The following is a 288,358-nucleotide window of genomic DNA, read 5'->3' on the forward strand; positions in this document are numbered from 1 at the left end:
TTCTCATGGTAGGGGGAGACTGCGAGAGTGGGAGGGAATTAATGGGAGGGGAAGGGGGGGCGAGTTGTTTTGTTCTGTACTGTATTGTTGTCAGGATTTGCAGCGGGGAGCGGTGTGGCCGCTACTCCCGTGTCTGACGTCACCGGGGATCTCGCCGCGTCATCTCAGGCATTCCCTTCCGGTAGAACTGGTCTCTCCAGAGTGCATCAAAGTAGGGCAGCGCAGGCGCGCACCAGGAGACAGGACCTTTATGCTTTGAGGAGGCGGGTCAGCTGACCTGCCGGTCAGCTGACAGCAATAAGCTGTCTCTCGCCGCCGATTGTCTGAAGTCCGCAGGGCGGAACTTTTGGAATGTGGAATTGAAGGCCTGAGCGATCAGTGCCTCATTGTCTGCTGTTGCTGAAACTTTGCGGTTAAGCTCTCAAACCTTAGTCAGTTCCCAGTGTGTTTGATCCGGCAGGACCCCGGGGATTCACACATAGCAAGGAATATTATTGATAGCTGTAAATGTAATATTCATTATTGTATTGATTATCTGTGTATGACTCTTCGTCTGAAACTCTTGACTCCGCCCTCTGCCTCTTGATTCTCTACTTTGCCTATCTGATTGTTGCCGACCTCGGCCTGAGCTCAACTCTGATATTGCCTCCTGATTTTGTACCTTCACTCATCTGACCTGTTACCGACCTTTTGCCTGCTTCTCACTACGCTTTTGCCTGACGACTCTGTACTGCCTCCTGACTGACCTGTTACCGAAATTGCCTGTACGACAACTCTACCTAGTGATAGTCCCTACAGCCAAGGGCTATCACATAGGAGTACTCCTGTGTTACTGTGTACTAAAAAACACGTGTGATCACACTCTGAATAAAGTACTGACTATCGTGCTGTTAAGAGCTGTTACAGATCATTACAATTGTATTGTCTGTTATGCAAAAACACAATAAAACTTATTTGAAAAAAAAAATCAAAACTCAGCAGTCAATGTATATACACCAGGGATAAGAATGGAAATACAGCAGCAAGTTCTGAGCCTTCACAGCTCATATAAACAATGGGGTTTTAGTGCAGAGCGATATGAACAGGCACAAGTGCTTTCTATGTATTATTTGTGAAAAACTTAACAAACAAGTTCAGCTTCAACAACAAAGCATGTTCCGCCCCAACAGCCATGGCATTTTATAACACCTGACAGTTGTTTCAGTGGCTTCATCAGAGTGTTGGCAGCAGAGCGCACACTCACCTGTCCACTGGTGCACTCCTCTTGTGTGCTCTCTCCATTCACACCAGGGTGTCTGTAGCCCATGACCCGTTGGCAGGTATGTTACGTGACTACATACAGGCCCAGGAATAACAGCAGTATAGGCCCAACAGCAGGGATGGAGAGATGGCACAGGAGGAGCGCACCAGTGTAAAGGTGAGTGTGCGCTCCACTGCCAACAATCAGATTTATATCAGAGAGGGATCCAGCTGATGGTCTAATCAGGTGGCCATCTGCAAGTGCATGGCCACCATCACACCTCTTATTTATAAGTTTATCACAGTTAATCTTTCAGTTAAAATGTGTATAGTTTGAGCTGTGCCATAGGAAAACATGGGCATTACTTTGAAAATCAGTTGTCCTTTCAGTTACCCTTAATGCACTACCTGCACGTGGCAACTTTACCAGAGTTTACTGAATATGAGAGATGTGGATGTACAGTAAGGTCCTTTTACACTTAATCCAGTTGCTCTCAGTTAAAACTAAAAAAAAAAATCAAAAAAAAAAAAATCAAAGTAATACCCATGTTTTCCTATGGCACAGTTCACACTTAACACATTTTAATGGAAATCTTCTTCCCAACGCACTGCTATGGAAATAACGCATACCAACGAGCAAACGAGCATTGACGCGCACTAATGCACGGAAACGCATACCAACTGATTAAGTGTAAACGAGGCCTAAATGCGTTTGTATGCATTAGTATGCGTTAGTACGCATTGGTATGAGTTTTTTCCATAGTAGTGTATTGTAAAAAAAGCTTTCAGGTAAAACCTGTAAAGTGGGAACTGTGCCATAGGAAAACATGGGAATTATTAATTTTATTTTTTTAAGCCTCAGTTGGTCATCATTTGTCTTGATAGGAGCTGAATGAAGATTTAAACAAATGTAGTCATGCACGTGAGACAGAAAAACATCAAACCTAGTTTTCAGCGCTTTAAAACTAAAATAAGAATAGGGGATTCCAGGAAAATCCTATTTAGGGTTAGTTCTATAGATGCAATTGTTTATCCCATCAGCTTATTTTCACTTCAGGCTCACTGTAACAATAAGCCTCACTGCCTGCAAATATTGGGGATTATTGTGGAAAGCACACTAGTAACAGGCATAAACATAAGATCACAGAAAAGATGTGTTTTTATTAGAAATGTTTACAGATGTGTTATACTAGTCATAACTGTCAGTTATACAACTGCAATATATTACATTCATTTTTAATGTAACTAAATGTATGTCATGAACTTGTAATTCCACCCTGTTGACTGCTGTTCATGTCCCGTGTCTACTCTTTTCTACAGATAGCGCTCCAAAGTAAATTCTGCTGACGTTGAAACATGTGAAAAAGATGCCCACTTAGACTAAAATCAAGTCTCACAAAAATATTGAAAAACATCTCCTTGGCAACAAAGGTGCACATATGTTTCAGATCTGCTTGGCTCCTAAGATCTCAAATTCTAGAATTAAATAATTACGCTAAGAAGAAATTTGTCATCATAAGTAAGATGTAAAAGTAATATAAAACTTGTGCAAAAACCCCATAACATGAAAGTTTCCCAGCCATCACTTAAAGAGGAACGCCGGTCAAGAAAAGAAAAGAAACGTCAGCAAGAAGTTGTTACCATTAATTCTCCATGAAATTGTTTCATCTGTGTGCAGCTATTTCTTTCTTCAATATTTAAAGACAATCTATAATAGTAGAACACATAAAAGATACAGAAACATTGCATCAAGTATCATAAGATGTTGTGGCATAACATTTATTATCTCTTTCTGTGTGAGAAATTAAACCCTGAAGTAATTTTAAGCAAACCTGTACAATGGCATGCCTAAATTTCATGGTGCCCCCCAGAAAACCTTTGATGGGTCCCCCAATTACAAGGGTCATAAAACAAGTGTGGTCACCTTGATCTTAACACCCATAACAAGTGGTGTAGCCACAAAAACACCTGATTTGAAGTATAGACCCCTGTATCAGAGGAAGGGAGGGTTAGTATCCCCCCCCAGCTATTGCAGGGGCTGCTCCCCAATAGTAACACCCCTGAACCTGTGTCAAATATTTTTAAAAGTTGATAAGTATTACAGGCAGATTAGAGAAGGGGGCAAGTAGTCTTTGCCCTCTGTGCTGCTCTGTCTGTTCTTAAATTGGCATAGTGCTGTAAACTTATATCGCAATAGGTGGCCACCATAACTGGGAAGTGTCTGCAGCTGAGACGGGGCTACTAAATCCACAGTTTTCTAGATAAGATCCATGGCCGAATTTACCGTAAGGCACTGTAGGCACATGCCTACATGCGCCTGATGATGGGGAGGCGGCTCAGTCCCCTCCCCAAGTACCTCCTTCCCTCCTTCCCTATGCAGAGTCCCGATGAAAGTGGAAATGAGAGGTTACTCACCCTGCTCTGGGCATTCCACTGACGAGATCTCCCTTCAGTTAGAAGCACCTCTAGCTACCTATTGCCAAGGACAGATCTAGATTCCTAATACTTGGAGCACCTCTAGCTACCTAATACTAAGGGGCACCTGCAGCTACCTATGACAGGCAAGGAAAGTAAAGTAAAGGAGAAGTGACAGCTGGGACAGCCAACACACTTGTGGTGCAGTTGGGTGGGGGCTTGTAGGTTCATTGAGGGCGAAGTCTAGGGTGTCAGGACATTTGTGCCGATAAGATTAAGTGGCCCCACTGCGCTACCACCCAGGCCCTGATTACACACATGCAGCTTAGGCAATCTGCTCCCTGAACTCCACTAACCCATAGTCCATTCATATGACACAAGCCCCAACCCAAACTGCACCACAAGTTTGGGTCCCTCTGTCAGTAGGTCCCTGGTGAGTCCACTCTCTGCCATTGTGGTCTCAAGTGGAAGTAGTCCCAGTCAGTTTAGTTCGAGTGTCTGAAGAATGTAGCTGGCATTCAAGGGCTCTGGCTATTTAATATGAAGGCTTGGTTCAGAGGGCGTAATAGGGCCTTTAAGTACCCCAGGATAATGCACATTTCTTCCCGGTAAGAAATGCATTTTTTAAACTGAGAGAATATCCAAAGGACCTCTTTACCAATTGAAACACAGTGAAATTTGGGATGAAGCTGGGTTTGCATGAGTCGAGTCACTTATTTCTGGTAATGAAATGGAAGGCATTAGACTACTGAGAAAGCACAGGATGTTACTGGCAGGACCATGAACTAGCGTCTTTGCATTGATTGTCTGCACTCCATAGCAACTTATTTAGCTTGCATGGTAACTTCAGCAAAGCTTTGGTAATGAAAGATGATAGTAATCTGGAAACTCTGCTTTGACTATATCCTGTGCAGCCAATGTTAATGCTTCATTTTAAGTGCTTCTGCAGAACACTGCCATTTTATTTTCATCTACATTTCATAATATCATGCTAGCAGCGGAAATAAAGTAAATCTAACAATATAAATCTATATGAAATGTGATTAGTTATGTTACTTATTTCCTTCTGTAAATGATTTTCAGCGAAACACCCGACCCAACTATTTCCCAAAATCTGTGTGCAGCAGCATACAATCTGATCACTGTTTAGACCACTAAAGCAGTCGTTTCTTGTAGTATGTTTGCCTGTTCGCTTGTGACAAAATGGTTTCACATTGTAATGATCAGACTGGTCAGCCATTGTGCAGCACAGTGGTTAACATTCTTACCTTACCAGAGTCCTTTGTTCCCGCCCTAGCTACAGTACTAAGTGCATGGAGTGTGTATGTTTTCTTCATCTGGTTAGTGTTGCTGTTCAAATTCTTTGCTGATATCAGCCACATAGTTTGGAAAAGTCAAAAACATATAATTTAAACATTTGGTGGGCTTGGCAAGCTGTTCCATAATACCCAGTCTGTGCCCAAGGATGAGCATGGGACTCTGGACATTATGACTGTGGGGCATACACCCTGGGTATAGCAGCACCCAATATGTGCCCAAGGATGAGCATGGGACTCTGGACACCAATACTGTAGGGGCATACACCCTGGACATAGCAGCACCCAATGTGTGCCCAAGGATGAGCATGGGACTCTGTACATCATGACTGTGGGGACACACACCCTGGACATAGCAGCACCCAGTCTGTGCCCAAGGATGAGCATGGGACTCTGTGCATCATGACTGTGGGGACACACACCCTGGGCATAGCAGCACCCAATATGTGCCCAAGGATGAGCATGGGACTCTGGACACCAATACTGTAGGGGCATACACCCTGGGCATAGCAGCACCCAAAGTGTGCCCAAGGATGAGCATGGGACTCTGAACTCCATGACTGTGGGGACACACACCCTGGACATAGCAACACCCAATGTGTCCCAAGGATGAGCATGGGACTCTGAACTCCATGACTGGGGGGGGGGGCACCCTGGGCATAGCAATACCCAATGTGTCCCAAGGATGAGCATGGGACTCTGAACTCCATGACTGTGGGGGGGGGGCCCTGGGCATAGCAACACCCAATGTGTCCCAAGGATTCGCATGGGTCTCTGAACTCCATGACTGTGGGGGGGGGGACCCTGGGCATAGCAACACCCAATGTGTGCCCAAGGATGAGCATGGGACTCTGTACATCATGACTGTGGGGACACACACCCTGGACATAGCAGCACCCAGTCTGTGCCCAAGGATGAGCATGGGACTCTGTGCATCATGACTGTGAGGACACACACCCTGGGCATAGCAGCACCCAATATGTGCCCAAGGATGAGCATGGGACTCTGGACACCAATACTGTAGGGGCATACACCCTGGGCATAGCAGCACCCAATGTGTGCCCAAGGATGAGCATGGGACTCTGAACTCCATGACTGTGGGGACACACACCCTGGACATAGCAACACCCAATGTGTCCCAAGGATGAGCATGGGACTCTGAACTCCATGACTGTGGGGACACACACCCTGGACGTAGCAACACCCAATGTGTCCCAAGGATGAGCATGGGACTCTGAACTCCATGACTGGGGGAGGGGGAGCACCCTGGGCATAGCAACACCCAATGTGTCCCAAGGATGAGCATGGGACTCTGAGCTCCATGACTGGGGGGGGGGCACCCTGGGCATAGCAACACCCAATGTGTCCCAAGGATGAGCATGGGACTCTGAACTCCATGACTGTTGGGGGCACACCCTGGATGTAGCAACACCCAATGTGTCCCAAGGATGAGCATGGGACTCTGAACTCCATGACTGTGGGGACACACACCCTGGACATAGCAACACCCAATGTGTCCCAAGGATGAGCATGGGACTCTGAACTCCATGACTGTGGGGACACACACCCTGGACGTAGCAACACCCAATGTGTCCCAAGGATGAGCATGGGACTCTGAGCTCCATGACTGGGGGGGGGGGACCCTGGGCATAGCAACACCCAATGTGTCCTAAGGATGAGCATGGGACTCTGAACTCCATGACTGTGGGGGGGGGGGACCCTGGGCATAGCAACACCCAATGTGTCCCAAGGATGAGCATAGGACTCTGAACTCCATGACTGGGGGGGGGGGGGGCACCCTGGGCATAGCAACACCCAATGTGTCCCAAGGATGAGCATGGGACTCTGAACTCCATGACTGTGGGGACACACACCCTGGACGTAGCAACACCCAATGTGTCCCAAGGATGTGCATGGGACTCTGAACTCCATGACTCGGGGAGGGGGAGCACCCTGGGCATAGCAACACCCAATGTGTCCCAAGGATGAGCATGGGACTCTGAACTCCATGACTGTGGGGACACACACTCTGGACGTAGCAACACCCAATGTGTCCCAAGGATGAGCATGGGACTCTGAGCTCCATGACTGGGGGGGGGGGCACCCTGGGCATAGCAACACCCAATGTGTCCCAAGGATGAGCATGGGACTCTGAACTCCATGACTGGGGGGGGGGCACCCTGGGCATAGCAACACCCAATGTGTCCCAAGGATGAGCATGGGACTCTGAACTCCATGACTGTGGGGACACACACCCTGGACATAGCAACACCCAATGTGTCCCAAGGATGAGCATAGGACTCTGAACTCCATGACTGGGGGGGGCACCCTGGGCATAGCAACACCCAATGTGTCCCAAGGATGAGCATGAGACTCTGAACTCCATGATTGTGGGACACACACCCTGGACATAGCAACACCCAATGTGTCCCAAGGATGAGCATGGGACTCTGAAATTATGACTGTGGTGGTATACATCTTGACATAAGCTCTATGTCAGCTTTTTAAAAAGAACAGTCAGGTGATCTAGAGCCGTACAGACTGTGGTGTTCTAGCTAATGAAATTACTGCTCAAGGAGGACGTGGGAATCCTCTGGAGGATCAAGAGGCTTCTCTCTTGGTAGGTAAGTATCTATTTTTTTTTATTTTAGCATCCACCTCTGGTTCTCTTTAACTACTTTGGCCCCCTGGACGTACTAGCTACGCCCAGGAGGTCATGTGCGCATCCACGCGCTCCCGCGGCCGATCGCGCGTGCTCCCGGCCGCGGATCGTTAGCCCACGAATCAGTGAATCGGGCTATGGTGCTCGATCACTGATTCCTCTCCCCCGCAGAAAAAGCGACAGCTTCTCTCAGAAGCTCCGCTTTTTCTGGCTGTTGCGTCCCCCATACGTCCCTCTAAGCGTATGTTACGCTAAGAGTGACGTCATGTAAACAAACTCATGGCCACCATCTTGTGGCCAAAAAGTAAAACTACAACTAAAAGTAAAAAAAAAAAACCTTAACACACATTTACATTATAAAAGTTCTGTTTACATCCCACCCTCCCAAAAAATACCCAAATAAAATGTTTAATATAAAAAAACAAAACATTACAATAATAAAAAAAAAAACATGTAAATATTTACCTAAGGGTCTAAACTTTTTAAATATCAATGTAAAGATGAAATATTTCTATACTTTTTTTATTTTAAACTTGTAAATAGTGATCGATGCAAAACGGAAAAAATGCACCTTTATTTCCAAATAAAATATTGTTGCCATACATTGTTATAGGGACATAATTTTAATGGTGTAATAACCGGGACATATGGGCAAATACAATACGTGAGTTTTAATTATGGAGGCATGTATTATTTTAAAACTATAATGGCTGAAAACTGAGAAATAATGAATTTTTCCCGTTTTTCTCTTATTCTTCCTGTTAAAATGCATTTACAGTAAAGTGGCTCTTAGCAAAATGTACCACCCAAAGAAAGCCTAATTGGTGGCGGAAAAAACAAGATATAGATCAGTTTATTCTGGTAAGTAGTGATAAAGTTATAGGCTAATGAATGGGAGGTGAACATTGCTCGGATGCATAAAGTGAAAACGACTGAAGGCTGAAGTGGTTAAGTACAAGTACATAAACACGTTAAAGGGATACTGTAGGGGGGTCGGGGGAAAATGAGTTGAAGTTACCCGGGGCTTCTAATGGTCCCCCACAGACATCTTGTGCCCACGCAGCCACTCCCCAATGCTCTGGCCCCGCCTCTGGTTCACTTCTGGAATTTCAGACTTTAAAGTCTGAAAACCACTGCGCCTGCATTGCCGTGTCCTCACTCCCGCTGATGGCACCAGGAGTGTACTGCACAGGCCCAGTATGGTCTGTGCCTGCGTCGTGCGCTCCTGGCGACATCAGGGGAAGCAAGGACACGGCAACGCAGGTGCAGTGGTTTTCAGACTTTAAAGTCTGAAATTCCAGAAGTGAACAGGAGGCGGGGCCTGAGCATCGGTGAGTGGCTGCGCAGGCACAGGATGTCTGTGGGGGACCATTAGAAGCCCTGGGTAAGTTCAACTCATTTTCCCCCGACCCTCTACAGTATCCCTTTAAACACTTACCTCTTCGACACACACACACCCCTGCGCACACACATGCACACACACACATGCACACACACACACACACACATGCGCACACACACACACACACACACACACACACACACACACACACACACACACACACACACACACACACACACACACACACACAGACCTTTAGACCATCAATGATATGAAAATGATGAAGAAAACATTTGAGGTTTACAGTGCTGGTCTACTTATACTTATACTTCAGTCTAAATAAAAATCTTAGGCTTCTTTTCCACGAGCAGCTGAAGGTGGTGAATTCAGAGATGGTGGACAGGCAGATCTCCACCTGGTGTTGCCTCTAAGCATGGCGAATGCCGTGCTCAGACACCGGGTAATGCCGCTGATAGTCAAAAGCTTCTAATTACATGCAGCCAAATGGCGCCTGTGGCCGGGAGGCTGAGATGCTTGGCAAACAAACAGTGCAGCCACCCATGGAAAAGAGGACTGAAATTAGACACTGTCTAATAATGCAATAAACATGCATTTTTTATTCTAGCTCTGTTGAAGGACAGTGATGTACATCAGCTGCCATGTTTCCCCCCTGAAGACCCTTTTACACTTACCGCATTGCATTGCGACGACCTCTCCTACAGCACCTCATCAGAATGGACATTAAAACCAATGGAACATGACACAAATCCTGCAATGCTATGCGGAAAGGCTCCAGTTGACAAAGAAGCTGCAGTACATTACCGTGCACCGCACACAGCACTGCCAAAAATTAAAGTTAATGGTAGCGCACGCATTTTTGGTGGGTTTGCAGTGCGCATATGCATATATTCAGATGACTTACTTCCTGTTCAGCATTATACACGTGACTAAAGGATGCGACTTTTTGAAGGCAAGTTGCCTCCAATTTTCCTATCAATGCAGTCTGCCACATATACTAAAGTGTGTGTAATGGTGTGGTACAATGTATTACTGAAGGTTTTTTTGCCGTGTGCAAATCACAACATAAGAATGTAAAAGGACACACTAACCTCTACTCCTGAACTCAGTGTTTGCAGAAGCACTGGTAAGTTCTGCATGGAGATACTGAACAGTGGAAGGCTATTTTTCAAACAAGAATCGGCACACACTGTGGCTAGTTTAATATCAGTACAGCATAGGCAAAAAGCTACACCTTTTGGTGTATAAAATGACAGTGTTATGCCAATATGATAAAATGGGATTAAGATCAGTAAAGCAAAATCTTACATCATTGATCAGGACCTCATGTTAAGAAATTTTATGTACAGTAAAATAAACATACACTAACACATTAAAGTAAAAAAAATGGAGAAAACTGCATGGCATGGCTAGTTAAATCGACTTTATTGTTTCTCTCATGTTACTTATTCTTTCCCATTTCTACTATGATGTGACTGTGAGTGTTATTTGTCAAGTTGTTAATGGATATGTGCTACATGTTCCGCACTGTCCACCCCGCCACTCCAATCATTCTTTGTCAGGTCATAAATTCATGGCAAGTTCAAAGTATATTCCTGTTTGTCTGACACGGAATATATGTGCAGGACATGTATAAGCTGGACTGGAGCAGCACTGGCACTGATGGCTGTCTGGCAGCCCTACAGACTTACGGGGGACTACTCTACTCACTTATGACATCATGTTTCTGACTTAAAGTTCATAGGGATTTATCATCTTGATAATTCCATACATGTGCCTTCCCAGGGCAAAAGCAGCTTTTAAGAAATAAACACATTCTATTTAAAGGACAAAATAACATCTGTAGAATATTGAACACAACCTTCATTGTTAGAAAAATAAATGAAGACCTTTGAGTAAGACTCTGAACACATCTAGTTCCTCTATGTTCAGCCTCTCTCTCGGGTGTGTAGGCTGCCTCTGGAGAGCAACTAAGATGAACTGAGAAGCAGAGTGGGAGACCATCTCACCTACGCTTTATGTGTAATAAGCCTTTCTGCTTAACATGCTCTTTCTTACCTCAGCAGCAGAAAACACTAGGTGTACTTTAGGAGTGTATGCTGAGTGCTTATTTTCCACATCTGTAGGCACAAGGTCAACGGCTCCTTATTATGTCCTATGCTTAAAGTTCCCCAAGCAAGCTCAGGTTATTGATTTGGATCCAAACTCAGAATGTGTATGGGAATAACAAAAGCTGCAAAGGTATTTGTAGTTAGTGTTGCTAGAGTTTGCATCAGTTAAGTTCAAGATCTGTCCAGCAGAACAGGCACAACATTTTGGAGTCTGGAAGATCACAAGTCTGAACACATTTGAAGTCAATGGTGGAAAAATGCTGGTGGTTTCTTCTGTTCTGTTCAAAAAGGAATGGATTCCTACCACAGATGGCAAATAGAAATTGCCTTCTGGAATCTATTGAAAATGAATTGAACTGCTCCTTGCACTGTTCGATGAATCAAAATTCAATCAGTTGGGGAAATGGATTCCCATCAGAGTGATTCAGTCTGCAGGGAATAGAATTGGAAAATTGATATGTGTATGGGCACGTTAAAGTGAATCTGTAGTGTAATTAAACATAAAAAAACAGATACTTACCTAAGGAGAGGAAAGCCTCTGAGTCCCTAATGAGCCTTCCCGCTCTCCTCCCGGTGTCCTTGTTCCCCTGCAGACTCCACGGTTTGAATCTCCCACCGCAGGAGAATTCGGCAGTCTTCGGAAGCGCTCGGGCTTCCGAAGACCAGCGGCTCTGTACTGTGCATGCGCGAGTGTGGCGGAGAGGGATCTCGCGCGTGTGCAGTATGGAGCGGCCCATCCTCGGAAGCCAGAGTGCTTTTGAAGGCTGCCGATGCTGAAGGCTTTGCTATTAAAAAATCGCTTGCGATTTTAAATCTCATTGCAACGCAGCCAGTGTGTACAGGCCCTTAGGGTTAGGAATAGGTAGCAGGGGGTGGGTTCTGTTTGAGAGTAGGGTTTCGTTAATTCATAGTAAAATATCAGTAAAGATTATGGATATTTTACTATAGGATTTAGTAGCATATCTGTAATTTTACCAATTTTCTACTAGCCACAGTCTCTGGTGCTAAACTTAGCAGGAGCAATTTTTAATGGGTTTTATCTTTAGAGGCGCTATTTTTATGATATGATTTAAGGTATGTGACCTGGGATGGGAAGGCTGGGGGAGGGGGGGGGGGCGAATGAGAGATTGTCCTCAGAGAAAAAAAATGGGTAGGTCTCAGGCAGAATGTCATTGGAGTCCTTGGAGTGGTCTTACTGAAAAGACAACCCATAACCAATGGGACATGATGTTTGTATAATTCAATGCCAGTAGGAAAAAAAAATGGTCAACCACAAGGCTATGGAAGGAGCGCGCTGCATACAGCCTACGGTGTGACATCACTGGGAGGGCAGGGCTACATACCAATGTGCAGAGATGCACAGAGAGCACTTATAACTAGATATAATTACCTTACTATTGCCTCCTGGTCCTCCCTTCTCAGTTAAGTGCCAAACATGTCTGCACTGCATCTGTCACTTGACCATTGGTAGGATGGACACTTGGCAGGCCAAAGCACGGGATTACATGACAGGTAATTATATTCAAATCCAAGCACTCCTTGCAACTTTTACACAGGTGGCAGAAGCATCAGGCTGCAAATAAAGGGCTGGAACAGCAAAATTAAACCACCTCTCAGCCAGCATCAGTCACAATAAGGCACATGCGTGCCATGCGTAGAGGGTAATCTGGCCCTCTGCCTAACAATAGAGGCCATTCCTACAAATGAAGTAAATATGAAATAATATTCATTTCAAATCTCTATGTGCACATAGGAGAGAAATAACAAATAAAAGACTTCCTTGTATATGATTAAGTGTTCGAAACAAAAGCAGCTTCATTGCACTGCACTTCACCTACAGTAAATCGCCTCTATTGTGTTAAAGTGTCCACATACCATATATTTTTTTTATTTCTTGTCAAATCAAGAATTGCAATCAATTTTTCAGACTGATTGTAACAGTACAAAAATCTGACCAATTTACCACATTTGTGTGTTCAAATTTTCCCCAGTTATGAAAACAAAAAGACTGAAAACTCTAAAATAAGATGCTTGGATCTATACATCAAAATAATCTATCTTTCAAAAACACCACTTTCGATCTTTTTTCATTGATAAGAAAGCTGGGAGAATCAATCAGATCAGGTTTCTCGAACAAATTAAAAAACAAGATTTCAATTTTTCTGTGGAACTGATTGTTTTTATCAAACTGCCGTAAAATTGGATCATTTTATTATATCATCTGTGGCCACCTTTAGATTAGCTTTAGCATAGTATTATCTGAGCTCTTTCTATGGCTGTATTCTCACCTACGCGAGTATGTCCAACATCAAGGTCAACCATATCCACCCTCTTGACAATACACATGTTTTTTTTTCTTATTTCCCACCTTCTGGCAAATGTAACAATTAAAATGGGTAATTTAAAGGTTTTGGTTTTTTTATTGGTATTTTAGGTAAGGAACTGGTGTAAATGCTCAACATTTTAAATGTGCATATGACACACATATCATGAAACAGTCCTATTCCTAAAGTTTTTTTGCACTTTGTCCTGAGTGGATCAATATAAAGTTTGTGTTTTTGCCCAGTATTGCATTAAATAAATGAGACAATGTATTTCACAAAATGTTCATGTTCTATATAAACAAATAATTGATGTCACTTAAACAAACAGTCAACTGATTAATTCCAAGCAAATTTTTGTCCTGGTTAAAATGTGTCCGACTGAATATTGCATAAGCCATGTGGGGGAAAAAAGCCACAGAACATTCTAGAATACAAGAAATCTAAATGAGAATGAAACATTTGGAAATTTGTAGTGATCAGGGATGCTATGACAAAGCAGTGAGGAAAGAAGACACATTTCCTGACCTCTTTTTGGTATAACAGCCTTGCAGCGCTGGGTCGCCGGTTAAAATCCCAGCCAGGTCAACATCTGCAAGGAGTTTGTGTGTTCTCCCCATGTCTACGTGGGTGTTTCCTCCGGGCACTCCGGTTTTGTCCCACATCCCAAAAACATACACATAAGTTTATTGGCTTCCCCCTAAATTGGCCCTAGACTATGATACATGCATTACACAATATAGACATATAACTATGGTAGGGACTAGATTGTGAGCCCCTCTGAGGGACAGTTAGTGACAAGCGCTGCGTAATATGTTGGCGCTATATAAATACTATAAATAAAAAATAACTCCAATCCTAAAATTACTTCCTGACTGTCACAGAAATAATGTGCAGACACATCTCATTTAAACCTTTGTCCACTGTTTGCACATTTCCCCTGGGTCCTGTAAAACATTGTAATATTACCTACATATATGCATTAGGGATCTTATCAAATTTTGCAGTGAGTCATTTGAACTGCATTACTTACATTTTTTTCAAGCCTAAATTGTTTTGAAATGACACAAATTGTTAGGAAAATACAAATATTCACAAAAATCTTAACTTCTGTTAAAGCTTGCCATGTTTCCCTAAGGCTCAAGTGGGCGATATTACAGTGTAACAGTGTGCTGCCCAGGAAGCTGTCATGGGGTAGAGGCTATTTTCAAAATGGAGTACGGAGAATTCCATTGATCACAGTGGACAAACAGGACACGGTGGAGGAGAAAGAGATTGATGAGTAGACTACACAGGAGGGAAGTATAGCGTGTGTATGTTTATTTTGACTTTTATTTTTCAGTTCAGGTTTGCTTTATCCACTTACTCCACAGCTCAGTATATCTACGTCAGCTGTGGCTTCCTCCAAGCCACCATGACGTAGATATACTGACTTGCTTGCAGCCAGTGCTGAGCCGAAATTACGCATTAGCGTAATTACGCATCGTAATTCACTACAAATGCACCGTAAGCGTTACGTGTAAGGTTACGGTATTACACGTAATTAATTACGCGTAAACCATAGGTTACGTTATTACGCGTAACAAATTACGCGTAAGACCGTAAACTCCTATTGAAATTACACAGTCTGCCGTAATCGCGATATATTACACTCCCCTATAATATAAAAAAGCCGCCGACTTTAAGGGTTAATAGCAAAGCCTCCTTAAGTGCTAAGAGCCTCAAATTTGGAGAATATATTAAGGAGATCAGAAGGAATAAGAGGGAAAAATTTTTTTTCAAAAAGACCTTATAGTTTTTGAGAAAATCGATTTTAAAGTTTCAAAGGAAAAATACATACATTTAAAAACCCGCCGACTTTAACGGTTAATAGCAAAGCCTGCTTAAAATTTAGGAACACTAAATTCCCAGGGTATATTAAGGGGATCAGTGGGAATAAGAGGAAATTTTTTTTTCAAAAAGACCTTATAGTTTTTGAGAAAATCGATTTTTAAGTTTCAAGGGCAAAAATGTCTTTTAAATGCGGAAAATGTCAGTTTTTTTTGCACAGGTGACAATAGTGTATTATTTTCATAGATTCCCCCAAGTGGGAAGAGTTTTACTTACTTCGTTCTGAGTGTGGGAAATATAAAAAAAAATGACGTGGGGTCCCCCCTCCCAGACCTCTTTAACCCCTTGTCCCCCATGCAGGCTGGGATAGCCAGAATGCGGAGCACCGGCCGCGTGGGGCTCCGCACCCTGACTATACCAGCCCGCATGGTCCATGGATTGGGGGGTCTCGGAAGTGGAGGGGCAGCTAAGCTTTCCCCTCCCCCTCCGAGCCCTTGTCCAATCCAAGGACAAGGGGCTCTTCTCCACCTCCGATGGGCGGTGGAGGTGGAGGACGCGATTTCCTGGGGGGGGGGGGGTTCATGGTGGCATCTGGGAGCCCCCTTTAAAAAGGGGTCCCCCAGATGCCCACCCCCCCCTCCCAGGAGAAATGAGTATAGGGGTACTTGTACCTCTTACCCATTTCCTTTGAGAGTTAAAAGTAAATAAACACACAAACACTTAGAAAAAGTATTTTAATTGAACAAAAAACATAACCATGAAAAAAGTCCTTTAATATTCTTAATTACCATTAATACTTACCTGTCCCTTTAAATAAATGATCCCTCGCAATAGCCTCGGAAATGTTCTATCAGTTACAATGTAACAATGTAACAAAAACGTTCCTCTTATTCCTTCTGATCTCCTTAATATATTCTCCAAATTTGTGGCTCTCAGCAATTAAGGGGGCTTTGCTATTAACCCTTAAAGTCGGCGGCTACCTAACATTGATCCATGCGTCAACTTTTCCGCTTGGGAGCATTGCCTTACGCATTAATTGCTAGTAGGAAACTACGCGTAAAGCAATAACGTAACAACCTGCATTACGGTATTCTTACGCGTAATTGCGTAAGGGCCATGCGTAATTACAGACATGAACTGTAGATAAATGTCTACGTCGTAAGCGTAATTCCATAATGCGTAATAGCGTAAAATTACGCGTAATGATCCGTAAGCGTAGTTTTTTCCATTACGCCCAGCACTGCTTGCAGCCCTGCTGTGCACGATCGGGTGCGCTTCACAATCGGGTCCCCCCCCCCTCCCCCCAGCACTGTCAGATGCATTACTAATTGGCAGAAGGGAAAATGTACCCTTATAGCCAATTAGCCCACCCCCCTCCCATAAACGATCGCTGCAGTAGTCAACTGCAGCGATCCTTCATCTGCCCCCTCTGTGCAGCAATCGTTAAAAAAATCCTCCAGCAAGCAGCCTCACTCACCTTACCTCGTTCCTGCGACTATCCTGAAGCCCGATCCACTGATCCCCGCTCTGCTGTCAGCCCGGTACGCCGAATATCCGGGTCCCGGCTTGATGATGTCATCAAGCCGGGACTGGATATTCGGCATAGCGGGGCTGACTGCAGAGCGGGGATCAGTGGATCGGGCTTCAGGATAGTCGCAGGGACGAGGTAAGGTGAGTGAGGCAGTTTCCTGTAGGATTTTTTTTACTGATTTGTGCACGGAGGGGGCTGCCTGATGGGGGGCATCTGGCTATCGATCCTGTGGGAGGAGGGGGTATTTAAAAGGGGGGGATGTTAAGATCACTGGGGGACATCTGGCTAACTGGGGGGTGTCTAATAGTAAGGCACATCTGGTTACCCTGGGGGGATAACCTAATACCGGGGGCACATTTGGCTATGATAGGGGGCTGGTGCTGATCCTGGGGGCATATCTGGATAAAATGGGGGATCCCAGGGGCACGTCTGGCTATAATTAGGGGCACTATTCTTAGGGGCGCATCTGACGATCTATGCTGGGGGTGGCAAATGCAGGGGACATATCTGACTATCCTGGGTGGGCTGATACTGGGGCTACATCTGGCTATCTATTCTGGGGGACATAATACTAGTGGCATGGTTTTTAAGACAGTAGCACTTTTTATTTTTAAGCTGGGACTGGTAAAAACTGAGAAATCATGCATTTTTAATTTTTTTCCTCTTTTTTCCCATTAAAATGAATAGAAAACAATTATTTTCTTAGTACAAAATACCTCCCAATGAACGCCTAGTTTGTCTTGAAAAAAAAACGGTATATAGATCATTTAAGTGTCATGAGTAGGGATAAAGTTATTGCTGATTAACTAGGGTCATGACTAAAACGTCAAAACGGCTCTGGTCCATAAGGGGGAAACAAGGTCTGGATGCAAAGTGGTTAAGCATGGCAGTGATCTGACACACCAGGCATATATATGCATGTTGACTATCCCTTTTATAATCCATATGTCCATTCTAAGGGATCTAAGGCTAGACATGCTTAGCATTTATAATGTAGTAGCAATACACATATAAAGTCAGAGAAATGGCTGTTTGTTGTTTTGTTATTGTGATTTATTAGTAAATTCATATTATTCCTTCTGTGTGCAATTAAATGGGAAGTTTGAATTGGAGCCCTGTTTTGTTTCTCCTGCAGTTTAGTATTACATCAGCAGGAAACAGGCACAGAAAACAAGCTATAATTAATCAAATTTATCCCATTTAGTGCTCAGATTTGCAATTAGCTTTGACCAAGGTCTACCCATGTGATTACACATTCCATTTCCAGAGTTCAAAGTTATGCTTTAGCCATTTGGAAAATAAATTTGAAATTAGTGATCCAAGCTGAATAATGCACTTCAGCTCCTCTGGGAGGCCAGACACATGAGTGTTTTGCCAGTGGCAATGCTAAAGCTGAACATGCCAGTAAGTGTTGTTGATTAAGAAATTGCTGCTTAGGTCCCTGAAGATTGTGATGTGAGAAACCTTTACAGTTAGTTTAGAAAGCAGCATATTTTAAGTCTGCCTGAGGTGTACAACAACTAAACAATCAGCAGGGGTACCAGACTATGGATACCGTCCAGCATTCTTGAAATAGATGTCCAGAGTCAGACTATGTTACTGTAGATTTTGTAGTAGATGATTGCATGGTCCAGAGCAGTAGAGCTCCAATAGCCAATCATTCCCCAAGCTACAAATCAATAAATCAAAAACGTGAAAAACGTTATTAATATTACACTGCAAATAAATGGCCCCATATAGAATAAATGGCCTTCATAGAAGATTTTTTTTTGTCACAAGCTAGCGGAAATTGATTTTAATTGTTTTTTTTCACAAAGTGTCATTTTCCGCTAACTTGTGACAAAAAATAAAATCTTCTATGAACTCACCATACTCCTAACTGAATACCTTTAGGTGTCTTCTTTCTAAAATGGGGTCATTTGTGGGGTTCCTATACTGCCCTGGCATTTTAGGGGCCCTAAACCGTGAGGAGTAGTCTTGAAACCAAATGTCACAAAATGACCTGTGAAATCCTAAAGGTATTCATTGGACTTTGGGCCCCTTAGCGCACTTAGGGTGCAAAAAAGTGCCACACATGTGGTACCGCCGTACTCAGGAGAAGTAGTATAATGTGTTTTGTGGTGTATTTTTACACATACCCATGCTGGGTGGGAGAAATATCTCTGTAAATGACAATTTTTTGATTTTATTTACACACAATTGTCCATTTACAGAGAGATTTCTCCCACCCAGCATGGGTATGTGTAAAAATATACCCCAAAACACATTATACTACTTCTCCTGAGTACAGCGATACTACATGTGTGACACTTTTTTGCAGCTTAGGTGCGCTAAGGGGCCCAAAGTCCTATTCACAGGTCATTTTGAGGCATTTGTTTTCTAGACTACTCCTCACGGTTTAGGGCCCCTAAAATGCCAGGGCAGTATAGGAACCCCACAAGTGACTCCATTTTAGAAAGAAGACACCCCAAGGTATTCCGTTAGGTGTATGGTGAGTTCATAGATGATTTTATTTTTTGTCACAAGTTAGTGAAAAATGACACTTTGTGAAAAAAACAATAAAAATCAATTTCCGCTAACTTTTGACAAGAAATAAAATCTTCTATGAACTCGTCATACACCTAACAGAATGCCTTGGGGTGTCTTTTTTTCTAAAATGGGGTCACTTGTAGGGTTCCTATACTGCCCTAGCATTTTTACAGGCCCAAAACCGTGAGTAGTCTGGAAACCAAATGTCTCAAAATGACTGTTCAGGGGTATAAGCATCTGCAAATTTTGATGACAGGTGGTCTATGAGGGGGCAAATTTTGTGGAACCGGTCATAACCAGGGTGGCCTCTTAGATGGCAGGTTGTATTGGGCCTGATCTGATGGATAGGAGTGCTAGGGGGGTGACTGGAGGTGATTGATGGGTGTCTCAGGGGGTGGTTAGAGGGGAAAATAGATGCAATCAATGCACTGGGGAAGTGATCGGAAGGGGGCCAGAGGGGGATCTGAGGGTTTGGCCGAGTAATCAGGAGCACACACGGGGCAAATTAGGGCTTGATCTGATGGGTAGGTGTGCTAGGGGGTGACAGGTGGTGACAGGAGATGATTGATGGGTGTCTCAAGAGTAATTAGAGGGGGGAAATAGATGCAAGCAATGCACTGGCGAGGTGATCAGGGCTGGGGTCTGAGGGCGTTCTGAGGGTGTGGGCGGGTGATTGGGTGCCCTAGGAGCAGATAGGGGTCTAATCTGATGGGTAGCAGTGACAGGGGCTGATTGATGGGTGATTGATGGGTGATTAGTGGGTGATTAGATGGCAGAACAGATGTAAACAATGCACTTTGGAGGTGATCTGAGGGTAGGTCTGGGGCAATCTGATGGTGTGGGAGGGTGATCAGATGCCCGTAAGAGGCAGGTTAGGGTCTGATCTGATAAGTGGCAGTGACAGGTGGTGATTGACTGGTGATTGACGGGTGAATGACGGGTGAATGACGGGTGAAAGACAGGTTAATGACAGGTGATTACAAGGGAGAATAGATGTATACAGTACACAGGGGGGGGAGGTCTGGGGGGGGGTCTGAGGTCGTTCTGAGAGTGTGGGTGGGTGATTGGGTGCCCTAGGGGCAGATAGGGGTCTAATCTGATGGGTAGCAGTGACAGGTGGTGACAGGGTGTGATTGATGGGTAATTGATGGATAATTAGTGGGTGTTTAGAGGAGAGAATAGATGTACTTGGGAGGTGATCTGACGTTGGATCTGCGGGCGATCTTATGGTGTGGGTGGGTGATCAGATTGCCCGCAAGGGGCAGGTTAGGGGCTGATTGATGGGTGGCAGTGACAGGGGGTGATTGATGGGTGATTAACGGGTGATTGACAGGTGATTGACAGGTGATCAATGGGTTATTGCAGGGGGGATAGAGGCATACAGTACACAGGGGGGGGGGGGGGGGGTCTGGGGAGAATCTGAGGGGTGTGGGGGTGATCAGGAGGGAGCAGGGGGCAGTTTAGGGTTAAAAAAAATAGCGTTGACAGATAGTGACAGGGAGTGATTGATGGGTGATTAGGGGGCTGATTGGGTGTAAACAGTGGTCTGGGGGGTGGGCAGGGGGGGGTCTGAGGGGTGCTGTGGGCGATCAGGGGGAAGAGGGGGGAGATCAGTGTGCTTGGGTGCAGACTAGGGTGGCTGCAGCCTGCCCTGGTGGTCCCTCGGACACTGGGACCACCAGGGCAGGAGGCAGCCTCTATAATAGGCTTTGTATACATTACAAAGCCTATTATACCTATTACATGCGGCGATCGGGGTGCTAGTAACCCGCCGGTGCTTCCGAACGGCCGGCGGGTTACAGCGCGAGGGGGGCGGAGCCTGTCGCCGGCGGCTGATCGCGTCACGAATGACGCGATCGCCGCATAACCACGCCCGCCGTCGCCACCGCCGATGGGCGTATTGCGGTCGTTTGGGCCTAGCCCTTGCCGCCGCCCATCGGCTTAAGGCGGTCGGCAAGTGGTTAAAATGTTAATGTTCCTATGCTGGAGGACTTATTCACAGTGGGACATTATGGAGTGATGTTAGGGAGGCATTGCAGCGCGGAACAACGCACTGCAATGATAAGTCTATCACAGTGCAATCTTAGCGTTGTGGTGTAACATGTTGCATTGTGGTAACGCACTGCTACAGTGAGTTAACAGGTACAGGGAAGCATACTTTTCATTGTCTGTATGCTTCAATGTACCTCTTTGTATGCGACGTAACACGTCCGTAACGCGTAGTAAGACTTTTTTTGTTCCCTTGCGTTGTGTTCCTGTTAAACAACGCAACATCCCACTGTGAATCGAGGAAAAGCTAAACTTTTGTTGAGAAATTAATATAACATATCGACGCTAAACATGCAATTTTATAAATGAACCTTCTTAAAAATGACCTCTACTTTTCAGTCTGTGACCAGCTATAATTTTTAAAACATGACAGATTATTCAAATCAAAACATGCTTAGTTGCAGTCTTCGTATTCTCCTTTCACGCTAACAGAATAACTTCTCCCCTGCAGCTAGCCCTCCGTAGCTCATCGCAGTGGCCATTACTGTCTATGAGACAGACCCCAGTACCCGCAGTGCAACGGGATGCGACAAAAGTGGTCCAACTGACGCATTGGCACTGCGAACACATGACGCACCTCCTGTCTGTGTGCACGTGACTGAGGGGTCAGATGTTTCTGATGTCTGACGTCACTAGCTTAGATGTTCAGGGTAGCCGCGCAGTCTGCCACAGGTAGCAAAACGTATGTAATGGTGCACTGTGATGTGCTGCAGTAGGCTCTTAAGCCACATGCAAAATGCACTGCACCAAGGGCTTGATTCACTAAACCGTGCTAACTTATAGCACGGCAGTGCTAGCGGTTTTGCGCATGTTTTCACGTTTTCGCGTGCAATTGCGAATTTTAGCATGCAATCACATGTGAAAATTCGAGATTGCGCGCTCAAATTTGCAATTGCGCGCAAAAACGCTAGCGCTTCCGTGCAATAAGTTAGCATGGTTTAGCAGGGCCGTGCAGAGGGTCCTTAAGTGGGGGGTGCTCAAATTTAAAAAAGGGGCCTGGCAATGCCTTCCCCGCATGCTCCCCCTCCTCATTTCTGGCTAGGGGGGTATTGATTGTCATGCTGCTGAATGCAGATGCTGGGTGCCGTGTGGGTTCTGGGTGTGAGTACTGAGTGTCATGTGGGTTCTGGCTATGGTTGGATATCGAGTGTCATGCGGGTGTTGATTGCAAGAACTTAGTGCCATGTAAGATCTGGGTTCATGTACTGGATGCCATGTGGGTGCTGGGTGCAGGTCCCGGGTGTGACATGGGTGCGAAAACTTGGCGCCATGCCTGTACTGGGTGCTGGCTATGGGTGGGCTTTGTGCATCACATGGGTTTTGAATGCAGGTACTTTGGGTGCGGTTACGGGTTAAGTGGATACTTGATGCAGATAGTGGGTGCGATGTGGAAGCTGCGTGCACGTGTGAGTACTGGGTGCAATTTTAGGCCTGGGTGCAGATACTTGGTGTCATGTGAGTGTGAGTACTGGGTGCCAGCTATGAGGGGAAGGGGTGGCTGATGGGAAAAGTAGAGGTCAGTGTGGGTGCTGCAGGAAGGGGCAGGGCCATGTAGAGGATCCTCAAGGGTGTGGTGCTCAAATTTGAAATCGGTAAACCGTGCTAAATTGTGTATGTAATTCCCCCTCTCCATAAAGCATAAGGCAGTCTTATCCCCCCCCCCCCCCCCCCCATCCACACACACACACCTTTATAGCAGCATCAGGCAGACTGTGTGTCTCCTTCCAACTCTTTTGGTGCTACCACCCTCAAATCAGCAGTGATAGGTGCTCACTGTGGGTTAGAGTGGGCACAGTGGAGCCCACTGTAGAGGCACAGACTCACCTTTCATTACTGGGACCCCTGTCCCTCTTGATCAGCACCCAAGCCTCTTTTCAGGCAAAGAAGCGGTTACCAATATGCAGTGGTTGCTAAGCATTAGTAGATGCAAAACTGCAGTAAGTGCCAAGGTGCAGTGGGTGCCCAGATACAGTGGATGGTAAGACGCAAAGGTTCACTTTGTGGTAAGTTGCAGTGGGTGCTGAGATGCCAACGTAAAGTCTGTGTCAAGCTGCTTTGGGTACCAAGGTCCAGTTTGTATTGGGTGTTTATTTGCAGTGGGTGCTATGCAGTATTGGGTGCTGAATGAATAGCAGATGGTGATAAACAATAGTGGGTGCCATGTGAGTGCTAATTGGTACAGGGAGCCATGTGAGTGTTGGACATGAGTGAGTGGGGAGTGCCATGCGTGGTCTGGATGTGTGCCATGGGAGAGTACTGTGTCTCATATGGGTTCGAACCAAGGATGGGTACTGGGTGCTATTTGGGTGCTGGCCATGGATGGGTACTAGGTGCATATAGTGGCTTTGGAACTTGGTGACGTTTGAGTACTGTGCCATGTGGGTGTTGATTATGGGGATATGTGGGTCTTAGGTGCAAATACTGAGTGCCAAGTGGGTACTGGGAGTGAGTACATGGTAACATATGGGTAATGGGTGCTGGCTAGTGGGATATTTGTTGTCATGTGGGTGCTAAAGGCATATGCTGGGTGCCATGTGGGTTCTGGGTGCTGGCACAGGGTGTCATGTGGATTCTGGCTGTATGGGTGTGTATCAACCATCATGTAGGTGTTGATTGCAGGTACTCAGTCCCTCTTGAGTTCTGGGTGCAAGTACTGGATGTAATATGTGAGTGCTTGGTGTGGGTGATGGGCACCAAGTGGAGGCTTAGTGTAAATGGAACTACTTCAGATGAAACATGTGCGTGTTGGGTGCAGGTACTGGGTATCACATAGATGCAAACACTTGGTGCCATGCCTGCACTGGGTGCTAGCTCTGGGTGGGTGTTGTGTGTCACATGGGTTCTGAGTGCAGGTACATCGGGTGCTAGTACTGGTTATGTGAGTGGGTGCCATGTGGAGGCTGTGTGCAGGTGTGAGTAGTGAGTGACATGTCAGAGCTGGGTGCAAGTACTGTGCCATATAGGTGTGAGTACTGGGTGCCAGCTATAGGGCTAAGGGGTGCAGGTATTGGGTGTCATGTGGCTGTTTGATGCAAGTACTAAGTGCCATATTGAAGCCAGATGTGAGTATTGGGTGCAGGGTGCTTGGTGCAAGTACTGGGTGCTTGCTATAGTGGGGGTTACTGGTTGAGTGTAATGTGGGTGCTGAATATTGGGGGGATTGCTGTGGGTGCAGGGGGTGGGAGGTCACTGTGGGTACTGCTATGAATGGCATAGTTGCTGCTCGGGGAGGTCAGTGTGGTTAATGGGGGAAGGGTAGGTCACTGTGGGTGCTGGGGGGAGAAGTAACTGTGGGTGCTGTGGAAAGTAGAGGTCAGTATGGGTGCTGGAGGAAAGGGAGGTCAGTGTGGGTCCTTTGGGGGAGATCACTGTGGGTTTCGGGAGGTAGAGGTCATTGTGGGTTCAGGGGGTGGGAGGTCACTATGGGTGCTGCTATGAATGGCATAGTTGCTGCTAAGGGAGGTAGAGGTCAGTGTAGGTGCTGGGGGAAGGGTAGGCCACTGTGGGTGCTGGGAGAAGTCAGTGTGGTTACTGGAGGAGGGAGTGGATGCTGGGTGTTGGGAGAAGCCACTGTGGGCGCTGGCAATAGGAGAGGTCACTGTAGGTGCTGCTTTTGGGATGGGAGGTCCCTGTGGGTGCTGCAGGGGACAGGAGGGTAGCCACTGGGGGAGGGAAAAATCACTGTGGGTGCTTGGGGAGGGATAGGTCAGTGTGGGTGCTGGGGTAGGCAGGATCACTGCTAGAGCTGGGGAGGGAGAGGTCACTGTGGGTGCTAGGTGGAGGGAGAGGTCACTGTAGGTGCTGGGGGAGGGAGAGGTCACTATGGGTCCTAGGTGGAGGGAGAGATCACTGTGGGTGCTAGGTGGAGGGAGAGGTCACTGTGGGTGCTGGGGAGGGAGAGGTCACTATGGGTCCCAGGTGAAGGGAGAGGTCACTGTGGGTGCTAGGTGGAGGGAGAGGTCACTGTGGGTGCTAGATGGAGGTAGAGGTCACTGTGGGTTCTGGGTAAGAGTGAGGTCACTGTGGGTGCTAGGTGGAGGGAGAGGTCTCTGTGGGTGCTAGGTGGAGGGAGAGGTCTCTGTGGGTGCTAGGTGGAGGGAGAGGTCACTGTGGGTGCTGGGGAAGGGAGAGGTCACTGTGGGTACTGGGTAGGGAGAGGTCAGTATGGGTCCTAGGTGGAGGGAGATGTCACTGTGAGTGCTAGAGGAGGGAGTGGTCACTGGGTCCTAGGTGGAGGGAGAGGTCAGTATGCCACACTAGGAATCCTGTCTGGGTCTCTTCACTTGAAAGTGTCCCAGACGGGGGCGGAGCTTCCCGTGGATGGGCAGGGCTTATCACGGTCGGGGCGGGGCTTATTTTGCGCAGCGAGAGGGGTCTTTTTTGAAGATTTTAAAAAGGGGGGTGCCTGGGCACCCACAGCACCCCCCTGTGCATGTGCCTGTGGTTTAGTGAATTAAGCCTCATGTCTGAAAGGACCCAAATTTGTACTTAAAGCTTGGACTGCATACAATGTTAGTGAGCATTACGTCCCTTTGTTAAGTCAGATTCTTTTCCGTTACCCGGGCGCATCCACTAGGTGGCGATAAAACTCCACCAGAGCTACATATCTCCCTACTATCCATGGCGGCCTGGAGGGGGAATAGTAATTAACGCCACCTGGTGGTTGCGCCCGGCTAACGGAATAGTACCTTAACCACTTGCCGACCAGGGGAATTTTCACTGATCGGTGCTGCGTGGGCTCTGCAGCCCGCAGCACCGATCAGCAGTGCAGCAGGGCGATCAGACTACCCCCCTTTTTTCCCCACTAGGGGGATGTCCTGCTGGGGGGGTCTGATCGCCGCCGGCCACCTAGTGGGTAGCGGGGGGGGGGGCTCCTCAAAGCCCCCCTCCGCAGCGTTTTGTGCGCTCCCTCCCTCCCCTTACCTCCCTCTCCCTTGCTGAGCTGCGCAGGACGGATAACCGTCCTGCGCATTGTGGGATAGGCTTCAGCCTATCATATGGCGGCGATCCCCGGCCAATCAGAGGCCGGGGATCGCCGATCTGACTTACGGCGCTGCTGCGCAGCAGCGCCGTATGATGTAAACAGCGGGGATTTCTTCCCCGCCTGTTTACATTTTGCCGGCGAGCCGCTATCGGCGGCTCTCCGGCTGTTCACGGAGACACCCTCCGTGAACTGACATGGAAAGGCCGCTCGATCGAGCGGCCGTTTCCATGGTAACCCGCAGACGACCAGTTTACGCCAATCGGCGTTAGCTGGTCGTCAAGAGGTTAAGTCACTTCATCACTTCATCTTGTCGACACATCCGATTAGCACTAGAAAGTTTACCTTATGCATCCATAACTTTACTCAGGAGAAATGTATTTTCATAAAAGTTCAGGTTTTCTTAAAAAGCCCTTAACATTTTACGATAATGCTAGCATGTTATTGTTATTTTTAATGTTAGCCTGTAGGGGACATCAGGGCTGGGTCCTAGATGGGAGATATGTTTCTCCTGTTATTTGGGCTGTGATTCCTTTTAAAGCTGCATGCGTACCTGGGAAGGAGTCCGGGTATTGTTTGACAGCAATCCAGTAGCTGTCTTTGTTAGTTTTTGTTTTTTTCAGGGCTGGACTGGAATGGGAGGGAAAGAAGAACTGGACTTCCTATTCCACCCAGGTACACACCTGGCTTTTTGATGGAGTAGAGAAAAGCTCTGCTAACTTACATATAGAGGAGGCACTAGCGCCGTGAAGTGGAAGATTTCGAGTATGGAGCACATGTGCTGCTGAGTGACCTCCTGTTAAAGGGTGTTTGGAAGCACTGTGAGAAGGCAAAACTATAAACTGCTGACTTGGACGGTAATTGGCATAAGAAATTGGACTAAATTGAATAAGCTGGACTTTGCATATACTAAGGTCTCCAAAGCTGGTGTAAGCTATTTGCTTGTCTTGCAACTAATGCTGAAACAAAGCTGTTTAAAGAGAAACCGTGACCAAGAATTTAACTTCATCCCAGTCAGTAGCTCACAGGCGTCCCAGCCACCAGGCAAGGACAGACGGTGGCTTGGAGCGCCGGGTGGGGGAGGGGCGCCACCGCGGGGGGGGGGAGGAAGTGCCAATCTTCCCCCACCAAATTGTGCGACCCCTGTGGTGAACTGGCAGCGGCATAGACGCCGCACCAGTTCATTCCTGCAGCCCGCAGCTCCGCCTGCATAATCTTCCGGCAGGCAGAGCAGGGCTACGGCAAGATGGCGTCCAAAGCCCTGTACTGGAGACTATTTGTGTCTTCAGTACAGGGCTTCGGGCGCCATCTTCCCGTAGCCCTTCTATCTGCCTGTCAGTGCGGGACTTTTGCAGCGGCTGGCTGCGCCGCTGCAGGAAGGTCGTCGGGGGAGCTGCGCCCAGGGAGAGGAGTCTTCTGCGGGTGAGTAAATACTTTTCTTTTTACAGGTAATTATACATTTAGTGAAACACTGCCCGCATTAGGATTATTTCCTGGGGAACGCTGCCTCATTACGATTATTTCCTGGGGAAAGGCTGGCCACATTACGATTATTTTCTGGTGAACGCTGCCACATTACGATTATTTTCTGGTGAAAGCTGCCACATTGCAATTATTTCCTGGGGAACGCTGCCACATTACGATTATTTCCTGGGGAACGCTGCCACATTACGATTATTTCCTGGGAAACGCTGCCACATTACGATTATTTCCTGGGGAATGCTGCCACATTGCAATTATTTCCTGGGGAATGCTGCCACATTACGATTATTTTCTGGTAAACCCTGCCACATTACGATTATTTTCTGGTGAATGCTGCCACATTGCGATTATTTCCTGGGGAACGCTGCCACATTACGATTATTTTCTGGTGAGCGCTGCCACATTACGATTATTTCCTGGGGAACGCTGGCCACTTTACGATTATTTCCTGGTGAACGCTGGCCACATTACGATTATTTTCTGGTGAACGCTGCCGCATTACGATTATTTTCTGGTGAACGCTGCCGCATTATGATTATTTTCTGGTGAATGCTGCCCACATTATGATTATTTTAGGTGAATCATTGCTGCGTTATAATTATTTTATGGTGAATCATTGCTGCGTTATGATTATTTTATGGTGAATCATTGCTGCGTTATGGTTATTTTCTGGTGAAAGATTGCCGCATTAGGATTATTTTAAGCGAATCATTGCTGCGTTATGATTATTTTCTGGTGAAAGATTGCTGCATTACTTTTATCTCATGGTGAAACATTGCTGCGTTACGATTATTTTCATCAGGGGGCACCACACGGGGGGAGGGGGGGCACGAGAGGTTTTCTCGTCTGGAGTGACAAAATGGCTAGAGATGCACCTGCAGTAGCTGATACTCCCTTTTACATGAGAAATCTATTCCTTTTCACAAACGGATCACCAGGGGGCTCTGTATGGCTGATATTGTGGTGAAACCCCTCCCACAAGAATCTCTGAGGACCATGGCCCTGGTAGTTTCCTGTCTGTGAACCTTGTTGCATTGTGGGAAATAGCTGTTTACAGCTGTTTCCAACTGCCAAAAAAGCAAGCAGCAGCTACATCACCAGCCAGCAGTAAAAATGTCACCATGTGATAAATGTCAGAATGTAAATCAGGGATTTAAAAGGATGTACAATGGGCAAACACTGACTAAATCATTTACACATATTATTGTAAAAATGAAGCACTTTTTTATTACATTATTTTCACTGAAGTTCCTCTTTAAGTTAACTATTTCAAATAAATGGACGTTTGGTTTATGAAGCTCTGTACTGCATGCTGGCTAAATGGAGAGTAAAAAAGTAACCTTTTTTTCTTAGTTAAGAAACCTTTTATCACATAAACCTTTCATGTTCTGCTTTTACATTGCAGGGACTGACCTGTTCTCTGATGAAAAACTGGCTAATCAAAAATCAATCATAAAAGAGTTTCCAATCATGCTGGCTGGATTCTGCAACACTAAAACATTATGTTGTGGCTGGATAATGTAATGATTAAGGGCTTTGCCTCAACCTGGGTTCGAATCTCAGCTCTTCCTATTCAGTAAGGCAGCACCTATTCTTTAAGGAGTTGTTGGGCAAGATTACCTAACGCTGCTTACCGAGTGTGCTCTAGTGGCAGCCTTGCAAGCGCTTTGAGTCCAATAGGAGAAAGTTGCTATACAAATATTGGAATTATTATTACATCATACTGCATGGTCAGCCAACATGTTGTGGTTCTTGGAGGAGCAGGATTAATTTTGTTGGCAACAACATTATTACTTTAAACTGCAGTATAGTAAAGCAACCACAAGACGTCCCTGTCTATAGAATGGTTTGAAGATCTCTATTGTATTGTGATTTCCTGTATTCACTCTGAGTTCCTCTCTGTTCTAAGTAAGCTGCATCACCTGATGGTGGTGTCTGATTTAATCTATGCATGTTTTCTAATGTACTGCTCAATAACCATAGGTAATTACTGCTGTTAACCAGGATCTCTTATGACGACATTAAAAAAGTCACATGACATGATAAAATTATATAACTAAAAGGCCAAACCTTAAAAAAGAACTGTGTGCTGTAGAGTGCATTCAGTAAAAAAACCAAAAAAAAAACAGCTGACTTGAGCTTTCATGCCACTAACTCAGTTAGGGGATTTGAATGACATCATAGGCTATGAGCGCATATTGCAGACCAGCTGCAATCATTTAAATTATGCTGTTATTGTTGTTTTATATACAATTTAGGTTTCAGTGTTTGTCAGACGTTTACTATTTCTTGGAAAATTCATACATTTCCCATGGCAAGTAATGTGAATTCACATGGCAACTTATTACAGCTCTGTTTACAAAAATAAGAGGGAGAAAAAAAAACATCTGTCATTTCTATAAAAGGGCTACCAGATCGTGTTGCAGATTGTAATAAAAATCCATTTTAAGTCATCATACTTTCCTCCTGAACTTTTATCACTGTATACGTCAAACAGATTGTATTGATTGCTTGCAGGATCCTACCTACATCATGCAAGCTTCATAAGAAAAAGATGTGAGGGAGCAGGCAGAAGGCAAACCAGCAGAGCTCCTATCCATGTGCTGTACTTTTTTTTTTCTTTTCTGCTATGTCACTAAAGTGCAAGTAAAAATAAATATGCTTTGTGATCCGGTCCTGAAATGCTAAGGTATGATAGAAAAAATCCTCACTCAAAAACTTGCTGCCAGAAGAGGGAGAGAGAAAACAAATGTTCTCCCAGCTGTTTCCTGTCTACAGTGTCTGTGTAAATGTAGATAAATGTGAGGATTTTCTGTAAATCCTTCTTCTGTTTGCTAAATCTGACTGTCACTGCTAAAATCAGAGCAGATCCTACGCAATGGAGTAAAGTCCTCAATTTCAAATGTGACATAGCTCTGAATATCTCTCTCTGGATTTCTTTTTTTTTCTTCTTATCACAGCTAACAATCTCATTTGCAGACCCTGTACTTAAAGAAGCCATGGGAAAAAACAACTGTCTTTCAACACAATTATTTAAGTGCTACTTTTGTGATATCTTAAAGGTAACTGAAATCTTTATTGCCTCTATTTTTTGTTTTATTTATTTTTTTGTATTTTTTAATGTGTTGACTGTGTCTTTTATTTCTATGAATGCAGTGAAGTGGACTCTTACCCAGCCAGCTGTCATTTGAAAAATGCTGAATATGCATTTTTTAATATACTCTCTGCAACTGTTCTTAAATACATAGGTTGTAGATCAATACTGAACTGCACTGAATAGAGGTTTCATGTGCTTTGCTGTTAAGTCTGCTTAGTAGATTCTCACTCCTGTGGGCAACCTGTGATCATTTGCATACTCAGGAATTTGCAAGATCTATTGTAACTTCTGTGCATGGCTATGTCAATGCAATGTGTTTTACCTGTCATCCTGGACAGAAGGCACTTAGAGTCTGAGATGTTTTTGTCATTGTTACTAATAATCAGTGATATTGGAGATGCCACCTTGTAGAAGCTAAAAATAGACATACACTGGATATTAATTAATTCCTAATCAATGTTTACATTTTCTGATTTTTTTTTCATTTATTTATTTTGCATAAGTTAGTTTCCACTGCATGCACATATCTAAGTGCAGACAGCAAGTCTGGGTGAGTGGAAGAGTTAATAGTATTAATTATTTATTTATTTTTACTCTTTGCAATCCTTGAAAATGCTTGCAGATGTGTGATTTTTACATCAGTTTCTCATTTTTCTCTGTCAGTTAAGTGAATTGTTCAGTTTATACTGTACAGCTCCCAGAGAAGGAAACCCTGCCTCCAGGACTTCAAGGGTTAACGCAATGTAGCCTGGTCTCCGGGAGATTTATTTTTGCAACTTTTTTAACTGTTGTATTGGAAAACATATTAAGCTTATTTGGTCAGACTGGTTTTAGTGACCTTTCTTGCAGTTGCTGGCCAAGCTTCAAGTTTCCTTTCTCAGCATAAAAAAAAAAAAGTTTCTGAAGGCTGAAGACTTGCATTTTTTTCTATAGTATGGAATGAGCTCATGCCATTGGATCAGCCACTACAAGTATTCACTGTAGGCCTTGTTCATAAAACATATGACTGCTGCCCATTTGTAATTTGCTTCGGGCAGGAAGAAAGTGACAAACACACTGTAATGTTCTTTAAGAAGTAATCTGTTTCCTGGCTGTTACATTTTATATTGTTTGTTTTATTCGTGGGAATAGGGTATGAACTTGGTTTTTGGTGAGCTCTGGTTCAGAATATATAGAAGCATGCCAAGCCTCTGCTTTCTTATTTATGCTCTGAGCAGCTGAGGAATACATGAGAATGGGTGATTTTACAAGGAATCTGTCCACTGGATGTGAAACTTTTCACAAACTGGATAAACTCATCTGTTTTCACAAAATGTGACTTTCCAGATTGAGTCTTCATTGTAAAGTACAATTCACACTGGAAGCAGCTATTCTGAATAATTATCTGCACAGTTCAGACACTGAGCACTTCTCTATAGTTTTCCACTATAGGGATATAAAGAGAAGGTGTCAGCCCTAATGATTTACTATTGCTGAATACTCTGTAATAATGATATTACCAACCATGACTTTCTTCTCCCTTACAATTTTGTTATATGTGTGAAAGGATAACTTTAAAAGGCTAACTTACGGTTTATGAATGAAGTCCATCAGGTATGGCTGCGTATAGAGTGCTAATCAAAATGTACCTTTTGAAAAATGATTAAAGTTATTTTACAATCATGCATAAATACTAAAGTTAGTACATACTAGTCAAATAGAAGGTAATCTACATGAGGGGTCTGAAAATCATTAAATGCATTGCACTATTTTATTATTATTGTGTTAGTTATGTTGTTACGTACAAAGGGTTGTATACTAGCATTTGCTTTTGTTATCTCAAAGCAATTCAACCCATGTATAATCATACATTCATCGGTATACAATATGTTATGCGTAAGTAAGCTATGAATTGCATCTACACTTTTCCTTAATTTCTCACTGGAGAACAATGGGGTAACAGCATAAAGTTTATGTGCAACATATTTTACCTGTGGCCTTTATTGGTTACTACTCTTTTTAGAGCCTTACAGCCAATGCAACAGGGTTCATGCATTTCAGCCACTCATAGTCTAGCAAGTACGTAAAAATTGTGAAAAGCAATGAAACCATTACCTTGAAGCTCTATGCTGATTTCATGAGTTACATTTAGGAACAGTAATATCAAAGCTAAATTCGTAAGGGGGAACTTGTTTGAGTATCTTTTTGCTTGCTAGGTGCTAAAAACTTATCTTACAGATAAGATAAGGAAAGTATGTGAGATAACCTAGAAGAGCGGCTGACTTTGTAGACTTCGGTGCCTAATGTTTGTCATTGTTTCTTAAACGGTGCAAAGCAAACCTATGCTTTTATACAATACAAAGCTAATTAGTATACACTCAGCATATAGATCCAATCTTATATTACTCAGATGAGAGATAGCCCAACATTTTCCTTACTCAATACCAGCCAGCAATGGAGAAACTGATCTACATACTGGCCCCGGAAGGTACTTCACATGTGTTCAGGAGGTACTTCATGTTGTTGTTACAGTGTATTCATTAATATGGTTTGCCCTCTTAAAACAGGTCTTTTAGACCCCTATACTTTCCTAGTAGGTTTGGGTCACCCCGAGCTGCTTAAATATTCTAGTGTATTCATTGCAACTGTTGAGTTGTTTTAACCAAGGGACACTTTAGAAAACATTAGTGATACCAGAGAGTACTTGGTAATCTTCTGATAAGGGGTATATACTTTAACAAATGTTGGGGGATGCTGGTGAATTGCAATTTAATTCTAATTAATGAATGGAGTTTTCATTCTATGTTCTAAAACTTTGGTTCCGAAATATTAAATGGTCTCTAAAATGCAATGGAAAGAGATTAAGTAAAGGCATGTGTTAATTATATCAATCAATGAAAATATGTGTTTTTTTCTAAGGCTCCTTTCACGTTGTGTCTGTTGCATCACATCGCAATGGACAATGTCATCACATCACAACACAATGCAATGATATTCCTACAGGGCTATCACATTGATTGCGGTGTAGTGCGCTCTGTCGGGATTAGTCAGAGCAAGCAGTGTGTGTGCACTGCAGGGCAACATGTGCACTTACAGTGGTGATGAGGCATACTGTCTTGTACCGTATATGTCACTGTATGGTTGCACTGCATTGGTATCACTCAATGCAACTTTTCTGTTACGTTGTATTGTGATCACAAAGCAATTTACATAGTGTGAATGGAGCCTACATTCAGGACACACATCTTTGGAGCTAAGTATGGTATATGGTGTAGTAGGCAGAACCATAAATGGCTCCCATGATTTGCCTAGAGTTATGCTTTTTCCTCGTTTTGTTTTGTAGACATTTAGGCACTCAGTAGATTGCCATTATATTTCATTAGCCTATGGAAGATGTTGGCGCTTTACAAATAAAAATATAATAATAATAGTAATTATTATCAAGTATTAGGCCAAAGAAATCCTGGCATTTGAGACCACACTTCACTACAAGAGCCTATGGAGGACAGGAGATAGTTGTTAGATGACCAGATATTAAAAGTCTTATGGTGGCCACTAATGATCCAATCTTTTTCATCCAATCTTACCAAATATATGTAGTATAAGGGTAAATTGAGTAAATACATTGAATGGATAGTTTAGGCAGTTCCCTTATATTACATAGAAATGGTAAGATTGGAAGAAAAAGGTTGGATCATTAGTGGCCACCTTGAGTCAAACATTAATAACATTAAGCAACACAATTTGTGCCAAGTTTTGTGCGCATGTCTTACCTGCTTATACATGATAGAAGATTAATATCAACTGTATGTGTTTCTTTTACAGGCTAAGGTGCACAAAATGACATCCACCCATCTGTTTTACTTGTGCTTATGTCTACTTACTCTAACCCACTCGGCGGCGGCTGGCCAAGAAACACTTTGTGGTGCTGAGCTAGTGGATGCGCTACAGTTTGTGTGTGGAGAGAGGGGCTTCTTCTTCAGTAAGTTTATTCAATTACTTTTCATTCTGTGACTTTATCTTGCATCAAGGAAATGAACAATAATGTATTCAGAAAGCCATTGGAGGGTCCTAGTAGCCTTCTCAGAGAGTACTATTCATAGAAAGATGTTAGAAGCAGCATTAGTAGTGTTTGTGGTGGTGCTAGTAGTACTATTTTCATTAGCATTGATTGAGGCAAGAGTAATGGTATGAGGAGTATATAAACAAATTAATGTTAATTTACAAATGGAAATGGTAAGGCTTATGAGTTATACTTGTACCTGAAGCTCACACGGCTCTTTCAGAGGATCAAGAGCTTAACAAGAATGTATAATTATTGTGTATTCTTTCAGCTATGTTTGCTCTTTTTACAGTTGACTGCACTTACTGTATATTTAGACTTTGGATACCATCTCAGATGGGAGTAGGGCTTCAACCAGACTTATTGTAGTTAAATAATTTATTTACTTTTTTATGTTTGTTCTCTTATATGTGTTTTGCTTTTGTCATTATATGCTTGCATTGTGTCTAAATTGTTGTGCCAACAAAGGGTGAAGTGTTAATGGTCTTACTGGGCCCACAACTGACCACTGCTTTTACAAGTTCATTTCGGGTAGTATTTTGTCCTTTGTAAATTAAAATCTCACATGTAATGTGGTACAACATCCTTTGCTGCACTCTTCTCCTTGGTTTCATTAGGAGCACTTAAGACTCTTGAAATGCACCTGACGCTAATTTCAATGTCTAAGCAAAACTCCTTTTTACTGTGTGCAATGCTTAAATTAACTTCTACAATTGTTTGCTATAATGTTCCTATATACACTATATAGAATTTTTGAGTGGTTTTCCACCATTCCACCTACAGCCATTTCCACATAAGCTTAAACGTACTGAAATGTGTGGCGTACCGATTTTTATTATTATTATTAGCCACCAAAACACTTACAGCTCTCACTGCTAAGTCATCAATTTTTTTAAGTGAATGGGCAAAAAAATGAAGCGATAGTGTTGTCAGATATTATCAGATGATGGGCAGATATTATCAGTGACTCTGCCTGTTCTTGAAAAAATGTTTCAGCACTATTATAGCACAGCCCTAACTAAGGCAGTACAAGTGTTCATTATGTGGCATTCCTGCAGTTAAACAACCTTACAGAAACTCTCTTATGATGTTCTGCATTGCTAAACATATATACATACAATATAAAAAGCAGATTCAATGGTGCACAACCCAATGGCCCTTATTCAACTCACTTTTTCTCCAAAGCTTTCTTCTTGGAGACAACTTTTCATGTACCGTTTAAAATAACTTTTCAGCACTGTGCAATTGAAAAAGTTCCAAAAAGTAGGTGAAACTGTTCTGTTAAAATTATTCTGAGTATCTTCATGTCTGCATAAAGATGCAGGCTTAAAGGCATTGGCCCATATGCAATTCATTTTTTCGCCTCAGTTTTCTCCTAGGTGATAATTTTTCATCTTCTCTTTAAAATAATTTTTCAGCACTTCACAATTGAAAAAGTACCAAAGGTAGTAGAATAAGTACTGTCAGAATTATTCTGAGTATTTTTTTTTTTGCTTGCTGGGGGTTTAAAAAGCATTTTATTGACAAGGGGCAATATGCAATTCACTTTTTCTCCTGAGTTTTATCCTAGATGATATTTTCACACAGAGCCATAAAATGCAGTTTAAACCACTAGCAAGCAAGAAAATACTCAAAATAATTTGGATAGTACTTTTTCACCAACTTTTGGGAACTTTTTTAATCTAAAAATGCTGAAAAGTTATTTTAAAGAGAACATGAAAATGATCTCCTAAGAGATAAATCAGGAGTAAACATTGATTACATATGGGCCAATGGCCCCTTTTCTCCCAAGTTCCTAGGACATCATTTTACACCTTCTGCATAAATGGCCCATATGCAATTAACTTTTTCTCCTTAGTTTTCTTCTAGGCGATATTTTCAGACTTGTCAATAAAATGCCATCTTAAACCACCATGCTAGAAAATGCATGCACAAAAATACTCAAAATAATTTTGATAGTACTTTTCTACCTAATTTTTGGCATTTTTACCATTGCAAGATGCTGAAAAGTCATTCTAAATTAAAGATTAAAAATGATCTTATAGGAGAAGACTCGGGAGAAAAAGTGGACCATATGCAATTCATTTATTCTCCTGAGTTTTCACCTAGGTGATATTTTTAAGCTTGTAAATAAAATGCCCTTTAAACCCCCAGCAAGCAAGGAAAAAACTCAAAATAGTTTTGAAAGTACTTTTTTTTACCTAATTTTTGGTACTTTTTCAGTTGCAGAGTGCTGAAAAGTTAATTTGATAGACAATGAAAAAGTATCTCCTAGCAGAAAACTGAGGTGAAAAAGTAAATTGCATATAGCCCCATGGAGTTTTCTCCTAAGAGATATTTTTTCATCTTCGATTTAAAATAACTTTCCAGCACTTTTCAACAAAAAAAGTACCAAAAAGTAGGTAAAAGTGTAAAGTCAAAATTATTTTGAGTATTTTCTTGCTTTCTGGTGGCTCAAAAAGGCATAGGGGTAAACTCAGGAGAAAAAGTTAATTGCATATGGACCCATGTCTTTTAAGCCACAAGCAAGAAATAAAATTAAGGCTATTTCTGTAAAAGATAAGCCTATTAAAACTAATGGATAGGTTTTTAAATATGTATTCTGTTCGCTCCTTTGTCTCCGTTGTCTCGTTTTCCATGCACTTTTAAAGAGGAACTCCAGTGAAAATAATTTAATATAAAAAGGTGCTTAATTTTTACAATAATTATGTATACATGATTTAGTCAGAGTTTGCTCATTGTAAAATCTTTCCTCTCCCAGATTCACATTCTGACATGTATTACATGGTGACATTGTTACTGTGGGCAGATTATGTAGCTGTTCTGGCTTTAACAGACAGCTATAAACAGCCATTTCCTGTGTGTGTCATTGTTACATTGTGGCAGTTTGCCCAGAGTACCGTACGGTACCAGAGCCTCTTGTGGGAGGGGTTTCAGCACAAATTCAGTCATACAGCGCCCCCTGATGGTCTGTTTGTGAAAATCATTATATTTTTCATGTAAAAGTGGGTATCAGCTACTGATTGGGATAAAGTTCAATTCTTGGTCGGAGTTTCTCTTTAAGGTGAAAAATCAGTTAGCTATAGGTATGTCATAATCTTGCCAGTAACTTAGAATTTATAGCTTGTGTGACGTATATAAACACCAGCGAGCAGGTTATAGTTCACTGAAATGAAAGAGCACAGGTGTAGTATAGTAGTAGGTGATCAGATACAAAAAATGATTTATTTTGTGTAATAGGTTGTTCTCCACTCTACCTTAAAATGTAAAATATGTTTTTATGTTTTTGGTGAGAAATTTTAGTTTTCTTTCATTACCTGCACCTTGTTTAACCACCTACAATCCTATTGCTTTCTGTAGGCCCTCATATAGTGGCTTAAGCACAGGGGTCACAGCAGTCACATTTGCAACCAAACATGTGGCTCAGGGAGAGACTGTGTGGGGCCCTTTTTAGCCACCAAATCATCCACTTAATTGGTGGTATAGGATTACTATATCGACTATGTGTGCTTCAGAAAGTGTAATAATAAAAATGGTTTCCTCAGTCTGCTGCTCAGACCTCTCTCAGACCAAAGTTATCCTTATGATGCAGGCTCTGATGCTCTACTATATGTGACTGTGTAAACAATGCACAGTGACAGGTGGGGAAAGGGTAATGGGGAAACGTACACTTGGTCCAATAAATCTATAACAATGCCTTTATTTGCCAACACTACCCCGATACCTCAATGCCAAATTACCTACAACCCATTGTATTATTGAGTAACCAATTAAGTATCCAAAAGACAGGCCATCAAAATCATTGGACAATACAATCAATGTAATATAAGGATTATTTTACCTCAATAGCTACCAAACACTCTCATAAATGTATTTCTCATATGGGGATTAGTTCATTAGAAAATTATACAATTTTGGCCATACATTAGGAATTCATTTTGCCTTTAAAGTTTCCTTGGCCCAGCAGTCCAAGCAACCAGAATAACTGGAAAACTGAATTGATATTATTAGTCCAGACAAAAGTTGAAAGGTAAGTATACGGTGGGCACTGGATGGTTCAGACATTTTCCACAGTATGGGGTCTTTACCACTGAGACATCCTTTCTTCTGCAGTCTTGATCAGCATTATAGTCAGCAGTTTGGTCCTGAAGGACACTCTATACAGTACACTGCTGATTGGAGAGGTGTTCCTTCTTCATTACTCGCCTGCAGCAAACATAAATGTGTTATGTCTTTCTAATTTGATTTAAAGGATGAAAGGATTGCAGCCTCATAGTTATCAATACAGCTAGGAATATAGCATTATATAGAAAATAAGCAAGATGGCAGATTCCATAGCTGCCATTCAGAATAATGGAGAAGCCATTAACCAATCCCCCACTTTCCGCTATGCTGCACCTACCAGTAGGCAAAGAGAGAAGCCTCGGTATCTATCAGCAAAGCTTCCTCCAGATGCTCCAATGCTGGGGGCCTTCCGTCTTTTAGCTACAAGCAGAACTCTGGCACTTCTGCATTAAGACTACAAGGGCTGGGAAGGATATTTTTAGGATAGGACATGTATGGATCCAATCTGGACATGGATAGTTGAAAAGATACATAAGCCCCAGCTCTCCATAAATACACAAAACTATGAGCTTATTCTTTATGAGATACTTTCATTCCTCAAGCAGAAATGCCGTTGTGAGAATGTTAATTTGATACATCACATTTGTTTGTTGAGCATGTCATTGAAATGCCTGATATTTGACCATGAATTTATTTTATCTGTGTTAGCACTACACAATATGACAGCTCACATGGGATATCTGACTTCTGAGTCATGCAAGATGAGTTCAGATGGAGGACTTTCTGTACAGTGTTTTCCAGTACACAGAAAAACATACTTATTATCTGCTGCAGATTGCACCTGGAATAAAGGTGCAATGAATTAACCCTGAGATAACGGTTTATTGCTAAAAGGGTATTGGCAGAAACCAAGGGATGTCTACTGCTCATGCTCTTCCTTCTTAGGTGTCCCCCTGCATAAACATAAATACTGAACTGAGCAGTCATTCATGTTTGTGTAGCAGCATCCAGTAAGACACGCCTAAACACAAAGCCAAGGATAGAGTGGAAATCTGTGCAATCTTGCATGTAATAGACATACAGGATGAAGAGAAACATATAATGCAGTTACTAAGTTGTCCCACTCTCTGTATCAATGCTGCTGCATTTATTGGTTCTAGAGTAGGCATCATGAAGACTTGGCATTAAAACTATGGCTTTCTAAATACCTGCAGATATTTCAAATGTATGTTTATATTTGTTATTATAATTAGATGCATCTACTCTAGTTAAATTAGTACAAGTGATTGGGGTAGCTGGATAGCAAACTGGTTAAGGTTGTTGTCTTTGAAGAAGGGAATCAAGCTACTACGTAAACAGCAAGGAATCTATAGACAAGGCTCCGTAATGCTCCTGGTCACTAGGGATGACCAATGAGATGCAAATATGTCTGAATGCATGGAGGATTATGTAAATTTTATGCAAATATATACAGCTTGAAAATGAACCAAACAAGTCCCACACAGGTTAAAATTGATTGGTCCATTTTCAAGCTGCATATATTTGAATACAAACTTACATAAATCTGCATGAACTCGGTAATATTTGCATCTTATTGATCATCCCTGCTGGTCACCCATGGAGAGTGCCCTAATTGGCTTCAGCTCTAAAGTGCTTTGAGTTTGTCAGGAGAAAAGTTTGATATAAATGTTATGAGTCTGGTCTTGGGAGATCTACTTTAGGTTGAACATGCTGAGAGGGTCAGATCTTGCCTGCATTTCTCACTGCTCTTATTATGACCGTGACTGCCTTAAAGTTTACATTAATTGAGATAAATACCTATAAACAGAGTATGACAGTTTGTACACTGGTGTGGTGTGTGTTGTCACTTACAGACTTGTCCTGTTTCGTAATCTTTACACTCAGAGTCTCTGCAAAACGGAATATGTTTGAAGTCACCTATAGCTCAACCCAGATTCAGATCATTACCTCTCCCTAAAACACCAAGTTCAAGACAAGATATAGAAGGAGCAGTGTGAACAGAAGGACTGGAGAGGGAGGGAAAACAAGAGAATTACATCACGGATGCTATGGGTGACGGCATTGCTAGTCATATTTGCATGGCCTTAGTTCATACAGTATGGGGCCTTTTTATTATTATTTATTTTGTAAAGGTTGTTTAAGTTCTGAAAGTGCCTGGAAAGTGGCCTACATTGTTACAAAAGTCTCTTAATAGTGTGATGGGCCTGATTTATGGCACAGAAGGCTATTATTGTGACACAAAGTGGTAAAATGTATCATCACAAAGGCATCACAAGGGGTTGCAGAAAAAGCATTAAATTACAGCAAACACTTTCCAGTAGCAATCAATGTCATTTGTGTGTCCTTACGTACAAAATACTAATTGGAATGAAAACTCAGCCCAAGCAGAGCCCCAAAAATACGGTCATTACAGGAATGACATGTTCCAGACAAAACATTAATTAAAAAAAAAGCAGTAATTCATGCCAGAACAGAAGTATTGGCCAGTCTGGTTGGGTAAGCCTGTTTGAGTTAAGCCTCCTACATGCTAGATTGAAATCAGTGTTCAGTCGAGATGGCCCGAACGGTTCGCCAGCGAACGGTTCCCGGCGAACTTCGGTGGTTCTCGCAAACTTTTCCGGAAGTTCGATTCGCCCCCATAGTGCATCATTAGGGTCAACTTTGACCCTCTACATCACAGTCAGCAGGCACATTGTAGCCAATCAGGCTACATTCCCTCCTGGAGCCCCACACCTCCCCCCCCCCTTATGAAAGGCAGGCAGCGTCAGGCTTTTCACTCACTCGTGTGCCTGCATTAATTAGAGAAGGGAGAGCTGCTGTGCAGAGACCTATAGGGAAAGCTTAGTTAGGCTCTTGTAGGCTTCTTAGCTTGCTCCTTGCTGGTTCTTATTTGCTAAAAAAGCACCCCTCAACAGCTCTTTTGAGAGCTAATCTTCTTCTTGTGATCTATTTTTTTTTTGTGTGTGTGTGGCCCACTTGCATTATATACAGGCCTGTCAGTCAGTCGAAGCTGGCCTTTGGCCCCTTGGTGGTATCATTACTACTGTGCCAGGTGCACATTGTAATACCCATCACTGCATATACCTACCTGTTGTTCACTTCAGTGCACTCACCTACCTACGTGAGCGCACGCAGTGTCACTGTGCCTGTCCGGTACCTGTCTGTGTGTGACAGGTGCACATTATAATACCCCTCACTGCATATACCTACCTGTTGTTCACAGTGCACCCACCTACCGTTGTGAGCGCACGCAGTGTCACTGTGCCTGTCCGGTACCTGTCTGTGTGTGACAGGTGCACATTGTAATACCCATCACTGCATATACCTACCTGTTGTGTTCAGTGCACCCACCTATCTACGTGAGTGCACGCAGTGTGATATACCACTCCGTGCATACCTGTTAACTGCACCTGTGTGACTGCACATTGTATTAGTCAAGTCAATGCATACCTTTCACTTCATCCCCCCCAATATGGACAAAACAAAAAGCAGAGGCAGGCCACCTGGCAGGTCTGTTCGAGGTCGCGCTGTCGTGATTTCGTGCGGCCCTTGAAGTACAGTGTTCAGAAGAAGGCACATGCCATCAACCCCCAATATTGTCAGGACGTAGTTGACTATTTAACACAGGACATCTCATCTTTTTTATCTTCCGCACGGAAGCATGACATATCTTCCTCCTCCTGCTCTGATTCTGGCACCCCACTTAACACTCAGTCGGCCGCCACCACCAAAGTGCCATCACCCCAGGGCTCAGTGGTGTGGACATTCTTTTGTGTGTCTGCCTCAGATGAGAGCAATGCCGTCTGTACTCTCTGCCACCGAAAATTGAGCCGTGGAAAGACCAAGACCCGCATAGGGACAACTACCTTACGAAGGCACATGATTACAAAGCACAAACTGCAATGGGATGACCACCTGAGGAAAAGCAGCACACAAAAGCAAAGCCACACACCGCAGTGGAAGATACCAGGTCGCAATTGTTTCTCAAAAAAGGCGATACCTAAACTGTACCGTGATGTTGAAAGTCAAGTGGTGACATCTCTGGCTCACAGTGTTGGGTCAAGGGTCCATCTAACCACGGATGCCTGGTCTGCAAAGCACGCTCAGGTCTGCCCGAAGACTAAGTCAGTCCCCACACACAGCATCTCTGCCTGCACGCCGTGTGACTGCCTGCCCCAAGACTAAGTTGCTCCCCACACAGCACCTCTGCCTGCAGGCCGCTTGACTACCTTCTCAGCCACCACCAACAGGGTCCAGCACTCCAGGCGGATTCCTGAATTTTTAAGCTATAATAATTTTTCTGGTGCGTGTACATGCATGCCTAATTTTTCTGGCTGCACTGCAGCTGCAACAACGAAACAAAAGGTATGTACATGTGCCAATTCCCCTTCATGATCATTACCTTGCCGTGGTGAAGGGGCTTGCGTATCACAATGAAGCAATGACCGATGGCTATATAAGTGTCTCGGGGGGGGACACACCCAAGATAATAATGTCGTTGCTTCATTGTGGACAGACCAAACTTGATCAGCTGGACAGTCACTTTTGTTCTATCATTGAGCTACCGCAGCCCGGCGACCATATGGGCTTGAAAACTGCCACGGCCTGCACTCTCGCCATGGTGCACACCAGTCGTGCACGGCCGTTACTACACAAACAGCTGTTAGCGCCGCGGTGTGTTACACAGTGAGTTTGGTGTGTCAGTGTGAAGCAGTACTCTAATTACAATACCTGATTGATGTATACACATGCAAGATGTTTTAAAGCACTTTAGGCCTGCAATTTAGCATTCAATGTGATTTCTGCCCTTAAAACGCTGCTTTGCGTCAAATACAGATTTTTTTCCCCGGGACTTTTGGCGTCTATCCCACTCATCCATGCAAAAACTCAGATGTTAGACCCCTTGGAACATCTTTTCCATCACTTTTGTGGCCAGCATAAGTGTTTGTAGTTCTCAAAGTTCGCCTCCGCATTGAAGTCTATTGCGGTTCGCGAAAGTTCGCGCGAACCGAACTTTTGCGGTAGTTCGCAAACTGAAATTCGGAGGTTCTAGCCATCTCTAGTGTTCAGGAAACCTCAATCTTCTGCAGGTGTCTCCAAGATTGCTTAAAAATCCAGCATGCTGGATCTTTAAATTACAGAAACAACTTAGCCTATAGTTCCCCTCTTTACCCTACCTACCAGAAGTCACTCCAACATGTGCCACACTGTGGTCTCTTCTCCCCTTTCCATAGAAGCAGTATAGGCTGCTTGGATATACCTGAGTAACACATCTGTACAACACTCGTTACCTGCAGAAACCACCAGCAAGAAACCCTGGACTGGTGTCTGTTGCATCTGAGGAATCTCTGGGGGAATTGAAAAGGGGCCATTGGCCCATATGCAATCAAGGTTTTCTCCTGATTTATCTCCTTTTCATGTTCTCTTTAAAATAAATAAAATAAAATAACTTCTAAGCATTTTACAATTGGAAAAGTACCCATAAGTTGGTGATAAAGTACTATCAAAATTATTTTTAGTATTTTCTTGCTTGCAGGTAGTTTAAAGGGCATTTTTAAAGGTGTGAAAATATCACCTAGGAGAAAACTCGGGAGAAAACGTGAATTGCATAAGGGCTTTTTACCATATGAATTAACTTTTTCTCCTGTCCTGAGTTTTCTCCTAGGAGATACATTTTCAACTTCTTTTTAAAATAACTTTCCAGTATTTTATAATTGAAAAATTACCAAAAAATTGGTGAAAGGTACTATCACAAGTATTTTGGATAATGGCCTCAATTCACTAAGATGATGCTGGAGATAATAAGCCAAGAGAAAACTTACCACCACACATCGATCTTGCCTTATTAAGGTGTAGAGATTCCTTAAAGAGGAACTCCAGTGAAAATAATGTAATAAAAAAGTGCTTAATTTTTACAATAATTATGTATAAATGATTTAGTCAGTGTTTGCCCATTGTAAAATCTTTTAAATCCCTGATTTACATTCGGACATTTATTACATGGTGACATTTTTAGTGCTGGCAGGTGATGTAGCTGCTGCATGCTTTTTGGCAGTTGGAAACAGCTGTAAACAGCTATTTCCCACAATGCAACAAGGTTCACAGACAGGAAACTGCCAGGAGTACCACGGTCCTCAGTTTCCTGTGGGAGGGGTTTCACCGCAATATCAGTCATACAGCGCCTCCTGATGGTCTGTTTGTAAAAAAGGAATCGATTTCTCATGTAAAAGGGGGTATCAGCTACTGATTGGGATAAAGTTCAATTCTTGGTCGGAGTTTCTCTTTAAGTTACCTCTTAGTAAGTTATATATTTCCACATGCAGTTAATTAACATCCTGTCTTTAACTTTATAATTCTGTAGTTATTGTAAGGATTGAAGAGTTAAGGCCCATACACACGTCTGATTTTTCGGAACGACGGGTCGTTTGAACATCCCGTCGTTCAGACGTCTGCCCACTAAATCGGGCGTGTTTACAGACTGTCGTTCGCGTGATAAGACTAAGTTTGAGCGATCCACCGGGCGGATCACTCTAACTCAGTCTTATCACGCGAACGACAGTCTGTACACACGCCCGATTTAGCGGGCGGACGTCTGAACGACGGGATGTTCAAACGACCCGTCGTTCCGAAAAATCAGACGTGTGTATGGGCCTTTAACTTTAGAGATCTCACCTTAACTTAAAGACAGAAGAGTTTGCCTGAGGTAAATTGTTTACATGCCTTGTCACCATGGTGATAACTCTAGAAACATTACTAAAGACAGGAGATAAGCTTAGTGAATTGAGGCCATTGTCTTATTGGCAAGGTGTGAAAACTCAGGAGTAAAAGTTAATTATGTTTGGGCCATTATCTTAAAAGACAGATCTAAAAATCTAACTGTAATGCTTGTGTGCATAAGCAATACTGTCTGTCTACAAATCACACGTGTAATGCTTGGGGGTTAACCTTTGACCACCCAGAGCAACATGACTGGTAGCTGATTAATGGAAGAGGCTACATAGGCTGCCCAGAGCAACTGCAGCTCTGGGATTCCAATATCGCTACAAATAAGACACAATGGCAGCGCAGTGCGATGTTGCACTGCCTTTGCGATAGCAAGCATTCAGACAGGCACAAGACAGAACTAGATTGGAGCGTAACTAGACAAGTAAGACACAATGGCAGCGCAGTGCGATGTTGCGCTGCCTTAGCGATAGCAAGCATTCAGACAGGCACCAGACAGGACTAGATTGGAGCATATCTAGTAGCAACCACAGCTCACAGTCACATCCACAGAAGCAGAGCAAGCAGGCTAGCAACAATCACCAGCAAGCAACCACACAGACAAAACTACAGGAAAGAACATAACTAATAGCAACACAACTATGCTAGCTAAGCACGGGTGGTCACGATAAGCGCAACCTACCGAAACGTGCTAAACAGACTAGCTAACACAGTAACTGAAAAATCTCCGTAGCTCTAATAAAGAAAATAACAAACGACTCAACTAATGGATAAATATATATTAGCTAGGCTGCATATATATTTATCAAGAACTAGCTAAAGCACAAGTAATAAGGTCACATTGAACTACAATAACAGAACTATACAGAGTAGCAAAGAGCCCAGCAGACCAGCATAGTGATCGCTATGATGGGCGAGGTCTAAAAGGGGAGACAGACTTTTATGCCGGCATCGACCAGTGGATGCAAGCATGCAAATCTCCACACAGCTGAATGGTAATCATTCAATCCTGAGCTGGCTTGATTACCATTTGCTAGCTGGTTGTGAATGCAAAGGACTCCCATAGGAAATACATGCAGTATTATGTAACAACATGCCTGCAGGAAATCCAGGGCTATCTGGCCGCAGCTCAGCTGTAGTAAGCCATTGGTGGAATGATGACAGCATCCTGAGCTGCCCACAACTGCAGAGCAATTGCAAATGACAATGTGACTCATTGCGAATGCACAAGCGAATGCAGGCAGACAAGCCAGAACTGTCCGTTTGCGTCTCCACCGCAACGGACAGAACACGCCACAGGAGGAATCCTTACACTAACATTGTAACCAGTGTGACATTGCTTTATGCTGCTCTGCTTTCTTTATTTGACTTTAGTGCTACTGTAATGAATCTGGCCCTGTGTTTTTTACACTTACAGTTTTGCCATGTAAACACAACAGATTAAAAATAAATTAAAGAAATTACAGTATACACGACATGGGTCATGCTGATGACATTTCCATTGCAGATGCTGGAATATCTGCCAACTAGGGTATTTTAGGAAGAGGGCCTTTATCATTTGCCAAGTAATATTTCTTCATAAACAAATTCCTTCTAGAGAGTTATGTAATCTAATGGAATACATTATCCAAGTGCTACTAAAACCGCAGTGCCAGGATTCAGGAGCAGATGTATGAAAAGGATTAAACAGAATATGAAAGTTTGTGTGGCTGACACTGGTACAATTACTTTATGGCCAGTGCCAGGTCATAAAGGATTATGGCCCATATGCAATTAACCTTTTCACCCGCATTTTCTCCTAGGTGATATTTTCACTCCTTGTCAGGATAATACATTTTAAACCACCAGCAAGCAAGAAAATACTCAAAATAATTTTGATAGTACTTTTCCGCCTACTTTTTGATACTTTGGCAGTTGAAAAATGCTGAAAGGCTATTTTAAAAAGAAAATGAAAAAAAAAAATAAAACCTCTTAGGTAAACTCTGGAGAAAAAAGTGAATTGCCAGAACCACTAGGGGTTTGTAAGGGACCAACTGGAACTAAAGGTCCGTACACACGCCGGACTTTAGGCAACGACGGGTCCGTCGTTGCCTCCCGCTGGGTGGGCGTGCCAGCGACAGTCCGGCGTGTGTACGCTCTGTCGTCAGACTGATACGGCTGTTTCTGAGAGATCCGCCCGGCGGATCGCTCAGAAACAGCCGTATCAGTCTGACGACAGAGCGTACACACGCCGGACTGTCGCTGGCACGCCCACCCAGCGGGAGGCAACGACGGACCCGTCGTTTCCTAAAGTCCGGCGTGTGTACGGACCTTTAGAAGCACTCTAAGTAAAAAAAATAAACAAATACATTTAAAAAACAAACAAACTACAAAATGTTGCCCTCTTAAAAGAGGAGGTATTTCCAATTATTCAGCTTTATGTGAACAAGAAAATTCTCATTTTTTTTAAAGCTGTAAAAGTTACTGTAATTTAATAACCAGTGCAATAAGATGTCGTGATAATGTTCTTTAAATACAACCTAAGTAAAGCATTAGAGATTCCCCAACGCCATTTGATAGCTTGGAGCGGTGCAATTTTTGGTAAAAACTATCATACCTCCTAGTAAGGACAATCCTCAAAGTTATTATCTTAATATTACCTTTATTTATAAAGTGCCAATTTATTACGTAGCACATTATAATAAATAGGGGAGACATTACAACATTAAATAATGGCGACATAATGCACGACAAGGGTCAGAATACAGTAAAGATCATTAATTCTATTCAGTGGGTAAGTGGTGACATGAGAGAAAAGCTCCACCCCCCTGCCAAATAAGCTTACATTCTAAGTTGGGTGGTAAGGACATGATGGGTGGATGGGTTGATATGTATATTAAGAGGTGGGGTCTAAGATGAAGAAGATGGGGGTAGGGGAGGGTGAATAGATGGATCTTAAGAGCTTTTCTAAACAAGTTAAAGGACAACTGTAGCAAGAGGCCTATGGAGGCTGTTGTATTTATTGCCTTTTAAACAATACCAGTTGCCTGGCACCCTACCTGATCTATTTGGCTGCAGTAGTATCTGAATAAAACCAGAAACAAGCCTGCAGCTAATCTTGTTAGATCTGACAATAATGTCAGAAACACCTGATCTAATGCATGCTTGTTCATGGTCTAGGGCTTAAAAGATTAGAAGCAGAGGATCGGCAGGATAACCAGGTAATTGGTATTGCTTAAAAGGAAAAAAACATGGCAGCCTCCATAGCCGTCTTGCTACAGTTGTCCTTTAAAGATGGAGGCAAGCTGGATGGGGGTTGAATGGGAGTTCCAGAGAGAAGGGGCTTTTCTGGAGACATGCTGGAGCCTCGTATGTGAGCAGATAATGTGTGGGATGAACATCTGTGACGTGTTGTAGGAGCTAAGTAGTCTATTTGGAGAACATTTCTGTATGAAATCTTTAAGATCTGTGAGATCCAAAATGCATGAGGAGGAAGTATGGCAGATGCTCCTGTTTGTCCGCTGGTCCTTCTAAACCCCGCAAACCCATAGGTCCCATTATGATTCTTTAATTGATCAACTTCTGTGAGTCTTGACAACTGAAACTTGCATTTTACCTCAGTTCTGTATTACTTTAGTTACCTTTTTGGATTTCAAGATCTGCAAGGATATGAATGTGGCAGTTTGTACCCCTCTAAATAGGTTATCCATCCTCATAAACCTACCCACTTGTCAGTACTTTTTCAGTGAAAGTGTACTGATGAAACAGACTTCAAAGAGGAGGCAGATATTTGTTCCAGAGATGGTACAGTAAAAAGTCCCCTAGAAAGTCAATGAGGTACTTTCTTCTTATATAGTACTAATAATGTTCCATACCTGTACCTCCTTTTGGAGGTAGTGACAAAATGTTAATATAAGACACCAAAAAAAAACTAGAGGGTGGTTTAGAATACTATAAAAGAATCTCTCAAAGCAGCCCAGACACAAATATACTGCACCTTGTATTGGCAGTGGCAACTTGGCTCTGGAAGATCACATAATATTACTATGAACAAAGGTGTTTGTAGGCATCCAAGTAATATGTAACCTTCTTGGGAGCCACTGGAGAGTATGGGTTTCCACCTTACCCAAAATCTGCACATGAAGAACAGAATCAAGACCATGGCTCAACATTCCAGGATTATCCAGCACCTTGGAAAGGGCCAGTAGCCCAAAACATTGTTTACCTGTATGTTATACTATTATTTTTAATCAATAAACAAAACGATCCTTGATGGTTGAGCCATAGCCTTGATTCTGTCCTTAAAATATCTCTATTTAGAAAAAGTTGTGAATATTATTTTAAGCTGATCATACTCTTTGGACTGGGCTGCATTTACCTGAGTTGTAATTGCTAACGGAATATGTGGTCTAATTTCTGTTGTTGGGGGTCCTCTCAACATAGAACCTTCCCGTAAAATAATCTCTGTGCCATGGTTTGGAACTTCCAAAACTCAAAAAACTGAAAGACATTTTCTCATTCTAAGAGGTCCACACTAGCTTGGAGGCATTATTTTCTTTCCATACTTCCCTGGAATGGCAACAGCTGATTAGCACAGGTGAGCTAAATCTGGTTTCATAAAATCTAGTTTATTTGGAAACCGACAGAGGACTAGGAATATTCTTTTTTATGACTCCAAATATTGTGAAAAATACTTATTTTTGATGTGTTCCTGCCCGGGTGATCAAACATCTTCCCAGCCTTCATGCGGTGTTAAACTATTAATTGTAAAGGCCACCAAATTTTGTGGCACTCATTATTGTATTATTTAGTTACAATTATCATCTGCAATTTGAAAGCAAGTTATGACACAGCAAGGTCTCATAACAGATTACATATGATTAGTGTTACAGCTGGCTTAAAATACTATAACGAAAGTCCACTGAACTTTTTTCGGTGTACATTTATCAGTTATGATTTTTTTAGTTAATGCAGGACATTTTTTCTTGAAAGTTTTTGCAAGGTGTTTTGGATTTGTAAAATACTTGATGCAGCAACTGAGTGGTTTTCATTTCCAGTTCTCTGCATTTGCATTTGTGCACCAAAGAGAAATGGTACGAAAGCAGGGAAGAGATAGTAATAGTAAGCATGCAGGGAAGAAATAGAAAGCATGCAGGGTAATAATAGTAAGCACACAGGGAAGAAATAGTAAGCACGCAGGGAAGAAATAGAAAGCATGCAGTGAAGAAATAGTAAGCACGCAGGGAAGAAATAGTAAGCATGCAAGGAAAAAATAGAAAGCACACAGGGAAGAAATAGTAAGCACGCAGGGAAGAAATAGAAAGCATGCAGTGAAGAAATAGTAAGCACGCAGGGAAGAAATAGAAAGCATGCAAGGAAGAAATAGTAAGCATGCAGTGAAGAAATAGTAAGCACGCAGGGAAGAAATAGAAAGCATGCAGTGAAGAAATAGTAAGCATGCAGGGAAGAAATAGAAAGCATGCAGTGAAGAAATAGTAAGCACGCAGGGAAGAAATAGTAAGCACGCAGGGAAGAAATAGAAAGCATGCAGTGAAGAAATAGTAAGCACACAGGGAAGAAATAGAAAGCATGCAGTGAAGAAATAGTAAGCATGCAGGGAAGAAATAGAAAGCACACAGGGAAGAAATAGTAAGCACACAAGGAAGAAATAGTAAGCACGCAGGGAAGAAATAGTAAGCACGCAAGGAAGAAATAGTAAGCACGCAAGGAAGAAATAGTAAGCACGCAGGGAAGAAATAGTAAGCATGCAGGGAAGAAATAATAAGCATGCAGGGAAAAATAGTAAGCACGCAGGGCAGAAATGGTATTAGTAAGAACACAGGAAGGAAATTGTAATAGTAAGCATGAAGGGAAGAAATAGCAAGCACACAGGGAAGAAATTATAATTTATATCTCCTCCAGGTAAAATCTTTATTTCCATATGCAGGCCCCCTTTCACCCCTTGCCCCTCCCTTCCATGTGAAACAAGCATCTCTTAGTTCCTGGGCAATCCCCTGTTCCATGTGCACCTTCCATGTTTCTATTCAGCAGCTACCCTCTGTTTTGTGCAGCTCCCCATTTGCAGCCTTGCAGCAGACTCCCTTTTTACCTCTTATTACGGGTGGGGAAGCTATTTGGTTACCCCCCTGATTAAGCTTTATCATGTAGTTCACAGCGTTCCTGCCTTGCTCTTGAAAGGGTTCAGTCCTGACACTTGGATGCTTTCACTGTGATTACTACTTTTATTCTTTGTTTAGCATAGCTCTGTATAGAATCAGCCCTCGCTACCTGCCCCGACCTTTGATTGTCTGACCTCTGTCTCAGATTGGGATTTGGATTCTTGCCTGCTTCAATGTTTCACCCTGGCTTTATTCTCAGCTTATGGTTTAACTTCTCTTTTGGAATGTGTTTTGAATTTGGCTTATCTTCATTGTCATTATCTTTACAGTGCAAATAAAATGCTGATTTCAGTTAGGGCAGCACTACAGTGGTTGTTTCATCTGAATTTGAAACCAAAACCAGTAAGATTGCACGTTTTCTGTATGTCTCAGGTGTTTCTAGTTATAAACCGATGTTATGATACATTAAATCTACTGCCACTCATTATACCATCCACTAAATGCAATGACAAAAATAACAATCCAACTTGTGTGTTTCTGTCAAAAATGATCAACATCAAGTGAATGCTTGCCTTCATTCACCACACAAGAGTAACTGTGACTGTGCTATGAGGTATGTGTGTGTTCTGTCTGGTTTTATATTGCTGTGCATTTATGAAAACCTTTTTACCTTCTATCCTAGTATTAGCAGGGCCAGTGATTACCAGTGCTTATACCCTGTTCCTATTCCCTAGTTATTGGTATTATGATCAGTGTTCTGGCAAGTGAAATCAACAGGCATAAAAACAAGCGGCAGTTGATACAAAAGGGTGTGAATACACCAAGATCAGTGACAGGGAAACAGGAAAGGAAAGAGGCGGGCTAGGAGATGACAGAGTGCAATAAGGCTCGAGGTAAAAGAAAAAAAGACCCTTAAAGTGCTTTCACACTGGGGAGGTGCAGTATTTTTACCACATTCCACCGCAGCCCAATGAAAGTCTATGGGGACATTCATACCGACACGGTGCAACGCAATACGACAGAAGTTACATTTTCGCCGCTCCCCAAAGCAATGACAGATCTACATTACCGTGCGGTTATGCAGCGGCATGTGGTGGACTGGAAGTCATGTAAGTCTATGGCAATGCAAGGATTAAAAAAAAAAAGATTCATGCAGTGGTGTTTCGGCACGCATGTGTAGAAGCATATTTTTACAATACGCTTCCATGCACTTTCGTATTTCAAAAACAGGAAGTGAGCGCTAGCGAGTGTCACTTCCTGTTTGGCTGTCAGCCAGATAGAGATGACCGCATATTAATGTGGTAATCCTCGAAAGCCTGGTTTTGGCGGTGCCACACCCCGGGCTGCACTGCTGCTTCCAATCAGCAGTCTGAAGCTGGCCTCAGAGATTGTCCTAGTTGAGACAAATAGGCCAAATGGAAGGACGTTGAAACTAACTAGTCATTCTTTGTAAACTCAAGACATTGAGTGCTGAGTTCTTTGTCCAAGGTATAGAGAAGAGCTTTGGGGGAGTCAGAGAGGCTTTGTCGCCACTCTCTTCCAGAACCCCCCCCCCCCCCTCCATATCAGGACCATGCAGAGCCCCACATTGTCCAGGCTCTGAATTCTGGATATACCAGCCTGCATGGGTAACAAGGGGTTAAAAAGGCTTGGGAGGGGGTACCCCCCACATAATAATAAATAATAATAATCCAAACATTTGTATAGCGCTTTTCTCCTGTTGGACTCAAAGCGCTCAAGAGCTGCAGCCACTGGGAAGCGCTCAAGAAGCCACCCTGCAGTGTTGGGGAGTCTTGCCTTGAACTCCTTACTGAATAGGTACTTGACCTAGCCAGGATTCGAACCCTGATCTCCCATGTCAAAGGCAGAGCCCTTAACCAGTACACTATCCAGCCACTACATCTATTTTTATTATAATCTATTTATTTTACTACACATGATCAATATATTTGCCTGGGATCCTTATGCAGCATTACTGCAGCTGTACAACAATCCCCGAAAAAGCATTGCAACTTGCTTGGTATGACCACCAGGTAACCCCTGGCAGGAAATAAACTGCTGTTTCTGTGGATATATCTCAATTTTCAATACCAATGGGTAGATACATTATCCGTCATTTTAAAATATTTTTCCTATTGTAACTTTAAAATTGATTTTCTCAAAAAATCTAAGATATTTTCCCTTGTACTAGCTCCTTAACATATCTAGCAAATTGTATGATTGTAGCATGTATGGGAGATTTGCTATTAACCACTAAAGTTGGCACCATTGATTTCAAAGCAATTTGCCCCCAAAATCTGCGGGAGAATTTGCAAAATGCACCGCAGTTCTGCAAAAGAGTTTGGTAAACAGAAATGGTACAATTTTCCACAATCTCTAACATTAAACATTTGCCTGCTCATCCCTAGAAGCAAGTAGAAACTTTCAAGAAGTTTTCAGCTGGATCCTGAATTATTTCTGCCTTATCAGATAGTGTATTAATGTAATCTTGTAATATAGGCCTTTGTTGTTAAAGTAGCTAGCAAAAGGTTTCTGAAAATGATCTTCAGAAAGAGTGTGAAGAAAGTTTCTGGAATGACCTAACATGATGAGATTGATAACCCACTGGTTTTTGATGGCATCTGCCCAAGTCTGGTGAAAGAGTTTTCTCTTGACTTCCATCACTTAGACTTGGAAAGGTTGACTTTTAAAGTGTCGTGGGAAACTTTTGTAGGTTTGTATTTTGATGTCTTCAAGATCAAGAACCAATGCAGTAACAGATTTTGGAAAGGCACACCTTACCGTGAGTAGTTGGGTGCACAACCTTGATGTAGAAGCAACATCAGTTCAATACGATCAATTCAAGGTCGGTCGGCACACCAGTTCAAATTCCCAAGCACATTTATTGAATGCACAGCATAACAATTGTTTCGGGGCCACGGAGGGTCCCCTTCATCAGATAAGTGCAGACATATACCTATATGTCTGCACTTATCTGATGAAGGGGACCCTCCGTGGCCCCGAAACAATTGTTATGCTGTGCATTCAATAAATGTGCTTGGGAATTTGAACTGGTGTGCCGACCGACCTTGAATTGTTCAAGATCAAGAAGGTTGCTTCCTAAAACTTGATTTGTATGAATTGGTCTTTTGAAATCTAGACCACGGTTATCTCTGTTTTTTCAGTCAGCCATTTTTGGTAATTAAACAAGACTCCCTCAGTTACTCTTTTTTGACTTTATCAAAATTATTTCTAAAAAAAGAATTTCTGTCAAGGAATGCCTTGCACCAGTTTTGACTGGAGACTGGAACGGTCACTGAGGGTTAAAGCCTAACAATCATCTTAGCAATTATTGAAAATAGCATAGCTCTAGATGAGCAGTGCACCAGATAATGTCATTATTTGCCTTCCTTAGGGAATCTGCAGTTAATTTGAATTCATCCAGGACTATTGCTTTTCCAGTGTATTGTGTGTTACTCTAACAACACACACATTACTTAGGTAGAGTGGGTTGTGCTAATTGTGCATGTTTTTACTTGGTACTTGCAGTTGTATTTTTACTTTTTCTTTTCACGGGCTCCTGTACTGCTGTCATAATTACGTCAACTACAATGAAGTCAAAGGTACCGGGGACACCAAGGCTTTTTCTGCGCTGCTGTTTGTCATGTCAGGGAGAGTTGACTAATCTGTTGTATCTTCAGTGGTTACAGGTGTCACATGCATGTTTTTGCCGGGTAGTGCTGGATTTGTACATGTGCAAAAGTAGATACGTCTTATACCTAATATGTTCTCAACCACAGAAGAGGACTGAGATTGATATCCTGTACATAAATGTGACTTCTTTTTTGGGATTTTACGCTATTCCATTTTGAATGTTCATGTCTTGGAAAAGGTGCCTCGTTATTGTCCCAGAATCATTAGCCTTCTATGCAGAGACAGTGCTTAGTCGCATTATTGTCTCAAAGTAATTTGCCTATTGAACATTAATTCAGCCTCAGTATTGCCTCAGAGTAATTTGCTTGCTATGCAGAGACAATGAGCCACAACTGTAACTGGAACAGCATCTCCTTCCAGAGGAAAGTGTGCCACGACCAAGGTCTCTGCACCTCGAGACCAATGAAAGCAATGTAGAAGAGTAGTTGGCATCACTTAAATAGTAAAAGCACAATTGTGCAGCAATAAAGTGGAGTGTTCTCTGAAACAATGGCCTGTGGCTGTTAATGGCTGAGCATACTTGCATGAAGCTTCAATAAAAGAGCAAATTTTAACTATTTAAATGGTGGCTATTGGCTACTCTTGTACAATAGAGAAACAGTGACTTATTGTTAAGGAATTAAACCCCCCAAGCACTTGGCAATACTATAGCTGTGCAACTAGCCGAACTGTTAAGGTGGCCACACACGATACAATAAAATTATCCAATTTTACAGCAATTCGATAAAAACGATCGGATCGCCCCAAAAAATCGAAAGCTTATTTTCCATTCGACTGAAAAATCCGATCGGATTTCCCGTTTTCTTCGATTTTCATAGATCCGGAATGCCAGATATTTTTCTTCAATCATTCTAAAGATTGTATGGTGTGTGTTAGATTGTCAAATTATTAATATACACACCCTAGCAATTTTCTCAGAGCTTCCAATCATTTTTATCATAATTGGGGAAAAATTTAACATACGTATGTGGTACATTGGTCATATTCTTGAAATGTTACAATCAGTCAGAAAAATGTATTGCAATTCTAAATTGAACAGATATTTAAAAAATTGTATGGTGTGTGGCCACCTTAACACGCATTTCCTAAATTCCCAGTACTGAAATGAGCCTCTCCCCCCCCCCCCCCCCCTGTGCTCAGCTATGCTCTGTCCGATTTTCCGTTGTCACTGACGAGCCATCAGAGCCTACAACACTCAGCTATTTGAGCGTCTATTACTGAACCACCACCACTAGACATTAGCCTGAGTTTGGCTATATGATAGCCAAACTCTGGCACCTCCATTCCCAAATTACACCCTTCGCACTGCCTTAACCCTAAATTGCACTGCAGCCAAAAGGAGCACCAAAATTACGAGGTGCATCTTGTACCCATTTTATAACGATTGTGGAATCCTCTCCGTGATCAGCGCCTGTGGAAATCCTCCACAAGTGTGTAATTTGTGGGAACCTAGCAAAAGGTGCAATGCACCTGTAGAGGGAAATTCCTGTTGACAGATGGAGCTGTGGAGTGCAGAGGAACAGCTCCTCTGCCCTGCCACACACTCCAGACAGGAATTGCACGAAGGGAAGAAACGCAGGGCAGGATAGCCCTAAAAGAGAGAGATCAAAGCGACAGAGGGTATGTGTGTCCACCAAACTAGTCGCCACCCTGCGACGATGAACACACAACCATGAAGACAAAGTGAGAAGGCAATCGCCAGAGATGGCAATTGCTAACAGCGACACAAGACCGAATAAGCACAGATGAGGAATGTATGTATGTCCACCAATCTCAAAAGACGCACCTGTTGTCTCCACTCCACCCTTTGGATTGTAAGCCTCCGGCAGGGCCCTCCTCCCTAACGTATCCAGCTTGATTATGTAATCTTACTCACAACCACCCCTCTTGTAGACTCGAACAGTCTCTATTTTGACCTATGACACTGTATTGTTATCAAATCATTTGCATGATCTTGTTTTGTTGTGAGTTTCCGTATGTTCTACCTGTATGTTAACCCATTTATCTATTGTGCAGCGCTGCGTAATATGTTGACGCTTTATAAATACAATAAATAATAATAATAATAATCTAGCCGCCAACCTGCAACGGTGGACACACAACAGAAGAAACCAAGTGAGAACGCAATCGCAAGAGAAGTGATTGCGGAAGAGAATGAGCACAGGGACAGATTGTATGTGTGTGCACCAAACTAGTTGCCAACCCGTGACGGTGCATACACAACAGCAGATATGAAGTAGGAACGCAATTGTGAGAGAGGCGATTGCCAGAGGTGACACAAGGCTACAGCAAGGCAAAGCACGAGAGTAGCAAAGGCACAGCAAATCATACAATAAGGAGATAAGGAAAATAACAAACGCTAGCTAAACGCGAACACCGCACTCATTCGCAACAGTGCACGCATTTATGCGCAGTCTCCGCGTGTTAAGCACAACAGAGACAAGCACGCCTAACTAACCACCGACAGACAAACATGAAACAGAGGACACGAGCGCTTGCTTAACGGTTACCTCACCGAGCCTCCAGCTAGCGTTCGTAGCAGACAAGACAGATACACGAAAACAGGAATAAACGAGAGATAGGATCCACAGCACTAGCGCAAGAGGCTAGTGCGATCCAGGAAGACAGAGCAGAAGGATCCACAGCACTAGCGCAAGAGGCTAGTGCGATCCAAGTACAGCAAGAGAGATGGAGATCAGACGGATCCACAGCACTAGCGCAAGGCGAGTGCGATCCTGGCAAGACAGAACAGATGAGATAGCTGGTAACAACCGCTGCTCCAGCTATACTCCAAGAAAAAAAGATCAGAACGACTTCCTGTCGGCCACCGCTGGGACAGGACAATCGCAACAGACAAACAAAACAGATATGCAATCCTAACTGCACTAGAGAAACTGCCTAGTGCAGTTCCAGGAATTACTCTAGGCTAATCTTCAAACAAAGAGCAAGGCTGACACTCCAGGCGAGTGTTACACAGGAACGAACTCTTATGACCAGCCAAGGACTCTGGGAAACATGGCTCTTTATACTGCCAGTCATCAAAGGAGGCAGGTAGGGGATTTGCATAACGAGTGTATGCAAATTCCTCAGCAGCAGAACAGACCAGAAACTTGTAATGGAAAAACAGGTCTCTCTTGCAGAGACCTGCAGCCCACAGACTAGAGGAATGGTCAAACAGCTGTCTGCCAGTGCATCCAGCTGAGCGGATCATTACACATTTGACCTGCTTCAAACTATGTCTCCTCTATTTTATAATAGCTTTGCTGCACATGGCAACCAACATGTCATAATGCCAGATAAGTTTGATATTTCTTTTCTTTTATTTATAGTGCTTTTTTTGCTTGATGGGTATTGAAGTAGTAATGAGCAATAACTTGGGATTAGAAAAGTTTTGTGTATTGGAGTCTTTGTGACTAAAATAACTATGCTTTTGAGTACTTTATTGGCTCATAATTCTAATACTGTGCTGCTCAACTTTTCTTATATTAATTATTAAGCTTGACCATTAAACTAGCAGGTGAAGCTGGGAACAAAAATTACATTTTCTGTTGTGATGTTCTTATTGTTTTAAATATTCCTAGTAATTAAAAAAAAAAAGTGCGTTTAAGAAAATCTCTTTTTATTTCCAATCCTATAAACCAATTAAAACAAAATGGAAAACAATACCTGCATTATCTTTAAAGAGTAACAGTAAACAAGGATTGAACTTCATCGCAATCAATAGCTGATACTCCCTTTCCACAAGAAATCTTTACCTTTTCTCAAACTGATCATCAGGGGGGTCTTTATGGTTGATATTGTGGTGAAACCCCTCACCCAGTGGGATGTCAGGACCTAGGTCATGACAGTTTCCTATCTATGGGCCTTGTTGCATTGTGGGAAATAATGGCTGTTTTCAACTGCCATGTAACCAGTATCTCCCTCTGTGCATATGTATATCTTTTTTTTTTAAAAAGCAACCTTTTAGCCCATAGCAATGTTAGTGGGTGCAGTTATAAATAATGGCAGTTGGTGCTGTCTGTTTTTTTCATGTCTGCCAGTAGTACAGACGATTATGTGCAGGCTGGGTTGTGGATCAAACAATATGAACAAATTACATAATGAATATTTATTATTTCTTGATCTCTCTTTTATTTTTTTAACTTCTCACTTTGCAATGTATTGATTTTTTTCCCACCCTTTTCACTTAAGCTAGTTACACACTAAGACGTTGCGTTAGGTGCTACGTTAAGGTCGCATAACGTGCACCTAACGCAAGGACTGGTGCACTTCGATGTGGACGTCAGAGTGAGCCGCGTTGTGCAGCTCACTCTGGCGTCCGTGATGCCGTGATGCGTACTCTTGGACGCATGCGGCATCACGTGGTCCCGCCGGCCAATCGCCGCACAGAGCGGCTGCACCAGGAAGTAAACACTGTACGTCACAACGTGCAGTGAATATTAATTAGCCATGTGCCTGGCCGCTCTCCGCTCCTCCCCAACCTGACTGAGCATGTGCAAACAGTCTAACGCGGCTTAAGCCGCTGTAACGCCGTAGCATGCTGCACTTTCGGGAGAACGTGCAGCGTTACATGTAACGCAACGTGGGCTGTGTGAACAGCCCACTTGTGTTACATTGCTGTGCGTTGGGGGAGCGTTACAGGCTGCACTAACGTGCTCCTGTAACGTCTTAGTGTGTAAGCAGCCTAAAGGTCCTCTTTAACTACCTAAAGACCGCCCCATGCCAATGGGCGTGGACGCAGCGGCAGCCCCAGAACCGCCTAACACCAATTGGCGTCAACTCCTGGTGCTCTAATTTGCATGAGATTGCGCGCACGCTGTGTGCGCATCTCCTGCTTGGGGGGCGGAGCTCTGCCCCCTCTTCAGTCTCCGAGCAGCAATCGCCGTTCGGGAGACTATTAGACGGCGTGATCGCCGTCTATTTACCCGTACAGCGCTGCGATCGGCTGCAGCGCTGTACTGGGGACAACCATGTGACACGGCTGTCCCCTCCTGAGGCTGCACAGTGATCGGCTGTCACAGGCTGAAGCCTATGACAACTGATCACCCTGATTGGCTGGCGGGGGGAGGGAGGGAGGGAGCAGGGGAAACAAAATAAAAAAAATGCTATTTTTATTAAAAAAAACAATTGAAATAAATATTTATATAAAAAAAAATAAACAACTTTGGAGCGATCAGACCCCACCGACAGAGAGCTCTGTTGGTGGGGGGGAAAGAGGGGGTCCCTGCTGTCACTCACTACCTAACGGGGGTCCCTGCTGTCACTCACTACCTAACGGGGGTCCCTGCTGTCACTCACTACCTAAGGGGGGTCCCTGCTGTCACTCACTATCTAACTGGGGGTCCCTGCTGTCACTCACTATCTAACTGGGGGTCCCTGCTGTCACTCACTATCTAACTGGGGGTCCCTGCTGTCACTCACTATCTAACTGGGGTCCCTGCTGTCACTACCCAACTGGGGGTCCCTGTCATTCACTACCTAACTGGGGGGTGCCTGTCACTACCTAACTTGGGGGTGCCTGTCACTACCTAACTGGGGGGTGCCTGTCACTACCTAAACTGGGGGCTCCTGTCACTGCCTACACTGGGGGGCTCCTGTCACTAACTAAACTGGGGGGCTCCTGTCACTACCTAAACTGGGGTACTCCTGGCGCTACCTTAACTAGGGGGCACCTGTCGCTACCTAAACTATCCAGGCCAGCCAGCCCAGCATCACCACCAGCCAACCAGCCCAGAATCACTATCAAAAAGGCCACAGCATCACCACCAGTCAGGCCAGCATTTACTTCAACCAGCCAAGCACAGCCCAGCATCACTGCCAGCCAACCCAGCCACAACATCGGCCACAGCATCACCGCCAGCCAGGCCACAGCATCACTGCCAGGCCTTTCAGCTCACACATCATCCTCAATCCAGCCAAAAACAGTATTGCCAGGTACAGCAGCCAGTAGAGGAGAATTCAGAAACCAGGTGAGAGGTGTCTACTCTATTAAGGGGGCATTCTGCCTATTTATGTGAAATGCTGTCTATTTATGTGCCTCATGACTGCTGAATTTGTCTTGTTGGGGGCCTCATGATTGCTGAATTTGTCTTGTTGAGGGCCTCAAGATTGCGGAATTTGTCTTGTTGGGTGCCTCATGATTTGTTGGGGGCCTCATGATTGCTAAATTTGTCTTGTTGGGGGCCTCACGCTTGCTGACTTTGTCTTGTTGGGGGCCTCATGATTGCTGAATTTGTCTTGTTGGGGGCCTCATGATTTCTGAATTTGTCTTGATAGGGGCCTCATGATTGCCGAATTTGTTTTGTTGAGGGTCACATGATTGCTAACTGCGAGACTATGGAAAAAAAATGAATCATCATCATATGAGACAATAGCATTAAACCTACTTTTTTAGCTTTTTAAAACAGAAAATAAAACTGGGAGGTTCTAAAAAAATAAATATATTTTTTCAGGAGTAGGATGGATTAAATTGTTTATCTTTTCAGTTTTTCAACTTGGATTTTCCATAATGTTCATGTATGTGTTAAAACGTTTGTATAGTATTTAGTTTAAATTGCTGTTGCCACTTTGCGATAGATAAGTGACTTGTGGGTTGCAGTTTGGGCCTCCAAAAAGTTCGCCACCACTGTCCTAATCTAATGTACGATTTGCCCCATCCATGGCCACGCCCACTCACTGCATGACCACGCCCATTTTGCCCCCACCTAGTGCCCCCAGGTGCCACTGATCTCCAAGGACCCTAGGAACGCCCCTGACTTAACCTAAGCCTAGTTTTTTACAAAGTAAGAAGCTTTATTTCTACAGTGTCAATAAATATGTCTGTACTCCACAAAACATGCATTTTAAAGGTAGGCAGCCAGTATATGGTCTCAGGTGGTTTATACACTGATTGCCAACAAACGTACCAGATGAAATCATTCCAATGTAAAAGTAAATTGAGTGGAAAATACTGCAATGAATGATTACTTGACATGATTATTTAAACTACTGTCAGTTTTATTCAGATTTAATGCATTGTTTAGTCTCTCGTTGGCAAAAATCATCTAAAGAAGCACTTGGCAAGCTGGGGAATAATTTTTGGCATCAGGTCTACCTTTAATTTTCCCTGGATGTAAAATACCAAGAAAAACCCTAGAATTACGGTACTTGACTTCTGGCAATGTTCTCCCAGCTGGATACAACTTTTTGCATATGCTCTTATACCCTTTCCTGACATATTTAATCGCTTTACAATTTTTGATTAGCCATTTTATTCCCTGAGCCAAATTATACAGTTGACAGAGACCACACAGTGTTTTAATTAAAATCATTTGCCGTTGTGGTGCTTCATATGCACAAGTGACCTGCATAGTGAGTGTTTGAGTGCAAAGGGCTCTATATTCCACATGTTGGAAAGCAAACACGAATCATTTGAACCCAGTGTTACAATTCCCTTCGTACATGCTGTAAATCATGACACACAGAAACATATATCAAATAGACTGCAGCAACAAGAATTAAGTTCCTTCTTAAGTACTTTCCAGGGAACATTTTAAATAATTTTTCATTCTGTCATCTTTTCCTGGAATGTAAGCACTGTAGTTTGTATTCGTTTGAAGGCATCAACGACACCATTAAAAGGCAACCAAACTTGAAATACAAGATGCCTTGCCTAATGAGATTATAGAGCCTGATTTATTAAGGATCTCCAGGGCTGCAGATCTTTGGAGAACATAAGTGGTGCGGAGCACTGAACCTGGAGACATCAAACATTTTATGCTTTTACTCTAGGTGGGAAAGCTTGGCAACTTTTGGGTGGTCACATTAGACCACTAGGATGGATGCTGAAAGCTTAATGAATAAGTGATTGTGAAATTGCAGTCACATGACACATGACCACATCAAGCTGCGGTCATTAGCAATGAAAATTCTGACTGCTTGCGCATGCAAACCACTGCAGTCATACTAGCAATAATTTATTAACTATTCATAGAACCTCACTATTATCTTATATCACCCTTATATGAAATGAACCTCCCAGGTTTGTAAATAGTGTGGGTCATGGAAACGGGGGGGGGGGGGGGGGGGAGGGGGATGATGACAGACACTACAGCAAAGTCCCCGTTATCTGGAACTCAGGCACCCAGGAGTCTCAACTAACCAGCATACCTGAGGGATAACGGGGACTTCACTTTCAGTGGGTTTTGGGGCTTTTAAAATACTTACCGAGCCTCCAGTACCATCTAGCAGCCTTCCTGCAACAACTAGCGGGTTCCTAGTGGCTTCTGGCATCCGTGCACCCAAGTCAGCATGTCACCTGACCCAAAGCGGAAAGCCACTAGGAGCCTGCTAGGTGCTGCAGGAAGGCTGCTGGCGTCGCTGAAGGCTCGGAAAGTGTTTTGGGGGGGATGGTTTGAGCTTTTTAGGACAGTTGTTCAAGCAACCAGCAAGCACATGTATCCAGCATCAGGTGATCTCCACCAGTGCCGGATACCAGGGACTCTGCTGTACTTACCTTTGGAGGGCTGCTCCCTAGCCCCCCACTAGAGATGTTGCGAACATCAAATTTTCCGTTTGCGAACAGCTAGCACAAACTTCCGCAAATGTTCGCGACTATGCGAACCGCCATAGACTTCAGTGGGCAGGTGAATTTTAAAACCTGCAAAGACTGTTTCTGGTCCAAAAAGTGATGGACAAGTTGTTTCAAGGGGTCTAACACCTGTACTGTGGCATGCCAGAGGGGGGTCCATGCCAAAAGTCAAACCAAAAATTACGGAGTTGATGCAAAGTCAGGTTTTAATCCCTAAATGGCAGAAATCACATTATTCACAGCTCTGGGTGTCAGTGGGCGTTGTTGTGTCACACACAGAGAAATGCAATAGTACTGTCACAATACAGTGAAATAATAATGCACTGGAGTGGTACTGTGAGTGAAACTTAATGTAGCAACAACAGTAAGTGTGCACACAGCTGTAGATGTCAGTGGGCTGTGGATGTCACACACACAAAAATACACATAAGACTGATGTGCTAGCCCTCAAAAAGGCTGTTTGGGGTGCTTCCACAGCAAGTGAGGAACAAGAACACAGGACCAGCTAATGCTTTCCCTACCTATCTGCAGCAAATCTGACCCTGCACTCACTAACAGTCAGGAGCCAGCAGAGAATGAATGCAATATGGCCACCGCTTTTTGATAGGGGGTGGGGGTCCAGGAGGGGGTGCTGGCTGATTGGTTGCCATGTGTCTGTTGACTCTGAGGTAAGGGGTAAAAGTTTAGCTCAATGATGATGTATAGAGGGCAGGTCGAACACGCCAAATGTTCGCTGTTTGCCGCAAATGCGAACAGCGGAAGTTCGCAGAATACTGCGATGAACAGTTTGGGTCATCTCTACCCCCCACCTGTGTGTCCTCCGACATATTTTTCATCCACACCTGCAGCAGTTTCAAGCTCCCTCTGTGGTGTTGCATGTTCCCAGCCACCGAAATGCATGCCGGAATAAGTAGTCCTTCAATGTGAGTACATCTCCCAGCCACAGTCACTTTAAACGGTGGCATCTGCCAGTCTGGCTGAAGAAGATGGTGGCGCTCATACAGATGGGGGCATCCCCTCAAAGGTAAATAATGCCTGTCACTTTTCCAATGGCCCACATTATTTACAAATCTCCCTTAGAGGGAGGTTCATTTTATATACCATTTTAATTAATGAATTGCTCAGATGCCTTTAAGTGAATAAAATGGTGTGCCCTCCACACAGCTTATACTGTATATCTGGACTAATAACAATGCTTCCTTGATATAGATTCTCACTTTTCCAGATGAAAGGACAAATGGTATGACCCAGCAGGAAATTCAAGAGACTGTAGCATGGTCGTTACAAAGCAAAGATCAATACAGGCAGCAAATTGCAGGGTCAAACAAGCCAAGTTCCGGGGGTTAGTATAAGGAGGGGGATTTAGGGTTATGCACCACTGGGGGGAGGGGTAGGTTTAGGCACCAGCAGGCCTCCCTGTATTAGATTTAGACACCACCAGGGGGGGGGGGGGGATTTATGGTTAGGCACCACCGGGTGGGGGTTCTAAGGGTTAGGCACCACCGGGGGAGGGGGGTCTTAGGTTTAAGCCCCACTAGGGAAGAGGGTTTTTGGGTTAGGCACCACCACGGAAGGGTTCTGTGTGATAGAAGGGTTAGGCTTGGCCATAGTAAAATATTGGTAAATATTACTGATATTTCACTGTCAAAATTCACTAGTACAATATTGCTAACCTTAGCGATATCTTACTATCGGCAATCCCGCACTCTTTTTTCCAGGCGCCTTTATTTCATGTATGCTGCTGCAATACCTAGAGCTGTCCCTGAATGACAGCAGCACTCCTGCTAGCACAATACAAGCCTGTGTCTGCTGAGTTCCAAATACTAACACAGACAATGCAGAACAAGTATAAACCAGAAGAGACATAACAACAACCTTGCATGTAGAACATTTTTGCTCTACTACTCTTAAAGGATACTGCAGCCGAAAGGCTGCAGAGAGATAAAACCTGCATTGTGTAGGTAAAGAAAAGTACATACTCACCGCTCCCCTCGCTCCCTGCCGTCTGGTCCCGCTCGTCAGCCACAGCTCCCGGTACTGGCCGACTCTCCTGACCCCTGACCCGGACATACTGCGCCGCACATGCGCAGTATGTCCTGTAATCTTCACTTCTGGCGTCGCATCATGACGCCAGAAGTACGGACACTCCCCCGCCTCCTGCGTGTGCGCTCCAGCGGCTTCACTATAAAGCTGCATGCTAGCTTTATAGTGGAGCCGCTGGAGCGCACACGCAGGAGGCGGGGGAGTGTCTGTACTTCTGGCGTCATGATGCGACGCCAGAAGCGAAGATTACAGGACATACTGCGCATGTGCGCCGCAGTATGTCCGGGTCAGGGGTCAGGAGAGTCGGCCAGTACCGGGAGCTGTGGCTGACGAGCGGGACCAGACGGCAGGGAGCGAGGGGAGCGGTGAGTATGTACTTTTCTTTACCTACACAATGCAGGTTTTATCTCTCTGCAGTCTTTCGGCTGCAGTATCCTTTAATAATAATCCAGTTGAAGCAACACTTATTGGAGCTGGACTGGGGTCAACTCCACTAAACACAATCAAACTGATATCTGCTCCACAACCAAGTCCTGTTAAAATCTACTCTATTGCAAATCCATAAAAGCACAGAGCTCACAGTTGTTAACATGTTTTGCAACTTCCCAGGTCCATAGTCATAGCTGACTATGGACTTAGCATTTAGTTGTGGAGTGGAGATTAGCTTGATTGTAGCTAGTGTTGTTGTTTGAATCTGGGTTTCATTATTTGCAAAGCCGGATAATGCAGTGCACAACAGTTTAGCAGATGGTTGCATTTCAAGTCGCATTTCATGTGACTGATGTTTCCTCTTTCTAATGGGGAAACACTGCCGTATTAAGTGCATTCTGTGGGAAAACGCTGCCCGCCCCATTATGTGTATTTTGTTGGGGAAATGCTACCATATTATGTGTATTCCAGTGCAGCGCTTTCTGTTCCCCTGGTAACAGGGCCCTCTGTGATGACATCAGGGCCAGGAAGGAGATGTGGTGTAGTGTCACATTTTGTTGCCCTGGATCCCGGCTAGGTGAGTCATCTTAAACACTTCCACTGTGCACTATCTGCATGCACCCCCTTGCGCTCCAGCTACCTTACAGTGGGGGCACTCTGGCTACCTTACGGGGGCACTCTGGCTTCCTTATTGGGGGGGCACTCTAGCTACCTTATAAGAGAGCACTTTGGCTACCTTATGGGGCAGTTAGGGTACATTACGGCAGTGCTCTAGCTACCTTACAGGGTGGGCGCTCTGGCTACCTTACTGGGGAGAAGTTAGATTTCAGAAACCAAACTGGTTCGTGGGACAAAGTCTGTTTTGTGTACAGGAAAATCATGAACTGATAAAGGATCCAGGGAACCCCATAGCAATTCCCTGAGTCAGTGACACTGTCATCACCACCTTCTTTTTAGATGTTTTGAGTGTTATGGCTGTCATACTCATCCTTTCACTTCACAGTTTAATAATTTAGTAAAGCACAAGGCTACGTTCATGCTGGGGTGTTGCAGTGCATTACGTCAGACATTGCATTCATATTTTAATGGTACATTCATATGGGTGCATTATAAGTGCAGTGTGAAGGAATTTGTTAGAATACCATGAGGCATGCTGTGCGATAACACATAATTTGCATGTTTACAGTTGCAGTAAAGCATTCTTTTCATGTACCGTAAGCTGCACTGTATGCTTCACAAAAGACGTGTATCTGTAATGGTATTGTGTAGCAACTCAAATGTCTGATTATTTGGTGATCTGCAGAATCACCAATAATGCAGACTCTATACCAGATTATGTAACCCAGAAATGTAATGTAACCCAGAAAAGGAACCTTAGTGACCTCGAAGAGGCATTTCTCAAGTTTCGCGTACAGCGAATTCTGTCTCAGCTTCCTTAACACGAATTTGACATGTTTACGATGCTCGGTAAGGTTTGGAGAAAAGATCAAAATGTCGTCAAGATAAACCAAGACGAATTTTCCCAATACCTCCCTAAAAACCTTGTTAATCCTGGAAGACAGCCGGGGCGTTACACAACCCGAAGGGCATAACCAAATATTCGTAATGCCCGTCGGGTGTGTTGAAGGCCGTCTTCCACTCATCACTGTCCCTGATGCGTACTAGGTTGTATGCCCCACGTAAATCTAACTTGGAAAAAATACTGGCGTTGGTTATTTGAGAGAACAGATCGTCTATCAGAGGCAAAGGATAGCGATTCTTGATTGTGATCTTGTTTAGACCTCGATAATCAATACAAGGCCTAAGACCACCGTCCTTTTTTTGCACAAAAAAGAACCCAGCCCCGGTGACCGGGAAGGATGGATGAAACCTTTGGCTAGGTTTTCCTTATGTACTCCTGCATGGCCAGCTTTTCAGGTCCTGATAAATTATAAATATGACCTCTGGGGGGCATACAACCAGATCTTAAATCTATGGGGCAATCAAAACTCCGATGAGGTGGAAGTTTATCCGCGGACTTGGGACAGAACACGTCAGCGAACTCTGCGTATTGCATAGGTACCCCTTTAACCTGTACCTGGGAGGCACGAATAGCAACCCTCTCTAAACAATAATGATGGCAGTGGGTTGACCAGCTCAGTAGCTGACCTGAGGCCCAGTCTATCTGAGGTGAGTGGAGTTGCAACCAGGGCATCCCGAGAATAATGGTAGAGGTTGCCTTTCGCAGTACGAGGAATTGTAATTTTTCCCTATGTAGAACCCCTATAGTACATAACAATACCGGGGTCTGTGAGAGGGGCTGTATGTATTGCAATGGAGAGTCATCAACTGCAGTGACTACTACTTGTCGGTCTAACGAATGTAATGGAATTCCCAATCTTTTTACGAACTCGTAGTCAATAAAATTGGCCGCCGAGCCAGAGTCCACGAAGGCCTCAGTACACGCGGCCCGGTCTTCCCAAGAAATAGAACAAGGTAGGAGTAAACGATTATTGTTTAGAGGTAAAGTCTGCTCGCCTAGGGTACTACCTCCAACTACTCCTAGGCGGCAGAGTTTCCCGACTTCTTGGGGCAACTTTGTACAATGTGACCCTCCTCTGCACAATACAGACAAAGCTTCTCAGACCTTCTGCGATCCTTCTCTGCTTGTGACAAGCGGGAATGTCCGATCTGCATCGGCTCATCTGTTGATGTGGAAGGGGAGTAGGAAGCGTAAGAAACAGACCTTACTGCATTCTTCCCACGGGTTTGTCGCTGATAGCGTAGCCGGCGGTCAACCTGCACAGCCAGCGAAATAGCATCATCGATTGATTTAGGTTCAGGGTGTCCCAACATTAGCTCAGAGACTGCATCTGATAGGCCGGAAAGGAAGCAATCTAATAAAGCATAAGACCCCCACCTAGCTGACACAGCCCACCTTCTAAATTCGGCTGCATAAACCTCTACAGAATTCCGTCCCTGCTTGAGAGCTTTGAGTTTCCTCTCAGCAGTGATCGAAACTTCCGGATCATCATATATGATGGCCATTGCTTTGAAGAATTCCTCAACTGAGGACAGAGCTACATCTCCAGGAGGAAGGGTATATGCCCACGTTTGCGAGTCTCCTGATAACAAAGTCTTTATAAAAGTCACCCTTTGTTGCTCTGAACCTGACAAATTAGGCCTTAACTCGAAATAAGACAGCACTCGATTTCTAAAGTTTTGAAAATCAGAGCTGTGCCCTGAAAATCTCTCAGGTACCGACATGTGAAGGTCTATGGCTGAGGGGGATCGCATTGTGTTGACGGCCGTTTGGAGGGCCTGTACTGACCCAGACAATTGAGTGATCTGGGTCTGTTGCGTATTAACCACCCCAATGAGGTTATTTACTGAAGTGGCTAAGGCCTCCACCTGGCTGCGTAGTGCGTCCATAATGTTGGTCTGCTGTTCTGTAATGGTATTGTGTAGCGACTCAAATGTCTGATTATTTGGTGATCTGCAGAATCACCAATAATGCAGACTCTATACCAGATTATGTGGTGACCTGCAGAATCACCAATAATACTAGTATAGCAGAGGAATACAATAATGTGGTGCTTGGTGCAACTGTAGTACTGATAGGCTTGGCTGTACCTCTCCAGAGGAGCTGGAGGGCCCTAACAGGACAGAGCCCCTCACCAGAGACAAAGGCCCTCTGGTGAGAGTAGAGGAGTCAGACTAATCGAGTTGACAACAGAGAGGTAAGTATCGGTACAAAATCGTAAGGCAAGAGAGTAGTGGGTAATCAGGCAAAAGATTCAGCAACAGGTAAGGCAGATAGGCAGAAGTACAGAGTCAGAAAGCAGGATCAGAGTCAGAGTTAGCCAAGAATCATACACAGGAAATCAAATACAATATCAGAAATGTCCTAATCTTGGTGTGAAATCCTTAGCATCAACACCAGGGATCTATTCTAAGGTCTGAGCGCTAGCACACGAGGTATTCACGACAGCAGACAAGGAGCAACTGATAACCAGCTCCTTTTATGCTGGAAGCGCTTCTGCAGCGTCACCCAGCCGCCCAGCCAATCCGGCAGCTAGCTGGAGTCAGCTGACCGACGAGTCAGCTGACTCTCCGTCTAGCTGCATAAAGGTCCTGCCGTCGGGCGCGGGCACGCGTAGTCCGTGTCCCCGCCGCATGTTACAGTACCACATGATGTAACTTTTCCTCTCCATTGCATTACAATCCTATTTTTATAGGGTATGCAACGAAATGCCACAGTGTGAAAGTAGCCTCTCAAGCATGCAGATAGTAAAAGCAAACAAGTGATAAGTGTTTATTCAATAAACAGCCAATAAAACAATGGCAATGGCACCTCTTATTGTGACAAATTATTTTAAGCCATGTGAGTTTTGAAGAATATGAAACGAAGTAAAGCAAACACGTGTTTCTTGTCATCCTCTGGATAAAAGTTATTTTTATATCTTCTTTTTTATTAAAAACAAAAAACGATTTTAAGGAATTGCTAGGAAACCCAATATAGTAATTATAAAACTCCTTGCAATAAGGCTGGAAAACCAGTTGGCAGGGAATAAATACTTCTTATATCCAATTTCTTTATTTAAAAAATTTGACGTAGTTTTGATATAAATTAATTTTTCTTGGCCGAGTATGTTGGTCTTATGCCCTATAAAAATATACTGTATACCGCTGCCAAGATAAAGCAGAAAAAATGATGGTTCCTTGTATGTGTAAGAAAATATTTCCTTCTCATGGTATTTTGAGATGCATTATTTGTGATCTATTTGTATCAATATACACTGTTAATATACACTTTAATACGTTTGTGCTACAGTAAATAATAAATATCCTTATATAGGAATGGTAAGATAAGGCTACAGTCACTCTATGCCTATCATAGTGCAATGTGACTCTGTGTGCCTTTGGTTTATCCATATCACATTCAGCAAGAGAGCATCATGTATCTGCAGACCTTGAACAGTGTGGGATTGTGGTGTAGAGTAATAGAGAATAACAGAATGGAAATTCTAGTGGCAAATATTTCATCAAAATACCAGCCAAGCTTGTAACTGCTATACATATAGCCCTCCAATAACAAAGTTGGTAATTGTAGATTATACAGAGTAGTTTAAAAATATGACAGTACTAGGGTTCAAAATTTAAAGTTGAGATTTAGAATTAAGAAGAGTGGGTATTTGATACCAAAAAACTACATTACTAATCCTGAAAATTAAAATACAGCGAGATGGTCATACATAGAATAGATTTCTTGGTGATCACTTTGAAAAAATCAGGAAGTAATTTAATTACTCCAACACAGTCAGCCAATGCATTTAAAAATAGTTTTGGACAGTTCCTCTGTCTAAAGAGCGATAAGGTTCAGCAGTAAATTTCTGTTGAGTGGGCTGGGGTAGTAGTGACAGAGAACCAGGAGCTACATAGCTTTGCATTCCATTGAGCAGTACATGGTTCCATCAATTTGTATTTTAAGATTTTGGCTGAAATCTGAGATTAATTGATGCAGTATGATACATTGATCATCACTTCCTAATCAAAGGCTTTCTTGACTGAGCCATAATGAACTAAAGTTTTGCACACAGAATAGATTATTCTTGGCCAAGAATTCAACAGTGGCCCCCAACCCTCTCGATGCATCAGTCAGAGTCAGAGATCATTAGAGCGCTGGTCTACATTATTGTCGTCTTTCCCTACTCTTCCTGCTCTGTCATGTGCCATGCATCTTTACTCCACCACCCTTCAATGCAACAGTACACATCGCTAGCCTACAGGCTAGAGACACATCTGTACAGCATCAGGACTGAATTATTGCCCGAAGGATTGCGTCCCAATACATGTGGGTGAAATAAAATGGAAGTGTGTACTTTTCAATAAGCTAAGTACATAGTTCAGATTACTGTCACCGGCAGGGATCAGGACTCAATCCCTTGGGCAAAGTTAAGGGCTCGTTGCTATACAGATGCGTTTCTAGCCTGGAGGTTAGCAACACATTCCGTTACTGTGGAGAGGGGAAGAGGACTACATGTGGAGCATGACGGAGTGGGAGGAATAAGGAAGGAGAACATTAGTATCAATCTGTGCTCAGCTAAGATGATCCATGAGGTTGGATTTCTTGCCGATGCATTGTGGTGGGTCAGCTATAAAAAAAAAAGTTAGAAACTCACCTATTAAGAGGGAAGGCCCTGGATTCCATACAGGGCCGGGCCGAGGCAGAGGCGAGAGAGGCTCCAGCCTCAGGGCGCAGTGTAGGAGGGGGCGCACAACTCACTCAGCTATCATTCCCCTATTGTGTCTGAAGCAGAGAGAAATAAGAAAAGGGGATACATTTCAGTGACTGCAAGCCAGATAACTAGAGATTAAGGTATTGGGGGCCCTGGGGCACCTCTTAGTAATAGCAATCAGTGTGTGACGGCTGGGCTGGGGGGGATGGAGGGGCGCACTTTGGGGTCTCAGCCTTGGGTGCTGGAGGACCTTGTCCCGGCTCTGATCCTATTGGGTACTCTTGCTGTGTCCTCACGCTACCACAGTAAGGAGCCGCTCATCTTCAGGAGCACTTGGGGACCCGAGTACTTCTGAAGCTTTCTTGAGGAGGGATGAAGACAAAGCCAGGCCTGAATTTCGAACAGGGTACAGCGGTGGGACGACAGGACTGGAAGACTGGAAAGGCTCTATGGGATAAAAGAGACCAAACAGCCTCCTAAGGAGACTTTGTGGTCTTTTTCAGCCCCTTGCACACTCCTGGCAGTTCTGGTTCACCTAAATTAAATCATGCATTTATCTGTTATAGTTTTCTTAAAGTATTACTTTGTAATGTATCTGTGTTCCTGCCTAGAAGTCTGGACTCTGGAAAATGTGATTCATTTAGAAGCCATTGAGTATTTGATGTGGAGAACATAAGAACAGTAGGCAAGTTATGAATCACATTCTAGTGCACATATTTTACAAACAACCTGCCTAAATGCATATAAAGTGGAGAATTTCAGTTCCAGGAGATTATATTGTGAGGAAAAGTACAGATGAAATGAAAACTCATCACTGCACCCTTAGATAATGATCTAACAAGCTTGTTGAAGACATTTATTGTCCAGAACTTCCTAACATATTGCTGCTGATTGAATATACAGACTCAAGTGTATTTATAGACAATCACCGATCCTTGACTGCTTGGAAAGCCTTATTTTTAGTAAATGTTTCTGACATCTGTCAGCAACCTCCTGGTTATACATTGTAAATTAATGGAAATGCCTTTATCTATTATGAACTGATCAGAAGGCCCGTAGCATTAAAGTGTACTAGGTTGTCACTTCATGTGTACGCCATACTGGGCATGTGCATGGCTGCAGCAGTGCAGTGGGGTTTTATTAGTATGGATTTTGAAGGAGGAAGGTTGAAGAGGGGACTACATCTAGGTAGATGCTGTCAGGTAAACAGAAGTCAGCTATCACTGAACTCAGACTAAATCTCAGTGGTATGGATTGAGGAATCTAAGGGCTTGTTTCCACTAGCTGCTGCAAATGGCTGTGAGACGTGCGGCGGCACTTCCTGGTCTGCGAGTACGCAGATGAATCCCAGAAGCCGTGCCATGCATGGCTATGGGATTCGCTGCCTCCTGCACAAAAAAATGCTACAATGTAGTCTGAATCACTAAGGCAAATTTTACAAAATGTAAATCTATAGGCATACACAAATTCCTGAGCGCAAAACCCAAGGTGGAATGCAATAAGAGAAACAGATACTTATCAAAGAAGAGGGAAGCCTCTGCATCCTCTAGAAATGTCTTGTGTCTTCCTGGAGACCATCACTGATGTCCAGGACCCTCTTTATGATCATGATCACACTTCTACTGTGCCTGCTCAAGTACGGCCATGCCTGCACAGTAGCACAGAGCCACTTGCGTACGAGCGGCTTACACTTACTATGCAGGCAGGGTCAGAATTGCACAGGTGCATGATAACATATACGCAGGCTCGGACAGAGCCGCCGAACCACCGACGATCCCATCGGTGGGCCCCGACTTCCCCTCCTCCTGGGGGCCCCTAGGGGTGCGCTGGAGGGGAGAGCCGCGGGGAGGGCAGCCCGACTGTTTTTTTTTTTTATGTCCCTTAAAAAAAACTATTTTTCCCGGGGGGGCCCCCTCCTATCCTCCCCCTCCCTCACTTCGGAGGGGCCCCCTCCTGTTACGAGCGGCGGGCACAGCAAAGTTCCGGCGAGGTATAGCAGAAGATAGAGGTCCAGCTACCTCCCGGACTACGCTGTCTCCTCTATGCCGCTCGCACTGCTTCCTGGTTTAGTGCGCGGCAATTACAAAGGAGACAGCGACTGGGAGGCAGCTGGACCTCTATCTTCTGCTTTACCTCGTCGCCGGAAGTTTGCTGTACCCGCCGCTCGTAACAGGAGGGGGGCCCTCCGAGGTGAGGGATTGGGAGGATAGGAGTGGGCCCCCCCGGGGAAAATAGTTTTTTTTAAGGGAAAAAAAAACAAACAAAAAAACAGTCGGGCTGCAATCCCCGCGGCTTGTAATTGGAGGGGGGACACCCAGGTGAGGGGGAGCATAGGAGTCGGGGCCCCCACTGGCTACCCACCCGGCTACCTAACTGCCCACCCGGCTATCTAACTGCCTACATTCCCACCCGGCTACCCTTCTGCCTACCCTCCCACCCGGCTACCTAACTGCCTACCCTCCCACCCGGCTACCTAACTGCCCACCCGGCTACCTAACTGCCTACCCTCCCACCCGGCTACCCTTCTGCCTACCCTCCCACCCGGCTACCTAACTGCCTACCCTCCCACCCGGCTACCTAACTGCCCACCCGGCTACCTAACTGCCTACCCTCCCACCCGGCTACCCTTCTGCCTACCCTCCCACCCGGCTACCTAACTGCCTACCCTCCCACCCGGCTACCTAACTGCCCACCCGGCTACCTAACTGCCTACCCTCCCACCCGGCTACCCTTCTGCCTACCCTCCCACCCGGCTACCTAACTGCCCACCCGGCTACCTAACTGCCTACCCTCCCACCCGGCTACCTATCTACCCACCCGGCTACCTAACTGGCTGCCCACCCGGCTACCTATCTACCCACCCAGCTACCTATCTGCCTACCCTCCCACCCGGCTACCTAACTGCCCACCCGGCTACCTAACTGCCTACCCTCCCACCCGGCTACCCTTCTGCCTACCCTCCCACCCGGCTACCTAACTGCCCACCCGGCTACCTAACTGCCCACCCGGCTACCTAACTGCCTACCCTCCCACCCGGCTACCTATCTACCCACCCAGCTACCTATCTGCCTACCCTCCCACCCGGCTACCTAATTGCCCACCCGGCTACCTAACTGCCTACCCTCCCACCCAGCTACCTATCTGCCCACCCGGCTACCTATCTGCCCACCTGGATACCTATCTACCCACCCAGCTACCTATCTGCCCACCCGGCTACCTAACTGCCTACCCTCCCACCCGGCTACCTATCTACCCACCCAGCTACCTTTCTGCCCACCCTCCCACCCGGCTACCTATCTGCCCACCCGGCTACCTATCTACCCACCCGGCTACCTATCTACCCACCCAGCTACCTATCTACCCACCCAGCTACCTATCTGCCTACCCTCCCACCTGGCTACCTAACTGCCCACCCGGCTACCTAACTGCCCACCCAGCTACCTATCTGCCCACCTGGCTACCTAACTGCCTACCCTCCCACCCGGCTACCTAACTGCCCACCCAGCTACCTATCTGCCTACCCTCCCACCCGGCTACATAACTGCCTACCCGGCTACCTATCTGCCTACCATGCCATGGGCGTCCCTACATAGGGCAAAATGGGGCATGCGCACTCCCCTGGCTAGCTGCTGCCCCCCCCCCCCCCCCTAGCTACCCGGACGTGGCTGGCCCGCCCGCTCTGGGGTGGCAGCGGAGAGAGAAAAGAAGTGGCAGGCACAGCGGCGCTGCCTGCCGCATCACTTCATTCTAAAGGGGGGAGCGAGAGAGGGGGAGCCCCAAGGTGAGGGAAGGGGGAGGGGGAAACGTCCTCCCTTCCCCACCGCTTCTCTTCTCTCTCCGCTGCCACTGAGGACACCTATAGATCTGGCTATTTAAACTGGGGACACCTATAGACCTGTCTATCTATACTGGGGGGCCCTGTCACTACCTAAACTAGGGGCTCCTGTCACTACATACACTGGGGGGGGGTCCCTGTCACTGCATACACTGGGGGGCTCCTGTCATACCTAAACTGGGGGTACCTGTCACTAACTGAACTGGGGGGGCGCCTGTCAATACCTGAACTGGGGGCACCTTTCACTTCCTGAACTGGGGGGCCCTGTCACTACCTAAACTGGGGGCTCCTGTCACTACATACCCTGGGGGGCACCTGTTACTACCTTAACTGGGGGGCACCTGTCACTACAAACACTAAGGGCTCCTGTCACTACCTAAACTGGGGGGTATCTGTCACTAACTAAACTGGGGGGCTCCTGTCGCTACCTAAACTTGGGGGTCCTGTCACTACCTAAGCTGGGAGGCTCCTGGTGCTACCTAAACTAGGGTGCACCTGTCACTACCTAAACTATCCAGGCCAGCCCAGCATCACCACCAGCCAACCAGCCCAGAATCACTGTCAAAAAGGCCATAGCATCACCACCAACAGTCAGGCCAACATTTACTTCAACCAGCCAAGTACAGCCCAGCATCACCGCCAGGCCGGCCACAGCATCACCGCCAGGCCTTTCAGCCCACACATCATCCCCAATCCAGCCAAAAACAGTATTGCCTGGCACAGCAGCCAGTAGAGGAGAATTCAGAAGCCAGGTGAGAGGTGTCTACCATATTAAGTGGGCATTCTGCCTATTTATGTGAAATGCTGTTGATTTATGTGCCTCATGACTGCTGAATTTGTCTTGTTGGGGGCCTCATGGTTACTGAATTTGTCTTGTTGGGGGCCTCATGATTGCTGAATTTGTCTTGTTGGGGGCCTCATGATTGCTGAATTTGTCTTGTTGGGGGCCTCATGATTGCTGAATTTGTCTTGTTAGGGGCCTCATGATTGCTGATTTTGTCTTGATGGGGGACCTCATGATTGCTGAATTTGTCTTGTTGAGGGTCACATGATTGCTAACTGCGAGACTATGGAAAAAGCTGAATCATCATCATATGAGACAATAGCTACTTTTTAAAACAGAAAATAAAACTGGGAGGTTCTAAAAAAAAAAAAATAAATAAATACATTTTTCAGGAGTTGGATGGATAAAATTGTTTATCTTCACAGTTTATTTTCAACTTGGATTTTCCATAATGTTCATGTATGAGTTAAAACGTTTTTATTTAGTTTAAATTGCTGTTGCCACTTTGTAATAGATAAGTGACTTTTGGGTTGCAGTTTGGGCACTCTGCCTTCAAAAGGTTCGCCACCACTGTCCTAATCTAATGTCCCACCATTCATGCAAATTTGTCTCCACCCATGACTACACCCACATTCTGGTCCATGACCACACCCAATTCTTCCATGACCGCACCACTTCTTCCCCCTCCCCCTTTTTTCTATCTGCCCACCCGGCTAGCTATCTGCCCGCCATCTCACCCTGCTAGCTATCTAACCTATACTGGGGGCAGCTACCTATCTAACCTATACTGGAGGCACCTACCAATGTAACCTATACTGGGGGCAGCTACCTATGTAACCTGTATTGGGGGCATCTACCTTGCTAGCCTTTACTGGTGGCAACTATACTGGCTACCTATATTGGAGGCACCTACCTAACTAACCTATAAAGGGGGCACCTACCTATCTAACCTATGCTGAGGGAAACTATTCTGGCTACCTATATTAGCCCACTGCCTTACTGTTCCAGTTACATTACAATTACCCCCCCACCCATGTGATGTCATGTCCACACCCATTTTTTTTGTCGCTGCACGCTTTGCTTTTTGGGGGGGGTGTTGGTAAATTATCCGCACCGGGTGTCAAACACCCTAGCTACGCCACTGGAGGGGGGCACAGCTTGGAAGGGGGGGAATTGGGCACAGAGCGGCGGGGAGGGGGGGAAGCGTCCCCCCCTCCCTCACCTAGGGCCCCCCCCTTCCGCGCACCCCCCTCCTCCAGAAGTGCAGCCAGCAGCGAGCGGAGAATAGCTACAGAGATGATGCTATCTCCGCTCCGAGTCCGCATGCCGCTGCCCTGCTGGTCTCTGACTGTAGTGTGTGACGCTGTCCAATCACGCTCTCGCAGTACTTCCTGCTAGAGCGTGATTGGACAGCGTCACTACAGGAGACAGAGACCAGCAGGGCAGCAGCGGCATGCGGAGTGGAGATAGCATCATCTGAAGCTGGTAAGCTATTCTCCGCTCGCTGCTGGCTGCACTTCTCGAGGAGGGGAGTGTGTGCGGAAGGGGGGGCCCTAGGTGAGGGAGGGGGGGAGGCTTACCCGCTGATCTGTGCCCTCTGCCCCCCCTTCCAAGCTGGGGGGGACTTGCATTGTGTGGGGGTATCTCTGCCACCAACCTGATTGCATTGTGTGGGGGTATCTTTGCCACCAACCTGATTGCGTTGTGTGGGGGTATCTGCAGCCAACCTGATTGCATTGTGTGGGGGTATCTGCAGCCAAACTGATTGCATTTTGTGGGGGTATCTGCAGCCAAACTGATTGCATTTTGTGGGGGTATCTGCCGTCAACCTGATTGCATTTTGTGGAGGTATCTGCCGTCAACCTGATTGCATTGTGTGGGGGGTATCTGCCACCAACCTGATTGCATTGTGTGGGGGTATCTGCCGTCAACCTGATTGCATTTTGTGGGGGTATCTGCTGCCATTTGACTACTTGATGAATTATCATGAGGCATGTAACTACTTGAATATTTTATCTACAATGTATCTGGTCGGACCTAATCTCTGAATAACGCCGCTACTTATTTTGTGTTTTGTATTTTTTTTTTTAAGTCTGCCCATGACTCATCATGACCACGCCGATGTTCCAGTGCGTGGTGACACCCATTTAGTTTCGCATTTAGACATATCCCTATTGGAGACTGTCCTCAGAATTGCTCACAATCTATTCCCTACCATAAAGTCATGCAACATTTCTAGAGTAAATGTGTATGTGAGCCCAAAATGGGGGGGGGGGGAGGGAGGAGGAGGAGAGGGGGGTGGGCCCCAGGCTGAAACTTCCTTGGTGGGCCCTTGGTGTCCCAGTCCGACCCTGCATATACGACAAGCTCTTGGGGGGTCCGTGCTTGGCAATGGGGGGGGGGGCAACGAGGACGTAGGAAGCCTCTGGAGGATCCTTACTTTACCTTATTATTAGGTAAGTATCTATTTTTTCTTTATTCTCATTTGCCTCTCTGGAACACTTTAGAGACCTTCATAGTTAGCCAGCAGATTCGCACAACAACTCAAAAATTAGATTGTTGGTTCTACATATCCAAATGCATGTGGGTAAGCGCCTCAGCCAGCAGTATGGCCAATCTCATGAAAGATCTCTATGCTAACAATGGATGCAATCGCATCCTAAACATACAATAAGTGCATCCACGATTGGTCAAATATCTGATAGAATAAAAAGCCTGAGGGCAGACTTATCTGAGGTTGTCTGCAGGGCCATGGGCCTTTAACATTGTAGGGTGCATTCAGACATCATAGGGGGACAGGCATCTGGGGACACAGAAATTCCTGATCAAGATTGGCATTTTTTAGTCTTTCAAATAAATATACAGCACAGTTCCTAGTATCCGGCACCAGTGGGAATGGCCTGATGCAGGATACATGTGCTTGCCAGTACCTTGAGCAAGCAGCCAAAATAGCACAACACATCCCCCACCCCCCTGAAATACTTACCGAGCCTCCAGGAGCCCGCGAGGAGGTGCATGAAGGCTGCTAGACATCGCTGGAGGCTCGGTAAGTATTTTACAGCCTGCCAGCACCCCCAAAAAAAGCCTCCACTAAAAGGCCCCAGTTATCCATCAGCAGAGGTGCCTTAACCCATAGACAGTCCAGGCATCCAGGCAGTGGCTTGGGGGGAAAAAATGCAGTAAATTACTGTCAGTCCAGGGAAAATAATTCCTGTCCTGCAAGACCGTTGTAAGGGTCTGGAGAGAAATAGCGTTCTGCTCTCTTCACAATTGTTCTAATGAATGCATCTGCTCAGCCACTGATAAATAATCATTCAGAGTTCAGATTTATAGACACTCCCTAAGCATAAGGTATGGTTTATAGCAGCATCTCTGCCCCCTCCAGAGGAAATTCAAAACACAGAGTTGATTAGAAAAAAAAGGTTTATTTTCCTGGTCCTGAGTGACTGACAACTAAGAGTACGTAGAGAAAAAGTTTTCTGCTCTCACAATTGTTCTAATGAATGCATCTGCTCAGCCACTGATAAGGATTCATACAAAATTTTGAGACAGTCCCTAGTCAGTGTACAGCGCCCTACCCTCAAATGCTGCATATTCTGCAGAGCGAGACAAACAAACAGTAAACTTTGCAGTCAGCCTTGTGCTCTGCTAGAATGCTCTGCTAGAATGTCAGACATGCTAGATGTCAGGTGATTGCCATGACAAGCTACCCAGCAGTATGATCCTCTGATCCTCTCCCCTCTCTCTCTGGGACACACAGGCTGCACTTCTACCTGAATTCACAAGGACAGTGTTTAAAATGCAAAATGGGCACAGTGAAGGATGCAGATTTTGTGTTTCATTGTAAGTGAGTGAATAGGAGGGCAAGCATCTAAAGCTCAAAGAATGCTAGTGGACATGTAAAGGCTAATATACATGTCAAACTTAATGCACAACCAACTGCACAACATGACCAACCACACAGCAAGCTGTTTACTTGACAAGTACGTACACACACGCCAACCAACTAAATAACCAACTTACTTAAATACTATGGGCTTGATTCACAAAGCAGTCACGACCGTGCTATGCATTTAGCACGCAATGTGATCCGTGCAAAGGTTTGCACACGTTACGGTTATGTGTGCGCGCTAACTCGGCAAAGTTACCGGGCGACAACCTTCAGCTGTGTGTGCACGTAATTCTTTACACGCGCAAACCTTTGCGTGCATAGCATTGCATGCTAGATGCATAGCACGGTCGTATGCGTGCAAGCTAAATGAAAAACTTCACAACATGTCAGCATTCAAAAATAACAAAGTTGTTAAAAAGACCTGTACACACATCCCAACCTGCATGATCGTTGGGCCGGTTGATCCACCAGTTGAATCTGGCAAACAACCAGTTATCCGTTGGTCATTTGGTTGTTTGTCAGTTGTACACACACCCAACTTATCTTCCAACAGACAAGTTTGGAAGATAGTTGGACAGATTGTTGGTAAATGTGTATGAGCCTTAAAGAGAAACCGTGACCAAGAATTGAACTCCATCCCAATCAGTAGCTGATACCTCCTTTCCCATGAGATTACCTTTTCCCAAACAGATCATCAGGGGGCTCTGTATGACTGATATTGTGGAGAAACCCCTACCACAGAAAACTGTGAGGACCATGGTCCTGGCAGTTTCCTGTCTGTGAACCTGTATTGTGGGAAATAGCTGTTTACAGCTGTTTCCAACTGCCAAAAAAGCAAGCAGCAGCTACTTCCACTGACATCACCTGCCAGCAGTAAAAAAGTCACAATGTGATAAATGTCAGAATGTAAATCGGGGAGAGGAAAGATTTTACAATGTGCAAACACTGACTAGATCATTTATACATAATTATTGTAGAAATGAAGCACTTTTTATTATTACTTTATTTGCACTTTAGTTCCTCTTTTAGTAATGTGTGCAATTACATCCATCACTACTTATAATTGAGGCTGGTATAATAATGTATTTGCATTAATGCTGTCTGTTTGCCCTCTCTCTGATGCTATGTACCCACCTCACGATTTTTCCAATGTCCAGCAATGTTTTTTGAGCGATGAGTAGTCGTTTACGCAATGTCGCGGCGTGGGTACAGGTGCACGATCATGTAAACATCACTTAGCATCGCGCGGCGATAAACGACCGTCACTGTTGATCAGATCTTTAAGATCCCTGACCACATCCCGCAAAGTACCGGGGTCACTTGACTTCTCGTTTGCGCCCGTTGTGTAATGTCATGTGACATCACACATACCTGCTGGCAGGAAGCTGAATCGCTGGTCGCTCGTCATGAGGGAGACATCGCTGGATCCATCTTCCTGGGTTTTTGCAGTCACTGCGGTGAGTATGTAGCTTATCTTTCTCTGCTCACCCTCACCCTCTGTTCATGCTCTCTCTGCTCATGCTCCCTTTCCCACTGTCTCTCTGACCAAACCTACTACTTGGAGAACAAATTGCACAACAATCACAACAATGTACATTACTCCCGGACCACACTCCAGGGGAACCAGTAGCATTTGGAACTATTAATTTTTTTATGTAGCACTGACATCAGCACTTTACAGAGTACATAGTCATGTCACTGACTGCCCTTAGTGGAGCTCTCAATCTAACCCTACCATAGTCATAGTGTAATGTCCCACAATATAATTATTACGTATTTATATAACACTGACATATTCAGAATCTGCAGCACCTTACAGAGTACATAGTCATCTCACTGTCTGTCCTCAGAGGAGCTCACAGTCTAATCCCTACCACAGTTATAGTCTAATATTTTCAATATAGGATTGTTTTGGGGTAAACCAGTTGACGTATTCGTATGTTTTTGGGATGTAGTAGATTATGAAGTGTCTGAAGACATAAAATCCATGCAGATTTTGCCCTGGCCAATTTTCAAACCTAGGACTCAGCACTATAATACAATAGTGCAATCCAGTATGTCTCTATTCCACTCATATCTATCTGCTCATCCACGTAATCAATTCTAAGGCCCCATTCCCACTGTACACATTGCCGTCCGGATTTCGGCAATGCTTCCATGAGGCAGACATGCACGGCATCAGAAAGTGCATAGACTGCACTGTCTGATGTTCACACTGCTTGTGTTCCGGACCAGTGCGGTCCGCGAACGCATGCTGCACACATTTTTGAACAAAACGTGCGGTTGGCTCCGCAACGCATACAAACGCAGATGGCATGCGTTCGTACACGTTGCGTTCCCGAATGCATGGCCATCCGCGTTTGATGATGTGAACGGGGCCTAACCCTCTACTATCCTTCCTCCCTCCATTTTGCTTCTCTTCTTTTGTCTCACTTACACCACAAACACACTGTGCTTATCTCCAGAATAGGTTATGAATCAAACTATTAAACCATCTCACTATGACAGCCCTTCAATGTCATGATCTACCCACTCCAATCCTATCCTAACAGGTGGTAACATATTTGCATATCTCATAATGTTTGTGAAAAATTATTCTGAAATGAGGAATGTCTTGCTTGATAATCCGATCTTGCAATGTGACTGACATTGGAACTTGTAGTGTGGGTGCTGTTTTTATTTGAGGTGCATAGTGGCAGCATGTGCTGTATGGCATACAATGCTGGATCATCCACAAGGCAAACCTAGGCAGCTGTCTAGGAGGTCCTAAAGAGAGTCTGGGGGCCTGGCGGATGCAAGCCCACCACCAAATCTAACTAAATAAGCCAGGTGACCATCAGTGGAGGGCAAAAAGTATTATCTTGCCTAGGGCTCCATTTCATAGTAATCCATTTCAGATGGCTCATGGCTTATATCATGCGCGAAGAGTTCTACAATGTATGTGATTTTTTTTTTGCGTGTATATGTGAGTGTGTGTGAGGAGGGGGGGGGGGGGTTACACATGAATTCTTGCCTTGTAGCGACAAAAAGGCTAAAGGCAGAACTGTCACACATGCCACTAAGTTGAGCCTTCTAGTTGCCTAAGTTCCAGTTAATGCGGACTCTGCTGTATATCCGGGGGGGGGGGGGGGGGGGGGTGTTCAGTGTATTTCAGACACTATCTAATTCAGTGATCTCTGCTATCACTTCAAAGCCTTAGTTGGTGCTCTCTCTCTCCCGAGTTTGACCTGGTAACTGGCACTGTGTGGGACAGTTTGCAGGTTCCTCAATCAGGGAATGCCCCTGGCCATAAGGATCTTGTCTGTTAATGCCTTTGCTTTTGTAGCACAGTGGGCCATAAGATGGATAGCTAGATAGATAGATAGATAGATAGATAGATAGATAGATAGATAGATAGATAGATAGATAGATAGATAGATAGATAGATAGATAGATAGATTCTGAAGACTCATCATTGGGTTGTAAGTAGCAGGTAAGGGTAACATTATCTACTTCTGAAGACTCATCATTTGGTTGTAACAGGTAAAATTAACAGGAGCTCGTGGAAATGAAATCCATTTAAATCTTATCTCTTTTTAGGCTGAAACAGGCTTGCAGCTGAAAATAGGGAAACGCAACCTGAAATGGTGAGTCTTCCAAGGCAGGTCTCAGTATCTGCTACTGACCACCCAGGAGCTGTTGATCATATAGTTGACACATTACATTACATTACAGCTACATTTAATTCCCTCCCATGGGTCAGTAGATTTTCACTTTAGAGAAACGTTAAGTTTGCGAATACTGATGAAATTATATTGTATGATATGTTAGTTGATATAGACCTCAAAACAACAGCATCACATCACAGACAGTCCTGATACGATAAGATCTGCATTCACCTAGTTATTGAGAAAACTGCATAGTTAGTGTGCTCTTTAAGCAGATACAGTACATGTCCAGTATATACCCTCTAATCTTTAGGGCTTTCGATGACTGGTGCTATTTTCCCCACAGCTGAAAGAACAGATCCAAGTGTGATTTATAACTCACATGGTTGGGAGTACGTGCGATATGTGATGCACCTTTCATTGATCAGTGTGCCTTTTGGAGCTCTGTTGTACTGCATAATTCAAGCTGTGAATCCAACACTTTGCTCACATTAGAGACGCACCATGGAATGTGAACATGTTCTGAGAAGTTACAGCTGTACATAACCCTTTATACTGCGTCAAAGAAAAACCACAAGGGATCCAGAGTGAAAAAGTGGTCATAATAGTGACAGCAGGATGTCAGATAAGTCACTGCTCTCACACATTATTTATCTACTCAATGTGGATAGGTTTTATTTTGGAGTTCAGTAGGAACGTAAAGTCCCAAGCAAAGCAAATCAGTTTTTAGATTTATGCGCCGAATTCTCAGTTGTGTCAGAAAGAACATTGCAAACCTGTTCTAAGGTGCTTGGCAAGAACACTGAGAATTTTACGAGTATATTTAAGCTGGAACTGATGAAACATCAGGGCCCGTGTTTTAAGAAAAGCATGAGAATGGACATTTGCTTGGCAAACCCTGACTGATTTCTCTAATCCTGCTGGAAATGATACAAAGATGAGTTTGATACATGGAAGTGGTTTGGAAACACAAAGGGATTTAGAATGTAGAGCTCTGAGCAAAATGCATCTGTCTATCGGGAGGCACTAGTGAGGTTTGTTGGGTATGTTCATTGCATGATGTTTTCAGATGTCCCACATTGTTGTCTTTGGAGAATCTCAATAGGAACATGAATACAACAGAGGATTCTCAGAGTCCATATATCTTCAAAGGTTTGCACTGCAATGGCTATTTTCCAGCACGTACTAGAACAACATTTTTTAAGGGGAAGGAAATTGTGTGTCTGTAAGTCTATTTTACTAATAAGAAGGTCTATCAAAATCCTAAAAAGGACAGCAGTCCAGTCCTCAGGTGTCTTCTGAATGGTGAACTACCAGAAAGATCATTCAGGAGGTACTGCTGGACAAAGAGGACATGACGTACCTAGGGGGCATTCTGCTATGCTACCAATACCAATATAATAGAATGGGTACACATAAAAGAAGGAAAGTCACATGAGGCGGCTGTATATGAGTGCTGCAAATGGAATAGAGGCTATTGTACATAGCAGAGAGGTCTGCTACACGTATAATGTAGGGGGCACTGCCTCCACATGAAAGAGTGGAATATGCTGTGCAAAACATAAACCCAGTCCTAACAGGTGGCTTAAAGGAAACTGAGAACTATTTAAAACTGTGTGGGCTTTGGGAAGCAGGCATTTACTTACATCCCCAGCATGCATCACGCTTCCCCAGCATGCATTGTGGTGGTCAGAGAGACAGGATATCATTATGCAATATTTTAAATTGCGGCACAGGAGATAGAAAATGGATGCACTAATATAGCATATAGGCAAGGTTAGTAAATTCCTGCTTCACCCTCTCTCTCCAAACCTCACACAATTTATGAACCTTCTTAAGGTTGGGGGGAGGGGCTTGTTTGACACATTTCTTGAGCTAGGAGGCCGCACAATATTCAGTTAGTAGTAGATAACATCTATATCACTCACATCTTTGACCTGGTCCACCAATCTGTATGATAAGTTATAGTAAAATATTCAGCAGAACTCTTGTCTAATATCTATCCCACTGCAGTATCTACAAGCTTTGTACTGACTAATGGAGTACACAGATATGGTAAATCTGAATCACATGCTGCTATTAACTGCTCCTCCCCCAGCACTCTTGGCAGTCCCTAGCGGAATTAATTTGGCAGAACTGGCACATATGATCTAATCTACAGTATATATGAGTGATTTTTCAAACATAATACTGATAAAAATGCAAGAGTTTCAATAGCCTATTTTCATTAGATTCAATGTTTATATGTAATGTTTACTCTATTAAAAATGAATTAGAGTATGACCACCTTTAAACTAAAGAAGGATTAGTCTGTGTCTCATCTCCCAGGTCATAGCTCTCAGGATTACCCCAATGGTCACAGGTGATGAGCAGATGAGAAATCACATGAAATAGCAAACGGTAGAGCACAGACATTGCTGGATTCAGGCCAGAGGTGAAGGCAAGTGACAGAGAGATAACCTGAACCAGAAGAAGAGACAAAGTCATAATCAGGGCAAAAGATAAACAATACATACAGGATTCCCAGAGCACAGATAAACACTTAGTTTTTGGACAAAAATGTATACGGTACCTAACCCTTTCAGGACTGGATGGCTCCAGCCGTCCAGACCAAAGCCATCGATTCCCTACTCTGCCTTATTATTACTGTGATTGGCTCAAAGTAATCACAGGGTCAGGATCGGAAAGCAGAAGCTCTGCTGTCACTGAGACAGCAGAGCAAGCGAGTGCAGTGACAGAACAGCGGCATGAACTGTGAGGATGGCGTGAGTGTGCGGCGGCGAATATTTATAATCTACATCCTGTCAGAGCCGCACAGCCATCGGCAGGGCATAGGTTCCAACTAAGCCTAAAGAGGTTAAGGTAACTGTACATACGTCAACAGGGCAGGATTTAGGCCAAGGCCTCCTGGGCCATGGCCTAGGACATCACAGGAGCAAGGGTGTAAAAGCAGCAGGCCAAATTGGTGCAGCATTTGCAAGCTTGCAAATGCTTCAATGCAGGGAGAGCAGGCTAGCGCCTGACTGGAGTACTCTGCTGCTAGCCGCCTGTACAGTACCTTGCTCTCTGTGCACATTTGCATTGTGGCTATGGACTATGGACTTGGGCAGCATTGGAGACAGAAAGGAAAAGGAAGATTCTGCACTGGAGACAAGCAGAGAAAGGAGTGTCACTGATGGCTGCTGCGGTGTAAATGTGAGCTGGCTACCTATACTGAAAGGGGGGGGTGAAAAAAGGAGGGATTAAGGGAGTCATCTGGCTACCTATACTGGAGGGAAATAGGGAGGGGTCATCTGGATATCTATACTGGGGAAGGGGGGCATCAGGCTACCTATACAAGAGGGAAGGCGGGAGGGGTCATCCCGCTACCTATACTGAAGGTAGCTGGAGACAGTGGCCTTGGGTGGAAAAGAGTACTAATCCGGGCCCTGCATGTCAATGATTTAACAATCGTTATTTGATTCAAAATGATTGCATCAATTCATATTTTGCAGTCAAGTTCTGCCACAAAGAGCAATACAATTCTGCTAAGATGTGTCTGCTAATTCAGTTGAGATAGATATGATTGCTTTCCTGCATCTTTTAAAGGCTGAGTGACATCAGACGCATGCGGTCCCTATCTTCTTGATCATCTGATAATCAATGCACATGCCTAAAAAGGGCATCAGAGAGAAACTCCTCTGTAGGATGAGTGAGCTAAGCTTATGAGTTTGATCTCATGGCGAATCGACACCATCTCGCCCTGTAAACTTTGCCACTCATGAAGAGTGAAAAAAATAAAAATGACAATTTTTACTCTGAAAGGTATGTTGTGATTATGCCACTTGATATGGTTTCTATTAGTCCCGACATTTTAATGACACATCCACACGTTCCTTTATTTCGGCCTATTTTTTCCGCTAGTTGGTGTCAGAATTATAATACCAGTGTTGCAAAATCATTTTGTGAGATTCTCTTGATCCAACCAAAAATTCAAGGAAAACCTCACAAAACTGCCAGTGCCTCACAAAACTGCCTTTTTTCAGCTGCATGATGACAAATATAAAATATTTTACATTTATTGGAGGAACCCCTCCCTTTCTTTCATATTGCCAGGACAGAATCCGGCAGACTGGTGGAGGAGATAAACAAAAACAAAACACAGGCTGCTACTGATGATGACACAGGGGAGGTGATCTCAGCTTGTGTGAGATTTTGCATAGAAAACGCCCCTGTGAGGGAGGGTAGCTGATGACAAACACACCCATGATCTAAAACCTCCTACTAAGCTCAGAAATAATGGCTGCCACCGGTATAACCCTAGTTATGAAAAGAGAAGGGTGAAAAGCATGCACTGAAATGCTCATAGGCTTGAAGGAGTGTTAATTTATGTTTTTAAGTGTCAGAGTGGTGCAACTAAACACTTTGAATGAAACATTCGGTTTGGGCCGCTTTAACAAAAATGTTTGGGTCCGCTTTAACAAAAATGTTACTAACTTGGTAATTGTGGTGGAAGTTGGAGCTAACAAACCTCTGAGCAGTTAACGCTATTGATTAAATGGATAAGCTGTTGGAGGTTTGATTTGCTAAGACTGCCCTCTGCCTCCTCATCAATATTTGCAATCTCTGTCTCTTTTTTAAAGCATATTTCAGGAAATATTTACTTTTGAATCTGTCTTCTTCTTCTTCTTTAAAGAAAACTGTTATTATTACAGAGGAACAGAGATCTTCAAAGTGGAAAAGTGTCTACTTAACCTAGGTTAGCGTCCTATTTTTTTTAGGTATAGGACAGTCATTTTGAATTCATTTGCTATTGTGCAAAAATTTAAATTTAAAAGGCAAACATATTAAATGTGCATGTTTTTCCAGGGTAAAATGCACTAAAAATTACTTTTTATTTCTATGCTGCTGTCACTTACAATAGATAGTAAAAATCTGACAGATCTGTCCGCTTTTGGACTAGTTCATCTCTTCATGGAGGATTCTCTGTTATATCTTTATTTACAAAAGCACTTACTGAGCAGCAGTGGCTCAGTTCAGCTGACATCTTTGTATTTTTTTTTTTCCCAGGGATTGATTTTGTACATATGCAGGACCTATTGCAATTTACCAACATAACAATAGATAAAAGAACAAGAAAAACAGTGTTTATTATTTGTTTCAGCAAAATTTTCTTTTTAATAATAGATATTTAAAACATTTTGATTTGCTTGTAGGTCAGGAGTTAGTGGGTTGTGTGAATCTGTCCCAGTGATGCATCTAAGCAGACCTGATCAAATTAAAGGGAAACTGAACAGAGAGGTATATGGAGGCTGCCATGTTTATTTCCTTTTAAGCAATACCAGTTGCCTGGAAGCCCTGCTGATCCTGCCTCTAATACTATTAGCCATAGCCTCTGAACAAGCATGCAGCAGATCAGGTGTTTCAGACTTTAAAGTCAGATCTGACAAGACTAGCTGCATGCTTGTTTCTGGTGTTATTCAGATACTACTGAAGAGAAATAGACCAGCAGGGCTGCCAAGCAACTGGTATTGATTAAAAGGAAATAAATATGACAGCCTCCGTATACCTCTTACTTCAGTTCCCCTTTAACGTTGATATTACCCTTCTCACCTTATTTTTCATATTTTCACTCTTTTTCTTGTTGAGTTCTTACATATATAAGGTGAAAAGCACATAAAAAGAGCTAATTCGTGAGAAAGGTTTTGTGAATCAACTATTTTATAACACAAACTTATTTTCTGCAGAAGCCATTACTGTTTCTATAGAAAAATTCGTAAGTTCAAGGAATCGTGCTCAGGTCTGGAAAGACTTTGCCCATTAGTATGCCTAGAGGGAGACTTTTCCAAAAATAGACCACTTATATAAACACACACTAAATTTGACCCAAATTCTTGTATAGGTTATACAGATGACAAGTTTTTTGTTTTGTAAAAGCTTGCGGTTTCTGTATGGGAAATTGAGTTCACCATTTTGTCTAAAGAAGTCTTGATAATTTTACTGCTCAAATTCCATATGTGATCTATAATAGATGATTAAAATGTCACACCAATGGGTGGACATTTTTGTCTGGTTTGCCAGTAGTTTTCCAGGTGCTGTTTCTTTTTATAACTGTCTTGCACAGCCGGTGTAATGCTTAGGAATGATGCTATGCTCCCGTCAGGCCCATTATAGTCTAGCTGAATGTTCAGGATTGTCTTTATCTACTGGGAAGAGCAGGTAGCATTCCTTGCTGTTAACTGTTCCCTTGTGATCACCGAATGAGAACATTTAAAATGCAAATGTTAAAGTTTGAATCAGTGATAGCCGACTCTATGCTTTCAAGCAATGCTATATTAGAAGTAGTCTTAAAAAAAATCATGTTGTTTGATTAGTGTGTGTATTGTAGTTTCCATTTACTGAAAATGAGACCATGTAGACTGTTTACCAAGGGTTGTCATAATTATAGTCTGTCATAACATTCACTAAAAGCTTCTTTTTTATTACGCTTTATAGCTCTAATTGTCTTTGTTCAAAGTAATGTCATCTAAGTAAAAATCACAAGTCTCCCTCCAGCATAGAATGCAGCAGGTCTGGTAAATGTCATTGTAATGAATTTGTCAATTTCATAAAAAAAACCTCTTACAGTGAGGAAAACATTCTCCACTGCTTTCTGTCACTCTGAATTGTCAAAAAAAACAATTAGGGAAACTGTGTGAAGTCTAAAAGCAGAAAAGGATTAAGATGAGGGTCCTAGGCAAGATTTTTTTGCCCACTGCTGATGGTCACCTTGCTTTTTTAGTTAGGTTTCGTGGGGGCTAGTATCCACCAGGCTCCTAGACTTTCTCAAGGCCCTGGGTAGATGCCTAGAATTGCCTTGTGGATTATCCGGCTCTGTTCAAAAGGCTACATTCACATCTGTCTTCAAATCTGACTGTTTTCTGCAATGGACTACAACAGACCATCAAAGATGTAGATGGATCCTATGTTAACTATAGGATCCGTTCATACACGTTTATTATATCTAGTAGTAGTAGTAAAAGGGCCCGTCCATTAAAAAATGGGCGCTAGGCCATGGCCACTACCACCCGCAGATGTGTTCCACTTGCTCATCCCCCACCGCTGTCTGAAGTATATGCACACAGGGAAACGTTGCTTGCTTGGCAGTTGAAAAAAGCTGTTATTTCCTACAATGCAATGAGGTTTACAGAAAGCAAACTATCAGGTCTGAAAGCACGGGACACACACACACATAGGGACAGGGCGCAGAGACACAGGGGTTTATTATATAGGATTGTGGTGATGGAACGCAGAGTCCTATCTATGACATGTCCGTTACAATGTACACCAGCGTATGTGGATGGACACAGGAGTTCTTACATTGGCTCCGGTGCGATTGTCAACGTCTATAACCCTGGCGAGTGTGAACTCAGCCTCATTGTTTTAACCTTTTTAGTAACCATCTAGCAGTTATTGTACATTTATAGATGTATTTATTGGATGGCTGACCTATTTCAGCACAGGGGATATTTTGACTATATTTCCACCTTAAATTTATGAATTCATCAAACAACTTCCCTTGGTTTACCATAATTTTACAGACTTCTTTCACATTATTATTTTATTATGATTTATTTAAAATGTGCTGACATGCTCTTTAGAACTTTGCAGACAACATAGTCATTTCATGAACTGCCCCTCAGAGTCCCTAACAGTCTCATGTTCCTATCACAGTATCACGCTGATACGTGATGAGGTAGCGTAACCAGTGCAATACACAGTAATAATGAGTAAAGCGTGGTCAGGTTCAGGCCGTAGTCGTACACAAAGTCAGAGGTATCGAGGTACAGAGTAGCTAGGAAAAATTGTAGTCAATAAACAGGCAGGGTCATACACGTAAGTCAGATGTCAGTCGTATTGGAAGGATAATCAGAAGAATAGTCAGGGACAGGCCGAGTCGAACACGAAAATCAGATGGCAGTGGTACAAAAGGACAAGACAAGAGCGAGGTCAAGAGGCAGGCAAAAGGTCGGTACACAGGATAATATACAATAAGATGTTCCTTTAATATGTTACGATATGAAAATTACAATACGATAATAATCAATATAACTACAAAATAACAAGGCTGACTAACTAGAGTACATATATATTGTGCTAGCTAGGCCAAGAACCAGTGAATTGATTAGTATCAAAGCCAGTGAGCAACTGTCTCACTTGGCCTAATATAAACAGTAGTCAGAACAAGATCCTCACCCGCAGGATGACAGTACCTCCGTCAGACACGCCTTCTCAGCCTATAAAGGCTTCTCTGCTGCACGCGCGTCTGACTGGAGGGTCTTCACACGCCTGTCACTGCTGAAGGGATGCCGGGGATGCCCTCAGAAGACGTTGAAGGGATGTCGGGGATGCCCTCAGAAGACGCCGAGGCAGAAGTCTCGCCGCCAAAGACGCCGCGGGACCTGCCCTGGGAAGGTAAGATCATTACACACAGTCTTTGACCAATTTGGGGGAACCAGTTAACCTATCAGTATGTTTTTGGGGGGATGTAAAAGGAAACTCCTTGCAGCTATTGACTTAGCTAAAATTCACGCATTGGACTCTAGGACTTCAAGGCAAGTGTCCTCACTGTCCTATCCATAACACCACTGTACCAAGTTGACAACCATAAAGTAGTTAATCCTTACAAAGTACATTCATCATTGAACTGCCCCTCAGAGTCCCTAACAGTCTAATGTCCCTATCATAGTCTTTGAACAATATGGGGGGAACCAGTTAACCTATCAGTATGTTTTTTGGAGGGATGTGAGAGGAAACTCCATGCAGCTATTGTCTTAAGGCAGAAATATACTGGTCGATTGCCACCAGATCGAACAACAGATAGATCCCTCTCTGATTGAATCTGATCAGAGAGGGATCTAATGGCTGCCCATACACTGAAAACAGATTTTGAATCGATTTCAGCATGAAATCGATTCACAAACAGTGGAAATGCCACTGCCGCCTGCTCACCATTCCTGCTCCCCTGGCCAGCCGCAATACATGACCTGTCCGTTGGTGCGATTCCCTGGGTCCCCACAGTCTCATTTCTTCCAGCGTACTCCATCTTCCCTTCACTTCCTTTCCAGTCCAGTCACAAGCAGAAAGTTCAAACAGTAGAGCGCCCTCTACTGTTTGAACTTTGCTTTCTCACAGGACAGGACAGGAAGTGAAGAGAAGATGCCGGAAGACGTAAGAGACAGCGGGGACTCGCGACGGCCAGACAGGTGATATAATGCTGCGTCGGTCGTCGCCGTATGGACCGCCGCTAACGACACGCTCCCGGCCCACCGGTGATCGAGCAAAATTTTCCACCTGGGCAGATCGACAGACTCAATTGGTTTCGGGTGAAAATTGGTCGATCGGTCTGTTTTTGCGTTATCGATTTCACAGCAAATTCGATCACAGTGATCGAATCTGCTGTCTATCGGTGGAAAATCACCTTAGTGTATGGCCACCTTTAGCTAAGGTTCAAGCATTAGACTCTAGGACTTCAAGGCAAGTGTCCTCACTGTCCTATCCATAACACCACTGTGCCAAGTTGACAACCATAAAGTAGTTAATCCTTATAAAGTACATTTACCATCATTCAACACATTTGTGGTGTTATCAGACAATGGCTCAGATGCTATTCACTCTTGCTTCTAAGTTTTTTTCTAGGTGACAATTTTTAATCTTCTCTTTAAAATAACATTTCAGCATTTCGCAATTAAAAAAAGTACCAAAAGTAATGGTAAAAAGTACTATCAAAAGGATTTTGTGTATTTTCTTGCATGCTGCAGTTTTACAAGACATTTTATTGACAAGGTGTGAAAATATCAACTTGAAGAAAACTAAGGAGAAAAAGTGAATTGCATATGGGCCATTGTCCAACATATAATTCATCCCTGTGTTCTTCAGACCCAGCAATAGGATGGATAACTCTCTGCTGGTCAGCGCTTAGAAGTCTTCATGTTCCTTAAAGAGGAGCGAAGCTCATATAAATCAAATACACATTTTGGACTGTGAACAGACCTGGTTTACACCTGACTGAGGTTACCTTTTTAAAAAGTGTTTTCACCAGAGTGTCCTCCTCCTTATTTTGAATAAATTTGGTTTTGTTTGTTTTATGACAGTCTAACTAATTCCAAAACCAAAGATTTTAAATTCTGAGAGTACACGTATTCCTAGTATAAATTATAAGTAATTATAAGTATTACGTAGTGGTTAGCGCTCTCGCCTTGCAGTGCTGGGTCCCCGGTTCGATTCCCAGCCAGGTCAACATCTGCAAGTAGTTTGTATGTTCTCCCTGTGCCTGTATGGGTTTCCTCCGGGCACCCCGGTTTCCTCCCACATCCCAAAAACATACAGATAAGTTAATTGGCTGACCCTAAAATTGTCCCTAGACTACGATATATGCATTACACAATACATACATAGACATATGACTATGGTAGGGATTAGATTGTGAGCTCCTCTGAGTGACGAGCCTATATATACTTTGTAAAGCGCTGCGGAAGATGTTGGTAGAGATGGGCAGAACCTCTGATTTTAGGTTTGCAAACTAGGTTCGCGAACTTCCGCAAAAGTTCGGTTCACGCAACTTGATAAACTTCAATGGGGAGGCGAACTTTGAAAACTAGAAACACTTATGCTGGCCAGAAAAGTGATGGAAAAGATGTTTCAAGGGGTCTAACAGCTGAATTTTTGCATGGATGAGTGGGATAGATCCCAAAAGTCCCCGGGAAAAATCTAGATTTGACGCAAAGCAGCGTTTTAAGGGCAGAAATCACATTGCATGCTAAATTGGAGGCCTAAAGTGCTTTAAAACATCTTGCATGTGTATACATCAATCAGGGAATGTAATTAGAGTACTGCTTCACACTGACACACCAAACTCACTGTGTAACGCACCGCAAACAGCTGTTTGTATTGTGACGGCCCTGCTGGACTAGTGCGCACCATGGCGAGAGTGCAGGCGATAGCGGTTTTCAAGCCCATATGGTCGCCAGGCTGAGGTAGCTCAATGACAGAACAACAAAATGTCCGGCTGATCAAATTTGGTCTGTCCACAATGAAGCAACAACCTTATTATCTTTGGTGTGCCACCCCCCGAGACACTGATATAGCCGGCGGTCATCGATTCATTGTGATATGCAAGCCCCTTCACCGCGGCAAGGTAGCGATCACGAAGGGGAATTGACACATGTACATGCCTTTTGTTTTGTTGTTGCAGCCGCAGTGCAGCCAGAAAAATTAGGCAGGCATGTACACGCACCAGAAAAATTATTATAGCTAGCAGCGGCCTTAAAAATACAGGAATCCGTCTGGAGTCCTGGTGGACCCTGTGGGTGGTGGCGGAGAAGGCAGTCAAGCGGCCTGCGGGCAGAGATGCTGTGTGGGGAGTGGCTTAGTCTTGGGGCAGGCAGTCACACGGCGTGCAGGCAGAGATGCTGTGTGTGGGGACTGACTTAGTCTTCGGGCAGGCCTGAGCGTGCTTTGCAGACCAGGCATCCGTGGTCAGATGGACCCTTGATCCAACGATGTGTGCCAGAGATGTCACAACTTGCCTTTCAACATCACGGTACAGTTTAGGTATCTCCTTTTTTGAGAAAAAATTGCAGCCTGGTATCTTCCACTGCGGTGTGTGGCTTTGCTTTTGTGTACTGCTTTTCCTCAGGTGGTCATCCTATTGCAGTTTGTGCTTTGTAATCATGTGCCTTTGTAAGGTAGTTGTCCCTACGTGGGTCTCGGTCTTTCCACGGCTCAATTTTCGGTGGCTGAGAGTACAGATGACATTGCTCTCATCTGAGGCAGACACACAAAAAATTTCCACACCGCTGAGCCCTGGAGTGATGGCACTTTGGTGGTGGCGGCCGACTGAGTGTTAAGTGGGGTGCCAGAATCAGAGCAGGAGGAGGAAGATATGTCACGCTTCCGTGCAGAAGCTGAGAAAGATGAGGTGTTCTGTGTTAAATAGTCAACTACGTCCTGACAATATTGGGGGTTGATGGCACGTGCCTTCTTCTGAACACTGTACTTTGGTTGAGGGCCACACAAAATCACAACAGCGCGACCTCGAACAGACCTGCCACGTGGCCTGCCTCTGGCTCTGCCTTTTGTTTTGTCCATATTGGGGGGATGAAGTGAAAGGTATGCACTGACTTGACTTATACAATGTACGGTTACACAGGTGCAGTGAACAGGTATGCACGGAGTGGTATGTTACACTACATGCGCTCACGTGGGTAGGTGGGTGCACTGATCAATAGGTAGGTAGGTATATGCAGTGCTGCTGGGTAGTACAAATGTGCACCTGTCACACACACGTACCGTGAACAGGTACAGTGACTGGTGGTATTAAATATCACACTGCGTGCGCTCACGTGGTTAGGTGGGTGCACTGAACAATAGGTAGGTACCTACCTACCTGTTGTTCAGTGCACCCACCTACCCGCGTGAGCGCAGTGCTGCTGGGTATTACAGATGTGCACCTGTCACACACACACACACACACATGTACCGTGAACAGGTGCAATGACCGGTGTTATTAACAATGCGTGAGCTCACGTAGGTAGGTAGGTGGACTAAACAGTGAACAGGTGCAGTAATTGGGATTACAAATTTGGAGCTGCCTGTCACACACACAGGTAGTCACTGAATGTGCTGGGCCTGGCAGTGGAATTAAGGGGCCAAAGGCCAGCTGCGACTGACTGACAGGGCTGTATATAAATATAATGCAAGTGGGCCACACAAAAAAAATAGATCACAAGAACAAGATTAGCTCTCAAAAGAGCTGTTGAGGGGTGCTTTTTTAGCAAGGAGCAAGCTAACAAGCCTACAAGAGCCTAACTAAGCTTTCCCTATGAGAGTCTGCAGCAGCTCTCCCTGCTCAAATTACTACAGGCACACGAGTGAGTCCAATGCCTGACGCTGCCTGCCTTTTATAAGGGGGGAGGGCCTCCAGGAGGGAGTGTAGCCTGATTGGCTACACTGTGCCTGCTGAGTGTGATGTAGACGGTCAAAGTTGACCCTAATGATGCACTATGAGGGCAAATTCTTGGCTGCTCCCAAGATCATCCCTAGTCAGGACACACTCCACTGCAGAGAGAGCCTGAAACTGCAGCACCTGCAAGCCTGCCTAGAAAAGCACATACAGAAAAGGAGGCTAGGGAGCAACTCCCCAGAGATTCCGACAACATGGGAGCAGCCAAGAATGCGTCCGATCTACGGAGGTTTTTAAAGGAACCTATATGCAGGCTGGACACCGGGATGTTTTTCTAACAAGTGCATATTGCTGGTCAAATTAAAGGGATCAGCGTCTCCATCTGGTGAGCGCTTATCAGTACTATTCTTACTGTCACGGTGGTGGGAACGGGTACATTTAATATAGCCGCAAGTTAAAATGGGCGCGGATATCGGTAAAACTTTAATTTCAACTATACAACACATACCCGCCCCGGTGTTTCTTTTTTATGTTGTTTAGTTGCACTTCTATCTGCTACAACGATTGTAGCTCACTTCATGTGTGACGGTTACTAGACTTTTTAGCGGTTTCTGCAGAAATCAATGATTGCAGCCATAAAATGCCCTAATAGATTTCCCTATATAGCAATGCCCGTATACAAATAGGTCATCCAGTAAGGCCATCTGAATCGGCTACTGTGAAACACTCACTAGGCAGATGCTAGGAAGTGCTGTGCAGGAGGTGATGCATGCAGAAGTGAAATGTTTGTACCTGAGAGCTCAATTACAGCTGAGGTGGTGTGCTGGAGCCGATGCCGGCAAAGGCAAGACTCGTGAATCTGAGAGTCCTTTTTGCAGCAGGAATCCTGTGCTAAAACCGCTCCCTTCAGATGTGAAATTCCTGACAGCGCAATTGCAGCCTAAAGTGCTGTGCAGGAGGAGCCGATGCCTGCAGCCATAAAATGCCCCTACCTGACAATCCAGCCACTGAATTACGCAGCGCTGGTCTCTATAGCTGAATTTTGTAGCCGATACAAGGATGATGATGATGAGCAGGTGAAGTTGCAAATGACAGCTGGTGCAGGAGCTGAAGGGTGAGGCCGAGCTGTTCAAATATTATAAAGTTGTGCCTGAAGTATACCCACTGAGAACATACCTATGCAGGCTGAAATAAAACAATAGAAAGAGGCTCAGAGGTTCTCTATAGACTGAGGTATAGTGTGCCCCCTGGACAGGTCTTGCTGGTGTTTTGAATGGCAGATTAGCTGCTCCAGCACTGGCATGAGGCTCTGGTGGTCGCACTGATATAACCAGCTGATGGAGGCTGGTGCACTGGATTGGTTTGCCAGACTTCTGTGGCTGTAGCAGCGCTACTACCAGTTAGTTGTCCCTGCGCTGAATCAGCATGTAGGAAAGACAACATCTCTGCAGCTACAGCTCCTGTGGAAAGCGTGAATGCTGTATGTATTTCTATGGACACATGGATCGGTACTAGTATTTGTAGCTGTGTCTAGCCAAAGTCAATTAATACTGTTCCGCAAATACATTTTCTGTAGCCAAAATGTAATTTCGGATCTAGGCATGATGCACTTCAGTCTTGCAGTTTGTGAATTTAACTAAGCTAATTACTACAGATAGTTAATTGATCACCCATTAAACGCAGGTGAATGTAACTAATGTGTTCCTCTGATATGCTCCTTTTATCTTCTGATACAAGTGTCAGCTGCTGCAAGCACACCACTGTTCACTGTGTGATTTGCAGATCTTTATCTATAACAAGTAAAAACAAACAACTTCAAAGTATCAGCTGATTGTGGGTGTCCGGTCTCTGAAGTGGGACAGCAGTAGGAAGACACTGCTAGTGTGGCTAGCATGTGACCGGACTGTCTGCATGCTGTGTAACTACTGCAAGTGACAGGGGCTGTCTGCTTACTGAGTGCAGGAGCTTCTCCAGTGTGATCCCTCCCTACAGAGACCTGCATCTGCGGGCTAATAATCACATTGTTACTGGAGACTAATGCATATACTGTACTTTTGTCATTAACCTCTAATGTGGGTTTATAAAGATGTTATATTGCATCATGAAGTTATGTAGGGCATAATGCTCCTCAGAAGATCTGTTGCTTTATTGCCGGGACACTTGTATTTTACAAATGCAGGAGCTGGCAGTGATCTTTTTGTTTTTATACAAATATTTATATTGGAGCTTTTTCTATGTATCAGATACACTACCAACCCTGTGGAGGATGTTTGTTAACATCTTGACAACATAGCTAGTCCATGGTTGTTACATATTGATGTAACTGCTACTTTTCATTACAGAAAAGCAGCGCAGGATCTACATTAATGTAGATGCTGCTGTGCAATGGACCTACAGTAACTCAATTTCCATAATTTGCAGCCGCTGCTAAAGGTGTAGTAAAATACAATGTAGGCAAATGTAAATGAGGAATGGAAACCTAGTGGATAAGTCTAGCATTTGGGTGCTAGGCACCTGATTTCAGCTACTTCCTGAGACACAGCCGCTGCTCCAATTTCTGCCCACACAACCGCTGCAGGTCTGCGGCTTTTCGCATCGGCTATTAGATTACCTCATAAGTCCCAGGCTCATAATTTGGGCACCAGATGTTTGCAGCCTCCTCTAGGTCCTAACCCTAGCCCATCTACACCTGATAGGAACCTCCCCTCTCCTGCTACTAACACTAACCCCCTTACCTACAATAAAGGTTAAAAACAGACCTGCTGCGGCTGTGTCTCAGGAAGAAGCTGAAATCGGGTGCCCAGTGCCCAAAATACTTTGACCAAATGTTGAGATACATATTTTTTTTTTTCACCACTTTCCCTCACTGTCACTGCCAGAGCAATTAATTGAAAGTAGCCGCTGCAGAGAGGTAGTTGCCGCAAAACTCTGCAAAGACTCCACCAGAGAGCTTTAGTAGTGGCCATCTGTGTCCTGCAGGAACCTGATGAAATCAGGTGCCCAAATCCCCTATGTGAGCCTCAACCAGTGCCCACAGCTGACAAGTGTTGAAGGTGTGTAAATTAGAGATATATGTAATACATATATACAAATGTATGAATAGACGTATAATAACGGCTATAGTGTATTTTTAAAAAGTTCTGTACTCTCTCACTTCCGGACAAACAGCAGATATTACTCTATAGCGCAGTGAATTGGCATTTTTTGGTGAAGGCATATTGTAATTGATCTATTCTTCACTGAAAAGAAATGGCCATAAATTTACAAATCTGATCAAGGTGCATTGTATAGCTGCTACTGAGTCCTATTTGCTAGTTATATTAATTGATAGTCTACATTGGGCGTGGGAGCAGTAATAAGATTGAATGTAGAACTTTGGTGAAGGTGCATTACCTAGTGGCTATTTAATAGTAGTATAAATAAACCTGTGATCCTCATATAAAGGTTAATAATTGTAAAATAGCGGGTATTGAGTAAGTTACCGACAGCAGTTGAGTAACAAACACGTATAATAGCTGTGATAATTAGACCCCACAGAATTGAAAGTTTAGGTAAAGGCTCTTTACCTAGTGACTATTAAGGAATACTAATTGTGATCATTGTAAAATAGTGGTTATGACATAAGTTTGAACGAGGGAGCAGTAAAATCACTGAATTGATAATCTGTGTGAATGCGCATTACCTAGCGGCTATTTATTAGTATTAAAAAATGCAAATTATAATAATTGTAAGATAGCGGTTTTAGAGTATGTTATGGACAGCAGTGGAGTAAAAGCAAGAGCCGTGCTAATTAGAGCTGTAGCTGCAGGTTCAACTAAGTAATAGACGTGTTAAGCAGTGAAGACTTTTAGCGGTGTTATGAATAGTCACGGAAGAGCCGTGGAATGCAGGCATAGCCGTAAGATGCGCCCATTTTTTACAGTCTGCGCCCAGAAGAGGTGATATAGCCGATAATTACATTGGTGGAATAGCCGCGCCCAAATTAAACTGCGCTGTTATTAGCGTGTTCGGGTGGGAACACTGAAACTGGTCTCCTGACAGATGGATGATGTTGAGCGCTGTTATGTTAAACTGGATTACACTATTGTCCGCATTCTTTGTTTGAGTCCTAGATAATATCACCTACGCAGGAAGATTGGATACTACTTATATGCTGCTTATGTTGATTTGTGATTCAATCAGCCATCAGATTTGGTGAGAGTACCTGTTGGGACTTTCTATGTGAACTTGAACTGTGGGACATTTTTATGTGAACCTGAACTGTTTTTCCTCTGATAATGCCAGAAAATTCTGACATACTTTGAACTGCCATTACATATGTTGAGCGCCTGCACACAACCTGTATTCTGGAAGAGCAAAATTCCTTCTCCAGCAAGATTCAGCAACACATAAAAAGTATTGTTTTACCTACTTTAAGTGTCACATGACCACTACTGATTTAACCACCCACCAACTGAATTACAGAAACAGCTGTATTCAACCTGTGCTTCAATTCCAAGATAAAGGCTAAAGGGGCCCCTAAAACCTAACGATTTTCCCGCCGAAATACGGCCGTTTCGATCACAGTGATCGAAACGGCCGTGAAATCGCCATGCATACCGCTGACAGAACGATGGATTTCCGGCCGAAATCCATCGTTCCAGTCGACTCCCGTCGATCCATCCTTGCGGAAGATTTTTCATGATCGCCGGCGGGTCAGGAGTGCGTCGATAGCGGCGTTCGAATGCCCGACGACCACGCAATACAGCCGAGATACATTACCTGCTCCGCCGACGCGAGTCCCCGCTGTCACCGCTAACACCTCCCGGCTGGCCTTTTTTCCGCATCACGGCATCCGGCATAACTTCCTGTGTCACTGCAGTGACAGCGGAAGTACAAATAGAGGGCGCTCTATTTGAACTTCTGCTGTCACTGGAGTGACAGAAAGTTACACGCGGATGCTGGATGTGTGATGCGGAAGGTGATGGGAGAAGATGCCAGCCGGGAGCCGATGCGGAGAAGATGCCGGGACCAGACGGAGAAGAAGACAGCATGGACCAGGGGTCTCGCGCCGACCGGAACAGGTAATGTATGCAGGGGGGGGGAGCGGCAGCAGCGGCAGCTCCACAGATTGTGATCGGTTTCAGGCTGAAATCGATTCACAATCTGTTTGCAGTAAGGTGGCCATACGATCCCTCTCTGATCAGATTCGATCAGAGAGGGATCTATCTTTTGGTCGAATCTGATGGCAAAACGACCAGTGTATGGCCACCACGTTAATAGACTGTGTTTCACCTTGCTCATAAGCTTATCAGTTACATGCTGCACAACTTTCCCAATTGTCTTTTGATCACAGCTGATAAGGGTGAACAAACATATCAGAAATGTTTTTTTGTTTTGTTTTGTTTAGCTCTTTTTGCAGAGCAGAGAACATTTTCCTCACTGTAAAGAGTTTTCTAAATGGATATGATATCGTCCATTGCAATTGCAGTTCCCTATATATTTTAGTTTCTGTAAGACGTTCTCCTTTAAAAGATCAGTTTAGGGACTGTTATGTTCCATTTGCTGAGGTTTTTTTATACCATCAGCTACTTCACAGGCATGTTACTGTATTTTGATCTGCATGTTTGCTGTTTATTTTTATACCCATTTTTATTTCCAAGAGATATATTTTCCTTGGCATGGAGAAACTTGTGATTCTCAGCATGTAGGTATTCTGAAGAAAGCTACTGAAAATGGATTTTGCTCCCTTGAGAGTGTACAGTGAAACATGATACTAACATTAAAACTGCAGCTCTTTTAGAATCAGGTGCTGCTCTCACCATGTAACTGTCCCTACTGATAAAATGGATAGTGGCCTCAATTCACTAAGCTCATCTCCTGTCTTTAATAACATTTCTAGAGTTATCACCATGGTGAAAAGGCATGTAGTATTCAGGAAACATTTTACCTCAGGCAATCCTAAAGTTAACTCTTCTGTCTTTAAGTTAACTCTTCAATCCTTAAAATAACTCCAGAATGCTGAAGTTAAAGACAGGCTGTTAATTAACTGCGTGTGAAAATAACTACAGAGAAGGTAACTTAACCACAGAGGAGGTAACTTAACTACAGAGGAGGTAACTTAAGGAATGAATGAGCTAAGATAACTCTCTCACTGTGTGGTGGCAAGTTTTCTCTTGCCTTATTATCTCCAGCATGATCTTAGTGGATGAAGCTTTAAGTCCTGGTTAACATTGCACAAAAATCGTAGCGTTAAGCGGAGCGTAGAAGCGTTTCTGTGGATGGATGCAATACATTTCAATAGGAAAGTTCACATTGGTATTCGCTTCCTACGTTCCACTAAACTGATCGGACGTTCCCGACCTGTACCATTTTCACGGAACTGACACGACCTGAACGCTGAAGGTATGCAATGTATCTCAATGGAAAACGGACAATACTTGGCTAGAAAACGTACCTGAATCGTACCAAAAGATCACTTCCTGGTTTGATTTTCTCTACTTCCGGGGCACAGATCGATGCACACCACGCCAGACACAGCAGGTTCCAGGCTGTCTGTCTGCTGCATAGGCACACTACATAGGTCCAGCAACATAGGCCTATTGCAAGCCACATCACCCATCCACTGCAGCATGGCTACTGAAGGCTACACCACTCGCTACTTCAGTGTGGAGGACGTGGTAGTGGTTGTCGAAGAACACCCTCAACTCTATGATAAGGGGCACCCAGACTATCTCAACCTCAACAAGGCCCCTGAGGTCATTGTCTCCAAAAGAACTACAACTCAATAGATAAAAACAACTACTGAAACCATCCCCCTCTCCAAACCCCACCCTGGCCAACCCCTTAGGCATTCCAGTCAGTGTTGCGTTTCCATTCTCATACTGAGACAGAAAATCCCTATTATATCATTCTCCATACTTTCCATCAGTAAAGCTGTAGGGGGGGACAGCAGAGGGAAGGGGCAACAGAGAGCAGTACAGAGAGGGCACAGGACATGTCACTGAGCAAGGAACATGCCTCTCTGTCCATTTGTTAAACAACATCCACCTCGGGTACACTTTATACTAGCAATGCATTGCATTGTATACATAATGCGAGTTTCACATGTGCTACATTACTTGTGTAAGTAAGTACCTGGGAAATTGCTGTGCTCTGTCTGCACATGGCAATTTTACTGGGGTTTAGATAGTCATTGCCCTTCTCTTCATCTCATGAATTATTTCCGGGTCACTAATGATTTAAATCAATAAAGAAAAAAGAAAAAAAAAAAAGCAGCATAGGTCTATAATCTTCTCTTTGAACTCTATGTTTGACACTTTTAAATGGGGTTTCTGAAAACAGGGTATAGAGTTGTCAGACAGAGAAAGAAGCTCTGCAAAGGACAACTGACAAACACTAAGGGGTCAAGTCATAAAACATTACTACATTGGGTAATGCAGAAAACAGCTGACTTTACCGAGCACTTAGGAAAATGTCAATTCAAAAGGCTGTTACCACATGAAAAGCTGAAATTACCGAGCAGTGAGGCAAATTACCAACTTGTGCGGTAAATACCTCAACACATTTCAGTAAATGTCAATTCATAAAGCCCACAACAAGCGGTAAAGGCACAAAATAATACCGTCTGCTTTGAAGTGGTGAAAAGAGAGCGGAGTCTGTGGAGGAGACTGTGCTGGGAGCCATGACTCACAAGCAGAAACAGAAGCAGTTGTGACTGACAGGAGCAGGGAGCCAAAAGAAACAGCCCCTCTTCTCCTGCAAGTCTGAATGATGGAATCTGATAGGACCAGCAGCCTTCAGTGGCAGGACAAGCTTCTAAACCCCCCAGGCAGCAGCAGAGCGAAACAGAACAAAACAGGCTTCCCCTGAATACCTTCGGTTGTGTGGCTGTTTAACCTCTTGGGTTCCTGTTTGAAGATGTGTAGGAACTAGTGGGGAAAATAACCTAAGCATGGCATGTGTAAAGTTTCTTGAAGTTCTTCTAAGCTGTAAATTAAATAGAATGTTAAGAAAGGCTAATTGTCACAGACCGCAAGGCTGGTCTGCGGGTGGGTCAGTCGATCAGTGTCAGAAATCCTCTCACACGGTCATTTGTTCATCACGAAGGGTAACCCGCGTTCGCAATTTGATGAACTGACTCGCGAAGGGAGCGTTCGGATACCAACCGATTCACCACACACATACAATTCAAAGATCTGCCACCAAGCGAGTTACACAGCCCGCTACTGTAATTTCACTAGGACTTCGAGAACGCTCTATTAACCCTTAGCAGTATGCAGGAATCTGGGTCAGATCGTTATATCTGGGCCGGGTTCTCGCATACGGGTTATAAATGTATACTTCTATTAAAGTTAGTTATACGCAGTGCAGATAAGGGAGGGGCTGTGGTGGTCCTGGATGCGGCTGCCTATAGAGAAGAGGCACTACGCCAACTAGAGGACACTACCACCTATGAGGCTCTGTCTAGTAATCCGACTGGTCGCTTTAAGACTGAGCTTCAACAGCTCCTTAATCTGGGGGTTTCATTGGGAATCTTCAGTGAGAAGGAAAGGGACTATCTTTTGGTGGAGGCGCCCATCACGCCCATTTTCCATCATCTACCTAAGGTCCATAAATCTGATGTACCCCCCAAGGGCCGTCCCATAGTGGCCGGCATTGGTTCCTTGGGGGAGCGTCTTGGACAGTGGGTGGACGGGTGCCTCCAACCTCTGGTGCATTGTCTACCGGGCTTCTTGCGGGATACGACGCACCTCTTATCAAGCTTGGAACCCTTGCAATGGGAGCCATCCTTTGTCTGGGTTACAATGGATGTGGCTTCCTTGTATTCTTCCATCCCCCATACGTTGGCTCTGAAAGCTCTAGATTTTCATATCAGAAAATATGGGTCATTTACATCCACCGTTTGTGACTTTCTCCTCCTAGCGGTAGATCATCTACTTAGTCGAAATTATTTTATGTTTGATGGGGTGTACTATCTCCAGAGATGCGCAGCTTCTATGGGAGCCAAATTCTCCCCATCCCTAGCCAATTTGTACATGGGATGGTGGGAGGAGCTCCGCATCTTTGGGGAGTGCAACCCCTTTTTCTGATTCTTTGTTTTGGTACGCTAGGTATATAGATGATCTACTGCTGGTGTGGAGGGGCCCTGAAAGTGATTTGCCCGGGTTCCTTACTTATTGTAATGACAATGATTTAAATCTGTCCTTCACGATGTCCCATAATGCCACACAGATTAACTATTTGGATCTCCATTTGAGTGGCTGTGCTACATCACGGAGGGTATTAACCAAAACATTTAGAAAAGAATGTGCTGGCAATTCGCTACTATTGGCGACTAGTTGTCATCCGAGACATACACTGCAATCAATTCCATATGGGGAAATGATCAGAGCGGCAAGAAACTGCTCTGATCCGGCTATGTTGCAGCAAGAGCTGGATTTGGTACAATCAAGACTTCGTGATCGCGGGTATCGTGAGGACAAAGTCTTGAGAGCAAGAGATCAGGTCTTACTTAAGACAAGATCAGATTTACTTACTCCCAGATCCAGTTGCAGGAACAGGCAACATAATAAAGGGGTTAGTTTTGTTACCTCGTATAGTCTGGAATACAACCAAATTGTCAATATTATTAAAAAATATTTGCCTGTTCTTCATTCGGATCCTAAACTTCATACTGTTTTGAAGGAGGGTTGTGGCTTTTCTTCAAGGCGTGCCCCTACTCTGGGAACTACCTTGTCTCCCAGTTTATTTCAGAGTACAAATAGGCCTAAACCTACATGGCTCACACATATAGGTTCGTATAAGTGTGGCTATAGTACCTGCAGATACTGTAGGGTTCATGACCAGACACGAGAAATTATCTCACTTTCCAGACACAACAATTATGATATGAGACAGTATATTAACTGTCAGACCTATAATGTTATATATTTAGTCACTTGCACGGAATGTGAGATACAATATGTAGGATGCACCACGCGTCCTCTTTGCCAAAGAATCTCAGAGCACTATAATGGTGCCGGGAGATGTCTCAAGAACAAAACTTTTATTACGCACGCATCTAGTGTATCCAAGCACTTTTTTTATGTCCATTTAGGCAATATGTCTGGGTTTAGGTTCCAAGGTATAGAAAGAGTAACACCCTCATTAAGGGGAGGAGACCTATATGGCAAGTTATTGAAGCGGGAGGCCTTTTGGATCTGGAAATTGGGGACACGCTCCCCCTTGGGATTAAATTCCCGATTAGACCTTCATACATTCTATGATAAATGAATACATTGATGTGTTGCATATATATGTGTATATAAACTGGGCCTGCTTTCTCTGCTTGCAACCCCCCCCCCTTTTTTTTTTTTTGCATCCCTTGCTTCCCCCCCCCCCCTTTTTTTTTTTTTTTTTTTTTTTTTTTGCATCCCTTGCTTCCCTTGCTCATCCTTGCCTCCCATCCCTGTTTAATAGTCATGCATTTTGTCCAGATACTATATGTTATTATTACATTTATGTATGACAGGTTGCTATAATCTGATGCAGTATATTGTGCTTTTATGCAGATTTTGTTTTATATTTATATATTATTGTGGTATACTCCCCTTTTAGCTTTTTGATGCTTGTACCTTTAAGGCTAAGACTCACACCTTTAAGGGTGTGGTCCTGTATCCTATATAATCTGTATGAACACCTGTCTTGGCAAGCTATGATTAAGGAGCCACACATTGCTCCGATACGCGTGAGCTTTTTACTTGTACACTGGTAATGGATTAAGATGGATTTACAATAAAGTATTTTTTCTACTTCACCCTACCTCTTGGTGTAGCGGGACTTCCTTGGATATTTGTATACTTCTATTAAACACAGGGTAGCGATTTCAGGAGAATAGGTACGATTGTGTATGTTCAGCAACAGGTCATAACCGCTAAACGATTTTTAAACGTTTAATAACAAAAATGCATTACATACAGTTATATAAACCTATTAACACATAAACACAGAGCTTAAAAATAAAAAGGAATAAACTCAGAAAGTTCTTACTTAGTTAGCTGAGCAGTCCATTTGAAGCATGAAGAAAATAGTCCAGTTTAAAAGTAGGCATTCAGGTTAAAAGTCTTTTGTACACAACATGCGCCCGGTTCTCCATGAGCACATGTCTGGACTTCCCTGGTAGATGGAAATTGAAGAACTGAGGAGGAGTTCCTCGCAAGTCGCAAACACTTTTTACTGACCTCAGTTTTGGGGCGGTCACTACCTGGAAAGTAGGTGTGTTTAAGGCAGGGTGACCTCCTGGCAGTCAGGTTGCCACCCACAGACTCAGAGCAAGGAATGTACCAATTATTAATAATTTGTGTGACTCGGCCCAAGATTGGTGCATCGCAAATCCGAGACCATATTCATAAGCAGCATGCGACTCTGTATTAAACAAGGCTATACATGCCTAGTCTAACGAATTCGCTCTACGCATGCCGGATAAAGTGGTTTCTCTCTGGATTCCTGATAGCTAGAAAATTATACTTCAGGTGAACGATAGAACTGATTTCCAGGTATCAGGAAATGTAAATTTTGTCTTGCTGTGCCAACCTCATTTTGAATTATTAATACATAAAGTTCTCTTTGTCTGAAGCTTATGAGTTTGGGAGGGAATTTTGAATTTCAACCAGTTTGAGCTGGCTTGGGGAACATGAGCTGGGTGACCAAATGGCTTCTCAGCAGGGGAGTTAGCCACTTGTGAATTCTTTCCTGACCTGAACAGGATGTGGGGGAAGGTTGCTGCTCTCAGAGGGGGAAAGAGAAAGGAAAGGCATTTTTTTTTGTACAGTTACACAGCACTGACAGTAGTGGCTGGACCATACGAAAATCGTTGCGATTACGCACACAACTTTCCGTAATGTTCGTCACACTAATAGACAGATTCAGAGCAGATTGAGAGCAAGCAGAGGCAGTATAACAAAACATGTACATCTAAAGGGATGTCTGGGATGCCTCTTCTATTGTAATGCCCTCACTGCAGGGAACAGCTTGTAACTCTCTCCTGCTGTAGCTAACAGGTTTTTGTCAATGGGCTTCGGTAATTCACCAAACTTTTACTGTACTTGTTTAAATTTTTATGAACTACCACACAAAAGTCCAAAATACAGAATGTGGTATTTTCCCGACCAAATTTTTTTTTCGCACAGCCTTTTATGAATCGACCCAAAAAAAGTGGGACGAGCATACAAAGAGAAATTGGTCCAAGAAAGGTCAAAAACAGACAGTTTGATGCTTACCTGAAGTGGTGGGAGAAAGTAAAGACTTCATCCTGGAAGATGGACTAGTCAAAATCCTGTCAGACTGTCATACTGTAAGTGACAGCGACATAGGAAAGAATTTATCTCTGAGGATGCACCGATCAGTGTGAAACATGTGAGGTCTGCGCGGTTATCAGCACACAGAGGTGATTCACTTAATCTCAACGATAAGCAGCATACCACTCTATTTGTTACTGTTTGCGCTCACAAGCATTGTGTATTTTGTATAGTCCAGCCGGGGAGGCTGGCTGTATTCATGTGGTGCATTGTAGTGGTATTTGAATTTAGTGGCTTACCCTTCCTACCTGATGTACACTCACCTAAAGGATTATTAGGAACACCATACTAATACGTGTTTGACCCCCTTTCGCCTTCAGAAATGCCTTAATTCTATGTGGAATTGATTCAACAAGGTGCTGAAAGCATTCTTTAGAAATGTTGGCCCATATTCATAGGATAGCATCTTGCAATTGATGGAGATTTGTGGGATGCACATCCTGGGCACAAAGCTCCCATTCCATCACATTCCAAAGATGCTCTATTGGGTTGAGATCTGGTGACTGTGGGGGCCATTTTAGTACAGTGAACTCATTGTCATGTTCAAGAAACCAATTTGAAATGATTCGAGCTTTGTGACATGGTGCATTATCCTGCTGGAAATAGCCATCAGAGGATGGGTACATACTGTATGTGGTGGTCAGGAAGGGATGGACATGGTCAGAAACAATGCTCAGGTAGCCCATGGAATTTAAACGATGCCCAGTTGGCACTAAGGGGCCTAAAGTTTGCCAAGAAAACATCCCCCACATCATTACACCACCACCACCAGCCTGCACAGTGGTAACAAGGCATGATGGATCCATGTTCTCATTCTGTTTACGCCAAATTCAGACTCTATCGAGACTCATCAGACCAGGCAACATTTTTCCAGTCTTCAACTGTCCAATTTTGGTGAGCTTGTGCAAATTGTAGCCTCCTTTTTCCTATTTGTAGTGGAGATGAGTGGTACCCGGTGGGGTCTTCTGCTGTTGTAGCCCATCCGCCTCAATGTTGTGCGTGTTGTGGTTTCACAAATGCTTTGCTGCATACCTCGGTTGTAACGAGTGGCTATTTCAGTCAACGTTGCTCTTCTATCAGCTTGTATCAGTCGGCCCATTTTCCTCTGACCTCTAGCATCAACAAGGCATTTTCGCCCACAGGACTGCCGCATACTGGATGTTTTTCCCTTTTCACACCATTCTTTGTAAACCCTAGAAATGATTGTGCGTGAAAATCCCAGTAACTGAGCAGATTATGAAATACTCAGACCGGCCCGTCTGGCACCAACAACCATGCCACGCTCAAAATTGCTTAAATCACCTTTCTATCCCATCCTGACATTCAGTTTGGAGTTCAGGAGGTTGTCTTGACCAGGACCACACCCCTGAATGCATTGAAGCAACTGCCATGTGATTGGTGGATTAGATAATTGCATTAATGAGAAATTTAACAGGCGTTCCTAATAATCCTTTAGGTGAGTGTAGATACTTCTATATTATCTGTCAATTATAACTCATTGGGTCACTGTAACGATTGGTGTCAGCACGCAGAGAGAATCTGATTATTGGTGGTCTGCAGTACCACCAAGAATGCAGATATACGCCTGATTATAGATGATCTGCAGAATCAGCGATAATACAGATGTATTACTAACCTCTGGACACCAGAATAGTGAGAGTGTTATGAGTGTTTGGTGCAACAGTAATACTTTGAGTGGAGACCACCAGAGGAGCTGGCGACCTAAGACTCCTGAGGAATTCACCCCTGACTGTGGGTGATATTCCTGCAGCCTGTGGATCCCTGAGCGAGGGACCAAGGCTGGGTTGCAGGAAGCCCTGCAGCTAATATGAAAGGTTTTGCCCTGAACTGGGCTAACGTAATACAGTAATAGCACAATCCTAGTCTGGGGTGTGAGGTCCGTAGTCACAACACCCTGGAACTAGTCTGGAGCATAACATAAATAATAATACAATTCCCTAGTCTTGGGTGTGAGGTCCGTGATCATCAACACCCTGGAACTAGTCTGGAATATAACACAAAGACAATGCAGTTCCCTAGTCTTGGGTGTGAGGGCCTTGATCTCAACACCCAGGAACTATGCTAGAGAATACACAGAAGATACACAGTATTCCTAGTCTGGGTGTGAGGGCCTTGATCTCAACACCCTGGAACTGGTCTAACAAAATAATAACAGTACAAGGTAATCTGGCTCAGTGTGACTTCCCAGGTCCACCTGGTTCAAACACACTGTAAGGATCTGACTATGGTCTGAATGCTTCCACAAAGTGTTTGCAATGGCAGACAACCAGCAACTGACAAGCAAGCAGAATATATAGTAGCTGAACTCTGCTGCCCCGCCCGAGCCACTCAGCCAATCATGAGTCCAGCAGGAATCAGCTGATCGTCCTGATCAGCTGACACTTCCCCTGCTGGTATAAAGGTCCTGACTTCTGGCCAGCGCGTGTGTAGCTCTTCATCCATCTATGTGGACTAACAGACCCAGCCACTCCAAAGGCACGCTGCTGCGTACAAACCGCCACTTTGGACGCGGAAACAGCCGCTTTGCTGTTAGAACATGCGGCGGCTTTTCCGCGTTCTGCCACACTACCAGACGCGTGCCTACGCGTGCAAACCGCCGCGTTGGACGCGGAATCAGCCGCCTTGCTTTCAGCACACGCGGCGGCTTTTCCGCGTTTTCTCACAGTCCCCTTTTGTGTGGTTGGTGACCGTTCTTGCTTTTATTTATTTTAATCTTGGGATATGTCCTTAAATAAAGATATTTGTTCACAGTTATGTGAGGTGGTTTAATTTTTTGAATATTATATGCCATCCATGGATGTCTGAATTTAATTTGAATATATGATTTACTTCTATCGTGATGGACTATGTTTGGTTGCTCTATTTTTTGGCTTTTCAAAGAAAAAAAGTAAATCATAGTGAATTTTACTCTGACCCAAATGCACATCTTGTGTGCATATCTTGAAGTTACATACTACATTATACCAGTCTTTTTCTGTTGGGTAGGCTCCTCTTCCCTAGATCTTTCAGTAGTGGCAGTTCAGACTTCTGTGAAGAAATACCGGCACCGTCTTGTTGCAATATTATGCTCTTTTATTTATGGTCACATGAAGCTTACAACAGCGTTTCACAGTATCAACCACTTTTTCAAGTTGCTTCTATCATGTACAAATGCTAACTGACATACACTGACTTATAACATGAAAGCAGTTACAACATGGAAACATCTGCGTGATGCCATCTCTTTTCAGGATAAGCATTTGCCGCTGCTCTGCCTCTGCTAGTGCTGCTCTTGTCTCTATTGGTGTTGTTGAAGGGAGGGCAGGGAGGTAGAGAACATCCCTCCTCATTTTTTAAGTCATTATGTTTTTATTTGCAAAAAAAAATGTAAAGACAGAACAGTTTGCGTGATAACATGTTAAAGCGGAATATAACCCTGCATTTCAACTTTGCTCTAAAACATTATTTACAGTATATTATATGCAACCAGCATTTTTTTTTTACTAGACCAGCATTGGAAGGGTTACACAGAGCTTTAAAGTTCCTGGACAGAACTGCAGACGCATCCGAAGCTGACATAGATACATTTTGTTTACATAAATGTATCTAAGTGTGGCATGTGACTCACTCTCTCTGACTGAGAAGGAGCTGGAGGACAGCCAAAGAGTGTGTAACATTTATCACTTGTTACATTCTATTTAGTTAAATGTATCTATCTGAACTTCTGCATGTCTCTCCACGGAACTTTAAACCTCTGTGTTTAACCCTTCCAATGCTGGTCTAGTAAAAAAAAATGCTGGTTGCATATAATATGCTGTAAATAATGTTTTAGAGCAAAGTTGAAATGCAGGGTTATATTCTGCTTTAAGAATGACGGCCCTTCTCATTTGGATAGTATGGAGCTAGTTCCCCATCAGGTCTGTGCATGCAGGGACTAATGGGGAAGTGGCAGCAGCCTTCTGCCATTCTGATTGGTTTAATTTTCAACTGCTTCCATGTTATAAACCTGTCTATATCAGTTACCATTTGTACATGTTAGAAGTAACTTGACAACTTGAAAAAGCAATTGATTCTGTGAAACACTGTTGTAAGCTTCATGTGACCATGAAAAAAAGAGCATAATATTGCAACAACACGGTGTCGGCCTTTCTTCACAGAAGTTTTAAATTATGTCCTGGTTGCTGCTGGATGGGGCCTGACATGTCAAAAAGCTATAGCAGTGGAGGGCATATTCCTCACTAGGGATGGCAAGGCTTAGGAGAACTCATGGAGAAGCATGTAATCAGTTTGATCAGCTGATAGATTTATAAGGTTTTGATTTGCTGGTCATGTGTTAGCAGGAAAGAATTGGCAGCGCATCCTAAAACCAGGCCACATCTGTAATGGCTACCAACAGAGGCGTGCAGAGCGCCCTAGAGACAAATACATACATTGTATTCAAAACAGATGCTAAACTATCCACTAGAGACCTAAACTCTGAATAAAAACAGAATGCAAACATGAAACAGCAATAGATGAACAGATTAATCGTGATGGAAAGGTCCAGTATGGAACACTCTTCATGCAAACTGTTTTTGGAAGCTAACATCCTCAATTAATGTTCATATGTGGCATCTGATCTGAATGCAAGTTGTGTATCCTGCATATACTGTAATTAGGCTCTGCACACCTATGCTGTGAGTCATTCAGATGACGCCTGTCTTGGGAAGCACTGCCACCTCTCCCTACTGTCTAAAAAATTATCATGGTTTAAACCAGGAAGTCATCACAGCAAATCAGAACCTTACAAATCTATCAGCTGATCAAACTAATCACATGCTTCTCCATGAGTTCTCCCAAGCATTGCATAGTCCTCACCTTCACAGTAGTTGCAGTTGATACAACGCTAACACAATACACACCTGACAAGCCCATACTAGTCACTATGAATTGTGCAGGCATAGTAGTAGTCAGCCCAAGACAGCTCTCTGCCTCCTAGAAGCCAATCATATTTCAGATGTTTATTTCTGTCTAGCACTAGATGAATGACATTTGTACTTACAATACGGTCTGTTTACTCCCATTTTATAATAGTAATCAAATGTGTTATCCTTCCAGACTTTACATGCAAAGTGATGTTCACAGTTGTTCTACAAACAATATCCTAGAAACGCAAAACAAATTTGGCATGATAGCCTTGTGTTTTATGCAAAATAACTATTCCATCTCCCAGGAATGTATAAAGCTGACTTTTTACAAATAAACTAAATTCAGTGATGAAGACATGGTTCCTTGCAAATAACACTGTGGACAATATGTTGAGATGAAGGAATTTTAACTGGAACATTTTTACAGAGCCCTCTGGCAGAAAAGGCATTCAAGTATGAAGTTTGATTTTTAGTATCAGATTTACAACATTTATAATTCATTGAAATCAAATTAGACCAGGCTATGGACAATTATAAGTTTAGCCAAACCACCGTTGACTTGAGATTGAATAAATATAACCGATCATAGGCAGCGCTTGGTTTCAAACACAAGACATTATTTATAAATCGCCTGGGTTGCCATGGAACAAGGCATTCAGGAGATATAAGCAGAAATCATTTCCAGTATCTGAAAATGACTTTTGTAATAGCTGGATTATGCTTAATATGTCTATATACTATGCATGTAACTATACATTAACTTTAGAAAAATAACATAAAATCGTGAGCAAGATGTTTATGTGAGTAGATATGTAGCCATGTTTTGCTTTAGTAGATTATGTGCACAACTTAATGGTGAGCTTTAAAGGACACTTAAAGTGAGTGGGATATGGAGGTTGTCATCCGTGTCATAAGTATAATTCATGGGGACCTCTCAATGTACACATCCCATCCCTTGTCTCCCCATGGTGCCGATCTCACAGCAATACAAGTATAGCCACAAAAACACTGATCTGAAGTATAGTCCTCTGTATCGGAAGAAGGGGAGGTTAGTAGTTGGGGCCCCCTACAGCTCTGGGCCCCCTGCAATCACAGGCTCTGCTCCCCTCTATTTACACCACTGGTTGTCATATTTCTTTCCTTGTAAACAATACCAGTTGCCTGACAGCCTGCTGATCTTTAAGCCTAGCAGTGTCTGAATCACGCACCTGAAATAACCATGTGGCTAATCCAGCCAGACGTCAGTGAGAAACATCTAAACAGTATACTTGTTACCAGGGCCGGCGCTACCATAGAGGCAAAGGGGGCAATTGCCCCAGGGCCCCAGAGTTTGTAGGGGCCCCTAGTGGCTACAAGAGGAAAAAAATGTCAAATCGACCTTATAGTTTTTGAGAAAATTGATTTTAAAGTTTCAAAGGAAAAAAGTATACTTTTAAATGCGGTAAATGTCACTTTTAGTAGCAAACCTAACGGTAGTGTAATTTTACATGCATCAAAAGAAAGAGCAATACATTTCCTGACGGGGTTTCCAGGGGGTCTATACGCAGCCGCAGTGCTTTGGCCAGGGATCGCTATACAGCCGCATAATGGCTGCATGAAGATCCCTGGCATTTTTTCCTATTTTCCCAATTTTTTTTTTATGTTTAGAGTGTGGGAATTTAAAAAAAAAAATTATGTGGGGTCCCCCCTCCTGAAGCTTTTTAACCCTGTGTCCCCCATGCAGGCTGGGATAGCCAGAATGTGGAGCTCCGACTGATTGGGACTTCACACCCTGACTATACCAGCTGCAAAAAAGGTCCCTTAATGCCGATTTTTGTTCTGGGGTATCTGTTGGGGGGGCCCCCCAGGTTTATTTTGCCCTGGGGCCCCATTGTTGCTTAAACCGGCCCTGCTTGTTACAGGTCTATGGCTAAAATAAGGCTTTGGAACACTGGCAGTTAATAAGGGCAAAAGGTTGGCATTTGTCTGGGTCATATCACATCATCATGGAGTTACTGAAAAGTTGGTAAATTAAACGTTTCATGCAGCTCCTGCACTAGGTGATCTTTCAATCCTTGGTTCAGGGCTGGTTCTAGGTACAATGGAGCCTCGGGGGAAAAGTAAAGTGGGGGCCCCCTCTAGCACACCCCCCCCCAGCAGCATATTCACCACCCTGGGCCCCCAAGCTGCATACCCATGAATGTGCTGCCGGAAGATTTGGGCGCAGGATAAAGCCAATACATGGTTCACCCTGCTCCTGCACAACTCCTGGCGGCGTTAATTACTATTCCCCTCCAGGTCACCATGGATAGTGGAGGAATTATGTAATTCGGCTTCCAGCTATTGCTGGCAGCCAAATTACAGTGTTTTAAAAGTAATTTTAGCTCCGTCTTCTGACGGCGCCCAAGTTCCTCAGTGAGCATGGCTATAGCTGTAATTCCTATTCTGGCCCATGGTGGTGCTGGCTGCGCTTAAATCTCCTGCGCTGTTTTAACAGCACCCACCCGAGCTGGCTGCCAGGCCCCAAACCACCTTCCCAGTCACAAAATATTATTAAAATATCATTAGGTGTCCATCATATGTTCCCAAAAGCATTGTTGAGGTCTCCATTATTCCCTTTCTCTTTTACCTTATAAATGCAGAATGTACACATAGCAGAGTCTAATCTAATCCAGGCAGGACACAGGAGGCAGCACCGTACTCTTTACTCTGGACTTTTTCTCTTCCTCATTCCCTGTAGGCATGAATAGGGCCACCACCATACCTGGAGAGGAGGGGGACACCTTGGGGGGCCCTACAGGCTCTGAGGGCCTGGGGCAGTGGTAGGAATCTGCGGCTCTCGAGCTGCATGTGGCTCTTTAGCCGCTTGAGTGCAGCTCTTTTGCTCACCCTGATCTCTTTTACCATCTGTGGTCGGCAACTTCCCCTGTGTGCTTTGATTTCCTGGGAACGCTGCACTGCGTCTCTATGACAACTCACGTCACATACCGGCAGAGAGGCGACTGCCAGACTGGGCACAATGCACGCCAGTAGGAGGAGGAGTGAGCGTGCGGCCATTGGGAGACAGCCCCGACTGAGCCTGTGACTGAGCATGCTCCTGAGTGAGCCTGAGTGAGTTGCCCGGTGGGGAAGCGGGCAAGTGGAGGGAAAGGGAACTGAGGTCAAGGAATCGAGGCCACATGCTGAGTGAGTAGAAGTGGAAGGGCGGGCAAGCGGGGGGGGGCAGGTGGAATCCAGGCCACATGCGACAATGTTTGTGTGTGTGTGTGTGTGGGGGGGGGGGGTAATCGAGGCCATGTCACATTGGGGGGAATAGAGCCCACATGTCACGTTGAAGAAGGTGAGAGCGCCCTCCCAAGTCACCCTCCTTGTACCTATTGCATATATGTGTGCTAATGCATGTGCATCTCACACATGTGCTGCATTTCATGTGTGTGTGTGTGTGGGGGGGGGGGGGTAACATTTACTGAATTGTAACATGTTTGGAAGGTAATGTTTCCTATTTGCTGCATTTCATGTGACAGAGTTTTTTGATGGTCATTGTTGGCTGCATTCTCTACTTTGAGGTTTCTGCAGATCTATCATCTGCACATCCATGATGCGAATCTTCCTTTTTACCGCATCATGGAGGAAACGCTGCTTTCCTATGTGTTCGGGGAAGATGATTTCATTACCCTCAGGGTAACTTTGTCTGTTTTGAGATGAAATGCTGGCCCACTGCGTCACTGTTACAGCTTTACATTACAGATAGCTCTGCTTATGTAATGATATGGCCACGGCCATTTTTCGCCGCGGCGCGCATCAACTCCCCCGTTCCCCATCCTAGGTTGTGAGTATTGCCTTTTTTATTTAAAAGTGAAATATTGTTTTTTTGGTCATGATGTAAGATTATTATTATTATTATGATATCTGGGGTTTATTTAATGTAAGTAGCTAGTTTAAACCGACTCCTGTAAACATCGGCCTTTGAATAAAATGTGGCACTCAAAAGAAATTGTAATCGTTGCAATGCTGATATTTGGCTCTTTTGACGAATAAGTTTGCAGTTGCAGACCCCTGGCTTGGGGCAATTGTCCTATTTGCCTCTATGGAAGCACCGGCCCTGCCTTGGTTTATGAATGATAAGTTCTTCCTCTGGGTGTGTGCATTTGACACGATGACGTGATATGTCCCAGGTGATATATTTAAAGGTAACCTTAAGTGTCCCAAAAAAATGACTTTTACTCACCTGGGGCTTCCCTCAGCCCCCTGCAGCCGATCGGTGCCTTCGCCGTGTCTCTGCGATGCTCCAGTCCCCGGCGGTGACCACTTCCGGTTTCGCCGTCAGCACCCGACAGGCATAGCAACGCGATTGATTCTTCGCGTTCCCAGCCAAAATATTGCCCCCTATGCTGCTATTGCGGCCAGGAGGCTGCAGGGGGCTGAGGGAAGCCCCAGGTGAGTAAAAGTCATTTTTTTGGGACACTTAAGGTTACCTTTAAAGCAAACATTTAAAATACAACGTAGTCCAGGTTTGCTACATTATTTATGTTTTCCAGCGGTCTCCAGCTTTAATAAACCAATTATGTCTGGCTGGAGGTTGATTTATTGTATATTTACAAAATCCGACATCACGGAGTCCGGTTTCAGTTTCGAAAACCCACTTGACGTAAAGAAAACGCTTGTTTTTCCTGTACTAGAGAGACCCAGGTTCTGTGGCATTCCAAATCCAAAATATAAATTTAAGATAGGTACACATTACAAAATGTATCTACCAGATATTGATTGTTTACCACACTGCACCACTCCGTATTAGATCAGATCTAATCATAGATCAACGCTCATACAGGTGTCCCATGACATCATTCAGCAATCCTGCATGCCAGATCTTCTCTACATGACACAGACAAGTGACAAACAAGTGCATTTTTGTCTCTTTTCCTGCCCAACAGAAGCCGTTCCCTAATGCACCATCCCTCAAATCATATCCTCCCCTTTCTCATCTCTGTCTACTACTTCTCCTTGCTGCTGGGGACATATTGCCCAATCTAGGGCCCTCCTCCAGACCTCATTGCACTCTGGTAGACACTATACCCTGCACTGACCATCTTCACTCTTCCAGGCACACTAACCTAAATAACCTGATCAACATTCTTCATCTTCCAAGCTCTCCCCCTACCAAAACTGGTGCCCTCTGGAATGAACGCTCTGTTGTTAACAAACTGGCCCACATCCCTGATCTGTTCCTCACTAACGTCTTCACCTTCTTGGGGCTCACTGAGACATGGCTAACTCCAAATTATAAGAGGTCTCTAGCTGCCCTCCCATACCGTCGATTTAAATTTATCCACATTGCTATATCTGGAGGCAAACATGGTTATTCTCCTTTCTGAACACTGCTTCTATACACCCCTTATACCTGCACCATCACTGAATTTTTGTTCTTTTGAGGTTCATGACACCTCCATATATTTCCTAATTAATCTTCAGACACCTCCCAGAATCTTCACTCCTCCCAGGAGTCTGTTTTGTCCTCTAGCCTGCTCACCTCCTCTCACTCCCACATCCATGATTTCCTACACGTATCGCCTCTCCTTTAGAACTCTCTTCCACAGCCTGTCTGTCATGCTCTGGGCCTGGAAACCTTCTAATGTACTCTCAAAACACACCTTTTCAGACAAGCATATAATCTGCTGTAGGTTGTAGTGGAGGATCATTGCTTATCTGCTAACTCCTGTGACCCTTTTCTTAGTGTCCCCACCCCACTACCCTTTTTCATTGTAAGCTTGCAAGGGCAGGGATTTCCCCCTATTGTTCCTTATTTTGCTAATAAAAATCCACTTACACTTCCTCCAGCCCCTGCCAGCTATCCTGTGCCCTCGCTGCAGCTCTGCTCCCCGCCGGTGGCGGTGCAAGATGCCAACTGCGCCTGCTCAAGCAACTCTCAGAGTTGCACTGACGTCATCCGGACTGTACTGTGCAGGCGCAGTAGTTCTACGTCTGCACAGTACAGTCCGGATGACATCAGTGCGACTTAGTGAGCCGCATGGTGAGCGCAAGCAGATGCTGACCTGGCGAGGTCTGCATCTGCACTGGAGGGGCCCTGGAGCCACCGGAGCTGCAGCGAAGGCACAAGACTGGCTGCCAGGGGCTGGAGGAAGCCCCAGGTAAGTGGGTTTTATATTTTTATTGTGCTTTGACCTTCCCTTTAAGGGTGACACATGTAGGCTTGTTTGAGCCTTTATAATATTCTCCTGTTGTATTGTTTACCAGGACACTATCTGTGTGGAGTCTGAGATCTAGGTCTCCTTTGGGCACTCGGGTTTGCAGCCAAGTCTCAAAAACATACTGATAAGTAAATTGGATGCTCCTAAGATTGTCCTTAGACTATGGTAGGGACATATAACTAGGTTAAGAATTAGATTGTGGGCTGCTGTGTGTAAAAACATTGCTTGGAAATTTTGGCTCACGGTAAAGCCAAAATTTTGTTTCGTGCCCTGGAAGTAGTATAATATCTGTAATTCCTTCCCCCACCCCACGTGCAACTAGTTGAAACTGTTAATTTGTTATGCCCATAAATCCTACCAGTACCGCCCTAACTACCCAGCTGGTGCCTCTATGCAGAGGATAGAGGATAACTCTGTGGGGCGCCAAAATTACCAGCTGCGAGTGTGCGCCGTAATTACCTGTCCCGTTTGTGAGTACAGTTTTTGACATGACTATGTGCTCTATATATAAAAGCACAAAGACAGATGTCAATGTTATATAAATGCATAATAATAATATACCCTAGCATGACATAGTATTATGCCATGCAAAACATGGGTAACTAGGCTGTGAAATGATAGCAATAAGCAGTATGATTATCTATTTGCCAATTACGATTGATTGGCGAGGTTATGTGCACTATTACACAAGAAATTATACATAGCTATTAATGTAGCTTACAGACTTACTGTATTTCCCCTGTATGTTTGATGCCTAATTAAAATCTTTCACTGGATAATTATAGTGTACTGCAGGCTTTATATGGTTACTGTTATGAGATATGCTTCTTGTTTGCTGTATGTTGAGAGTGATCTGCTAAGCCATAACTACACATAGGGGAATAATGCTGGCTTTATTCGTGTACTATCAGGAAAACAGCACAATGATATAAAGGCTAAGATAGTGCGTATGTATATGTATGCCACCGGTGAGCTGGGCACAGGGTGAGTCGAATGACGGCTCACCCTGCTGCCAATCAAATCCCCGGCAGCATCGTGTGGAGGGAGAAGTCATTTGGGGTCCAGGGTTTGCCGGAACCCCAAATTACCCTTCCGCCCCCCATGCACTACAGCATTACTGCTATTTTCGGTGCTTGGCCCTGAGCTCTGTGCTTCAAAACCACCTGCTTCAAAGACAGAAGCAACTGCATTGAAGAGTCAGCTATTTGCTCTATCCATCAGAACTGTGTGTTCTTGTATATATATTTTTGGGGGTGAAGGTGACAAAATATGGTCCCCCACTGGCTGCAGCCAGTTAATCTAAACAAAAACAAGTTCAAAGCATTTTTCTGTTAAAAATACTATATTTGCATAGTTCTGTACACCAATCCTGAATAAGTAACACATGAAGAAAAAAAGAGGGATAGAGGGATTTGGTTCCCAAAGAGGGACTGCTCCACTGTAAAAGGAGCAGTTGGGAGCTATGATTAAAGCAATAGAAGACCAATAAATAAACACATAAAACAGCAATCAATCACAGAACACCTTTTAGACTGAGAGCAATAGTTAAATATATTTGTACTAGCCAACCCGCGTCGTAGCATACGCCGCATCTATCTATCTAATAGAGTACGTGCCTCAACCTTGAAGCAAGAAGAAGTAGGCTTTCCATGAGAAAATGTATGCGTGCTCAAACACCAAGTTTAACCCTAGCAAGACTGGCTTTGCAAATCCGGCCTAATTGGCTATTCATGAGGCAATGCTCATGCAAATATGCATTTGCTTTTGCATGCCAAACTATGCAGGGTCAAAAAACCAATACTGCAAAGTGCTCTCTCGCTGCCTGGGAACCACAGCGGCACCCCGGAGTGGGAGGCTGGGTGGCGCAGCCGCCCCCCCCCCCCCCCCCAAGCGTGGCCAGCGCTGGGAAGAGCCGTCCGCACCCACCTCCTAATATTAAAAACAGCCACTTACCTTAACGTCCATTGGGTTCTGCTACATGCGCATTAATTTTCTCATGGAAAGCATTTTGTGCAGTTTGTATCCTTTGGAGGCAGTTGGTGGATGGCTTGCTCCGGTGGTGTGAACCCTGGAGTGAGTGCGCCTGTCCTCCCCCCCCCCCTCTGGAGTGCTGTATGTGAGCCAGCCCTGAGCTCTAAAGCTCGGGGTGACCCATGCTTCTCTCCTTTCTCATGTGGTGCCCCCAAATTAATGCGCATGTAGCAGAACGCAATGGACGTTAAGGTAAGTGCCTGTTTTTAATATTGGGAGGTGGGTGCAGACGGCTCTCCCCGGCGCTGGCCACACTTGGGGGGGGGGTCGTCCAGACGTCCACGCCACCCAGCCTCCCCCTCCGAGGTGCCGCTGTGGTTTCCAGGCAGTGAGAGAGCCTGGGACCCTGCGTTCCCCCCAGTTGTATAAAAAGGGGGCATTGGGAATTCTCCCCGTGGCGCTCCTGGAGGCCTGGACCACACCAAAAACTGCTAGCAGATCCGCAAAATGCTAGCAGATTTTGAAACGCTTTTTCTTATTTTTATGTAGCATTTCACCTAGCATTTTGCAGTTTTGTAAAGCGTTTTTGGTGTAGTAGATTTCATATATTGTTACAGTAAAGCTGTTACTGAACAGCTTCTGTAACAAAAACGCCTGCAAAACCGTTCTGAACTGCCGTTTTTCAGAGCGGTTTGCGTTTTTAATATACTTTACATTGGAGGCAGAAACGCCTCCGCAATCCAAAAAATGCCTCACCTCGGGAGTATGCGTTTCAGCAAAACGCCTCCCGTTCTGGTGTGCACCAGCCCATTGAAATACATTACCCAAGCGTATCCGCAGCCGCAAGTGGATCGCAAAACGCTGCCGAACCGCTCTGGTGTGCACTAAGCCGGATAGTGCTAATGTAGCATGTAGCAGGGTGACTGCTTTGTGGTATTGGTTTGTGCATGCATTTGCATGAGCATTGCCTCATGAATAGCCAATTAGGCCAGATTTGCAATGTCAGACTTGCTAGGGTAAGGCCTCTTTTCCATGGACTGTGAATAGGCAGTGAAATGGCTCTCAAACTCTCACAACTGCTCACTGCTGCCTGGTAACTGCTTGCTGCTGCCTGGTAACTGCTTGCTGCTGCCTGGTAACTGCTTGCTGCTGCCTGGTAACTGCTTGCTGCTGCCTGGTAACTGCTTGCTGCTGCCTGGTAACTGCTTGATGCTGCCTGGTATCTGCTCACTGCTGCCTGGTATCTGCTCACTGCTGCCTGGTAACTGCTCGTTGCTGCCTGGTAACTGCTTGTTGCTGCCTGGTAACTGCTCACTGCTGCCTGGTAACTGCTTGCTGAGCACACAGCTCAACAGTCCGTGGAAAAGAGGCCTTAAACTTGGTGTTTGATCACGCATAAATTTTCTCATGCAAAGTACTTCTTCTTCTTGTTTGAAGGTTGAGGCACTTAGTCTATTATATATATAGATTTGACTACAGTGCCCCTAGCCTGTCTTTCCAGTAAGCCTCTCAGCTTCACAGTAAATTGTCACAATCAATAGCAAAAGACATTTCACATTTGAGGAGATCATACACTGCCCCCTATGGCAGTGTTTCTCAACATTTTATTAGTATGTACCCCTTTTAAAACTCTGTACTCACCAAGTACCCCCTAGCATGGTAAACATTATCACACGTACCCTTTGACAAAGATATATTTAATCGTAGTACATTATAATTGGTTCTAAACCATTTCCAAGCATTTACTATTGCTTTTAATTAGCTAATATACTAATTTGGTGCTGTTTAAATAAGATTCATCATTTTCTAAAACTGTAAATGTATTAATTTTTGGTTAAGTATATCAAGCCAGAGTACCCCCTAGAACCCTCAGAAGTACCCCCTGGGGTACGCGTACCACACGTTGAGAACCTATGCCCTATGGCACACCCCATGCACAGCATGATTAACTATATATTACAAAAAGTTAGTCTGTCTAATAATAGATATTGTAATTTAAGTACCATTATCTACAAGCCTCGTCTGCTTGTGCTGCTGATTGTGTGTAAGCACCATGTATGGCACCTCTGGATAGCTGCATATTTATGTTTGTACCCAAACATGCAGATGGTTATGGCACCCAGTGCTGAAAATGGTTTCTGTGCTTTGGTGCTACATGTAACCTGATCTTCCCGAACGTTAAGCGTAACTTGAGAAAAAGAAAAAAACAGATTAAGGGGCGCTATATGTGAAAAAATACCCAAATAGCGGGATAGAGGGATGTAGAGTATTTCCTGCTGCTGCCTTATATTGTGGGGGTACCTCCTTCCCCCACTAAACAAATTGAATCAATCTAAAAACTAAATAAGGAGCGCAAGATATAAGTTAAAAGTTTCCTGTTTTATTATCAGTAAAAAAAGTATATATATATATATACCAGTATATTCGCTGTTACATATGCTCCCACAGGTCTGCAAGTAAATAAGCAGATGCGTTACACATATATATAACATTCCACCATGCACTTATTGGGATTCATACACATCTATTACACACCCTCTGGTGACCCTTTTAGGGGGAAAAAAAATTATATGCGTATAAAAATGTAAAAAATCTCCTTAAAAAACCTTAAAAAAAGGAAAAATGCATAAATTTGTAGTTGCACCTCCAAAACAAGAACCACAATGCAACCAATTCCTATGAGGGTCCTCAAAAGATCTCCCCGTGCACAGGGACTTATTAGCTGATGTGCCTCCCGTGGTGATCTCACACTGTATTGCAATAGAGTTCCTCCGTACAAGTCAATGGCCACAACAAACCTCTGAGGTCAAAGGATTTCCTGCAGTATAAACCTCAAAAGCGGTATGATCCACCCTACAGTTACTCACTTATCCCCCAGTGGTTTCTCTCCACAGGATCCAAAGGATGTCTGCACAGGGATCTGACGGAGTATCGTAGCGTCTCCTCGTTCGCGTATGCCGCCCGCAACACTTGCGGCTATGCCACGGACCTCCACGTGTCAGCTGATTCGGAGTCTGCCGTCACTTCCGTGCGCTCCGGCTCCTTCTACTTCCTGTGCTTCTGCGCTCCAGCTGGCTGCGTTCTTCTTAGTACAATGTTTTCTTCCGCACACCACACTAAGTCACAGATAGTTGTAAGTAGATTTCAAACAGCAAGATTCCAGTTGATTAAAGGGGCGCCCCACTCAATCAGTCATCGACATGTTTCGACATCTACGGATGTCTTTCTCAAGTTGTTTAATCAACTGGAATCTTGCTGTTTGAAATCTACTTACAACTATCTGTGACTTAGTGTGGTGTGCGGAAGAAAACATTGTACTAAGAAGAACGCAGCCAGCTGGAGCGCAGAAGCACAGGAAGTAGAAGGAGCCGGAGCGCACGGAAGTGACGTCAGACTCCGAATCAGCTGACACGTGGAGGTCCGTGGCATAGCCGCAAGTGTTGCGGGCGGCATACGCGAACGAGGAGACGCTACGATACTCCGTCAGATCCCTGTGCAGACATCCTTTGGATCCTGTGGAGAGAAACCACTGGGGGATAAGTGAGTAACTGTAGGGTGGATCATACCGCTTTTGAGGTTTATACTGCAGGAAATCCTTTGACCTCAGAGGTTTGTTGTGGCCATTGACTTGTACGGAGGAACTCTATTGCAATGCAGTGTGAGATCACAACGGGAGGCACATCAGCTAATAAGTCCCTGTGCACGGGGAGATCTTTTGAGGACCCTCATAGGAATTGGTTGCATTGTGGTTCTTGTTTTGGAGGTGCAACTACAAATGTATGCATTTTTCCTTTTTTTAAGGTTTTTTAAGGAGATTTTTTACATTTTTATACGCATATAATTTTTTTTCCCCCTAAAAGGGTCACCAGAGGGTGTGTAATAGATGTGTATGAATCCCAATGAGTGCATGGTGGAATGTTATATATATGTGTAACGCATCTGCTTATTTACTTGCAGACCTGTGGGAGCATATGTAACAGCGAATATACTGGTATATATATATATACTTTTTTTACTGATAATAAAACAGGAAACTTTTAACTTATATCTTGCGCTCCTTATTTAGTTTTTAGGTTAAGCGTAACTTGGTCCGATGTAACACCAGACGTTTCATCACTCTGTTTTTTATTGTTTGATTCCTCGATGCTCTGATAGGCTCTTGTTAAAAACTAAGCTTGGATATGACTTTGGCTCTTATCTCTCATAGGGTAGAACTGTTGTCGCTAATTACGAACCTTGGCCTGTAACTTGATCCAGCTCTTATCTCTCACCTGGCATTTTACTGTTTATTTGATACTAATCACAGCCTGAACCTGACCTCATCCCTGCCTTCCCTCTGATATTTCCTTCATGGGGTTTACATTTGTCTCAAGGGCTGTTACCAGCTGACCAAAGAGTACAATGTAGCAAAGTCAGAATCAGAGGAGATAAGCTTCCTCATTAGCTAGTTAAAATCCTGCCTCCTTTAGGTGATACTAGAACAAAGCTATGTATACTGTCACTAAAGCTCAACACACACCATACAATCTTGGTTGTACAGATTTACCAAATCTATGTAGTATAAGGGCCAACAGATTCAAAATACCTTGAATGATTGATTGGATAAGCTCTTATACTACATGAAAGTGGTAAGATTGTACAACCTAGATTGTATGGTGTGTGTTGAGCCTAAGCCTTGTCTCTCTCCTGCTTATACAACTTAAAAGGACAACTGAAGTGAGAAGAATATGGAGGCTGCCATAATTACTTCCTTTTAAACAATACCAGTTGTCTGGTAGCCCTGCTGATCTATTTGGCCGCAGTAATGTCTGAATAACACTAGAAACAAGCATGCAGCTAATCTGGTCACATCTAACGATAATATAAGGGACACCTGATCTGCATATGCTTATTCATGGTCTGTGGCTAAAAGTATTAGAGGCAGAAGATCAGCAGGATAGCCAGGCAACTAGCATTGCTTAAAAGAAAATAAATATGGCAGCCTCCATATCCCTCTCGCTTCAATTGTCCTTTATTTGTCCAGTACACTGGGGATATTGTGGATGTATTGGTCACAGCGGTCTCATAAAAGCCTATGTTTCCCATATATTCATAATATTTTAATGATGGATGACTTATTTTCCTATTAGAAAAATACAGTAGCATAGAATTTTCAATTATTTGCAGTGAAATAGAAGAAAAATCATTTTTGTCTATCGCAGCAGAAAAAAAGATGAGTCATCATTGCCAGGAATCTGAGTCTCGACCCTTAGATTTTCTGCAGATGTTATGGACGGATGCCAATGGACTATCTCTTGCGGAGAAGCTATACGATTTAATCATCAAGGATTATCTTAACAATTTATATTTCAATAGCAATATAAACTCAAAGGCCGAAGAAGAATTGCCCTTTTGGATGTCTGGCACCCGTGTACGTTCTCACTGTAAACACAAGGTCTTTTCTCCTGTGCTATCATCCTAATTTTACAGTCCGTCTGATGTACAAGTACATGTTGGGAAGCTTCCAAGGAATGCACACTTGTAGATTTGAGTCCAGGCCCGCAAAGCATGTGTGTTCCGCAAAGCCCTTTTTAAAGAGTGTTTCCTTGCAATTAAATAGTAAAGAACTTATCCCTGACTAAGACTGATCTGATTTTTTCCTTGTGCGGTTAAACTTTATTACGTGGATACGTCAAATACTTGGCTCTTCTCCCTTTTTTTTAAATCCCTTTGCTTTCTTATTATCCTCTGTTAGTTTTGAAAAGCACAAGCCTAAGCAGCCACTCCTAGGACTGCTAATACAACAGGGAATACAGGCTGAAGTCTCAGATCACTGATACACGATCCACCCAATCTGCTTTCCTACACACATGATGCCAGTGCCCAATATCCCTTGTTTATGTAGACATGCAGCTTATTATCAGTAGTATGCTGACAGCATGCAAATGTATTTGTTTTGTTATCATCTCCATGACAAACATTTTGGTACACTTTCCCTCTTGGCCAAAGCAATTCATACTAAACTATAATTTATACTGACGACTTATTATTGTTATGAAATAAGCTTCTTGTTTGACACATGTTGAAATGTGCATCGCTAAGCCATAACTAGACATAAGGGAGCAATGTTGGCTCACTCAGCATACCAGGAGGAAAATAGCATGATGGTATAAAGTCCAAGATGCCACATATGCTGGACCAAGAGTGATAGCAATAGAGGACAGCGAGTAGAGTTGAGCCCATAGATTCTTTCTATCTAAGATTAAAGTAGGCTTAAGCTGATTGAATTATTTGCACCACTGTTACCTATTTTTTATATATATAAATTGGACCCTTGGAAATCATGCAAGTTCCCTGGCTTCCATATCTTTTTTTTTATCACAGACTTCCAAGAATCATGCTGCCAGTGCAGCTAGATTCCAAGTAGACACTTAAACACACCATTAAAATTTCATTTGTGTTAGATATATTATTTGCCAAAATATTTGTAATGCTGTCCAGCCAATTCAGATAATCCTGTAGCACAGAAGAGCCAGCATAATCAGTTCTGCACCCCCACCTTCCACCCCTCTGCAATACAGGCTAATGCTATTCCATCAGCCTGCTGACTGGACATTATGGCAAATCAGCACAATGATGAGTCATCATTCAGCTCTGACCTTCTATAATTAAAGGACACCTGTAGTGAGAGGGGTATGGAGGCTGCCAGTTGCCACAATACCAGTTGCCTGGAATCCTGCAGATCTTTTATCCATCAGTAGTATCTGATGCATGGAAGATCTGGTCTTGGGCCCCGGTACAAGTTTCCATTATCCCCCCCAGCGGTCTATACATAAAAATTCATATGGCGAACCAAATCCTGCCAAGTACAACCAAAGTATTATAGGTGCAAGCAGAGGATGGAGAACAGTTTGTTAATGATTACCACTATTCAACGCATCTATAGAAGTGATCATTACCAGCACGGCACCAATAAAGAGCTAATACTGCCAAAAAAAAATCCTCCTTCTCAGTGTAAAGTCATTAGGGTGCCTGCACAGCACATCGTGGTGCCTGACTTGGGTGCCTCCATAGACCATAATGTTAATTACTACTATAGCGGGGTGCAAGGGAGATTCTTACGACAAATCACTGTAATTCAGGTGCTGGCAATAGCCGGACCCTAAATTACATCCACAGAGAGCAAATTAGGTTATCAGTAATGGAATATATTTGTTATATTCTCCTACATTGCCTAGCGTAGGGAGAACCTTCCTTTGGCTTCTCCCCATGCCCAGCTGACCATCGCCAGGAAGGAACATGCATACACCACCACCTGGACTACCACAAAAGCGATACTATAAGTCTCCACCACACCCTTTATAATGGACTCACTGGATGTAACAACCCCCATGCTACAGCAGGTCACAATGTGTCCCTGGGGATGGAAGGGAGTTACTTTAGGGATGTAAGTTAGGGTTTGGAATCAGGAAGGGCATTATATTATGCAAAGTGGCTAGGGTTAGGCATCAGGAATGGGAATTAAGGTGGAAAGCGCTAAATCATCCAACAAAAACAGTTCTGCAAAGCTTATACATTAGCACAATTGTAGGAGAATTTTTCTTTAAGCTGTTGCATTGTATTTATATAGCGCTGACATCTTCTGCAGTACTTTACATAGTGTATATAGTAATGTCACTAACTGTGCCTCAGAAGAGCTCACAATCTAATTGCCTACCATAGTCAGTTATTCCTGTTGTAGACTAAGGCCATTTTTAGGGAGGTGGGACATCAATTAACCAATCTGTGCATGTTTATGGTATGTGCGACTAGGAGGAAATTGGAATATCTGGAGAAAACCTATGCAGACCACAGGAGAACATACAACCTCCATGCAGATAGTGTCCATGAAGCAGGACTTTTTTCCCACTTATAGACACAGATTGGTACTGTGCTGGTAATAATATGATTCAGAATTTTTCTTGCCTAAGTCAGCCATAAGTCACACTTAAAGGGATACTTAAGTCAAACAAAAAAAATGAGTTTTACTCACCTGGGGCTTCCAATAGCCCCCTGCAGCTGTCCGGTGCCCTCGCTGTGTCCCTCCGATCCTCCTGGCCCCGCCGGCAGCCACTTCCTGTTTCGGTGACAGGAGCTGACAGGCTGGGGACGCGAGTGATTCTTCGTTTTCCTGGCCACAATAGTGCCATCTATGCTGCTATAGCATATATCATAAACCATATAGCAGCATAGAGGGTGCTAATGTGTCTGGGAACGCGAAGAATCACTCACGTCCCCAGCCTGTCAGCTCCTGTCACCGAAACAGGAAGTGGCTGCCGGCGGGGCCAGGAGGATCGGAGGGAGACGGTGAGGGTACCGGACAGCTGCAGGGGGCTATTGGAAGCCCTAGGTGAGTAAAACTCATTTTTTTTGTTTGACTTAAGTGTCCCCTTAACATGTCAAAGGCAGAGCCCTTAACCAGTACACTATCCAGCCACATGATCTTTTACGATATGGCTTGTTCCAAACTGCAAAGGTGCTCACATTGCCTGGCATCGTGGAAGTTAGAAAGAAAGTGAAAGAGCAGTCACAAAGATTACCTTAAAGTGCACCTCATAGGACATGTGACACGATGAGATAAATGTGTGTATGTACAGAGCCTAAAATAGTTCAACATTCAAGTCGCATTCACAGTGCCACGTTGCAGAGCTGCGTAATAAAGTCTTATAATGCAGCTTACCGCACTGCAATGATAATCCTATGGGACATTCACAGTGTGACATTAACATCACATTGAATAATGTTGCGTTATGGTAACTCACTGCTTGCAGTGCGTTACCTCTAAATGCAGACGTGTTGCAACTTTAACATTGCATTAAACCGCAACGTTCCACTGTGAATATGCCCTCAGGCATGCGAATGTCAGCTTCTCTCCAGTCAGGACCTAGTCAGACTATAGTGTAATCCTTACTGCTAAGTAATTACAGCCATAATACTTTTTTCTGCAGAGAGCAACTTCTGACTGCACGGGATAGATACAAAAAAGGTCAATAGTTCATTTTGGGGCATCTGATAGACTGCCAGTGAGCAGAGACAATAAAACAGTTAATCCATACTTCCCAACTTTTTGAGATGAGAAAAAGGGACACTTAAGCCATGCCCCTGCCACACCCCTGGTCACCCCCCCCCCAGCACGCCCCGAGTCACGCATACCATAAAGATTTCATAAGAAAAATATGTTGTTTTATAAGTCAAACCACACTGGTCCTTTCTATGCTGGTTAATTTTCCTTCATAGTAACATTTTAAAATTAGTATCATATCAATTTAAAGGATGGGAATAAAGTTTAGAGTCAATGAAACACATTTTTAGTAGAGAAATATATATATTTACATAGAAAGAGGGACAGAGTCCTGAAAGAGGGACAAATGAGGGGGAAAGAGGGACAGAGGGACAGGGCTCCCAAAAAGAGACTGTCCCTCCAAACGAGGGACATTCGGGAGCTATGGTTAATCTACTTTGTAAATGTTTAAACCTAAAAGAAAACCATGAGCTATCTTAAAAAAAAAAAAAAAAGTCATTTTCAGGAATAGGAGGATTGATATAATTGTCATTTTACTTTTTACTTGGGGTTTACTTTAAAAATACAACATTTTCTGGTTATATTATTACAAAAGACCACCAGTGACTTGTATGAAGAGCTGGGGCTAGGATAAGGAGTTTAGCTGAATCTCTTTAACTGTAAATATTTTCTTTTTTGTTGGGATTCTATATAATGTGATATATTTTCTTGGTTGTAATGTTTCATACTAACAAAATAGCAGGCCTTTTCAGTGAATTACAGATACTGTTTGAGTCTCTTTTTAGCAGAACAGATTTTCTCTGCCACAAGGAGGCAAACATGACTGAAGTTTCTAACTAAATAAGACATAACTTCTCCAAACACAGTGATCCCTCAAGCCTTGGGCAAGGAAATCGCATTTGGCAGTCAAATGCATAGATGGCTACAGGAACATTAAGTGGAATTTCATTAATCACCCTGTCTATGGGAAATAATACGCCAAGCAAGGCCATTATAAATCCCATTTTACAGTAGTCACAACTAAGTAATAGGCTCATGTGGTAAAAATGACATTATTAAAATTGCATTAGTATAAAAGAGCTGTCAAAAATCCACTATGAAAACAAACAGTTTCTCTGTGTTCTCCATTAACTTTCGTACGCCTTTACGTAATGCATGTAACAATTACAAGGTATCGAAATACCAGAAACAGTTAAAATTAAATTACTTTTACTTTCAGCTAAAGTCTCCTATTTGTGCAATAATAAGAATTAAAACTCATCTAAACCCTTCCTAGCACTAGTGTATGGCAACCAGCAGCACAGGAAAAGGCGCTAGCAAGAGAAGCGATGCCACAGCCTTGGTTGCAAGGTAGTCAGCTGACACTGTAAAAGTGTTGAACTAGTCAGCTCTAGCCCAGTGGCTCAATGTTTTTTTAATGTTAAGAAAGGCTATAAAACTAAGTGGCCTATTTTACTAAGTCATCTCCAAATTCTACACGGGGATTTCATGAGTGATCCAGAAAACCTGGACGGTAATTGTGTAGTAAAAACAATTGCAGCCCTCACCCGGGTCATATTGGACTATAGTGCAATAATAAGTAAGCAGCTGTGTGAGTTCAGACTCCTGCAGGTGTCCAGTGAAAATGCACGTTTTAATAAACCCAGACTAGCCGTATACCTGTCTAACAGCCATCAAGAGGAGACTAGTGATTGGACTGTCCCTCCTCCCTGCAATGAGGTGGATGGGAATTTTGCTTGAAAGTACATTTTTCATTATGCTCCACATCGGCTGTTATTGCTAGAGCCATATACAGTATACCAAGCAATCGGCAGCACTCACAGGTTGCAAGTGAAGTGATAACTCCAGAGATGTGCACAGCCCCTCTTAGGCTAAGTACACACCTTGAATACAAATCAAATGCAAATTATGTGCTACACACTAATCTAAATTCTAAAATGTTAATGCAAGCTGACGCCCATTATTGCTAGAGCCATACAGTATAAGAGTCACAGAAGAAAATAAGAAATCGGATCATTTAAAAAAAAAAATGAGTCTCTCCCTGACCGGTGTGATGTCTGGCAATGTGTTGGGAAACTTGCACATGCATGTTCGAAAACAGATATTTGCATTAGCGCCTATGTGGCGACCAAATCGTCCACTCGCCACGGGCGCCCAAATTTCATGCTCCAACATTTTCTGCGTGGGGTTGAAATTTGAATTTTCCAAATTCCTACTGACCCTCACTATAATAATAATAATAATTGCAGTATTTGTATAGCGCCTTTCTCCTGTCGGCGCTATGGACCCAGAAGAAGCACCTGGCGGGCAACTCAAATGCCTGCCGACACACCTCATTATCAGTATTGTGGTAAGTTGGGGTCGGGACAAACAGTGTGCATTGATCACCTATAACGCTGATAGAACAACAAAGGGATAGAAGAAAAGAGCAACTGAAGAATGCAAGAATAGAAGAACAAAGAACAATAGAATAGAAGAACACTGAAGAATGCAAGAATAGAAGAACAAAGAACAGTAGAATAGAAGAACACTGAAGAATTGTGATGAAACGCGGAAAAGCCGCTGTCTCTCAAGGCAAGGCGGCTGTTTCCGCGTCCAGCATGGCGTCACAACGCAGAAAAAACGCTGCATGCCGCTTAGGCAGAGCGGCGGAATCCGCATTGGGAACGGCGGAATCCGCATTGGAGGCGGCTCCCGCACTCAGTTCACTGGATACATTGCAAAACAGTACTGGTGTGGCTGGGACTGATAGTCCACCAAGATTCAGACTTACACGTGCGCGAGCACAGAGGCAGAGTTTAAATAGCAGTTAGAAGGGTGTCGGCTGACCAGCTGGGTCAGCTGACAAATTCCACTGCTCCCATTGGACCAGCAATTAGGGAGGTCCTGGAAAGGTCCTAGAGTATATATACTGCTGGTTGTTCACTTGCTCTTTGTCTGGCGTGCGATCACATATGTGGGAGCACCCAGATCCGTAGTCAGATCCGCAAGTGTGCCGGGACCAGCTGGAGCTGTAATCCTACACTTAGCTAGATTCTGTTGATAGCTAAAGTACTAGTTTGATTGTGATTATTTGTTATGACTTTTGCCTGCCTTGACTATCCTCCTGAACTCTGATCTTGCACCTCGATATTTCTGATACTCTGTTGCCGTACCCCGGCTCATTCCTTGACTCTGCTTCTGCCTCCTGATTTTGTACCCCGATATTTCTGATACCCCGTTGCCGAACCCTGCCTGTACTTTAACTCCGCCTTTGCCTTCTGATCTTGTACTTTATCTGTCCGTGTGTGTACGACCTGGCTTGTCTGACCTCGAGAACCGACCTTACTGTTAGAGGCGGTTCCTCGCTCTGTTAGTGATCCTTCCTCCTGAAGGTTACTTTCAGTCTGTCCTTCCTACTGTCAGTCTGACTCCTCCCGTCTTGGAGAGCTCAGGTCTGCGGAAGGAATCTGTGCAGTACTCCTTGCTGCACTGAGGCCTAGTCCTCAAAGTGTTACTGTTACACCAAACACTACACTCTACTCAGGTGAACAGAGGTTAGCTAGTATATCGGATTATCAGTGATACTGCAGATCACGTATAATCTGGTATACATCTGTATTTCCAGTGATTCTGCAGATCACTGGTAATCAGGTCCTCTCTGTGCTTCACTGATCGTTACAGAACGCCAGACCAAAAATACTGATGGACGCACGAGCTGACCCTCTGTCTGTGCTTGCCACTTCGGTGGATAACATCCATCAAGCACTGGGCCAGCACAAAGCCTTAATTGATGCTCTTAAAGGCTCTGTGCAAACCCTTCAGACGTCAGTTGATTCGGTGCGATCCCCTCCTAGTGATGACATACGTATGCCCGTACCTGATAAGTTTTCCGGCCACAAGTCTGACTTCCGGAATTTTAGGAGTAGAGTGTTTTCATATTTCGAATTGAGACCCCGATCATCGGGGACTGAGACCCAACGGGTCATTTTTATTAAAACATTGTTAACCGGTGACTCCCAGACCTGGGCATACAATCTGCCTCCCACAGATACAGCTCTGACCTCAGTTGAGGAATTTTTTAAGGCTATGGCCGTGATATACGACGACCCTGACCTTGCGGCAACCTCTGAGCGGAAGCTCAAACTTTTGCGCCAAGGCAGAGGGTCGGTCGAGGATTACGCGGCAGAATTCCGTAGGTGGTCCGTCACCGCTAGATTTGACAACTTTGCCCTGATAGATTACTTCCTGTCTGGGTTATCGGAGGAGGTCTCCGACCTAATGTTAACTGTACCTGAGCCCAAGACAGTTGATCAGGCCATATCATCGGCCATTCGAGTTGATCGCAGGCTACGTCATCAGAGGCAGGCTAGGGGCAGTCACCGTGTCAGGGTGACTTCGTACGCGGCACCATCCGCTACTCCCCTAGTAACACCTTATCCGCCTGTCTCAACCTCTCCGGCCTTGCCTCCGCCCGAACCAATGCAGATTGGTCGAGCGAAACTGCCCGAACAAGCTGGGAAACGAGTCTGCCTAGGAGTAGTGGGGGGTGACACCCTAGGCACGCCATTCTCAACCCAAAAAGAGAAAAGATTGCTTCTCCCCTGTACGATTACATAGGATAATAAGTCTGTAGCCACTGAGGCTTTTATTGATTCGGGCTCAGCGGCTAATTTTATGAACACTGAATTTGCTCAGGAGTTGGGTATTCCTCTCACTCCAGTGAGTCCCCCCATTCAGGTCACGGCAGTAGACGATTCCCCTCTGCAACGGAATCGTTCCCTGTCACAGACACTGCAGGTGAAGGTCACCTTAGGGGTACTGCATGGGGAACATCTACAGTTTTTTGTATTGCATATGTCAACCTCCACTATCATCCTAGGCATGCCGTGGTTACAAGTCCATTCTCCACAAATAGATTGGGCTACGGGTCAGATAACCAGATGGTCCGATCATTGTCACCAGCACTGTTTAGGGAGGGTGACTTTGGGCCAAACCAGGGTTCAGGTGGAGGGGGTTCCTGAACAGTACATGGAATATGCTGACGTATTTTGTCCCAAGGCAGCGGATAAGTTACCCCCACATCGCCCTTTCGACTGTCCCATTGATCTCCGTTCCGGTTGTGTACCTCCCCGGGGTCATTTGTACAATCTGTCAGGGCCCGAAAAATTGGCCATGCAGGAGTACATCCGTGAAAATTTGGCCAAGGGTTTCATTCGCCCGTCCCGGTCCCCTGCTGGAGCAGGGTTCTTTTTTGTCAAAAAGAAAGATGGAGGCCTGCGACCCTGCATCGATTATCGCGGTCTCAACAAGATTACTGTAAAAAATCGCTATCCGTTGCCACTGATAGATGATTTGTTCACTCAGATTACGGATGCTAAAATCTTTTCTAAGCTAGACTTGCGGGGCGCGTACAATCTGGTGCGCATAAGAAGGGGCGATGAGTGGAAAACGGCCTTTAATACACCAGACGGGCATTATGAGTACCTGGTGATGCCCTTCGGGCTATGTAATGCTCCGGCCGTTTTTCAGGAACTCATTAACGAGGTATTCCGGGAGGTGTTGGGGAAATTTGTTCTGGTTTATCTTGATGATATTCTTATCTTCTCCAACAACCTCACTGAACATAGAAACCATGTAAGGTTTGTGTTGAATCAGTTAAGGCAGAACTCGTTATACGCAAAACTTGAGAAGTGCATCTTTGAAGTAACATCTGTCGCTTTCTTGGGGTACATAATCTCCACCACGGGCCTATCTATGGATCCTGCCAAGGTCTCCGCTGTTCTGGAGTGGCCACAACCGGTTGGGTTGAAATCCCTTCAGCGCTTTCTTGGCTTCGCCAACTACTATAGACGGTTTATAAAGGGGTACTCCACGGTCATTGCTCCCCTTACCTGTCTCACTAAGAAGGGGGCAGATACCACCCACTGGTCTCCTGAGGCTTTACAGGCTTTTGCCACCCTGAAGGGCCTATTCTGTTCAGCACCCATCCTCAGACATGTGGATGCCTCTTTCCCATTCATTGTAGAGGTGGATGCCTCGGAGGTTGGGGTGGGGGCTGTGCTGTCTCAGCGGTCAGGCTTGCAGGGTAGATTGCACCCGTGTGCGTATTTCTCTCGCAGGTTCTCCCCTGCAGAGAGGAATTACGATATTGGCAACAGGGAGCTTTTGGCCATCAAGTTGGCTTTCGAGGAATGGCGACATTGGTTAGAAGGAGCTGAGCATACCATCACGGTTTACACCGATCACAAAAACCTAGAGTATATCGAGGGGGCTAAGAGGTTGAGCCCGCACCAGGCTCGGTGGTCGCTGTTCTTCTCCAGGTTTAGTTTCATTATTACGTACACTCCAGGTAGCAAAAATGTTAAGGCGGATGCGTTATCCAGGTGTTTCGAGTCAGAGACAGCACAGCCCTCCGTTCCAGAGACCATTGTTCCCCAGAGGTTGATACTGGCAGCAACTGGAACTTGGGAGGACTGGAAGGAGACTTTGACTCCCTTTCAGCAGGACATCCCGGAAGGGAAGCCCGCAGGGGTTTTGTTTATTCCTCTGCCATTTCGTCTCCAGGTACTGGAGATGTTCCATGCGCATAAGAATGCTGGCCATCCAGGGGCATCTAGAACACAGGATCTGGTGGCCAGATGCGCCTGGTGGCCGTCACTGGCAGCAGATTGCAAGGAATATGTGAAGGAGTGTACGATATGTGCCAGGAGCAAACCCTCCCGGCTGGCACCTGTCGGTACCTTACAGCCTTTGCCCACCCCGAGTGAGCCGTGGACCCACCTGTCCATGGATTTTGTGGGTGAGCTTCCCAGATCTGAAGGCATGACAGTCATTTGGGTCATAATTGACCGCTTTAGCAAGATGGCCCACTTTGTGCCATTGAAGGGACTCCCCTCGGCTCAGGAGTTGGCCGAGTTATTTATTACACATGTATTCCGATTGCACGGCATTCCTGAAGACATAGTTTCAGATAGGGGAGTGCAATTTGTTTCCCGATTTTGGAAGGCTTTTTGCCAACTCATGGGCATAAAGCTATCATTCTCGTCTGGTTATCATCCTCAGACAAATGGCCAGACTGAGAGGATAAACCAGTCATTAGAGCAGTTTTTGAGGTGTTATGTTGCAGAGGCGCAAGACGATTGGGTCAGATTCTTGCCCTTCGCGGAGTTTGCTCAGAATAATTTAAAAAATTCGTCCTCCGGATTTTCCCCCTTTCAGGTAGTGACAGGGAGATCACCCAAATTTTCCCCATTGCCTGTGGTCTCCACTCCGTTCCCAGCCCTGGAGCTCTGGCAAAGGTCATTTAGGAACCTTTGGGGGACGGTAAGAAGTAACCTGGAAAAAGCATTTCTGAGTCAGAAGGGTCAAGCTGATAAAAGACGCTCAGTGGAGTGGAGGTTCAGACCAGGAGACTGGGTCTGGGTATCCACACGTCACTTGACCCTGAGACAACCTTCTGATAAACTTGGTCCCAGGTTTGTGGGTCCATTCCCGGTTGTCAGGAAAATTAATGATGTTACATATACCGTTGACCTTCCCACCAGCATGCGGGGAGTAAGGTCTTTCCATGTATCCCTTCTTAAACCAGCAGTCCAGGTGGATCCCACTCCTCCTCCTCCTGTATTGGTAGATGCCCAACCCGAATATGAGGTGAAGAAGATTATTGATTCACGTACTGTACAAAACTCGGTACAGTATCTCGTTCATTGGAAAGGGTACGGCATTGAAGAGAGACAATGGGTACCAGGGAGGCGTATGCATGCGGATGAGTTAAGGAGGGAGTTTCATGCCTTACACCCCGAGAAGCCTGGTAGGAGTTGTCCGGAGTCCACTCCTCGGGGGGGGGGGAGTACTGTGATGAAACGCGGAAAAGCCGCTGTCTCTCAAGGCAAGGCGGCTGTTTCCGCGTCCAGCATGGCGTCACAACGCGGAAAAAACGCCGCATGCCGCTTAGGCAGAGCGGCGGAATCCGCATTGGGAACGGCGGAATCCGCATTGGAGGCGGCTCCCGCACTCAGTTCACTGGATACATTGCAAAACAGTACTGGTGTGGCTGGGACTGATAGTCCACCAAGATTCAGATTTACACGCGCGCGAGCACAGAGGCAGAGTTTAAATAGCAGTTAGAAGGGTGTCGGCTGACCAGCTGGGTCAGCTGACAAATTCCACTGCTCCCATTGGACCAGCAATTAGGGAGGTCCTGGAAAGGTCCTAGAGTATATATACTGCTGGTTGTTCACTTGCTCTTTGTCTGGCATGCGATCACATATGTGGGAGCACCCAGATCCGTAGTCAGATCCGCAAGTGTGCCGGGACCAGCTGGAGCTGTAATCCTACACTTAGCTAGATTCTGTTGATAGCTAAAGTACTAGTTTGATTGTGATTATTTGTTATGACTTTTGCCTGCCTTGACTATCCTCCTGAACTCTGATCTTGCACCTCGATATTTCTGATACTCTGTTGCCATACCCCGGCTCATTCCTTGACTCTGCTTCTGCCTCCTGATTTTGTACCCCGATATTTCTGATACCCCGTTGCCGAACCCTGCCTGTACTTTAACTCCGCCTTTGCCTTCTGATCTTGTACTTTATCTGTCCGTGTGTGTACGACCTGGCTTGTCTGACCTCGAGAACCGACCTTACTGTTAGAGGCGGTTCCTCGCTCTGTTAGTGATCCTTCCTCCTGAAGGTTACTTTCAGTCTGTCCTTCCTACTGTCAGTCTGACTCCTCCCGTCTTGGAGAGCTCAGGTCTGCGGAAGGAATCTGTGCAGTACTCCTTGCTGCACTGAGGCCTAGTCCTCAAAGTGTTACTGTTACACCAAACACTACACTCTACTCAGGTGAACAGAGGTTAGCTAGTATATCGGATTATCAGTGATACTGCAGATCACGTATAATCTGGTATACATCTGTATTTCCAGTGATTCTGCAGATCACTGGTAATCAGGTCCTCTCTGTGCTTCACTGATCGTTACAAGAATGCAAGAATAGAAGAACAAACAACAGTAGAATAGAAGAACACTGAAGAATGCAAGAATAGAAGAACAAAGAACAGTAGAATAGAAGAACACCGAAGAATGCAAGAATAGAAGAACAAAGAACAGTAGAATAGAAGAACACTGAAGAATGCAAGAATAGAAGAACACTGAAGAATGCAAGAATAGAAGAACAAAGAACAGTAGAATAGAAGAACACTGAAGAATGCAAGAATAGAAGAACAAAGAACAGTAGAATAGAAGAACACTGAAGAATGCAAGAATAGAAGAACACTGAAGAATGCAAGAATAGAAGAACAAAGAACAGTAGTATAGAAGAACACTGAAGAATGCAAGAATAGAAGAACAAAGAACAGTAGAATAGAAGAACACTGAAGTATGCAAGAATAGAAGAACAAAGAACAGTAGAATAATAGAACTCGAAGAATAGAAGAACAGAAGAGAGATGTATACAGATGAAAATGGCAGAATAAGAAAGAAGTACAGGTATACAGAAGAAGATGATGCCAGAGGATAGAAGGAAACAGAGGAAAAGGGAAGCCTACTCAACAGAAGAAAGTATATAGAAGAAAACGCTATCACAAGGGTACTTTGCAAGCTTGTGGGTTAAGCATTAACATCCCTCACAATGCTATGCTGTGTGGGTTGGTATTGATCGGAGGTGGAGCCTAATGCTTGGGGGTTCCTGCTTGCTGACTACCTAACCTGCATGGTTGATTAAGGGGTTAATGAAGTGGGGGGACACGGGACACATTTTAATAAAAATATGAAAATTGTGGTATAGCATTTATATTAGCTTGATGTTTGATAAACATTTTGTGTTGTAAAAACGTTATTTTAAAAGCAGCATAGCCAGCCAATTGCTGATGATTTCTGCAGCCATTGCCTTCAGCATAAATGTCCGTAGTGATTGCTGTGAATCACCTTGTGTATTTTGAAAGTGACATAGCAGGTAGAGAGCACATTCGTAGGCAATGCTCAATGACACTTTTACTGAGCAATTCTCCTACCACAGTTTTTGCCAATAGTGGGTTAATCAATGCTTGCAGCGCCCCGAGTAATAAAGATACACAATAAAGATAACATGACCTGCAAGGAACAAGCGGCTTCTATAAATAGGGGGACAAAGACAGAGCTCATATTTCTATCATGGAAAGTTTACTTTATCTATCTTTGGACGAGATCTATTTATAGAAAGTCATACTCTTTTACAGCCAAAGGGGACAACATTTTCCATTAAGCTGTTTTTAGGATATCAGCGACCTTGAATTATTCACAATCATGACAGTTGAGATTCATTATTATTATTATTATTATTATTATTATTATTATTAAATGGGTTTATATAGCGCCAAGACATAACACAGCGCTTTACATTAAACAAGGTTACATTGATAAAAGGGGTGACAGTCAACACACAACAGCAATAATGTACACAATAGCAGATCATACACTGGAGTAACAGTCTCAGTAATTCAGGTTCACTTTATTCTGTGAGCAGGATGCACAAATACAAGTGTACATATACAGCCAAAGCCTTACAATTAAGGGAGGGAGTGGTAACATGATGGCCGGGGGGGGGGGGGGGGGGGACTGAGTGGAGATTACCTTGGTATGTAGTTGAATTATGGAGAATTACTGGCGAGTTCTGGTACGGTAAATTCACCCTTATAACACTACCCTTTGAACCCAAACTGACATCAGCAGTGAACTGACTAGAGGCCTTGCTTATTTACATTATTTACACAGCCAATGCATATGTAATCAGGATGGCCTACTCAGCTGATTGAATTAGCATAACAGGCAGTGGGGGGTAGTCACAAGGCTCATGCATCTCAATCAGGGTGTAAAGGTGCGTACACACCTTTGACAGATGTCATCTGACGGGGATCGGGAACTGACAATGGTGTGCAACGTCACAGAGTGGGTGGGCGCCTTCAAAGTAGTTGGCCATCATCAGGTGATGAGTAGATCCACCTGGATTTGTTTTGCTCTTGCAAAAAAAAAAAAAGGGGGGGGGGGGGTTTGTTCATGGCTAGCGTACAACTCTAAATGGACCCAATAAGAAGAACTGCCATCTTTTGCCAGCTGAATATTAGGCCAGACATATTTAAAGAGGAACTGTAACCAAGGACTGAATGTCATCCCAATCAGTAGCTGATACACCATTTCCCATGAGAAATCTTTACCTTTTCTCAAATAGATCATCAGGGAGGCCATATGGCTGATATTGTGGTGAAACCTTTTACACAGTGTAATGTCAGGACCATGGTCAGCCTGACAGTTTCCTATCTGTGAGCCTTGTTGCATTGTGGGAAATAACTGCTGTTTCCAACTGCTAAGCAACCATTATCTCCCACTGTGTATACAATATGTATATCTATAAGGGCCTGAGCCCACTGACGCAGTTGTATCCGCTTCTGTCCGATTTTCAGCATCTCTAACATTGATGTGTAACTGAAAATATTGATGTGTAACTGAAAAGCGGACACAAATGCATCAGTGGGCTCAGGCCCTAAAAAAAACAACAACCTTTTACCCTATTGCTTTGTTAGTGGGTGTGATTATACATAACGGCAGTTGGTGCTGTTTCATGTCTGCCAGTAGTAAAAGTGATGACATGCAGGCTCAAACAATATGAACAAACTAGGCCTAAGGCCTGTTTAAAAACAGGTGCTAGGCTCTTGCCACATAAGCTACGCATGCTGCGCCGCGCACGCCGCCGTGTGCCACGCGCACACCACCACACCCCCCCCCATCCTCCTCCTGTCCCAACGGCTATACATGTGCAGTAGCCAAAACACACGGACACGGGGGATGACACAGGGACTCATGGGCAGTGGCGGCTCCAGCTTCAGATTTTTGGGGGGGCTCAAAGGGGGCACAAGGGCTGGCAGGCCGGGCTTGGCAGGGGGTGTCAACTTGTGCCGCGCGCAGCGCGGCGAAAAATTGGGCGTGGTCATGACATCATGTGGGCGGGGCTAACTGTAATGTAGTTGTACCAGCTAACGTAGTTACATTAAAAAAATGAAGTAAACGCACATAATGACAGATAGCCTTTCACCAGTAAATGCACATAAGAGTCAGCTTTTCACCAGTAAATGCACATAATGACAGACAGCGTTTCCCCAGTAAATGCACATAAGAGACAACTTTTCACCAGTAAATGCACGTAATGACAGACTGCATTTCCGCAGTAAATGCACATAAGAGACAACTTTTCACCAGTAAATGCACATAATGACAGACAGCATTTCCCCAGTAAATGCACATAAGAGACAGACAGCATTTCCCCAGTAAATGCACATAAGAGACAACTTTTCACCAGTTCATGCACGTAATGACAGACTGCATTTCCGCAGTAAATGCACATAAGAGACAGACAGCATTTCCCCAGTAAATGCACATAAGAGACAACTTTTCACCAGTAAATGCACATAATGACAGACAGCGTTTCCCCAGTAAATGCACATAAGAGACAACTTTTCACCAGTTAATGCATGTAATGACAGACAGCATTTCCCCAGTAAATGCACATAAGAGACAACTTTTCACCAGTAAATGCACATAATGACAGACAGACAGTGTCCCCAGCATAGGTAGCCAGGTGTATAGCTGTCCCCAGTATATGTAGCCAGGCTGGTGGTGGTGGGCTGGGGGCCCCAGGGCAGCTAAGGCCTGGCTGGTGGTGGTGGGATGGGGGGCCCCAGGGCAGCTCAGGCTTGACTGTTGGTGGGCTGAGCTGAAGGTCACAGGCCTGGATGGTGGTGGTGAGCTGGGGGCCCTAGGGCAGCTCAGGCCTGACTGGTGGTGGTGGTGGGCTGGGGGCCCCCCAGGGCAGCTCAGGCCTGGTTGGTGGTGGTGGGCTGGGGGCCCCAGGGCAGCTCAGGCCTGGATGGTGGTGGTGGCGGGCTGGGGGCCCCCAGGGCAGCTTAGGCCTGGTTGGTGGTGGTGGGCTGGGGGCCCCAGGGGAGCTCAGGCCTGGATGGTGGTGGGGTAGGGGCCCTAGGGAAGCTCAGGCCAGGCTGGTGGTGGTAGGCTGGGGGTCCCCCAGGGCAGCTCAGGCCTGGTTGGTGGTGGTGGGCTGGGGGCCCCAGGGCACCTCTGGCCTGGCTGGTGCGAAAAAAAATTGCCAGCTGTCCACCCACCTTCAGTCTCCAATCCTCCTGCTGCTGCTGCTGCTGCTGCTGCTGCTGAGCTGCCTCCAGTCCGACTATACCGAGTCCTTGGAGAGTTGGAGGCTCGGACTTTTATGCATGCTGCCTGTCTGCTGTGCTGTCCGTGGGGGGTGTGAGTGCTGGCTCTGGCTGGCAGCCAGTCACTCACAGTAACGCAGGCCTGCTCCCTATTCGGCCGTTGCCGGCAACTGAAGCTGCCTGGGCGGGCGAGGCGAGCGCGCTGCACGTGTCACGTGACGCCAGACGTCGTCACGTGACACAAATGTATACGCCAGCAGCCCACCATGAACGTACCCTTGCGGGCTGCTCTGCGTGTCTGCCAGCATCTATGACCCGGGCGGGCCGGAGTGGAGACTGATCACTGTCAGTCAGCCAGGCCCTCCTCTAGAGAGTCCTCCTCCTCCTTATTTTGCATGTCTGTGTGAACAGCAAAATAGGAACTTGCAGTGCCCGCTGGGGGGGGGCTTTAGGTGGGGCTGATAGGTCGCCAGCTGGGGCTGAAGCCTGGGTAAGCCCCAGTGTGGCGCCGCCACTGCTCATGGGGTTTTATTATATAGGATTACATGGCAAATATCAATCATTTCTTGATCTCTCTCCTATTTTTTAACCTCTCACTTTGCAATGTATTAATTTCCATTTTCTCCTTTTTCCCTAAAGTTCCTCTTTAATCAAATAAAAAATGAAGGTCTTTCACTGACCTTTCTATCAACTTTCACATTTGGGGGGGGGCAATAAATTAAGCTACAGAGCCTGCATAATAACATTTTGCTGCATCATCTCTTAATTTAAGCTGAAATATTTACTTTTCAACTGGAACAGTTCACAGTTTAAAGTGAAAACGTACAGTAAGCACAAAAAAGTGCTACGTAATAATTCTCTTATCACAGACCTTGAAAAATTCAGTAAACTTCCTAGAAAAGCATTTTTTGTCATGCAAAGCACTTCTGTTGCCAAAGAAAATTTCTTGGCTGTCGTTCTCATGTTTTACCCTGGAATCTGACCTGGTCCAGAGAACAGTGCTCTGCCTGCAAGGCTTTCACCCTCTAGAGAAATTCTTTTCTATGGATTCATGCACAGCACCTTTTCTATAGAAACCCATCCTGGGTCCTTGCCCAGTAAACTATTTAAATTAATCCAAACAAGTACTGCAACCCGGTTTTTTACACCTGCCAGTGAATATTATTAAAATCTATGGTTTGTTTGTTTTTTTGCAAAAAAAAAAAAGGCAGCAAAATAAAAACAGAGGGAAGACCTGAAAGATTAGGGGAAACTGTAATCTAAACACGGTGTGCTAAATCAGCACCAAATTGCTTTGTTGTAATTTATTGCTAATAATGACCAGCATCCCAGCTCCCTCTCCTGAAGAGATCTAAGTTTCCTTTTCCACTGAAAATCGCAATTGCAAACACATTGTAATGCAACCACAATTTTTCTATATCACACCAAGCACTTTTCTGGTGTGATTTTCTTACGATTACCCATGTTGCATTTTCCCGACACTTGGCAGGAAAGAGGCACCACATAATCAGTGCCTTTGAATATCATTCCCAAAGGAAAATCACATTTGAACATATGCAGTTGAAAAGGGTACTAAGACACTTCAGAATGCCCAAAATTAAATTAATTGAATAAGAAAAGAACAACGTGTCTGGTGTGTGTGTGTGTGTGTGTGTGTGTGTGTGTGTGTGTGTGTGTGTGTGTGTGTGTGTGTGTGTGTGTGTGTGTGTGTGTGTGTGTGTGTGTGTGTGTGTGGTCCACAATACGGGGCACAATGCTGTACAGACACATCCTGAGCCTTGAGGCTAGCAATGTGTTCCGTTGCTCTGGAGGGGGTGGGCGGACGATGACTGGCGGAGGACAGAGCAGTTTCAATCCATTGGCGGGAGATGGAATTAGCATTGTGTTTGGTAATGCTCGATCTTTAACACCTGAGCAATATCGATCAGCGGCCGCTGTACACACATAACAATCATCAGTTGAAACGGTCGTTATTGGCCATTTTAGATGACAGTTATTGCATGTGTGTATGTAGGTTTAATGTCCTTGCAATCTTCAATAGTTCTGCACTCCTATTCAATCTTGTATAGTGGGAACAATGCCTGAGGGCTTGTTTACACTAAGAGCACTTTTTTTAACCCCTTCGGGACCGGCTGCTTACCCCCCTTCATAGGCAAACACAGGGGGGGATTACAGCTACCCCGAATCCCCCATCAGACGTGGGTCGGTGCAGTGTCTGGGGAGAGGCACAAGTTGAGACACCAGAATATCTGCAGGCATCCTGCAGCTCAGCATGGAGCAGCTGTGAGTGTATAGAGCATGGAGCAGCAGCGTGTGTACAGAACATGGAGCAGCTCTGGGAGACTTAACAGAGTCAGGTATGAGCACAATCCTGTGCCCTGCTGTGTGAATGCTTCACTTTTCTCTTCATTACCAATGTCAGTTGTCCTCATTATTATCTGTATCCAAACTGCTCCTGATCTATCCCGTTGTCGATCGGGAGCAGATCGGACATTTAGGAAATAATTGTCAGATCCTGTCAGTCGGATGGGAAATTGCATTATGTGTACCCAGCATGATATCCTACCATATTATTATACTGTATTTTGCGAGGCTGAGGGAGACCTTTCAGGAATCCCCCCTAGAAAATCCTGTATTTTCCCCTGGCCTTAAGGACCAAGTATTTTACATGTGGGGGGGCGCATTTGGGGGATCAGGCACGCGGATCCCTACTGTGGGCACTTAGCTTTGGTCCCCCCTGGGTGGCCAGGTGTCCGCCGTATTGATGGCAGCCTTTACTCACCTCCGAGGCTCCAGCGATGAGCAGCTGTAGACACCTCCGCTCTCGCTGGCTTCCCGGCTCGTACTGACACTAAGTCCGGGGTCGCGGATTGATGACGTCATCAAGCCGGGACCCGGCACTTAGCGTCAATACAGCAGGGATGCCGGCCAGAGCGGAGGGGAGTGCCAATCGTCGGGGGAACGGCAGGAAGGTGAGTGGATCCTCTTCCTTCCCCCCCTACAGCCGCAGCTCTGTAAGTGATCACTATGATCCGCCGGCGATCATAGTGATCACGTGATCAGCAGCCATACGCGATGGCTGCTGATCACTGAGGGGAGATGTCATATGACAGCTTAATCTCCCCTCTTTGGTGCGCATGATCGCTTCGGGATGGTTCTTTAGCACGGACGTTGAATCAACCTCCAGTCAGGGTGGCAGCACCACCTGCTGGACATAGATTCAAACTACGTCAGTCCCCAAACGGTTAAGCACTGGCGATTTTTAAAAGCACTTCTGCAATGTTACTCTATGTGAGTGTTCTCACATGAGCGATGAGCTTTCTTTTCAACCATAAACGCGGCTCCTGCATCATTCCCTGCGATTCCTTGCGATAGCACTAACGATTTATAATGTGAACTAGGCCTGAGAGATATAAGTAGCTTTCTCTCAGGCCTTGTCCCCCACTGTAAAGCCCATACCCTTTTTTGACAGAGGAACTGCAAAAAATTCTCACATGTCCATGCATTGCTGTGAGTGGAGCTGCATTTGTTATTACTCAGGAGAAGTGGGCAAATAATAGCCTTACACCTCCATAGGAATCTAGCGATCTTGTCCCATAGAGAGCATTTTTCAAAGTGTCATGAATGGTTTACCAGAAGATTCTCATAACTGCAACCCCTGCTATACCTATTTTGCAATAATCTGCAAATGTGGGCATCCGCCTAGTAATTTGGGTGCTGCCATAGACCACAATGTTTATTAAGGCTATAGTGGCACCCAGTGTGTAATCTGGGGGCCGGACATAGCCGAACTAGTGGCGGTGGGTTAGCGTTAGTTGTACGTGGGGGTAGGGTTAGTGTGAGAGGTAGAATAATGTAAAGTGATAGTAGAATATAATATATAATATCCTTTACACCCTTTTTACGTGTATGCCTATTTTCGGCCATTAGTTACTTGGGTCATTAGCTATTTTTGTACACTTGAGTGATATTGAGTTTAAATATATATTACATCTTACAGCCTAGGAAATATCACCCAACAAATAGATCACATCTAAGCAAACACTAACATTTCAGCCATATTTTAGTACACCAGCGAGGTGACTATGAAGTTTTCTTATTTTAAATTAAGTGTCTCTTAGCAGAACATCTGTTCACTGAATCAAAAACTCAGCCAATGAGTGACTCATGTATTCTTAAAGCTTGGACATCCTTTAAACGTGACCTGTTACTGACCTGATGTAATAAACTTACTGTTTTGTCTGGGATTTTGATGAAATGTTGATTACAAATCTCTCTGGAACGTGCTTACCCTGGAAGAATCATTTTTGTTTATGAAAATTGTGTACATTTTTTAAACACTTTTGTGGTCAGAAGGCAGGCTTCGTCCAAAGTCATGTTGTGACCTTAAAAATATGTTCCATTTACAAATATGCTTTAAAAAAAGTAACATTTTAATACATATGTATACATACATACATTTGTCTCAGAGTAAATGCTTTGTATGCTGTTTACTTCCTATGTATCTGTCACTTATGTGATATGTTATAATTTGAGGGCTTTGAACCTCTTACCAACATATTTTGGGCTAGTCATTCTCCTTATGAGGTATTCTCAAGATTTCTTTTTTTTTTTTTCCAAAAGCTCTTACCTGAACAGTCATTGCACACTCCACCTGCCAGATTAGTGACAGATACATAGGCAAGTCAGCCAGTATCTTTATATAATTCCTTGCCCAGGGATTGCTGTTGAAAACCATAAAGTAACCCTTGAGGAGATAGACTAGTCCAAAGTATATCAGTTGTACACCTGTCAGATAAAAGCTGCCTACTGTCACTACTGGTTTTGAGATGGACAACAAAGATGAGCAAAGGGGTTGGACATAGTGAAATCATGAAATAGACGAGGGGTACACAGCCCATGGTTGGAGAGGGCATAGTGTGTTGGGGTGAGGAATGGGTAAGTTAGAGTAAGAAGAGGTGGTATGAGAGCTGAAAGAATAAATGAAGGATGGATGGTTGGGTGCGGGGTCAGAAGAGGTGACTTGATGGGATTATAGGATTGATGAGTGTTGTAGTGAAAGACAGCGAAAGTGAAGGTGGCATGGGGAGTGATAGGAGAAATTAAGCATTTGTAAACCATAAGAATAGAAGGGTGATCATGTTGTGTAATATAGTTGGTTTGTGCTTTCAGATAAGGTGTGTGTGGTTAAAGTGCATACAGTGTACGTGTTTACCACCTGTCTTCTGGTGGAGTTGCAAACAACAATGGGGACCACATTACATATTAGGCAGGGTTTCATTGTGTATATAGTGCTGGGTATGCCAAGGGCTGACCTCTTCTGACCTCATATTCAGTGGTCCTTCAGTATGCTAACTATATAACTGTAATGGTGCCCATACATGGTACAATTTTTTTTTCGAATAGATAATTTTGTTCGATTATTCTGTTAGATCGAATATAAAGATTTTTCCAACATGTTCGATCGGATTTTATATTGAATAAACGGGATAATCGTTCATTTTTCTTGATTGAAAAAAAATATTATTTTCCACTTTCTTTCGATTAGATTATTTTTTGAATAAACGGAAAAATCTAATGTTTACTTTCTACCGTTTATGGGCACCATTAGAATGAGCGTTAATAAATGAGTCTAATGGTGGCCACTAATGATGCAATGTTTTCCACCAAATCTTACCATTTCTATGTAGTGTAAGGGAACTGCCCAAATCATCCATTCAATATATTCACTCAATTTACCCTTGAGTATGAGTGGGGTATTGACAGCTGCAAAGAAATGTCTGCACTGTTATAAATAGGTTGAACACAACCATTCTTATAGAATGAATGTGGATGCTACTTTGCAAGTGATAAAGCATAATGGCATATTTAAAAAAAAAAAAAAAAAAGCTGTCAGCACTCTTTTATAAACCATTAGCAATGGGGAAAGTCCTCAGAAGAGGTGAACTAAGCAGGTCTTTCCACAGTTATAATTCAGCCTAAAAATATTTTAGACAGAAGAGTTGATACCCAAGATGTTTTGGACCAAACACATGAATAAATCGCAATTCAGCTAAAAGTATTATTTTAGCATTATGCAGAGCTGAAAAGTGTTTTGACCACTTTAGCTTTTAGGATGTAGCTCCTACATCCAAAAATGTGTTCTGGACGTAGTAGCTACGTCCATAGAAAAAAACACTGTCGCGGCCAATCGCACGCTCACCCGCAAGGGTACTCATCGCCATATTGGCACCATACATTGTGATGGGAACATAATTTAAATGGTGTAATAACCGGGACAAATGGACAAATTAAATACATGGGTTTTAATTATGGTAGCATGCATTATTTTAAAACTATAATGGCCCAAAACTGAGAAGTAATGATTTTTTTCAATTTTTTTCTTAATATTTCCATTAAAATGCATTTAGACAAAAAAATTCTTAGCAAAATGAAAAGTGCAAAGAAAGCCTTATTGGTGACGGAAAAACAACATATAGATGATTTAGTTGGGATAAGTAGTGATAAAGTTATTGGCGAATGAATGGGAGGAGCACTGAAATGATGCATAAGGTGAAAAAACACTGAAAGCTGAAGTGGTTAAGTTTTCAGAGACTGAATAGTTCTGGGAAAAAATTTTCCACACTTTGTCCTTGATGCATGAAACGTTTATAATCAATTTCACTTCTTAACATTTTCTCCTGTTGGCTCCCATTTAATTTACTTTTTCTCCTAAGCAGTGGTGTAGCTTAGGAGCTATGGGCCTCGCTGCAATTTTTACATTGGGCCCCAAAGCACTCTATACATAACAAATGATATAGAGCACCAAAACCTGCCAAGGAGAACCACAGTGTCAGAGGTGCAAGAAGGGGATGGGGAACAGTTATTGATAATTACTATTTGAAGCATCAATAGAAGTAATTATTACAAGCACAGGACCAACAGAGAGCTAATACTGTGGTTTAGGGAGGGCCCTATGGGGCCCCTCTGGCCCAAGGGCCCCCGTGCAGTTGCAACCTCTGCAACCCTCTTGTACACTGCTCCTAAGTTTTCTCCTAGGTGATATTTTCACTCCTTATCAATAAAATGCCTTTAAAGCCACTAACAAGCAAGAAAATACTCAGAATAATTTTGACAGTATTTTTTCATCTATTTTTTTAACTTTTTCGATTGCAGAGTGCTGAAAAGTTATTTTAAACAGAAGATGAAAAACTATCTAACAGGAAAAAAGTTAGGTAAAAAAGTGAAGTGAATCAAGGCCCGGGGCCCATATGAAATTTGCATTAGTGTTTGAGATAAGTGCTCTGATTTTGACCTCAGTCAGCAGAACTTAACCGCTTCACCACTGAGGGGTTTTACCCCCTGAGCACCAGAGCAATTTTCACCTTTCAGCGCTCCTTCCCTTCATTCGTCTATAACTTTATCATTACTTATCACAATGAAATGAACTATATCTTGTTTTTTCCACCACCAATTAGGCTTTCTTTAGGTGGGACATTATGCCAAGAATTATTTTATTCTAAATGTGTTTTAATGGGAAAATAGGAAAAATGTGGGGAAAAATTAATTATTTTTCAGTTTTCGGCCATTATAGTTTTTAAATAATGCATGGTACTGTAATTAAAACCCCATGAAATTTATTTGCCCTTTTGTCCTGGTTATTAAACCGTTTAAATTATGTCCCTATCACAATGTTTGGCGCCAATATTTTATTTGGAAATAAAGGTGCATTTTTTTCAGTTTTGCGTCCATCCCTAATTACAAGCCCATAGTTTATAAAGTAACAGTGTTGTACCCTCCTGACATAAATATTTAAAAAATTCAGTCCCTAAGGTAACTATTTATGTATTTTTTTAATTGTAAATTTTTTAATTTGTTTTTTATTACAAAAAAAAAAAAATGGGGAGTGTGGGAGGTTTAGGGTGTAGTTTTACTATTTGGCCACAAGATGGCAACAGTAACTTTTTATTTAATGCGACCTCCAAGCGTCCTTCCGGAGGCTTGGAGGAAGTACAAGGAGGCTGGTAACGTGGTTTTTTTTTCACAATGATCGCGCTGCTCATCGGAGAGCAGTGGATCATTGCGGGGCTTAGATCAACGAACGGGAATGGATTTTCCTGTTCATTGATCTCCAGGCGAGCGGGCGGCGGCGCGTTTAAGAGCGGCCGGCGGCGTGTTTACAAGCGGGAGCGCAGGCTGCGGCGGGAGCGCGCAAAGTACGGATTTCTCCGTCCCTGGGGGTTAAAGGATGGAAAAAGGGACGGAGAAATTCGTACGGGCGGGGGTAAAGTGGTTAAAGAGAATCTGTACTCTAAAAAAATTTTCAGCAAAAAGCATACCATTCTATTCATTATGTTTTCCTGGGCCCCTCTGTGCTGTTTCTGCCGCTCTCTGCTGCAATCCTGGCTTGTAATTAACAGTTTTAGGCAGTGTTTACAAACAAACTAACCAGCTTGTGATAGGCTCACATAAGCAGAGTGTGTGAGTCATACAGAGCCTGCAGGGGGCCTGCAGAGGGTGTGTATCACTTCTATCCAATCACAAGCAGCCCTGCACATTCCACACAGCCTTAACCCGACAGAGCCGACAGAAGAAAACAGATTAGATCATATAACAGAGATAACAAAGCCACTGTGCAATTAGGAAAGGCTGCAGTAAGCCAGAGCACATTAGAACAGGCAAAGGAACTTATAGGATAGAAGAACTAAGGCTGAAAATTTTGTTATAGAGTCTCTTTAATAGAAAAGTTGATTGCAAATGTACCAGTGTGGCTTTGTTTGTATTTCCATCTTAAAATGGTTGATGATAACCTTTTTAAAGAAGGATGAAATAAAATACTGCTTTTAATTGGAGGACAAGACCCTAGTTATCTGTAGACTGGGGAAATATTAGTTTCTTTTAAAGGGAATCAGAATTCAGAGAAATATGGTGGCTGCCATCTTCATCACCTTATAAACAATGATATTTGACTGGCTAGGTTGCCTGGATAGGTAACTTTGTTTCGGGTCAGTTGAGCTTTCAGAGTTTTTTCATGCCCCTTTAAAATAACTTTTTACACCCCAACTTCTTTCCCGTAGTGTAAAACCTAAAACAAAACAAAGCTGGGCAAATACACCACTAATCATAGCTTACGTCACATAAGATAAAGTTCAACATAGCATAAAGTAAAACTCTAAACATAGTTTAATGGACTGCCTTGACCAGAATACGAGGAAATATTGTAGGTTGATAAGTACTTGTAAGTGAATTGCTTCCTCATCATGTTTCTTTCCTTCCCCAGGCAAGCCTGTAGGGTATGGATACAACAGTCGACGATCGCATCATAGAGGAATAGTGGATGAATGTTGCTTCCAAAGCTGTGATCTGAGACGGCTAGAGATGTATTGTGCTCCTGCCAAGCCTGCAAAGTCAGCACGATCTGTGCGCGCCCAGCGTCACACCGACATGCCAAAAGCCCAGAAGGTAAGTCAATGTAAAATTAACCTCAGCCTCTTATTGAATTCTTGGGATTGAGTTGCAATACATTTTTTTTTTCGTGGCTGCAGTTCTATCAACAATTGCAGTTTTTCAATTTGCACCTGAGCTGATAATCGTTGCATGATAGAAAGTTCCACTCTCATTAGACTTGCAGTGTTTTTGTTTATTACAACTTCAGGTACAAGCATGAAAGCCTCTCAAGTAAACATGACATTACATTTACATTTCAGGAAACCAAAGTAAATGATCACTCTTTCATTTATAAAAAAGCAATTATAACCAGTAATTCTGCGGAGGTCAGGTCTGGCATTTTTTTAAATTTGTTTAGTTAGTTGAGTTTTTTGGAAATCTGCCTTAAAACAAACGTAACAGCAGGTAAACAATTATTCTGCAGCGTGTGTGCATTGTATAAGGGGTAGGGAAGGTGGTTGTGGCACTGGTAACTTCCAATCAGAGTTGGGGCTAATAGAAGTAAGAGTACGGTACTCGTTTCCTGCATGAGTTCCTTACCTTTGACTCAGCAATTCTATACATCCCAACTGCCTCTCATTTGAAGGGACAGTTCCATTCTTTGAGCAAAATCCCTGTGTGCCTCTTTGCTCACCTGTTGTCCCTCCCACTTTCTTATGTATAGCTCTGTGTAAACATTTTTCTAAATACTAGAAAGCTTTATAATGAATATATAATCTGAAAATTATTGCATTGTTTATTTTAAAGAGCAGCGTGTTTTTCTACTACAAATTTAACCTCCCTGGCATCTCTGGATTGTAAGCCTTTGGGCAGGGTCCTCCTCCTTACTGTGAAGTGTGAACCCATGCTATGCATCTGAGTCAACTTTACTTGCCTAATCTCCATGCTCCATCCAGTGACTAAGCATTACCTTGTACTCATACTGTGCTGCATGATCTGGTCTTTCTTGTATTCCTGTATTGTCATTTTGCTGTATGTCACTCCTAAATATTGTCTGTAACCTAAACTAATGTCCAGCGCTGCGTAATATGTTGGCGCTTTATAAGTACAATAAATTAATAAAATAAATAAATTATGATTATTTCCAGATTTAGGGTCTAAAAGCCGTGCAATTTTTTCACCAGCTTTTAGTCCCCAAAAAACAAGAAAAAAAAATAACACAGAGAGATCTGCAGCAGCTCCTGCATATAACTCACTCAGACATGGGATTACCACTCTGAGCTGCAGATTTCCGTCCCAAGCCTGACTCTGGATTACCGCTAAGGTGGTAATGACCATCGCAGCATTTGTAAAGAAATGAAAATTGACTGGTACTTATTAAATCTTCATAATTCCTTGCCGTACATGTGTGCTTGACACCACCCACTATTGAGCCATGCACTCTGCCCAAACATTAATCACTTGGCACAGGGGAGCTAATGAGAGCATTTGCAACGCTGCCCCCTGAAAGCCATGTTCCCGCTGACGTCACCAGTAGACCCACTGCCAACAAGACCAGCAGCCCAGGAGCCAGGTAGCACAGCACAGCCATAAGGCCAGCAGCCCAGGAGCCAGCCAGTACAACAGCCAGCAACCCAGGAGCAAGGACAGCAGCCTAGGAGCCAGGCCAGCACATAAGACAGGCCAGGTAGGCCATCCAGCAGCCTCAGAGTCTCAGAGGCGGGCAGTGGCGTAGCTAAGGAGTTGTGGGCCCCGATGCAAGTTTTACAATGGGGCCCCCCCAAGCACTCTATATATAGCAATTGATACAGCGCACCAAAACCTGCCAATGGCAACTACAGCGTCAGAGGTGCAAGAAGGGGATGGGGAACAGTTTGTTAATGATTACCACTATTCAAAGTATCTATAGAAGGGATTTTTACAAGCACAGGACCAATAGAGAGCTAGTTCTATAGTTGAGGGAGGGCCCTTCGGGGCCCCTCTGGCCCAAGGGCCCCGATGCGGTCGCTACCTCTGCAACCCCTATTGCTACGCCCCTGGAGGCGGGGCCTAACGCGGAAGAGACAGCACGATCACACACGCGGCTCGGCGGGGTCTCGCAGCTGGGAGGACGGAACTGACTGAGCGCGCGGCGGTCGGAAGTCCACCAGAGCAGGGGGATACCTGTGCCAGCCGGCCAACATAGCGGGGGAGAGCCCGCGTGAAAAAAACTCTACGCTGTTTTTACTTCATGGAAATTGTAAGTGCAACTGATTTTTAAAGGTTTTATTAAAGTAACAGTATTACGCTATGTGGAGTTTTTCTTATTGAGGTTTTAAGGCTGAGGAAGATTAAAGTATATTAAGGCCGTTTGGACTTGGACTAAGGTTTGCCGATGTGGTGAGGGACGACCCGGTGACTGTCCCAAGGCTTCCTATGACCTTTGAGTAGGTCCTAATATCTGGTGAGTGTATCTCACAGGGGTGTGGTGACGGCTTTTTATCTGTTCCTGAGAGGAGACTTATAGCCACCTAAAGGACTTGAACTCACTGTGCTGCTGATAGCATACATGCTGGAAAATATTGTGGAGCGAGTGATGCTATGTGTATAGATCCTTGACTCCTGGATTGGAACTGTGTGCAATTTGGGAGCATTGTCCCCGCAACCTGGAACATTTGTTTGTTTATTCATGCTGTTGATGACTATGCCTAGACATATAGATTAATTTCCATCCGCACCTTAGAATTGGGCAGGCGAAAGCCAGACACTTTGCTGGCACTGTGAGCGCCTACCTCTGGCATTGCTATAGTTTATCTTTGATCTCCAGAGGGGCGATCTAGTGCACAACATTTGTGGTCAGCACGAAGTGTGTTTTCTTTCTAGATATCAGAGAGGGACAAGGAGGACAGCAGGGAGAGGGAATGGTGAGGGAAACAGGCATGTGCAGAAGCGCATGACTGGCTGCGACTGGCTAGATTACCAGGAGGGGGTTGTGTAATATTACAAGACAACAAAGCGGCCAGCGAGGGAGCACCTCATGGGGCTGGAGGATGCCCCAGGTAAGTATAAATACACCAGTACACAACTCAGGTACACTTTAAGGTTTCCTTTAAAGGACTTCCAATGCAAAGTATAAAATTTATTTTTTAATCACCTAGGGCTTCTTTTGGCCCCGAGCAGCAGTCACACCTCCTTGCCGCAGCTCTGGTCCTCTTCAATGTCCCTGCTGGCCGTCCACAATGATGGCTACCTGCCAGGTGGTCGGGTCTTCTGTGCCTGCACGTCCAGATCTGGCGCATACTGGGCGTGTGCAAAACTAATGCTCAGGCGCAGTATGCGCCAGATGACGTGGACTCAGGCGCAGAAGAGCCGACCCTGCCAGCAGGTAGACATCATTGCGGACGGCCAGCAGGGACACTGAAGAGGACCAGGGCTGCGGCAAGGGACTGCGACTGCTGCTCGGGGCCGGGAGAAGCGTGATTAAAAAAGAGATTTTTTTTTATTGTGCATCGGAAGTCCTTTAAGTAAAGTAGTAAGTGTTGGTGATATAGTACAGTATATTAGTGTGCAGTCAAACTAGAAGAATATATAAATATGCATACAAAGAGCCAGTGCTGCAAAAAGCTAAAACTAGCAGGCAGCAGTGAAAGGGTTACCTGTACACAGAGCTGGCCAGTTCAAAACAGAGCAAACAAATGAGGAGAGGAGGTGTCGGCTTACAAAGAACATTGTCTGGTCACTGATGTTTGGCTGCAGTGATCTGTGTCCTGACCCTTCCAGCTTCAAGAGGCTGGGAATCTTGGATTGAGGGAGAAACTGCAGCGTTCATTTCACCAGACAGGCAGGACTGAAACCCTCCGGCAGCCTGGCCACTTCAAATGACGCGCTAGAGCCACCTCTGCTCTCTCTTCACTGGCTGGCTGCTACTGCAGGCAGGGGGCAGACCTCTGTTGCCTAGCAGCACCTCGACATTCACCAACACGCACTGCATTCGGGCCGGTAGAGGGAGCCGCTTATATAAGTAGGAAAAAAATCCTGGCGGCCCTGATGAAAGGTGCAGGAGGCGGCCCGGGGAGCAATTGCCCCCTGTCCCCCCAGGCCAGTCCGCCTATGCTCACGCCCCTCTTGCCATGGTGATGTGTATACAGTTCATTCGCTGGGCAGCGGAAGTGTCAGACACGTCTTTAGCTTCTCTTGGGTTTCAGGAACATCAGCAATTTTTTCTGAGAGCCAGACAGGCAGGGCCGGCCCTAGACTTTTTGCCGCCTGAAGCAAAATTTTTAAAAATCCCCACCGCTAGGCCCAATACCCCCTTTCTGCCCGCTACTCCTCCAGCTCGGCGGGCGGCCCCCCACCCACGAACAGGCGGGTGCCACCCCCCCCAGATGTGCCGCCTGAGGCAAATGTTTCACCCCGCCTCATGAGCGGGCTGGCCCTGCAGACAGGAGAAATACAGACTAACAGCTTGTACAATTAGCTAGCTGGCTTGGGGGTTGATTCACTTTGTAGGACGAGATCCCCGCACTTTGGCCCAATAGGCTGCCTGTCAGGTGACAGCCAGCCTTTTGGGCCAATGAAAATGCGGGGATCTCATTTTACAAAGTCACTGGACCTGACAGGTTTTGATGTAGCCATCAAAAGAGCCACATCTGGCTCCCGAGCCATAGGTTCCCTACCCCTGGCCTAGCAGGAGGGGCTGGAGTTCAGTGGTCAGACAAGCTGGGAGAAGATGGAGTTTTTGCACATGTTGGTCTTGGAGGGGGATGGCTCTAGGTTCCTTCTGGGTTTCTGTCCCAAGTTTGGGTGCAGTCAAAAAACGAAGCCCAAATTACTATTAAACAGTGTAATTCGGCCGCCAGCAATAGCTGGCAGCTGAATTACATCTTACGGAAAGGTGGGGGGGGGAAAGGCTGCGCATCCCTAAACACATGTTGCAATTGAATGGTTAATCGCACAGGCATACACCGCCTCTGCCAGACTGAAAAATGCATGCCCTGCATCCAAGACAAGTGCTAACATTTATTAAACTAGGAGGTACTTTAGCTTCCAATATGGTTTGCATGCAAAGTATATTATACTAGACACTTGTGCCATGGTGAGGCAGACCTCCGGGCAAGTGACCTAACCTAAATTTAAAACCTCGGGAGCAGCTAAGCAAGAAAAATGTGTAACTTACATTTGGTAGAACAGCGAGGAGAACGCCAGCGCATAGCACTAAGGCTGCATCTGAAATGACCACCAGCTCAGTGTGTAGCACCTATATAGACTTTCTGCACACTTCGCATTCAATTCAGATGCAAATCATATGCAAATCTGCTACTACTTATCATGCAAACAGGAAACTCAGGAGGAGGGGCTGGGAGCAGCTGGTTAGCTGGTTAGCTGCTCCCAGCCCCTCCTCCTGAGTTTCCTGTTTGCATGATAAGTAGTAGCAGATTTGCATATGATTTGCATCTGAATTGAATGCGAAGTGTGCAGAAAGTCTATATAGGTGCTACACACTGAGCTGGTGGTCATTACAGATGCAGCCTTAGTGGTATGCGCTGGCGTTCTCCTCGCTGTTCTACCAAATGTAAGTTACACATTTTTCTTGCTTAGCTGCTCCCAAGGTTTTAAATTTAGGTTAGGTCACTTGCCCGGAGGTCTGCCTCACCGTGGCGCAAGTGTCTAGTATAATATACTTTGCATGCAAACCATATTGGAAGCTAAAGTACCTCCTAGTTTAATAAATGTTAGCACTTGTCTTGGATGCAGGGCATGCATTTTTCAGTCTGGCAGAGGCGGTGTATGCCTGTGCGATTAACCATTCAATTGCAACATGTGTTTAGGGATGCACAGCCTTTCCCCCACTCACCCCCACCTTTCCTTAACTTTGTAACTATGTAACTGTCAGGTTAGCTGCTCCCAGCCCCTCCTCCTGAGTTTCCTGTTTGCATGATAAGTAGTAGCAGATTTGCATATGATTTGCATCTGAATTGAATGGGAAGTGTGCAGAAAGTCTATATAGGTGCTACACACTGAGCTGGTGGTCATTTCAGATGCAGCCTTAGTGGTATGCGCTGGCGTTCTCCTCGCTGTTCTACCAAATGTAAGTTACACATTTTTCTTGCTTAGCTGCTCCCGAGGTTTTAAATTTAGGTTAGGCCACTTGCCCGGAGGTCTGCGTCACCGTGGCGCAAGTGTCTAGTATAATATACTTTGCATGCAAATCATATTGGAAGCTAAAGTACCTCCTAGTTTAATAAATGTTAGCACTTGTCTTGGATGCAGGGCATGCATTTTTCAGTCTGGCAGAGGCAGTGTAGGCCTGTGCGATTAACCATTCAATTGCAACATGTGTTTAGGGATGCGCAGCCTTTCAACCCCCCCCCCCACCCCCACCTTTCCTTAACTTTGTAACTATGTAACTGTCAGGTTAGCTGCTCCCAGCCCCTCCTCCTGAGTTTCCTGTTTGCATGATAAGTAGTAGCAGATTTGCATATGATTTGCATCTGAATTGAATGCGAATTGTGCAGAAAGTCTATATAGGTACTACACACTGAGCTGGTGGTCATTTCAGATGCAGCCTTAGTGGTGTGCGCTGGCGTTCTCCTCGTTGAATTACATCTTACCCCTAAGTCCATGGCAACCTGGAGGGGGAATAGTAAGTAATGTCGCCAGGACTTTTGCAGGTGCAAGGTGAACCAATTTTTTTCAGCTTTGCCCTGCTCCGAAGTTTCCCGCCACCTTAATTACATGCATGAAAACAAGCTACTTTTCCTTGCCTGCTATGTAATACGACTAGCTGTGTGAGTGTTAAGCAGCTGTCAGATTCACATCAGAAATAAGATCACCTTTGTGATCAAAAGGATTATTATATTGCATTGCATTCCTGTTTGATCTACTTAAATGAATTTACAAGCCTAAAATAATAATTTATATAGCCCAGAAATTCCCTTAAAAGATTGTTTTTTCTGCTGATACGACTAGACCTGTCTTTGAAGCTATATGCAAGCAACATATCAACATTCAGGCAGAAAATGTAACTGACAGAGTTAATGAGGATCCCAACAATGCTCGGAGGCGAGAGATTAGAAGAGGTGAAAGGTCATCTCTACAAACTTGCTTCACTTGCCAAGATGTAGGTGTTTCAAAAAGTGCTCTTATTCTTTGACTGAATATCATGACCTGATTTCAACAAGCTGAGTTACGTCAGCACAGCTGGGAACTCTGTTTAACCTGACCCCAGCATCCTTTACAGTATGAAACCACCTTAAACTGGAACGCTAAACACAATATTTTGTTTTGAATGGAGTGTGAAGGCTTTGAGCCTCTAGTTGAATTGCTGTTTCATTGCAGTTTCTGCTACAGACAGTTGGTGAGATCGCTTCTGGGTTTCTGTCCCAACTATATGTATTACCAGGACAATTTGCCATTGCACACCAAAAATCGCTGGCGTAATCGCAAGCACTAAGCGCTTTTAGGAGTGATTTTTCTAAGCAATTCTAGGCATGTGCCTAGCGATTTTGCTAGTTATGCTTAGTGATTTTTGGAGCATTTTGGTGTAGAGATTTTTTAATTTTTGCCCACTTTGAGCTGGAAATGAACAGCTTTTGCAAAAAAAAGGGCTTGGAAAAACTTTTCATATACTGAACATTGAGAATTAATTGCCTCAGAAATGCTGCAGGACCCGCGTTCGCATTTGGGAAAAAATCACATCGCTCTGGTGTGATCCATCCCATACAAATACATTAGCCAATAGCACTTTTCAAAGCTCTAGTATTTTTAAAAAAGTGCTCACAAGCATTCTTGGTGTGCACCAGCCCAAAGAGTAAGGCTGATTATCCTGCAGCAGGAGAGCCCAGCTCAGGACGTTCACACTAGGTATGCTCGACGGATTCCGCGGAATGGAGATTTCCACGATTCCGGACAGAAATTGGCAATTAGCTATAGCTCTAATCGGAAATAGCGGAATTTCTAAGCGGAATTCCATCGGAATTTAAACAAAAGCGTGTAAAAGCTGCATTAGCCAATCAGAAGGATCAGAAGGGGATAGACCCATCACAGAAGCTTAAAACGTGATGATTTCTGCCTTAAAAACGGAATTTCTGCACCAATTAGAGTCTTAACAAAAAACAACCAACCCTACGTTAGCAACCAGCTCCTAGCTACCTATCATCAGCTATTACACCCATTTTGTATATAAGGGAGGTGTGACAGTCACGAAAGCTTGTGGGTATCAGTCTGGTGTTGGAGAGAGGAGAGACATATTAGTTGTTTCAACATAAAACAATAGTCTTTTTAACCACCCTGGCGTTCTGATTAAATCTCCAGGGTGGCTGCGGGAGGGTTTTTTTTAAATTAAAAAAAAACTATTTCATGCAGCCAACTGAAAGTTGGCTGCATGAAAGCCCACTAGAGGGCGCTCCGGAGGCGATCTTCCGATCGCCTCCGGCGCCCAGAATAAACAAGGAAGGCTGCAATGAGCGGCCTTCCTTGTTTTGCTTATATCGTCGCCATAGCGACGAGCGGAGTGACGTCATCGACGTCAGCCGACGTCCTGACGTCAGCCGCCTCCGATCCAGCCCTTAGCGCTGGCCGGAACTTTTTGTTCCGGCTACGCTGGGCTCAGGCGGCTGGGGGGACCCTCTTTCGCCGCTGCTCGCGGCGGATCGCTGGCAAAGTGCCGGCTGCGTGTGCTGCTTTTTATTTGACTAAAATCGGCCCAGCAGGGCCTGAGCGGCAGCCTCTGGCGGTGTTGGACGAGCTGAGCTCGTCCAGACCGCTCAGCAGGTTAAAGACTGTATATAAAACAAAAGTCGTTTTAAAGACTGTGAGAGAGAATTAGATTGAGTGTGAGCTGTAGTAGCTAGCTAGGTGTATTTGTGAGAGAGTGACAGTAGATTGTTAGTTTCAGTGATAGATTGTAGTGTAGTGTACTAGTAGTTGCTGTGTGGAGAGGGTTAGACAGATCCAGCCAGGCCGCAGGCTTAGTGTTTGACAGAGTGAGAGAGGTGATTGATTAGTTGAGTGTAGTGAAAGTTTTTTTTGTTTTCTAAGTTCATTTTTTTGTTTGTTTTCTTTATTTTGTTTTTGATTTATTTTCTTTATTTATTTTACTTTGTTGCTCATACTCCTTCCCCAATAAAGTTTTTGGCCCCAAAGCAATGGAGTGAGAGCAACAGCAATTTCCTGCCACTCCTAAAAGAGAATGGAGTGATGGTGGTGTTGGTGGATCACGTCAAGTACGTGATCAGGTTGAGGGTGGCAGCAGCAGCAGGAAGTGTTCCGCCCTGATCAGAGATGTCTTCCCTGTGTTCGCACGCTTCCCTGTGTTCTGTTTTGACAGAGCAGCAGGCGAACAGAGTTGTTGATTATTTAGATCAGGAACCCTCTACCCAGTCTGAGGAACTTGAAGCTAGTGGCAGCAGCACCAGTAGTGGCTAGGTTCCTCATGACCAGAACCCGACCGCAGCTGCTTCTCTTGACGAGGCTGATTCCTCCCAGTACTCTCCTCCACAATTAAAGCACACCTATGTCGATGAGAGAGATGTGCAGAAGGATTGGGAGGAGGCATTGGAGGAGACGATGGGACCAAGGTCCCAAGAAGTGGTGGGTTCTGTGGTGACAGAAATGGCCCCTGTGTTTTCTTCATCCAGTAGTAATCCATCACAACCGGGAGCTTGTGTCACCACCACCAATGTACATCACCACCAGTCAACTACAGAGGTGTTTCGTGGCCAGGTGGAGGGTCCAGAAGAGTCACTTATGTGTTCCAGTGATTTGGTTGAACTGGACGATGTTTTGGATGAGGCGGCTGATCCACCGTGGTTGCCATCTGGTGGGTTAGGCACTAGCAGACGTGAGCAGTATGGAGAAACAGAGCAGACTGCAAGTGCTTTCCTGTCTGTCAGTACCCACCAGTCCAATGCTCAGCATCGAGGTGCTAGAACCGGTCGCACCACTGCTCCACGTGCACGCACGTCCCCTGCATGGAATTATTTTACTGTTCTGGAAGAGGATGAAGAGGAGGCAGTCTGTTCTGTGTGCCGTAAATCAGTAAGCAAAGGCAAATCGGGCACTGGGTTCGGCACTGATAAGCCATCTGCGCAACCACCACAGACGGGAGTTCGAATATGTAAAGAATTACAATAAGATGGATGGAGGAAAAGAAGCAGTAACAGGCCCCTCCTTTTCTTTTTCTACTCGTCCTGTCGCTATCCAACCTGCTCAGTCCCATTCCAGTTCAAATCGCTCTGCATGCCAGGCTGGAAGAGGACTCCAGACCTCGGCAAGCACCTCATCATCACCCTTGTTGGTTTCCTCTGAGTCACCAGTGTTCCAGCATCAGGCCTCTGTGCCAGAAATGTTGCAGAGGAAGCGGATGCTCCCTGCAACTGATCTGTTTGTTGTGAAAAATAATACGCTCCTGGCAAGGCTTTTGGGCCAACAGCTGCTGCCCTACAAGTTTGTGGACTGTGCCCCCTTCCGCAGACTGATGAACAGTGTTGCTCCACAATGGCGGATCCCCAGCCGCCATTATTTTGCCAGGAATGCTATCCCTGCCCTTCACCAGCACATTGTGGAGTGTGTCGGCCGGTCTATGGATCATGCTGTCGGTGGCAAGGTGCACTTCACTATGGATGGCTGGAGCAGCAGGTATGGGCAGGGAAAGTATCTAACTTTTACCGCCTATTGGGTCACCCTCCATGGTGCTGCTGAGGAGGGTGCAAGATCTGGGGCATCTCAGCTGGTGGTGGCGCCATGTGGGTTGAAGGGGAGGCCGGTTCTACTTCCCTCTGCTACCTGTTCTGTCCAAGGCCAGTCCGCCGTTGCTGAGCCTCCCAGCCTCCTACACTGGTCTGCAGCACTATCGATGCCAAGCAGTGTTGAAACTCGAATCCATGGAAGAGAACAGGCAAACCGGATATGTAATCCTTGCAGCCTCACAGGATCAAATTCGGGCAGTGGCTTTTCCCCCAAAAACTGGACACAGGTGTAGTGGTGTCTGATAATGGTGCCAACATGCTGGCCGCCATTTCGGAAGGTGGCTACACTCACTTACCTTGCTTGGCCCACGTCTTCAACCTTGTAGTCCAGAAATTTCTAAGAACTTTTGATGGGTTGAAGGACGCTGTGGCCTCAGCACAAAAAGTGTCAGCCCACATCCGTCGCTCCGTAACCGACTTGACACTGCTGCAGCGCCGCCATAGCCTGCCGCAGCACAGGCTTATTTCTGATTGTCCGACGCAGTGGAACTCCACCTTCCACATGCTGGAGAGGTTGTGGGAGCAGCGAATGGCGGTCAGGCTATACCTGTCTCAGACATCTTCCTCCATAACAGGGCCACTGGATTACATTACTGGGGACCAGCGGCAGCTGATTGGACAGGTCTGTAAAGTCTTGGAGCCGTTTGAGCAGGCAACAAAATTGGTCAGTGAGGAGCACTGCAGCATATCAGAAGTGCTCCCTATTATCTTCAAGCTGGACAAGGCTCTTGACAATGTGCTCAGACAGGGGGAGGAAGCCCTACTGAACAGTGGTCAGTCAAGTGGGGGAGTGAGTGAGCATGCTCCAGTCCTGGATGAGGAGGCAGAGCTTGTGGAAGCAGAAGAGCCCATTGTCCGGGGGTGGGAAGAAGATTCTGATGATGTAGAGCTGGAGCATGACGACAGTTCAGACAGCCAGGAAGAGGTGATTAATGGCAGACATCTCTTCCCTATGGTTGTGCATGTGATCCAGTGCCTCCGTAAGGACCCCCGGATTAAAACTCTAAAATGAAGGCTCGACATGTGGGTGGCCCCCATCTTAGATTCCCCGGTGCTAGGGGAAAATGCGGCAGTTCATACCCCCCTCCCAAGCAGACGCTAGGATGATCCAAATCTGGGATGCCCTTTCTTCGTTGGGTAGAAGATGCGTTTCCTGCACCTGTATCCCGGGCCCAAGCTACCATGCCTCATCATACTCAGCAAAGGTCTAATGGTTCCACTCCCAGCAGCAGCATCAATAGCCAATCTGTGAACCTGTTGAGTATGTTGAATGAAGTTTATCAGCCAATGCCAGATACTCCTTCTAGCAGCAGTACCACCAGCGGGCAAAGTAGTCACCGCCAGCGGCTGGCCCGTATGGTGAATGATTACTTGGGGTCGGCCAGTGCTCCAGACAATATGGAGAGTAATGATGACCCCATGGAGTATTGGACAAAACAACTGGATACCTGGCCTGAACTCGCTCAGTATGCACTGGAGGTTCTTGCATGCCCCGCTGCCAGTGTTCTTTCTGAGCGAGTATTTAGTGCTGCAGGTGGGGTGGTCACCGACCAATGGACCCGTCTGTCCACAGACAATGTGGACATACTAACGTTCATAAAAATGAACGAGTCATGGATTAGTGATAATTACAAGGCCCCTCTCACTGATTCACTATGAAGATTGAACAGACTTAATTAAAATTTTGCTGTAATGACTGCTGTGAAACCACCTCTAGGTCCCATGGCCTACGACAACTCCTGCTGCTCCAAAACAAAATTGTGATGACGCCGTGAAACCACCTCTAGGTCCCATGGCCTACGACAACTCCTGCTGCTCCAAAAAAAATTGTGATGACCGACGTGAAACCACCTCGAGGTCCCATGGCCTACGACAACTCCTGCTGCTCCCCCCCAAAAAATTGTGATGACTGCCGTGGAACCACCTCTAGGTCCCATGGCCTACAACAACTCCTGCTGCTCCAAACAAAAATTGTGATGACTGCCGTGGAACCACCTCTAGGTCCCAAGACCTACGACAACTCCTGCTGCTCCCAAAAAAAAAAATTGTAATCAGGATTGTGATTCAGCCACCACTAAAGCCAAAGTTATCAGCAGGACTGCCAGGGAACTGGTATTTGTTTAAAAGGAAACATCCATTACGTTCCCTTTAACATTGTGGAAATAGTTCCGCCAGAATGCGGAATTCCGCGGAATACCGCGGGGATCCGCCGGAACGTAGCGGTTACAGAATTTCGTTACCGAGGAATCCGGAACTTCCACGATATCGGAAATCGCCTGTTACGATCATCCCTAGTTCACATCTCACCATTGCCCCATGCATATTAACCTGCGGCACAGTGTGCCGACCGGGTGATATGCAAAGTGACACCCCCCGCTCAGTGACGTACTCCCTGCTGGACATCACTGGATTACCATCACACACATGATTCCTGAAAAAGACTCCACTCTCATACATAGCTTATGAACTAAGACCTGCACACAGAAAATGGAGAGTGTTTCAGTTATGTAGAATAAAACTTGCTTTAGCTCAGTTTTAACTTTGTTTACTAATCAACAACAACAACAAATAAAAGAATGAAAGAGCAATGCAAGCCTTCTTTACCACATGTTTCCCACTGAACTCTTCAGGCTCTTCCAAAAATATAGCAGAAGGAAACTGTAACGATTGGTGTCAGCAACCAGAGAGAATCTGATTATTGGTGATCTGCAGTATCACCAACAATACAGATATATACCCGATTATTGATGATCTGCAGAATCACCAATAATGCAAGTATGACTAACCTCTGGACACCTGGTACTGTGTAAGTGTTTGGTGCAACAGTGAGCTGTCTCCCTGGGCCGGGAGATGATGATAACAAAAGAGCATGGACCACCTGAGGTGCAGGTGGCCCTTGGGAGAGCAGGGACTGTCTCCTGGGAAAGGGGATAGAGATAACTAGCTATCCAGTGATTACCTGTAATACTGGGAATCAGACTTTACTGCAGCCAAAGGACTCCAAAGGGATAGAGCCCCTGGCTGGACTGCAGAGAGGCCTCTCTGAGTAACAGGAAGTCTCTGCAGCTACCTGACACTTAGCAAGGTCGTGTCACAGGTAGTACAGACAGACTGACACTCAAGGGGAGAGTGACAGCCAGAAGGGTCATTCAGGCCGGGTCGGCAACACACGAGCAGATAAGGTACAAAGACAGAAGGCTGATTCGGTAACCAGGTACAGGCAGGGTTTGGCAGATATGCAAAGGTACCGAATCAGAAGACAAGAGAGAGGTCTAGAGAGCAAAGGGTCATAACATATAAGCAAAGGCCTAGACTAGAGTGTGAGGTCCGTGGTCTCAACACCCAGGAACTGGTCTAAAGTATAACATAGTAATGACACAGTATCCCTAAGCTTGGGTGTGAGGTCCTTTGTCACAACACCCTGGAACTGGTCTAAAGTATAACACATCAATGCCACAGTATCCCTAAGCTTGGGATTGTGGTCCTTGGTCACAGCACCCTGGAACTGGTCTAAAGTATAACACAGTAATAACACAAGAGTAATTTGGCTCAGTGTGAATTCCCAGGTCCACCCGGTTCTAACACACTGTGGGATCTGACTATGGTCTGAGTGCTAACACGCATGTATTCGCAACGGCAGACAACTTGAGACTGAGCGGCGAGATCTATATATATAGTGCAGCGCTCCTCAGCGCCACTCAGCCAATGACAGTCCGCTCTGGGATCAGCTGACCAACCTGATCAGCTGATCCCTCTCCTCCTGGCATAAAGGTCCTACCTCCCAGCGCGCGCGTAGCTCTCCATCTGTGTGCACTAGAAGGCTCAGACAAACCAGACACATGCTGCTGTGCAGAAACCGCCGGTCTGAACGCGGAGACAGCCGCCCCGCTGCCAGACCGCGCGGCGGCATCTCCACAATCCTTTACAGAATCCTTGCAAGTATGTGGGTCGTCTTCCCCAACATGCCCCCCCCCCTCCCCCGTTTAAATTCCAGTTCACTATAATTATCATTGAGAGGGTGCTTTGCCAAAATCAGCGATATAACCTCCCCTCCCCCAACTTGCACAGAACCACATGGGTTCTTCAAACACCCCCTGACCTGGTTGGATACTGATTAATAAGGCCTAAAGAATTATTGTATTAATCAGTCACCCCAAACCTTAGCAAATAGATGCCTAAATTGTATAGGGAGCCTCTTGTTTGTAAAAGTACAATCCGTTTAAAAAAAAACCTGTATTTTATGATCTGCAGCTTGATGGAAGTCTTCTACCTTCAGATTCTATGCACTTCCTGCATACAACAATCTTACCAAAGTTTAGTGACTCCCCATATTTTATATCTTCCACCCTAGGGCCCTAATTTAAACAACTCATTCACTATGAGAATGTTGCTGAATGAAAGAAAAAAAGCTGGACTCAGTATCTCATTCCCCAAACTACTCATCAACATGGATCTTTCCTTCCAAGAAGTTTCTAGAAAACAGTATTTAAAATGATCCAAGTAATCAGTGTTATTTTTGTGAGAGTTGCAAAAAACTGCCAACCGTTACATAAGAGCTATGAATATCAGCCTTTTTTCCTGTTAATATGCCTGCATGCAAGAAATTGAAATGACTTTGTATTGTGTTCATGGTTTTCCAATACCAACATTTCTGGCTCACTCTGTCCCTTGAGACGTCATTGCACGATTTCTATTTTATCAGACATCAGAGGAGCTGCTGTGTTAAAGAGAAGGGAGCACTTGCCCATCCTTTTCATCAGATCCAGCTTTATGCTGACTTCTCACAAGCGACACTGCAGCGTAGAAGAATTCTACTTCCCATTACACAGGCTTTAAGACAGCACCAAATTCCTTAGAAGAGTACAAGACTTTGATGTCCAAATTCATGGCAGAGCTGTACGAGTATAACTATGCTTTTTTGTTAAGATCAGTTAAAAGCAGAACTGGACAGTCTCCGTTAATTCAAAGTTTTATGGGCATGGAGGATCAATGTTTTTTTAAAATGGTGGTACTGCCGAAAATATAATATGTTTTTAGATCCATCCACATTGCCGTTAAAATATCCTTCTTTACTAATATTAACGGTATGGTTGCCAAGTTTATTTGGGCAAAGAAAAAGAGAGTTTAGAAGGAAGTCTTAATAATTTCTAAATATCGGGGGGAGGGGTCTACCCGATATGGGAAAGAAAAGGCCTATGTATTAAAGAGAACCAGAGACGAAGCACCCTCATGTATTTTATTACATTTATCAGTGGGAACATGACAGTAAACACCTTCCCTGCTTTTAGTTTTAGTCTTCTCAGTCTAATCTATCTGTTATCAACTGTGATAAGAATCCACCGACTATTCAGTCGAGGTTTGACCTGGAATCATTATAGCTGAGTCACTCTTCTGTGGAGTCTTTTCAAGCCCAAGCCTTCCCCCTCCTGGCTCAAATTTCATGCTTTACATACTGAGAGCTCTGATGACATGGGAGGGGCTGCTGCTGCAGGAAAAATCTCTGTCTAACAGACAAGTGTGGCTGTGTGATCTGTGTGTTCTGTCTGTGCAGCCAGTCATCATTATTATCTACTGTATGCAGTTTCATTACTATGAGAGACACTTCCTACAGGCAGCCACAAAGCATACCAGAATATGAAGTTGAAAGCACACAGATGAAAGCCTACAGCAGCCCTTATTGTCTATAGTCTCATATAGCCTAGACAGCACATCCAGAACACCTCATAACCTGGAAACAAAAGGAATATGAGCCGGTGGCCATATTGGATATTTCCTGGAGCAATAATGGATAAAAAGCACTCAAAAAGGCACACCAGAGTGGCGAAATTATCGGGTAGAGCATTTATTCTTTACAAGCTATCAACTGATATGTTTATTTTGTGGGAATCGTTCATCTCTGGTTCCCTTTAATATCTTTGGCACTGTACATACACATTTTTATCTCATCATGTCTCCTGTCACCTTAGGTATACTTTAAATGAGAGAGGAGACTACTTTAGTTTATTACACCCCAACTACTGACTATTTTCTACAAGAATGTAAATGTTGATCACCTTTTGCATGCAACAAGGGGTTTAATGAAACAGTGAAACAGATGTGATATGCAGTGAACTGCTTTGATGTCTAAAGTGAATATTGGTTTAATTCTCTGCACCGTACCTTAACTAATCCCCTCCCCTGCGTCTACTGACTTACTGAGATGTACTGGTGACAGCCTGTGTAATGGTTTCTTATGTCTGTGTCTTTCAGGAAGTACATCAGAAGAATGCAAGCAGAGGGAATACAGGGAACCGCAGCTTCAGGATGTAAACGCTGTTGCCACTCAGATTCTTGAAAAATGAATGTGCCATAGTGTGCAGGATGCATTACTGAAAAAGGAAAATCAGATAAAACAGGGACCAAAAAGCCTTCACTTATCTCAAACCATGGGCATTTATCCTCTGAACAATGCAAATCCACATTCCGCTGTTATACATTCCAGCCAGAATCATATCGACTTACTTATCTGATGTAGTGCTATATAATGTTTCACCTGTTTTATGTATCCTGCACAAACATTTGTTTAAATACCCTGTTTCCCTTAAAGGTCCATAAATAAATGGCCTTCTCGATTGCACTAAACTTTAACCGATGTTCTGTGGGTGCTGGAGGTATGACCCAGACTTATCTGAGAGTTCCTTATATTTGCACTTCTGTACATGGGCTGTTTATATTCCAGTGCCCTATAACATTGTTTGCCTGCCCTTCTGTATTTGCACAGTTTTGCTTTTCAGTAGCAGTAGTAGCAAGAAAAAAAAGAAAAATTGTTTTTACCTATCCTGATGTTCTTCCTATTAACCATGTCATGTTCATGGTTTGGGTTCATATATTTTACACAAAAAAGTCAGAATTCTTCCACCTGCCTCTGAATATGTTATAATGCAGCCGTTAACACTTGTCTAAGCTCAAAAAATTCACTGATCTGTCTAGGTAGCAAGCTAGTTATTTGTCCAATGGTAAACATTTGTGTTCATTCCAAACATTACCTGTATTATCATTATTGCACATATATAATTAGGTATGTAGAGCTGTAAAATAGTACAATGGTGCTACTATATGTTGCAATGAGTGTTGCGTGATGATCTGGTCATGAATGCTAACTGGTAAAAGCAAACACATCTTTTTGCACGTTAATCTTTTGGCTTTGGTGTATCTGAACAGATTAATTAGTAACTCTCACTTTTATTTGAATGTGGTCAAGCATGAGAGTAGGTGCTCTATCGTCTTTACCAAATAGTTCAGAACGTTTTTCCAAACATTCTCCCAAAAACAGTTTCAATCAATGGTGGTGCCCCTGGTTGAGAGCTGTGGTGCTGCATTCTGGTGCTTGTTGAGAATACTGTGAGGTTATCGTGGAACCAAAGCTTTCTTCTATGCTTTGAAGATTTTGGAGAAACTGAGAACACTGGATCATCTAAATCATTCATTTTCACCCCCAAAAATTGGACCCCATTGTGTTTTGCTGCATAGCATGAATTTTTGGTTGATTTTAGATACCAATATTAATCTAATGAAGAAGCAAGATTATTATGAGGGCACATTTAATGGAATAATGCTAGGTATAGTCAGTGTTAGGTAATGTATATTGTAAGGATTAGAATTAATGTTTGGCTTACTAATGGTGTAGAGATATGCAAAAACCTCTCCTAACTTACAAATTCCCAGTGTTCGAAGGAAAGAATATTAAAGTAGCCAATGAAAGGCTCTAGCTGCTTATTATTTCACCGCCTGTGAGATAACTGATCATCAGCATCAGTGTTCTACTGGCTCAACTTCATCTTCTCTTTTGGTTTCATGAAGATTGAATGATAATTTAATCACTCTTAAAAGGGTGAATATTAGGTATCTTTTGCAACTAACCAGTTGATTTTTATATGTTCCCAGCCCCATACTTTACACACACATACACCCACACTTATAAATAGGGATGCTCATTTGGATTCCGCCGAAATGCAATTTCCGAAATTCCGATCGGAAATTGCATTTCCGCATCGGAATGTGGAAATCGGTAATACAAGTGCGGTAGGCGGATTTCAGCCAGAAATCGCTGAAATTTCTGCCGAATTTAACATCGATTTTCTTAAAAACTATAAGGTCTTTTTGAAAACTTTTTTTGCATCTTGTTCACAAGATTCAGTTTAAAAAACCCTGCAAATTTGGTGTTTCTAGGACTTACGGGGGCTTTGCTATTAACCACTAAAGTCAGCGGATTTTTACTGTAAATCTGCATCTAATTTTCTGCATTTTACATTACAGTAAAAATCTGCCAACTTTAGCGGTTAATAGCAAAGCCCCCGTAAGTCCTAGAAACACCAAATTTTCTGGGTTTATTAAACAGAATCGTGTGAACAAGATGCAAAAAACAAGTTTCAAAAAGACCTTATAGTTTTTGAGAAAATCGATGTTAAAGTCAGGGGAAATTTTCGCGATTTCCAGCAGAAATTCCGCATCGGAATGTGGAAATTGGTAGCGGAAATGCAGATTTACCGCGGAATCGGAAATTGGCATTTCCGACCATCCTTGCTTATAAACATACTTACTTACTCACAATTTGTAGTAAAAAGTAAAGATAATTTGCCTATCAAGTTTGAGTGATATTGTCTTCTGGGCCGCATAAATCCCGTGTTCCTAATTTCCTGTGCAGATGACCCCCCATTACAAGCATTTAGGAAAATCCATGCAGTAGTAATACAGATAGCAATACAATTCCCAATGAGATGTGCAGTCTCTGTATATAGCCCCAAATTTAGCTCAAAGTGTTGTAAAATATATGTGCATATACAGTATATACTTAGAAGGCATACATTTCATCCAGATTAAAATGCAATATAAATTACATTTATCTATATTCCTGTTACTTACAATAGAGAGTAAAAATCTGACAGATCTGACAGGTTTTGGACTAGGCCATCTCCTCTTGGAGAATTCTCAAGGTTTTCTTTATTTTCAAAAACACATACTGAATAGCAGTTGCTAAAATAGTGTGTGAATGAGAAGACAGGCTGGCCGACACCTTTATATAGATCTTTTCCAGGGATTGCTTTTGTAAAGAATATGGTAAACTCTGAGAACCCCCCCACACACACCAGGAGATGGATCAGTCTAAAACCTGTCAGATCTGTCAAATTTTTACCGCTTACTGTAAGTTAGAGAAACATAACAGACAAGTAATTTCTAGAGTATTCTAATCTGGAAGAAATGTACTTTTTGTACATACAGTATGTGTACACATGTATATTAAATTTTACAACTTTTCCTCCAATTTTCCGTTATTTAAAGGGTTACTAAAGCGACATTATGCGTATGATTTTTGAATTATACACCCAAATGTCGAAGTTTTGTAGATTTTTTCATAAAACAATAGGGAGTGACTCTTTCTCTTTAATATTTCTGGAAATGCTGTCCACACTTTTATAAAAGAAACATTTCACTGTCACACTGTAACTCCACCTGTGTTAAAAGCAAGAAAAACACCTGTCCAGAATTGTCATACTAGTATACTATTTTCATTCATTAAAAATGTGGAAATGGCATTAGTGAGGACAAGTTCTTAGAATTCCATATAGATGGGAATTTCCAAACATTGGTTTAGTTGTTGTGGTAACTATAAATATTACAGGTCTGGGGTGGATGTCTGTGCTCTAGAGTATAATTAAAGCTCTTTGCTGACATTAAAGTAGCAGTTAAGAGGCCTCTCTACATATATTTCCATAGGTATAAATCCGTTGGGGTCTAGGTAGGGAACAGTGGCGCCTTTGTGCCCCTGTGATTGGATGTTCCTTCAAATATTACCTTATAATATCTGAACAGGACAGAGTAGAGATAGATTGATTATAATACCGTTCTTCTTTGCATGCAAAGTATAAAAATTTAAGTATCTCCCAGTAGTGACATTTTATTTGCTCCTAAGTGCTAGTCCAGACTTATTTCCTTCTGCATATTGAAAGAGATTTGTCAGCGACATAACTGGGAAAAAAAAAACTGCAATAACTAATTCATACCAAAAACAGCTGAAAACAGCTTTTCTCTTCAAGGGTCCTGTCATAGCATTTAAATGATTATTGCAGTCAAGTCCCAGTAAAGTATCTGTAGAGCATTTAAAAGTTTTTTGGTGCTTAATTTGTACAGCAGATGCTAAAAAGGACAGACCCCTAGGGTCGAATTACGTCAATCCATTGAATCATGACCCATATTCCATATGTGATTGAAAAAGAGGTGCTTTACGTTTATGGGAAAGGAGCTGCCCACTTATACAGGCTAAAAAACGCAAAATCGCTGTATTTACGGTACATTTAAGACATAAAGCTCCAACAGTTTTTAGTTGGTCTCCAACAAATGAATAAAAAGTACTTTAAATATCTTTAGCGTAAAAATCAAAACATAAACATTTTGGTGGTTGAAATATACAACAGCAGTGTCTTGAAGCTACAAATATGGCAGGTGCAAGTTTAACTTGAAAACAAACTTCATAAGACTCTCAGCATTAGTAAATAATAAACTGTGACATATGCTAATGGCATTGGCAAAGTCTGCCAGTAAGTAAGTGCATTCCAATTACCCTCTTCAGCCAGCCCTCTACTAGGGATCCTATGTGTTCCTGTCATGTCACTGTGGTGTTACACCAAGGGGTACCTGGGACTGTAAGTCTTTAGTCTGCACTAGCTGAGGATGGAGGAGCATTCTTCACTGCTAAACTCTGCACAGCAGCATGCTTCAGTACCAAAATCTGCAGGCTGCTATCTTGGGTGCTCTAATGGGCTTGCTGCCATGCTGAGAACATCTCTTAGAAGTAATGAAAATCAGGGTAACTGCAACACAGTATGCTACAAAATTGGGAATTTATGTAGGACTCAGAGTATGTGAAAACTGGGAAAATTTGGGGGGGCACTGTTAAGTAGGGGACACCTTACAGGAAGCACTGGAAACCAAAGAACACACTACAGGTGCCCATACAGGCTTAGGACATCCTGTGGAGGAAACCAGAAAGCTGAGACAGTTTTAAAGGAACACTGAGAGGCTAGAAATTAATTTAAGGGGCACTGTAAAGCTGAGACACTGTGAAGCTGAGACACTGAGGTTGGGCTAACCATGTTAAAGCAGGATTGTCACCATAAAAAACAAATTTCAACAACAACTGGTCTGAGTGTATTAAGTGATAAAGATGCTAATCCTGCATTCAAAACTTTCAAAACCTTTTCTGCTGTTATGATTTGGAGTTATCACATACTTTAGGCGCACTGGCCCTTTAGTAGTCAGTGCCAAACAGTTGCATGCTGGGGGTTCTTTTTATATATAATATATTCCTCCTCTTCCCTTTATTTCCCTACCTAGCTGACTAGCTGAAACCTGATCCCATGCTCACTTGTGTTTACAAGCAAGGCTGAGGTGTCTCAGCGATTGGAGGAGAAAAGAAATAAAAGTTAAGGGAAGAATTACATCAGTATTTAGCCTCAGCTGTGGGCAAAAGACATGGCCCCACCAGGAACAGAATTCTCTTCATTTACTATATAAAATTTGCTGAAATCGAAACGTGGACAGTACAATACATGTGTTATGTAAGTAGATCAAGTATCTATCTACTTATATATGTGTTTTTCCCTGGCATAGCATGGCTAATTCTACTGCTTTAACACATTTAGGTTTTACTGAGCTATATGTATTTTACATGATTGGTTCATTAAGATGAGGCCAAATTTATTTCATCTCAACCACAAAAAATTAGTAAATGGAGAAATACATTCTTTAATGCAATGTTCTACAATATTCACATAAGTGAGCAAATATTTTTGTGATAAACCACAAGATATTTGTTTAAACACAAAAAGACATACAGTAGAAAGAATTGAGTTGTGCCTTTAATATACTACAAAATATTCTCAATATGAGGACAACGGGCGGTAAGGGTAAGAGAGACTGTGGGGTGAAGTGGTTAATGTAAGCAAAGGCGATGGTCTTTAAACATAGCAACATCAAAAAATGTATTGCAGTACGTCACATTATTGATGAAAGCTTCAACACAATATTTTATACACATGTACGGTAAATATAAATAAACTAACACTTCAAAAAATGTATGTAGTCCATGAAAATATACACAAAAACATAAAAAGTAGCGAATTCTGAAACTGCAATTACATCCTTTTATGGTAAATCCATATAACAGATTATACATTTTATCTTGTCTTAATTTCTTCAACAGTATGCAAACATTGAATATGTAGCAGATTTGCTTTTACCAGTTACTTTCCTGACCAGGAGTGGTAAAGTGGTGCTATTGTTTTTATTTTTTAAAGAAAAAAAACTTGACTTAAATATAAAAATAAAACATATAAAATATATTTTTTAAACATAGGAAATGACAATCTTTGTGTACATAGATTGCTTTTTGAATTGGTTTTTTTTTATGTCAATAATTTCGAACTTTGTGCCATCTAAATTTGAAAATTGTCATCATAGTTAATTTGTCAGATGGAACTAAAGCTTTTCAGCCAAATGTTCCAGCCATTACATGTATGTGGACTGAAATGTGCAAAATCAAATTTTGCCTTTGTTGGTAATTTTTTTAATCAGTGCTGACCAACAATCCTGCACTTTATGAGATATAGTTGGAATACGATGTAAATTTGTGGCAAACAAAAAAAAATACAAATGCAATCTTCACTTCTGTTGGTTGTCTTGTATAATGTATCAATCCATTTTGTATTTGTCGAGCCCACTACAGCTAAGCATCTATGGCTTTATGCTCCCCAGATTTGAGATTACATTATACTACAAAGAGGGGAGGATTCTGCACAGGTTGACATGTAGTGGTACATTACACTAAAAAAAGGAAAGTATAAAATGTATTATCGCTTATTTAAACAGAATTAACATCTTCCATAGCACTGTACATAGTACAAAGAAAAACTGGGGAGCATAGATAGATGAGAAATTCAAAATTGCAGAATCAGGCGGACATCAAGCAATACAAGTACAAATACATACATAGTTGATGTGTGGTTTGAGACATCATTAATACTAGTAGATGTTCATATGACAAATTACAACAGAATACTAGTAAGAGGTCCCTGCCCTTGTGAGCTTACCACCTAGAGAGCAGTGGGTTGGAGAAGTTAGTGGAGTTAGTGGATGAGTGAGCCACCCCTGCGACCTAAAGCAAATTATAGGCTTGTCTGAAAAGGTGTGTTTTTTACTAGTATCTCATATAGTCTTGTCTGAAAAGGTGTGTTTCTCGCGAGTATGCCCTCCTCCAAAAGAGGAGGTCAAACTCGTGAGAAGTCCAGTTTGCAGGAGTGAAAGGAGGTAACCTACCTAGAGGACAAGAGGATCTCCTGAGAGGAGTGAAGGTTCGGGTGGTATGGTATCTGGAGATTAATAAGGAAATGTATGGAGGTGACAACTTATGTAGAGCTTTTTATGCAAGGAGGAGATGTTTTACCTGGACTCTTTGGGCAATTGGTAGCCTATGGAAAGATTTGCAGAGAGGGGCTGCCTCAGAGGAGCAGGAGCAGAGGTGGATGAGAAAGGCAGCAGAGTTCAGTAGGGACTGGAGAGGTGCCAGTCTGCTTTTGGTATAATGTGGTGATGCAAAATTAAAAGACAGGTCATCCAAACTGATACTCCAGATTTCAGATGACATCAGCTGGTTAAATTGTCTGCAGCACACCTGCAACTCTCAAGCACTTCAGAATCAGATCTCTTTTCTGAAATTACCATTTCTACTCCCCTTGTCCGCTGACAGAGGCTTCTCTATAGCTAAGGTGAGGATCCAGCCTTTTCAAAAGCTAGTTATTGATGAACCCAAGTAAATGGTACAAGTAAATACTATAAGATGGATGCAATGAAAGTCCCTAACAATACTAACAAGAGTTCAAAAATATCAAGACTAGTGATGATCATAATCTGCTAGTAATTAGTAAACGAAATCAGGATTTTGAAATGTAATTGATTCTGCGTAATTCATTAGTAATTGTGTGTAATTATCAGGAATTTTGCGTAACTTTGTGCCGAGTTTGGTGGTTAATAACAAAGCCCCCATATATGCTATCGCCCCCAAAATTGCTAGTATGTATGTATAGTGGGAACAATTTTTCAAAAAGACCTTGTAATTTTTGAGAAAATCTATTTTAAAAATTCAAAGGAAAAATAGTTTTTAATCTCAAAAAAATGTAATTTTACTTCGCTTAAAAAACATTTTTCCTCTGAATTTTTAAGATTAGCTTTCACAAAAACAAAAAGGTGTAAATTTTGTGCTAAAATCGGCACAAAATGACGCAAAAATTATATGAAATTATGATTTGTGATTACAGTTAAAAACTAAATTAAATAAAAAATATTGTAACATTTTGCATTGCAGTTTTGCAATTGTAAATGACATTGCGAAATAGCGATTGTGCAAAATGTGTGCGCATCACTATTCATGATGTCTGAGGTTTGCAGCTGATGCAGTAGAAGCAAGAAATAAAAGTATGGAACAATTTGCTTTAAAATTAGAAAAATTGCATATGGCAATCTGAAACTCCCTGGATAAAATTCTCATATTGTTGGAAATATAGCACGTTTTCATTGATTCCCTTAGGAAAACATTAAATCATTTTTTGAATACATTTCTTCTCTTTCAAGCAATACATGACTATGTTATTGTACATGAGGAGCTCAGGGAATTATTCCGCCTACCACAGTCAATTCATCTAAGTAAGAACAAAGTTAATTTTAAAACCTCAGGGAATGTTTTACTGCTTTTTCAGTTACTTTAAAACCTTTAAAAATACAAACAGTACAAATAACCAGGAGCCACTATGTCCTCGTAAGGACAGCTGGCCCCTTAAAAAAATTGTACTCACGGCCTTCTGGTTACCGTTGAAGAGGAACCATAATGACATATAGCAAAACGTAATTAGTTAGAATACCCATTTTACTTTAATTATCCTGGATTCAGTGTCATAAACACTTCTTACATCTATATATGCTGTATTTTACTATTTAACCCAGTGTTGTTTAGCCCTGGCTATGATGTAATGCAGCCTTCTTCCTCAGAGCACTCTAAGAGATCATGTGATGTTCATGCTCACTTAACAATCACCTTGCAAGCAGTAAAGATGCTAACAAACTTAAGAAGGTAAATCAGGGGTCAAGTAAGATTTTACAATGGGAAAACATTGACTAAATCATTTATAAATGAATATTGTAATAAAAAAAGCAACTTTGATAATTAGGTTGTATGAAGTAAGGTTGCTCTTTAAGCAACCATTCAGCAAGCTTGTAGACATTTGTATATACCCTCTCTACAGGCGTGATTACTAGTGATGGTCATGTCTCGGAGAACTTATGAAGAATGGGATAAGTTTGGTCAGGTGATAGATATCTAAGTCTTTGAATTGCCAGTCATGATCATGTGCTAGGGCCGGTGCACACCAAAAACCGCTAGCAGATCTGCAAAATGCTAGCAGATTTTGAAACGCTTTTTCTTATTTTTCTGTAGCGTTTCAGCTAGCGTTTTGCGGTTTTGTCTAGCGGTTTTGGTGTAGTAGATTTCCTGTATTGTTACAGTAAAGCTGTTACTGAACAGCTACTGTAACAAAAACGCCTGGCAAACCGCTCTGAAGTGCCGTTTTTCAGAGCGGTTTGCGTTTTTCCTATACTTAACATTGAGGCAGAAACGCATCCACAATCCAAAAAATGCCTCACCCAGGCATTTTTCGTTTCTGCAAAATGCCTCCCGCTCTGGTGTGCACCACCCCATTGAGATACATTGACCAAGCAGATCCGCAGCCGCAAGCGGATCTGAAAACGCCCAAAAAGCCGCTCGGTGTGCACCAGCCCCTAAAGCAGGATGTGATCACAGCAAATCAGAGCTTTGAAAAACAAATTACAGCTTCTCCATGAGTTCTAGTGAATACCTTTGCCATCTATCTCACACCATCTCACCATAAACTTTTTAGGAAGCCTTCATTAGGCAATGTTTGGAAAGCATTTGTGTACAATTAGGTTGTCCTGTCTATAAATGCAGATGTGTCAAAGGGTCATTTAAATGATGTTTCCCATGCCAGGTGTACTTGGTAAACAACTGCTTTCATAATTGGACATATTTAGCAATACAACTACATTGATCTGCTAGAACAAGTCCTTATGGAAAACCGTTTAACATTTTATGACCCCTTTCCACAGTTGTCGAGTGAAGATCTTTCTTCTAATCTTACATGATGCCTGCAAGTATTCTCGGGTGACTTTCCATGAATATCTAGATCATGTAGTTTAGTTTACCTAACTTGATTAGGCACTTTAAAACAGAACGATGAAAGATCTGCCTCCACCCGTTTATTAAAGTATTCACCAAGGCTAACCTAAAGGAAAAAACAGATATTTGCCTAAGAATAGGGAAGCCTCTGGATCCTGCAGAGGCTTCCAATGGCCTCCTGGCCCACACCATTGTGGTACGTGGACCCTTGGAACATATCCGACAAGAGCTTGTTGGATATGTTATGGGGCTATGGCAGGGGCGTAGCAATAGGGGTTGCAGAGGTTGCAACCGCATCGGGGCCCTTGGGCCAGAGGGGCCCTGGAAGGCCCTCCCTCAACTACAATTTTATCTCTCTATTGGTCCTGTGCTCATAATAATCACTTCTATAGATACTTTGAATAGTGGTAATCATTAACAAACTGTTCCCTAACCCCTTCTTGCACCTCTGACATTGTAGTTGCCATTGGCAGATTTTGGTGCGCCGTATCAATCGTTAGGTATGGAGTGCTTGGGGGCCCCATTGTAAAACTTGCATCGGGGCCCACAGCTCCTTAGCTACGCCACTGGGCTATGGTCCTCTTCATGCACGAGTGCAGCAGTACTGCGCAAGCTGTAAGCCGGATGTGCTCATCCACTAGCGGCTCTGTACTACTGCTGAGGCCCAGCTGTACCAGTCCAGGTGCTGCATAACCGTGCTATGCATGAAGAGGAGCGCAATCACGAAGTGGGTCCCAGGCAGTGGCAGTGGTCTGGTGAAGGACGCAGGAAGCCTCTGGAGGATCCAGAGGCTTCCCTCTTCCTAGGTAAGCATCTCTCTTTTTAATCCAGGCCTCCTAGAGTTTTCTTTAAAGAGAACCCGAGGTGGGGATCTTAGAAAGAAATCTATACACAGAGGCTGGGTCTGGCTATAAGGCCCAGCCTCTGTTGCTAGTTGAAACCCCGCTAAGTCCCCCCTGCGCTCCGCTTTCCCCTATAAATTACAGCCGGGCTGGCGACACACAGCGTGTCACAGCGAGCTGTATTTACCTCCCTAATGTCACTCACGCCGCGCCCTTGCCTCCTGCAGAGCGCCGGTCTCCGCCCGCGTCCCTTCCCTCGCCGCTGATTGGAGGGAAGGGACGCGGGCGGGGAGCGGCGCTCTGCAGGAGGTGGGGGGAGCGGCGGGAGTGACATTAGGGAGGTAAACAATGCCCGAGAGCGTGGCCGTAATTTAAGGGCTTGAGCGAAGCCCAGGGGGCACTTAGGGGGGATTCAACTAGCAACAGAGGCTGGGCACTATAGCCAGACCCAGCCTCTGTGTATAGATTTCTTTCTAAGATCCCCACCTCGGGTTCTCTTTAAGGCAATTTTAGAAGTACTAAACATAAGAAGCAACCATTGGCATTAAATACAATTCACAAACACTTTCTAACAGATTGTCTGAAAAAATATCTACTCTACTGTAACAATTATGACAAGGTCCTGATAAAACAGAATGGATAGCTTGGCGTCTGACTTTCTTTGCTGTTAGTGGTCCCAGTCGGGAGATTGCCGCACTCAACCTGTCGAAGAAACACCACCAGAGGCTACAGAAAATCTTCCTAAAGGGGTTCATACCTTTGACACCCAAATATTCAGTATCTCAAACTTCTGTACTTATGTTCCTAACTTAATATTTGGGAATTCATCTTGTTTTCTTTCTTGTGCCATCTGCCAAAGGAATAGGTAGTGAGAGCTAGTTTTCCCAATTAGAAAATAGATAACAATAAAATGAATCAATAAAATCGCAGTTTCTCCACATTATCCTAAACTTAAAAATAAGTTTTGCGCAACTTGCACTTTGCAATGTACTGTAACTATGTTACCTTTACAAAATGAAAGATCATAATATAGAGCCTACAGCCAACAATGATGTGCTAAAAAATTAATTCTTTAAAAGGGGATATACTCAGACAAAAGAAAAAAGGTCCATTCAAAATAAGTAAACTTTTTACATGAACCAAAAAAGTTCCCAGCTCCGTTTGCAGGCATGGGCCCATATGCAATTCACTTTTTCACCCGTGTTTTCTCCTAGAAGATGATTTTTCAACTTCGATTTAAAATAACTTTTTAGCACTTTACAATAGAAAAATTACCAAAAAGTAGGCGAAAAGATACTTTGAGTATTTGTTTGCTTGTTGGTGGTTTAAAAGGCATTTTATTTAAAAGTTGTGAAAATGTCACCCAGGAGAAAACTCAGGTGAAAAAGTGAATTGCATTTGGGCCATGGTGTCTTCCACACTACTGGCACTGTAAGACTATACCCTGTAGTATATACATACTTGCTTGATAAAGGACTTGTTGAGGTCCAAAATGGACTAGTGCCGCTACCATTGTACATTGGTTTGTATCTATATTGAAATAATACAGCATATTTGGCTGCCTTGAAAAAGGGAGTTTGAAACGTTTTGGGTGTATGTTAATAAAGTTTACGTATTTTAAATAGACCATTATAGACCAAATAGACCATTTTAAATAATTTTTTCAAATCTAGTGGGTGCAGTGATCATCCTTCATGATTGCCCCTCCTTCCACATTTAATAACTATGATGTTCTAGAAAGATTATTCTCCATTGCAGCCATGGCAACAGTTCACTGTTTGGTAACTAAAACCAGGCCCAGATTTACTTCACAGAAGCCTATAGGCACAGTTGTCCTGGCACCTTAGACTTAGACTCCATGAACCTTCAAATCCCACACCAAACCGCACCATGAGAGTGCTGGCTGGCCCAGCTGTCAGTTCTATCTTACTTTCCTTGCCCATCATAGGTACCTGCAGGTGTTCCTTTGTGTTGGGTAGCCAGAAGTACATGCAATATTGAGTGGCTAGAAGCGTCCCCAAGTATTAGGTAGCTAGAGGAACCTCAGTATTAAATAGCTAGAGGTGCCTCTGACTGAAGGGAACCACCTTTCCATCATCAGGCGGCTGTAGGCACGTGACTATAGTGCCTTATGGTAAATCCGGCCCTGACTAGGGCCCGGTGCACACCGAACGGTTTTTGAACCGTTACGCAAACCACTTCCACCTGTGAAAATGCTTGGCTAATGTATTTCAATAGGATGGTGCACACCAGAGGTTTGAGGTTTTTAGAAAACCGCAAACGTGGGTCCTGCAGCACTTTTGCGGTTTGTAGATACGTTTCTGCCTCAATGTAAAGTATAGGAAAAGCTCAAACTGCTCTGAAAAACGCTAGATCAGAGCGGTTTTCCAGGCGTTTTTGTTACATTAGCTGTTCAGTAACAGCTTCACTGTAACAATATTTGTAATCTGCTACACAAAAACGCTCCAAAAAATGCTAGGCATGTTTAGAAAACATCTCTAAACATGCCTAGAATGGCTCTGAAATCTGCTTCAAAAACCTCTAGTGTTTTGCAGATCTGCTAGAGGTTTTTGGTGTGCACTGGGCCTATAACACACACACACTCTGATTAAACAGAGGCGTTAAGCGGAAGGCTCAGGGGACAGAACAGTGGGTTTCTAAAGTTCTTAAGGTGCCCATTAACAGTACAATTTTTTTATCAGATACGATCTTTCGACGCAATTTGAATGATTGTAACTAATTGATTGCTCCCATTTACTAAATAATAATTAATTCAAATTTGATCATACAAAACAAATTTCAGGTTGATTTTATCCTATTTAGCAATCAACCAAATAATCGTGAGAGCTTATATGAATGCAAAGCTTTTTATCTCTAAACTATCATCTGTACCAAAGGTGATTTGATCAGTGCATTTTTGTTTCTAGCCATGCTGTAGTTTGTTAGGCAGGGGTTACATTTGCCTTTTTTTCATGCACATTTTCTGCACATAAAAATGCATTTCAACTGAGAAGCCGTGTAAATCAACATACTAGTTCACACTAATGCGTTTTTCTTGTGCAGAAAAAACTGACATCCTGCAGCATTATTCTAAACATGTGTGTGCATTTTCTCTATCAACTAAATTAGCTGCTGTAAACACGGTGTGCAGAAAACATGTGCATAACATCCTCACGGAAAACTGGAAGACAAGTGTGACCCCTGCCTAAGACTACACACTGGGGTGTTGTGTACCCTATAAAAACAGGATTGTAATGAAATGGAGTGGGAAAGTCACATCGTGCATTACACAGGAAATATACAGGAAATACAGACTAACCAGCAAGCTCATGGTGAACCAGAACTCATTGGAGTGTGTGAGGGGCTACAATGGTCCTAAAAGCCCCCTTAGTATAATGCTAAGAAAATGCAACACATCGTTTAATGAAGCATATTGTTAATGGACACATTGTGTCTGGCACAATGCAAAGCCCTAGTGTGAATGAAATCTAAAGGTACCCATACACTTATAGATTTGCAGCAGATTCGACCATTACATAGATTCCTGTCAGATGCCTGTCAGGACGAATCTGACAGGAATCTATCTGATGTGTGCCACACACAAGGAACAGATTTCCAATAGATTTCAGAATGAAATCTATTGAAAATCAATCGAAATGCAATGTTGCACCATTCAATCCATTGCAACACTATGGGCCATCGAACTGCTGCAGCAGCCAATCGACCTAGATTTTCAATCCGGACCAATCGATCAAATCGATCGAAATCGGTCAGAAATCGGTCAAATCGGCGATCGATCATGCTTCCTGTTGCAGCGATTTCTAGCCGATTCGATCACAGTGGTCGAATTAGCCTTCGATCAATGGCTAAAATTGACCAGTGTATGGGCCACTTAAAACCTCCAAATTGGCCTATATTCTCTTTCTCTGCATTGTCTTCACATCATAAAACTTCCTCTTATAACAGGCACAATGCAAAGCCCTAGTGTGAACGTAGTCTAAAACCTCCAAATATGCCTATACGGTATTCTATTTCTCTGCTTTGGCTTCACATTCTAAACACTTCCTCCGATAACCACAGTTTCTTCCGTCCAGCACCTCTGACGTCATGACAAGTGCAGGAGCATCCCATCACCATGGTTACTACCAGCCTGCACCTCTCATAACATCAGGTGATGGATGGAAGTAACATTGGTGATCAGAGCCGAGCGGCCTGCAGGAGAGCAGCGAGTTCCATGCTTGAACAGGGCCACGCGAGTTAATGGCAGAAGTGGACAACGGAGGTGGAGCCCAGGGAGAGTGACAGATGGCAAAGGGGGAATAAAGGGCACACAGGGGCTACGAGGTAGCAGAGGGGTTACAGAGGGGACACAGGAGGACACAAGGTGGCTTAGGGGGAACAGGGTGGCACAGGGAGAATAGAGGTGGATAAGTGGTGGCCTCAGGGAGGGGGGCCCAGATCTGATATTCTGCTTAGGGCGCCATTTGGCCTTAATCCAGCTCTGACAGTGCATATTATACAAATATTATTATTACAATAAAATAAGAAACATGTACAGTTGGTTGAACTTGAGCCACCTTTCTCTTTCATGCTGTCGCAGGATAGACCATTCTGTTTTTATTAATATTTTATTGACATACATTTGTTCACCAAAGCAGTGTTTATCCAGCCTTGCCAACATAAAGTGGTGTTGTGGGCCGCTACTCACACATTTTAAAATACATCACATTGAAGGAATTGCCGGAAAGTGTGCTCTTTAGATTTTGTACCTTGACAGTCTGGGTACCAGCACTTTGTTTATGGTGTACATGTGTCTGCTTATCTGACACCTTCATGGACGGAAGGATGAACCATTCTCTGATGGCACTAAAAAAACACAATTTATTTAAATCTTTGTGGTTCCATAAAAGACAGGTCACGAAAATAATCCCAGACCCCCTTCTACTGAGTTTTTTAAATTACAAATTATAATAAGAAATTATTTTCAGAGCATCTGAAACTATGCAGTTAAAAAGTAAGAAGTAGCTGATAAAATGCTACATAAACAAGCCAGGTGCAGCATAATAAAGCATTAATTGCTGTCTAATTGAGGCAGAACTGTTTCTGAGGCTAAGATCTGGAGCACCCTTTATAGTGTACAAGCCACAAAACTGCATCCTTTTGTCTTTTTTGAATATTACCTGAAATTGTGGTTTCACTTTGTTTGATGGGAATCTATGATTACAGCACAAATAGGATCATTTAGTGACCCTTTTACTGACTGATGTCACGCAGTGATCCCATGGTCTTGAGTCATAGAATGCTAATAATTTATAGTGCCAGTACACATTTCAAAAATGGAGGAAGAAAATGGCATGCCATTCACCTTTATCTAACTAATATAAAATTATAAATTGTAAATTGTAGCACCATCACCAGTGTAGTGTGTCACAGAGTGGTGTACCCTCTACCATCTTTTATTAATTACTTCAGGACTATAGCCAGAATCATACACATTATTCCTTTTGCCACTTGAAGGTCGAAAGGTCAGCCATGCATCCAGAACTGTTACTTAATAACACACTTTTAGCTTTCAAAGTGTTTCTTCAGACTCAGCAATACAATTCAAACATATGATCAAGTATACAGATAATACACATGAACGCATATCAGGTAAAACAGGATAATTTGACAGCAAAAATGTAACACTTTAAAACAAAACAACAATGCTCCAAGTTAAATAGGTATGCAGTACTAAAACGCTGGCATACAATGCAGTAGACAAATGCCAATAAGCAGGGGGTGTCGTACAGGGGTCGACTGGTGCGTGGACATGAGTGGACGGCGTCCACTTACTATTTCCAGAGAGTAGACGCCGTCCACCCTGCCATGTTCGGAGGGGAGCAGCGCAGTGGAAGGAGAGCTGTGAGCAGCGGTGGAGAAGGGGGGCCATTTCCCCACCCCCCCCTTCCCTCACCTTAGTGCTCTCCCTCCCTCGCTCTCCCCTCCAGAAGTAGTGTGCGGGCAGCCGGCAGCGGGCGGGACTTACCCCTCCTCGCGCGGGGGTTTTCCAGATGAGTCCACTCACCTCTTTTCCCAGGACTAAACCCCTGGTGTCGTAGATCGGTAATAGACCACTCGGCCCAATGAAACTGAAACTTCTCAATGGTGGAAGAAATAGCATGAACCAGCCTATCAGTATCTATAATTAGATGTGGAAGGGTTTCCAGTTAAATGCAATAATCAGGGCCGGTTCTAGACTTATTGCCGCCTGAGGCAATCTTGTGAGGATGCCACTGCCCCCCTCCGACCCCATAGATAGTAACAGTGCTCACAGTATAGGTAGCCTGGATGGGGTAGCAGCAAGGAAGGGGGAGCAGCACGCACAGTGTTGGAGAGGGGGGGTAGGACTCCCCTACCATCACATGGGGCTCCCCCGACCGCGCTTCCCCTCCAGCTATTTTTTCTGCATTTAAGTAATCAGCGAACGGGCCGAGGGAGCGATAACTCACCTGCCTTCCTTCTTCCATTTCCCTACTCTTGTCACTTCCTGCAATGCCGCCCACTGATGCGAGCGGTGGAGGGTAAGCGCAGTCGGAGGGAGCCCAAGGTGAGAGAGTGGGGGTCCGACCCCCCTCCCCACTGCTGTGCCCGTTGCTCCCCCTTCCTGGCTGCTACTCCCTCTAGCTTGGCACCCACCAACCCACGACCAGGTGGCCGCTGCCCCCCCCCCCACTTCCGCCACCCGAGGAACCTGCCTCACCCCGCCTCATGGGCGGCCTGGGGCTGGCAATAACCCATTGGGCAGCTAATAACCAGGCACTATAAATGTACCCAAATGCATGAGGGATAGCTGGCACAGCAGTATATAAGTGGCCTGAAAAAGAACATTTTTCTGAGGGTGGTCAGAGGCACCCAAGGGGGAAAAAGGTGTAGCGTATCTAGACAAAAGGAAGGTTAGACTCTTCTTACCTTAAATAAGTACTTCCGGCAGAGATGTTCAAAAAATGATTCAAATGTATTATGCACATAAGACAATGGGTTTCACGGTATAAACCACTTCATCAAGTCATATAAAAGTGCCATGAGCAGACCTGAAGTGATCAGCCCTTCCTTTTGACTAGACATGCTACCCCTTTTTTCCCCCTTGGGTGCCTCTAACCACCTTCAGTTGTTACCAGTGACCCCCATCCGAGGGACTGAATCCACAGCCTCACCTAGAGTGAGACCGCCCTTTTTCCGGAGCAGCGACCACCGCAACTCTACCTAAAAGTGGGGACGGTTCTTCCCCACCAGCACTTAAGAGTGGTTGCCTCCCCTGCAACCCTGCCTTGTGAGTATAATACTACACCATTCATCTTAGTTGTCCATACTATACGTTATTACGCTAGATTGGGCTCACGGCATCCCTGTGTTTTTTTCTCTTTCAAGTCCCCATTTTTTTTCGATGTGAATTGATTTTGATGTTTCTTGCAAGCTCATTTCTTGTTACAGCACTTGCAGATCACCCTTGTTGCTCCCAGTGCTTTACTAAGTAAGCCTGTTTAAATTTCTTTTCGTGATCAGAGAGCCAACTCAAGGAATGCTGGCACCTTTTCACATTACTATCCAGTGATGTTGCAATGGAAAAATACAGGCTTCATGTGATTGTCAAAGTTTTTGTTCCAATCACGCTGCTGAGATTTATCTAACTGAACAAACTTTCTTTCTAAGAAATCATTATTGACAGTATGTGTGGTCACTTCACAGGCAGGGTAATAGGACAAGAGTTCAAACACCTGACAAACTTGGAAAAGGTTTATATTGCATGGGTTAGATTTACTTAATAATCTTCTTTAATAGCGGATTATGAAAATTTACTGGAGTAATTTCATATATTCCTTTAATTCTGAAGAAATTGGCTATATGACCTGTTTTGTTAGGTGCAAAATATGAACTGTACATAGGTGACTTTGTATTTCTTATTTTTGCAGATAGGTAAGAGTAAAAATATATCCTGCCCTCTAAAGTAAAGGGGACTTTAACAGCCAACAACAGAGGGCATAATCCCACATCCTAGGCCTCCTTTTCACTTGTGCATTGATGGTCTGGATTCTAGCATCGTACAGTGTGTTGCACACAGGGACATTAGAAGTGCATGGGCTGCACTGTGTGATGTTTCCATGTATGTGTTGTGATTCACTGCAGAATCTCAGAACATGGTTGCATGTAGTTTTTTGCACAATGCAGTGCTATTCCATTTATTATAAATGAATGGGATTGCAACCGCATTACGGGGAATCGCGATGGCCAGCTACGTTGTATGCAGCATGGAAGTGGAAAGGTGGCCTGAAAAGCTAAATCCAACCTTGAAGTTATGTTACTCAGACTCTTTCCATCTGATGGATAATTTATATTCTAAAAAATGTCTTGACAAAGACTAATCATTTCAGATTACTATTTCTTGTCCTTTATGGGGTTTAATACAAATCTGAAGAACCTCTATGAACAACTAGAGAATTGTAAAGAGGCACCCTAATAGTAGATAAAAGCATCTAAAAACAGTTTAAAATTGACAAAAGCGTGAGGTAGCTTACCTCAATGACGACAAATCTTTGTAATAAACAAAAGATTTATTTATAGCACAGGCAACGCGTTTCGTGGGTCCATGCCCAATACAAGTGCCAAGCTAAATGGAATATTTAGCCAAGGGAGCCTGAGGAAGCGGGCTTGGACCCGCGAAACGCGTTGCCTGTGCTATAAATAAATCTTTTGTTTATTACAAAGATTTGTCGTCATTGAGGTAAGCTACCTCACGTTTTTTTCAATTTTAAACTGTTTTTAGATGCTTTTATCTACTATTAGGGCGCCTCTTTACAATTGTCTAGTGCATCTTGTACCCCCATACGTGTCCCATTTGAGGGGTGGAGACAGACCATGCATGGTGTACACCACGGTGGACACCTGTCCCCTTTCTTTTACCTAAGGAGTGCGACCGCATCCAGGTCCTCAGTGACCTCCCCGAGTGGAGTCGGGTTTATTGTCTCCACCTGCTTCCTGCGGTCGGTTGCCCCTCTGCAACCCACCTTTGTGAGTAGATTTTCACTTACTACAATTACCCGATTGTATTAACGTACTGCACCATTGGGCTCCCCGTTTTTGTTCCGTGTCCTTTTTCAGAAATTGTCCTGACACCCACTACCCACTACCTCTATGAACAACGCTTTTAAATAAAGAAAACCTAGAGATACCCACAGACCTGTCCAGTTTCATACAGAATAGTAGGCTGAGCTTGGTATTACGCTGTCTGATTTAGAACTACCAGACCTTCTCTCACATTGCCATCTTCAACAGAATTTTTCATATTGATTACTTTAAATCAGCAACCATCATTCTGGCCACCACAGACACCATTCCTACTAAGTAATCCTTCTTACTGTCTTGCTTGGTTTCAGACTGTTGATCTGCCTAACCACCTCGTTTATAACTTTTTATGAGTCTAACAATGCTTCATTGCTCAAAAGATTGTAATATGTAGGGACTGATTACCTTTTTTTGGAGCCTTGGTCCATTTACTTGCTGGGCCTCTGAAGAAGTGAGTTTGATCTTATTATTGGCTATACTCTCCTTGAGGATGATTTTAATACCCTAACTAGGTCAAATAATCAGGCCCGGATTTATTTCATAGGAGCCTATAGGCACAGATCTCCTGGCATCTTAGACTTAGGGAGTCACTAGGGGAGGGGAGTGAGCAACCTTTTAATCATCAGGCGCCTGTAGGCACGTGCCTACAGTACCCTGTAAATAATATCAGAGTTATACCAGCTGAAAAAATAAACCTTATTGTTTATACAATACAAGGAAGTTGTAAAAGGAATGCAGGCAACAGATCATCCAAAAGTGTAACATAAAAAAAATGTTTCACAGATCGGAACGGCTTGACAGGGATTTGACCGGATCCTGTGCTAGTCAACAGGATCCGTTTACATCTGTCCATTTAGTACAGACCATTTCATTAAGTTCTGATGAGTGTAATTGAAGGCTCTGTAGTATGCAATTTTTCTGGAGCACTGATACTAAATGCAAGCTCACGGATTTAATTAAAAACAAACAAAATCGGACAGTCTACTTCCTGTCAACTGGTATTTTGGATTTTAAAGCTTTTATCCATAGTGTATTTTTTGGATGCAGGAAGGAGAACGCAGCCGGCACTGCAAGTGCAGAAGGATTTGCCAGCAAGTTGAAAGTGAGCGTTGTGTTGTGAAAATGTGAAAAAAAAAACAAAAAAAAAACGAGTGTTTTTTAAATGAAAATGTGTTGTGGAAAGGTAGTGTGCTCTTGGTACATATAAATATGAATGCAATAGTTTTGCTAGACAGTAGGGGTTCCAGACACTGCAGAAATTACTTTTTCACATACCAGACTAGGAGACAGTGGGTGCAGGGCACAATTCTAATTTTAGCATCATCCTCTGTTCCTTCAAAGACTGAATGGAAAACAGATGAAAAATTGATGCCAACAGAACAAACTGACCTGTTTGAAATGGAAAACGCATCAATTTTTACAGGATCCGTTTTTCATCAGTGACAGTGTGCACCGAGTTTTTTTAATAGGTGTGATGCTTAGTAATATGCACATTACAGCTGCAGCATGGTGGCACAGTGGTTAGCGCTCTAACGTTGTAGCACTGGGTCCCCGGTTCGTATCCCAGCCAGGGAACTATCTGCAAGGAGTTTGTATGTTCTCCCTGTGTCTGTGTGGGTTTCCTCAGAGCATTTTAGTCTCCTACCACATTCCAAAAGCATACAGATAAGTTAATTGGCTTCCACCTAAATTGTCCCTAAACTACAATAAATACACTACATAGTATAGACATAGACATATGGCTATGATAGGAATTAGATTGTGAGCCCCTCTGAGGAACAGTTAAGTGACAAGACAATACACTCGACAGTGCTGCAGAAGATGTTCTCGGTATATACTAAATACTAAGTATTAATAGTAATTACAGATGGTACCTGGAGACTAGTGTTGGGCGAACAGTGTTCGCCACTGTTCGGGTTCTGCAGAACATCACCCTGTTCGGGTGATGTTCGAGTTCGGCCGAACACCTGATGGTGTTCGGCCAAACTGTTCGGCCATATGGCCGAACTAAGAGCGCATGGCCGAACGTTACCCGAACGTTCGGCTAGCGCTGTGATTGGCCGAACGGGTCACGTGTAGTGTTGGGCGAACATCTAGATGTTCGGGTTCGGGACGAACATGGCCGCGATGTTCGGGTGTTCGAGCCGAACTCCGAACATAATGGAAGTCAATGGGGACCCGAACTTTCGTGCTTTGTAAAGCCTCCTTATATGCTACATACCCCAAATTTACAGGGTATATGCACCTTGGGAGTGGGTACAAGAGGAAAAAAAATTAGCAAAAAGAGCTTATAGTTTTTGAGAAAATCGATTTTAAAGTTTCAAAGGGAAAACTGTCTTTTAAATGCGGGAAATGTCTGTTTTCTTTGCACAGGTAACATGCTTTTTGTCGGCATGCAGTCATAAATGTAATACATATAAGAGGTTCCAGGAAAAGGGACCGGTAACGCTAACCCAGCAGCAGCACACGTGATGGAACAGGAGGAGGGTGGCGCAGGAGGAGAAGGCCACGCTTTGAGACACAACAACCCAGGCCTTGCATGAGGACAAGAAGCGTGCGGATAGCAATTTGCGTTTTGTCGCCATGCAGTCATAAATGTAATACAGATGAGAGGTTCAATAAACAGGGACCGGAAACGCTAACCCATCACAGATGTTCATTGTTCATGTTACTTGGTTGGGGTCCGGGAGTGTTGCGTAGTCGTTTCCAATCCAGGATTGATTCATTTTAATTTGAGTCAGACGGTCTGCATTTTCTGTGGAGAGGCGGATACGCCGATCTGTGACAATGCCTCCGGCAGCACTGAAACAGCGTTCCGACATAACGCTGGCTGCCGGGCAAGCCAGCACCTCTATTGCGTACATTGCCAGTTTGTGCCAGGTGTCTAGCTTCGATACCCAATAGTTGAAGGGTGCAGATGGATTGTTCAACACAGCTATGCCATCTGACATGTAGTCCTTGACCATCTTCTCCAGGCGATCGGTGTTGGAGGTGGATCTGCACGCTTGCTGTTCTGTGTGCTGCTGCATGGGTGTCAGAAAATTTTCCCACTCCAAGGACACTGCCGATACCATTCCCTTTTGGGCACTAGCTGCGGCTTGTGTTGTTTGCTGCCCTCCTGGTCGTCCTGGGTTTGCGGAAGTCAGTCTGTCGGCGAACAACTGGCTAGAGGAGGGGGAGGATGTCAATCTCCTCTTTAAAGTCTCCACAAGGGCCTGCTGGTATTCTTCCATTTTGACCTGTCGGACTCTTTCTTCAAGCAGTTTTGGAACATTGTGTTTGTACCGTGGATCCAGAAGGGTATAAACCCAGTAATTGGTGTTGTCCAGAATGCGCACAATGCGTGGGTCGCGTTCAATGCAGTCCTAGGCCGAAGAGGTCATAGCCTAGGGTCACAAAAACCTGTTTATTTGGGCTATTTCAATGGTAGTGATGGTGACGTACATAAATCTCAGCCATGGCCGTTAGCAACGTCTGAATTTCACGAAATGTCTCATGCAGGTAGAAGACATATTGTTAGACTTGGATTCCAAAGATGGGGTCCCTACATCTCTGCAAACCAGAGTTACAGGGGTCCAAAATTGGTAAAATCCCCTATAGGCTTTCATTGGGCCTCCTATTTACAGTTCCAAAATCTCACATCTTTTCAAAGGGCAATTGATCAGCAGTGGCAAATTTTCTAGCATTGTAGGGACCCTTAGGGGGAACATGACTGGTGAGTTTCGGGCCCCTAGGCCGAAGAGGTCATAGCTTAGGGTCACAAAAACCTGTTTATTTGGGTTATTTCAATGGTAGTGATGGTGACGTACATAAATCTCAGCTATGGCCGTTAGCAAGGTCTGAATTTCACGAAATGTCTCATGCAGGTAGAAGACATATTGTTAGACTTGGATTCCAAAGATGGGGTCCCTACATCTCTGCAAACCAGAGTTACAGGGGTCCAAAATTGGTAAAATCCCCCATAGGCTTTCATTGGGCCTACTATTTACCGTATCAAAATCTCACACCATTTCAAAGGGCAATGGCTCAGCAGTGGCAAAACTCACCAGTCATGATCCCCCTAAGGGTCCCTACAATGCTAGAAAATTTGGTACAGCTGAGCCATTGCCCTTTGAAAAGATGTGAGATTTTGAAAAGTGAAATAGGGAGGCAATGAAAGTCTATGGGGGATTTTACCAAATTTGGACCCCTGTAACTCTGGTTTGCAGAGATGTAGGGACCCCATCTTTGGAATCCAAGTCTAACAATATGTCTTCTACCTGCATGAGACATTTCGTGAAATTCAGACGTTGCTAACGGCCATAGCTGAGATTTATGTACGTCACCATCACTACCATTGAAATAGCCCAAATAAACAGGTTTTTGTGACCCTAGGCTATGACCTCTTTGGCCTAGGGGCCCGAAACTCACCAGTCATGTTCCCCCTAAGGGTCCCTACAATGCTACAAAATTTGGTACTGCTGAGCCATTGCCCTTTGAAAAGATGTGAGATTTTGGAAAGTGAAATAGGGAGGCAATGAAAGTCTATGGGGGATTTTACCAATTTTGGACCCCTGTAACTCTGGTTTGCAGAGATGTAGGGACCCCATCTTTGGAATCCAAGTCTAACAATATGTCTTCTACCTGCATGAGACATTTCGTGAAATTCAGACGTTGCTAACGGCCATGGCTGAGATTTATGTACGTCACCATCACTACCATTGAAATAGCCCAAATAAACAGGTTTTTGTGACCCTAGGCTATGACCTCTTTGGCCTAGGGGCCCGAAACTCACCAGTCATGTTCCCCCTAAGGGTCCCTACAATGCTAGAAAATTTGGTACTGCTGAGCCATTGCCCTTTGAAAAGATGTGAGATTTTGGAAAGTGAAATAGGGAGGCAATGAAAGTCTATGGGGGATTTTACCAATTTTGGACCCCTGTAACTCTGGTTTGCAGAGATGTAGGGACCCCATCTTTGGAATCCAAGTCTAACAATATGTCTTCTACCTGCATGAGACATTTCGTGAAATTCAGACGTTGCTAACGGCCATAGCTGAGATTTATGTACGTCACCATCACTACCCATGAAATAGCCCAAATAAACAGGTTTTTGTGACCCTAGGCTATGACCTCTTTGGCCTAGGGGCCCGAAACTCACCAGTCATGTTCCCCCTAAGGGTCCCTACAATGCTAGAAAATTTGGTACTGCTGAGCCATTGCCCTTTGAAAAGATGTGAGATTTTGGAAAGTGAAATAGGGAGGCAATGAAAGTCTATGGGGGATTTTACCAAATTTGGACCCCTGTAACTCTGGTTTGCAGAGATGTAGGGACCCCATCTTTGGAATCCAAGTCTAACAATATGTCTTCTACCTGCATGAGACATTTCATGAAATTCAGACGTTGCTAACGGCCATGGCTGAGATTTATGTACGTCACCATCACTACCATTGAAATAGCCCAAATAAACAGGTTTTTGTGACCCTAGGCTATGACCTCTTCGGCCTAGGACTGCATTGAACGCGACCCACGCATTGTGCGCATTCTGGACAACACCAATTACTGGGTTTATACCCTTCTGGATCCACGGTACAAACACAATGTTCCAAAACTGCTTGAAGAAAGAGTCCGACAGGTCAAAATGGAAGAATACCAGCAGGCCCTTGTGGAGACTTTAAAGAGGAGATTGACATCCTCCCCCTCCTCTAGCCAGTTGTACGCCGACAGACTGACTTCCGCAAACCCAGGACGACCAGGAGGGCAGCAAACAACACAAGCCGCAGCTAGTGCCCAAAAGGGAATGGTATCGGCAGTGTCCTTGGAGTGGGAAAATTTTCTGACACCCATGCAGCAGCACACAGAACAGCAAGCGTGCAGATCCACCTCCAACACCGATCGCCTGGAGAAGATGGTCAAGGACTACATGTCAGATGGCATAGCTGTGTTGAACAATCCATCTGCACCCTTCAACTATTGGGTATCGAAGCTAGACACCTGGCACAAACTGGCAATGTACGCAATAGAGGTGCTGGCTTGCCCGGCAGCCAGCGTTATGTCGGAACGCTGTTTTAGTGCTGCCGGAGGCATCGTCACAGATCGGCGTATCCGCCTCTCCACAGAAAATGCAGACCGTCTGACTCAAATTAAAATGAATCAATCCTGGATTGGAAACGACTACGCAACACTCCCGGACCCCATTCAAGTAACAAGAAACAATGAACATCTGTGATGGGTTAGCGTTTCCGGTCCCTGTTTATTGAACCTCTCATCTGTATTAAATTTATGACTGCATGGCGACAAAACGCAAATTGCTATCCGCACGCTTCTTGTCCTCATGCAAGGCCTGGGTTGTTGTGTCTCAAAGCGTGGCCTTCTCCTCCTGCGCCACCCTCCTCCTGTTCCATCACGTGTGCTGCTGCTGGGTTAGCGTTACCGGTCCCTTTTCCTGGAACCTCTTATATGTATTACATTTATGACTGCATGCCGACAAAAAGCATGTTACCTGTGCAAAGAAAACAGACATTTCCCGCATTTAAAAGACAGTTTTCCCTTTGAAACTTTAAAATCGATTTTCTCAAAAACTATAAGCTCTTTTTGCTAAAAAAATTTTCCTCTTGTACCCACTCCCAAGGTGCATATACCCTGTAAATTTGGGGTATGTAGCATATAAGGAGGCTTTACAAAGCACGAAAGTTCGGGTCCCCATTGACTTCTATTATGTTCGGAGTTCGGGTCGAACACCCGAACATCGCGGCGATGTTCGGCGAACATTCGCGAACCCGAACATCTAGGTGTTCGCCCAACACTACTGGAGACCCATCTTCCAACCCTTTTATTAATGAATATAGTATAGAAAGGAAACTTGCAAACCATATGCTCCTTACAGCATTAGACTGCTTATGTTATAAAGGAATTGTTGTATATGCTGCCTTTTAATATTGATTGGAGCTAGAAGATGAATCCCTGGTACCAATTATAACCAAGCAAGGTGCAATCCTTATTTTCACAAGATATTCAATAGATGTCAGATGCAAAAGCTCTACTTGCTGGTTTGGCAGATTAGTGAAATATTCATTAGTGTTTAGTGCTATTTGTATGGAAAAAGCTATATTGACAGTTAGAGCAAGATTTCTTCACAGGACCATAGGCTAAAGCCAAGGATACACAGGGAATAGAGATAGGCTGCACATAGAAGTGTAGCAAAAGTCCACACATAGAACAGTTGCACATGGAATATGGGAGCTGCTCCACATAGGTAGTGGAATGAGAGACATGTACATGAAATGGAGTCTGCTACTGTTATTCGACAGGGCAGGGCAGGGCTTCTCCATGAAACTGTTACGATTCATGTTGTGTCATCTCCTGCATGCTGGTGGTGGTATTGAGTTGGACTGCCTTGAAATTCCACTATCCACCAGCAGGTGGCTTTTCATTACATACAAAGACCTGCAGTTCTGTGTCTGGCCTGCAGATGCCTCCAATGGGACTTATGTCAATCACCTCCAGCTGCTTCCTGTTTCATGGACTATATAAGTCTACCCCTTCCTCCAAGTCATTGCCAGAACTTTAAGCTCCCAGGTCTGAGTTTCTGGACATCCTGTTTCCTGTTCCTTGCCCCGATTCCTGTGTATGCCTTCCTATTGCCGAACCTGTTTATTCTGTCTGAGACCTTGCTTTTGTCTAATCTCTGGTACTGTGCTTCTCTGATAACCTGTTGCTGACCTTGCTCTCCTGCTGACTCTGATATTCTGCCTAATCCCTTTTGTACTGCGATTGTGTATATATTTTCTGTATATATTTAGATAGTTAGTTAGTCAGGGTATTATATATATTTACCACTGCTTTCCCAGGTTTTATATATATTGTTTGCTGTGCATGGGTTTGCGTGATATTGCATTACGTTTTGCATGTATGCCTGCATTTGCAATAAAACATTATATTTGCACCATATTCCTTGGTTCAGTGTCTGTATACTGCAAATTGTGGTCAAAACCCTGTTCCTCCATTCAGGCCTGTGACAGAAGCAGAGGAGGTCTTCACACTAGGGTGGCTGACGTGCACGTGGAATAGGAGACAGCTGACAAGGGGAGCCTGGTGGGGGGTTGGAGGAGAAGGAATGTCCATGAAAGATGGGCAGCAATACATGAAAGATAAGGAATCAGCATATAGAATAGAAAGGTTGCGGTACATAAAGGAGTGGGTCATTACACATGGAAGAAAAGATTTGCATACGGATGGGAAATACAATACAGCACAACAGAAATTTAAATCCTGTCTTGCTACCAGCTCCCAAACTCCCATAAATAACATGCATTGCTAAACTAAAGGGCCCTCCTCTAACAGACATGTTAGGCCTCTAAGGGACGAGGCAGGGTATTGGAAGATCTTAGTTTTATCGCACAAACGCCACTGAACACCAATTAACAATGCATTTATTCACTACATGCCATCCACCCTGCTACTTTACATGTAAGGGACCTCTGTCCCAAAAATCTTATAATTTAAAATATGTAAACATACACAAATAAGAGGTATGTTTCTTCCAGAGTACAATGAGCCATAAATTACTTTTCTTGTATGCTGCTGTCACTTACAGTAATTAGTAGAAATCTGATATTACCGACAGATTTTGTGTTAGTCCATCTCCTCATGGGGGTTCTCAGCGTTTTCATTATTCATAAAAGCACTTAGTGAATGGCAGTTGCTCCGTCCAACTGCCAAAAAAGTGTGCAGCAAGCACGAAGGCTGCCCAGCATTGAATAAATCTTTTTGAGGGAATATCTTAATAAAGAATAAAGGCCATGCTGAGAATCGGCCATGAAGAGATGGACTAACCCAAAACCTGTCGGTAATGTCAGATTTCTACTACCTATTGTAAGTGACAGCAACATAGGAGAAAAGTCATGTATGGCTCATTTTAATGTGGAAGAATTATTTGTATGTGTTTTAAATTTTAAGATTTTCACGACAGTTCCTTTTTAAAGAGATTTTCTATGTTCACCATGCAGCATGTGGCAATGTGCCCGCCATTGATAGGGAATAATCATTTAATCGTTTCCATTTCTCTTCAGTAGGGGTCAGTTGATGTCCCTGATAAACTTGATTGGCCAAGGTAGTTTAGCACATTTTGCAGAAAAGGTAAATGTGAGCAAAGTACTTTTTTTAGCTGTAGACTGTGAGGTAGGTGAGATGATAGGGTTTATATTCAAACTACAGTGCTGCTTACAATGGTATGCTATTTATATGTCTGTTAATCAATAATTATTTTAACTAGTGCACAGTAGTGTTTTTTTGTTTTGTTTTTGTAAATGCTTGAAGACACACTTATATTGGGCTACTTGGAGGCGGACTCCTGGTATGTGCTTATTCCAACTCAGCAAAAAAGGTGTTTATTTCTTAATGCTGACTTCGATTAAGGAAGTCATGTGTATCTGTCTAGACAGGTTTAGTGGAAATTAATGATTACAGAGCTTTGAACAGCTCAGTGGACAGTTATTTATAAAATTATAATGTGTACTCAACATGTACGCTCAGTAATAGGTGACATTTCCTAGAAGAATATTCATGAACTCGCTGTAACAGTAAGTTTACCTTAGATAGTAGGGACTATATCCAATGTAAATCAACATTGCAAATACTGGAATTAACCCATCATTTGTCACATAACTCATGACTAATGTTAATTTTTGTTCTAAATCTTTCAGCACATGGCTGAGGAAGGTTTTCTAGTGGATACCTCACAAATTATCTCTGATAAAGTCCGTAGGATTTCATGCAGGAGTAATAAGGGGATAGTTAAAGCAAACATCACAAAACTGAGCAGCATAAAGTGGTAACAGTAAAAAAGGGCGCAGGAGGCTAGTGGACAAATCGGGCGCCGCCATTCACTCCCATAATAAATATCGTTTAATGGGCGCTCGATAGGAAAAAAGGGCGCCGGAGAAAAATAACGTTTTAAAAGCGGCGCCCGGAGACTTAATGTTTTATTACTGCTTCTCATGATTAAACATTATTTAATGATTTATACATTTTTTAATATTATTTTTAAACGAAAAACAGTACAATATTTTTTTCAAACATTATTTTTAAACGAAAAACAGTACAATTTTTTTTTTTTTTTTACATTATTTTTAAACGAAAAAAACGCACAATATGTTTTTGAAACTTTATTAATGCTTATCACAGGGGGGTCTTAGGTTTAGGCACCAACAGGGGGGTCTTAGGTTTAGGCACCAACAGGGGGGTCTTAGGTTTAGGCACCAACAGGGGGGTCTTAGGTTTAGGCACTAACAGGGGGGTCTTAGGTTTAGGCACCACCAGGGGGGTCTTAGGTTTAGGCACCAACAGGGGGTCTTAGGTTTTGGCACCAACAGGGGGGTCTTAGGTTTAGGCACCAACAGGGGGTCTTAGGTTTAGGCACCAACAGGGGGGTCTTAGGTTTAGGCACCAACAGGGGGGTCTTAGGTTTAGGCACTAACAGGGGGGTCTAGGGGTTAGGGGTAGGTACAGGGAGGGTTAGTTAGGCACCAACAGGGGGGTCTTAGGTTTAGGCATCAACAGGGGGGTCTAGGGGTTAGGGGTAGGTACAGGGAGGGTTACTTAGTAATTTTTTTTTTAAACGTTATTATACGTTTCACTATTTAAACGAAAGATTTACGTTTTTACAATTGCCGATTTAATGCACATTATTTAATGATTTATAACTTTATAAAACATTAATTTTAAACGAAATACAGTACAATACATTTTTAAACGTTATCCATGCTTATCGTTTAAAACCCCGCGCCCTTTTTTCCCAGCGCCCCTTTTTAACGTACGCGCATAAAGTCACCAGGTAAGTCACCAGGTAATGACCAAATACACAGCTGGAATTCACCTTGTGTTGCTGAAAAAATGAACTTCAAAGCATCATTCTGACAGTCAAACAACCTATTGCTCTTAGGACCAAAGTCGGAGACATGATGGCGAGAAGGTTGACTTTGAGTAGGAAAAATTCCTTATTGCACTCAGGAGACAATATCTTTGGAACTACTGAACATTTTGGTATACAGTTTCTACTGTAGGGGGAACTCTGACGTTGCATCTTTCCATGAGGTGCTTAGTTTGCTCTTCTTCTGCACACTATTCTTTTAAAACACTCACCCAATCGCCTTCTATCGCTCTTAATTTTGAGCTCAGTTCTGTCTCGGTCTACAGTACTCTCTTTACCACTTTCTGATACTAACAATTTACTTCCGGTATGGTACTGGTATGCCTTAGATTAGCAGTGTCTCCTTAACGGGGTGACATAGACATCTCACATCATCACGCTAGCATGGCATCACTCATGCGCATGGGGAATGGAATGTACATGCTCTGAAACAGGTATTAGACACCAGCGCAGTTGGCCAATCGTTTTGAGCTGCCCGCACACCGGAAGCTGCAAATGGACTGCCCCTCTTCTTCATACAGGGGCTCCATTCTCAGTATGGACTGCACCTGTACTTCAGTACCACAGCAAGCAATAACATTAGAGTGTTATTGCTTGGGCATGTACACTGAACATGTACCAAAGTAATCATATTGCCATACATATTGCCTCTGAAGGCAAAGTGCTTTATTGCTTATTTACCCATACAATTTTTTCGGTAGTGTGATATCTTTTCTGTTTTTCATTAGGTACATAAATGGTCAGGCCTCTGAAGGCAAAGTGCCATATTGCCATGGAAACAGACTGCACCATTACTTTACTACTGCAGTAAGCAATAGCCGAGTGATGCTATTGCTTGCTCTGGTACTGAAGTTCAGGTGCAGTCCATACACATTTCCTGTGTGAAGATAGCTCAAAATCAGTCAACCAAGTGTGCAGGTGTCTGACGCCAGCTAATAATCAGCTGGTTCAGAGCTTGTGTGTTCCATTGCCCATGCACATGAGTGGCGCCGCGCTAGCATGATGATGTGAGATGGCTATGTCATCACGTTAAGAAGACACTGCTAATCTTGGGAATACCGATACCACACCATGCTGGGCCTCTTCATAAGTGTTTTATGCCTTCTACCATCTCAGCCACCATCATCTCCCACACACACCAAGTACCCTCCTTCTTCCCTGGTCACATTATAGACTGGCCTCTGCTCCACTGCAGGGCCCTGGCAGAGGTCACATCAGGTGGCAAGATATTCCAGATAGCTGAACCTACAACTAATGTGTCATTGTCAGTAGAGTGACAAACAATGCTGTTGAGGTGGTAAGGTTGCCTAATAGAGATGGTTATTTAAATGTAAATAATTCCACATTCCTTGCAAATTTAATTCAAATTGTATGCAGATTGAGATTGAGCCAATCAAATATTAACCACTTGCCGACCGCACACTCATATCGTGCGGCGGCAAAGTGGTAGCTGGAGGACCAGCGACGCAGATCTGCGTCGCCAGGTGCCTCCCTAATTGATCAGGAAAGGCCGCTCGCGCGAGCGACCGTTTCCTGTTAGATCACGGAGCGGGTCTAAATGTAAACGTAGGAGACATTTGTCTCCTTTGTTTACATTGTACGGCGCTGCTGCGCAGCAGCGCCGTAAGGCAGATCGGCGATCCCCGGCCAATCAGCGGCCGGGGATCGCCGCCATGTGACAGCGGACAGCCTGTCACTGGCTGCACAGGACGGATAGCGTCCTGTGCAGCCCGGATCACTAGGGGTGAGAGGGAGTGGGGAATTTCGCCGCGGAGGCGGGCTTTGAGGTGCCCCCCCCCCCGCAACATGCCAGCCAGGAGGAGCGATCAGACCCCCCCCTGCACATCATCCCCATAGGGGGGAAAAAAGGAGGGCGATCTGATCACTGCGTGCCAGCCAGAGCCGGATCATCAACCAGGCACCTCAAGCACCAGCTTGGGGCCCCATCCTGGCAGCAGGTAAAGTCTTAACTTTATTGAAACTATAAAGTTTCAGTACAGTTCCTCCCCCCCACTCCACAAACTCACACAATGACCATTGCCAAGTAGCAGCAGGCAGGTGAGGGGGGACTATTTTCTCACCAGTCTGCTGCTGGCGGAAGAACACCCCTGGCTGGCCCGACAATTAATCTTTAGTTCCGGCCAGGGAGGAAGAGCTGCCGGAGGTGGCGCTGCTGAGCACAGAGACGAGTCCCACGTGATGTGAGGAAGACAGAAATGCTGCTGCTGCTGCTCAGACTTCAGTAAGTATAAGGGGATGGGGGAGGTCTGCTGCTACTGCCATAGTAGAGGTTTTGGTGAAATAAAGCCCCCACCATAGCCGTGGGAAGCCACGCCCACAACCCTTGGAAGCCCCGCCCACCACCCACGGGAAGCTCTGCCCCCAGGACACTTTCCAACTCCCTCCTTGAGCACCAACACTGACCTCTCTTCCCCTCCTGCAACTCACACTGGCTTCTCCCCCCTGCAACCCACACTGACCTCTCCCTCACCCCCCTGCAACCCACACTGACCTCTCTTCCCCTCCTGCAACTCACACTGGCTTCTCCCTCACCCCCCTGCAATCCACACTGACCTCTCCCTCACCGCCCTGCAACCCACACTGACCTCTCCCTCACCGCCCTGCAACCCACACTGACCTCTCCCTCACTGCCCTGCAACCCACACTGACCTCTCCCTCACCGCCCTGCAACCCACACTGACTTCTCCCTCACCCCCCTGCAACCCACACTGACCTCTCCCCCCCCCCCCTGCATCCCACACTGACCTCTCCCTCACCCCCCTGCAACCCACACTGACCTCTCCCTCACCCCCCCTGCAACCTACACTGACCTCTTCCCCCTGCATCCCACACTGACCTCTCCCCCCCCCTGCAACACACACTGACCTCTCCCTCTCCCCCATGCAACCCACACTGACCTCTCCCCCCTGCAACCCACGCTGACCTCTCCCTCACCCCCCTGCAACCCACACTGACCTCTCCCTCCTGCAACCCACGCTGACCTCTCCCTCACCCCCCTGCAACCCACACTGACCTCTCACTCACCCCCCCCCCCCAGCAACCCACACTGACCTCTCCCTCACCCCCCCCCTGCAACCCACACTGACCTCTCCCCCCCTGCTTCCCACACTGACCTCTCCCTCACCCCCCTGCAACCCACACTGACCTCTCCCTCACCCCCCTGAAACCCACACTGACCTCTCCCTCACCCCCCTGAAACCCACACTGACCTCTCCCTCACCCCCCTGCAACCCACACTGAACTCTCCCCCCCTGCATCCCACACTGACCTCTCCCTCACCCCCCTGCAGCCCACACTGACCTCTCCCTCTCCCCCCTGCAACCCACACTGACCTCTCCCTCACCCCCCTGCAACCCACACTGAACTCTCCCCCCCTGCATCCCACACTGACCTCTCCCTCACCCCCCCTGCAACCCACACTGACCTCTCCCTCACCCCCCTGCAACCCACACTGACCTCTCCCTCACCCCCCTGTAACCCACACTGACCTCTCCCCCCCTGCATCCCACCCTAAGCTCTCCCTCACCCCCCTGCAACCCACACTGACCTCTCCCTCACCCCCCCTGCAACCCACACTGACCTCTCCCTCGCCCCCCCCTGCAACCCACACTGACCTCTCCCTCACCCCTCCTGCAACCCACACTGACCTCTCCCTCACCCCCCTGCAACCCACACTGACCTCTCCACCCCTGCATTCCACGTTGACCTCTCCCTTACCCCCCTGCAACCCACACTGACCTCTCCCCTCCTGCATCCCACATTGACCTCTCCCCTCCCCCCGCAACCCGCACTGACCTCTCCCTCCCCAGCAGCGCCCACACTGACCTCACACTCCCCACTCCCCTTATGTGTGCCAAAGGTACCCTCAGTTCTTTTATGACATTATGTGCGCGGAGGGAGCAGAGGGGGTTAAGAATGGAGGGGGCCCAAATATGCTACATTGCTTGGGGCCCCATTTAGCCTTAATACGGCTCTGGTGCCAGCTGATCTGTGCTGGGGGCTGCAGAGCCCACCCAGCACAGATCACAAAAAACAGCGCTGGTCCTTAAGGGGGGGGGGGGTAAAGGCTGGGTCATCAAGTGGTTAAATGCACTTTCTGATAATTTGCAGGCATTCAATGATCCTGTGTACCTCATAGTGTGTAGCCCTACCATTTGCTGATAATATTGCTGTGATCTGTAAATGCAAAAATCAGAGGGCTGTGTTTATCTTATCTTTGAGGATGGAGCTACCGTAAAGGAAAACATTCTTTGGAATTAACATGTAATTAGATATTTGCAATATACAACGTTTTAAAATACTGTTAAAAAGTTATGCACACATTTTAAGTACCTTTTATCCCCCCCCCTTTGTAGCTTTCAATGAGTTGGAGAAATAAACTAAAAAACAGACTGCTTGATGAACAGACCTTACAGAGGCATTGCTAGGATCTCAGACGATCCGGGGCATTCTGGGAGCCAACCATATGTGTAATATGTAGAGTACAATTGGAGTGTTCATGTGGGTTAATGTGTAAACTCTTACAGTAGTTAGTTTGTCACAGTAAAAAAAAAATAGACTTTGTGTCTGCACATAGCAAATAATTCCCCCACACAGCAATTAGGCAACATCTCCACCAAACAGCATTTAGGCAACATATCCCCCAAACAGCAATTAGGCAACATATCCACCAAACAGCAATTAGGCAACATATCCACCAAACAGCAATTAGGCAACATATCCACCAAACAGCAATTAGGCAACATATCCCCCACACAGCAATTAGGCAACATATCCCTCACACAGCAATTAGGCAACATATCCACCAAACAGCAACTAGGCAACATATCCCCCACACAGAAATTAAGCAACATATCCACCGAAACAGCACTTAGGCAACATATCCACCAAACAGCAATTAGGCAATATATCCCCCACACAGCAATTGTCTTTTAAAAGTATAAAAGTAAGTCTTTTAAAAATAAGAATAACGTAACAATTTGGCAGTATATTCACCACATAGCAAACAGGTGACCCACCACATAACAATTACACAGCATAGCATTTAAAGGACCTCTGTCGCCAAAATCTTACAATTTGAAATACACGTAAACATATACAATTAAGAAGTAGGTTCCTTCCAAAGTAAAATGACCCATAAATTACTTTTCTCCTATGTTGCGGTCACTTACAGTAGGTAGTAGAAATCTGATAGAACCGACAGGTTTTGGACTAGCCCTTCTCCTCATGAGGGTTCACAACTTCACAGTGATTTCTTTATTTTCAAAATGCTCTTAGTGAATGGCAGTTGCTCCATCCAACTGCCAAAAAAGTGTACAGTGAGCAGGGAGGCTGGTCAGCATCTTTGTATAAATCTTTTTCAGGTAGTGTCTTTATAAAGAATAAAGACCATGCTGAGAATCCTCTATGGAGAGATGGACTAGTCACTAGCTCAAAACCTGTCTGTAATGTCAGATTTCTACAACTTACTGTAAGAGCCAGCAACATAGGAGATAAGTAATTAATGGTTCATTTTACTCAGGAAGAAACATACTTCTTATTTGTATGTGTTTTCAATTTTAAGATTTTCGTGACAGTTCCTCTTTAAGCAACATATCCCCTACATTGCATTTAGGCAGCATATCCCCCATATAACAATAAGGTGCATATTCTGCCATAACAATTGGACAGCAAATCCCGCACAAAAAAATTAGATAGCATATCCCACACTCAAGAATTGGACAGAAAATCCCACACACAACATTTACGCAGCATATACCCAACACACCACAATAAGGCAAACAAAAGTTTGCTTTCTTAAAACAGAAAGTATTTGCAAAAATACAGGTTGGATTGGGCTCCAAGATGTCTCCCAGTGCATCACTGCTGAATATAGGCACATTATTAGCTTTTAGGGACAACAATGGGTAATTTGCATATTTCAGCAGTGATGCACTTGGAGACATTTCGGAGCTAAAAGAGGGCTTTTTGTTCCATTGTAGCCCCTTACACACTCCTAGGAGTTCTGGTTCATCATGAGCTTGCTGGGTACTCTATAACAATAAGGCAGCATATCCCCACATAACAATTAGGCAGCATATACCCCACATAAAAAATCAGGCTGCGTAACTCATTTTTAGCAATTAGACAACATGTCTACCACATAATGGTTAAACAATATATTATGCATCCTGTGTAAAACACTGTGAAACATGTCATTTAGGCAGCAGGTCTGCAAATGAACCATTATAGAAAGTGCATTGGTGTCAGTGGATGGGGAACCCATCCCTTCATGCTATAGTCTGTGACTACCTTCCCCATGTAGCCAAGGAAAATTCACTGGTTTTGGTGGTCAGACATCACTTCCCCATCTACCCATAGCCGGCCTTTGATCTGTGCGACCAGAGCGGTCGCTCAGGGCGCCGGCTTCCAAGGGGGTGCCTAATAGCTGGTTACCTATACTGAGGTTACCTATACCTGATTTCCTATACTGGGGGCACCTATAGCTGGCTACCTTTACTGAGGGCACCAACAGATGGCTACCTATACTGGGGGCGATGGAGACCTTCAACTGACTACCTATACTGGGGGCACCTATGCTTGGCAACCTATATTGAGGGTACCTACACGTGAGATTGGGAGGCTTTTTTTGGGGGGGCGCACTGCAGCTATAACGCGTGGTGCAAATTTTTCGGTGCTGTGCTATCATTCTAAATGGGGGGGCGCTAACTGTCCCGCTGACTGTTTTTATTAATATTCCTGAAAGGTTCTAGCCTTCATTTTTAAGTATATTCAGGATAATGCACACTTTCCATCCTTTCGTGGTTATTAATAGTATTTTTCCTATTATACATATATGTCACAGAGATCTGCAGGGACGGATCTAGGGGGGAGGGTGGGCAGGCGGGTATCTTGCCCCAGGCGCAGTTTGTTGAATTCTTAAAAAGGCAGCAAAATTTGGATGGGGAATGGCAGTTTAGGAGCCAAAACCTGATCTTTAGGTGCCAAAACTGAATGGGGAATGGCAGTTTAGGCACCAAAACCTGACCTTTAGGCGCCAAAACTGGATGGGGAATGGCAGTTTAGGCGCCAAAACCTGACCTTTAGGCGCCAAAACCTGACCTTGCCCCAGGCGCAACTTGGTCTAGATCCGTCCCTGGAGATCTGAGCATTTGGCGTGATGTGTCATGACGTCAAAAAAGTTGGGAACCACTGTCCTAGGAGATATCTCAGGAGAAAAGATGAATTGCATATGGGCCAGTGTGTGAGTGTGTGTGTGTGCGCGCATGCGTGAAGAGGATGAAGGGGGGCACAAAAATCAGGTTTCGCTCAGGGCGTTGTGAAACCTAAGGCCGGCCATGATCTACCCCTTACATTAATGGCATAAGGGAAAAATAGAAGTAATAATGTTCATAGGTTCTGCTGACCATTGCCTAAATCATTTGCTGCTTGCTGCACATCTTCCTACAGACAGTCACCTAGCATTCTCTGTTGCTGCTGAATATTTAAAATACACACACACTATCAGGATCTTTTCTGACAGGTTGAATTACAAACACCAAGTCAGGTGGTACCAATAACTCCTTGGCTCCAGGCTTACTAATGTAAGTGGAACTATTTCATGTTGTGGAAATACATGGTTAGGGGCACCATGGGTGTGATTTAGGGCATGGGCCCCAAATGAAATGGCATAATAACACCACTGAGATTCAAAAACAATAGCAGTATATTTGAAGGCAAAAGAATGACTGGGTTCCTCTGCAAGAAACTTTTCATTGCCGTTAACAGAGCAAAAGGTGTAGACACAGATTCTAAACTGTAACCACTTCAGTCTATCTGGATAGACAATATTCATTCAGATAGGCACCACTCAAGTCTAACTGGACATGTATATGTTTCCAGTGTTATAGTTCCTGCGCGCGCGACCGCTGCTTATACCCTGCAGCATTTCCATGTTGGTGATTGGGAAAGGGACCTGAGGGTTCCATGAACCAATCACAGTGCCTGGAGAGAATGGACATGACCCCAATCAGTGTTAAATTACACACATCACACATTTTTAATTTAAAAAAAATACAATTAATCCCTTTCATAGCCCCCTTTGTTTTTTTACATTCCACAGAACCCCTTTAAGGGTAAAATGGCATTTACAAGCGCTAAAAAATTACTTTGGCCATCAGATAAAGAGGAAATAGATACATAATTTTAAAAAAATCAGTTGCAATAATTGATATAACAAGTTGAATGCTTTTATTAAATGCATGCTGGAATTCTCCTTTAAGATTGGATAACACACTGGGTGTGCCAATTATTGTTTCTTCTTCTCTGGACGGACTTCTTAGTTTCTTAGCTTTTATTATCCCATTATAAACTGGGCCATCTGTTAATAGTCATTCTTTTGTCGGTGACTTTGTACAGTACACTGAGACTAGTGTTTTTTCCCCTCCAAAATGCCAGTAAGGATTGTTGGAACATATTCCTGGGGAATATTTAAATGACAAATCTGGCAACATGACTTTACATTTTTTTTATGTGTAAAATATCTGCTCATAACATGAACAAATATGTATACAAACAGTGTCAGGACAAGGTCTTCCAACACCCAGCGCAAAGAATTCAAAATGTGCCCCACCCCCTCCCCGAAACCACACACATTCTCTGTTAACTAGTTCCTGACATCCATTTTTTAGATAATACTGCTAAAAATGTTTTACAATACTTTTATGGCTTCATTGAGCTATTTTAAAGAATTTGCTGGTGCTGCATGCGACGATTGTGTTACTGCTATTTCAGTGACCTTTTAGCAATTATTACTATGACCTGGCATAGCACAGATGAGCTTTTTAAGAATTTTTTTTTAAATGCAGCACAGGTTTGCTGGATGATACAGGCTCTCCATCAGTACCATCCCTACTATGAAGCCACCTGAATAATTGGATTCAAACCAATGACACTAATATATGCAGAGCGGCCACAGTGGGACACAATTTTAACTTTTACCTGGTCCATCATCATCGGGTTCTCTCATTTCCAGCACTGCAGCTTACCACTTTATGATGGCTTCTCCGTACATTCCTGATGCATGTCATGTGACATCTGGAGCATAAAAGAGATGCTGCTACTGTATGGTGATAGGCTGCAGTGCAGAAGAGGAGAGAACCCGGTGATGGACCACTGTGGTCGCTCTGCATAAACAAAGGTGGGTTGGGACACTGAATTTGGCTGCACTTCTTTGTGAGGGAAGGTATTACACATACTGGCCACACTTCTTGTCTGAGGGGTGTCGCTTATGGGAGGAATAGGTGGCAAAAAGTTTAGAACTGGCCCTGCTCATCAAACTTATTAAATAAGGTTCAATGTCATGTTACAGTGCACACAGTCCTGACAATACTTTTCAGGGGTTGCAGTAGTGGTAGAAACATTAAAGGCGACACAATGATGGCTGCTCCATTACGGAAGATACCGTTTATTAACAGTCACACTGCAGGAGATGCAGTGATGGCAGCCATATTACATGAAATCAGTTGTAATACAGAGGGTGCAGTGCTGGTGGCCCGGTTACAAGAGGAACTGTAACTAAACCCCATTACAGATGAGTAGAGTTGGGCCGAACGGTTCGCCTGCGAACGGTTCCATGCGAACTTCAGTGGTTCGCGTTCGCGTCCCGCAGGCGAACCTTTGCGGAAGTTCGGTTCGCCCTATAATGCACATGGAGGGTCAACTTTGACCCTCTACATCACAGTCAGCAGGCCCAGTGTAGCCAATTAGGCTACACTAGCCCCTGGAGCCCCACCCCCCCTTATATAAGGCAGGCAGCGGCGGCCATTACGGTCACTCGTGTGCTGCCTGCGTTAGTGAGAGTAGGGCGAGCTGCTGCAGACTGTCTCTCAGGGAAAGATTAGTTAGGCTTAACTTGTTCCTGTCTGGCTGCATACCTGTGCTCTGAACCCACCACTGCATACCTGTGCTGTGAACCCACCACTGCATACCTGTGCTGTGAACCCACCACTGCATACCTGTGCTGTGAACCCACCACTGCATACCTGTGCTGTGAACCCACCACTGCATACCTGTGCTGTGAACCCACCACTGCATACCTGTTCAGTGAACCTGCCACTGCATACCTGTTCTGTTCAGTGGACCCGCCACTGTATACCTGTTCATTGAACCCACCACTGCATACCTGTGCTGTGAACCCACCACTGCATACCTGTTCTGTGAACCCACCACTGCATACCTGTTCAGTGAACCCGCCACTGCATACCTGTTCTGTTCAGTGGACCCGCCACTGTATACCTGTTCAGTGAACCCGCCACTGCATACCTGTTCTGTTCAGTGGACCCGCCACTGTATACCTGTTCAGAAAGCGTCCTGTCAGAAAGGACCTTCAGCGCAGCTGGAGGCATTGTCACAGAGAAGAGAAGTCGCCTAAGTCACAAAAGTGTTAAGTACCTCACCTTTATCAAAATGAATGAGGCATGGATCCCGGAGGGCTGCTGCCCGCCCCAAGACTAAGTCAGTCCCCGCACACACAGCATCTCTGCCTGCACGCCGTGTGACTGGCTGCCTGGCCTGCCCCAAGAAGACTAAGTCGCTCCCAGTCCCTCCACACAGCATGTCTGCCTGCAGGCCGCTTGACTACCTTCTCCGCCACCACCAACAGGGTCCGGGACTCCAGGCGGATTGCTGAATTTTTTAGGTCGTAATAATTTTTCTGGTGCGTGTACATGACTGCCTAATTTTTCTGGCTGCACTGCGGGCAGCTGCAACAACAAAAGAAAAGGCATGTACATGCGCCCATTCCCCTTCGTGATCATTACCTTGCCGTGGTGAAGGGGCTTGCGTATCACAATGAAGCAATGACCGGCGCCTAGATGAGTGTCTCGGGGGGCACACCCACGATAATAAGGTCGTTGCCTCATTGTGGTCAGACCAAATTTGATCAGCTGGACAGTCACTGTTCTGTCATTCAGCTACATCAGCCAGGCGACCATATGGGCTGTAAAGCCACCAAAACCTGCACTCTCGCCATGGTGCGCACCAGTCCAGCACGGCCGTCACTACACAAACAGCTGTTTGCGGTGCGTTACACGGTGAGTTTGGTGTGTCAGTGTGAAGCAGTACCTTAATTACACTACCTGATTGATGTATACACATGCAAGATGTTTGAAAGCACTTTAGGCCTGTCATTTAGCATTCAATGTGATTTCTGCCCTTAAAACGCTGCTTTACGTCAAATCCAGATTTTTCCCCGGGACTTTTGGCATGTATCCCACTCCGCCATGCCCCCCTCCAGGTGTTAGACCCCTTGAAACATCTTTTCCATCACTTTTGTGGCCAGCATAATTATTATTTTTTTTCAAAGTTCGCATCCCCATTGAAGTCTATTGCGGTTCGCGAACTTTAACGCGAACCGAACCTTCCGCGGAAGTTCGCGAACCAGGTTCGCGAACCTAAAATCGGAGGTTCGGCCCAACTCTACAGATGAGAGAGTTTGGTGGTAGCCATATCATACAGGGTAGAGCCTTATAGGTTTTCACATTAGTGGAGAATGGATGATGGCGGTCATGCTACAGAAGACAATGCTAAGTCAGCCAGGAAACAGTGTGACAGCAGCCTATTACAAGATAGAAGGCAAAGGCAGCCACATTACAAGAGATAGCCCACTCGCCGAATGGATACCAGGGAAATACTAAATCAAACACTGGAGGTCCAAAGACCAGCCCTATAGGTACAATTAAAAGAGAGGTACTCTTTATTATGGAAAAATCATATGTCTAAAACAGAGGGGTGTATGTGTCAACACCTGTCTCTGATGGCTACAGATGCATGTCTGTGTGAGTATGTGCTCAAGATTGCTGTAAAGGACTACTCTAGTATCATTGCTGATCCCCCTACACTCTTAAGAGTGGGGTGTAGCTAGCCCAGATCAGTCCTGTTACACTGTAATGGGCTCAGAGGCGTATAGAAGTGGAGATGCTGATAGTACTTCCAGCATACCACTCAATTGCTATAGCAGTAACGCACTGGGTTCAAACAGTAGCATCTCAGACATGCACATGTAACAAAGGAGGGAAAGGAGAGAGATCTATATACAACAGATGGTGCTATACATATATATACAGTGCTGCTATAGTATTGACCAGTTTCACCCAGATGGCTTCTTCAGAACGTGACATAGTGCACAGTGCTATTTACAACATAAATACATCCCCCCACCAGCTGTACATTTGGACAGAGTGTCCCCCTGCAACCCTCAGAATAGCCCAAGTCAGAGCTAGCACATGCTGTGAAAGCGTGGTTTAAATGAGGCAGATAGTTAATATTGCCAAATGGTCATGCCATTTTTCCCATTTAGAACCTACTACACTGATAAAGAGTCTTCGGTACTCTTGGCAAGTGTTACCTGCTTCCTCTTATAGAGAAATGTTCTTAAAACAGTACCACTATGACTACATATCTCCAGAAAAATCTTTTTGTATGTCTTTATCAGATTCTCACTCATGCCTAAAATGCAGTTTTGCACATGCAGACCTATTGCATAATTTTTGGAGTTGCAGGAAGATCAAAAAGTTTTGGTGTCACGTGGTATCCTATGCTATAACTCATCTGCTAAATTATGTGCCATTCACACCAGACTGGGCACTCTTTGGCATTACAGAAATCGAAGGAACAAGGGTCACAAAAAGGAGTAAGAAGCTAGCGGTGATCATTTCGACAGTGGATTTCCCATAACCCTCCCACCCTGGCACAATTTAAATTAAAGTTATATCATGTGTTTCTTATGGATTGGATAGAGATGTCCGTGCACAAGGACGCTCTCACCAAGCACTTCTTTGAAGTGTGCGAAAGTTTTATAGATACCCTTACTTCCCCCTTAAAGCAACAAATCATTGATTCATTTCAGCTAACACAATGGTATCAAGAGAGACTGATGGCGCCGACCATGGCTCCTGGAAACTTCCTTTATGGAAAGGCCTTAAAGCTGTCACCAATTACAAGCCTCCCCCACAACATGCCACCCCTAGCATCGACCTTGCCAAGGAACTCAGTAACTTCTACTGCAGGTTCGAGTGCCAGGACTCACCTGCGAGGCATCTGTCACCGTCTGTCACCCCACTGGCCCCAGCAGTCCACACCTCGAGCCCAAATTCACCCCCCCTGGAGGTGTGCGAATCCGTTGCCAGACGCCACTTGTCAGCACTGAACCCCAGGAAAGCCTCGGGCCCTGACAGTGTGTCCCCTGCCTGCCTGAAGGCCTGTTGAGAGCAACTTGCCCCCATCCTCACCGCCGTTTACAACAAGTCACTCCAGATGGGCAAAGTCCCTGTGTGCCTAAAGGGGTCCACCATCATTCCTGTCCCCAAAAAACAGGGAGTCACCGACCTCAACAACTTCAGGCCTGTGGCACTAACATCGGTTATCATGAAGACCCTCAAAAGGGTTGTCCTGTCCTTCCTAAAGTCCTCCACTAGGGCCCTTCTTGACCCTTTCCAGTTTACGTACAGGGCAAACAGGTCCACTGATGATGCCATCAATATCTGCCTGGAGCTCATCAGTGACCACCTGGATAGGCCAGACTCGTATGCCAGAATACTCCTCCTGGACTTCAGGTCAGCCTTCAATACCATCTGCCCACGCACACTTCATGAGGGTCTAGCAGCACTCGGGGTCCATTCCACCCTATGCCTTTGGATCACAGACTTCCTATCCAATCTGTCAAACTGGGTGATATCTCCTCTCAACCTCGGACCACTAATATGGGGGCTCCACAAGGCTGCGTCCTATCTCCGATGCTGTTCTCCCTCTACACGAACAATTGCAGATCCACAGCAGACTCGGTCAAGGATATCAAATTTGCAGACGACACCACTATCGTTGGCCTTGTCACCAATAATGACGAGAGGGACTATCGTCAGCAGGTAGACAGAATCTGCCACTGGTGCAGGGAGAATAGGCTGGTTCTGAACACAGCAAAAACCGTGGAGATAATTATCGATTTCAGGAAGCATGCCCCCTTACTACTACCAATCCAGATTGATGGCACTGAAGTGGCAAGAGTAACCAGTGTCACCTCCTGGGCACCACCATCTCAAAGGACCTGAGATGGAGGGCTAACACCAGCTCCACCCTGGCGAAGGCCCAGAAAAGACTCTTCTTCCTCCGCCAGCTGAAAGAGTTCGGCATGCCCCACCAGGTTCTCACAAGATTCTACTCTGCCACCACAGAGTCTATACTCTGCTCTTCCATCCTGGTCTGGTACGCTGGTTCCTCTGCCAGTGACAGGCGCAAACTCCAGAGGGTCATTAGATCAGCAGAGAGAATCATCGGGAAACCCCTCCCGTCACTTGAACTACTTTACAACACGAGACTACGCACTAGAGCGCTGAAGATAGCCAACGACTCCTCCTATCCCGGCCAGGGCTACTTCAGTCACCTACGTTCAGGGCGGAGATTCCAGGTCATCCCCACCAGGACTACGAGGCACCGGAACTGTTTTTTTCCCTCCGCCGTCAACCTCCTGAACTCATCTCATGTTCCGCCTCCACCACCTCCTTTTTAGGACAGTCTGGCCCTGTCACAGACATCCTGTCTGCCTGGAACTGTAATGGCTTTAGCTGCACTCATCTGCACTGTTCTCTTAGTCTGATATCGCGATCTTAACTTACTTTCTTGCTACATGCTCCTGTATTATCTTGTGAATGCTTTACCGTGTATATCTCCTGTATATTGCACTATTGTCGGTTATTTTTCTTCTTTTGTCTTTGGAATTGCTGAGCTCTGTATGTGCCAAACCCAATTCCAGGCATGATCCTGTCATGCTTGGCAAAATAAAGATTCTGATTCTGATTCTGATAAATGATCCACCGATACTGATCTCTCCTAGTTAATTGATTTCCTAATATTATTTTGGGCGTTTTCCTCCTTTATAATCCTTTTGTTAATGTTCATAATGATTGTATATGAGAGGTGGTAGTGGAATTATTTGCGATATTCTGAATGTTATCATGAGAAATATTAACATATAATTCCATGTTAAGGTCACATCTATACTTCCATCATTGTATTGCTCAGTCACTATGCACTCAGTTAAACGCTTGTGATTAACAGTGCCTTCCATTTTGTCAAGCTGTTATGTTGCTGTACTCTTTGTAAATGTTGAACGTGGTTTTCCTTCTGAAGTAAAAAAACGTTTGAAACTAAATGAGGCAGCTAGTTTCCATATGCCCACTCCTCAGGGAGGGGTTACGCCACAGATTACCTTCTGCATATGCATGTTGCAGGTCACCCAGTCTGGCTCATTCATCCTGTCATGTAAGCCTAGCAAGCCCCGTCCCTGTGTGTGGGCAGGGCGGCGTTACATGTGTCTACAGCAAGGCATTTCCCCGTAGGTGTAACATAATTTCCTGTAATGTCACTTCCTATTGGGGATAACGTAGCCATGGTAACGTGCGCCGTTATCAGCGCATACAGTCCAGCCTGGCATGTTATACAGGTTGGCATGGTAACCTAACAACTCCTCCAGCGCTGAGCAAGTGATCACATATATGGGGCGCCGCTTGATTACCGCTGCGACAATGGTACCAAGCTTCCTGGGAATACAACACCTATCTATGAGCAAGCAGCATCTCTAAATTAAAGGGGTTGTATCCCATTGTCATTTGCTCATTGTGTTCGCGAGTTATGAGGCGATGTGTCAAAAACACATAACGGTATCAGTGAGCCTAAAGGTGCGTACACACATGCGACTATAGTCGTTTGTAACGATCGTTCCCCGATCTTTACCAACGATGATCGTTACAAAAAACGAACCACCGACTTTTAAGGCAAACGACGAACGAGCCAAATCGTTACAAAAGAAAGTTCTGTCTCGGCGGATTTTAACCAACGACGATCGTTTGCAAAAGTAGTACATCGTTGGAAACGGTCGTTCGTACTAGGCTTGACATGCGTATTTCACTATTTCTCTGTGAAACTTCTCATTTTTATGCGCAGGCGCAATAGTTGCTTTACGTGATGTAACGTTCGTTCTAACGATCAGATCGTTACACACCTTTTAAAACTATCTTTACTTAGGTCGTTCTTTCATCAATTAAAAGTTCGTTCGTCGTTCTCAACGAACGATCGTTGTCGCATGTGTGTACGTAGCATAAGGATTTTGTTTACACAGGTGGGGACCAGGAGAAATTCTGTGTGTGGCAGATGGAAAATAGTGGAGGGAATGACAGCCACATATATTCTTAATATATAGTATATGTAAGGGTCATTGGTTATACCCTCAAAGATTACAGAGGGACCTACAGGAAAAGAAAGAGACATATTGTGCACACATCTGATTTGTCACTAATTTCAAACAGTGAATGTCGCATAACCTAGCTGATATACCTTACACTGTTGTGTCTCATATACATACCTCCCAACTTTTTGAGATGAGAAAAAGGGACACTTAAGCCATGCCCCTGCCACACCCCGGCCATGCCCTCACCACGCCTCTTGTCACGCATACCATAAAGATTTCATAAGAAACATATGTTGTTTTATAATTCAAACCACACTGGTCCTTTCTCTCCTGGCTCATTTTCCTTCATAGTAACATTTTAACATGAGTAATATATCAATTTAAAGGTTGGGAATAAAGTTTAGAGTCAATCAAACACATTTTTAGCATAGAAATATATATACTTACATAGAAAGAGGGACAAAGTCCTGAAAGAGGGACAAATGAGGAGGAAAGAGAGACAGGTCTCCCAAAAAGGGACTGTCCCTCCGAAAAAGGGACAGTTGGGAGCTATGCATATAAATCAGGAGTACAGAAAGCATGCTAAATTAAAGTCCTCATTCAGGCCCTTCTGGGCCAATGTCTCAAGTCTGAAAATCCATTGTGATTTCAACTGTGTGAGTTTTTCTTATCAAAATCCCCCCCTCTGAAGTCTGAAGCCATTCTTCCAATGCTGCAGGCCCCCAAATCTGATATCAAACCGACTGGATGAATGAACACAGTTCATGTGTTTGGCAACAGAGGTCTCACTTTTGTGTTTAATATTGCCATTGTGTTCTAGGATCCTTCTTTTTGGGGTCTCGTGGTTTTGCCAACATACCACAGGTTGCATCTGCAGCTAGCTACATACACGGTGCCAGGGGTGTCACAATTAATCAATGAAAGGATCCAAAATCTCCTCCCATTGCTCGGGGATGTACAGAACTTCACCATCTGCATGTAGCTACATGTTTTACATCTCCCACACCTGTGAGATCCTGTTGGTCTCTGTGGGATCCACGTGGGAGGGGGAGATGGTGGTCTATCCTCAAACACACTGTGTACTAAGATGTCTCTTAAATTAGCAGATCTTCTGTATGTGATTGATGGACGTTGTGGTAAAAAACGCACAAGATATTTGTCCTGCTGAAGGACCGGCCAATAGTGTTGCATTATCTTGAATATAGCATGAGATTGATTAGTAAAGGTGCCAATTAATCGCGGCGCTATGCGGCCAGAAGGCACCTGTTCAGTCCCTTGTTTGGTAGTAAGGGTATGCGTCCTAGGTGTGGCTTTAGCCCTAACATATGCCTTGTCAATGACTTCCTCGGGAAACCCTCTTTGTACAAATCTATGTTTCAAAAGCTGACTCTCCCTCTCAAAAGCTATTTCCTCCAAGCAATTTCTCCCCGCTCGGAGGAATTGTCCCGTAGGGATTCCTCTTTTTAGGGATTTGGGGTGCGCACTTTCCCATCTTAAGAGGGCGTTGGTGGACGTGGGTTTACGATAAATGTCCGTCTGGATTGCTCCCCTTGATGACAATAGTGAGATCAAGGAAGTTGATGAATTTTTTGTTTATCTCATGTGTAAACAGGATGAATGAGCCAGACTGGGTGACCTGCAACATACATATGCAGAAGGTAATCTGTGGCGTAACCCCTCCCTGAGGGGTGGGCATATGGAAACTAGCTGCCTCATTTAAACCACGCTTTCACAGCATGTGCTAGCTCTGACTTGGGCTATCCTGAGGGTTGCAGGGGGACACTCTGTCCAAATGTACAGCTGGTGAGGGGATGTATTTATGTTGTAAATAGCACTGTGCACTATGTCACGTTCTAAAGAAGCCATCTGGGTGAAACCGGTCAATACTATAGCAGCACTGTATATATATGTATAGCACCATCTGTTGTATATAGATCTCTCTCCTTTCCCTCCTTTGTTACATGTGCATGTCTGAGATGCTACTGTTTGAACCCAGTGCGTTACTGCTATAGCAATTAAGTGGTATGCTGGAAGTACTATCAGCATCTCCACTTCTATACGCCTCTGAGCCCATTACAGTGTAACAGGACTGATCTGGGCTAGCTACACCCCACTCTTAAGAGTGTAGGGGGATCAGCAATGATACTAGAGTAGTCCTTTACAGCAATCCTGAGCACATACTCACACAGACATGCATCTGTAGCCATCAGAGACAGGTGTTGACACATACACCCCTCTGTTTTAGACATATGATTTTTCCATAATAAAGAGTACCTCTCTTTTAATTGTACCTATAGGGCTGGTCTTTGGACCTCCAGTGTTTGATTGACATTACAAGAGATGCAATTATGGTTATGATGTTCATGTGGCGACCACTGCAACATTATGGATAGACAGCTCCAACATTACTGGAAGATGTGATGCAGTACAATGCCTGTAGAATTTATTTTTACAGATATAAAACCTAAAAAAGAAGCTATTGTTTTTAAAGATAAGGGCTAATTATAGCAAAATGCATTTAGAAATGTGTAGGTAATTGTGCATGTGCGTGGCCATGTGGAGGCCTAGAATTCACTGTCATCTACCTGTATACCATTGATAGCCCCTAGGAATGTGTTGTTCGTTTGGTTAGCCTGCCCTGTAGAGCAGCAAGTTTCTTTTGCATTTGGAAACCATGGTGACAAACGCAGGTTGATCAGCAGGGTCCTACTCTGTCACATGATTCAGATGAGGTTTTAACGAGGCTGCTCTCCACCTATCAGAGAGCCATGTACCTCAAGCTAAAGAAAGACAGCTGAGTGTAGAAGATATGTTACAGATCTGCTGCCTGCAGCTGGATACTGAAAGGAACAGGACTCTGTCTAGACACACTGTTCTTAGTGCTGTTAATCTATCATTGAAACAAGGCTCAGTGATTTGCGCAGTAGCAGACAGACAGCAGTGTAACAGACCGTGTTTGAAATGTGCACTGGAGAAAGATCAGCGAGCTATTACTGGAAGTGCTGGCAATATATACACACTTCAGAAGTAAGAGTTGCTGCAAAGAAAGGGGGATCTTTCTGTTCAAAGGCATTCATGTGTGTAATGGTCAGCATGTGTGCCTTCTCAAGCTACAAATCATTCCTGGTCCTCTGGTGTCCATTCTCTTTCTGAGCATCTGGATTATTAGAATTCTGAAGCCCTTCTGAGTACAAGTTTCAGTCTAAGGCCTACATGTGATGTCAGCACAATTTTTTTTGACATTCCTGGTAATCTAGCTTCAGGATATTGGGGAACTTTTTATCTGATATCCTAAAAACTGTTCCCTACTCAAACTTACTCCAACAAAATTTACATTTACTCACTAATTCTTCCAGCCTCCCACCTAATCTAAAACTTGTGTCTCACACACTCACCACTCAACTTTGGGGGTCACGTGTGTAAAGGAGTTCTCCGAAGTCTGCCTACTGGCATTTAGTTGGCAGTTTAAGATATGAAAAACCATTGCCAAGGGCTCTTGTTTCTCAGTGCAGCGCTCTACTACTAGTCTGACTGCTTGGCAAGTAGCTGGACAGCGTATTGTACAGGTTACCCGTTAGTGATGCCAGCCAGAACAGGTGAGCTGCTGCTAAACTGCAGGGGGGAGGGGGGGGTTGAAATAAAGTTGAGGAGACCTGGGGGGTTTCCACATATTTAGCAGCCCCCAATTCCATTTTTTGGGGTGGGGGTGTCAGGGGGGCCTCCAGGTTTATTTTAACCGGGGTTCATGAAGGGACCCCTAGGCATCCCTCAAAGAAACAAGAAGAGATGGCCCAAACTGTTCGCCCGGACAGGGGTGTGTAACCGTTTGCATCTCAAGGCGAACACTTGGCGTTTTTGCCCTCTACACATTATAATGGAGCTAAAAATTGACTCCTCCCTCACCCCAGAGTTAGCAGGCAAATGGCAGCCAATCAGCAATCCCTCCTACCTGGACCGCCCCCCCAACTATCAGAATGCCAGCACAGCAGCCATTTTGCAGTCTGTGTTCGGCTTCTGTGAGAGGCAGATTAGGGAGAGTGTATTGTTGACAAGAAGAGCGTAGGTAGGCCTGTGTTCTGTGTCCTCAGTGCAGATTGTTGCTGCTGCCACATAGTCCTGAACAGCTAAGCCCTTCTTAGGGCACCTAGTATCCACTACTGCCCCCTGTATAAGGCCTCAGTGTAGAATCAGTGTTTTTTTGGTCAATTAACTGTCAATGAACTACCTCAGCCTGACCATAGTGGCTGGAAAACTGCGATCGCCTGCACTCCCTTGAACGTGTGCACAAGCACAGTGGGCACTACACACCACTACACAAAGATTGCCACTGAGAGGACTAACATTTATGTCCTGGAGATGTCAACTAGCAAAAACAATGATTTGCTCACCAGACGTTATCACTAAAGATCTTTTTGGTTGTTTGTGGTGCGTTAAACACGGTGTTTCGGTTGTCAGTGTGAACCAGGGCATAACCTTTACACTACCTTAATGCCGTGTTAGCATGCTGGACGTTTGAAAGCACTTCATTCCACAAATGTAGCAATGTACTTTGATTTCTGCCCTTTAGAGATTAAAACATGACTTTGTGTCAACTACGTAATTTTTGGTGGGACATTTGCCATGGATTGCCCTCCGGCATGCCACGGTCCAGGTGTTATGCCCCTTAACTACTTGAGGACCACAGTCTTTCTGCCCCTTAAGGACCAGACACTTTTTTTCCATTCAGACCACTGCAGCTGTCATGGTTTATTGCTCGGTCATACAACCTACCATCTAAATGAATTTTACCTCATTTTCTTTTCACCAATACAGCTTTCTTTTGGTGCTATTTGATTGCTGCTGTGATTTTTACATTTTATTATATTCATCAGACAAAGACATGAATTTTGTCAAAAAAATGATTTTTTTTTACTTTCTGTGCTGACATTTTTCAAATAAAGTAAAATTGCTGTATACATTTTTGTCCTAATTTATTGTGCTACATGTCTTTGATTAAAAAAAAAACCATTCAGTGTATATTTATTGGTTTAGGTAAAAGTTATAGCGTTTACAAACTATGGTGCAAAAAGTGAATTTTCCCACTTTGAAGCATGACACTATTGTAGATAGAAGCGGCTGGGCATATCCAGTAAAAATTGACCTTTATTGTAAACAGATCAAAAACTGATGTATGACATCAACAGCAACAGGGTGCCAGGAGAGAGAGGGACAAGCAAGATAAAACAGTCGACAGCTGTTTCACACTCAGCAAACGAGCGCTTCGAGCGCTTCCTCAGGTCCTGAGGAAGCGCTCGTTTGCTGAGTGCGAAACAGCTGTCGACTGTTGTATCTTGCTTGTCCCTCTCTCTCCTGGCACCCTGTTGCTGTTGATGTCATACATCAGGTTTTAATCTGTTTACAATAAAGGTCATGTCACAGGAGCCCTAGTGGCTGACCGCACTTAGCCTTCTAAACGGTGCCAGCGCACAGATCGTGCGAACTCTGGTCGCAGTCAATGCGCAGGAACCGTTAAGAATTAGCCGCAGACAACTCAGAAGGGAGCCTGTGAGACACGGGTGATTACAACTTCACCCACTGGTTCAGAGTAAACTGCCACCACCGCGGTTACCATGGGACCGTGGAGCCCACTAACTGACTGACTAGTCCTGCGAATAAAACGGTTAAACACACGGTATTCTGTCTAGCCAACAACAAACAAAAAGTAGCGTATCTTCAGAGACCCGGGATCAGTTCTGTGTGTGCTGATAAGCAGGGTAGCGGACAGTGAATGACTTGGAGAAAGTCGTTTATTCACGCAATATAAATAATTAATATATACAGACAATTATTAAAGTCAACAATTATTAAAACAGTAATAGCCAGTATAAAAAAATAAAAGAAGGGAGAAAAATACTTAGTTCCTGGAAAGATGTCCTTTTTGTGGGAAAATCAGAGTTCTGGGTTTCAACCTGAGTTCAGAGTTCAGACCAGGTGGATGCCAGCATATCCTCAAGCTGGCACCTGATGAGTTCAAGATGTTCCAGGGTGGAGGACACTGAGTTTGGGTCCTCTGCCATTCTTATGCCCCTGATTCAGTAGGAGGGAGTGAGGGCGGGGAGCCACACACCCCCTTAGAAGATGAGATGAGCCCTCCCCTTGTCCTGGGGACTAGAAATCATAACTACCCATATATGGGCTCTATCTCACAGAACCGTACAGGTCAGGGCAGATTTATTAACATTTTCAGGTCTGTCTCGATTTACCCAGCGCCCTGATACCAGACATGAGGGGTGGGACCCCTGTGGTATCATCAGGCACTTTCAAACTGCCTAACTGGCAGTCCTTACCTCAGAATGTTCTGAAACTTCCTCAGAACCAGCACCGGGGCTCATGCTACACTTCCCCCACATTTGGCGAAGCTGCCATCTCAGGAACCCCAGAAATATGACAGATTTGGGAAGTTATGGATATGCTATGAGACTCAGGTTATTCCCAGGCAAAGGCTCTTTGAAGTTTGGGGTTGCCAGCTAGGTGTCACCTCCCCTGCTGGGAGAGAGCCAGCGGGTCTGGCTTTTCCCCCAACTAGATTGCTTCTGCCATGGTGCTTGTCACCTTATACCTGATGGATGGGCCATCAGCACAGCTTGAAGCCAGGGACTCTCCGGGGCAGATTAGGCTCAGGCTCATTAGCATATCAAAAGAGCCATCCAGCATTTAGGTTGGTGCTCTCTCTCTGCTGAAAAAAGACTGCAGCTGCCCCTACACACTCAACCCAGATTCTATCGATCTGAAGCGCAATCGATGCGGGGAATCGAGTGCGATCGCTTTTTCTTCACGGGCGGTTACAGGACGCGCCTGCGGCCCTGCAACCGTCCGTGACAGGTCAATTTTTACTGGATGTGCCCAGCCGCTTCTATCTACAATAGTGTCTGGCTTGGTGAACTGTTTCTTGGGCCTGGAGCACTCTGGAGAGACCAAGTGTGGTGGTCCTGTGCACCTTTTCCTTCATTACTGTGGTCCCATTTTGAAGCATCTCTGACTTTTCTGACCACCTATCATGTTTTATGAAGTGCTAGAATTCCAGGATAGTATAAATACCCCCCAAATGACCCCGTTTTGGAAAGAAGACACCCCAAAGTATTCACTAAGAGGCATGGTGAGTTCATAGAAGATTTTCTTTTTTGTCACAAGTTAGCGGAAAATGACACTTTGTGACAAAAAAAAAAGTTTCCATTTCTGCTAACTTGTGACCAAAAAAAAAAAGAGATCTGCGATGGACTCACCATGCCCCTCTCTGAATACCTTGAAGTGTCTACTTTCCAAAATGGGGTCATTTGTGGGGTGTGTTTACTGTCCTGGCATTTTGGGGGTGCTAAATTGTAAGCACCCCTGTAAAGCCTAAAGGTGCTCATTGGACTTTGGGCCCCTTAGCGCAGTTAGGCTGCAAAAAAGTGCCACACATTTGGTATCGCCGTACTCAGGAGAAGTAGTATAATGTGTTTTGGGGTGTATTTTTACACATACCCATGCTGGGTGAGAGAAATATCTCTATAAATGATAATCTTTTGATTTTTTTACACACAATTGTCCATTTACAGAGATATTTCTCCCATCCAGCATGGGTATGTGTACAAATACACCCCAAAACACATTATACTACTTCTCCTGAGTATGGCAATACCACATGTGTGGCACTTTTTTGCACCCTAACTGCGATAAGGGTCCCAAAGTCCAATGAGTACCTTTAGGATTTCAAGGGTCATTTTGAGACATTTGGTTTCAAGACTACTCCTCACGGTTTAGGGCCCCTAAAATGCAAGGGTAGTATACAAATCCCACAAGTGACCTCATTTTAAAAAGAATACACCCCAAGGTATTCTGTTAGGAGTACGGTGAGTTCATAGAAGATTTTATTTTTTGTCACAAGTTAGCGGAAATTGATTTTTATTGTTTTTTTTCACAAAGTGTCATTTTCCGCTAACTTGTGACAAAAAATTAAATCCTCTATGAACTCACCATACTCCTAACAGAATACGTTGGGGTGTCTTCTTTCTAAAATGGGGTCATTTGTGGGGTTCCTATACTGCCCTGGCATTTTAGGGGCCCTAAACTGTGAGGAGTCTTGAAACCAAATGTCTCAAAATGACCCTTGAAATCCTAAAGGTACTCATTGGACTTTGGGCCCCTTAGCGCAGTTAGGGTGCAAAAAAGTGCCACACATGTGGTATCGCCGTACACACAGCATGGGTATGTGTAAAAATACACCCCAAAACACATTATACTACTTCTCCCGAGTACAGCAATACCACATGTGTGGCACTTTTTTGCACCCTAACTGCACTAAGGGGCCCAAAGTCCAATGAGTACCTTTAGGATTTCACAGGTCATTTTGAGACATTTGTTTTCAAGACTACTCCTCACAGTTTAGGGCCCCTAAAATGCCAGGGCAGTATAGGAACCCCACAAATATCCCCATTTTAGAAAGAAGACACCCCAAGGCATTCTGTTAGGAGTATGGTGAGTTCATAGAAGATTTAATTTTTTGTCACAAGTTAGCGTAACATGACACTTTGTGAAAAAAACAATAAAAATAAACTTGTGACAAAAAATAAAATCTTCTATGAACTCACCGTACTCCTAACAGAATACCTTGGGGTGTCTTCTTTCTAAAATGGGGTCACTTGTGGGGTTCTTATACTGCCCTGGCATTTTAAGGGCCCTAAACCGTGAGGAGTAGTCTTGAAACCAAATGTCTCAAAATGACCCTTGAAATCCTAAAGGTACTCATTGGACTTTGGGCCCCTTAGCGCAGTTAGGGTGCAAAAAAGTGCCACACGTGGTATTGCCGTACTCAGGAGAAGTAGTATAATTTGTTTTGGGGTGTATTTTTACACATACCCATGCTGGGTGGGAAAAATATCTCTGTAAATGGACAATTGTGTGTAAAAAAAAAATTAAAAAAAATCTCTTTTACAGAGATATTTCTCCCACACAGCATGGGTATGTGTAAAAATACACCCCAAAACACACACTTTTTCTCCCGAGTACAGCGATACCACATGTGTGGCACTTTTTTGCACCCTAACTGGGCTAAGGGGCCCAAAGTCCAATGAGTACCTTTAGGATTTCACAGATCATTTTGAGACATTTGTTTTCAAGACTACTCCTCACAGTTTAGGGCCCCTAAAATTCCAGGGCAGTATAGGAACCCCACAAGTGACCCCATTTTAGAAAGAAGACACCCCAAGGTATTCTGTTAGGAGTACGGTGAGTTCATAGAAGATTTTATTTTTTTTGTGAAAAAAAACATTTAAAATCAATTTCCGCTAACTTGTGACAAAAAATAAAGTAGTCTTGAAACAAAAATGACCTGTGAAATCCTTAAGGTACTCATTGGACTTTGGGCCCCTTATCGCAGTTAGGGTGCAAAAAAGTGCCACACATGTGGTATCGCCGTACTCAGGAGAAGTAGTATAATGTGTTTTGGGATGTATTTTTACATATACCCATGCTGGGTGGGAGAAATCTCTCTGTAAATAGACAATTGTGTGTAAAAAAATAAAAAAAAACTCATTTACAGAGATATTTCTCCCACCCAGCATGGGTATGTGTAAAAATGCACCCTAAAACACATTATACTACTTCTCCTGAGTACGGCAATACCACACGTGTGGCTCTTTTTTGCACCCTAACTGCGCTAAGGGGCCCAAAGTCCAATGAGCAACTTTAGGCTTTACAGGGGTGCTTACAATCTAGCACCCCCCCCCCCCACTTGCCAGGACAGTTAACAAACCCCACAAATGACCCCATTTTGGAAAGAATACACGCTAAGGTATTCCATGAGGGCCATGGTAATTTTATTTTTTTGTCACAAGTTAGCGGAAAATGACACTTTGTGAAGAAAAAAAAAATTTCTGCTAACTTGTGACAAAAAAATAAAATCTTCTATGAACTCACCATGCACCTCACGGAATACTTTGGGGTGTCCTCTTTCCAAAATGGCGTCATTCGTGGGCTCTGTCCTGGCATTTTAGAGTCTCTGCAATCATTACATGTATGGCCAGTATTAGGAGTTTCTGCTATACTCCTTATATTGGGCAGACGGGTAATGCACTCTGGGCTGAAAGGAAAAATGACCGTCAAACAATCAATCAATCAATGTGGATGAAAAAATATCTGCCAAAAATACATGAAAAAAAAGAGGGGAAGGCGTCTGCCAGGACATAGGAGCTGCCACCCAAAAACGTCCACCCACTCAGCTCGTATGCCCTGGCAAACCCGATTTATCCATTCACACCGATCGATGTGGATGAACAAATCATTGCCAGAATTCTTTTTTGATACAAAGTGCTTGCCAAAGCATAGGAACTCCAACACCGCCCCTCAGCTCATATGCCTCGGCAAACGTATCTTTTTTACTGTGGAGGTGAAATCTCGTCCTGCAGCGCTGCATGCACCAATTTTGTGTAACCTGACAGACATGCAATGCTTCTGTCAGGATGCACCATCAGTGCTGCAGCTGGTTGGTCGGTCGCTCGGTCCACCTGGAAGGGTAATGGATGGAAAAAAAGAGAAAAAAAAAAACGAAGCAAGCAGCAAAGCAATAACTTCATTAACATTTATAAATTTCTTCAAACAAAACCTTGATATTGTAAATCAACCATTAGCTTTTTGCTCTCCTGTTTTTTTTTTTTTTTGGTTTTTTTTAACTCACCTTCCGAGGCACTGGCGTAACAATAGGGCCTGCAGCCCCTGCACCCGCGGGGGGGCCCGGCCTCCCTCCTGGGGCCCGCTCGGGGCCGTTTTGTGGGGGTTAAAGGGGACGCAGCATGAGGGAAAGCCATGCAGCAATTCGGCGGGGAGGGGGGAAGGTCCCCCCCCCTCCCTCACCTCGGGGCTCTCCCCTCTGCGCTCCCCTCCACCTTAAATATAAGTCCAGGCAGTGTCTGGGCAGCGGCGGGCAATCTTCGGGTGATCCGGATAGTAGTTATCCGGATGACACCCAGTACTGCTGTGCTGTGCGGGCTGGGCGGAGGATCAAGCTTATCCTTCTGACGTCTTCTCCGGCCGTCCCTCGGCGCCTCCCACGATGCGATCCACTCGGCGCTCACGTGACTTCAAACACTTCCTCCTTCCGGGTTGAAGGAGGAAGTGTTTTAAGTCACGTGAGCGCCGAGTGGAACGCATCGTGGGAGGCGCCGAGGGACGGCCGGAGAAGACGTCAGAAGGGTAAGCTTGATCCACCGCCCAGCCCGCACAGCACAGCAGTACTGGGTGTCATCCGGATAACTACTATCCGGATCACCCGAAGATTGCCCACCGCTGCCCAGACACTGCCCGGACTTAGATTTAAGGCGGAGGGGAGCGCAGAGGGGAGAGCCCCGAGGTGAGGGGGGGGGACCTTCCCCCCTTCCCGCCAAATTGCTGCATGGCTTTCCCCTCATGCTGCATCCCCTCCAACCCCCACAAAACGGCCCCGAGCGGGCCCCGGGGGGGGGGCGCTCAGAAATTCTGCAGGGGGGCCCGGTGGGGCCTAGTTACGCCCCTGTTCCGAGGACAAATCTCTCCTCCCCATGGGACAATGTGCAAAGTGCAAATCGCACAGAGTTGTCCATGCAGCCGGCTAGTTGCATCTTGGGGTTGGGCCCGGACACCTCCTGGATACAGGAGTTCCATAATGATCTGTCTTGAAGAAACGATCCAGTTCTCCCAGCCTTACTGTAGAGAACAAAGCTGTTGTAAACTGCCAATTGAATTAGATATAAAGACACTTTTTTATATCATCATCTTTTTTTACGGGAAAGTAAATAGGGCGCTAACCTCTGGTAATTGAAGTCCACCCCTCCCATGTTAATATTATAGTCGTGGACGACAGGGGGTTTTTCAATGACCTCAGTTCGCCGTTGAATTTGGACTGTCGTGTCTGCGTGAATGGTGGACAGAAAGTAAAAATCCCTCTTGTCCTTCCATTTCACCGCGAGCAGGTCGTCAGTGTGACGCCAGGCGACGCCCAGTCGGCCAAGATGCAACTGGGGTCGGTTTGCGACAAAAATCGTTAAACCGAGATGTGATATGTAATCTCCGTCTGCTCTAGGAACAGTTGGGAGGTTTGGTCTTAGCTGAAAGAATTCCTGTAGAAGGCTGGGGGGAGGTGTTAATTAGCTTGGGCCATGCTTGTGTCCAAGGGAATGTTTACTTTTTAATTACCTCAGGCAGATGTCAATTGCCCACCATTTGGTGAGCCCTTTTCATACAGGGAGAGCCAGGAAGCTACTCACAGCAGGAGGCCCATTCAAAACCTGCTTCCCACAGACTGACTGGCACCGCTAAGTGCAAATGCAGATGCAGGTATTATATGATTTTTTGCCTATTTACAGAATACCGTAGATAGGGTAGTTATGAGAGTGGTATCATTGGATCCGTAGGGTCCTGCTAAATCTCTTGATACCAGTCGAGAGGGGCCCGGGGCCCCTACAACCCAGTTATTAAACTTCTCAGGAACTGAATCCTCTACCCTAATCAAGTTTTGTATCATCTGAACTGGCATATTCTGAGGTATATGAATATGTGATGGTCATGTGTGTGTGGAAAGCGTAAGCCGAGATATGACAAAATGTCATATTTGGTGGGCATGGGGAACCCACCCAGGGAGCTAACCGCCCCTGTCCAACCCCTGGGCTGTACTTGAGACTCCACCCAAAGATGTACATTGTTCAAAAGTGTCTGCGAGGGACTCCTCCCTCATTCCTCCATTTTTCACCTTCATGAGAGCTGCTGCCACTTTGAGGAACAAGTGGTAGCCATTTTGTTTGGACTTTGAAATGAGCTGAAACCAAAGACTTTGTTGAAACTGAAACTGAACTTTACAAGTTCTCCCACAAAAGGACATCTTTCCATGCACCTAAATATTTTATCCTTTTCTTTTCATACTGCGCTATTAATGTCTCAATAATTGTTGATTTGAATGATTGTCTGTATAAATTAATTATTTATATTGCATCAATAAACGACGTTCAAACGTCTTTTGTTTATTCAGCTACCCTATTATTCAGCTATACACAGAAACTGAACCCAGACTTCTGGAGAGACGCTACTATTGTATTGTTGTTAGCTGGACAGAATAGAGTGTTTAACCGTTTTAATTACAGGTCTAGAAATAGCTAGTCAGTGGGTGCTTCTGGCCCAGGAAAGCAGAAGTGGTGGCAGTTATATCCTGAAACAGTGTGTAAGTTGTAATTACCGTAACCCACAGGCTCCCTTCTAGTCGGGCTGCTGCCCAAATTCCGTCGATTTCTGCCCACTGATCGCGACCACAGCTTGCATGATCTGTGTGCTGAAACCGATTGGAAGGCAATTTGCGTTCCGACCACTAGGGGCCCTTTGACAGTCAGCACTCAAGGCGGCCCTCTGCCCCCGTTGAAGTCGGGTGGTAATGAGCCGTTGGGGGAAGCCCCGGCGACTAGGCCGCACGGTGCCACAGCATCGGATACCTTCTAACTTTAAGTGCTGATAGAGGGCCACACTTGAGTAGTAATTGTCCACATAAAGATGGTACTCCTTCTGGAACAAGTGTGACGCCAAGTCCCACACAACCTTTCCACTGCTCCCCAGGTAGTCAGGGCATCCGACCAGCTCCAATTTGGAGTCTTTTCCCTCATAGACCCTAAAATAAGATGTATAGCCTGTGGCCCTTTCACAGAGTTTATACAGTTTCACCCCATACCGGGCGCGCTTGTTTGGGATGTACTGTTTGATGCCAAGGCGCCCGGTAAAAAGTATGAGGGACTCGTCTACGCAGATTTGCTGTTCAGGGGTATAAACATCTGCAAATTTGGATGACAGGTGGTCTATGAGGGGCCGAATTTTGTGGAGCCGGTCAAAAGCAGGGTGGTCACTTTGATCATCATTGAAGTGCAGGAAGCGCAGGATGTTCTCAAATCATGTCCTGGACATGGCAGCAGAGTACAAGGGAACATAACATGCTGGGTCCGTAGACCAATAAGACCGCAACCCATTCTGTTTGATTAGTCCCATGTGTAGGAGAAGGCCCAAAAAATTTCGGAAACTTGGACTGGTTTCCACCGAAAAGGCTGGGCAAGGAAGACATTCGGATTGGCGGTTAGAAATTGTGTGGCTTTAAGGTTGGTCTCTGCTACGACTAAGTCTAAGAGATCCTGGGTGATGAACAGATAAAAAAAGTCTAGGCCCGATCCTAGATTATCTGTCTCCACCTGAACTCCAGACTGGGCGGTGAAAGGGGGCAGTACGGGTGCGGCGGTATCAGGGGATTGCCAATTGGGATTTGCCAGCACCTCTGGTAAACTAGGGGTAGTACGGGCCCGTCTACTTGGTGGCTGCGACCTAGGTGTTACTGCACGTGCCACCGAACCAGTTTCAACTTCCATGCTGGTGCTCGCCACTTCACCAGGGTATAAGGAAGCACTGGTGCTAGGTCCAGGAGATGCTGTGCTGCTGGTGCCTGCCTCACCATGAAATATCAGACCAGCACTAGCACCACTCTGCTGCCCTTGAGGCTGATCCTGCGCCACCTGCGGTCCAACGACATGGGGTGTGGTACGCCTGTCTGTAACCGGGGACCTCATCCTCGTCATCGCTATTGGTCAGTGAGCCACTGCTCAATTCAGGTTCAAACTCTGACGCAGAAGATTCGTTGAATGGTTCGTCCCAATCGTCCTCATCCGACAGGGCCATGTACCTGAACACCTCATCATCGGAATACCCCTTTCTTGCCATGGTGGACTGATAAATTTAGCGGGTTATCCTCTGAGACTACCCAGGAAAAAGAGCACCTACCTAGTGAAAGGTAGTATTTGAGAGGTAGAAAGCTGTGGTCACTGAGTTTTGATAAAAAAAAAAATCAAAACTAAAGTTTACAGTGCCACAGCAATTGTACAGTGTTTTTTGCTGTGATCAGAAAAAAAAAATTCTGTCACTGCGGTGGGGCGGGCTGAACGCAAGTGCAGGCGAATGATCAGGCCTGATCGGGCAAACACTGCGTTTTTTTGTGGATCCTAGTGACCCTAATATAGATCTGACTGCGATCCGTAATGATCACTTACAGATACTATATAGTACCAATTCTGATTAGCGACAGTAATGATGCTAATTAGTGACTATGGTGCAGTGGGCTGAGCACTAACTGTCACTAACAAAGGGGCCTAGCTAACTGGCCTAACTGCTAACACTAGTGATACAAAAAAAAGTGACAGTTTTCACTGATCACTGTTTTTAGATCACCAGGATAGTGACAGTAGGGGTGATCTGGGGTAGGGTGGGGGGGTTTGGGGGTGGTGGCGAGTGGGGAATCAGAGGCAATCAGAAACAATCACGGGACAATCAAAGCCAATCACGAGAAATCAAAGCCAATCACAAGGTAATCAAAGGCAATCACAGGCCAATCACAGGGCAGTCAAATCACAGGACAATCAAAGCCAATCACGGGACAATCAAAGCCAATCACAGGTCAATCAAAGCCAATCACAGGCCAATCACAGGGCAATCACAGCCATTCACAGGCCAATCACAGGGCAATCACGGGACAATCAAAGCCGATCACGGGGCAATCAAAGCAGATCACGGGACAATCAAAGCCGATCACGGTACAATCAAATACAATTACAGCACAATCAAATACGATGTCAGCACAATCAAATACAATGTCAGCACAATCAAATACAATGTCAGCACAATCAAATACAATTACAGCACAATCAAATACAATGCACTGGGAAGGTAATTGGGGGGGGGGGGGGGGGTCTGAGGGTGTGGGGGGTTGATTAGGTGCCTGCACGGGCAGACTGGATCCTGATCTGATGGGTGGCAAACATGGGGTGACGATGGGAGATCAGTGAGGGATTACAGGGGAGAATAGATGTAAACAATGCACTGGGGAGGTTATCAGGAGGGGGGGTCTGAGGGCAATCTGAGGGTCTGGGTGGGTGATCAGGTGCCCCCAAGGGACAGTTTAGGGTCTGCTCTGATGGGTGGTGGTGACAAGGGGTGATAGACAGGTGATAGATAGGTGATAGACAGGTGATAGACAGGTGATCAGTGGGTAAGGCAGATGTATACAAACTTATACAGGGGGGTGGTCTGGGGGGGATCTGAGGGTAGGGGGGGTGATCAGGGGACCCTAGGGGGCAGTTAGGGACCTAATCTAGGGGATAGCGTTGACAGTTAGTGACAGGGAGTGATTGATGGGTTTTTAGGTGGGTGCTTGGGTGCAAACAGTGGTGTGCTGAGGTGGTCAGGGGGGGTTCTGAGGGCTGGAGTGGGCGATCGGGGGAGTCTGTGTGGGTAAAAGTGTGTGTTTTGCTACTTAGCTAATGGCTGCCGTCCTCTCTGATGGTCGCATGACGAAGTGACCATCAGAGGAGGAGGCAGCCTATATAATGCATTTTGTCATGTAAACAAAGTGTATTATACACTTTCTATTGGTCCGATCAGCGCTTTCAAACCCCGCCGGTGCTGTTAATTGGCCGGCGGGGTATCGCGCCAGGTGGGGCCTGTTGCCGGCGGCAGCGCACGTCATCAGTGACGCGATCGCTGGCCGGACACGCCTTAAGGACCCGCCGCCGTTCGGCGTATTGCGGTCCTTAAGGCGTCCACTTTGCCGCTGCCCATCGGTTGTGGGTGGTCGGCAAGCGGTTAAGCAACTTTTCCATCACTTTTGTGGCCAGAAACAGTCCCTATAGGTTTTAAAATTCACCTACCAGACTATGGCGGTTCGCCAGATTCACCTGTTCGCAAACTTTTGTGGAAATTCACGTTCAAAATTCGCAAACCGAAAATTTTATGTTTGGGCCATCACTAGAGACAAGTAGAAGGTGCCAATTATGATTGGTAACTATTTACCAAAAATAAAGGGTTACTGTGCAAACAGTCAATATTTTAATTGAAATAAAAGCAATATAACTCTTTTTCTAAGTTTTCATTTACATAATTTTTACTACACAGTTACATGCCTACTTCTCTTATTGGTCTTCTGTATTTTTCCATTTTGGATCACCATTGTCTTCTATATACTTCTTACTACTATTCTATAAATCTTCTGTAATTCTTCTGCCTTTAGACAAGGTCCCATATGCAATTTAGTTATCTCCTAGGAAATCATTTTTATATTCTCTTTAGAATAACTTTTAAGCATTTTACAATTACAAAAATTCCCAAAAGTTGGTAAAAAAAAATAACTGTCAAAATTATTTTGAGTTTTTTCTTGCTTGCTGGTGATTTAAAAGGCATTTTATTGAAGTTTGAAAATATCACATAGGAGAAAACTCAGGATAAAAAGTTTATTGTGTCATCTTCCTTGTTGTTCTCTTCTTCTCTCCTCTTCCTGGGAATACGTCACCTGCTGTCCATCCTTTTCCTATGCAAAAGAGAACAGATGAAGAGTATTTAATAAAAAACAAAATATTTGAATGATCTTGTGTTTATTTCATTTACAATATTTTGCCTTTTTTCTTCTTTTTTTTTTTTTTGGTCTTAGTTGTTTTGTAACTTACAACTACCATATTCAGATGAAGTTTAGGATAAGTGTTACCAAAGAATTGAGAAATTGTGGCTCGGAGATAGGATGACCTGACCCACTTGCTGCCACTGTGTGAATTTGTGCTAGTGAATGTCTGCTGTAATTTCTGTCCCACTTTCATCCAAGGACTTCAAACTGGGGCAGCAGACATTCATTGGCACAGACTCACACATGAATGCAAAGTGTGTCAGGTCAACTGACCAGGAAACAATGCACAACTTCCTGCACAATCTAAATCTAAAGCACAAATGTTACAAAATAACTAAAAGCATGTCAGTTCATTTAAAAAAAAACAACGATATATATATATATATATATATATATATATATATATATATATATATATATATATATATATATATATATCACATTCTGTGATTCAAATCTTGTGTTTTCTGGGTGGGGGCTCTACTTTGTTTTAAAAGTAAGTAAGGAAAACATGAATATACTATGGGCTCGATTCACAAAGCGGTGCTAACCCAGCATGATAACCATTGCACCACACTGGTGAAAAGCCAGTGTAGGCGTGATAAGTTTAGGGGTGATAAGTTTAGACGTGATACGTTTAGATAAGTTTAGATCGCGCGCAAAGTCCCGTGCGCAAAGCAGCGCCATTAAACTCTATGCGAAGTGCACCAGACTTTGCTAGCGCAAAACTTTTGATCAGCTGTGCACTGCGGTGCTAACCCAGCTGGTGCTTATCCACTTGAGGACCTAGGGCTTTCTACCCCTTAAGGACCGGCCACTTTTTTTCCATTCAGACCACTGCAGCTTTCACGGTTTATTGCTCGCTCATACAACCTACCACCTAAATGAATTATGGCTCCTTTTCTTGTCACTAATAAAGCTTTCTTTTGGTGCTATTTGATTGCTCCTGCGATTTTTACTTTTTATTATATTCATCAAAAAAGACATGAATTTTGGCAAAAAAAATGATTTTTTTTTTACTTTCTGTGCTGACATTTTTCAAATAAAGTAAAATTTCTGTATACATGCAGCGCGAAAAATGTGGACAAACATGTTTTTGATTAAAAAAAACCCCATTCAGTGTATATTTATTGGTTTGGGTAAAAGTTATAGCGTCTACAAACTATGGTGCAAAAAGTGAATTTTCTCATTTTCAAGCATCTATGACTTTTCTGACCCCCTGTCATGTTTCATGAGGGGCTAGAATTCCAGGATAGTATAAATACCCCCCAAATTACTCCATTTTGGAAAGAAGACATCCCAAAGTATTCACTGAGAGGCATAGTGAGTTCATAGAAGATATTATTTTTTGTCACAAGTAAGCGGAAAATGACACTTTGTGAGAAAAAAAAAAAAAAAAAGTTTCCATTTCTTCTAACTTGCGACAAAAAAAAAAATGAAATCTGCCATGGACTCACCATGCCCCTCTCTGAATACCTTGAAGGGTCTACTTTCCAAAATGGGGTCATTTGTGGGGTGTGTTTACTGTCCTGACATTTTGGGGGGTGCTAAATTGTAAGCACCCCTGTAAAGCCTAAAGGTGCTCATTGGACTTTGGACCCCTTAGCGCAGTTAGGCTGCAAAAAAGTGCCACACATGTGGTATTGCCGTACTCAGGAGAAGTAGTATAATGTGTTTTGGGGTGTATTTTTACACATACCCATGCTGGGTGGGAGAAATATCTCTGTAAATGACAATTTGTTAATTTTTTTTACACACAATTGTCCATTTACAGAGATCTTTCTCCCACTCAGCATGGGTATGTGTAAAAATACACCACAAAACACATTATACTACTTCTCCTTAGTACGGCGATACCACATGTGTGGCACTTTTTTGCACCCTAACTGCGCTAAAGGGCCCAAAGTCCAATGAGTACCTTTAGGATTTCACAGGTTATTTTGAGAAATTTCGTTTCAAGACTACTCCTCACGGTTTAGGGCCCCTAAAATGCCAGGGCAGTATAGGAACCCCACAAATGACCCCATTTTAGAAAGAAGACACCCCAAGGTATTCCGTTAGGAGTATGGTGAGTTCATAGAAGATTTTATTTTTTGTCAAAAGTTAGCGGAAAATGACACTTTGTGAAAAAACACAATTAAAATCAATTTCCGCTAACTTGTGACAAAAAATAAAATCTTCTATGAACTCGCCATACTACTAACGGAATACCTTGGGGTGTCTTCTTTCTAAAATGGGGTCATTTGTGGGGTTCCTATACTGCCCTGGCATTTTAGGGGCCCTTAGTCTTGAAACGAAATTTCTCAAAATGACCTGTGAAATCCTAAAGGTACTCATTGGACTTTGGGCCCTTTAGTGCAGTTAGGGTGCAAAAAAGTGCCACACATGTGGTATCGCCATACTCGGGAGAAGTAGTACAATGTGTTTTGGGGTGTATTTTTACACATACCCATGCTGGGGGGGAGAAATACCTCTGTAAATAGACAATTGTGTGTAAAAAAAATCAAAAGATTGTCATTTACAGAAGTATTTCTCCCACCCAGCATGGGTATGTGTAAAAATACACCTCAAAACACATTATACTACTTCTCCCGAGTACGGCGATACCACATGTGTGGCACTTTTTTGCACCCTAACTGCACTAAGGGGCCCAAAGTCCAATGAGTACCTTTAGGATTTCACAGGTCATTTTTGTTTCAAGACTACTCCTCACGGTTTAGGGCCCCTAAAATGCCAGGGCAGTATAGGAACCCCACTAATGACCCCATTTTAGAAAGAAGACACCCCAAGGTATTCCGTTAGGAGTATGGTGAGTTCATAGAAGATTTTATTTTTTTGTCACAAGTTAGCGGAAATTGATTTTAATTGTTTTTTTTCACAAAGTGTCATTTTCCGCTAACTTGTGACAAAAAATAAAATCTTCTATGAACTCACCATACTCCGTACGGAATACCTTTGGGTGTCTTCTTTCTAGAATGGGGTCATTTGTGGGGTTCCTATACTGCCCTGGCATTTTAGGGGCCCTAAACCGTGAGGAGTAGTCTTGAAACCAAATGTCGCAAAATGACCTGCGAAATCCTAAAGGTACTCATTGGACTTTGGGCCCCTTAGCGTACTTAGGGTGTAAAAAAAAGTGCCACACATGTGGTACCGCCGTACTCAGGAGAAGTAGTATAATGCGTTTTGGGGTGTATTTTTACACATACCCATGCTAAGTGGGAGAAATATCTCTGTAAATGACAATTGTTTGATTTTTTTTACACACAATTGTCCATTTACATAGAAATTTCTCCCACCCAGCATGGGTATGTGTAAAAATACACCCCAAAACACATTATACTACTTTTCCTGAGTACGGCGGTACCACATGTGTGACACTTTTTTGCAGCCTAGGTGCGCTAAGGGGCCCAACGTCCTATTCACAGGTCATTTTGAGGCATTTGTTTTCTAGACTACTCCTCGCGGTTTAGGGCCCCTAAAATGCAAGGGCAGTATAGGAACCCCACAAGTGACCCCATTTTAGAAAGAAGACACACCAAGGTATTCCGTTAGGTGTATGGCGAGTTCATAGAAGATTTTATTTTTTGTCACAAGTTAGTGAAAAATGACACTTTGTGAAAAAAACCCAATAAAAATCAATTTCCGCTAACTTTTGACAAAAAATAAAATCTTCTATGAACTCGTCATACACCTAACAGAATACCTTGGGGTGTCTTTTTTTCTAAAATGGGGTCACTTGTGGGGTTCCTATACCGCCCTGGCATTTTACAGGCCCAAAACCGTGAGTAGTCTGGAAACCAAATGTCTCAAAATGACTGTTCAGGGGTATAAGCATCTGCAAATTTTGATGACAGGTGGTCTATGAGGGGGCGAATTTTGTGGAACCGGTCATAAGCAGGGTGGCGTTTTAGATGACAGGTTGTATTGGGCCTGATCTGATGGATAGGAGTGCTAGGGGGGTGACAGGAGGTGATTGATGGGTGTCTCAGGGGGTGGTTAGAGGGGAAAATAGATGCAATCAATGCACTGGGGAGGTGATCGGAAGGGGGTCTGAGGGGGATCTGAGGGTTTGGCCGAGTGATCAGGAGCCCACACGGGGCAAATTGGGGCCTGATCTGATGGGTAGGTGTGCTAGGGGGTGACAGGAGGTGATTGATGGGTGTCTCAAGGTGTGATTAGAGGGGGGAATAGATGCAAGCAATGCACTGGCGAGGTGATCAGGGCTGGGGTCTGAGGGCATTCTGAGGGTGTGGGCGGGTGATTGAGTGCCCTAGGGGCAGATAGGGGTCTAATCTGATAGGTAGCAGTGACAGGGGGTGATTGATGGGTAATTAGTGGGTGTTTAGGGTAGAGAACAGATGTAAACACTGCACTTGGGAGGTGATCGGACGTCGGATCTGCGGGCGATCTATTGGTGTGGGTGGGTGATCAGATTGCCCGCAAGGGGCAGGTTAGGGGCTGATTGATGGGTGGCAGTGACAGCGGGTGATTGATGGGCGGCAGTGACAGGGGGTGATTGATGGGTGGCAGTGACAGGGGGTGATTGATGGGTGATTGATAGGTGATTGACAGGTAATCAGTGGGTTATTACAGGGGAGAACAGATGTAAATATTGCACTGGCGAATTGATAAGGGGGGGTCTGAGGGCAATCTGAGCGTGTAGGCTGGCGATTGGGTGCCCGCAAGGGGCAGATTAGGGTCTGATCTGATGGGTAACAGTGACAGGTGGTGATAGGGGGTGATTGATGGGTGATTGATGGGTAATTAGTGGGTGTTTAGAGAAGATAACAGATGTAAACGATACATTTGGGAGGTAATCTGACGGCGTGTTTGCGGGCGATCTAATGGTGTGGGTGGGTGATCAGATTGCCCGCAAGGGGCAGGTTAGGGGCTGATTGATGGGTGGCAGTGACAGGGGGTGACAGGGGGCGATTGATGGGTGATAGGCGATTGGCAGGTGATTGACAGGTGATCAGTGGGTTATTACAGGGAAGAACAGATGTAATTAATGCACTGGTGAATTGATAAGGGGGGGTCAGAGGGCAATCTGAGCGTGTGGGCGGGTGATTGGGTGCCCGCAAGGGGCAGATTAGGGTCTGATCTGATAGGTAAAAGTGACAGGTGGTGATAGGGGGTGATTGATGGGTGATTGATGGGTAATTAGTGGGTGTTTAGAGGAGAGAATAGATGTAAACAATGGATTTGGGAGGTGATCTGATGTCGGATCTGCGGGCGATCTATTGGTGTGGGGGGGTGATCAGATTGCCCGCAAGGGGCAGGTTAGGGGCTGATTGATGGGTGGCAGTGACAGGGGGTGATTGACGGGTGATTGACGGGTGATTGACGGGTGATTGACAGGTGATGGACAGGTGATTGACAGGTGATCAGGGGGGATAGATGCATACAGTACATGGGGGGGGGTCTGGGGGGGGGGTCTGGGGAGATTATGATGGATGGGGGGGTGATCAGGAGGGAGCGGGGGGCAGGGGGGGGATAAAAAAAAAATAGCGTTGACAGATAGTGACAGGGAGTGATTGATGGGTGATTAGGGGGGTGATTGGGTGCAAACAGGGGTCTGGGGGGTGGGCAGGGGGGGGTCTGATGGGTGCTGTGGGCGATCTGGGGCAGGGGGGGGGGGAAATCAGTGTGCTTGGTGCAGACTAGGGTGGCTGCAGCCTGCCCTGGTGGTCCCTCGGACATTGGGACCACCAGGGCAGGAGGCAGCCTGTATAATACACTTTGTAAACATTACAAAGTGTATTATACACTTTGTATGCGGCGATCGTCGGGTTAACATCCCGCCGGCGCTTCCGTATGGCCGGCGGGATGTTGCGGCGGGTGAGCGGCGCCAGGCGGAGGCGGAGGATCGCGTCACGCATGACGCGATCGCTCCGCCCATGCCCATACAAGGACCGCCGCCAATTGTCAATACGGCGGTCCTTGCGGCGTCCACTTCCCGGCCGCCAATTGTATATACGCGGTCGGGAAGTGGTTAAACTAATCACGCCTAAACTTATCACACCTAAACTTATAATGCCTAAACTTATCACGCCTAAACTTATCATGCCTAAACTAAGTTTAGGCGTGATAAGGGGATTTTCACCAGGGTGCTAACTGTTAGCACCGCGTTGTGAATCAAGCCTCTTGAATATGATGTTATAGAAATAAAAAGTAGTAATAAATTATATAGTAATAAACTGCCATTTAATTACCGTGACTATAGATTTGTCTTGAAATGATGTTCAGAATGTTCTCATACTATGTATGGGACTTAAAAGAAGAGGAAAACAATACAAAAAGACACAGAAGCCACTAAATGCACTAATAAAAAAAGTAGATTAGTAGTATTCTGATTTAGTAATATACTGGTACTCCAAAACACAGAAAAAAGCTAGAGAAGGGCTTTTGTCTTCATGGGTAAGCACAACTTTTAGTAGGTATTGATTTAATGATAGTGGGGCTCCACCTACAGAGGGCAGGTTGACCAACACTAAGCTCTGGTGGACCGCATACAACTTGGATTATGTGTCTATTTGCTCTGGCTCAAGATTCTGGGACCTTGATTTCCAAGTGAAATTTACTTTGGATCATTGAGCAGCAATCCAGTCCATTTTCTATCTAGCTTTCTAAGCCTTTTCTGAGCGCTTTGTGATTTTAAAAACTCTTGCTAATGTAATGCTATGGGTGTGATCCCACTTGAGCGATGTGATCCCCCATAGCATTGCATTAGCAAGAGATTTTCAAATCACTGGCGCTTAGGAAAGCACTGCTAGTGGGTCACAACCTCCAGGCCTAAAGGTTTCATTGCCTTCTTGAATTCTATAATTGAAGCGGTTCTGAAATATAGGTTTATAAGAGGTTTATTATTTCTGGTTTTAACCACCTTAGCGTTATGGACGAGCTCAGTTCGTCCATTACCACCGCGGTGGATATCTCACCGCTCGCCAATGCATATGTTGAGTGGAGCGGCACACAATATTTTTCTTGTCTGCTGTATAATATATGAGTTTCACTATCTGAATTGAATTACTGAAATGAACTTTTCAATGATATTCTAATTTATTGAGATGCACTTGTATTTGAAAGCATGTTAACAGTATGACCTCTGATAGATCAGCTTTCTTTTGAATGTTTTCCCCTTAGGTACACTTAAATCGATAAATGTAAAGTACTTCAGTTATATTGGGGAGCATTGGTATAAAAAGACACAAAATTGAGTCATCAGTGAGTAAAGGGTGGTACGTGTTTTAGGCTTACAAGGTATAAAAGTAATTGAAAGCAAGTTTGGGTCAGAATCTAAAAACACCCAATAACCCAATGTTTTAATACAGTGTAACTGCATGGTCGCTTAGTGGATCACCAACCAGATAATTTATGGTTAAGCAATGTCATATTTATAATACGTTTCTAACACACTTGTGCCAGGTTGTATGTTCTCTCAGCATCATTTCTTGAATAAAGGATTTGAAACTCCTGTTTCCTGCCAGAAACATTTTCCAAACCCTAATAATAGGCAATTCCAGTCCACAAGAGCCACTAACAGGCTTGATTCTCTAGACATACAGCAGTTTACCATTGTGTGGAATATTATTTATAAAAATGTGTTCTTTCCTTAAAGAGAGCCTGAGGTGGCTAGCTGCAAAAACCGCCGCTGCCCGCCGCTCCTGTGGCCCACTTTCACGACACTGCACTGAGAGGCTGTGTGTCTCTCATAGTGTGCAGGGGGGCATGGGAGCGGCTAAATGGCAGCTCTGTAAACCCTGTAGGAACACCCCTGGCGGGCATTTTAAACAGAGAATTCCTCTCCTCAATGTTTACCTCCGAGATAGCTAATCTTGGGGGGGGGGCTATAGTGCGGTGGTGGGGGCAGAAAGCCGCAGTGTGGGGACACAGAGGCACATCAGGAGGCAGAGAACATGCCTCTGTGTCCCATCTGACCCCTGAAGATCAACCCTGGGTTCTCTTTAAAGAAGTGCTCCTAGGCACTGGAAGAAGTTATGTGTGTGTGTGAATAAATGTATATATGTATATATGTATGTATATATATATATATATATATATATATATATATATATATAGCGACAGGGGCTCTTGGTTACGCTTTAACGTGCTTAAGCTCACCAACTGCGCCAAAGTGTCCCCGGGGATCTGGTGAGTCCTACTCTACCATGCAAAATGCCAGTTTTTATAAGCAGTCTAGTTGGAACTAAACCAAAAAACCCAAGAGTCAACTAAATGGGGAAAAAGGAGATTAAAAACACCTTACCTTTCGCTTAGCGTAACCAAGAGCCCCTGTCGCTGTTTTCCTGTTGTAATTATATATTTCTTATGGAGTTTGGGGACCTCCTGTGCTGCGTGCATGCTTTGCATAGAATTGCATAAAAATTTGGTTTGTGCTGCTTACCCCTTGGTATTTATTTATAATTCTCCCCTGTAAGCCTGCATAACCACGCCCACCTCTAGCACAGTTAAGCATATAAATGAGTGCATTGCACATGTTCAGAGAGTTCATTTGGTAGCTAGTGAAAGGTAAGGTGTTTTTAATTTCCTTTTTTCCCATTTAGTTGACTCTTGAGTTTTTGGTTTCGTTCCAACTAGACTGCTTATAAAAACTGGCATTTTGCATGGTAGAGTAGGACTCACCAGATCGGGGACACTTTGGCGCAGTTGGTGAGCTTAAGCGCGTTAAAGCGTAACCAAGAGCCCCTGTCTTTTCCTGTTGTGTGCTGCAGCCCCTCTGTAATTATATATTTCTTATGGAGCTTGGGGACCTCCTGTGCTGCGTGCATGCTTTGCATAGAATTGCATAAAAATTTGGTTTGTGCTGCTTACCCCTTGGTATATATATATATATATATATATATATATATATATATATATATATATATACGTATCGCACAGAGTATGTGCAAGAGCCATTTGCACTTGTCAAAAGTGAAGGTTCTAAGAAGTGAACATCATTCTTTTTAGAGCATCTTTAAAAAGATAATAAGTTTGATACTTACCTCGGTAGAGGAAAGCCCCTGGATCCGTCATTGAGACAACTGTTAGTTGCTAGAGATGGGCCGAACTATCCCGGTGAATAGTTCGCAGCGAACAATGGATGTTCACGTTCACCCCCTCAGGCAAATACATGCGGTGTTCGACCTGCTCCCTATACTTTATAATGGAGCCAAACTTTGACCCCTCACCTCAGAGTCAGCAGACACATGGTACCCAATCAGCAATCACTCCCACCTGGACCGCCCCCCTCCCCACCTATCAGAATGCCAGCACAGCAGGTGGGCTGCTAAACTGCTAGGGACCGGGGGGTTGTTGAAATATAGTTGGGTAGCCCTGGGGGGTTTCCACCTATCAGAATGCCAGCACAGCAGCCATTTTGAAGTCTGTATGTAGAAGCTTTCCAGAGGCACCAATAGAATAAAAGTCACTTAAACGAGCTTAAAACCGATGGGGCAGTGGTGGGCCTATCCCATCCATGCAGACAAAGCAAACAAAGGAAGGACTGTGGCATCAACAGTCAAACAACAATTTATTTATACTCCACAGTAAAAATAGGCAACGCGTTTCACGGGCTCAATCCCGCTTCATCAGGCCAATCAAAAAGGAGCATACAGCTGAAAACAAAGTGTCAGAGGACATAGTGTGAGGCAGGTTTTGTGAGTATCACTCATGTTCACAAGCAATTCAATGTCAAAACATAACTATATGAACATCAAAACATATTCAGAGGTACTTATTATGCAACACACTTAAATCATGCAATTCTATGCAAAGTGATTTTATGCAGAACATTTTCATGTAGAAAACTCGGTATTTAGCCTATTAGCTCTACTGGCCACTGTATTCCTTTTGCTTTTCATGCAACAGTTATGAATAGAGATACATTTGATCAGGTGAATAAATGCATGTAAATTAATATGTTCCTTAATGGGATCAAGTGGTATATAATAATAAATGGGAGCTACCTGTTGATTCAGTATTGGGTCTAAATTTAAAGAAATACGGGGGAGGGCAAACGTGTCACCAAGAGAGGTAAAAACGTATTTGCAGCTAAAAGGACAAAGAGTAAAAATATATAGAGTAAAATTATGGAGTAAAAATACAGAACAAAAATATAAAGTAAAAAATATATATATACACATATTATTATCTATAGAATATAGGGCAAACATATGTATTATTACCAGGGTGAGGACGAGGTCAATCAAAGTATAATAGTACTAGAAATGGTAGTGATAATGATCTCTGTTAAACAATAAAAAAATAGAACAATAAGACAATCAAACAACAGACTAGCGTTGCCTGAACACTGGCTTACCTTATCAGCATCAAAACCACACTGAGCGCCTCTGTAATCACATAGAATGCTCCAGTGTCTTAAGAAGGGGGAGTGTAAGCTTTTCCACCAATCAGCAACTGCCATGTGGAACGTATGATGTCATTGCTGTGGGGCGGAGTAGAGATGGAAAAGTACCAAGTGTGAAAACTTACACACTGGCGTGATGGCTGCTGCCTATAGCGGCTAGATAGTGCAATGGTCAAGGGCTCTGCCTCCGACACAGGCGACCCAGGTTCAAATCCCGGCACAGCAAGCCAGCACCCAATTTAGTTTTTGGACATCAGTAATAATGAGGTAAACAAACATTTTGGAGTTTGAGGGAGAAAACGTGGTAATAAAAAGTTTATAAAAAATATGTGTAAATAATAATAATAATAATAATAAAAATGTATATATATTAAAAAAAATAAAAAAATAAAAAAAAATAAAAAATAATAATAATAATAATAATAATGATAATAATGATAATAATAATAATAATAATAATAATAATAATAATAATAATAATAAAATAATAACAAATAAATAAATACATTTAAAATTATTATTAATAATAATAATAATAATAATAATAAAAATGATGATAATAATAATAAAAAGAGAGCGACATTTAAAAACTATAGCGGCTATACAGTATGTGGATCCAACATTCAGTAAACCTTTTCCAGGTCATCATTATTATCATCATTTTTATTATTATTATTATTATTATTATTAATCATAATTTTAAATGTATTTATTTATTTGTTATTATTTTATTATTATTATTATTATTATTATTATTATTATTATTATTATTATCATTATTATTATTATTATTATTATTATTATTTTTTTATTTTATTTTTTTTTTTTAATATATATACATTTTTATTATTATTATTATTATTATTTACACATATTTTTTATAAACTTTTTATTACCACGTTATCTCCCTCAAACTCCAAAATGTTTGTTTACCTCATTATTACTGATGTCCAAAAACTAAATTGGGTGCTGGCTTGCTGTGCCGGGATTTGAACCTGGGTCGCCTGTGTCGGAGGCAGAGCCCTTGACCATTGCACTATCTAGCCGCTATAGGCAGCAGCCATCACGCCAGTGTGTAAGTTTTCACACTTGGTACTTTTCCATCTCTACTCCGCCCCACAGCAATGACATCATACGTTCCACATGGCAGTTGCTGATTGGTGGAAAAGCTTACACTCCCCCTTCTTAAGACACTGGAGCATTCTATGTGATTACAGAGGCGCTCAGTGTGGTTTTGATGCTGATAAGGTAAGCCAGTGTTCAGGCAACGCTAGTCTGTTGTTTGATTGTCTTATTGTTCTATTGTTTTATTGTTTAACAGAGATCATTATCACTACCATTTCTAGTACTATTATACTTTGATTGACCTCGTCCTCACCCTGGTAATAATACATATGTTTGCCCTATATTCTATAGATAATAATATGTGTATATATATATTTTTTACTTTATATTTTTGTTCTGTATCTTTACTCCATAATTTTACTCTATATATTTTTACTCTTTGTCCTTTTAGCTGCAAATACGTTTTACCTCTCTTGGTGACACGTTTGCCCTTCCCCGTATTTCTTTAAATTTAGACCCAATACTGAATCAACAGGTAGCTCCCATTTATTATTATATACCACTTGTTCCCATTAAGGAACATATTAATTTACATGCATTTATTCACCTGATCAAATGTATCTCTATTCATAACTGTTGCATGAAAAGCAAAAGGAATACAGTGGCCAGTAGAGCTAATAGGCTAAATACCGAGTTTTCTACATGAAAATGTTCTGCATAAAATCACTTTGCATAGAATTGCATGATTTAAGCGTGTTGCATAATAAGTACCTCTGAATATGTTTTGATGTTCATATAGTTATGTTTTGACATTGAATTGCTTGTGAACATGAGTGATACTCACAAAACCTGACTCACACTATGTCCTCTGACACTTTGTTTTCAGCTGTATGCTCCTTTTTGATTGGCCTGATGAAGCGGGATTGAGCCCGTGAAACGCGTTGCCTATTTTTACTGTGGAGTATAAATAAATTGTTGTTTGACTGTTGATGCCACAGTCCTTCCTTTGTTTGCTTTGTCTGCATGGATGGGATAGGCCCACCACTGCCCCATCGGTTTTAAGCTCGTTTAAGTGACTTTTATTCTATTGGCGCCTCTGGAAAGCTTCTACATATTGCTAAGTCCACCCTTGGTGGAGGGTTGTACCCATCTTCTTCCCATCTACAGAGAGCGACTTTTAATCCTGAGTGGGGTCAGGTTAATCTCCCCACCTGCCTTCACAGTGGTTGCCTAATGGTAACCCTGGTTTGTGAGTATTAAATTGTTATATTACTCATTATTAATTATCATCTATACAATATCACACTATTGGGCTCTTGGTGTCCCCCCTCCCTTTATTTTGAAGTCTGTGTTTGGTTTCTGTGCTAGGCAGATCAGGGAGAGTGTGCTGCTGACAGGAAGAGCGTTAGGTAGGCCTGTGTGCTGTGTCCTCAGTGCAGATTGTTGCTGCCACCACATAGTCCTGAACAGCTGAGCCCTTCTTAGGGCTGGTGCATTGTTTTTCTTGCTATTGTATTGCTTTTCTGTGTCCAGTGCACAAGTTAGCTGTTGGAGACCGGTCTGCTGGTCCTAGTAGTGCACCAACTATAACCCAATAATCCTTCACACTATAACTGGCATCTAGTATCCACTACTGCATCCTGCATTAGACCCTGGTGCTGTTGGAGACAGGTCTGCTGGTCCTAGTAGTGCACCAACCATAACCCAATAATCCTTCACTAATCCACTACTGGCATCTAGTATCCACTACTGCCCCCTGTATAAGGCCTCAGTGCAGAATCAGTGTTTTTTTGGTCACTTAACGTTCATTGAACATCCTCAACCTGATCATAGAAGCTGGAAAACCACGATCGCCCGCGCTCCCACGATTGTGCACAGAAGCACGGTGGCCACTACACACCACTACACAAAGATTGCCACAGAGAGGACTAACATTTATGTCCTGAAGGTGTCAACTAGTAAAAACAAAGATATGCTCAGTGCTCACCTGATGTAATCACTAAAGGTCTTTGTGGTTGTTTCCGTGGATTGCGGTATGTTAAATGGTCTGGTCTGTCAATGGGAAGCGGGCATAACCCTTACACTACCTGATGGATAAGTACACACGCCAGACATTTTAAAGCACTTTATTCCACCAATTTAGGAATGCAATGTGATTTCTGCCCTTTAGAGATGAAAACACGACTCTGCATAAATTAGGTAATTTTAGGTGGAACTTTTGCCATGGATCCCCCTCTGGGATGTCCCCATCCAGGTGTTAGGCCCCTTGAAACAATTTTTTCATCACTTTCGTGGCCAGTAACAGTTCCTGTAGGTTTAAAAATTTGCCTACCCATTGAATTCTATGGAGATTTGCCAGATTCACCTGTTCGCGAATCTTTGTGTAGATTCGCGTTCACTGTTCGCAAATCTTAAATTTTATTTTAGGCCCATCTCTACTGGACCCTCTTCTTCTTTGCGGTCATGCTCCCATTCATGAACGAACGCGGCCACACTGCGCAGATGCACTGATGGACCCCGTCTGCAAAGTAGCATGGAGCCACGTGTGCACTGTACAGGGCTGGTAAAGCCATGCACGAGTGGCTTAATTCTAATGTGCAGGCACAGGCTGTCTCACGCCTGCACAGTGCAGTCACGTATGTACTGGAACAGCAGTGTAGTCGCATGAACCTATTTGACAAGCTCTTGTTGAATAGGTTCAGAGGGTCCCAGCGCTTATTTGAAAACTATAGTTTTCAAATAAACAATGTTACCATAGGTAAAACCCACGCATTGTATTTGCTAATTTGTCCTGGTTATCTCAACATTTAAATAATGTTCCTAGTACAATGTATGGCGATAATATATTACTTTTTGGTTTGTGTTTTTTGTTTTCTCATTTTACTCTATCAGTAATTAAAAGCCCTTATCTTCATAATTAACAGTAATACACTCTCATGGCATACATATTTTAAAAGCTAAGTCCCTAGGGTAACTATGTATTCTCTTTTCAATGCTGTCACTTTTGGGTTTTTTTACAAGTATTTATTTAGGGGTATAGAGTACATGAAAATAACAGTTTTATTGCTTTTCATTCAGTTTTCCGGTAAAAAAAAATCACATGACTTAGCCCTCAGTTGTCAAACAACACAAAATCTATTCTCTCACTTGTCACGATTAAAATGATACCCTATATACATAATCAGATAGCTTATTGGACATACAGCACACTGTTTACCACAAGTACGCCTATCTACTCCCCTGAGCTTCAGATGAAGTTTTGTGGGGAGTAGATAAGCGTAGCAAGGGAGGTGAAGTGGTTAAAAAAAAACTAGAAGACACAATAAAATGAAAAACTAATAAAACCAACATTTGGTGTGATCACCTTTTGCCTTCAAAATAGCATCAATAGAACAGGCTGCCAAGCTGTTCCAAGAATGTTCCCAGAAATGGTCCTCCTGGGTGCCAGTTATTGAAAGTGCTTATGCAGCTTCAGCCTTTTCTGTTCTAACAGTCAAAGGGACAAGGCAAAGGTAAGTCACGGGAATCAGGATCTGGCATTATAAAGCTCCAATGCTTTTGTATTGCTTCAGTAGTGTGAGCACAGTGTGCTGTGTGTGTGTACAATATCATTATGCTCATTTGTTACTACTCCACTGGGCGAGTGTGACCAGAAGCACGTCACAACTTCTTAGTGTGTGTTGCCTATCCCATCGCTGACCTTGCAGTATATATACAATATATATATGTGATTGCTAGTTTTCAGCACATGAACATTAATGCCACCAAGAACTCACACTGACAAAAAACAGTAGCCTATACAGCATAAATTGTCAGTTTGCTGGCTTCACAACATGCAATATTAACAGAGCTCTTTGTAGTGCATTGCAGATTAAAAATTGTCGTATTATTTCTTTCACACTTCCAAAACCTGAATTTTGCATGACAAATATATAGACATGATTGCTACTTTGCATCACAATAACAGGAATGCCAGTAAAAACTTTGACATTAACTAGGAGAAAAATTAGGCCCATGCATTAGCACCTGCGGGTGCTGCTAGTTATTGTGGCAGCAAATATCTGTGTTAATTGAAGCAGCATCTTGCTAACAACAGTCTATGACATCAGTGGTAGGTGGCTCATAGTTTTTGGTAACTCTGTCTCGTTCATTCATAAAAAAGTGAAGCAACTGACATTCACTGTTAATCATGATTTGTGGTCTACGACCTCAGTGCCAGAAGTACTAAAAGTATTTTTGTACAGGACACTGATTGCCGGGCAAGAAAGAACTTTGGTGTTCTTGCCAACTGTGGGCAGATGTCAAGCCAACAAGACGGCCAAATATGTTACAATGTCAGGGGAGAAAATTACCCCTAGATTTTAAAAGTAATTAGTTATATTATTAGTACACTAGCTGACTTAAGCCTGTTTAAAACGGGCTCTAGGTCTGTCACCGCCGCATGTCACTGTGGATGCGCCCACACATGTCCTCGCGTCCCTTGGCCCTGTTCTCCCCTGCAAGCCGCGTCACTCCCTCTCAGTGTCTCTGCGTCCCTGTACATGCACACTACAGAAAAACACGGACATGGGACACAGAGATACAGGGGTTTTATTAGGTAGGATAGTATTATGATTTTAGCATTGTTATTTATGTTTGTGTATTTTGCAAATGCCAGCAGACTACTAGTAGTGTACTGCTGGTGATCACTGATGAGATGATACCGTTAAATTTCAATGTATGCAAAATGATAAAATAAAATGATAAAGCTAATCAATTCTATCTACAATACACTTGACCTAACTTTCCCTGAAATAGGTGCAGATTCGTCTCTCTCTCTCTCTCTCTATATATATGTATATATATATATATATATATATATCGCTCTCTCCCTTTTTCTGTCTTAAAGGACATCCGAGGTGAAAATAAACTGATGAGAAAAACTATTGTATCTATACTGCTTCTCCTAAAAATGACTTTTGTAGATATCCCACAGTTTTTTTATATTTAAATCTAGTGTTTAATTTTTTTACTGTTTCATAGTCTCTGTTCAATGACACCTTCATTGAAGTATGCTAGAGCTCAATTCTATGAATTATTATCTCTTCCCTGCTCTCAGAAGCCATTTACTGACAGGAAAGTATTTTGTGACTGTAATTACTAATCAGTGATGGTTATACTATAGTCTGACCCAGTCCGACCCGGTCCCAACACGGGCAGAAACTGTCACTTGGATACCTGATTTTTAACTCTTTCAGGCAGAGAAAAAAAAATTAGACACAGCCTAGTTATTTGTGTTCTAGGCACTATACATACACATGTGTATCTAATGGTGTCACATGTCACCTTGGTTGTCCTTTAACAGCATGAAATTGCAAGACACAATGAGAAACCCAATCACCTTTTCAAAGGCCTGTGGTGTGAGCTATTATGATTGGCTGCTGGGGAAAGGTGTGCATTGTGGGAAGAAGTTATTGGCTGAGAAAAGGGAGTTTCCCATGTTTCCTGCCCAACTGCCCCCCTGGGTGGTACTTCAGCTTCCTTCTTCTTTTTCTTTTTTAAACATTTTATTGAAGTTCCTGTTTTAACAAATCTCCGATCAGGAGCCCAAAGCAAGAATAGTTCACAGATATAGTTGTATCATTTAAGATATCACACATAGTCCGGATGTGCAAGGACTCATACAGAGAAAAGTCAAAACTTTTTGTCCCTTATATTCTTCCCACCCTCTGTCATTGTCTCTCAAAGGAAAAGCAAACTGTGCTTATAAAGGCATATTTGTACAAAAATGTACCAAAAAAAAATCACTAACTAATATGGATTATATCAGGTTTGCAATAAAGTAAAGTAAAGTAAAGGGAGAAAACCTGTAGTACTAGTCATCATTGCATTTTTAGCTTGCCTAGGCTATTTAACAAATCACTTTCAGCATACCATGTTGTGTATTGAAACGGTTTCATGAAAGTTTGAATTTCAGCTGTTGTAAAAGAATAAGAAATAAAGTTTTTCCACAGTTTGAAAAAGCGTTTGGTCTTTTCTTCTATCTCTTGTTGTGTTTCCAGCTTGTCAATATGCATCATGTGAAGTAGCTCCTGTTTGATTTCCCATACAGATGGTAAACTCGGATAGATCCATTTGTTGTAGATAACCTTACGGGCAGCTATATAATGACATGGGCTAGATTAGGTATGCTCAGTCTACCTTGATTTTCTCTTGTGGATCCTTGTTGGGTGTAGTAATTGAATAGACACAGTTGAGGGGTTAAAGGGATTGTAATTTTACATAACGAATAAATATATTTTTGAATTTTCCCCCAGAAATCACTTATGTGTGTACATTCCCATAGGCAATGGAACATATTAGCATTCTCCAATGAACATTTGGGGCATCGTGGTTAATAGCCAGTAGGAGCATTTTTAGGTGGGATTCTCTCCATGTTTCATCTATGATCAGGGAGCGTAGGAGTCTGTTTCCCTCTATGATTTTATTGCTAAGATGCTCATCTGGGATCTTTAGCCCACAACTTTAGGTTATGTTGAGCAAGATTTTCAAAGAGAGGCCTGATAGTCTCCTTTGAATATTTGATAGTGAATTTGGGTTCATGGCCTCTTCCACTTTGCCCACTATGTTCGATATATATGATTTAGGTTGTGCGTAATACAAGAAATTAGATCTGGGAATGCTAAATAATGTTCTTAGTTCATAAAATGTGTACCATCTCCTATTACGAAATGACCAGATGTGTCCTAATTTTGTCATTCCCTTGTCCTCCCATGTCATAAAACCCTATGTGGAAAACCTGGGTGTCCCCAAAGTGGCATATATTTTGTTAGTTGGTGTGACTGAGCATGACTTTTACATAACTGTTTCCATGTAGCCCACGTATCTATGACCATTCTACTCTGTTTTAACCTGTTAGGTAGATCTCTATATGGAGTGTGTAGAATGGCCATAGGGGACCAGGGTTCCATAAATGCTTTTTCTAGAGCATAGTTAGAATAGATATTGGCTTGTTTCTCCCAGTCCCTAATGTGTCGGAAAAGGCAAGCTAAGTTATATGATCTTATGTTAGGTAGTCCAAGCCCACCCCAATCCTTGGATATTTTCATTTTGGCATATGCGATTCTTATCTTGCAACTCCTCCATAGGAACTTATTGAAGGCTCTTTCTAATGTTGTAATGTCTTTGTGCTTTAAGAGCAATGGCATCTTCTGTAATGGATACAAGAGTTTTCCAAAACCTACTGATTTAATCACTGCAGCTCTGCCCATCAAATTTATTGGCAAAGATTACCATCTTTCCAATAGTGTTTAAATGTCTTTAATGAGGGGATTATAATTGAGTTCATATAAGGTGCTGGGATCTCTGGTAAGTGTAATTTCCAGGTATTTCAAAGATTGTTTGATTTTAATGGGTGAATCTTTCGTGAGTAGGAGTAAATTTGATCATGATGAAGGGCATATCAGATCGCTTTTGCTTATATTAATTTTAAATCCGCTGTATTTACCAAATTTGGAAATTATATCCACTACTAAATCTAACTCTTCGTGTGGTTTAGCCATGAAGAGAAGCATGTCGTCTGCGAAGATGGCCTGCTTCACCTTTTCTGATCCTATGGGGATGCCAGTTATATGTTTTTGTAGGGAGCGTATCATGGGTTCCAGAGCCAGATTAAACAATAAGGGAGAAAGAGGGCAGCCTTGGCGTGTTCCCTTTTTTTAGCTCAAATTTGGTCGATAAAAATCCGGGGATATTGATTTGTGCAGATGGACTGTCATGAAGAGCATGTATCAGATTACAGAATGCACCCTGAAAGTTCATGTAATGAAGGACTGTATTTAGCCAGTTCCACTTTACATTGTCAAATGCCTTTTCTGCGTCTAGTAATAAAATTGCGTAATGTTTATTAGTTTTTTACGCTTGGTGGTATATTCTCCACAGTCAGCACAAAATGCATAACCTGACATGAAGGAGGTACACACACTAGCACAAGGAACCAGGATATCCCCAGTTTAGTGGAGGAGAGGACTGACTCCAACAGGAGATGTGGCGCACAGAGCAGGCGTAGATCCGAATAGCCACAAACAATCCTTCCACTTTAGTGGCTCAGCGCCACTAAAGTGATAGTAGGATGACAACATCCTACTATGGACAGTGCCTATCTTAATGGGTACTCACCACCCTCATCTAATGTGGAAGACTGCTAAGGAGTTGTGAAAAGGCTATAAAGAGAGAAGAAGGGAAAGTAGTTTAATGAAAAACATCAAGGAAATTCTTTGAAAATATATAGGATTATAAAAACGTGGAGATCTCTAAACCTTCGTTGAGACCATTAGGGCTCAGTGCATCTATTTTAAAGATCCAGTAAGTCTCTCTCTCACAGAGTCTCCTGAATCTTCCACCTCGGTGTAAATTTTTCGAAATCATTTCTCAGCCCATAATACTCAATGAATCGACACTGCTGGAGTGACATTCTTTGAAATGCCGAAGAACGCTATGTTTATCATTTCCATCTAAAATGTTTCTTTTATGTTCATCTAGTCTCTGTCTGAGTGGATGTGTAGTTCTACCCACATAAACCTTCGGGCACCCTACTGGAGCTTTAAAATGGATGCACTGAGCCCTAATGGTCTCAACGAAGGTTTAGAGATCTCCACGTATTTATAATATTATGTATTTTAAAAGAATTTCCTTGATATTTTTCATTTTCAAGGTCCTGCAGCTTCTCATACATCTCCTTATTGCTTTTTAATAAAGAGTTTGTGGTTGTCTTTTGGGTCACCAGCTCATCATCAATATTTAAGATGTGTTTTTCCGCCTGTGAAATGCGGGTAGTGTGTACCTGCAGGTCTTTGTGCACTTTCTTTAAGGACTGTGTAATGGCCGTCTGGATCATGGCCTCTAGGTCGGGTCAGAGATGCTCTACCACTGCTTTAGCGATCTTAGCGTAACGCATGTGTGGCTCAACTCCTTCAGTCGTGCCCTCCGAGTCTGTGTCCCATTCCTGGTTGTGCGGGGGATCTGACTAGTCTTGTCCTCCATCAGCATTGTGTTTTCTAGATGGGGATTGATGGCATGTCTGTTTTGCTTTTCCTTTCGGCGCCATCTTGGGCGTATCTTTCCGGGCCTGGTCACGCGTCTCCGCTTTTGTTAAATATCACTCCACCTGGGACCGGAGGGTTCTCTGAGTCACCTGTGGTCTCCGTTCTCCGTCAGGTAAGGCGTACGGGGTGCTTTAGCTGCAATACTGACGTGCGGGACAGGAGTTTTCACCGGTGCTCAGTGACTAGCGTCTTCCCTCCAGGGCGCCGGAACTGGAAGTACAGCTTCCTTATTCTTAAAGAGAACCCGAGGTGGGTTTGAAGAATATTATCTGCATACAGAGGCTGGATCTGCCTATACAGCCCAGCCTCTGTTGCTATCCCAAACCCCCCTAAGGTCCCCCTGCACTCTGCAATCCCTCATAAATCACAGCCACACTGCTGACAAACAGCTTGTCAGAGCTGGCTGTGTTTATCTCTATAGTGTCAGTCTGCTGCTCTCCCCGCCTCCTGCAGAACTCCGGTCCCCTGCTGATTGGAAGGAAGGGACTGGGGCAGGGACCGGAGCTATGCAGGAGGCGGGGGAGCAGCTGAGACTGACACTACAGATGTAAACACAGCCTCACAGCACGGCTGTGATTTATATAGTTACATAGTTATTTTGGTTGAAAAAAGACATACGTCCATCGAGTTCAACCAGTACAAAATGAGGGATTGCAGAGTGCAGGGGGACCTTAGTGGGGTTTGGGATAGCAACAGAGGCTGGGCTGTATAGGCAGATCCAGCCGCTGTATGCAGATAACATTCTTTAAACACACCTCGGGTTCTCTTTAACTAAAAGCCAGCCACATAGTGAACTTGGACACTGGATTCGTACTAAGCAAGATTGGGGCCGATGTGCTGTGAGACCAAACTTGTAAAGTTCATTCCGTCATCCCTAATTGATTTATATTATCGGAAAAAAAACCTCTGTACTTTATTCTGATATCCAAATGTATATAATGTACATTAGATGCATTTTTTAAGATTGTCCCCTAGACACGATAGGACTAGGAGTCTAAAGAAGGTATTATGTTATTGTGAAAGAAAGCTTACTCGATGAATCTTTTCAAGTTAGCCAATAGGTGGTGTCATCCTGATTCTGAACTTTCTGCCTTAAAGCGAATCTGAAGTGAAAATAAACTTATGAGATAATGATTTGCATGTGTAGTAGAGCTAAGAAATAGAACACTAGTAGCAGAAATATGAGTCTCATATTGTTTCTAGTATAGGAAGAGTTAAGAAACTTCAGTTATCTATTAAAAAAAAGCCTCTCTGAGCTCTCCAACCTAACTTGGGATGCTGTTTTCTGGAGCGCTTTTATATCAAAGAAACAGTCTGAGACAGATGTAGATAATGCTTTATTTTTACTGCAGTGAAGTTGAAAGGGTCAGTAGCTCTGTTTGTTTTACAGTTTAAAATACAAAGTGTGGCTTGCAACTGCAAATATGGCAGAATTATGCAATGTTATATAAAAAGATATATATATATATATATATATATATATATATATATATATATATATACAGTGGCATGCAAAAGTATTCGGCCCCCTTGAAGTTTTCCATATTTTGTCACATTACTGCCACAAACATGAATCAATTTTATTGAAATTCCACGTGAAAGACCAATACAAAGTGGTGTACATGTGAGAAGTGGAACAAAAATCATACATGATTCCAAACATGTTTTACAAATCAATAACTGCAAAGTGAGGTGTCCGGAATTATTCAGTCCCCTTTGGTCTGAGTGCAGTCAGTTGCCCATAGACATTTCCTGATGAGTGCTAATGACTAAATAGAGTGCGCCTCTGTGTAATCTGTCAGTACAAATTCAGCTGCTCTGTGACGGCCTCAGAGGTTGTCTAAGAGAATACTGGGAGCAACAACACCATGAAGTCCAAAGAACACAGCAGAGAGGTCAGGGATAAAGTTATTGAGAAATTTAAAGCAGGCTTAGGCTACAAAAAGATTTCCAAAGCCTTGAACATCCCACGGAGCACTGTTCAAGCGATCATTCAGAAATGGAAGGAGTGTGGCACAACTGTAAACCTACCAAGACAAGGCCGTCCACCTAAACTCACAGGCCGAACAAGGAGAGCGCTGATCACAAATGCAATCAGGAGGCCCATGGTGACTCTGGACTAGCTGCAGAGATCTACAGCACAGGTGGGGGAATCTGTCCATAGGACAACTATTAGTCGTGCACTGCACAAAGTTGGCCTTTATGGAAGAGTGGCAAGAAGAAAGCCATTGTTAACAGAAAAGCATAAGAAGTCCTGTTTTCAATTTGCCACAAGCCATGTGGGGGACACAGCGTGGAAGAAGGTGCTCTAGTCAGATGAGACCAAAATGGAACGTTTTGGCCAAAATGCAAAACGCTATATGTGTGGTGGAAAACTAACACTGCACATCACTCTGAACACACCATCCCCACTGTCAAATATGGTGGGGGCAGCATCATGCTCTGGGGGTGCTTCTCTTCAGCAGGAACAGGGTAGGCAGTCAGAGTTGATGGGAAGATAGATGGAGCCAAATACAGGGCAATCTTGGAAGAAAACCTCTTGGAGTCTGCAAAAGACTTGAGACTGGGGCAGAGGTTCACCTTCCATCAGGACAACAACCCTAAACATAAAGCCAGGGCAACAATGGAATGGTTTAAAACAAAACATATCCATGTGTTAGAATGGCCCAGTCAAAGTCCAGATCTAAATCCAATCGAGAATCGGTGGCAAGATCTGAAAACTGCTGTTCACAAACGCTGTCCATCTAATCTAACTGAGGTGGAGCTGTTTTGCAAAGAAGAATGGGCAAGGATTTCAGTCTCTAGATGTGCAAAGCTGGTAGAGACATACCCTAAAAGACTGGCAGCTGTAATTGCAGCAAAAGGTGGTTCTACAAAGTATTGACTCAGGGGGCTGAATAATTACGCACACCCCACTTTGCAGTTATTGATTTGTAAAAAATGTTTGGAATGATGTATGATTTTCGTTCCACTTCTCACGTGTACACCACTTTGTATTGGTCTTTCATGTGGAATTCCTTTAAAATTGATTCATGTTTGTGGCAGTAATAGGACAAAATGTGGAAAACTTCAAGGGGGCCGAATACTTTTGCAAGCCACTATATGTATATATATATGTATATATATATATATATATATAATATATATATATATATATATATATATATATATATATATAATGTAACATATGAGACTATTTTCTTTGCCACTAATATTCTATTAACCACAGGTCTGTGACTAAAAATCTGTTTGATTATTGTCATAAAATTTCCATGCATTTTTGCGTGCTGAAAACAAATAAAATATTGAAAAACTCTTAGATGTCATGATTTGCCACAAAATGTAAACTTGTCTTCAAATTTATTACATTTTTTTACATTTTTGGATCCTCAAAAAGAAGGGTCTATTGCATTTAAAAAAAAACTACCGAAATTTTTAGGCAATAACAAAGATCCTCACTACAAAACGAAATCATTTCAAGCTTTAAGTTGCCTGATGAGTTTGAAAGTGCATTTCCTCCAGTCCCACCTTGACTACCATATATACTCGAATACAAGTCGACCTTGTGTATAAGTAAACTTCAATATTCAACCATCTTAAGCTGAAATCTTTACTGACTCAAGTATAAGTCTACCCAGCAAAGTTAATGGCTGCTCTTGGTGACCAGGAGGGGATAATGACTGCACTGCATAAAGTATTGCAGCCATTAACCCCTCCTGTCCCTTAGTGCAGCCAATACCTCCTCCAGGCCCCCAAGTGCTGCAATTATTCACTCGCTTTTATGCTGCCCAGTATTCCCCCCTGCCCATTGCCTTGTTAATTGTTGTGGCCAGGACTTTCAGACCTATGTTTTCTTGGCATTTCCTTTCCTCACAGTATCACTTACCACAGGGTAAATTGCTGCTAATGGGAATGTCACTATTAGTACACATTACTCAGTGTGCTCAGTGTTGCCCGTGACTTGTGTATAATTCGACCCCTATACTTATTTGAAGTGAATGAGACCTAAATTTCTAGACTTATACTCGAGTATATACAGTACTTTCATAGTTCACAACTGTTCCTCTTTAGGAGGGACAGTCTCTCTTTGGGAACCCAGTCCCTCTGTCCCTCTTCCTGTCATGCTCACCAGCAGGCATTCCGTCTGGCGAGGCTTTGCTTCGTGCAGATGAACTCCCAAAGACGCAGACACGTAGGATATGATGCAAACTGATGTTTTATTTACAGTGAAGGTATGTACATCAACAGTATTCAAAGTAGATTCCAGACCGTGCAGGAACAGGCATGCAACATTATGTTCATGAAGCAACTTGACAGGAGTATTTACCCAGGCAATATTAGTAAGTTCAAGTCCACCAGCAGGTATGTAGTTATTCATCCAGAATACAGCATACAGGACAAGAGCAAACACACGGGCTATAACTCCAAGAGGTCAGGCAGAACTGGAGCAACCAGACAGATATAATTCCTAGGACTCAGGCAAGACAGGAGCAGGAACTGAGGCTGCACAAGCAGGGAGGACAAACAATGCGACAGCACAGGCTGCTGGGAAGTCTGGATCTTAAGTACTCAGCTAACAAGGCCCTCACCTTGCAGGTGTTCAGACACTCCCATGTAATCTCACTGCAGCAGGACTGAGCCAAATGCAAAGCCAGCCCATAACTGCAGTGAGAAACAGAACTGGCAATCCTTGCACACACACATGCAATTCCATTGCAGCAATGTGCAGACAAAAACCAATGGACAGTCAGCCCATCACTGCAATGACAGGCAGAACTGAGGATCCTAACATTACCCCCCCCCCCCCCCCCCCTTTAAAGGCACACTCCGGGTGCCTACCAAACATCAGGACAAACAGAAACATCCCAGAACCAGACACGCGTTCAAACATCACATCAGGATCATTTCTGCCAAAGCTATGCCCAATAGAACCGGAACCTTTAGAGCGATGCCCATCTGAACCGAAACCTTCAGAGCAATACCCATCTGAACCGAAACCTTCAGAGCGATGCCCAGTTAACCCGGAACCTTCAGAGCGATACCCAGCTGAACCGAAACCTTCAGAGCAGTGCCCAGCTGAACCGAAACCTTCAGAGCAGTGCCCAGCTGAACCGGAACCTTCAGAGCAATGCACACTGCTAACTTGACCTACAGAGCCAAGTCCTACTTTCTCTGAAATCTCTAGAAACCCCACAGAGTCATCCAGAGTTCCCAGTGGAATGGAGTACTCCTCAGACATCCCATTCGGTCCACCAAGACCTATGGAAGTACCCAAAGAGACCTCAAAACCTGATTTGCAAGACATGGCAACTGTGTCTGAACAAGACAGGACAGTAGCAGTGTCAGAGCATGCTGGGACATGAGCAACTGCTGGGCATGCTGGCTTTAGAGCAACATCTGGGCCTGTTGAAGTACAGACAGCGACTGGGCATGCTGGAGCGCAGGCAGCGACTGGGCATGCTAAGACAAGGGCAACATCTGGGCATGCTGGAGCGGAGGCAGCGACTGGGCATGCTGACACAAGGGCAACATCTGGGCATGCTGGACCGGAGGCAGCGACTGGACATGCTGACACAAGGGCAACATCTGGGCATGCTGGAGCGGAGGCATCAGGGCAAGCTATGACATGACTGATACCTGAAGTACACAGAGTGTTAGACAAATCGTCACAATTGGAGAACTCAAAAAGAGATTGTTCACCTTCCACAAATTCTGTAGACATTAAATCAATAACTGACTCAACACTGGACTGGGAACTGCTGGAAAGGGAACTGCTAGACAGAGAACCACCGGAGAGGGGACTGCTAGACTGGGGACCACTGGACGGTGAAGTGCTGGACTGGGAAGAGCTGCTGGACAGGGAAGAGCTGCTGGACAGGGAAGAGCTGCTGGACAGGAAAGAGCTGCTGGACAGGAAAGAGCTGCTGGACAGGAAAGAGCTGCTGGACAGGAAAGAGCTGCTGGACAGGAAAGAGCTGCTGGACAGGAAAGAGCTGCTGGACAGGGAACACAAAACTCCTCCATTCATAACATCAGACCCAATTTCATTCTGCAACTTGGAAACATCAAGAGGTAAAGTCCCATGCTCTTCGTATGTAGCACAAGCTGATACCAACTCAGCCTTCACTGACTCTGACACAGTGTCGATACCTTCAGAAACGGTATGCACAGGTACGGGCCCAGTGACTGTATGTACTGGTATAGTGCATTCTGAGACCGGCACAATCATTCCTCGGATTGGCTCTGACTCACACCTGATGCACGCAAACTCAGTACTAGCTGGTATAGGTTCAGACTTGAGAAACTCAGAGACATGTTCTATTTTACCTTCCAGATCAGAGTTTACAAGAGATTCAAGAATTACGATATCCCTGGAAGGGACACACTTAGACTGGGAAACAAGAACATTATCATCAAGAACAGATTCATGGCTAAACATAGGTGCAGGCACTGTGTCTGTACCCATTGGCAGGTGACCTACCAGCACTGAGCCTGTCTCTTTATCGACTGACTCCGGCATAGCATTGGTAGCCGTGGGTTTAATTCAGACTGGCCCTGGCACAATTACAGATTCAAAACTGAGCGACATTAATGCATCAAGATTACACATAGGTATAGGCTCTGTGTCTGTACCCTTATACATGGCATCCACCTGCTCTGGCTGGCTCTCCTTAACGAGCAGCACTGGCTCGGCACATGTGCTCATAGTTTGGGTACAAACTGGCCCTTGCTCAATTGCAGATTCAAAACTGGGTAACATTAATTCAGGATTACACATGAGTGTAGGCTCTATGTTTGCACCCTTAGACATAGCATTCGCCTGCTCTGGCTGGCTCTCCTTAACGAGCAGCACTGGCTTGGCACATGTGCTCACAGTCTGGGTACAAACTGGCCCTTGTACTGACACAAGTTTAAACACAGAAACATTTTTATCAGAGTTCACATTAGAAACTTGGCATAAACTTTGATCAGGCTGTAAAGTATCGGCCAGCTCAGACTGGCAGGACTGCGACTGGACAAAGTTCAACTGGGCAGATGTGGCAAAGAAAGTTTGTGATGCTGCAGACGGAGTAGGACTTAAAGGAATACTATCGATGTATGCATTTATTTTTAAATGCTGTATGTTGTAGCACACATTAGGACAAGTACTAGGAGCAATTTGATTCCTCACACAGCTGTTCCTCTCAGCTGTAAAATCCTCCGTCAGTTTTGGCCGTCAGTGTTTGATACAAATGTATCTATATGCTGAGGGCTCCCAGAGGGCTAAGCCCATGTCTGCACAGGGGAGTTGCTATCAACTCCTCAGTTTATAGTTTAATTATCACCTTGCTGAAAGAATCTTATTGATATGGTGGTAAGGGGTTAAAGATTCTAGCAATGTGTGTTTATTATCTTTGCTTCTCTTGACTGATAAAGATACTAATAATGCTAATTGTAAACAGTGGTCTGCCCCTCTCAGCAGCTTGTAAAGTGGATGCAGCCTGGAGTGAATCACCACAAGCAGGCAGCCAGACTGAGTGTAAACACAGACTATTGTTTATAGCTAGTTATATTCCAGCAATATTCCAGCTCATTTAGTTACCTGTTACCACCTCAGATCAGCCTATTTCTCCTCATGTCTCCTGCATGCTGTGAGTGACACAGTGAAATATATTTGTGAGCTGTGTGACAGAGTAACCAAGCAGCTCAGGGTGACCTAAACTACTATGAGCTGTGTGAGAAATGAATTTTTAAGCAGGGATAGCAAGAGAGAGACCTGGGTGAATAAATAAAGTGCCCCTAGCACTAGTGGTAATGTGTACACTAATATACAGTATTAAAAAAAAAAGTCGTTTCAATCGATAGTACTCCTTTAAAGTATCATGAGACTGGTACTCTGTTGCAGTACATAGTGAGTCTGTAGTCAGGGAAACAAGATGCTGGGTTTCCACAACAGCAGAACTAGATGACAAAGTCTCTGGCGTAGACAGATTGGCAGATAAAGGTTGTACTGCAGAGTTCAACACTTGGGTACTAGAGGCAGATGAAGCAGTAGGTAACTTATATGGTTTTCCAGTAGGTAACTTATATGTTGTTCCAGTGCTATACCATGAAAAGAAACGGTCACATGGATGCATAGAGCCTCTCAATCTGTAAGCACTTGGAACAGCAAGAACATGGAACATGTGGAGCGCAAACCGGCTGAAACGAGAATTGCATAATGTAACGGAGCTATAGAACTTGAGGCGTTTTTTTACTTCAGAACTGGAGTCCGGAACAGAATGAAGCAGATGCATAGTAACAGAGTCCATTTCCTTAGATGATGGTGGAGATGCATCTTTATTCAACAAGGTTTGATCGGTGGTTGCTATGGACAACGGAATTACTGGTGTTGAATTTACCACACTTTTAATCTCTAAAGCTTGGGATGAGTAAAAAGTAGCAGTTTGAAGATCCTTTTTAGCAGACTGTGATACGGCAGTATTTAACAATTGGTTGGTGGTTGCTAAGGGCAACGGTAACACTGGGTTTGCAGATTCAGCACTGTTCTTAAGCACAGAATCCAGACAACATTGTGATGGGTGCAATGGAGACGTTAGAAAGTCTGTTGCTGCTGGCTGCAAGTCAGTTGAAGTATTTTTGTTTGCAGTTGCTAACGGCAACCGTATTGCAGAAACTGAAGTTTTACATTTTTTCATCTCAGGACTGAGTTTAGTATCAGACTGAACTGGATGCATAATAGTTTGAGGAACAGTTGCAGCAAAAACATCAGTTTGAGAAACTTTGCTTATTGTTGCTATAGACAATGGATCAACAGAAGCTGGAGTTGAAAAAACTTTTTTCACAGGGTTAGATTCAGAACAAGGTGATGCATGCATAGCAGTTTTTACCTCTGACATGGAGGAACCAGCATTTTGATAACTTTTAGGCCTGGTGCACACCAAAAACCGCTAGCAGATCTGCAAAATGCTAGCAGATTTTGAAACGCTTTTTCTTATTTTTATGTAGCGTTTCAGCTAGCATTTTGCGGTTTTGGGAAGCGTTTTTGGTGTAGTAGATTTCATGTATTGTTACAGTAAAGCTGTTACTGAACAGCTACTGTAACAAAAAACGCCTGGCAAACCGCTCTGAAGTGCCGTTTTTCAGAGCGGTTTGCGTTTTTCCTATACTTAACATTGAGGCAGAAACGCCTCCGCAATCCAAAATCTGCAGCAGCCCGGGAGTATGCGTTTCTGCAAAACGCCTCCCGCTCTGGTGTGCACCAGCCCATTGAAATACATTACCCTAGCGGATCCGCACCCGCAAGCGGATCGCAAACCGCAGCCGAAACGCTCTGGTGTGCACTAGGCCAGACAGGTGGTTGCTACTGACAATGGATCATCCAGTACTTGATTTGCAGAGGAAGAAGTTGCAGAATCATTAACATGCTGAGTAGATGCAGATTGACTTGGCATGACAACAGTAGTTTGCTGAATAACATCAGATGCAATACACAGTTTATGCACAGGAGAGAGTTTAGCAGACTTTTTTACAGGTCTTTTGAATGTCCCAGGATTGTCTGCCCTAAATGGACAAGCAGAAGTTTTAACTGTGGGTTCAGGCACAGGTTCAGATCCATCTTGCAGAATTAGTTTCACTGCACCAACTGAACTTTTAATAGATTTCTTTGATTGACAAGACTTGGTTTTAGATTTTTTACTTTGTCTTTTTGAAGGTTTAGCAGAGACAAGGTTTCTGATTTGCATGAGGGCTGCAGCTGATTGTATAGGTTCAGAAGAAATTAATTCATCAAAGGTAGCACGAGGAATTGTCTTTCCTAACCAAACAGCACAAGCAAAATTCAAAAACTCCACAGGAACATTTACAAAACTGTCAGAGAAGTTCAAAGTTTCAAGGGCCCAATCGAGCAATTCACCCTCAAATAGGCAATGAGAAATCAATGCAGACCAGGTAGTGTGTAGTGACAATCGAATAGCAGGCACTTGAAATAACTTTTGCAGTTCAGAACAAAACTCCAGAAACAACACAGAATCAAGTCTATTGAATTTTCTCTGAGGAATATAATCATACCTTCCGTTGTCCTGAGATCTGCTGGGAGTCGTTGTGGGCTGTCGCATTCTGTCATGCTCACCAGCAGGCATTCCGTCTGGCGAGGCTTTGCTTCATGCAGATGAACTCCCAAAGACGCAGACACGCAGGATATGATGCAAAGTGATGTTTTATTTACAGTGAAGGTATGTACATCAACAGTATTCAAAGTAGATTCCAGACCGTGCAGGAACAGGCATGCAACATTATGTTCATTAGGGCCCTTTTCCACTACAGCGTTTGCGATTGCTTAATCGCAAAACCGCAAACCGCTAGTGATTTGTCAAATCGCTACAGTTTGCTTTTAACATAGGAATCGCGGTAGGTCATTTCCACTACCGCGATTCGTTTTTGACCGGATCGCGATCGCGCGGCGGAGCGATTATTGCCGCGATTTTGCTATGCAGTGCATAGCATAGCAAAATCGCGGCCGCGAACGTCGGGGAATCGCCGGTAATTGCGATTCAGCAATCGCTAGCGTTCAGCGTGAACGCTAGCGATTGCTAGTGGAAAAGGGCCCTAAGGCAACTTGACAGGAGTATTTACCCAGGCAATATTAGTAAGTTCAAGTCCACCAGCAGGTATGTAGTTATTCATCCAGAATACAGCATACAGGACAAGAGCAAACACACGGGCTATAACTCCAAGAGGTCAGGCAGAACTGGAGCAACCAGACAGATATAATTCCTAGGACTCAGGCAAGACAGGAGCAGGAACTGAGGCTGCACAAGCAGGGAGGACAAACAATGCGACAGCACAGGCTGCTGGGAAGTCTGGATCTTAAGTACTCAGCTAACAAGGCCCTCACCTTGCAGGTGTTCAGACACTCCCATGTAATCTCACTGCAGCAGGACTGAGCCAAATGCAAAGCCAGCCCATAACTGCAGTGAGAAACAGAACTGGCAATCCTTGCACACACACATGCAATTCCATTGCAGACAAAAACCAATGGACAGTCAGCCCATCACTGCAATGACAGGCAGAACTGAGGATCCTAACACTTCCCTTTTCATTTGTCCCTATTTCAGTACTCATGTACAGATCTATGTAAATATATGTATTTTATCTACTGAAATATGTGTTTAATTGACTCCAATCGAATAAGACTTTAATTGATTCTCCCTTACTTTAAATGAATATATTTCTTATTTTCAAATGTTAATATTAAGGACAATGGCTTCAATTCATCAAGCATTACCGCATTCGGTAATGCTGAAATCAGCTGACTTAACGGAGCACTTAAGAAAATGTTAACTCATCAAAGCAGTTACTGCATGAGAAGCTGAAATGACAGAGCAATGAGATAAATTACCGAATTGTGCTCAACACATGTCAGCAAATGTCAGTAAATGTTAATTCATCAAGGTTACCACATTCGCTAGCACATTCGGTGTTTATCTCCAGCTCTCCCCTGTCCTTACAGGCTTGGAAAGCCTTCTGTGTGAATGTTTTCATAACAGGAGCAGGCAGCCAATAGAAACAGCCCCTGTTCTCCTGCAAGTGCCGCTGATAGGTGCTGATAGGTCACAGGCTTCTCCACACAAGCTTTCAGACTCCCCCAGGCAGTGAGCAGAGAGAACGGGACAAAATATATCCCCAGATGTCCTTTGGTCGTTTAACCCTTTGAGTCCCTGTTTGAATATGCAAAGATGCAAGTGGTGAAATCACCAAGCATGGCATTTGTAATGTCTCCAGGAAGTTTATCTACGTTGTGGCAAATAAGTAAAATGTTAAGAAACACTGATGGACAGATTCAGAGCAGCAGAGGCAGTATATGTAACAGTAAATATAACACGTTTACATAAAGGGATGTCTGGATGCCTTCTATTGTTATCAGCTTGTAACAACACAGAGACATTCCAAGCTGCTCTGCACCACTCTGCTGTTATCTAACAGCCTTTGATGAACTGAAGCCGTAGTACTTCGGTAACTTAACGAACCTCTACCACACATGTGAAAATATTGATGAATTAGCACAGTGAAGTGTAAAATACCGAATGCGGTATTTTAAGGACTGGGATTTTGTTATCGAACACCCTTTGATGAATTGAAGCCAATGAACCAGGATAGAAAGGAACAGGGTGGTTTGAATAACAACAAAACCGTCTATTTTTCTTAAGAAATCTTTATGGTATGTATGACTAAGGGTGTGCCGAGGGAGTGGTCAGGGGTGTGGCAGGGGTGTTGCTTAAGTGTCCCTCTTTCTTATCTTAATAAGTTGGGAGGTATGTACATTCCTGAAAATTTGGGAACTGTGAATGAGGAACAAGGTGAGCGATTCCACCAAGACATTAAAGAGATGGAAAGGAGATATCAGGGAAAATGGAGCATTGCAACCATTGCAATAATGGCAGACTACTGTTGGATGCTTCAGAGAGACATTGCAGATGATACTCACAAGTGTAAATGCACCAAGAGGAGCCTCACTGGGAAGCAGAATCGAGTTTAGTGTGTGTAGGTGAACTCATTTCAGTTCAAATAAGGATCCTCATGAAAAAATTGTAATAAAACTTTTATTTTAGAAGTCTATTTCCATTTATTTTGAGGTATTGCCTTAGTTAACAAAGTTAGATAAATTATCAGGAAATGTGATGTCCTATGACAAAATGGAGGTCATTATTTGGGTTCAGCGCCCTAAAAAACATAAAGGTTATGTGGAATGACCAAAACAGCTCTCGAAAAAAAATAAATCTGTGTAGACCTGTGCTATCAGTACTTCACATACAAATCGTTACATCATACTTTTTTTTTCACTTTAGTGCCACTTTAAATGATCAGTAAAATATGCTACTACTGTTTAGTAATAGCTACTAAAAATAAACCATAGAATAGCTGAGATAGAGGAAATAGGGTGCTTACCCATGCTAGTTTAAAGGCAGTTGATGTTGCTGTACGTGGCTGAGTAGCTATGTGCTGCATTTTTGCACAGTCTAATTGTTATCTTAGTTACTTTAAACTCTTTCTAAACTCCTAAAGGCTAAGGTAGCTTCCATTACACACTTAGTATATTAGTAATTTTATTTTATTTTTTTCAACTTTTTTTCTTTTGTCTGAAAGCAAATAGTATTACTTTTATGCCAAACCTAAATGTTAACCATTGTGGCCAAGCATGGGTTTTGGCTTCTTGTAATAAATTAGGTTATTTTAGCTGACTACATGTATTCATAAAATCCATAAATGAAGCCAGCACATCATTAAGCAAGTTATACCACAAATACATAATTATTTGTTTTATTGTTAAAGCTGTATTTGCTTTATATTTAGAAATTGGTCATGTTCTCTGCGTAATGGGAATGGACCGGTGTCAAGACAAGACATAAATACATCAGGAAATAGAAGTGCACTTTTATATATAAACTGTAGTTGTCCCTGTGTTACATTTTAGTCTATGAATATAAGAGGCCCATGTTTTATTCTGTATATCTTAAGCTAGCATGCCTAACAAGACCTGTAGCAGTGCACGTTTTATAGAATGTGTGTTTTAGCTTTTATAAACATAGTTGTGATGTTATATCACTTCCAGTCAAGTGGACTGCCTGTAAGAGCAAGGCACTACACATAAATCCAAAAGAGCAGCCCATTCTGAGTCATCCATCACAGTACCTTCACTCCTATTAGATAGAGGGCATCAAAAGTTATCTTCTTAAGGTGGCCACTAACAATCCAACGATCAGAAATTCTGGTCGGAAGTGAAATATTGTAATACATCGGTCACTACACCATCAATTAACCAATCTTTGCTTCCTATCTATCACAACCAACAAGAAAATCCAAATTTTGGTTCGTCAAAAATTCATTTGGCCAACATTTTTTTCACTCGTTCATAATCGATTGTGTCCACCAACTGAGATTATTTACAACCAATCCAATCAAAATTTCTAATCGCTCGAACGATTTTTCGCTAGAAATTGGACTGTTAGTGGCCACCTTAACAATTACGTAGTTAGTTGGGTTGAAAAAAGACAAGACACACAACATTTGTATGGCGCTTTTCTCCTGGTGGACTCAAATCACTTCAGGGCTGCAGCCACTTAGGGCACACTCTGGATCATGTAGAGCAGGCTTTCTCAACCAGGGTTCCCTGGAACCCCAGGGTTCCTTGAGGACTCTGCAGGGGTTCCTTGGCATGTTACCCCATCGTGGGGGAAGTATAATAGAGCACACTATAATAGGTGGTACTGTAACAAGAAGCACTAAATTGGGGGGTCAGGAGACAGTATAATGAGTGGCAGTGTAATAGGAGATAGTGAAATTAGCAGCCTAACCTATTTAAAGACCATGCCTCCTGAAAAATTAATGTAGGGGTTCCTCGAGACCAAAACATTGTTTGCAGGGGTTCCTCGAGACCAAAACATTGTTTGCAGGGGTTCCTTGAGATCCAAAAGTTATTTACAGGGTTCCTCCAAGGTAAAAAGGTTGAGAAAGGCTGATGTAGAGTATTTCAGTGTCCTCTTTGCCACTGCTTGCTGGAACCCTCTGGAACATCGGGGCCAAACTCCACTTCTGGCTCAAGCACAGGCCGCGCTTCACCCACGATATCACAGCCGCAGCACAAAGCCACTCGTGCTTAAAAATGTAATTTCCAAAGCATCAAACTCTAATCAGCTAATTAATCCAAAAACACCTGTATTTCATACAATATATATTCGTTTCACCTTTAAAGTTGAATTATTGAAATAAATGGACTTTTACCACAATATTCAAATTTTTTGAGTTCCACCTATAAAGGGGGTTGAGAGGGGACACAAAATCTGCCAGACACTGCTATCAAGGAAAGCCTAATACTGCTTTCGGGGCGGAGAATTACATACATAACGCTTCACAATTGATTGGTACCCTTTTTTTTAAATTTGAGCACCCCCCCTCTTGAGGATTCTCTGCAGGGCCCTGCTGACAACAACATACAAATATAAGTTGTTTCTATGCTGGCTTTCTGAGTGGAGGTGCCACCAAAGTTATTGCTGAGCATGAATGTAAAATATTTTATTCTTTATTAAGTCATGGGCACACAAATACTTTTTTCCTTGTAGCACATTTGTTGAAGCATTTATTAATTACAGTCCCGCTTTGCCCTGTCTGTGTCTAACTTGCTACAATAACTTCCCATATAAATGTTTTTTCAAGCATATCTCCACTTTCCCCAAGAAAAGAGACATTTTACCAAGTAATCTCTATAAATTGTAAACATTGTAAACATTTGTATTACAATTGCACAAAGTTGTGATTACATCATTGTTTTTCCCATTTTGATAAATCTGCTTGCTTCACTGACAGCTGTTACTGAAATGGAAGAGGTAAAAATGCAATAAATGCCAATCCTGCTTTGGCACAGAGGTAATTGTCAGATCCTGAATATTCTGAGAAGTGCCTGTCAAACCAAGCTTTAGATATTAAATGGAAGATTGATTCCCTAGTGGAGGACACTGTAATAGAAAGGGTGATTGATAAATCAGTGGCGGAATATCTACACGTAGATCACACTAGGATTCTTTTACTGTACCTGTAGCTTGAAATATTGCACCGCAATAGTTGATCTGACGTTTGCCACTCTTGATGTACAAAGCCTATTTTCTTTGATTAGCCATGATGGGGGATGACACACTTCTTAAGCTTTAGTTGCTACAGCGCTACCATGTAGACAGACCTATTTTTTGCTAAATGGTTTGGAATTGTTTTTTACATTGTAATTATTTCCAATTTGGTGATGAATTTACAAAACAGCGACAAGGTGAAATTATTGGGTCCCTTGTGGCCCCTCTCTTACACCAACCTGTTTTTGATTGAAATGTTCCCCCACAATCCTATTTTGCCCTGCATTTTGTGATAGTAAAGGTGTGTGGATGGAATTCTAACCCCAAGGAAGTGATGAAGGGACTCATTTTACAGATGGTGATGGAAATTAATTTTGCATATTTCACCATTAATAATTATAAGGGTATATTTCACCATTAATATTTATAATAAGAAGCCAAGCCGCGACCTAAGAAGTTGCGGCTTGGCTTCCGATTGGAGGAAAATGAACAGAGGCGGAGAGCGGTGGGGGGAGCGCATTATCGAGGGGGAGATGCTAAAAGGCTGATTGACAAGCCTCACATAAATAAAGCAGGCTAGCGACAAGCCAATTGTCACTAGCCTGGCAATATTTTAAGGGGGTGCAGCACAGCGTGGGGGGGGGGCTGGCAGTGGCGATACAGTGACACAGAAGCATGTCTTTGCGCACATGACATGCCTCTGGGTCCTATTAGGATTTCAGTATGCTGCCTCGGGTTCACTTTAACCTATTTTGGTTCCTGGACGTAGAAACTACGTCCAGGAACCATGCGCACTCCCGCGCGCCCCCGCGGCCGATCGCGCGCGTGCACGCGCGCTCCGGCCCGCGGTTTGTTAGTCAGGCAATCAGTGAATCGGGCTATGGTGCCCGATCACTGATTCCTCTCCCCCGCTGAAAAACGACAGCTTCTCTCGGAAGCTGCGCCTTTTCTGGCTGTTACCTCCCCCATGCGTCGCTCTAAGCATTTGTTACGCTTAGAGTGACGTCATGTAAACAAACTCATGTCCGCCATCTTGTGGCCAAAAAGTAATACTACAACTAAAAGTAAAAAAAAATAAAACTAAACACACATTTACATTATAAAACTATAGTTTACATCCCACCCTCCCAAAACTACCCAAATAAAATGTTTAATATAAAAATTAAAAAACATTACAATAAAAAAAAATAAACATGTAAATATTTACCTAAGGGTCTAAAATTTTTAAATATCAAAGTAAAGATGATATATTTCTATATTTTTTTTATTTTAAACTTGTAAATAGTAATAGATGCAAAACGGAAAAAATGCACCTTTATTTCCAAATAAAATATTGTCGCCATACATTGTGATAGGGACATAATTTTAACAGTGTAATAACCGGGACATATGGGCAAATACAATATGTGAGTTTTAATTATGAAGGCATGTATTATTTTAAAACTATAATGGCTGAAAACTGAGAAATAATGATTTTTTTCAGTTTTTTTCTTATTCCTACTGTTAAAATGCATTTACAGTAAAGTGGCTCTTAGCAAAATGTACCCCCCAAAGAAAGCCTAATTGGTGGCGGAAAAAACAAGGTATAGATCAGTTTATTGTGATAAGTAGTGATAAAGTTATAGGCTAATGAATGGGAGGTGAACATTTCTCAAGTGAAAACGACGGAACGCGAATGGGTTAAGGAACAGACAACATTGTCACATGACTCTATATCAGTGGATAAGCTGTACAAGGGCATATCATTCATCACATATCTTAACAGTGTGCTAATTGGGAAGATGCTCTGCCCAGAGCTGGGTCATCCACAAGGCAATTCTAGGCAGCTGCCTAGGGTCTGGAGAGTGTATAGGGGCCCGGTGGATGCTAGCCCCTGCCAAATCAAATTTAAAAAGCCAGGTGGCCATCAGCGGTAGGGAAAAAGTACTATCTTGCCTAGGGGCCCATTTCATCTTAATTCTTTTATGACTCTGTCACTTCATAACCGGTTCAGCTCCGCAGTGCCGAAAATCTCATGCATCCGAGCAACGTTCACCTCCCATTCATTCGCCTATAACTTTATTGCTACTTATCACAATGAATTGATCTATATCTTGTTTTTTTCGCCACTAATTAGGCTTTCTTTGGGTACTACATTTTGCTAAGAATTATTTTTTTCTAAATCCATTTTAACAGGAAGATTAAGAAAGAAATGAAAAAAATTCATTATTTCTCCGTTTTTGGCCATTATAGTTTGAAATTAATATACGCTACCGTAATTAAAACTCATGTATTTTATTTGCCCATCTGTCCCGTTAATTACACCATTTAAACGATTTCCATATCACAATTCATGGTACCGATATTTCATTTAGAAATAAAGGTGCATTTTTTCAATTTGTGTCCATCACTATTTATAAGCTTATAATTTTAAATAATATAATAAAATACTCTCTTGACATGTATATTTAAAAAGTTTAGACCCTTGGGTAACTATTTATGTTTTTTTTTTTTTTTAATTGTATTTTTTTTATTTATTTTTTTTAATAAAAAATGTATGTGGGTAATTTTTGGTGTGGGAGGGAAACTGCTTATTTTGCATGTAAAATAAGCAAATTCTTTAATTAAAAATGTATGTGGGTGCAGTTTACTATTTGGCCACAAGATAGTGAGAAAAGTCCAGGATGCGAACGATCTCGCATCCAGGAACCAAAATTCAGAGGAGTTGTTTCCTGGGGGCAGAAATACCACGCTCTCTGGAGAGAAAGCGTCGGTATTTCTGCGGGGAAGTTAGATCGGTGAATGGGAATTATATTCCCATTCACTGATCGGGGGGCTAGCGGCGGGCGGCGGGCGCGCGCGGGCACGCGCCCGATCGCGCGCACCACGCATTGAAAGCAGCAGTGCCTTTCTGGACGAGAAAGCTCGTCCAGAAAGGCCGAACTGGTTAAAGGACCACTACAGAGAAAAAAGTAAAGTCTTACAGAACTGACAGGTTTTGGACTAGTCCATCTCCTCATGGGGTTTTCTTTATTTTCAAAAGCATTTCATGAACAGAAGTTGCTCAGTCTAACTGCCAAAATAGCATACAAATGAGTAGGGAGGCTGGCTGGTATACTATTATTTTGGTAGTTAGACTTAGCAACTGCCGTTCAGGAATGCTTTTGAAAGCAAAGAAAACCCTGAGAATCCCCCAAGAGGAGATGGTCTAGAGCAAAACCTGCCGTTTCTTTCAGAATTTAACTGCTTACTTTTTCACTATAGTGCTATAGTGGTCCTTTAAATAGGAATCTAATGCAGGGCACATACAAAAAAAAACCCTGCAAGGAACAATAAGATTATGTGGGGCAAGGTATTAAAGGTACTCATAAGTTCAGTACAAAAAAAAAATGATCTGATGCTCTCACAACACATCCACCTCGGGTCTGTGTGTCATGGAGTTATAACTTTTACATGTCACTTTCACCTTAGTTACACATGTTTACAGTTATGACAAGTTCTTTTTAAAGTGTGAGCAGATGTAAGAGAAAAGCTGAAATTATTCACAGCTCTCTTTGAAGCCTAGCAGAATAAGTTGTCATTATGTAATTGTGTTAAATGGTGAAAGACATTTTTATGCATATTTACATACCCTTAATATTAGATCACTCTTGAACAGAAGGATAAATTACTAGTAAAAAAATGCTAATTTACTTTTTTCCAGTAGTCCTGCTTAGATTCACAAGTGCCTGCGCCATCTAGTGCCAGAGAGTTCCAACTACAGCCATTTGTGTTTTCTGCTGGAGTAAAGGGTGAATTTACTGGCCAAATGGTAACTGCTAGGCTGTTTGATCAGTTATTACTTTATACTCTATTAAATAATTATCAACAAAAATTACAATAAACAATGATTACAATTTCCTTGTGTTTATGTGTTACAAGATTTGTGTATGGTTATTTAAAGGGTCAAATATGAAATCAATTATGCAATTTTTCTGTATAAGAAGTTAGTAATTTTATTGCTAAAGCGGATATTAAAAAAAATAAAAAAATAAAATAAAAACAGATACTCAGGAGAGGGAAGGTTCTAGGTCCTATAGCCTTCCCGTTCTCCCAGTGTCCTCGTTCCCCCGTTTGGTTGTGGACTGCTCTTGTCCGCATTGGGTGGTCTTTAGCAGTGTTCAGAAGCACTCATGCTTCCAAAGATGAGCCGATCCGTACTGCCCATGCGCGAGCGCCCTCTCTCATGCATTTGCGCATACGCAGTACAGAGCCACCTGTCTTCAGAAACCCTAGTGCTTCCGAAGATTGCCGAAGTCTCTCCTTGTTTATCACTTGCATTGTCAGGTGTAGAAGATGGGGGAGGCCTCTAGAGTTATCAAACAGATGGTTGGCTGTCAAAAGTTTAATGGCTTTATTTACCCTTAAGTAAAATTTCCATTATGGTGGCCGTACATGGTACAATTTTTTACTTTTTTTTCGATTAGATAATTTTGTTGGATTATTCCGTTAGGTGAAATATAAAGATCTTTCCGACATGTTGTCAAATTTTTATTGAAAAAAGGGGTAGTCGTTCGTTTTTCTTGATTAAAAAAAAAGATTATTTTTGATTTGATTGTTTTGGTCAAATAAACTAGAAAACAAACATTTTTATTGTACTGTGTATGTGCACCATTAGAGAGCTAAGGAAGATGTTCCGGATTCCAGATTTCTGTAGAAATCCAGATAGCTATCTGTGGATATTTGGTCGCATAACGCGGATATCTACGGATAGTGCGGATATCCGGATCCGAAATACTGTAACTAAGGAGATGACGTCCTGGAGCCAATCAGAGTGCTCCCAGCAGAAGCCCTAGCAACCAATCACAGAGGGGAACCCTGGCCAGCCCCACCTGACCTCATTGAGCCAATCAGAGGGCTCCCAGCCTAAACCTTGGCACCCAATCACAGAAGGGAACCCTGGCCAGCCCCCCTGTATAATAAGGAGGGCTGCCATGATGAGACATATCGTCCTAGCTTGCTGAATGCTCACTAAGAGACATGCTCCAGTGCTGCTAGCCTAGCAAGGGCTTTACAGAGTTATAAACCTAAAGCTGTTCAGTGATTAACCCCTTCACTATCACTACACTATTGTTAAATCGTTGATTAGCTTAATTGATTTCATTGTGCGACTGTCAGAGTGTGTGCTCCAGTGCTGCTGGCCTAGCAAGGGCTGTACACAGTGATAAGCTGTTCAGTGATTAACACCTTTACTATCACTACACTATTGTTATATTGTTAATTAGCTTGATTTCATAGTGTGACAGTCAGAGTGTGTGCTCCAGTGCTGCTGCAGCTGCTATGAGTCTGTGTGTGTGCTGTGCACAGACCAGGCTAGCTGCTACCTGCTGGCCAGCTATTAGCCTTAGCTAGCTACAGTATAGGTTAGGGATTAGGAGATAGGATTACTGTTTTATTGTGTAGTTAGTACTGTAGTACTGCAGTCAGTGCTAGTAGTTGTTAGAGTAGTAGTACTACTGTGTTAGCTTTCTACAGAACTGCTGTGCTGTGAGCAGTGCCAGTGTGACAGTTAGTGTGCACTAGTGTCTTCTCCTCTGCTGTCTGACTGTCACTCGCCACTTGGCACGTGTCACATGGCACTTGGCACGTGTCACTTGGCACGTGTCACTTGCACGTGGCACTTGGCACGTGTCACTTGGCTTGTGTCATGTGTCACATGGCAATTGGCACGTGTCACTTGGCACATGTCATGTGCCAAGTGCCACGTGACACAAGCCAAGTGACATGTGCCAAGCAGTGTTGCCAACTCATCCCTTTAATTACTGACACATCTACGTTATACAGTTTCTGGGGCTACTTAAACATAATCAGTGCCTTAACTGCATCTAACAAGCCATGAAACCGGTATCATTTATATGTGTCAGTAATTAAAGGGATGAGTCGGCAACACTGGTGCCAAGTGCCACGTGCCTGTGCAGCTCCCACCGCCAGGGTGCCACAGGCCACTGATACCACCTATATTTAACCCAAAACACACTTGGCACTTGGCACATGGCACTTGCATGTGTCACTTGGCACGTGTCACTTGGCACGTGTCACATGTCATTTGGCACGTGTCACTTGGCATGTGTCACTTGGCACATGTCAGGTGGCACTTGGCACATGTCACTAGTCACGTGACACGTGCCAAGTGCCACGTCACACGTGCCAAGTGCCACATGACACGTGCCAAGTGACACGTGCCAATTGCCGGCATGCTCCTGGCACACATTACACCTGCTGCTGCTGCATTGCCCTGCTCCTGCTGCCTGTGCAGCTCCCACCGCCTGGGTGCCACAGGCCACTGATACCACCTATATTTAACCCAAAACACAATTGCTGCGTCATTTTTTGGAGGTGTCTTGGCTGAAAACTGTCATGTCCCAGTTGTGCGGTTGGACTTTGGACACAATGTGGGCTGCACGACTGCTGTCTGGAACCTAGGCCTGATGTTAATTGACAGACTTTTTTTTTTTTGAGGGGGGATTTTAAGTCCCCACATAATCAATTAGTGTTCCCCTTTAAAAAATAATGATGCTACATGCCTCATTTACCCTAAAAAAAAAAATTTAAGCAATTCAAAGGCCACTTCCGGTTTTTCTATCCGGATATCCGAATTTGCCCGGATACTGGGGTCAGATATCCGATTCGGATCGGATACCCAAAAGTTCAAATCCGGACATCCGATCTGGATCCGGATATCTGGGTATCCGGATTTGGGTCAATCCGGATTTTTAAAAGGGTTATCCGAGCACCCCTGCTGTCTGTAATGTAGACTCACTACATCTAATACATTCTGGGCTCCTTCTCTGGTGCAGGCATGCATAGAAAGTCCAAGGTCGGCTAGCACATTCAAGGATGTTTATTCCTTATTGCAAGTGTCAACACAACATGACAATGGTTTCGGGGCCACGGAGGGTCCCCTTCACCAGGTAAAGTGCAGACATCTTATGTCTGCACTTTATCTGATGAAGGGGACCCTCCGTGGCCCCAAAACAATTGTCATGTTGTGTTGACACTTGCAGTAAGGAATAAACATCCTTGAATGCTAACACTGGTGTGCTAGCTGACCTTGGACTTTCTAGGCTGTATTGATGTGGCTTTTGCATCTAGGCTATGCACCCAACTTCAAACCATAAGGTGTGCCTCTCCCAAAGCCGATACTGCACAAGTGCAGGCATGCAGATCGTATTTTCTGTTTTGTAAATGAACAGTTAAAGTGTACCTGAGATGGGGACTTATATATAAAATATGCAAGATGGGAGGAGGTGCCCCAATTGTGATATAATGTGTAGTGAGTTGAGGTAAGTAATAGGAACAGTCTTATCTTGTGATAAGAAGTTAATATTTTTATTGTTAGACATCAATAAAAAGACAACACGTTTCAAGGGACCTGCCCACTTCCTCAGGTCAATACAAGACAGTGTCTGAACTGTGTATCTCTGCTTCAGAGTGCCAAATGAGGCACCAATGACTCATGGAGCATGACCCACGTTGAGTCATCATAACCGAGCAGAGACGGTCCTTCTCCTCATCCACAAAAATTGTGGTTGCCCATAGCAGCCCACGTTTGTGAGTAGTTGTTATTCCTTTACATTTCCCATTTCCTAGAAACACTACACTGTTGGCGCTCCTGGTGCTCTTTTTGTCTCCTTTTTCTTACCGGTACCTGGGTTTTCAAACCTGAAATTCATCTACCAATCCTCCCAGAATATGTATAAAATATACATACCTGTGGCTTCCTCCAGCCCCCTCCAGGCATATCGCTCTCACACTCTCCTCCTTCGCCTTCACTTTTGCCCACAACTGGTCCTGGTAAGTCATCCAGTCGGGGTCAGTCGGCACAGGCACAGTCCATCTGAGCCTGCTCTCCTGTCTTTCTCCTAGTGACAGGAGGGAGACAGGGAGCGCACGTGGCCAGGCTGCGCATGCGCAGTTAGCCCCAGACTGGAGGAATTTCCAGAGCCAAATGAGGAGGTGGAGGAGGAGAGCATGGGAGCGATATGCCTGGAGGGGTCCGGAGGAAGCCCCAAGTAGGTATATTTTATATATAACTCCCCATCTCAGGGTCACTTTAATCTGTCTTCTGTTTACCTATTAACAAGGTCTGTTCCATTACAATCTAGTAGCCAAATCCACTGCTGCTGACATGATAACACTAGATTTTTTTTAAACATGTTTATTGAGTCAATATACACACATATCAATAAATTATATCAACCAAGCATTGTGCAATACACAACAGATCTATGCTTCATTGATAAGAAGGCAACAAATAACAATACAGGAGTAGATACACCAACAAGTTAAATGTGACAATTGCAATGGTACCACCTGCTTTCAATTTAAGGTCAGAATGAGGCCTCCTTGTTTATCTGTCAATCTAATGACACGGTCTGAGCTGGTGCATCCAATATAGATACCAGAGATCAAAAAGTAAACTTATAACTAAACAAACAAAAAAATATAAAAAAAAAACAAATAACAACCTAGCCAGCCAAGCTACTACCCCAGCAGAAACATACTACTATTAACATGGACCACTTGTCTTGCAACACTTCACCCCTTTGAACATATCTCAGCACCCCTACAATGTAGTGTTGGTGATTTGGGAATTTATCCAGACCTTCCAGACTGCCAAAAATTTATCAGGACATCCACTAAACACTAGAGATTAAAGTGGTTATTGAGTTTGGGGGAAAAAAAGATGCAGCCATGCACATATCAATATGCATAGGTGCATTTTTTTCCAAACTGCTGCTTTGATTGTCTACCTTCTTCATACTCAATTAATGTATTGATTGCTAACTTGGTACAATACTCCACTGCTACCTTTAAAATAAGCCAGCAACAGGTTAAGCTTGAGCATAAAGGCTTCTGCCATGAATTTCTCTGGGAGAAAAAAACGTATCTATTTCTGTTTAATATTTACAAGCACAGGGGGTGAGAGATTTCAGAGCGGGCGCCAAGCTGTGACTAGAGATGTCGCGAACTTCCGATTTTAGGTTCGCGAACCCTGTTCGTGAACCTCCGCGAAAGGTTCGGTTCGCGAAAAAGTTCGCAAAAAAGTTCACGAACCGCAATAGACTTCAATGGGGAGGCGAACTTTTTTAAACATTCTACCGGCTGGAAAAATGATAGAAAACATGTTTCAAGAGCTCTAATACCTGGAGGCACACCTGATTGAGTGAAATACACATCACTGCTGGAGGACCCATCCTCCCTCCCTCCTCCTCCTCCTCCTCCTCCTCCTCCTCCTCCTCCTCCTCCAAGCAAGGTCCTTATACCATTTGACTAAGTTGTCTGCCTACACTAATTAGTTATGGGACAGCTGCTACACACTCTGCTAGGGAGATTTTAATTAGCCTCTTGTGGGTCCCCTCCTCCTCCCTCCTACCGGAGGGTCTCATCTGCCAGGGAATTATACTATTTCAAAAACCAGTTTACATCATACCATAGCTCGGAATCAAACCCAGATCTCACTGTGTGGTGGGCAAGCACACTAACCACTGTACCACAACAGTAGTAACTGAAGCTGGCCTAACATTTACCATGTATGCTCAATGCAATAGAAACATTAGGTTGCTTAAAGGGAACCTTAACTGAGAGTGATATGGATGTTTCCTGTAAACAATACCAGTTGCCTGGCAGTCCAGCTGATCTTTGTGACTGCAATAGTGGCTGAATCACACCCTGAAACAAGCATGCAGCTAATCCAGTCTGACTTCATTTAGAGCACCTGATCTGCATGCTTGTTCAGGGGCTGTGGCTAAAAGTATTAGAGACACAGGATCAGAAGGCAATTCAGGCAACTGGTATTATTTTAAAAGGAAAAAATCCATATCCTTCTCCGTTTAGGTTCGCTTTAAGGATTTGTAGCATAAAAGCCAACTCACATTGGCTGGGATTTGAACCTGGGTCTCACTGTGTGGTGGGCAAGCACACTAACCACTGTACCACAACAGTAGTAACTGAAGCTGGCCTAAAATTTACCATTTATGCTCAATACAAGAGAAAAAGTAGACAAGACAAATAACATTTATATCACACTTTTCTCCTGGCGGACTCAAAGCACCGGAGCTGCAGCCACTAGGGCATGCTCTATAGGCAGTAGCAGTGTTAGGAAGACTTGCCTAAGGTCTCCTACTGAATAGGTGCTGGCTTACTGAACAGACAGAGCTGAGATTTGAACTCTGGTCACCTGTGTCAGAGGCAGAGCCCTAAACCATTACACCATGCAGCCACTGCTTACAGATATGTAGCCAGACATGGCCTTGTCTTTTGTGTTGAACAGTTGTCAAGAGAAAAATTAGACAAGATAGCAGTGTTAGGAAGACTTGCCTAAGGTCTCCTACTGAATAGGTGCTGGCTTACTGAACAGACAGAGCTGAGATTTGAACTCTGGTCTCCTGCAGCTCTGGTGCTTTGAGTTGTGCAGTTGTGTGTGCATATGCATGTGTCCAAAATAAACAGTGTGTTTGTAAGTATGTCCAACTCATGCATATGAGTATATTTGTCTAGTACCATAATACTTTTTTTTGTGGAAGCGGGATGAGGTCCTGTTTACACGTTAGCCCTAAAATAATACTTCTGCTAAGAATTATTTCTGAACAAGTTTATGAAATACCACAGCAAACTTTTTACAAGGGAAAAAAATCCAACTTTTCTAGCAAACACTATAAGGAAGAAAAGTACAAAATGGAGCAAATCTTAGTAATAGCCAATACAAATTAATATTTAAAGAATAGTGTTTATATTTGGCGTATACCATTGTCTCTATTAGTATGTACCCCATGTGTCTTTCTTACTTTGTACAGCACCACAGAATATGTTGGTGCTACATCAATCAATAACAGTAATAATATTTTTTCTAACCTAGCACAGTATAATATTGTATCTTGCTGGTTGCTGTGAGTGCAGCAGTTTATTTCTGTCACTGTTTCACTGTAAAAAACTGAGAGTTAAAGGAAGCATGAGAATAACTGACCCTCTTCATTATTAATTAGCAGTTTCAGGTTTACTTTATGGAAAAGAAAACCCGTATTTGCTGTAATGCTTCCAAGAATTCAAAGAGCTAACAGGAAACTGTGAATTCAATTAGCTTTGTAGTAGACAATACAAAATTGAATTGCCTTCAAACTAGCTGGACTAATCTAATAGCTTGCATGGTGCTTTGTGATAAAATTATATACATCTATAGTAATCCAGTCCATCATACTGAATTTATTATAAAATAGCAAGTAAAAAAATGTATCTTTTAAACCAAGACAGCTGCAAAGAACATTTAGTAAAATGTCTTGTAATAATCCATTTTTCTTACTTTGAGGCCTCTTTCACAGTAGGACGTTGCGTTTTGATGCGACGTTAAAGTCGCAACGCAAATTACAACGCAACGCAACTTAATGCCCCGTTATCATCGCATACAGGCAATGAAAAGTATGCTTCCAAGTCATTACTGAGCATGTGCAAACCGTCCAACGCAGTTAATACCATGTATAACGCACAGCATGCAGCACTTTCTAATAACGCTACACGTCATACACAAACGCAACGTGTGCACTGTGCATGTCGCACAGACTTAGGCCTCTTGCACACTGCACGCGATTCCAATTCAGATTCCGCTTTTTAATCAGTTTTTACATCCGATTCAGATTCTGATTTGCAGTTTGCTCCCTGCAAACTGCAAATCGGAATCTGAATCGGATGTAAAAACTGATTAAAAAGCAGAATCGGAATCGCGTGCAGTGTGCAAGAGGCCTAAGTATTGCTGCGCGTTAGTCTGCATTGAAACATTTTCTAATGTGCGACTTTAACGTCGCACTGTGAAAGAGGCCTCAACGTTAAAATGCATATGACACAGGTGTTCTGTAACCTGTTGCTTTTGTCTACCGTGCTTTAATAAACTACCTCTGCTTTGGAGTGCTGGAGTCCGCATCTCTTCTTTTCCCATTAAAATGCATACTGTATATAGTGACCCAATGTATCCCCCCTCCCCAAAAAAACCAAAAAAACCCAATTACCAAACTACTTTTTGTGGCCTAAATCACCATTTCTGTTTGGGATCGCCCTTAATGCTTCCAGTGTTTCCTTCTCCATCTCCCTATTGATTGATGCTTTTTTTTTAACAATGGCCTCTCAATAGAGTAATTATTAATTACTGTCAGTGGAGACATCATGTGTAACAGATTCAGCAGAGAAGCCACTGGAGTGTCCTCGTGAATTATTCCATTTAGGAGGTATTCCAACAGCAATCATGGTCACAGAGCAGAGAACTCTCAATTTCAGGCACTTGTCCAAATACAGTAGTTGTGATTTATTCATACAGTGCAGTACAACAATGTGTGAACAGGCAACTTAGTCACATGGTTAGCAAGTGACAAAAGTGGTGTGAGGCTAAGTGGGATGCCAGGCACAGACAAGCCATAGCAACGGCCATTTCGTGTCCGAGGATGCTTGCTCACGTGTGGTCCAGGCGCTGCATGAATAAATCCCTACAAAACTGGAATCACAATAAAATTGGACAGTCCTTCCTCCTCGTGTTTCCATATTAATTCTTCTGAATCCCCATAGCGTATGAGCATGTCCTGCCACATCATAAGAAGCAGCCACGGCAACAGCAGTGAGTGATTGTTACATCATTGCTGTCGCTCCCTCATGGAAGTGCCACGGACCTTTTCTGTGCTTCTGGAACTTGAATCACTGCGCCTTGATGAAGGAAAGAGGCATTGTAATTGAGTAAACAAAATTGTTTTTATTTTTAAGGATTATCAGGAATTTTTTTTGCACCAGATGAGGGAGTCATCCTAATGATCGAGGCATCCACATTATGATAGGCTTCAAAGAACAATTCATTTTGTTTTTGTAGAGAACTCTGTACGGTGAGAATCAATTCTTCTAGAAGGAACAAGGATTGATGATAGTTGCCCAGATGCAGACTCAATTGCACCTTTGACCTGAATGATACGTATGACAGGGTAACCGTAGCAAAGAAAAAAGGACTCCATCACTTCTGAGCTAACCAAAGTGTGCAAGTCATCCTTGGGATTAGAGGCCTTAGAAGTTGAAGGTGTGGCCTTATTAGAAAGAGGCTGGAAAGAAATCTCTTACACTGTGTCATTGACCACTTGTTTGATGATAGAATAGACGTCACAGTGCTTGTATGCGTTGTAACCAAGGCAGGATTCACATAAGAAAATTAGAAAATAGTTACAGTCAAACATGAAGACAGAGTGCTAAAGGAAATTTGAAGTGAAAATAAATTTATGATATAATGAACTGCATGTGTAGTACAGCTAAGAAATAGAACATTAGTAGCAAAGACAAGAGTCTCCCATTGTTTCCAGTACAGGAAGAGTTAAGGTAACCATACATCAGGCGACTTAGCGGTCGATCGATCATCTGATGAAAATCGGTTGTAACAAGTGCATACCCGACAGACAATGCGACTAATTTCGGGATGTAATTGGTCGCACAAGTCAATCGCGCATGCTACAAGATGTTTGGCTAACTTTCTAGATCGGGTACGTGGCGGTAAAGGCATGCAATTTCGGGATGATCAACGAACGCGAGAAAACCCCTGCTGCTGCCCCCTCTAATGTTAAGTGTCCCCCTAGTGCCCAGTGCATCATATACATTACCTTTCCGCCGCCTCCGCTTGTCCCCACAGGCGCCAGGTGCACTCGACTCTCCATACACACGCACCCCATGTGGTTGCTTAGGGGTGCGTGTATGATGTCAGACATCATACATGTGGCCAAGTTACTAGGCAACCACATGGCGCCCGTGTATGCAGAACAGAGTGCGGCTGGAGCCTGCAGGGACAAGCGGAGGTCGCGGACAGGTAATGTATAACATGCACTTAGCACCTAGGGGGACACTTAACATTAGGGGGAAAGCATTGGGGTGGCGAGGCGGTCGGATATGGTGTCACAATGACAATTCCGGATCGATTTCACCATGAAATCAACCTGCGGTGTATGGGGAGTGGACAGATCTCTCTCTTATCAGATTCAATTAGAGAGAGATTTGTCTCTTGGTCGAATCTGCCCCTCATCGCTAGATGCATGGCTAGCTTTAAAGAGAATCTGTATTGTTAAAATTGCACAAAAGTAAACATACCAGTGCGTTAGGGGACATCTCCTATTCCCCTCTGTCACAATTTTGCCGCTCCCCGCCGCATTAAAAGTGGTTAAAAACAGTTTTAAAAAGTTTGTTTATAAACAAACAAAATGGTCACCAAAACAGGAAGTAGGTTGATGTACAGTATGTCCACACATAGAAAATACATCCATACACAAGCAGGCTGTATACAGCCTTCCTTTTGAATCTCAAGAGATCATTTGTGTGTTTCTTTCCCCCTGCAGCTTTCATGCACTGAAGTTTCAGGCTGCTCGTTTCTTCCTGCAAACAGCTTTGCCCTTGTCTGTAATTCTTCAGTATGTGAAAGCCCAGCCAGCTCAGAGGACGATTTATCCAGCTTGTAAAAGATAAGAGAGAAGAGAGAAGCTGCTCTAATCCTAAATAACACACAGGCAGTGTGCATAGAGGGGCCTGGAAGGGGGAGTTCATAGCAGAACCACAACACTGAAGAACTTGGCAGCCTTCCAGACACAGGCCGACAAGTCTGACAGGGGAAAGATACATTGATTTATTACAGAGACAGTGATAGTATAAAGTGCTGCAGTAAACCAGAACACATTACAATAGCTTTTTGAACTTGTAGGATGATAAAAAACAGGATGCAATTTTTGTTACGGAGTCTCTTTAAGAAACTTCAGTTGTTATCTATGCAAAAGAGCTTCTCTGAGCTCTGTGACACAACTTGGGTCAGAGACAGTCCTATTTTCTGAAGCACTTATACATCAAAGAAACAGTGAGAGGCAGCTTCAGAAAAGGTCTTACTGCAGGGGAGTTCAAAGAGTCATTAGCTCTGAATCATAGTTTAAAATACAGTGTGTGGTTTGTAATTGCAAACATGACAGAATAATGCAATATTATAATTAAAAAAAAGCTATATAACTCGCAAAATAAAAAAATTAAAAAAACGATTTGTGGAAACAAATACAGGTAGAAGGTGCGCATCCCTGACCTAATACTACAATTGAATGGTTAATCGCTGTGGCGTACACCGCCCCTCCTGGACTAAAATTGCACGTCCCGCATCCAAACAATGCAATACTGGTTTATGGAGAAAGTTTAGCTTCCATTATAGTTTGCATGCAAAATACAATCTACTAGACATCTGCACCAACTTTGAGGTAATTCTCCGAAGCAGATGTCCTACACTATCTAACCTAAGTTAAAAGCATATGTCCTTACCCTGGCAGCAGCTGAGCAAAAATGTGTAACTTACATTCAATATGGACAGCAGAGAATAAAGCCAGCGCTCACCACATGGGCTGCATTTAAATGACTTATCACCCCATATGCACCACTTATATAGCTCAAATACATACTCACCAATCGAACAGATGCAAAACATATGCATAATTAAATACTTACCATGCAAACAGGAAAGCACTATGGGAGCTGCTAGCCTGGTAGTTACAAAATTATGGTAACAAATACAGGTAGAAGACTGCGCATCCCTGACCTAATACTACAATTGAATGTAAAAAAAATGATTTGTACTGCAGAGAAAGCTAGTAAAAGGGATAGTTAAGGGTTAAGAATAAATTAAAGAATAAATCACACTGCTGTTTACAAATTCATGACAGCCTGCAAGTGAGGGTAGCTTACCAATGGAGGCGGTACTGGGGATGTGCATATCTGCCTGGGTAAAATCAGGAGACAGTTTTACAACTTGCTGAAATGCCATTTTGCAGCTAG

General features: G+C 43.7%; 1 protein-coding gene and 1 long non-coding RNA gene across 3 annotated transcripts; one reads left to right on the forward strand and one right to left on the reverse strand.

The window, feature by feature from the left end:
• Nucleotides 1–30,403: 30,403 nt before the first annotated feature.
• Nucleotides 30,404–172,212, forward strand: IGF1 (insulin like growth factor 1). Of its 2 annotated transcripts, none has more exons than XM_068276941.1 (4): nt 30,404–30,888; nt 34,728–34,884; nt 154,758–154,939; nt 171,841–172,212. In XM_068276941.1, the coding sequence occupies exons 1-4, from the start codon at nt 30,826–30,828 to the stop codon at nt 171,898–171,900; spliced, it is 462 nt and encodes a 153-aa protein (XP_068133042.1). In that variant the 5' UTR covers nt 30,404–30,825; the 3' UTR covers nt 171,901–172,212. The 2 variants fall into 2 exon arrangements, with proteins under 2 accessions (XP_068133042.1, XP_068133043.1); XM_068276942.1 differs by lacking the exon at nt 30,404–30,888 and adding an exon at nt 31,384–31,473.
• Nucleotides 38,677–221,622, reverse strand: LOC137563890 (uncharacterized). Its single transcript, XR_011030462.1, has 3 exons — nt 221,545–221,622; nt 183,467–183,559; nt 38,677–39,171 (listed from the first exon to the last, which is right to left on the reverse strand). It is a non-coding gene; the product is annotated as an uncharacterized lncRNA (long non-coding RNA).
• Between the last annotated feature and the right edge of the window lie 66,736 nt (nt 221,623–288,358).

This window comes from Hyperolius riggenbachi, chromosome 3, assembly GCF_040937935.1.
Source record: "Hyperolius riggenbachi isolate aHypRig1 chromosome 3, aHypRig1.pri, whole genome shotgun sequence".
NCBI lineage: Eukaryota > Metazoa > Chordata > Amphibia > Anura > Hyperoliidae > Hyperolius > Hyperolius riggenbachi.

Bases quoted from the DNA above. Each gene is read 5' to 3' on its own strand.
- IGF1 (XM_068276941.1), top strand. From the start codon at position 30,826: ATGGGAAAAAACAACTGTCTTTCAACACAATTATTTAAGTGCTACTTT. The intron at 30,889-34,727 runs GTAACTGAAATC...TTTCTTTTACAG, and splicing joins ACTTTTGTGATATCTTAAAG to GCTAAGGTGCACAAAATGAC. The intron at 34,885-154,757 runs GTAAGTTTATTC...TTCCTTCCCCAG, and splicing joins AGAGAGGGGCTTCTTCTTCA to GCAAGCCTGTAGGGTATGGA.